Below are 249,630 nucleotides of genomic sequence, written 5' to 3'. Positions count from 1 at the left end.
TTTAAAAACACTGCACTTAATAAAAAGACAGTTTTGGTGGCCAGGAATACAGAAGGATGTATCACAATATGCATCGATGTGTCAGACCTGTTTAATGGGCAAAAAGAGGGGGGAACCTCCAGGACTATTACAACCTCTAGAAACCCCACCCTGACCCTGGTCTGTAGTGTCTATGGATTTCATCACTGACCTTCCTCCGAGCAAAGGAAAAACAGTGATTCTAGTGGTCGTGGATTTGTTTTCCAAGCAAGCCCATTTCATCCCATGCTCTAAGTTGCCAACAGCCAAAAAGTTGGCCACATTGTTCATGCAGCACGTAGTAAGGCTCCATTCATTTCCTGACAAAGTAATATCAGATCGGGGGGCCCAATTCGTTGCCAAGTTTTGGCAGGAGCTGATGGAAGTAACAGGCATGACTCAAAGGTTGAGTTCAGCATATCATCCCAAGACCAATGGGCAATCCGAAAGGGTTCATCAAGTCCTGGAGCAATTTTTAAGATGTTACCCTAATTATCAACAAGATAATTGGACTGATTTCCTAGCATTCGCAGAATATTGTTACAACAATATCGTTCATAGTTCTATGGGAGCATCTCCCTTCAAGATCACACAGGGTTTTGAAGGCAAACCCTTGCCTTTTGTGAAAGACCCCCACCCGGGGGAGGGGGATCTCAGCACTTGGTGCTTATCATGGAACAGTGGGATCTGATAACAAAAACCCTGGAAAAATCCAAACAGGATTACAAAAACATGCAGACCTTAAACACACACCCCCCCCCCCCGCCCACCGGATCTGAAACCTAGAGATGAGGTTTGTGTGTCCACAAAAAATCTCAAAGGGGAACAACCGAGAAAAAAGTTGGGATGGAAGTACATAGGACCTTATAAAATTCCCGAAGTAATAAATGGAGTGGCTGTTAAACTAGACTTGCCAAAAAAATTGAGACTCATACACCCAGTATTCCACTTCAGCTTATTGAAGAAAGTCCCGGGAGCAGACGCCTGGCACCAGAAATCTGGAGTTCCTCCCCCCCTCATGGTGGATGGGCAACCTCATCATGAAGTAGAAGCTGTGTTGGACTCAAAATGGAAAAGAGGAAAATTGTTTTACCTTATCCAGTGGAAGTACTTTGACCAGAGTCAGAATGAGTGGGTTCAGTCTATAGATGTAATAGCTAAAATACTCATCAGAGCTTTTCACAACCGTTATCCTGATAAACCAAGAGAGGGATGATCATGTAATAGATGTGATTTGGAGGAGGGGATAATGTCAGACAGGCAAGCCAGCCTGCCTGCCATACCTGTGAATGGATATCTACTGCGGGGGGGGGGGATGGGTAGTAGCGTAGTTGCTGTTTTCTTTCGCTGTATCTTGGCTATGCTTTGCTGTGTTATCAGTACAGCTGGGACTGAGCAGTCTGGGAACAGACCAACCTTGAGAAACTCGGCTCTGCATCTCTTCCAGGACTTTCGCGCTTTGCAGCTCCACACCAACTTTAACTGACTGTTGTTTGAACTGGGATGAGGGGACTGAGGGTATAACCTTTCTGGGAGTACTTTGCTTTGGCATTGCTATGTATAAGTGCACTTCTACGGAGCAATCTCTAATAAAGCCTTTAACTTGCACAACTACATTTTGATGAAGTGGAGAGTCTGAGAGAATCCCCTAGCCAGGCCTGACCCAACTTGGCAGGAAGCATTCAAGGGAAATTTAAACTGGTCTCTACAGCACTAGGTTAGATAGATGTATGAAAATAGAACATTAATCTACTGTTTGTAAGACAAGTTACAGTAATGTATTCATTTACTAAATCTGGAGAAAGCAGACAAGTCTGTTTCCTATTTTTAGAAAGTTATTTCCTAAAGAGAAAACCAGAAAATAAGACTGGTTTCTTTTCTTTCCACTCTCTCTTTTTGGCAAATTCTGAAAGTGTACATTCACAGGCAAAACTTGAAAAAATACTATTTTGTTTGCTTCTATGTCACAAATAAAAGGAAAATATTTGTATTACCTGCACATTGAAGAAAAGCTATGAATCAATGGTCTGTTATTCAAAGATACAGTATATTTTACCAAAATATTCATCAAAAGGAAAGGAAAACCTGTTTCCTTTTGCTTACCAGCAAAGACAGTCTGGCTTCTGGCAATAACTCAGCTTGTGAAACTTGTCTTATATTAACGAGAACATACATATGTATAGGGAGTGTGCATGTGTGTGTGAGAGAGAGAAAGAGAGAGATCATTATGATAAATGGGAATACTAAGAATTATTAAAAAGATGGAATAAGTACAATTTATAATAAATTTAACTGGTATCACCTGATAGGTAGACAATATATGTGTTAAGTGCCGTCAAGTCACAGCCAACTTATAGCAACGCTAGCTTGAGTTTTCAAGGCAAGAGACTAACAGAGGTGGTTTGCCATTTCTGGCTACTATGCAGTGACCCTAGTCTTAGATGGAGGCCTCCCATACAAGTACTAACCAAGACCAACTTGACCCTGCTTAGCTTCCGAGATCTGATAATGTTGGGCTAGCTTGGGCCATCCAGGGAAGGGCAAGGATAATGACAGTTATTTCCTAGGTAACGTTTGTCTTACATACAACAACAATTTATCATCAATGCTGCACCCATACATCTTTAATTAAAACCACAACTTGGTCCAATGATTGGGTTAAGCATTCTAAAACAAACTCTTTCAACAAAAGTCATGTGAAACTATTTATTAAAATCAGCCAGCGTAACTGAAAACAGTTAAAAGCTTTCAAGTACTCCAGAGCTTTTCATTAAGCTGAATATTTAAGTGGGGGATGGAATCTTAAGACCTCTCTGCCAGCATTCTGCGTTAAATGCTTTGCTGGCTTCAATGGGCAGGTGGAATGGGTAGCTTTTCTCTCTCTCTCTCTCTCTCCCTCTCTCTTTCTCTCTCTCCAAAATCGAACTGTATCCAATAAAGACAAAGATTCCCAGTTACTAGATAAAATTTATAAATTTTAGTGACAAATCTTTTTTCTTAGATAAAAAAATTTGGGAAGGGAAAAGAGATGCTATTTTGAATAGGGAGTCCAGCCCAATTAAGAAACAGACCCAGTGGCATCTATGTCAAAAAAAGCTTCATAGGAGCCTATAGTGATGTCTCCCACAGTGCCAGTATCACTGTGTTCACAAGCAGGACCAGCTCCAGGTTTGGATGGGGCCTTTCCCCCAACTGTGCCACACCCGACTCTCACCCTTCCTGCCTGCCCACTTGCCTGTGTGCGCCACCCTCACATTTCACCCACATATCCTTCCCCACCCACTCACTTGCCAGCCTTCCCAGACTGTGTGAGAAGTGTTGCCGTTGAAAGCATCATCGTCATGCACCACCCATAGTGCTTCCCCTCACAGCACTGGCCAGCACATGTGGCAGGAAGGAGTCCCAAGCATACAAGTAAGCAGCAGAGAGGTAAGTGGGTATGAGGAGGTGGCAGCAGGCCACGCCAGAAGCACTGGGCCTCAGCAGTTGCCCTACCTCACCTTACTGCCCTACTTTATGTTGACACCTGCCCTGATCACAGGAATCAGTTTTGTGTCTCACCCGAGCACAGAAGGCAAAGGTGATCGAGTCTGATGACTGCTCAAACGTGGCACCATTTTAAGGGCCTGTGCCACATGCAAATGAGAGGGGGGGCACTACAAGGAAAACAAAACAAGGGCAACATCCCAGAAAAGTTTTCTGTACCTTTGCCTAAAGCAATGGAATAAAGGCAATTCTTTCAGAGAACAATAAGTAGCTAACAGCAAAATAGTCAAAACAGAAGAAATGCTTCTCCTCTCAAAACCTGTGGCACCAGTTTGGTAGGGAATGTATGAGTTTTAAACATATATTCTTTAACTCCCATCCAAGTACTAACTTTACAGAGTGAATTCTGTCAGTACAGAATCATACACTGGACTGCAGAGAGACCACAAAGAAATACACCTGACCTCTCCTGCACATCCAGCTTGACCTTTAGTTTAAAAGTTGTCGGGGGGGGGCAGGGTAGAGAATTAAGAGACAGATGTTTAATTTACACAGCTTTCATCAGAGTCTAGGGCCTGTATAGGTTCCTTCAGTTTAAGATTGAAAGCCCCTTTTCAATACCCAATAAGCAGGTCGCAAGGGGGCTTTTATGTCTACTTAAGACAGACCTCTTTAGAAGTGCATGGGAAAAAATATGTGGGGCAATCTGTTGAGTTTCTTGTCTTCTCTCCTGCAGTCAATAGTGATATGGGCTATATTGAAGCTGTAAGGTTGGTGAGAAAAATGGTAACTTGAGTTTGTTCATGCCAGCACACAGGCTTGTGCAAGGTGAGTGTGCTCCACTTTTGCAATGGGCATTCCACCCTTTCTGACTTTCCCCTCATATTTAAGCTTCCATACAGCTCCAGGCCATAGGGACACATTTATGCTAGGTAAACTAAATGTTTTGCCAACCACCGAGCTTATGGGGCATTTTATCAAAGATGCCATATTCTGATCATTACGGCTGCTGCACACTTGGAGTAATGAGAGTCCATTTTATTTTATCCTGTGACCAATAGATTGTACCTATCCTAAATAAATACCAGCAGCCTCTTGCATCTCCCCTGATTTCTTTTCTGCTGGCTGACACTAACTCAGAAAGAACATGCTTGGTTGCCATTTTTTTTAGCACGTGTGGTTTCTTTAAGCAATTATATAGATTTCTGTATGGGTACTGGGGGAGCACCCCGTCAACTACCTTATCTTTCCATTTTAAGCAAAAAGTTGAGATTTCAGACCTTCATCACTGATCTCGTGAGCCTCATCTCCTCCCAGAATCTCTTACATTCCAGCACACATCCATTAAGGCAGCACAGCAGATCTTACTGGTCATCCAGAAAGAGACAAGTGTACCATTTGCTTCTTTCATAAGAACATAAGAACATAAGCAAAGCCATGTTGGATCAGGCCAGTGGCCCATCCAGTCCAACATTCTGTCACACACAGTGGCTAGAAATCCAGTGCCATCTAAAGGACTGTCAGTGAGGCCAGGACACCAGAAGCCCTCCCACTGCCTTCCTTCCAGCACCAAGACAACAGAGCACCACCTCCCCACAAAGAGAATACCATCTATCTCCTGTGGTTAATAGCCACTGATGGACCTCTGCTCCATATATTTGTCCAGTCCCCTCTTGAAGCTGGCAATGCTTGTAGCTGCCACCACCTCCTGTGGCAACGAATTCCATGTGTTTATCACCCTTTGTGTAAAGTAGTATTTTCTTCTATCTGTTCTAACCCGACTGCTCAATAATTTCATAGAGTGCCCACGAGTTCTTGTATTGTGAGAAAGGGAGAAAAACACATCTTTCTCTACCTTCTCTAACCCGTGCATTATCTTGTAAACCTCTATCATGTCTCCCCTCAGTCGTCTTTTCTCCAGGCTAAAGAGCCCCAAGCGCCTCAATCTTTCCTCATAGGGAAAGTGTTCCAACCCTTTAATCATTTTAGTTGCCCTTCTCTGTACTTTTTCCAGTGCTATGATATCTTTTTTAAGGTGTGGCGACCAGAACTGTACACAGTACTCCAAATGAGGCCTCACCATCGATTTATACAGAGGCATTATGATACCGGCTGATTTGTTTTCAATCCCTTTCCTAATAACCCCTAGCATAGCATTAGCTTTTTTTATGGCAGTCGCACACTGTGCTGACGTTTTTAGTGAGTTATCTATCATGACTCCAAGATCTCTCTCTTGGTCAGTCTCCGCCAGTTCAGACCCCATCAACTTGTATTTATATTTTGGATTTTTGGTTCCAATGTGCATTACTTTGCACTTGGCTACATTGAACCTCATTTGCCACATGGATGCCCACTCTTCTAGCCTCGACAGATCCCTTTGGAGTGCCTCACAATCCTCTCTGGCTTTCACCACCCTGAACAATTTCGTGTCATCTGCAAATTTAGCCACTTCACTGCTTAATCCCAATTCCAAATCATTAATAAACAAGTTAAAAAGCATTGGACCCAATACCGACCCCTGTGGCACCCCACTGCCCACCACCCTCCACTGTGAGAAGTGCCCGTTTATACTCACTCTCTGTTTCCTATTAATTAGCCAGTTTTCGATCCACAAGAGGACTTGGCCCTTTATCCCATAGCTACTGAGCTTACTTAGGAGCCTTTGATGAGGAACTTTGTCAAAAGCTTTCTGGAAGTCAAGATAAACAATATCTATCGGGTCTCCCTTGTCCTCTTGTTTGTTCACTCCCTCAAAGAACTCTAACAGATTGGTGAGACAAGATCTTCCCTTACAGAACCCATGCTGAGTTTTCCTCATCAGCTTTTGGTCATCAATGTGCCCACTAATTTTATTTTTGATAATAGTTTCCACCAACTTACCCGGTATTGACGTCAGGCTGACTGGCCTGTAATTTCCCGGATCTCCCCTGGAACCTTTTTTAACGATGGGGACAACATTAGCTACCTTCCAGTCCTCAGGAACAGATGCAGAGTTTAATGACAGATTACATATTTTTGTGAGGAGATCTACAAGTTCACACTTGAGTTCTTTCAGAACTCTTGGATGTATGCCATCTGGGCCCGGTGATTTATCAGTTTTTAAATTATCTAGCAGTCGCATAACCTCCTCTCTCGTCACCTCAATGTGACTCAGGTCTTTCAAAACCCCTCCCAAAGTCAGTGCTTCCGGAGTGGGCATGCACTTCTTATCTTCCACAGTGAAGACAGAAGCAAAGAACGCATTCAGCTTCTCGGCCATTTCCCTATCACCCTTTAGTAATCCTTTTACGCCTTGGTCATCCAAGGGCCCCACTGCCTCCCTAGCTGGTTTCCTACTTCTAATATATTTAAAGAATTGTTTATTGTTTTTCTTTATGTTCTTTGCAATATGCTCCTCATATTCCCTTTTTGCCTGTCTGATCACAGACTTGCACTTTTTTTGCCACAGCTTATGCTCCTTTTTATCAACCTCACTCCGACTAGTTTTCCACTGCCTAAAAGAATCCTTTTTACCTTTTACAGCTTCTATTACATTGCTTGTTAACCATGCTGGCCTTTTCCTAAACCTATTTGTGCCTTTCCTAACCAGCGGTATATATTTAATTTGAGCTTCCAGGATTGTAGTTTTAAATAGTCTCCAAGATTCCCCAAGTGTTTTGACCTTTTTTACTTTCCCTTTCAGTTTCTTCTTCACGTACCCCCTCATCTCAGAAAAGTTACCCCTTTTGAAGTTAAACATGGCTGTGTTGGTCTTATTTGGCAATTTCCTATTTATACATATGTTGTACTCAATAACATTATGGTCACTGTTCCCAAGTGGTGCAATCACATTTACATCTCTTCCTTCTGTGCATGCAGAGCTGCCTACCTCTAAAGTAATATGTACAAGCCAAATATTAACCTCACTGCCCAGCCAGTGGTTTTCTTTCTTCCACTGGGGTGTGTGGGGGAAGGGCAGCTTTCATGTGCAGTCTGCAACAATGGTGCTAGACACAGAAGAAAATGTTTTGCCTGCCCACAAAGATAGTAGCAACTAAATCAGAATGAAACCACAACTCTCCCCACCATCCATGAGCCAGTAGTGCTGTTGATGTAAAGATCACTTTGGAAAAACAAACCAATCATTACAATCCTTTTCAGTGACAAGATCTGCAGTTGTGCATAATCAACAGCTGCCCATACATGTGCTTTTTCTGCAATAACCCCCACCTTATGGAATGGCTTGCCTGAAATAAGCCATTCTCCTGGCTTTCTGCAAACTGTGTAAAACTGAATTATTCAGGAGGGCTTTCTGCCCAGATTACAAGGCTGTGTTCTAAGTAGAGGTGGGCACGAATTGCATAACAAAGCAAAAAAAACGCACGAACCGGGGCGATTCGTGGTTTGTGAAAACGCAGTTCGTGGGGCCATGTTTTCCACGAACTCCATGACTTTTCCTGCCTGGTTTGTGAGAGTTGTGAGCGGTAAACTGACAGCCCCTCTCTCAAACGCCCTGCACTGGCTTCACCCAATTGGGTGAAGCCAGCACCAGGTGTTTTGAAACTGACAGCCTTCCCCTGCTGCTTCCCAGGGACAGGAGAAGGGGCTGTCAGTTTCAAACACCCCACGCCAGCTTCAGCAGCCGATGCGGGGTATTTGAAATGCCACAAACCACAAACCAAGTTGTGAATTGGGAAAAGTTCGTGGCAGTTCATGGTTCTTGGTTTGTGGAACTTGACAAACCACGAATTATGTGGTTCATTTTTTTTCCCAGTTCATTCCCATGTCTACTAAGATGTAGCTTGGAGGGATGCATTGGTGGGGACAGGGACTATATGCTACTCTGTTGAATGCTGGCTGCTGATAGATATATGCTGAGTAGAGCTTTCCATGTTGCTAAACATGCCATGTAAATTCATTTGCTCTGTTTCAGAGTTTTCATCTCTATGCTTGGCTTTATGCTGCTTCTTTCGTATCTTCTGCTACCATAGCCTATTGTATCTCTTTCACTGAATGTCCTGTTGTTCATTATTGTACCTTGCTCAGTGAATGTCCTCTTTTGAGTATATTGTATTTTTACGTGCACTCTGTAATCTGCCTTGGATCTCAGGGAGAAAAATAACGTGTTTGAGTTGGTTGCCGTGAATGTTACCCTGTCAGTTACAGAGATGTTGAAGTAATTCTTTTCCTCATCCTGTCCTGCAACCTTCTTGAATGCTATCCAAAGCGATCAGATTTAAATATTACTATTATTATTGTGCTTAATTTTATTAATGAACAGGTACTTTGGGCTTGGATTTTGATTAATTTATATGTGAACAGCTTCCATAGCTATATTCACACTAAACATTTCCCCTACCTTAGGGTCTATCTCAATCCCATCTCATAAAACAGCTCAAAATGAAGCATAACCAGTGAAAAAACATTAAGAACTGACAGACTAATAGAATAATCGTGTTGGGTTGGATCCCAGCAACAGAGTCATACTTGAAGAAGGCAACCCCTCCCCCCTTTCTCTGTAGCCTTCTGTGCCCCTGCAGGTCAGCATACACTCAGGAATACTGTGGGGCAACGTGGAAGACTGCAACAGGAATGGGGGGAAATGAGCAAAAAGCACCCATTTAACTTACAGAGGCACAAAAGATGAATTCATAAACCAGTACCTGTGTGTGTCCATAGTGATACCAGCAGGTATCTGTCAGATAAGCCTCCAGCATATCTGCCATGCCCTCAGGTGTATTGTGGTTGTTATAGTATTGTGTGTCTGAGTACATGCAGAGTAAAACCAGTATTCTGTTGTTTTGTTGCTAACTGCTTATCTTCCAGACAAGGTGTTTTGGTTACCAGTTCCTGCTGAAGCCTGGGAACCCAACCTTGGACTTAACACAGAGCTCCTTTCTCCCCCCTTCCCAGGCAATGCACGCCAAAACCTCCAATGGCCTCTCCTCACTGGGGGTGGGTGGGTGGGGGGTGGAGACAGTGTCCTATAATTGAACCTGCTTTACTACCTTTAGGCATTCTGGTCAATTCCATTGTTACAGCTTCTTGAACTGATATTTTTCCTAATAAAATCATTTTTAACTCATAGACAAGAGTGATGCAGTGAAGTGATTAGGGAAGTACCTGGCAAGACCTGACAATAACCATTTATGAAAGATACACTATTAAGGTATTTCGCTATACATTTAACCACAGGAAAATATAAGAAAGCAAGACAGCTACTGCTCATTATTTTCTAGGGAAGAAAAATTAAAGTACTACACAGATTTATTAAACCATTTATGAGATTTCAGATGCCACTTGAAAATGGATCCCGTTTCAAGTGTGTGGTATCTTAGAAAATCTCCCCTTAAAGTGCTAAGGTACTACATTGTACAGACATTTCAGGCCCAAGGAATACTAGGGCAAAATTCCTCCAGCTTTAGTTAGTCATCTGTAAAATAGTAGTAAGTGTGGGTTCTTGAACTGTACCATTCAGTTTCAAGTAGGACATCTGAGTGATTGAATATCCTCTCATACAAATTCACTACGTAAGACAAACAATAGCATGTCAAGGAGAGGCTAGGCTGTGGTTTCTTCCTTTCTTCCTAAATGTTCTTTAAAAGTTGTTCAAAGATGTCTGTACTACATGACTTTTCTGAAAATGTAAACTAGTTGTAACTCTGAACTATAAAGTACTTAACTACAATAAAATGTACAAAACAGAACTGGCAACAGTAAGTCAGAAGATATTTTCATTTGTAAGCCATGAATACTGCTGCATCAATGAAGAGGGGAAAGCACAAGTTTCTCAAGACAGATGTGTTTTTCTTGCTCTGTCACATACTCTACAATGAGAAAACCTGCCTTCAGTACCTGATAACATTAGCAGAAAGGATGCCTAAAATGCTGCTTCAATAGATGTTACTGAGCCCTTGGGAAAGATAGATAGAAAACCATCTACGTGAAAAGAAAAGCACTATTACAGGAGCTACTTTTAGAATATTCCCCTAACATTTCCTGCTCATATGCGTACACTGGCAACTGTCTCAACATGAAAAATAAGAATGCCACAAGGGAATATTAAATGTCATCTCTGCTTCTGCCTCTAGCAAATGTTTACCAGAAAGTCATACATTTTTTATGCTAAGTAATCTAAAACTTTTAGAAGAATTTTTAACAGTTATTCTATCCAACATGAAAACCAATACAAGAGATACATCTAATTAGTCAGCTACTTGATAGCTTTGTCTGACCAACTCGTCCACGATGCATTTAATGAATACTGGTCACACCTAATGCCATCGTAAAAGGCATATGTTTTGATAACTTGCAGACAAGCATACATTTATGTATTATATATAAACTTTTATATCTAGTCTCATGCTCCATCTTAGCAGGGTGTTGTTTTTACATGCACTGCAGGCACAAACCACTATAAGGCTAGTCAACATATACATTATAAATACTCAAGTTGACACTTGTTTTCTATCATTTTATTAAAAAAATAAATTTTCTATATTAACATGTATATCAGCTTGCTGCATGACTGATCTTTTACCATATAAGAAATAAACATTGCATTCATCACATCTTGAAATGGAATACAAGCTCCAGGCCATACTATGGAATAGAAGTGAATGATGAGAAACCAAGATGTTGCAAAACACGTTAAAAGAAAAAAAACCCACCGATAATCAAAATACTGTAATAAATAATGTTGCCCTGGGAAAGTATGCATTTTACTAGGTAAAGCTCCTCTTTTTCTACTGGCTTCTACTATGTGTTCAGGTTCCCTTTTTATATTTGTCTTCTCTCTTATTATAGCTAGTTTTGCTTATTAAAAAAATGCAGGTATTAGTGATTTTTCACGTAGAATACTGAGTAATTTAGGGCCCTTTTCTTTTCTTATACTTAACATTGTTCCTGCAGAGAAATTGTCTCAGATTTTTCTAATGAGTAGAAAATTGTAATGCCATGAGGGCTGTACAACTGTTCTCTAGTAAAAAAGCTGTTTTCATAAATCCAGAATCAAAGCATTCAAAAAATCAAGTCTGCAATCCTACAAATCATCTGCATAAATCCCCTTGTGCAGGACTATAGCTAAGAGGGTATTGCCCTATTGTTAGAGGCATCTTGAACAATGCAATTGCAGTCCTAGCTATTTGTTGAGCAGTGGATGCTGCCATGACAATCAAGGGATGACATAGAGGCACAACTTTTTTTTTTCATGAAAAGATAAAAAGGGATCTGAAAATGTATGAAGTTGTGATGGTGGTATAGACTCCCTCCTACTTTCTCTACATCCTCCCTCCCCCACATCTTCACCTGACAGTCTATTTCCACCCATATGATGCAAAAAAAAATTTGAACATAAGAAAAGTTACAGTAGAACATCTTTGCAAGAGGAGTTTCTATGCCCTTGTTTTTTTAGTATTGAAATTTATATTTTTAAAAAGAGCTACAGAAGGTATTTGGCTCGTTCTGGATATTTAGAGGAGCTGGTTTCAGAAGGCTGTACTTTTACAATAACTTAAAAATCAAATTACATCATGGAAATATGCCATCAAGTTGACTCAGGATTGTTAGACAGTTCCACTGAAAATTAAGAAGCAGGCAAGCAATGAAGGTCTAGCAATAGTTTGGTTCTCTGAACATTACAAAATATAGTACTGATACATTTTAAAAATGTTCATTTGATAAAGCACATGGATGTGACATTCAGAAGTCCAACACAGAAAATGTCTTGTGGGCAATCGGCTGCTATTTCAAGCACACTTACCAAAAATACAATTCCATAATGAAATAATTGTCAAAGTACAGTTGCACAACAATCAGGAACGACAAAAGAAAGGATCTGACAGTATTACTGAAATTAACTGTGTTGGAGACCAATAATGAAATACTGCTCAAAAAGATGCCCTGCAGTCATAAAGCAGCAGCATCCCAAGCACTTGTGAAGTTCTCTTTCGTTATATATGTTCTATATCTGAAATGTTCGTTACTGAAGGCTACATGGCCTGCATGTGGACTCTGAATGCAAACTACTCACCTTGGAAACACAGTGCATTGAGACACATTCTTGTATTGTTGCACACAGCTGAAACAGAACATCTTGTAATGGCAACTGTAAATCAAAGTATGAATTTGATTAACTTGCTACATAGGCATTCCCCATGCATTACAGAAGTCTTACTGGGAAATGATAAATGACAATATTACTTAAAAACAGAAAAAGTTAACCAAAGTTATCCTATAAATATTTTTATTTGCTTTGTGTCTAGAAGTTGCTATTCAATTCTATTAACAGAAATACATAACAAAGGTTTCCTAAGAAGTGAAAAACTTAATTACAAATGTTGAAAAAAGTTGGCCTAGTTCACATATGTACATATTTGTCTATTTAATACATTTGGAGAGGAATCTGTTCAGTTTATGACACAAATTTATGATCAACAGAAGTAAGTCTGAGCTGATAATACTCCAAAGTCCCTAGTTTGGGCAGAGTGTAGAAAGCAGATCTGTTTTTGAGTGTTGCAATAGAGAAAATATTTAGTCTGAACTGCTGCTGATGAACTGGTCTGCTCCTTCCTGTAAAGATTTCTCGGTTGAATTAGGATCCTTCTGTCCTTTCTTTTCTTTGTTCTGCTGTTCCTGTAAATTAAGGATTATGTTCCTTATTTCTTCTCGCTTTGTTTTCATTCTTGAGCGTGGAAACCAGTCTGTTAGATTCATTGGTAGTTCAAAACTTAGAATGGGATCCTAGTAGAAACAAAACAAATATACTATAAGAGATTGTAACACAACACTCCCTATATAGAACATCTATTCGAATACTTTCAGAAGTTATAAATTAAAAATCAGTAAGGCAGGCAATTGCAAACCACCTCTCTGTTAGTCTCTTGCCATAAAAACTCCACCAGGGGTTGCCATAAGTCAGCTATGACTTGAGGGCATTCTCTACCACTAAGCACTACATTAAAAATATCTCCCAACTCCTCATGAACATACACGGTAGTTTGTTGCATCTCTTCTCTGGAGGACCAGCTCCATCTGTTCATCTGTTGTCTTCTGCACAGGCACACACTGGGACTGTGCATGTGCAGGCCTGCTGAACAGAAAAGATTCTCTAGCTCTTAAAGTCCACAAAGGGGCGCTCTACCCCTACTGTGCACGTGCAGGGGTTTTCTGCCGAACACAGGTAGGAAGTGGAGTGCCCCTATTCCCATCAGTTCTCCTGAGCCACCAGACGTATAATACAGTAAAAAAAAAAAAAAAAGACCCTCACACTGGGGCAGGAGGGAGGGAATGTGTGCCTGCATAGAAGACACTAGATGAACAACAGTTACAGGTAAGTGCAACACTGTTTTTGTCATTGGTCTTCTGCGCAGTCCCACATTGGGAGTTTAGCAAGCTACTCACCAATGGAGGAACTGGTGTGAGTGGGTCAGCTGAACAAGGAATGTAGGACAGCTGTTCCCACGGCTGACACTTTTCTGGTTATTTGTGTTGACAGCATAGTGCTTTACTAAGTTATATCAGCTGCAGACCACATGGCAGCCTGACAGATGTGCCATGAGAAAGCTGCCAATGAGGCTTGTATCACAGTCGACTATATTCTGATCACCATGGTTCAAGTGATCTTTGCCTCATCGCAGCAGAGTTTAATAACTGTCACTGTCCAGCCACATAAGGTTTAGAAGGACTCGGCAGACCCCTGTGGTATCCAGAATAATGCACAAGAGGATGTTTGGGTTTGTGAACCCTTTGGTTCTTCTAATTAATACCAAAAATCCTTCTTCATATTCAACCTGTGTAAGGCATGTTCTGCTACAGAAGCAGCATTAGGAAAAAAACAGGCAGCATGACCCTTTTTGTTGTAGGTGAAATTTTGACACTACCTCTGGGTGGAATTTGAGACTGACGTGCCAGACAACTTCATTCGGAAGAATTGAATAAAGGGAAATTGGCTGGAAGGGTCATGAATTCCCGCCATTGTCTGGCCAATGTTGCAACAACCATAAATGCCACCTTCTGAGATAAGAGGGGAAGAGGCAGGAAACCATGGATTCAAAGGGTATTACTCTTAATTGAGAGAAAGAATCAGTGGGAGACTCCATAAAGGAACTGGAGGGATTCTTGGAGGAAAGGTAGTAATAATGACGATGACGACAATGATAACGACAACAACAACATTTGATTTATATACCACCCTTCAGGACAACTTAATGCTCACTCAGAGTGGTTTACAAAGTATGCTACTATTATCCCCACAACAAACACTCTGTGAAGTGGGTGGGGCTGAGAGAGCTCCAGAGAGCTGTGACTAGCCCAAGGTCACCCAGCTGTCTTCAAGTGGAGTAGTGGGGAATCAAACCCGGCTTTCCAGATTAGAGTCCCGCGCTCTTAACCACTACACCAAACTGGCTCTCAAAGATATTCCTGAGAAACACAAGAAATATGATAGGAGAAGAAACCATGTTGTTGTCAACCCTGCCATGAAAGGCTGATATGGAAGCTAATTGTACTTTAATAGAAGACACAAATTGATCCTGGTTATGAAGTCATAACAACCATTAAAATTAGTTGCTAATGGTCAGGGGAAGGGTGATAGTCCTTTAGGTTCTAACCATTCTAGGAATCAATTGCACTCATGACCATAAGAGGTGCATGTAGAGCACTTGCAGGTGTTCAAAATGGCCTGAATTACCTCTTTGGAGAGAGAGTCTTGTGGGTTCAGTAGCCACATGGTCAGTTTCAGAGGTGCTATATCTCAGTGCTATACCTGACCTCTATGCAGGGGGTCTGGTAATATCGGGAAACAGAAGCACTGATATTGGGACAGTATCCCTGAAGTGGGAAAACATTCCTGGCATGACCAAAAAAAGGGTGAGTAGAATGCAGTGAGCGTGGAAAAGTCAAATTCTGCAAAGTATCCTTGTATCAGGGAAGTAGGTGGAACTATGAAGAAAACCTCTGGTCCAAGGAATTTTGAAGGGATCCGATACCCACTAGGGGACATAACTGTTTAGTCCTTGTAATGCAAGGAAGTCCACGGTGGAAAACACTGACAGATAAAATGAACATGACATACTTGTCTGGTAATTTTCCTGTATCAGTCAAATAACAGATAACTTGCCATCTGTTATTTGACTGATTAATAGCCTTCCTTTGAAGGACCCACATAGGGGCTCTGAATTTGTCAGGAAAACTATCTGAGTATAATTTAGGAGCTCCTCCTAGTAAAGGAATTGCCTGAGCTTTGAGGATTTGAGAATGGAAGTCACAGACGAGTATAGTTGCAGAGTTGCATACAGTTTATTTCGCTCTGTCAGTCAGAGCTGACAATAGGATATGACAAAAAACCAGACTTAAACCTCTTCAGCCAGCAGGAAGGATGTGCAAGGGAGTTAAAGATGACAGGGCAATCATGCTGCTTAAGGTTGTAGTGTTTCTCAAACTTCTGAGAAATGGTAAAAGTGGAGGAGGGTTTTTCGCACTGGCTGTGAGTAAAGTGCAACAGGTCTTCTGAGGGTGGGAAGGGCTATGGGAGCAGGAGAGACGTGCAAAGCATGCAAAGCTTTATTCCTAGGTCTTTGATTAGAGGTTGAAACAACATGAGATCACCTCCCCATTGTTGTCTGAACTCAGAAAGTAGGCAATTGAGATCAAAAACTGATGAAGTAGAGGCAGTGCTAGGACCAAGGAGGAGGAAGTGGATAAACGGCTTGGAGCTGAAATCAACTGAAATCACTTCAACAGCGGGAATGCTGTGGCAGCTAGTTTGCAAGCCCTGCCAGTTATTTACAGGCACCAGGGTTGGGGCTGTAGACCGAGATCACATGATTATGGCGTCTCTTAAAAGTTGAGGTCCTAGAGAAAACTGTAGGAACCAGTTGGTTCCACAGTGAAGTTAGGCACAGTAAGATCATCAGGTGGCATGCGGTCCCCTTAATCTCTCCTGAAATGGGATGTGAGAACAGAAAAAAATCTAGGTGGACTAGTGTCCTCTACCTATACAGTAAAGGGTTAAGTCAGGCTTTTAAGCAGGTGGAGCATTGCAGATGAGTTGGATCTGGTGAGTGACGCTCCCTGCACTCCAGACGGCAGGTGGGGAGTCACTTGTCATCTGACGAGCATCTGACAGGGATTAATCAGAACAGGTGGCCAGGACCTCCTGTTCAGATTCGAAATGTGGCTCTCAGAACCGGGTCTGATGATTCGAAGTGGGCTAGCAGTTTCATTGCAGCAGATGACTTTGCTGCTGGATCTGGCCCTCAGAACCAGAACTGACAGTTCAGGATGGGCTGGTGGCTCCATCGAGGCAGATAACTTGCTGCCAGATCTGGCCCTCAGAACCAGAGTTCACAGTTCGAGTTGGCTGGTGCTTCATCGTGACAGGTATCTTTGCTGCCAGTATGTATGAGCCAGGGAGAGCCTTCAACACCACTTGAGCCAAGAAGCAACTTTACTTCTTGCTTAAGTGTGAACCAATGGCAAAGTCTGCCTCCTGAAATATGGGTTTCACCCAGACGCAGCACGCAATGATCATGTTCCACAGTTTGAGGCATCTTTATTTCATATTGTAAACATTTCCTTAAAAATGAGTTTGAGTCTTGATGAGATCACACTGAAATACAGGAGTGAAGAAATCGCAGTAAGTGATAAGAATTAGAGCTAAGGAGAACCTCTCCTAATGGCAGCGAAAAAAGAACTGAGGGGAATAGAGGTGCTCCGCCCCCATCCGCATTCGGCAGGAAATCTCTGCACGTGCGCAATCGGAGCAAAGCGCCCCCGTGTGAACTTTAAGAGCTAGAGAATCTTTTCCAGTCAGCAGGCCCAATGAGGGACTGCACAGAAGACTAATGATGAACAGGTTGTTTCTTCAATCTTCAAAATTTCTAGGAAAATCTTAGCTTTTAGTTATGGCTGCTTACAGATCTTGGTCCTTGTCACTGGTATCAGTGCACTCAGGAGTCTTCAAACTTGTTTTACTGTTTGGGAAACCACACCGAGGAGGATTAAATCTATCTACATTACCCAGATATGTGGGTCTTTCCCTTCTTAAAGTGTGAAGCAAATGGGAGTTGCAGCCAAAAACCAAGGGGTGTGTGTGTTGCAATATTATGAGATTTTCACCTTTTTCAGCTAACATCTTAATTCATTAGTAGAAAAAGACACACATTTCCAATAATTCTGTCCTGAACAAAATTAAACATATACTAGGAGCTGGGATACACACACCCCACCCCGCCATGGAAACTTGGTGGGTTAATCTGAGCAAGTCGCTCATGCTCAGTTTAACCTACTTAAAAGGGTGTGACAAACTGCACATTTTAAAATGCCTGGAAGTGCTGTACACACAGCTGCAGGACTGTTAAGAGTGAATCCTTCACAGAAACAGAGAACTTTCAGTGAGAGGCTATTCCAAGGCCTCTGATTGTGTAGCATGAGCTGGAAAGAGGAGGGGCTGTTTTTCAGTCCTAGCTGAGAGGAATCGCATGTGAAGAGTTGGGAGAGGCGGAGTCCTAATGGAGAGCAGTTTTAACACCAACAGAACTGGGAAAAAGTAAGGAAGTTTGGGAAGTAGGTGCAGTCTCCCAATCGGGCCAAAGAAAAGGGATAAATCTTCTAAGGAAAGGAGATTTTCCCTAACCAGTTTAACAGGGAGGTAAGCTCTGAGAGTGAAGAGATCCCTGGTCAGGTGTGGTTGGAAACTGCTTGTGGAGACCTTCAGATTCAGTTAACAACTGAAGGAAAGCACTGGTGTTTGGAGAAAAGGAGACTGGGGAACTAGAAAGTGGGTACCATCATTCCTAACTCCAAAGCAGAAAGAGAATACTAAAAGAAAGTATATTAGAATGTTTGGGGGAAACCAAGGGAACAAAAGCCTCAAAATTAAACATTTAAGTATCTGTGAAGAGCAAAAGAACTAAAGTCTGTGCATGTACTGATTTTACCTCGTGTGTGTGTGTGTGTGCGTGTGAGTGAACTGTCTTTCAAGAGTTCAGGATTGTTTTGCAAACTGGAGGCCAGTCTGCTGTAGTGCTCCACCCACATCACAGGGTGTTTGTTGTGGGAATAATAATAGCATACCTTGTAAACCGCTCTGAGTGGGCATTAAGTTGTCCTGAAAGGTGGTATATAAATCGAATAATGTTGTTATTATCTGACCTTTCCCCTCTAAAATAAATAAACTAGTTACTTATTTTTGAATTTTAAAAACGCCCCTGGTGCCATTTCTGCTGTTTAAGGACAAGGGAACATCATAGAGGGTTATTGTTGTGAAGATAAAATGGAGGAGAGGAGAATGATGTAAATCACTACATCAGTCTCAAAATTCTTTTTCGTCAACCGATTCTGAATTCAACACTATTTTGTAACAGCAGTCACACAAAGCTCTAGATCTTTTCTGTCAGCTCCAATCCGACAATTTAAAACCAGCCAGCTATACTAGAATACTTTCTTGTTAAATGACTGGATAACACAATAACTGGATAACACAAATTTAGGAGCAAAGCACAAGTTATTAAAATAACTAAAAACTCACCTCAAAAAAACTCTCCACGTACTGAAGCACATAAACTCCACAATCACTGAAGTTGTTCTGTTGTGGCACTTTGGGGTTTGAGCCTTTCATGACATCTTTGGAGAAACTTCTTTTACTACCTTTCCTAACTTCCCATTCCACTTCCAAGTATCTGTGTGACAAAGCACAAAGGTCAGAAAAATGTTTTCTTGAGTATTCTGACACAGAAAACAAGTTCTAAATCAGAAGTTAACTACTCACTCTCTTAGAGTTCTGACAACATTTGATCGGGAAGGGCCTCTCAATGAGTCCATAAGCAGGATGCAAGGCCTACAACGAAACACATTTTTTTCTCCTATTAGTGTTTAATTATTCGATAAATACATACACATATGAAGCTCCCTTTACTGACTCAGACCACTGGTTAGGTCACTATTGTCTGCTCTGACATACAATAGCGCTCCAGGGTCACAGAAAGAGGTTTTTTACATCATCTACTACCTGATCCATTCAAATGGAGATGCAAAGCATATGCAATACCACTGAGCCTCAGCCCTACCCCAAATTTCTACCTCTGGGGACACAAAGCATTCTTTGAAAAAAAGTTTAAGCTGGATTCCAAGGACAGTCCAACTTCCAGGTGAGAAGCACACAAAACACATCACAGGTTCCCTACAGGCTACTACACTGTTAGCTAGTAAACTTGAAAGATTAGTCACTTCACATTTTTATTTCCAAATTGTATACCTAAGGAAACAGGCATTACAACTGCCCATTTCTTGAGATTTGCATGCATATATATGTGCCTGAATTTTAATCTCTTGAAAAATCCCACTGCAGTGATTGTTCAGTACATGGCTTTACACTTTGGTATGCTGTGTAGAACACTTAACAAAAATAAAAACATTGCCCCAATAGATTGCTCTTGTTTTAACATCAACCAGTAAAAAAAAAAAAAACCTGTGGGACTTCAAGCAGACACTTTCATTTAAGCAAGCCGTTCACAAGCATCAGCAAAAGGGGGAAAGCAGCACAAACACATGAAGATATACAGAGAGATGCAGTGATAAGTGCACAGGTTTATTCATGATCAGCCATAGTTATCAATACTATAAACATTTGTTAAATATGCAATATTTATATAGTACTTTCAGATGTTTCACATATATTATAATAGTAGTACAACCATATAAGTTATGTCAATATGACATAAGCTAGTCTATTGTGTTTGAAATAGATGGATCATTAAACCTTTTGAATAGAACTTGATGGCAAGCCATCTGTTTTGGACAATTTATGCCAACTGATAGCAGCTCTGAATGTAATGCTGTAAATGCTAACAGGTGAGGTTTCTTTATTTTATTGAATAGGCTGTGACACAACACATTTAACTGGTGATGCACATGCACTGCTACCATGTAGATTCCTATACTCTATATTGAGGTACATTATCATAACAATTTGTGTGACTGTATTTTTTAAACATAAAACAGAAGATGAAGAAAGGGATCAGAGTCAACTGAATTCTGAAAGACTTAAAATAATGAAAGTAGACGTTTTCTTTAAAGTTTATTCACAATCTCCATGCCTGACCTTGTAAAGTCAATGGATTGGATAATATTATCTTTCAGAAGCATGCTTCTGTTCATGCAACAAATTCCTCCCCTCTCCATCTTTTCTTCCCACTGCAAGCCTCCCATGTTGCACTGCACTATTCGATGATTCACTAACCCCAGGAGCTACATTGCAGGAAGCACAGAAGCTGTAGAGGAAAGAGAGCTGTGGGAAAAATCTATTGTGTGAAACAGCCGCTTCTGATACTTAGGATTCCAGTGTATACAGCTACTTCCTGCAGGACTTGTTTAGGAGTTTAAATTTTCAGGAGCTCTGAATTTATAATTGAAAGATAAAAGTAGAGAGAAGACAGTTTTTTAAAATACCTTTTTGTTACTGAAATTGATGAGCTTTAACTGAATGAATTTGAGATAAAAGCAAAGAAGATTTTAGCTATTCTTACTGACTAGAAATTTATTTATTTATTTCAAATTTTATTTATTTCAAATTTCACCAGAGCAGGCTCAGGGTGGATAACAACATATTAAAATACAATAAAAATTCATCAAGATTAAAACATCATTTAAAACAGCAGTGTATTTCTATTAATACACATTTAAAACAGGATGGTGAACAGCCTTCACAGGGAGGGTTAAGATTTTATACACCCTTTTTTTCAGGCTGGCAGAGGCCCAGCCTGGCGGAACAACTCTGTCTTGCAGGCCTAGCGGAAGGATAATAGGTCCTGCCGGGCCCTGATCTCAGCAGACAGAGCATTCCATCAGGTGGGAGACAGGACCGAAAAGGCCCTGGCTCTAGTCGAGGCTAGGCGGGCCTCCTTGGGGCCAGGGACCACCAACAGCTGTTTCTCCCCTGATCAGAGTGTCCTCCGGGGAATATATGGGGAGAGATGGTCCCGTAGATACACTGGTCCCAGTCCGCATAGGGCCTTACAGGTCAATACCAGAACCTTGAATCTGATCAGGTACTCCATTGGCAACCAATGCAGCTCGCATAAGATCAGTGTTATATGCGCCTTATTTGGCACTGTCGTAATAACAGGTACTGCTGCATTATGTATCTGCTGTAATCTCTGGGTCAGGCTCAAGGGCAGCCCCGCGTAGAGTGAGTTACAGTAATCTAGCCTAGAGATGACCATTGCTTGGATCACTGTACAAGTCACGGGTTGACAGGTAAGGGACAAGTTGCCTGCTCTGCCACAGATGGAAAAAAGAGGACCGGACAACCACTGTGACCTGTGCCTCCATTTTCTGGGAGGCATCCAAGATCACCCCCAGGCTCTTAACGCTCGGAACTGGCACTAATGGTGCCCCATCGAGGGCTGGGAGCCAGAGTCCCAAACCTAATCCCCCATGGCTCAAGTACAGGACCTCCGTCTTCGTCGGGTTCGGTTTCAGCCGACTCTGCTTCAACCAACCAGTCACGGCTGCAAAAGCATATTCCAGGACATCTGGGGCTGAGTCGGGCCGTCCATCCATCATTAGATACAACTGGGTGTCATCTGCATACTGATGACACCCAAGACCGCAACTTTGCACCAACTGGGCAAGGGGGCGCATATAGATGTTAAACAATAATGGGGAGAGTATTGCTCCCTGTGAGACTCCACACACCAAAGGGTGGCAGGATGACAATTTCTCCCCAAGTGCCACCCTCTGTCCCCGACCATGGAGAAAAGAGACAAGCCACTGCAAGGCAGTCCCTCATATCCCCACATCGGCGAGGCGGTGAGTCAGAAGATCGTAATCAACTGTACTGAACACTGCCGACAGATCCAGAAAGAAAACTTAACACATCTGGACTGGGATCAAATGACTATACTTTATACTTTCTTAGTCTATTTACTAGGACTTTGGTGACACAAAGGGAATGTAAAGCCGTCATAAGGATGTGAAGCTAGTAGGGATGGGCTTAAATAAAAATCAGTAAAACATTAAGAATGTTTTATTGAAACTTGCTTGATCCTCTGAAGTACTTAAACATGCTGGAACAACTGGCTGCAACAATGCAAACTGCATGCATGTAGACCAACTCTCCTACTATGGAAAATGCCAATTATTAGTCTCCCCAAAGCAGTACTATAGAAACTGACAGAGAAAGGTTACCATTAAGATAAACCCATGAATGCACATCCAGCCTAGCACAATTCTATTTATTGGGGAGCCTATGCACTTGATAGGCATGTTGCATGTGACTGTAATTGACATGCAGCATCCAAAGACCAAGTTGCTTTGTTGACCAAATACAATTTTACCCTCAGTGAAAGACATGTGAACCACTTTGTGCATGTTTAGGGCTTGGGCACAAGTACAAAATCTACCTAAGATAAGTATGAGCCATTCTGACTCAAAGGAAATTAAGTTATATATGGCTCCAATAACCAGCTGTTAACATACAACTATGTTAGCCCATATGAGCTTTCAGATTACAAGAGCAGAATGTATTCAGAAAAACTATGGCATGGATTCAGTAGTAGTTTCCATAGGGAGAAAGTTTTCTATCAGTGACACAGAATTTTCTCACCTCCCTGTACCACTAGAGCCTGAAATACTGCTCAAGATGGTGCTCCTGGGGAACAAGGGACTTTCAGGAACACAAGGGAGTCTGCAGTAGAGAAGCAAATCTGCAAATATAACACCCCCCCCCTAATGGAACTCTACCCTGGATCCAATTCTATTGCGTTATGTGAAATCAGCAATTCTGAAACAGAGGCTCAGGAACTCCCAGTCCATGAATGCACTCCAGGCAATCCATGACTTTTTGCCCAGCTTCAGTTAATATGTCAGTGGCACCTGTTCCTGGCTCCATCAGATCTAGCCACAGTTACATCTAAACTGGACTACCTGGGGCTACTCTTGAAGAACGTTTGGAAGCTGCAGCTACTGCAGAATGCTGTAGCTAGAGTGGTAGTTGGGAGCAACTATCGGGGAACATGTGCCCACAATATTACAGCGATTATACTGACTACTAATCTGCTCCCAGATTCCAATTCAAGGTGTTGCCTACTACCTGGAATCCTAAACCATGATTAAACAAGCCAAGTTTGTACACATTTTTATTTAGAAGCAAAATAGAAGTCATTCAGAAGCAGATGAAATGGTGTGTTAATCATTACTTCTACCTGTCCTATGTTAGAACAATCCTGTTAATAACTTTAAATAGCTTTACATTCCATGCTTCCACCACTGCCTGAACAGAGCCTGTGTTCAGAATTCTGAAATACCCCAGAGCATTTTGGAACCCAGAAGAATCCATAAGCCTTCATGGTTAGACCATTTTAGCTCCCCCCTCTCCAATTTTGTGGGATGTCAGGATAATATTCACCCCTGACTTCACCAGCTAATCATCAGTCCATTGCTCAGGCTGAATTTCCAATCCCAAAAGAAGACCTTCCATCAAAGGCTCGGAGCAAAAGATTAAGTCCAAAGTGTGGCCTTTTTTGTGCAGGGGGGGGGCTGTCACTATTTGAGAGAGACCTAAGACTATCAAAGAAGCTATGAAGTCCTGGCCTGGCTGGCCCCGACGTGGAGCATTCAGCATAGATGTTGAAGTCATCCACAACTGTCAGTGTAGGTGTCTCCAAGCACCATATCCAAAAGCACAGCCAACTTAGAGAGGGTGTTTTACTGGGGAACCAGGTGACCAGTAGACTAGCAGAAGACCCAATCTATCCTTAGTTCCCGATGTAAGGAGCATACAGTCAAAATCGGCTATAGTTTGTACCAGGAGTCTGCAGAAGTTCGAAGTCTCATGGAGCACAATAGCAACCCCATCTCCCCTACAACCTATGCAGGGTTGGTAGAGGACCATATAATTAAGTGAAGTTAGGTGGGACAGGCACATCATGTTGTTTTTTCCAACCATATCTCAATTATGCAAGCCATTTCAATTCCCTCCTCCTGCAACAACTCAGTCAAGTGGGCAGGTTTGTGCCTCACCAATCTGGTATTGCACAGCATTATAGAGAAGGTAGGGGAAGAACACTGCCTTATAGCATCAGCTCCAGGGATGTTATGGAGGATGGGCAGGCAGTGAGCAACCTTGCCTGATACTGGCCATCTCTGATAAACACCCCCCCACACACACATCTACAAGCTCTCATCTGTACTGGAACAGTACATCATACATCCTGCTCTAGGTAGAGAGAGCCCCCAGAACAGAAAAGATAAACCTCAGGAACCTCACTTTCAACATTAATTAAGGCCAAACCATTTTTAGCACAATGTTTGAACCATGCCATAGAGGGCTACATGGAAATCTCAATTGCACACTTATATTTACATAGCATGATAAACAGAAAGTTGCTCACAACAGGCAGAAACACAGATTGTTGTTGTTCCCCTTGCCCCTCCCCACCATGGGGAATTTGATTATGGTTGCCTGAAAGCTAGAGATAGAATGTCTTGCTAACAGAAGCTTAATGTGCAGAAATGGGCAGCTGAAGCTTTTCAGGGCACAGAGGTAAATATCAACTCGTCCAGAACATCACATGAAGCCTCTATTAAAGGGGCAGGATGTTTTTTCATAGCTTGTTGGCAACCATAAATGTGACTGACAACTTCCTGGTTAGGAAGCCTTAAATCCATTTCAAATTCACCACAACTTCTGAATGCAGGCATTTAAGGCATACTCCATACTCATTTCTAACTCTCAGTTTGCGGGGGGGGGGGGGGGGGGAGTAGGCATGCACAAGAATATGCTGTGTTCGATCCTGTCATAGACAAACCTGTTTATCATGATGTCTAACTATGAAATTAGACATTATGTTGTATATTAACACTTGCATCTTTGCAGTCAAAATATGTCCAAGTATGAAGCATGATTGGTGACTCTTCTTTCGCTTGAACACTTTGTTCTCGGACAGTCACTAAAAGCTATACATTTCCCTCTTTAAAACTTACTGTTTACATATACTTGGCTTCAGGTGCCATTGTCCTAATTCTGAGTTGCAATTATCATCTGTAAGGCCATCGTCATCACTGCTGTTTTCCTAAAAAGAAAGACAGTTTTATTTTATAATATTTCTAGGGAATCTAGATTTACAAAAAAATAAAGCAGCACACTCTACATTTGCCTCTGCCAGAGAAAATTGTGTTTATTAAAATAGTTATATCTCACATTTTCAACTTGTCAGCTGGTGTGCAGTAGGGCAAACAATGCCTCCCTGGGGCTCTTTTGAGTTAGGGAAACAGAACCGGGGAGGTGGGGGGGGGGACTGAAGTTCTGCCACAACATGGTCCTGATCCAAATTGGGCCCTTGTGGTGCTTAGGAAATTAGTTTCCAGCAGCTGACATGCCAATGAGGGGAATGAGAGCTGGGACATGGGAACCCATGCCTAATGAGAAAAATAAGTGACATCTAGTTTTCCTGTAGCTTCTTGAAGCAGATATAAAGACCACTACTGGATAAAGCTTACTTTATAATAGTTTGACAGGAGAATATATCAAATATGGATCTTATCCAAAGCCTTTATTGATGTGTTAATATGATACCAGTAGTACTGAGGAACAAGTCTGATTTTTGGAGGCATGAGCAAAATACACAAAGCACAAATGAGTATTCTTCAATTTTCCTCTGCAAGAGGACAAGACACAAAAGTGTAGTTAAATACTAACTTGCCACATTGCTAGATTGAAAACCATGAGACTGGATCCTATGACTCCTTTCTGCCAATGCTGGAGGATATGGTGATACAAGAGACAGAAGGGTGATTTCAACTACCTCCTCTCCCTCACTGCAGCTGCCTGTTTTGCACGGGTTTTAGTCCACACATATAACTGCAACTCCTAGCACCCCTTTTTTGGTGCTGGCAGGCAAGCATATGAAGAAGTGCCTTCTACTTGCACTGCATAAGATCCAACCCACAGAATGCTGGGTTGAATTCTGTTACTTTATTTTTAGTACTTATTTTGTCATGTTATTTTTTAGCTCTTGCACATTTAATCTGAAACCACCTGAACTTACTATGAGAAAAAGGAAAGTACCATTAAGACTTGAAAATGTTAGTGTAAGAATTTTTTTTAAAAAAAGATTTCAACCATTTGCCCAGCTAGTTTCCATGAGCTTTTAAACATTCTTGACAAAATTACATTCCTTGAATTGTAGTGATTTTTACCTGATTATCTTGATCTTCTGAAAAATCTATTAGCTCATCTTCATTCAGTTTACTGCTGTCTGCTGAATCTTCACTATAGTTTAGCCTGATTTTCTGTAAACCATCTGCATTAACAACAAGAAATTAGTAGCACTGTTTAAGAAGTGGAACAGATATGCCTAGATCAGAAGGGTAAACCACAAAGTGTGATGGAAGTATTTTAATGCTAATATGTATTTAGAGAAAAAGTGTAACTGAAAGTAGTTCCCCAAAGGAGCATTAACACAAAACAACTCTGCTAAATTAAATCCTTGATGCTCTACACTTTCAAAGATCTAATACATAAATTCACAGAGAATCACAGAGATAATATTGCTAATTGTATGTCATGGAAAGCAAATCCATTCAATATAGTATCCAATATCAAGATGTTTGATTACACAGAATTGTAACATTCTTTTAGAAGCTGTGAGTGGGTTTCAACAGTGCTTCAAAATCACTGTAGTAGACCTATAGCCCATTTCATTTACTCAACTAATTACTTAATGGGAAAAATAGCCTTAGTGTTTGTGTAATTTCTGATGATTCATTTTGACAAGTATGTACATACATATTCCCCAAGAATATCAACAGTATATTTTATTACTACTAGACTTGAGGGAATAAGAGACTTTGTATTCTTGATATTACCTAGTCATCCCTGATACCCTGGCTACATTTTATGAGCAAACAGGTTGAGATATTTTGCCAGTGCAAAGCCTTCTAAAATAGTGGAAGTACCATTAGTAAATGATCAGAAAAGTACTTTTCTTGATGAAAGTAATAAAACATTTGCACATCATTGGATACTGCACTATAGCAATCATTCACTTCCAGGACAATCTGCAACGACTTACTGGTTAACAATTTAATCCCCCATTTTTGGAATTTTGACACTAGAAAAACAGAGGCAAAAGTACACACCAGAAGCATGTATCTGAGCTTTAGGTTCACTTTGCATGCCGTTTTCCTCCACACTTCTATGATCACGTTTATGAGCTGCAGGTTCCAAAGTTCTCAATTCCTCTGTAGTGCTATTTAACTGATTTAGTTTTCTGAACCCACTTTTCCCACAAAGGTGTCGTCTGCAAATGATGAACTCGCTGTGTTCCACCTCTGTGGCTGTGTCAGCCAAAGCAGCACTATGCTTCCTGCTCAGTGCTTTCTTTGTTGTAGAGGAGGAATGCTGTAATGTACCCAAGTCATGGGGTGTAAGAGGTGATGTGCTTCTGTCTTGATCTGAAGAGGAAGATTTAACTTGGGTAGGTACATGTTCCTGATAGTAAGGGTTGGGTTCATATATTGGTGTCTCTAAACCAGGATAACAAATGACAGCCAAAAACCAATGTGCCCTGCAAAAACAAACAAGAAGCAGCTCAAACACGTGCTGAATAAATATATGTTAGAATATTAAATGTTTTATACCTCAGAATATTTAAAATAAACTTTACTCCCTTTTTACTATTATGTCAGACATCCTCATAGAGATAACCTCTGAGTCCCACCAATAGTGTATCAGAGACACTCCCACAGAAGTCCCTTGCATGCCCCTAAAGCTGACCCTCAAGAAAAGGAAGCACTGAACACAGCATGAGCATTACATCCTAAAGGGAAAATTGGCATAGACATCATGCATGCAGACGAGAGCTTATAATGTAGTCATAGGCTGCTTTGGACCTCAGCCTATTTAAGGAGTTAAGTTTAGAAATTGCACAATGACCTTTTTATAGTTGGCTAAATTTTATATAATGTGGATCCATATGGTTCTTTACGAAACTGCTTCCCTATTTTATGTGAGTTACTTCCAGAAGTAATTTTTGACTGCTTCCATTTTATGGGAGAGTACTTCCATATAAAACTTAAATGTTGAAAAACCCATACTGTGGTTAAAACAGCCAGTTCTGCAAACAGCATTTCACAAGCCAGAAGAAAATGATCATGTCCTCTCAAACATGGTGAGCAGCTCAGGAATAAAAAGGAGGAAGAACAGATTACTATTTCTGCAACCCTTCTGTTACAGCCTTGCCAGAAGCGAATTATGTCTGCCTGCCTCAAAGATACAAGGCAGTTACACTAGCACTGCCGCCTCAATACATTTGAGAAACAATGCACAATGTTTTTTATCTGAACATGCATTTGATGCAAATACAGGTAGAGGGGGGAAGAAGGCTGCTTATTGTGGGATACAAAGAAAATAGCTGCTACTGCAGCTATGCAAACACTTGCGTAAAAGTTTACAGTAGTATAACAGTAAGTTGCATAGCAATTTTCATGCTTCCACTCAAGAAAGAAGTGCAAACTTTTCCACACGCGGAAGAACTTTTTAACTCCATTTTTCTCACACAGCATTCTAGTGTGAGATGCAAAACAGATCTCCTGCAAGTGGAAGAGCAGCTATGAATTCAATACTGAAGAGTGCTTTAAGAGTTCCAACAAAGCTTTGCAAGAGAATGAAACCGTTCCCTGGCTCATTCTACTTTTTCTCAAAGCCAATTTTCTGTGGGAAATGTATTGCTTATGCCCTCAAGTGGTCAAAAGTTGTATTTTATAATGTCAAATGAATAAACAAACAATTGTGCTTAATGGCTTTCAAGTGATACTCCAAAATTCTAGTCTGTGTTTGCCACAGAGATGTTCTATAATTGAACATGGGATCACTGCGTAGTTTTGCTTGTGCTATCTACACCATTTCTACAATAGTTATATCCTTTATCTACGTTGCCTTCAAGCAAGTCTTATTTTTATTTCCGCAGTATGGATTACATAGTTTCCCTAAGTGAGTGATTTATAGGAAATCGTTCAAGGTTTTCTAGGAGCTAAATTGAAAATACAGCTTTAAATGAAATTTTACCTCACAAAGACATGTCTAAACATACTCACGCTTCATTAAGGGGAACAAAAATGAAATCTTTCTCAAATATATCCACATGGCGTGTCCAGGTTTTCACTCGCCCATGTCGTTTTTGCTGAATTCTATAAAGAAAAAAAAAGTGTTTATAATCTCCATTACAGACGTTTAGAGGATTTTATATTCTCTCCTTCCTAAAGTGAGTGTTTAACATAGTGATATTCACTCAGTGGGTCAAGAGCCACATGTGGCTCTCTTGGCACCATTCCCCAATATGGCATCCACCCCATGTTTCAAGAGAGCAAGGCCATTTCCCTGTAGGGCTTGTGATAGTCAGGTAGCTTGCATCTTGAAACAGCTAGCACTGGAGATTGGAGGATGGGTAAGCTGAAAACCACCAAGCTGCAGGCCTTGTGCCACAGATGGAAGTAAAGGGCCCATCATCTTCAGTGACCCACTCTTCTTTGCAGCCTCCGTTCTCTGATTCCAGCACCCAGGCAGCTGCCAGAAAGAGAACAAGCTGGCTACGAAGAAGACAGACTAAAACCATCATCACCCCACCAGCCACCCAGGAAAACAGCAAACACAAAGTTGGAGAGATATATGTTTAATACTAGCTTGATGCCCATGTTTTGCTACAGTATTTAACTACTTTAAATCCAGTTATAATACTTATGAGTATTCCCTATTCAGGAGTCTTGTATTGTCTTTCCTCAACTGTCTGCAGTTTCTGTTACCTGTTTTTACCTCAGAAGACTGAGTTCCACAGCTGATCAATCGGGGAGGGGGGGTGCAAGCAGGCAGGAGACACCCCTAACATCCCCTCATCATGCACACAACAATGGAGACATCTGGGGACCCCCCCCCCCACTTGCATTTAAGTGTCAACAATGGAGGTGGACAAGGAAGGAGGAACAAGAGCATCGATGCCCCCACCCCTGGTTACTGAAGTGGGTGGGGGAAGGAGCAGAAGCCTCTGCTGACCCCCTCTGCTACTGAAGGGCAGCACTGCAAGGAAGCTGACAGTGGACAAGAGGACATCGCCACTCCCTTAACGGCAGAGCAGGGGGAGCCACCATAGAAACCAGGTGGGTAGACAGTACTTCAGTTGGGCAGAGACTAGCTGGTGAGCATCCTGACCATTGAGCAGTGAGGGGGAGGGGGATAAGTTTCTCCCCTACCTCCACAAAACTTCGGCGGGGGGAGGAAGGCAGAGAGAAAGAGAGAGAATGGCTGTGAGAGAAGGAGAGAGGGAAGAAGGGAGGAAACAAAAGGGAGGGAATGGGATAGCTGCTCTACTGGAAATTTTTGTATTTTATATTGTTTTATACTTGTATCTTATACTGTTGTATGTTTGTTTGAGTGGCATATAGGTCATACAGGAGTAATGTGGCTCTTCTGGTTGATGATATTTGCAGATGTGGCTGACCATGACCTACAGAATGAGTAAAGCCAGTGGCAACTATAATCACCACAGAGTTCTCAAGGCACCATAGGGACCTACGATATATTTTCAGTTACTTGGGCAACAATGGGAATATCTTTTAGAAATTGCTTTAAAGGTGTGCATTCTAGCTTGATTACAAGTATTCTTTCATTTATACATTTAATAATGATTAACAGCATAATCTCATCTGTCCTTAAACTTGTCAAGTATCATCTCTACAAGGGCAAGGCATTATTCTCCAACTCCAGTTCTATAAATATGTATTGTTACCATACTTACGTGAGTTTAGAGGTTTCATGAAGATTTCTCCTCTCTCTTTGATTAAGGCGTTTGTAGAAGAAGGAACTAAAAATGTGAATTCTATCAGCATCTTCTTTTTTCAATTTTTCAAGCACCAGATACCTTCATTTTGGAAAACAGAACCCATACATGATTATTTGCATTTTCTAGGAAATGTTTTTCAAAGGTCCCCACTTATTATCTTCAACAGTAAAGTGGGAAACTCACACCGATTACACATACACAAAACCCAGCAACACCACCTCATCCACAACAAAAAGATTTCTATATACTCAGGGACCTCTCCAAGTATGCAGGAAAAAGTAAGTTTTTAAATTAACCAAAGGAAAAATACCACAAAATGTCCTGATAAGAAACAAGTACATTCTTGGAATTTAATATGAAATGCTGAGAACAGCTGAGCATACATTTTAAAGAAAAATGCCAGGAGAAATTAGCCTGTTTAAGAACCTGAGAGTTTAGAAAATCCTGGATGGGGAGATTCTGGGATTTCCCAATTGCTCCCCACTCGCCACAACTTTTTCACAATGCCTCAGCTTATCATCTTACATTTTTCACTCTGCTTATTATCATGTGGGCCATTAGGAATAGACATAGAGGAAAGAGAAGTAAAAATGAACAGGTGTTACCAGGGAACTACCATTCTTGTTATACCTAATGGATAGAATCTGAGTGAAAAACGCTGTAGTCCTTAAGATTCCTACTTTTAAATAGGTCAATGGTCCTCAAGTTGAAAAAGTTTCTATTATTTTGTAATTGACTTTCAACCTGCCTGCAGAAAGTAAGGGGCAACACAGAGCAAACCAGTATCACTGTAAAAATGATCCTGGGAACTGTTCCTTCCTGCATAACTATTCAGCTACGAACATTAACCCTTCACACTAAATATCAACTTTTAGTACAAGCACAAAAGTAAAGAGTTCCAAGAGGCAATCATGCTCAGAAGGCTGCTCACAAGTACTTGCACAACACTTGATGTGAAACACTTTTACAAATCAGCATTTGTGTACCAAGCCAGATGTATAAAGATACTAGATCAGATGTTGATATTCATTTTTTAAAACCTCTGAGCCCAATTCTGGGCATGTTCTCTCAATAATAATCAAGACAAAATAGCAATCTCCCAATCAGCACTAATATATTTGGAGTCAGTACAAAATGGCACAGTTTAATACAGTAAAAGCTTTGTTACCAGCACTTGATTATTCAGAAAACTTAATTAACCCACACTGCTCAGAGGGCAAGCTCCTCTCCCTCAGCCACCACACCTCTGCTTCTGTGGACGTATGCATGCTCTACTCTCACCTCTCCAGCCAGCCAGCTTGATGCTTCCAGCTATTGCTGGGTTTCTGAGAGCCAGCAGTACCAGCTGATGCCATCCTTGAGTATCTCCTTCCCCCTGCCTTGAGCTGTTAGGAACCAGTTCTGCTGGAGGGGTCCTGGCCAGCTTGTTTTCTGGCTATGTAGGTTGCTCCATGGCTCACGAGAAAGGTCCCACCAGGAATGAGGCTATTGCCATGATGTTCTTAATGTGGATGGGGCTGGGGGGAGGGGGGGTTGGTTGCTGAGGATTCCTGAGTAGAACAAGAGCAACAGCTCTGCACAGCATTACACTTAAATACCAACTGCAAAACCCCATGAGTGCAGGATAATAAAGCTTTTAATGTACAATAGTTTTTAAAAGGTTGATACATATCAATTGTAATTTAAGAAATTTCAATCATCATCAATTGTCTAAATAACCGGGACAGCACAAAAAATCTTTAAAAGTTTTAAAACTTACTTTAAATAAAAATCAATTATGACATCATTTAAAAACTCTCCTTCATTTAAACAATGGAGATCTTCATTGGTCACAGAAATACCACCCTTTGCAGGTGGAGGAGGATAGACTATCAACCTGCAAAGAAAAGTACGTTAAAATAATAGACAATGAAATCCATACAATCTATGAAGTAATTACAACATACAGAAAATATTCTTACTTTTCTATAGGTCCAATAAAGACTGTATGTGGCTCTCCACATTCATCATCATCAAAAAACTGGAACTGGGTTGCATTTCGAAGCTGCATTTTAGATTCAGAGACACCCTTAGAGAAAATGACATGAAATGCCTATTTACAATGAAATAAAGAATTCACAGAATGTAAGATCTTCTCTAACTTTCAGACAGCTAATCGTGTGCTCATTTTCTGTAAACTATAGAATCCAAACGGAGCATTTATTCGAACACAGTGAGTAATTCCCAAAATTAAAAATTCAGCTAATTCCTCTAAGGTGCAGCAGGGGTGCGGTGGGGGGCTTTGTTCTAGAACTTGGCTGTAACAACTACAACATATTTCCATGTTTGCACATGTGATATTTCATATTTTACTTCTCAACAGATGCTCTGACCATTTTCCTTGAAACATTTTAGTTAAAAAATAAGGAATATGTTGCAGAAGGTTTTTGAAAATTAATGACATCACAACTTTAATGTTTATTAAAAATAAGAGTAATACTTGTTTTGTTTTGCCTTCTTTGAGAGCAGCATTTCCTTTGGAAGTATCTTCGTAGGATTTTGTAAAAGCCACAAGCCTACTGTTTGCTTCTTCAAATGGAATTTTCACAAAGAACTCAGAAATATTGTTCCTGACACCAACATCAGTGATTATTTTTTCAAAGATTGCATTTGCATGAGGATCCAGGCCCGTCTCAAAAATTAAAATGATATATTGCTCTTCTGGATCTATGGGAAAAAAAGTTATGCTAGTAGGCAATGAAATTATACATTTAAAATGAAACGCATTTTACTGGTCACTATCTTACATTTAATATATACAAATATTTTTTTATTTTCAGGATATCTGGATTATTTAGCAGGATATAAAAATGAAGACATTCCCAGACACTCTGCAAGTTAATCATGCTCTCCCCTACTAGTAGTTATTTGAGCTGGCCGTACAATGGGAAGTAAAAAACTCTCCACAGAGAAAATGTATGACTTCTCTCTTCACACATTCAGTCTGGGACTAATTTTTAATTGCCCAACAGAACATTAGGCAAGCTGAGGAACACCCCAGAGTATGGGCTGGGAAGTTATGCAATACAGATACTTATCTAACCAAGCTTTAGGGATTTTCTTGACACCCCACCCCCCGCCCCAATCCAAACACTTTTACTATTTCCTTTAGATTTTCTGCTTTATGATAAAAAGCAAAGAGCATTCCTCCTAGAAGCTTCAATGATTTAACGCTGTCATGTATCTGCATATTCCAGAGGCACATAAGCAAGTATCATAGATCCAGAGGAGTTAGCCGTGTTAGTCTGTAGTAGCAAAATCAAAAAGTGTCCAGTAGCACCTTTAAGACTAACCAATTTTATTATAGCATAAGCTTTCGAGAATCAAGTTCTCTTCGTCAGATGCCTGATCAAAACTGGGCAGATACAGAAGAGGAGGGGGAAAGAGAGAGAAAAAAAAGGGAGGGGGCATAAATCACAAGAAGGCAGAATGCAATTAGCATGGAGGCTATCAAAACATTCCTTTGCTTGGAAATGTAAACATTTCCTTTTGGTGTGCAGTCAGTTTGTAGCAGTGAAGGTATCCAATTCCTATGTAGTATAAGCCTTCGATGACCACAGCTCTCCCTGCCAGCTGCATCTGACAAAGAGAACTGTGGTCCCCGAAAGCCCACACCAGGCGTCACTGGGCTCCCCCAGATCACGCCTCTGTAAAGAGAATCTGTTACCTGTGGTAATGTGATAACCATTCATAGTCTCTATTCAGTCCCCGCTTGACAGAGTCAAATTTGCATATGAATTCCAATTCAGCAGCCTCCCGTTGGATTTTGTTTTTGAAAGGTTTCTGTTGAACCACAGCGACCTTTAAGTCTTTGGTGGAATGTCCTGGTAGATTGAAGTGTTCTCCCACTGGTTTCTGGACGTTTCCATTTCTAATGTCAGATTTGTGTCCATTTATTCTTTTGCGTAGAGGTTGGCTGGTTTGTCCAATGTACAGAGCAGAGGGACATTGTTGGCACATGAGGGCATATATCAGGTTGGAGGATGAGCAGCTGTAAGAGCCAGAGACAGTGTAGTTGATGCCATTGGGTCCTGTAATTGTATTCCCTGGGTAGATATAGGGGCAGAGCTGGCATCTGGGTCTGTTGCAGGGCTTGGTACCTGTGCTGGTGACTCTGCTGGCCGATTCATGATTGTAAGTGAGAAGTCGTTTAAGATTGGGGGGCTGTCTGTAGGCAAGGAAAGGTCTTCCACCCAGGGCTTCTGAGAGAGAGGTATCATTTTCCAGGATGGGTTGTAGCTCACTGATGATACGTTGGATGGGTTTGAGCTGGGAGCTATAGGTGACAACCAGTGGTGTTCTGTTGTTAGTTCCTTTAGGTTTGTCCTGGAGCAGACTGTTTCTGGGTACTAGTCTGGCCCTGTTAATTTGTTTCTTCACTTCATTTGGTGGGTACTGTAGTCCCAAAAATGCTTGTTGTAAATCTCTTAAGTGTGAGTCTCGGTCGAGAGCATTGGAGCAGATACGGTTGTAACGTAAGGCTTGGCTGTAGACAATAGACCGAGTGGTATGTTTAGGGTGGAAGCTGGAGGCATGTAGATATGAGTATCGGTCTGTTGGTTTCCGGTATAAGGTGGTATTTATTCGTCCATTATGTAGTTGTACAGTGGTGTCCAGGAAGTGTACCTGTTGTGTAGAGTGGTCCAGGCTTAAGTTGATAGTAGGGTGAAAGTTATTGAAGTCCTGATGAAATCTCTCAAGGGCTTCCTTCCCATGGGTCCAAATGATGAAGATGTCATCCAGGAATCTTAAGTATAGTAGTGGTTCCAGTGGATGTGAGCTGAGGAAGCGTTGCTCTAAGTCCGCCATGAATATGTTAGCATATTGTGGTGCCATGCGTGTGCCCATGGCTGTGCCATTAACCTGTAGATATAAGTTGTCACCAAATTCGAAGTAATTGTGAGTGAGCACGAAGTGACAAAGTTCAGTGGCGAGGTTTGCTGTGGTTTTGTCCGGGATAATATTCCGTATGGCTTGCAATCCATCTGCATGTGGGATATTGGTGTACAAGGCCTCCACATCCATGGTTGCTAGGATGGTGTCATCTGGTAGGTTGTCAATGGATTGTATTTTCCTGAGGAAGTCAGTGGTGTCCCGTAAATAGCTGGGTGTGCTGGTGGCATAGGGCCTGAGGATAGAGTCCATGTATCCCGAGACTCCTACTGTGATGGTGCATTTTCCTGCAACAATTGGGCGTCCTGGGTTACCCGCTTTGTGGATTTTGGGTAGTAGGTAGAATCTTCCTGGTCGTGGTTCCTGGGGTGTGTCTGTATGGATGCATTCTTGTATGTCCATGGGGAGTGTTTTTAATATTTTATTGAGTTCCCTTTTGTATTGTTCAGTGGGGTCAGAAGGTAGTATTTTATAGAATGTTGTGTTGGAGAGTTGTCTTTCTGCTTCTTGTATATAATTTTGTTTATCCATGATGACAACTGCTCCGCCTTTGTCAGCTTCCTTGATTACGATGCCAGAATTATTTTGGAGGCTGTTTATGGCCTCTCTTTCTCCACGGCTGAGGTTCTGCTTTAGGTGTTGTTGTTTGTCAATTATCTCAGCCTGAGCCCGTCTACGGAAGCATTCAATGTAAAAGTCCAATGAGGAGTTACGGCCCTCAGGTGGTGTCCATGTGGAATTCTTTTTCCTGGAGTTTTGTAACGATGGTTGTGTATTGCTGGGTTGGGGGGGTGGGGGCTGCTGGGGCTGCTGTGATGGTGTCTGTTCAGTGCTTTGTTCGTCATTTTGTCCAGCAGAGTAGTTGAAGAATTCTTTCAGTCTTAGGCGTCTAAAATAGGCCTCCAGGTCTCCACAAAGTTGTATGGTTTGTGTGGGTCTGGCTGGGCAAAAGGATAGTCCACGTGAGAGGACTGATTCCTCTGCTGGGCTCAGCTTGTAACTGGAAAGATTGATGATGTTGCTTGGATCCCAAGTGTTTTTGCTCTCTGTTGCAGGCAGGAGTTTTGAGAATTTCTTCTCCTTCTTGTTCTGTAATTCAGTGAATAGATTACAATAAATAGTTTCTCTGGTTGTGGCAAACATCTCCCAGTTACCGGTCTGTGCAGAGGGGGTGCACTTCATGGAAGAGTCTAGTTCAGAGACCTCTTGCTTGATCCATTGTTGCTTGCTGTACATCAGTCCAATGAGGTGAATTAAGAGTTTCCTGGATAAGGTGTTGCATAGTTTCTCACTGTAGTCTGTGTGGTAAGTGGATTTCAATGGATTCCTCACACGAAGTCCCTTGGGTAGAATGTCCAGTCTTTTGCATTTAGAAAGAAAGATGATGTCTGTTTGTATCTGTGCCAGTTTCTTCATGAGGTTGATGGATTTCCTCTCCATTCGGCTGAATGCGGTGCTTTCCAAGGTCATAGATCCAGAGGAGTTAGCCGTGTTAGTCTGTAGTAGCAAAATCAAAAAGTGTCCAGTAGCACCTTTAAGACTAACCAATTTTATTATAGCATAAGCTTTCGAGAATCAAGTTCTGCCAACCTCTACGCAAAAGAATAAATGGACACAAATCTGACATTAGAAATGGAAACGTCCAGAAACCAGTGGGAGAACACTTCAATCTACCAGGACATTCCACCAAAGACTTAAAGGTCGCTGTGGTTCAACAGAAACCTTTCAAAAACAAAATCCAACGGGAGGCTGCTGAATTGGAATTCATATGCAAATTTGACTCTGTCAAGCGGGGACTGAATAGAGACTATGAATGGTTATCACATTACCACAGGTAACAGATTCTCTTTACAGAGGCGTGATCTGGGGGAGCCCAGTGACGCCTGGTGTGGGCTTTCGGGGACCACAGTTCTCTTTGTCAGATGCAGCTGGCAGGGAGAGCTGTGGTCATCGAAGGCTTATACTACATAGGAATTGGATACCTTCACTGCTACAAACTGACTGCACACCAAAAGGAAATGTTTACATTTCCAAGCAAAGGAATGTTTTGATAGCCTCCATGCTAATTGCATTCTGCCTTCTTGTGATTTATGCCCCCTCCCTTTTTTTTCTCTCTCTTTCCCCCTCCTCTTCTGTATCTGCCCAGTTTTGATCAGGCATCTGACGAAGAGAACTTGATTCTCGAAAGCTTATGCTATAATAAAATTGGTTAGTCTTAAAGGTGCTACTGGACACTTTTTGATAAGCAAGTATCAGCGCACACCAGCTCAGCTTCAGGAGAAAGAGAGTGGGGAAGCGGTATGAGGATGAAGTCATGGGAAGCTGCTTTGATCATGGCCACCCAAAATTGGAAGCTGCCCCTGCTTGCTTTTCCCCTTACTGAGGAAAACATGGCATCTTTACAGAACTTCAATCTATATCATGAGAATTTAAAGTCAAGAAGACATGTATTCTTAACCATTCAAATCTCTTCTGCATTGTGGCAATTTATTCATGCAACACTAGACAAGAAATTCATCCTTAACATTTATATTTCATCCTTCTTTGGAGGTGCTCAGGGTGATGTAAGCTGAGTTATTCTACAGCTGGTTTGGTTTTAGGTCCAAATCCTTAAAATATCTCAGTATTTTCATCTCAGGCTACCTTAACATCTGATGTGAAATTTAAGCTGATTTGCTAATTTTATAAAAGTATAAATTGGTTAGACTGAAATATATGCCCATTTGTGAGAATGGGTGGGATCTAAGTGCCTAGAAATGCTCCCAGGAACAAACTATTGACACCTTCCCTAATAGAGCCCTGCACTGCCCCTTCATCAGTAAAGTCACTGTTGAGGGTCAGGAAAATCTCTATAGCATGCCACGCAGCAAGAAATAATTAGGCAGAAGCAGTCTCCCCTTCACTCCTGTAGGAGTTTCTGCCACATGGTGTACTGATCTGGAAGGCCCCACAACACTCAGCTGTAGCTTTAGGCTGGTGGGGGTTCAGGGGTCTGATGGGAATGGAGGAAAGGTTCACTTGCACAAATTGCCTCCAGTTATAGGAGTTTAGGTTCAACCCAATGTATTCAAGCACTGCATATACATTTTACTGGAAGCATACAGTTATTTAAAGCATAACTGAGTTCCTGAACGTTATGAACAAATCTGTAGGGGAAAATGTGTACACTCTATGGTGCACAGCCTCAGCTTTATGTTAGAGGTTTCATACTGAAATCTGTAAGACCTGTGATTCATGTTAAAGTACATGTCATAGAGGAGATCAGTTAGCAGGTTAAAAAAACCACATGTAATTTGAACTGGGACCACAGTGCTGGGGAAAAAGGGGGAGAGGGTTTAGCCTTTTTCTTTTATCATTTGTGCAACAGAAATCAGGCCCTTAGCTGCTATGAACTCCAGTACAAAAAAAATAGGCAGGTGCTTGTCTTTGTTCCCTTGCTGGTGCTAACAGCAGCTTCTGAGGGGGCAGAGAAGATTTCTATTAGAAAAATCCCTTCTTCTCCAGAGCTGCAAGCCTGACTTGAATCAGGCCACCTCTGGCTGCTTTTTAGGGTTTGAAATTACACTGGGAGTTCAGGTTACAGATCACCTAAGTAACGTGAAGACTGATCCTTGATACGTAGAGGCGGTTCAAATAAGTGTGTTGTTTAGAACAACTAAAATAGTGTAAGTGGAGTAAGACAAAACATATTACCCTATTCTCAAATATCTTTACACAAAACTATTTGAATCACAATATTTTACAGTGAAAAATTTACCATTCTAGTTACATGGGTTTTTTAAATAGACATCAGAACTGCTAAATTATTATTAACCTCACAATACACATGCAGTGGTGATGGTGAATTAGACAACTTGATTTTTCTAGAACTATTTAAGTACATTTTCAGAAGTGTACAAAACTTAACAATATTTGTTTTAATCAACACAATTATCTGCTTTTTAGATTATTTAATGACAATATCAAGACTGAATAGCAAGCAGGAGTTTACTTACTTGCTCCTTTACAGTCATACCAGACATTATCCTTCTCTCTGCTCATCTTCAGTTGGGATCTCAGACTAAGGCAGGCAGCAGGTACAGTTTGCAGAAATACTACTGGCAACTTTCGTACGCCACACCACTCACACTTCGTAAGTTCAGAAGTTTTTAAATTAATATCCCTAATACCAACTTCCGATTCTAGAAAATTTTATAAAGTTCACTTTAGGTCAATGAAATATTAATATTTATTTACCAACTGTGTGTACTAAAAGCAACGAAGAATACAAATACTAAAATCCACATTTGTATCAACAGACAGAACTACTTTTAGAATTGTCCTGCATTCCTCAATATAGCAAAATCCTAGTTTTGCAGGGGGGAAACTTGTTTTTTGCGTAACAAGTAATTTGCATGTACAAACCACCAAAAATATTAACTGCAATGTCCATGCAGGTGCAGACATAGCTCCCTCCCCCCAAAAACACCTGCTATTAAGGCACAAAATCACAGAAGCAACTTAAAGAAGCACTAGAATCCCCCATGGTGTCTGAATACCGATTGTTTTAAATTTGAATGTAGGACACTAGAGTCATATGCAACGACAAATGGATAAAACTATGAAAGGCAGAATACACTCACCTTCCAGACGTATCTTAATATAATCAAGGCAAAACTGAAAAGAAAAAAAAATCAGCAAACCAATAGTCAGTTTCAAAAAGATGAGACAGAGATTACAACCAGTCTGAATATGGCAGATATGATCTAAAAATGCTGCCCCTTAATCCCAGATGTTTAATGCTTACTGAGGATACTCCACAGTGAAATACACTTTAATTAGGATGTGCATGTGTGTGCATACACATATACATGCGTGCATGTGTTGTGGGGGGAGAGAGAGAGCTTTTTTCAGGGGGTACTGGCACCTCCTGGGCATTTGGAACTATCTATCTTCCACTACTTGTTTGAGAAAGTGCAACATGTTTTATAAAGTTCTGTTTCCCTCCTCTATTGCCCTCTGTTGCTAAAATTTAAACCTCAGTGTGCCTAGAAGTGCAAGCCAAGAGTATCAGATCGTGGCTTGTATTCCATGGTTTGCAGTCTTTGGCCCCAAATGAGTGGCGCCAAGAGACTGAGCACCAGCTCAGGATGTTGGAGGTGAAAGATTTTTGTTTGTTTAAATTATATAGTCATGCCTTTGTAACCCATGGTTGCATACAAATTATTAAATAAATAAAACTTGCACCGGTGAAGTTAGACTTTCCTCCCTAAACTTCAAAAGCAACTCCATTTTGCATCTTCATATTGCTGTATTACATAGCCCTACCCAATTCACTCTAAACCTCTACATTAGAATTTGATGTTTGACTTACCCTTTCTCTGGCAATCTTCCCAATTTTCCTTGGTGATTAACACTCATGTTGCTAATGTAACGGTCCCAATCATCTCTTTGGGTGCCTATTCTGATAGGCTTCCCCACCTACTATTATTGCCCCTTTCTGGTATCTTCTCCAAAAACTGCTGCTTCAGATCTTTGTCATGACCTTTTGATCAGTGGCTTGTCTGAGCACTTTTGCCACATTCTGCTTGCTATTCCTATTGTGGCCTCTTGTGGCTCAAAAGCATAAGCCACTCCTTGTTATATCAGCACACCCATTACAATCAAATTCCACCTTATTTCCTTCTTATCCAACACTCTTGATTAGAATGCATTGTTATCCTACTTGCTGTCAAAAAAGAATTACAAAGCCCATATCTAAATCATGTACTTACAATTACAGGTTCTACCACCATTCTTCGCAACGTTCCTATTCTTATGCTTCGGCAGTTTAGGATTACACTTTCACAAGAGTTTGAATATTTTAAAGAGACAACATCAGCTGCAATTTCTTGACTGGTAACTTTGCGACGTTTTACTGGAGTGTTGGATACAACATTGCCAAACTGCAAAGCAATGATTATTGTCAGAATTTGTTATTCTAATCAAAGGTATTAACAGTTGAAGCTTAAAAACTGTTGAAGTTAAAAACATAGTTAACTTCTGTATAATCTAAAGCATTTGTTAAAAGAATACATATGTTGGTAATTAGCAAGAGACCAAAGTGGGAGTGTATGTACCTGAATGTGCTTTCAAACCCGGTTTGTCTTCTTACTGTCAGCATAATTGTGCTGTTCTTCATATGCCAGTTATGGCTGGGCAAGAATTATTTCCCAGTCTCCCACTCACTTATTCACAAATCATAGAAAAAATGTTTAATGTATTTATTAAAATACTTTAAACTTGCCTTTCCCTTTCTGGTTCAGGGTGACTTACAATCTATAATTAAAGCAGCATGCTTCATTAAAAATCAATCAAAACCTACAAAGTGTCTGTAGCTTACATTTCATTAATTTTCCATGCAAGCAGAACAGGCTTGTACTGTCTCCTACAAATCTCCTAGACCAGTGCCCCCTTTTACCTCTTGGGACAGCTTGTTTGGCTACTACAGAAAAGGGATAGGTTCTAGAGGGTACCAAGCAGGTGACAAGACCAGGAATAACCGGAAGGTGGAAACCAGAGGCCCATACCTGGCACACAAGAGCAAGTAGGGAGAGACAGTCCTTCCAACATGTGGGCCCCAGGCCAGAAAGGGTTTTAAAAGTTAACTGAACTCTGGAATCGACTGGCAAGAATGCAGCTTTTTAAAAATAGGCAAGATGTGTTATCATAGCCTAGTCCTGGTTAATAACTGGGCTACTGTTTTCTGACCTAACTGAAGTTTCGATTGTCTTCAAGGGCAGCCCCATGTAGTATGTTTCTGTAGTCCAATCATGAGATCACAGATCCAAAGATTAGTTTAGCTAGGTCAACTAATGCTAAAAATGTGACAGCTGACAAACCAACATCAGCTGATAGAAGGCACTCTTGTCCATTACATCTATATACTTTTCACACAGTAAAGTTGCATTCATAAGCAACTCCAAGCTGTTAACCTGGTCTGTGAAGACTAGCCCCATTCCATCCACAAATGCTGCTACTAATCAAGGGTAATTTATATTCATACCCATCAAACAAAGTCAGAAGCTCTGTTACAGTAAAGTAGAAGCCTTTAAACTCAGAATGTCTTTGGTTACAATCAAGCATGACAAAGACATTAAGGAGCATATTCAGACAGATACAGTAGGTTCTCTAGGCCGGCTACAGATACTGACTCCATAGTGTCCCAATCGCTGTGAGAATGAAGCGCATAAGTGCCCTAGGCTGGAATAGAAGTCTTTTGCATCTTGCCTACCTCCCTCTAATGAACTTCTACTGAGACTCTGCCCTAATAACTGCCCTCAGTTAAAAAGAAAATGAGTCCATTATGAAGAACTGTAGAGCTGTATGTTACAAATGGGGTTGCTAGTCCAGCAGAGCAGCCCTCAGTCCTTCTTGTTGCCTGCTGCCACATTAACAGTGGCAAGTGAAAAAAATGGCCATCAGGACATTAGTGTGCCATCACTTCTGGGAAAAACCTTGGCATTACATTAGTCCTCTCTAGGAATCACTGGAAACTCTATGGTTTTACCATAATACTTCTGGTGGTTCCTGGAGATGCAGGATGACACTCCTGGGCTTTTCCTGGAAGTAATATCATGCTGCTGCCTGCCCCATCCCATGTCCCCAGGTCTCCCATTGGTTGCCAGTCTGGCAACCCTAGTTACAAATTAGTAGGTTAATGTTTTATGTACATTAAAGTAATCAAAAGAAATATAGAAGTGTGGGTATCCTGTATTACTGTGGGAATCCTACAATGAAACAGAAACTACACCAATAGACTCACCAGAACAGTAGATGTAACCAAAAACTGATGAAAAGCAACACTTTTCAAAACAGACTGTAAGTATATAGATACATTGTATTGGATCCAGCGATCTGCAGATGCAAAAATCACAGAGCTTCTTGGGTTCTTTCCCATAACAAAGGAAGGGAATGATTTCTAACCCCTTTCTCACTGCAGCTTTCTGACCCATTTGGCTATTATCCCACATGGATCCTGCAACCCCAGGAATAAACCTTCCAAGGACTGGCAAGGAATGCTGAGTATACAGGGAAGATCCGCAACCATCAGTAACAGCAATGGATTGCTGGAATCAACCTATAGTACATTAACATCAGAAAGTACAATATTTTACTGCACATGAAACACTATGGGTACAAACTGGAGATTTAAGCACATGCTTAGTCCTCCCACTGATTATCAATTAAGGTGCTTAATTGGACAGATATGTGTTCTATGTGAGAAAATAATTGCACAACTGGCAGATCAAAAAAGTGTTTTTAGAAAGACAATGCTATTGTCTCAAATAAGATGATCATTATCCAGAGTTAGGAAATACATGTTAAGACTCGGTGGATCCTTCACTTCATGATTTACAACGCAATCCTATACAAAGTTACTCCAGTCCATTGAAATAAATAGATTTTGGAGTAATTAAACACATGAAGCTGCCTTATAACGAATCAGGCCATTGGTCCATCAAAGTCAGTACTGTCTACTCAATGTAGAAGTGGCTCTCTAGGGTGTTACATAGAGGTCTTTCACCTACTACCTGATCCTTTAACTGGAGATGCTAGGAACTGAACCTGGCACCTTCTACATGGGAAACAGATGTTCTACCACAAGGTCATGGTCCCTCCCCTGCACTTAAAATCTGCAGTCTTGCACTCTAAGAATCTTAGTAGGCATTATATCTTTTTGTAGTGTTTTTATGATTTTCCATTGTTTTCATTGAGTAAGTTATGAGTATTTACATGTTATTTTGATATACTTTTATGGTATTCAGTTTTTGTTACCATTCCTAATACCTTAGATTGTCTGTTTTTAAAAGTCAGCTTTTGCATTTACTTATTATTTGTAGGATATTCTTGCATGTTCTGTACACACAGATATATAAATGTCCAGGAATGGCATGAAGTTTTAAAGCATACTTTAATAAACAAAGAGCTTTAACTATTTTTATAATCTGAAGATCAATAGTTCAGGGAATACACTCTTTTTAAAGAATTGCTGCCATGGCTGTTAAGTCTTTAGATTAACATACCGTGAAAGTTGTCCCCTTTGACAGCACTTAAGGAGCCTGCTCATGGTGCATTTTTGTCTTTGTTTATCCAATTCTTGCAGTGATGCTCAAACTAAAAAACAAAAACCCCCACCATGAAATCCTTACAATAAAGTGCCATTAAGTGGGACAATTTTCAAAGTATTTTAATTTTTAATTTTATTAACCTTCTTGGTGACACAGTTTACCAATAGCTGTTCACACTTACGAATAGCACTGTTTAAGCCTCTTTTCCATGGCTACTTCCTATACTGCTTTGATAGCACAAGAATACAGAAAACATATGGGAGACCAAGAACCATGCAGAAAAACCATGTAGCACTATCCTCTTTCAACCCAGTGATCTAATCTGATAGTAATGTGGTTTACCCATATAAGACTGTTCTTCTGATATGGTTCTTGCTTAATCAAAGCAGTACATGGAACAGTCACAGGTAAGCAGTTCCTCATCTGCATAAACAGGCCTTAATACCTTTAACTGTTATAGAATACTTACTTGTGCCCAATGGGACTTAACTTTTTGTTAAAGGAGCCTTCCACCCCTCCTTCAATACTGTATCACAGACTCCTCCTAAAAACTTGGAAGATAAAAAAAAGCAGCTTGCCACATAACCTGAGAAATCTGATGATTTTCAAAAGCCCTATATGGTACATGTTATTAGTTGCACACTTCTTCCATTTGTGGTCTAGGCGGTAGCTAACATTCACAGAAGTTAAGAGAACCTGATCCATACAGAGATAAGAAAGGATAATGCCAAACTTAATGTATGACACAAAATATACTAGGCTGAGTATTTTTCAAACATATACTGCAAGGTAAACATGTATATATGTAATGCACATATTCTCCCTTTAAAGACTTTGTCCACTAATAGCCTTTAATTCCTTTGTCATTATCTGAAATACTTACACACATACTTCAAACTAAGTGGTCTTTCAAACTACCTGGTCTTTCATTCTTGCTTTTCTTGGTAAAGTGACTGCAGGTTCTGTATCTGCTGTAATACTAGTTAGTCTCTGTTCTAGTCCACAAGTGTTCTCTTTCAAGGCTGCCTCCACCTTCCCCGTAGAAGGTGCAGGGGAGGAACAGGCTGAATCTGCAGGACGTGGTGATACGCTCTCCATTCTGTTAGTGCTTCCAATTTCATCTTCCTCTTCATCATCACTGGACAAAACAACTGAAAGGCAAAAAACATAAATGACCCTTTGATGTCTATCATAAATCAGTCACTAACTCAAGACACTTTCCCTTTGACCATTCAAAGAGGCAGATATCCACCCACTGCTTTAAAAAAATCCCTAGACAAAAACGATGCGGCCAGCGGCCAGTCTTCAATCTGCCTTTCCTAGGCAAAGTGACTGAGAGAGCAGCAGCAGAATCCAACATGGCTACTGACTAGGAACTCACTGACTAGGTGTGCTCCTGAGCTGGTTATGTGTCCTGGTCTCTATAGCCAGGCAGGGTTGCGAAAAACCTGAAACCTGTTTCTTAGGTAGACGGACAAAGTCCATGCTTCTTTGTTGCTCCTCCTGGATCCATCTGCCACCTTTGATACAGTAGATCATATCATCCTACTGAGGCGTTTGGAGGCGGAAGTATGAAGGGATGTGCCTTGCACAGGTTTAAAATAATTTCTCTTGGAATGGACTCAAAGGGTTGCTGTTGGACACCAGCTACCTTCTCCCAACTCAGTCTGGCTTGGAAGATGACCCCCCTACCTTGACACAGATGATCTGGCCACCTGGATCCATGGCATGGTATGATTGTGACTTGACTACTGTTACACACTCTACACAGATCTCCCCTCAAAGTCAACTTGGAGATTCCAGTGGGTGGGACTTCACAGCCCACTTATTATCAGCAGAACATGCATATTACTCCCATTCTGCAGTCACTCCATTGGATACCCATCAGTTACCAGGCTCAATTCAAAGTTTTGGCTATCATATAGCAAGCTCTTCATGACCTTGGTTCCTCGTATTTACGGGACTGCCTGTCTCCCTGTGTTCTGTTACAACTCAACAGGGCCTTCTGCAGGTGCCACCTAGCAAATATGCAAAATCAACAGTTGTCCATCCACATGCATTCCCTGCGCTGCCCGCACCTTACAGAACAGCCTGTCTGATGAGATCAGGAAAGCTCCCACTCTCTTAGCTTTCTGCAAACGTGAAAAACTGATTTTTCAGTAGGGCTGTCTTACACAAGTAATACAACTGTGTGATAAGGAAATGGCTTAGAAAGATTTGTTGGTACAGGGACAGAACTGTATACTACACTACCGTGCACTGTAAGTATGTTTCTATGGGATAGTTCTGCACTAATATGTCATTTCAATCTGCTTGTTTTGTTTCAGCATTGTTTTTCAGCTCTGTATTGGATGTCTGTTTTTACATTTCTGCTCTCCTTACCCTATTGTATTGTTTATTGAATGACTCAGACAATGTTCCTATTGATTCATACTCTGTAATCCGCCTTGATCCTCAGTGATAAAGACAAACTATAAATAACGTAAAATTTTTAAAAAGGAATAAAATTTTTAACAAGCTATGATCTTGGCAAAGACTTATATAAAAGATATTCCAGTTTTGAAATAAAACAGACTAATTTATCTTCCCTATCTGGTCTATTGTCTCCCACCTTAACAATTCTGATTTATACTTTTGCTCAAGGATTTTCACCCACACAAGAAGACTACCAAACTGTAAGTTCTACTTGGCTTGTATTTCATTCTCACAAGCAGATATAGAAATATTCTGGTTTGTTCAAGAGGTATCTTTCCAATAGCTAAGCCATATATATTAATGTTATTAAACAACATTTGTCATACAGATGTTTGCATAAACGTTTTAAATTTAATTTGTACCCATCTTAAAATAAAATAAAAATATAACTTACTTGGATCATTTAGTTCAGATGCCGTTGAACTCTTCTGCCTCAAGTTTCCAGTAATTTTAGAACCAACTTTTCCATTTTGCCGCAATATAGTAGTCCCTATTTCTCGCCTTACTATGCAATCAGATGAAACTGTCCCAGGAAAAGACCCATAAAATTTCTTTGCATTTACTCCTGTATTTAAAGATTTTTGCCCTGCTGAGTTCTCATGTATTGACTCTCGTGCTAAAGGTCCCAAAGACTCATTAACTGTAATACTTTGCATGGAGTGTCTTGGCAAACCCCTAAGACATTGATTTCCACACCTTTGGCATTTGGTCTGAATTTCACTAGCTTTCCCATTGCATGGGCAAACTGTGGAATAATTGCTTTGTTCCAAGCCCTAGAACAAAGAGAAGAATTTTTTTTACTGTACATGTATTTTCAACATATTTTAGAACACATTAACTATCTAGAAAGTTAGAGAGGTTCTTTGAAAATAAGAATTAAAATATCTAGATCAGTGGTTCCCAAACTTTTTGGTATGGTGACTCAAAAGTCCAAATTTACTTGGTATGGCGACCCATGTAGGTTTTTTGGCACCTTGTCCAGCATCTCATTTCCTACAGTGGCCCTAGTAAAGGTGTAGCTTTGTAAGTCTGTTTTTTGGAGAAACCAACGAATATTGTACAAGGACCCCACTATGAACCCCATGTGGAAATTACATTTTACTCTTTGACCACCACCCCCATTACTCCCTCTAACCCTCCTTTAAAGCCACACAACTGGCAACCATCACCACACACCATGGTAATGAGTTCCACAGGCTGCATGAAGAAGTGCTTCCTTTCCTGGTAGTAAGCACCCATAAATAACATGAAGCAATGACACTTGGCTGCTTACATAGTTCCTATTATGACCTCATTCAAATGTGTTTTGTTTTTTTTACAGCAAAGTAATAGTTTCTCAATTCTTGACAATGCTTATTACCACGGCAGCTACAGCTGGGAGGCATATGAGAAAGATCTCACAAACAAAAGTAATTGTAGTTAGTTGTCATTGATTTTCCGGGCTGTACGGCCGTGGTCTTGGCATTGTAGTTCAACAAACTGTATAGCCGTGGTCTTGGCACTGTAGTTCAACAAACACTGTAGTTCAACGAACGTTCCTGGTGAAACGTCAGTAACTACAATGCCAAGACCATGGCCATACAGCCCGGCCAAGACCATGGCCATACAGCCCAGAAAATCTACAATAACTAATGTTCTCTGGCCATGAAAGCGTTCGACAATATATAATTGTAGTTAGTCAACAATTTAAAAAGGCCAGTTATTATTTATATAACCAATAATCTTCACCTATCAGAAATTCACAGTAATCCAGTGCACTTTGTACCTGCTTATAATCTCTTCTTACTATAGATTCCAAGAAATTGACTGGCACTGACAACTGTTTCTAGGTACAGAATATAAACATGCCTTTATATTACTCCCACCCAACAATAAACACAGGTCTTTTTCTGTATCTCCTTAGCCTCCAACTGCATTTTCTTTTCTTACCCTCTCTCACCTCAGTCTTAAAATGCTTTGGGGTTAATAGAACTGCACAAGATCAGCCTTAGAATCTAGAGTGAAAGAAAACATGCTCCTGAGCCTGTGCAAAGAACAGGCTCCTGATGCCTTGCAGTGTTAAGGGGCAGGTTCAGGTAGAAAAATGGGGGTGGGAGGGCTGCATGCGCTTCATACCAAGCCAGAACACGTGGCTCCAGTAAGCTCTTGTTGATTATCTTGTCCTTCTGGTGCACTGGCAGTTGCTCCACTTGGACCCATAATGCTTGCAGATACATTCCTTCTCCACCATGATCTTAAGACCTGCTTTTCCCATCTCCCCCTCACAACTCTCTGTCCTCCTCCCAGAACCACCTACCCTCTCCCACCAGTTTCTTCCCCCCTCCATGAAAACTTGATCTGATCTACTGCTGGAAGAGAAACAGAAGTAAACAAGAAGAGAGCTGGGTGAAAAGAAGAAGCATTGCCCCAGAAAGACTGGTGGCCAGCTGGACTTGGCAAGAAGTAGCTAAAGTGCTCCCGCTCCAGCAGCTAGTTGACCTTCATGACTGGCATATGAGAGGCTGCAAGGAAACGGGGCAAAGCGCAATGCCAATTCTGGCCCATTACTCCTGCTCTTCTGCTCAAACTTCAGCCCCACATCCCAACTCACTTCAACATCTCCTCTTCCTCCAGCCCTGGACATGCCTCCCTTTCAGGTCCATGTTGGCCATGAGGAAATTGCTACCCATTTTAACAGCACAGGTGGGAGAAGGAAGTGCAGAAGCAATCACTGGGATGGGCTAGTCTGAGACCTACTAGCAGAAGTTTCATGACCCACAGGTTGATAAACACTGATCTAGGTGATCTATCTTTGAGAAATTTCTAGATAAGAGAAGTAGCTCAAGGAGAAGGCCACATAATTCAAACTATCTGCTTTGAGAGGCCTCATACTCCAGTCTAATTCTTTCTTTTAAGTCTCTGCTTTCCACTTGACCTTCTCCTTCTAGTTATATCATTTCTGCTCCTTATTCCCAATTCCTATTTTGCTGACAAGCTTTACTGTCTGTTCAAATCACTACAAGAATTGAGGACATTTCTTCTAAATGGAATTAATATTATATTCAACAATGCCCTATCTCCTCATCCCATTGGTTGAGGGGACAGGAAAATAAGAATGAACCAAATTTATCACTTTAAACTCAAAGAGCAGTTTGACAAAATCAAGAGGTGCATGGCCTTCTAATTACACAAACTTTTGAGTTTAACATATAACCCACCTCCGGAAGGGTTACACACTTTTTTGTAGCAGGAGATGGAACCAAACCAGATTGATTTAAATTGCAGTGACGTTTCAGCTGTACCTTCCTCACAATTCCCGATTCTGACTCTGAACCAGACTCTTCTGTATTCTCCATCACACTTTCTAGAATGGAAGTGGAAAATTATTACCAACAACTAAATTCTTTCTGATGGTTGTTGTGGGTTTTCCGGGCTGTATTGCCGTGGTCTTGGCATTGTAGTTCCTGACGTTTCGCCAGCAGCTGTGGCTGGCATCTTCAGAGGTGGAGCACCAAAAGACAGAGATCTCTCAGTGTCAAAAGACAGAGATCTCTCAGTGTCTCGACACTGAGAGATCTCTGTCTTTTGGTGCTACACCTCTGAAGATGCCAGCCACAGCTGCTGGCGAAACGTCAGGAACTACAATGCCAAGACCACGGCAATACAGCCCGGAAAACCCACAACAACCATCGTTCTCCGGCTGTGAAAGCTTTCGACAATACATTAAATTCTTTCTGTTAAAGAATAACACAGGACTCATTTACTCCTATACAGCCAATAAAGAAAAATACGAAAAGTTAGCTGCTGCCCACTCCCATGTCCCTGTGAGACAGTAATCTTAAGAGAAAGGTCTAGGAAGCTACTTCTTTGAAAGTAACTAGTGCTCACTCCAAACATATAGGGAAATGCAACTTCAGGCTGACATTTATTAATGCAAAAGTCTGTTGATTCTACCATCCACCAACACAGCTTTTCAATAGTCACATGAATGATATCCAGTGAAACATTGGATTTCGGGCTTATTGAAGAAATTAGGGATTTGCATTTTTTAGGGTTTTTTTTAAAAAAACAAAAAAACTTTTGCCCCGAAACATGTAAGCATGAAGAATGAAACAGGTTAAAACCTGCATGACAGCAGAAAAACCAAAGTTGCAACTTCACCCCCAGTCCCACCAAAAATTAAACAACCCACTTTCATTCTTTTGAATTAGCTACATTCCTTAACCCTCACCATGAATGCCAATTCATGCTCCAGCAGAATCAGAACAATGAACCTATTTTAGCTGTTGACAGCACAACCATCGTATGTCACTTCAGTGTAAATATTAAGAATGATTGTTTTGATTAAACAAATATATAAGGAATCTGTAGGTTTGTGCATAATAATGTGCAACAATCCCAATTATGGGCTTAACCAAAGTTAAATGTAAAAACTTACGCATCTCATGAAGCTGAGACAGTCTACTGAAATCAGTTTCTATCTTCTGAATATTAGGAGGATATTCTTTTCTGGGAAAAAATTAATAGTTTTATTCAAAAGTATTCTATTTACAGTTTAAATATAAATAAAATTATTTGCATATCATAGATAATACACATTTACATTCTACAATATAGAAGTTCTTACTTCTAAAGTAAGAAGACTGAAGTTTTAACATTTTTAGAAGCTAGCAGTCTATTCAAACAATCTGACCTGTAATCAAAGAGATGTCACCTCAGTTCAGTCAAAACAGGAAAAATAAAATGAACTGGACTCACTATAACCTTTCCCCCCAATTTATTAACAGAATCAATCAAGATGTTCAGTGGCTGCATACACACTTTTTCTGATTATAAATGAACTTGCATTAAGTGCCACAAATCTATGGCAAAGTTTAGCAGAAAGACTGCTTACTGTTGTTGGGCGGGGGGGGGGGGGGCTATTTAAACAATGTGTGAAAAGGGCCACACTTTGCGGTTGCTTATAAAGTGGGTCAACCCAAGCTGCTGAGTTGAAAAATCCAGGGCTTATGAAGCAAAGCTTACCTCCTCATTCATAAAATGGCAAGTATGAAATCTGCCATTTACCTATGGTGAGTAACAACTGCTGCTTCCCAAGCGACAAAGTGCACTGATGACCTCCATTATATGTAATGTGTGCTCCCAAAGTGTCAAATCTGGTACACTACAGTACCCTGCCAGTAGCACTATGTACAGTATAAGACTCTTTTTGCATTACAATTGCTACTAAGAGGAAGTACCAAATTAATAAAATATTTATATTTATATGGAGAACCTGAAACCAAAAAGATATATTCAAGTGCTAGGTTTTCACGTCAATGTTTTACAACCAAATATTCACCTCAGAAGAGTGGTAATAGTTATATAGATTTCATTAGAAATGTAATAATTTGCCATGTTTCTACTACTATTGAAAGTAAAATCTGGTAATGTAAAAACATGCTAAAGAAGTTATATTTTGCGGTCTCCAGCTTATTCATATCTTCCAATACAAGATTACCCCACCCACGTCAACACACATTCTCAGGGTGAGTCAGGAGTAGAACTTTCTTGTGGCTTTATCTCTGCTTACTACATGCAGGGGTTCAAAATTTATAGTATTGCATCAAAAATTACCTACTGATCTTTCACTATATCTGCTTTACCTAAAGTGTTACAATTTGCCAAGTACGATTCATACACTTTTGTACTTCATCTTCTGGCATTACAAAAGTTGTAATGAATAAAAATACAAAGTAATAAAACCACACAAAGATATATTAATCACATAATTGTCATGAATGTGTATTTGGGTATTCACTCTCTCACTTCCATTTATTACCAAGCATTACAGTTGTTTTCATTGGTAAAAGCTAGAACAGCTAATGGAAAAATCATATAAAAAGCAGGAGACTGCATTAATTAATCCACCCCCTTTCTTGTGATTTTTGCCTTTTTTGTTTATTACTCGACCTAGAAAATTACTTCACCTAATAATAAGGGGTCTGGCCCCTAACAACCATGTAATGGAGGTACAGAAAGCATGCAAAAAATTGAATTGATAAAAATCCCTCAAACCATGAACCCAATTTTTGTACTTTAGCATATTAATAACAGAAATTATATTTTTAAAAACTGGTCTGATGAGAACTGAATGCGTTCCAGTTAAGTGAACAGCAGAGAAATCAGCCTCTTCAATCTCTTGAGAGCTTAAAAATCCCAGAGGGAAAGGGGGGAGGGTTCTAATTGTTCCCCTTGCCTTTGCATGCAGGATCCTAGTGTGCAATCCTTAACTGAGAACTCTTATTTAGTTTAATTAATTTAATTTCACGAAACAATCAGGAAGGCTTGTCCTAATGTTGGGTTTTCTCCTACCTAAACAACAAAAATAAGCACAGCGTAGATGTATTTTAGCATGTACTTTCATAGCTATGATTTACTTATCTAATTTGTTGTCATTTCTCTTAATTGATTACATCAAGTATGGATGTTCCCTCCTCTGGGGATGTTTCTCTGTTAACACAGCCTTTAGTATTTTCTTATCCCTTGAAGTATGAGATACTGTTCTTTTGTAAGTGATCTGTTATATGTCACTTTGAGTATTTGAGCCAGAAAAGCATCTCAAATAAATAAACAGAATAGCTCAAATTATCAATTTGATTCAATTACAATATGGTTCAATGGTGCCACAGAACCATCATTTTCAATGGTTCATTGAATACTTCATATGATCAAAATATCAGACATGTACATTTTTCAAAAGATGTAAGCGAAAAAAACATTCTAATCAAAATCCCCCAAATCATGGAAATAGTTATGTTATCTAAAATTTATTCATTTATTTTATTTATAGTCTGCATTTCTCAGTGAAACTCTAGGAAGATTATACACTCTAAGTCAATATGAACTACGGCTGGAACATCCCATAAACAACACAATAGGATACAGCAACAGACAGTACGTAGTAGTATAGTCTGCAGACCCCCACCACTTTCCAAAGGTGTCTCTCTGAACCATTTAGATAAACAACAGGCCTCCTACCTGTGTAAAAAAAGCCTTCCTGAATAATTCAGTTTTGTATAATTTGTGGAAGGTCAAGAGAGTTGAAACCTTCCTAGTCTCATCCAGCAGGCCATTCCATAAAGGCATGGGGGCTGTTACAGAGACTGGGCATGTGCAAACAATTACTGATTTTCCCCATTTGCAAAGAAGTACCAGCAGAAGGCCCTGTTCAGATGAGCAAAGCTGATATGACAGAGCGCAGAGAGAGAGGATAGACATGAACGATGAGGGCCATAGATATGAAGGATGAGGGCCATGAAGGGCTTTGTCTGTGATAGCTAAAACCTTGAACTGAGACCAGTAAGCAATGGGTAGCCAATGGAGAGACTGCATAATGAAAGTTATAGGCATGCTCTGCCTAGCTCCTGATAGTAATCTAGCAGCAGCATTTTGCAGTAACTGCAGTCTTTGAACTGACTTCAAGAATAGGCCTGCGTAGACTTCATTACAGTAGTCTTGATGTTACCATGGAATGGATCCAGGTGACCAGATCATCTATGTCAAGGGAGGGGGGCATCTTCTAGCTGAGACTAAGCTGGGAGAAGGCCTCTTTTACAGTTGCATTAACTTGGTTTTCTACCAGCAGTGTTGGATCCAATATAACTAGAAGGCTCTTAATTGGTTCAGCCAGGGTCAAATGAACCACATCAAAAGTGGGAAGAACAATGTCTTTCAGTATCTCCACTTTCTCAATCTGCATCACTTCTGTCTTTTCTGGGTTCAGTTTCAGTTTATTCACTTTGTTATTTGACCACAGCAGTTAGGCAGCAACTCAAAACTTCTAATTAGGGGTGTGCGATTCGGGTTTCCAATTTGGGATAAATACCCAAATTTCCAGTTAAGTTAAACAATAACAGCTTTCCAAAGAAGATACAATCTTGATCTTTTTTCTAAAGTATAATAAGTTAAGTGGGGAATTTCTATCAGAATGACCTCTTCCTAATACCATTAGCTGAGACCTCATCCACCTGATCCTCTCCAAGAGAGTTCCTTGCTGATCTTAACTGAGGAAGGAGGAAAGAAGTATTCCCATAAGCAGAATGAACGCACGAAGTTCAAAGCAGCATCCAAGTTTCAGAACAATTTTACACTCTACCAGTTAAGCATGTCATTCTAGCTATCTCACTGCTAATAAACCCAACTGGACCTCAGATAAGAGACAGACTAGAACGAGTAAACACCAGAAGGAGTAAAGATATACAACATTCCTTCCAGATTTCACTCTCCTCCTACAAATGTTTGCCCCGTTTATTCTCCAGTCCAAATTGGAGGTACATTTCTCTTTCTTCCTTCCCAACAACCCAAGCAGTCAATGGGCAATTGTACTTCGCATGTAGATATCAAGTCAACAGTATGCCACTCCAATCCAAGCTGAATATATAACACCAAATACCTCAAACAGAAAAACTGACTACTAGTTTTGATTCTTTTTGCTAACACACACAAATCTATTATTCCAATAAAATTCTTATTATAGAGCTTATTTTACCATTATTGAGCTTACCTTTCTTTTCGATCCAGATTGCTTAAAATATGAAAGAGAAAAATATAATAAGATTGCAAAGCCCTTCACATGTAGAATATTAGAAGAGCTTTAAAAAACATTTTGGATATTAAACATACACCTCATTTACTTCTTGAAATAGTATTTAAATTCAAGCTGAACTCACATATTATAATCAGCACTGAATACTTTCATGCTTAAAATGAATACTTGAATCCTCCCCACCCCAAAGGAAAGCATAGCTCATTTGGCTAATAAATGCCCTTATATCCCTAAATCTGTCATCAGTTACTAACTTGTTCCCCTATAAAAGGAAAGACAAAGATAAAATTTCAGTGCACTAAGGATTTAATACTAAAGAAAACTGTGGCTTACACTGTTTAGCATTATTTTCTACCCAACAGTCTCTGTATCTTAAAAAAACCCATAAATTAAATGTTAAATATTAAGACAGTGCTAAGCAAGACATTCAATAAACAGAAAGAACATGCCCAGAAATACAGCCATGAAGATGGGCTGTAGTATAGTATGGCAATGCCAGAGATGCCCTTTCCTTCTTCTCAGTTAGCTTCTTCCACACCTTTCTTTCCTTGGTTCTTGCTGCCATCAATCCTTTTATCAATGCTAAGTAGTTTTATTCAAAATCCTACACAGGTCTATTCAATTTCTTAGGCTTGCATTGTTAGGGGCTCCTGCTTCCTCCCTCCCTCCTCCTCCGCTCACTGAACCCTACAATCTCCAGCAGGTTTTGGCACTGTTTATTTCCTCTAGACCCCATTCACATATTTTTGGGGTCACCAGATTTCTCCCTCTGATCACTACAGGACTTTATTCTACAAGATCTTATAATGATATTTAATTTTAATACTTTTCTTCCAAAATAATTTTGACATAATTCTAACACAGTTTTGGGTTACAAAACCAAAGTTCAATGCATATTTGGGGATTTTTCCTCAAGTAAAATATTTGAGGAATTTCAAAAGAAGCCAAAAAGGCCTCAGGAAAACTAGAAAAATTTCTCAAGGAACTTCTAAATACACAAGTCATAATTTGCCAGTTGAATACTAATACTTTACTGAGCATACTGAATTAAGTTTCATTTTATGTCAGGAAAATATGAAAATTGCCTTAGGACATCAAAAATCATTATTATATAAATTATTATACATCACAGGCCATATAGGAAGAGCAAATGATCCAGAATCATATATGCCCATTGTTGATGGCAAGAAGGTGTTAAATTTAGAGAATACCACCAACCTCATGGAAGCAGCTGGAACTTTCTAAAAAGTGCTTCAAAATATATTTTGTTATAAGCCTTCTCTTCTTCTGAAATATTTAGGCACTCAGACTATTCACTCTGAAGACTCCCTCCCTCCTTTCATGTAATAATTAGGGGTGTACAATCCAGATCCAGGGAGTAAAAGCTGGATTTTTGCCATTCTGATTAAATCTGGCTTTCCCATATCAAATCAGGATCTGAACCAAGAACCTGGATTTAGACCCCCAGATAAATCCAGTAAATCAAGGAAATGCAGCCTCTGGTTGGCTCCTTCGTGAGCTTCTCCTACTTTTTCCCTAAGGGGGGGAGTGAGGCAGAGGCAGGAGGGAGGGGCAGTGAGTTGCCAATCTATGCAGGAGCTCTCCCTGTTTACATGGTTTCTGTGAGTGACACTGATTCAGCTGGGCTAAGTTGCAACACTGTCCCTTGCTTCAGTTTGGTTTGGATGGAATGTTTTGTTTTGTCATGATTCTCTAGTTTGATGCTGGTCCCCTTCACTCACTTTGGTTCTGGGGGGATTCCATCCATGCCCTTGCTTCAGTATGGTTTTGCTGGGATTCCTCTTGCATTAGGGAAATCAAAAAGAGTCCAGTAGATTTTTGATTTTGCTACTACAGACTAACACGGCTAACTCCTCTGCATCTTGCATTAGGGAGTGTGTCTTTAACACCTGGAAGCCTTGCCCCTACGTGTTTCTGCCTGAGCACCTGCTTGGAAATGTTTCCCCCATAGGAAACAATAGAAAGTGGCTGGGGACACCTTCAAGGGACCATAGAATTGGACCCCGGAGTCAAAACTTGCTGAAACTTGGGGGGCATTAGAGGACAGTGAGGAGTAGGTTCCCTGCTTGTAAAAATGACTCCCCCCGGCTTCCCCCAGATAGTTTTCTCCATAGGGAATAATGGCCGAATAAATCCTGGAGTCTCTTTCCCGGATTTCAGGAATCCCAGATTTATTTATTTTTTAGAACACTGAACCCCCGCCCCTCGCCTTTTTGGTGCACACCTCTGATAATAATTTAATAATTGCTTTCTTCCAACTATAAACATCTAGAATAATAAAAGTATTCGGAATGTATGAAAAAACATTCTGGAGTACCTTCCTAAGTAATATAAAGACCATTTACTTATAAATATTTACATTAACCAAACTTTTCTAAAACTCTGTAAGTACATGGGAACTTTCTTCAGTTCTGTTTTTTATTATCTAAATGGTATTTTAAATTACTTTTATTAAAATCAATCAATGAAACTATGAAGCTTCTGTATCATTTTATAGTCCTGAAACACATTTCAATAGACAGAATCTTACAGCTATGATTCCAAACTGATCTTCCAGCTGTGATTCTAACGTGATAGACAAGGACCCATTCCTTAATAATAGAACCCTCAAGCATATATTACTAAACTATCAGCAATGAGCATTGTGGGATAAAAATAACACTAAAAGTTATTGAAGAAGGGAGATGATGGTATTATTGATGTTTGGACTCTGTGCAAAAGACTTACAAATGGGCCTCTCGATGATACTTGGGAACTACTCAAAAGCATTTCCACTCTAGTGGAAAAGAATCCTCAGAACTATTTTCAAGGACATGGATGACTCCAGAAAACAAGACAAGTAGCAGAGGGAAAACAAGGCAAGTAGCACAGGATCAGAATTCTCTTTAGAATCCAGCTAATCCAATGCATTACTCCAGGCTGTAACTGGACCATAAGTAACAAATTAGGAAGCAAAGGACCAAAAGGCAGCAAATGTAAAGAGGCCAAGAGCCTAATAGAACTTAAATGTGGCCACCTGAATAGCAGCCTAATTTTCATCTTCCTGAATCATTTATTCTCCAACCACCTTCCATCCTGGCTAATTTGATTAGGAAAATTACTGTTGCTGCCTAAACTCTTATAATTCTGAATCCTTGGGACTAGGCGAAATTAAGCTTACTGAAACCAAAATACCTCCCAGAGCAGTGACAAACCAAGACTAGTACAACAGTATTCAGGATTTAATCATAGCACTAAAACGCAAGCAACTGAAAAACAGACCACACACAAGGATAACAATGGTCAGTGGATCTTCAGTGCTTTTGGTTGTCAAAAGAAAATAGCTCCAAAATTGCTCCAAAAGGCCCAACTTCATAGGGTAAAGCATCTAACAGACTTCAAATGTGGCCACCTGAACAGCAGCCTAATGTTCATCTTCTCAAGTCATTTATTCTCCAACCACCTTCCATTCTGGCCAATTTGATTAGGAAAATTACTGTTGCTGCCTAAACTCTATAATTCTGAGTCCTTGGGACTAGGCAAAAGTACCTCCCACAATAGTGAAAAACCAAAACTAGCACATCAATCCTGATATAACTTAAATTACTTCCCTCTTTACAGATGCCAGAAGTATCTCTTTGACAGTAAAACACTTTCCCTTATTACAATATATGAAGTTTTAATTCAACCCAATATAAAGGAATTTTCTTTCAGGAAGTTATTCTGAACAATAATGCTTCAGTTTTATATAGTAAAGTTAACCCTTTTTGGCTCATTATTTTTCTTCTTTTTTGGTTAGATTTCATATAATTAGAATGAAATCCATTTATCTAATCTACCACAATCTATTTACATTTGTACAGTAGAAGATAGCTAAAGAATAAACAGAATATTCCAGTTCCTGCAATATGTGATACCCAAGCTTCCTATAACAAAAAAGTTCAGTTTTACACTCTTAAACCAATTGATAAACTGGTGTCGAAACCAGTGATACTTCCTACCCAAATGTCTATCTTTGGGGTAGATCTTACTTTCTGGTAGCCCTTTTTCCTCTTGATATAGTCTTACAAAACAACTAAAGAGAAACAACTTCTGCAGCTATTTCACATTTCATCATCTATCCTCACTGCCTCCCATGGCTACCTTCTGCTGTGGTCTGCTTTCCTTACCCCATTCTCACATGTTTTTCTGTATCTAAAAAGATCAAAATAAGGCTCTTGTGGGTCCCTCTCCAAGCACTTTAAAATTGGAGCAAGAAGAGACAGGTGGTAGATTGTCTTGTTGGTGTTCTTTGCAAACAGGAAAGAGTAGTGCTTTTGAGCTTACAGGCTTGTGCTACTCTCATATGAAGGCCCATATAATACATAATATATAATAATATTTGATATATATACCGCCCTTCAGGACAACTTAACATCCACTCAGAGAGGTTTACAAAGTATGTTATTATTATCCCCACAACAATCACTCTGTGAGGTGCGTGGGGCTGAGAGAGCCCCAAGAAGCTTTGACTGACCCAAAGTCACCAAGTTGGCTTGAAGTGGAGGAGTGAGGAATCAAACTTGGTTCACCAAACTGGCTCTCACCCACTCAATTTCTTGGTGCAAGGTGAAATTTAAATTGAGAATTTGTACTTTCACTTTTTAATTTATATTTACATCAGAATTAACAAAAGTAGTCAGGCGTTCCTTTAAATAATTCCTTTGATGAAAATATTTCCTTATTAATTATAGTTCTCTGTATATTTAATAGCAAGGAAACCTCAAAAGAGGAGGCACCCAAACTTTTTGAATGGAGGATCACACTGAAAAAACATCATTTGGCAGACCAGGGCAGGCTGGGTTCTGCCAATTGTTGCTGCAATGGAAGCAGGCACTAGAAGCAGAAAGAATGGGAACCTGTTGCTACTATCATGTCCTCTAACCTTATTGTTGAGAGGATGAGGTTCCATTAGAGTAATCACTTACTCTTGAAAAGAAATTCTATCTTTAAAAGGATATAAAACATAATAAGTTATTTCATATGTAAATCTACTATTTAAAAAGCAGTTAACAGATCTACTAAATGATTTAAAATTTCTTGGGACACCCCAAGAATATAGGAAAAGATTTTTAAGAAGAGAAAAAATGTAATTGATCATTTAATTTTACCTTTGTGCTGCTGTTTTTACTACAGTTGTTTGTCCATGAGCGTGGTGAAAACGTCTACCATGCACTATAGTTCCAGGGCAAGATATATTCTGAGAATTTTCACTGCAAACAAACCAAAAAAATGGGATAAGAAAAGTGTTAGTATTCACATCAAGGAAGAATGATAAATTTCTCTAAAGCTAAGTACTATTCAAAGCAACAACTGAATCAGAGCTTCCAATATACCACCCAGACATCACTGACTTTTCTAGTTAGACAGCAGCAATCCAGTCAACACTTCTGGGCAGGAAAGTCAGTAGGATGGATCAATCAGAAGTGCTCACAGAAGGAATTTATGGAAAGGATCTTTCAATACCTTCCCCTTGCCCAAGCTATTTGTCATTGTTCTGAAATTCCTGTGGATTGGCAAAGCATATCAAGCAAAACAAACCCCTAGCTGCAAAGACTAGAGGCATACACTAATACACACGTGTTCATGTGCACATTTTTATGTATTTCAGATTTGGATATCTGGAATATCATATATATTTAGTATTCTGAATAGTCAGGTAAGAGAAAACTATATAATATTTGGATTCAGGTTTTCTTCAGAATGCTGAATATATTTGGCTCCATTATCCCCTATGGGGGAATCTTTCAGGGGGGCTGGAGGGGCTGTTTGTCAAGCAAACTATACCAAAATTGTAGGGAACCTAGTCCTCTCTGTCCACTAAAGACCCAGCCAAGTTTTAAGCACGGGGTCCAATTCTACAGGCCCCTAAACAAGCTGCCTCCAGCCACTCTCCATTGTTTTTTATGGGGTGGGTGGGTGGAATCCAAGGCTTTCTCCAGGAAACAAGAAGCCTTAGCCAAATACACAACAGTAAACACTGACCAAAGGCCTCCCAATGCAAACAGAACCAACAAAACCAATGTCAAAACAGGGAATCCCAGCAGAACCAATGTCAAACCACAGAATCCTCGCAAAATCAAACTGAAGCAAGGGACACCATTACAAGCCCAACTGAACTAGTATCACTCACAGATGCCAGGCAGAACAGAGAGACAATTCAAGCTCAACAAAACCAACATCAAACCAGAGAATCCCAACACTCAACTGGGCACTTCAGTAGTACTGTGACATCAAGCCTGACTTGGCAATGGTATGGCATATGGAAAGCAAGCAACACTGACAAAGCAACACACAAAGTAACGCTGCCCTCCTGTTGCCTGGGAGACCTGCAAAAGGAGTGGGGAAACAAGCTGCTGGAACCTTTCAAATGCAATTCTAGATATTCCTGAATATATCCCGATTATTCAGGAGTGTAAATACTGGTTTATCCAAATATACCTAAACAAGACACATATATCTGGACACACCTGAATAATAACGAAAAGGTTTTTTGGACATAGTTTTAAAACAATATACCAAATCACACATCTCTAGCAGAGACAAGGGGGAAAATCAACTAAAATCATCTCTTTTTCCCTTCTTACAAATGCCATGCTGCATGAAGAAGGGGAAAGATCCTTTCCATCAACTTGTTTTGTGAACTCTTCCAGTAGCTCCAGGGCTTTGCACCCAGGGTGGATAAAAATCAATGATTTTTTTTAAAAAAATCAAAAAAATCGGATTTTTTTGATTTAAATCGGATTTTTTTGATTTAAATCAGATTTTTTTAAATAAAATGCTTTTTGAGGAAAATATATTACCATCCAAAGGTTATTCCATCATGAAATAAAGATTAGTTTTTAATTATGTAGAATAAGGCTGTATATGTTTAATTTTTTTCGTAAATAAATTCCATTAATCCATTCACAATGTCATGCTCTTCCAGAGGTTTTTGTAAGATTATTGGGCAGTTTCTCTGCCTACAAGATATTATCACAGATGCTTGGTTTTGCAGTTCTCAAAACTGAATTTGTGTCAGCTCAGCAGAGATCACATGCCTCTTCTTCACAGCAAAAATGTTATAACATGAACAGAGTTCAGAAAAAGACCTTAATCCTATTGTTCTACAAACCTATGAAGACAGAATCAACCCCTCCAGTGCTAAGTTTCAAGAAGTTCAGTGAATAGAAACAATATTTTTCTGATTGTTTGGAGAATAGATCTGCACAAGAAGAAATTAAGTATGAGGAGGGAGGGGCAAGCAGCACAAAATGAAAGTGAAACTTTTTGAGCACAATACTGCACAAGTCTTTGGATCTTTTGTGTGTATGACCTGAGGTTTATCACATTCTTTCCTTGGAGGAAAAAAACCTGTAATGGCAGCAGGCCGTAAAAGAGACCCAGTTTGGGAATACTTTAATGAAGTTCCTTTACCTATCGGTAAGGCAGGCATCTACTTGCATATTAAAGTTATACCAGCAAGAATTAGTCTTTATGTAGAAAACCATGATTTAAATCAAGCCTTAATGACTAGTGATTTAAATCGTTTGATTTAAGTCAAATCCACCCTGTTTGCACCTAGCAGGAGTATCTTGTTTATCCTTGGTACATATGCTCTATTTTTAGGAACCTGCTCCATATGATGAACTTCTGTCTAAATATTTAAAGTAAACCATCAGAACTTCAGTATTATCATTATTACCAATATATCTAATTCTCAGCATTGCCAGACCTGTGGATACTAAAATCCACAGACTGGGCTCATGAACTGACAAGACAGATCTTTTTTCAAAACCTGTAAAAAGCCCCAGGTTTGCAAAAAAATAAAAAAACCTTTAAAAAAATGAGGTTAATCCCCAGCCCCCCAATAATGGAAGCAGCACCTATAGCTTTCCCAGGTACAACCTGGAATGGGAGGGAAAGCTGAATACAGGGAACAAACAAAGGTGGTCTGGGCGGTGAGTTGGAAAGAGAAAGGAAAAGGAGAGAGGCTAAGGAGCTTTCAGGGAAGGAAATATTGGGGGGGAAGAAAGGTTGTCATTTGTCACACATGATCTGGCAACCAGTGGGAGTTCAAGGGTTTTCACCGGGAGAGGCTGTCAGGGGGACAGTAACACGGGGGGGGGGAGAGGGGGGCAAATAAAGGTAGATAAAAGTAGAGACATAGGGGGCAGCATCAGCTGGCAACATGATGCCACTTTCAGGGAAATCCTTGAAGTGACATCACGCATCTCTAAGAACTGCCAGAAACTCTAGTTCTACAATAGAGTTTTTTCACTATTCCCAGAGTGGACCAATGTAACTTTTGGGCTTTCCCTGGAAGGGATGTCACACCGTTGCTGATGGCTTTTTTAAACATTATTTTTGTCTCACCAGCTGCAGGAGCAGCAGTGGAGAGCTGTGATGGGGGATCCCTAGGAGAAAGTGAGGTGCCTCCCAGCAAGTCCTTGCAGATTACACAGCATGCAACTGGGACCAGTCCAGCCAGCACCACACTAAGTTTTAACCGGGAGAGGCTGTCAGGGGAACAGTAACACGGGCGGGGGGGAGGGGGAATAAAGGTAGATTTACCTGATGGGTGGGAAGGAGAGAGGGAAGTATGAAAAGGGGAGAGGCTATGGGGGCTGGCTTACAGTTGCCATCCTCCAGGCGGAATCTGAAGATCTCTAAAATTACTAGTGATCTCCAGACATCAGAGATCAGTTTCCCTGAAGAAAAAGGCTGCTTTGGAAGCTGCTAAGCTCCCTCTCCAAATCTCACTCTCCTCTGACTCCACCCCCAAATCACCAGGCATTTCCCAAATAGAGTTGGCAACCTTAGTAGCCTCGTGAGGGAGAAAGGAAAAGAAGAGAGGAAAATGAGAGCATTCCTCTGGTCCTAGCAGGTCCCCTGCTTGTCAATGTATCTAATTCTTAACATGGCCCATTTTGTGCATACTTAAGTCTGGAGACTGGAGTCATGGACAGAGAAGACAGACATAGAAGTGTGAGAAACAACAACAACATTCAATTTATATACTGTCCTTCAGGACAACTTAACACCCACTCAGAGCGGTTTACAAAGTGTGCTGTTATTATCCCCACAACAACAAACACACTACGAAGTGAGTGGGGCTGAGAGAGCTCCAGGAAGCTGTGACTGATCCAAGGTCACCCAGCTGGCTTCAAGTGGAGTGGGGAATCAACCCCAGTTCTCCAGATTAGAGTCCTGCTGCTCTTAACCACTACACCGAACTGACCTCCAGTTTGCAAAAAAATCTGGAAATCTTGGGGAAAAATACACTGGGAGGTTAATTCATCCCAATAATAAAGGTGGCACCTATATCTCTAAAAAGGGTTACGCTCTCTGTGGTGGCTAGTATGGGGGTTGCTAGGCAACCACAACAAGATTGCTAGTCTTCAACCCTTGGTTTCTGTCAGTAAAAGTTAAGGGGAGGGGCCCTTTCCAGTCCTGTTTTGGCCTTTGAAGGAGGCAGGTCCATCCTCCTTCAAAGGAGAGAATGAAACAGAAAAAGAGGAGTGGGGGAAGGGATACAGGGGAAAATTAGATTCCCATTGCAAGTCCATGTGGGTGCCCCCTTTGTCATACATCTAATTCCAAATCATGCCCATAGCATGTAAATCAGCAGGTCTATAAAATACAGCTAAGCAGGGGAGAGTTCTCTACTAACCTGAAGTCCCAGGTTTCAGAAAAATCTGAAATCTAAAGTACAAAAACAAGCCAAAAAAAATCAGGGGATTAAAACTCCCCTGTTTAACAGGAAAAAATGCTGTTAGTTTCTAGAAAATGATCAGTGAGCTCCCAGTGGCTGGTTTAGAAAGTGCTAGGCAACCACAAGAATATTTCTTGAGCCTTCCAACCTTGGTTTCTGTAACATGGAGGCCAGAACAGACCTGGAAAAGATCAAATCCCCTCCCCATCATGTTCCCAGGTAGAGGAGGACTTCTTGTGCAACTGAATCCAGCTTTACTCAAGGAGTGGCTGACGGGGTGGGGTGGGGGGAGGATGAAAAGCTGAAGATGGGCCAGATAAAAGTAGGTTGGCTGGTAGGTGGGGAAGAGAGTGGGAAGCAGGGAAGGGTGACAGGCTATGGGCACTGCCATGGAAGGGAAAGATGACATAGTGGAGGAGGATAATATTGGGGAAAATGAGGGGGGAACCCATTTTTAATTCCTTACAGCTCCCTCACATGGACACATCTATTACCCATCAAGCAATACATGACTAACCTCCAGCATTAAACCACACACCACCACCACCACGGCCTTATTGTATCGGCTGAAGAAAATAGCTTCAGAAGTGGCCTCAACCAAAGTTTTTTTCCTGACAACACATGTCTGCTGATCACTCAGGTGGACTTGGAGACCATGACTACAGAGCTGATAACTAGGATGCCACTGCTCTAGCCTCAGATGGCCAGAATAATGCAATTTTTGAAAAAAGTTACAGTTCAACAAACATTTAAAATCTCCAGCAATATAACAACAGACTTTAGTCCACAAACCCATTTGAGCAAAACTGAAATGTTAATCAGTCTGATGAGAAAAACACAAACATAACTATATTTAGAATCACTAGCAGAAGTCTCCATTTTTTAGTGCATCCAGAAGCAAAGCACCTCAGTTTCTTGCTGCTCCCCAACATGTTGATACCAATCGGGTTTCCTTTAAAAACTCTAGAAGCTTCCATTTTGCCTCGTCTACTATATGTTCTTATGGGATCTCCTCTGGTGCCAGTAGATCCTGAGCGATAGCGTAATGACTGCAATGAAATAATTACAACTGTAAAATGAATACATACTTAATTACACTGCTACTAATTTCTCAAACATTACAATAGTCTCAATCCAACTTTCAATGTGATATGCTGTAGAGTCACTAAACTGAAAAGTTACTAGCACAAAAGACAGAGAACCAAAATCTTCTAACTGTGCTATAGATAGAGCAATTTGCAACATCATTTCTATGGCCGGTTGTTGGAAGTGATTTATAAATCTCAGCTCAAGAATTAAAATATGAGGTATCAATTCTTGACCACTGTGGCCTAACACCTTTATCTTAAAAAACAATGGAACTGAAACTTAATAAAAGCATTCATGCATGAGAACAGTCTTTGAGTCACATGTAATGACCTTACAGCCAATAATTCTAGCTGTTATCTTTCAAGATCTTTTCAGCAAGTTCCACCTTACAGAATGACAGCAGCAATATACAGTCCAGAAAACCTCTTGGAATATCTGGCTACTTTAGCCACTGGGGAAACTTTAAGCAAAAGGGCTTTCTAAAATTCTGGACCAGAACTATAGTTCACAGCAGAAGCAATCCAATGTCATCCTGACTTAGGACAGAATTCATAACAAAATGTTACTGGCCTGCAGAGGAGAAAAATAAAGGTCTGGATCCCACAATCCAGCACAAAGCACTGGTGAGCTGGGAAGTTTATTCCCAGGTTGAGGGACCTGCATGTACTAAAAACCACACTGATTAGGTGGTTGTAGTGAAAAGAGTTTTTAACCCTCCCCCCCCCCCCTTGACACAGTGAAGCACAAAATGTGCCCCCAAACACTACTCCTTGTGGGGCAGGAGACCTATAGTAATGGCTTTAAGCTATCGGTATACTTCACTTTTCTCCTGATACAGTCAGGATCCAAAGTGGTGACAACAATAAATAAAATACAAAAAAATATTATTATTATTATTATTATTTTTAAAAATTAAAATAATTAAAAGCAGCCAATTAAACTAAAACAGATAATTAAACTATGAAGCCCAAGTCCATTCAAGTTGCCCTACAAATTCTTATAAACAACACTGTCCTACAGCCTCACCAAAAGGTCCCAAAGAATAGCTGCTTGCCTCATTCTTTCCAGGATGCTGCTTTATATAGAGATGTGATGGGACAGAAAAAAACCAGAAACTTTGGGAAACCGGGTTCCTCCACCCAGACCTCCTCCCCGTCAAGGCTTCACAAGTTTAAAAAATAGCAATTTTAGGAAGTAGTGAAAAAACCTCCTATTAAATATTTTATTTTTTCAAATGAGTATGAAATGCTTTAAGGACTAGGCTGGCTGTCAGGGTCATGGCCCCTGCCATACCCTGAAGGCTTGGAGTTCACTGTCGGGTTGTACACCTATCTTCTGTGGCATACTTTGGGAGTGCTTTTTCTCGGTCCCTTGGGACAGAGAGTGCTTCTTCTCTGTGTATTAAACTTGCTGAGGAAGCGGCTTGAGAAGCTGTGTGAAGCTGAGAAGGAATGCGGTTATCAGCGTTGCCAAGGAGACGTGGCCGGATGGCTTTAAGAAGGACTGGATTCCTAGTCATAACAACTCTACTTTCTTTCACTTTACTTTCTGTTGCTGCATAAATAAGAACATAGCTAAGGGGGGGGGGGAGGTTACAGTAGAATGGGTTGTGCTTGAAGGGTTTATTATGCCTAATAAGAGGGGGGACTTATTCCTGACAAGAAATGTCTGTTGTACTGTACTATTAGATTCTCAATAAAGCTTTAACTCATGTCTCCATGGACTTGTGCAGTGAAGTTACTGGGATCTAAATTGGCAGTCCCTGACAGGTTGTCAAGAATCATTCTTCACCCCTGAGAGCTGGACCTGAGTAACCGTTGACTCCCATCACCGGGCCATGGCTGCAAGCATAGGGGGTACTGGTACTACAGTGCCAACAGAGGAAAACCTTGAAGACCTTACTGACGGCGTGGGCACAACACAGACGTGCTGGATGGAGGAACTGCAGAAGACTTTGCTGACAGGCATAGGCCCAACACAAACGTGTTGGATGGAGGAACTGTGGAAATCCCCGCAGATGTATATGGGCCCAATGGGGATGTACTGGCTGCAGGAGGGGTGCTGCCCCAGATTGGACTAGAAGAAGTCCAGTGGTCTGGGGTTATTGGAACCCCACGGGGATGGACTCCTCGCATGGTGTCGGTTAGGAGGATGGAACAATGGGATCGTCGGCAGGGCCAACTGTTTGCACAGACCCTTGATCAGGGAGAGGATATTCTCAGAGACATCGAGGACCTGACAGAAGACAAACTTAAAGACCCCGCAGAGGAACGAGGTCCCAACACAAGCGCGTTGGGGGAGGGAGGGGCGCTACCCCGATTCATTCTCCCAAGAAGTGATCTTAGCTGCCCGGGGTTGTTGGACGGCCCCTCAGGGGCATCGACCGGGGGGGGGGGGATGGAACAACAAACTGTTGATGGAGTCGACTGTTTGAACCTCCATTAGATCAGGGAGAAGGTATCTTTGAGGGAGAGGAGGACCTGTTCCAGGAACCAAAGACAGAAGAGAGGCTGGGGGCAACCTTCAGGGAAGAAATACAAGAACTTCGGGCTGAGGTGGGATTACTGAGGAATGATATGTATGTGTTGATGGGAAGTCTCATTTGCATGAATGCATGCATACAAAGTATACAATGGCAACTACTCACTGCTGTCCCGCCAGGACAAACCGTCCACCTGCCAGGAGAGCAGCAGCCCACCCTGCCTACTTTCCCAGACGGGCAAGGAGGGCCCGCACTTTCAATTGGGCCAGGAGGTCCAGAGCCAGTACAGCCGCCTACTGCGCCTAGTGGAGGGCCGCTGGGAGGGTTCCCGGTACAGCCACCCAGAGGGACACCGGGACCGCTGTTCCAACAGCCATTGGAGCTATGTAAGCTGGAAGCTTGCTTTTAAGGAGACCCTGAAAAACTGGGGTACTTCTTAGTGCAAGCGGCAGAGTTCCTGAGAAAATGGGGCCACATTTTCCATGATAAAGCCAGCCAGGTGAGTTATCTAAGTTCCCAGTTGGGGGGAGTGGCAGCAAAATGGTATGTCATGCTCTACACAGCCAGAACACCAGAACTGCATAGTGTGAGAGCCTTCCTGTGCGCACTTAAGGCACAATATGAAGACTCCCTCAAGGAGGAGCGGGCTAGGACTAATCTGAAGAGCATGAGGCAAGGGAATCATTCAGTGCAAGAGTTCACAGCAGACTGTAGAGCGCATGCAGCAAAGCTGCAAGATTGGAATGAGTTGGTGAAGGTGGAATTCTTCTGTGCCAGCTTGAACCCAGATTTAGTGGCTATGGCCATGATCCAAGATGACCCACGTACCCTACTCAGGTGGATCCAGTTAGCATGTGAGATTGAAAACCGAGAGCAAGTGGTGAAATTGATTTTTCATGAACCTGATCAATGAAGTACTGCACAAGTTCTTGTACAAAGGGGTGGTAGTTTATCTTAATGGCGTGTTGATCTACACGGATAGCTATGAAGAGCATGTGAAACTGGTCAGAGAAGTGTTGAGCACTCTTTATGCGAATAAACTGTACGCTAAATTGTCCAAATGTACGTTCCATAAGGAGGAGCTGGACTTTCTAGGATACTGGGTCTCCTCAAAGGGCTTGGGGATGGACCTGGCCAAGGTGTAGGATGTATTGGGGTGGGAAGCCCCTAAAACAAGGCAGCAGCTTCAATGACAGATATGAACAGGATCCTGACATCTATGAAAGCCACTAGTTGTGCACTTGATTCTTGCCTATCTTGGCTGTTAAAATCAAGTAAAGACCACATAAGTGAATCACTGAGGTCTATTGTAAATCAATCACTAAATCAGGGAATCTTCCTCCAGCTGCTTAAACAGGCAGTTATCCATCCACTAATTAAAAAACCATCCCTAGACAAAAATGATGTGGCCAATTATCACCCAGTCTCTAATCTGTCCTTTCTGGGCAAAGTGATTGAGAAAACAGTAGCTGACCAACTCCAGATCTTCTTGGAAAATACTACTGCTCTAGACCCTTTCCAATCTGGATTCAGACCAGGGCACCCCCATTCTGCAGTCACTGCAGTCAGCTACTGGTCTCAATTCAAGGTACTGGTTATCACATAAAAAGCTCTTCACGGCCTTGGCCCGGCATACCTACGGGACCACCTCCCTCTCTATATTCCTCCACGGCAGCTTTGCTCATTTGATCAGAGTCTCCTGCAGGTGCCACCCTGCACATGGGCGAAATCAACAGCAGCCCAAGCCCGGGCTCTCTCTGTGGTGGCCCCTACCCTGTGGAACAGCCTGTCTAAAGAGGTCAGGAGAGTCCCCTCCTAGCTTTCTGCAAACAATGCAAAACTGAATTATTCAAAAAGGCTTTTGTATTGTAGGGAGGGGCTCTCAGACGCTTCGCTAATGAGTTAAGTCTTCACCACCACCTATTGTCTTAAATATGAGCTACTTGTGCTTCATGTGATCTAATGTCAGCCCTAGAATTGCTTATGTTGTTCCAACATTTCTTCAACTCTGTACTGGATTCTTACTAATGCTATGTCTTTGTAAAATGGTGTTTATTTACCCTATGACATTGTTTATGAAAATGTCCTTGAAACTGACTGTACTAATCTCACACCATGTAATCCACCTTGAGTCTCAGTGAGAAAGGCGGACTATAAATAACATAAATAATAATAAATAAAAAAGAACAGGCACATGAAACACATACTGGAACTTTAGAAGCATGGTTTCCTCAACTGTTGCACTTAGTATGAAGCATCAAACATGCTGTCTCATATAGATGTTATTTAATCACATAATGAGACATAACACCAATGTCTTGAGATGGTGGTATTTTTCAATAAGGCTTAAATGTTGAAGTTCAATCTCCCAGATCCTTAGCTTAATTCTATTTTAGCTTTTGATTAACTCAAGGCTACTAAGCTATGAGGAGAATATCCAATAGATCATAATTTCTCTGACAGAGACCTTTTCCATTTTGACTGAAATGTGTCTATTAGCTTCAAAGGTGCAAACCCACAGGAAATAAAACAAGCTTCATGTAGTAATCAATTCATGTGTATCCATTTATTTATTATTTATTTTATTTGACTTATATCCCACCCTCCCCACGAATGGGCTCAGGGCAGCTCACATCATCATTAAAACACAATAAATTAATAGTCAACTTTAAAACATATTTAAAACTTATATTAAAATACTCTGGCGCCATTATACATAGGCTACTTTGGATACTAATAAAAGACCTGCATATGTCATAGCTGTGGGTAAAATGCATAGCCGAGGGCAGTCATAGAAGAGGTAGCAATCTTAGATAGGATAAGGAGGGACACCCGCTGGTCCTCAACCAAAGGCCTGGAGGAACATCTCCATTTTACAGGCCCTGTGGAACTGTAATAGGTCCCACAGGGCCCAGATCTCCAGCGGGACAGTGTTCCACCAGGCTGGGGCCAGGGCAGAAAAAGCCCTGGCCCTGGTGAAGGCCAGCCAGGCCAGGGACCACCAGGAGTTGTTTATCTGCGGAGCAGAGCACCCTGCAAGGGACATAATGGGAGAGGCGGTCCCGCAGGTATGCCGGTCCCAGTCTGTGGAGGGCTTTAAACACCAAAGTTAACACCTTGAACTGGATCCATAACTCCACTGGAAGCCAGTGCAGCTGGCACAGCACAGGATGGATATGCGCTCGAACAGGTATTCCTGTCAGAACACGTGCTGCTGCGTTCTGGACCAGCATGAGCTTCCAAAGAAATTAAACCTCTTTCCAGATACAAAATGTAAATACTCACTTTCTTTTCATCATGGGGACTGCAGGATCCATCACTCTCATCTATGCTCAGAAGACTTGCTTCACTAAACAGGTGAAGAACAGGAGAGAAAATATGTGCCATTATTAAATAATATTTTATTTACTCAATGACACTCAAGGCAGATTACAGAATATAAAAACAACTCAAAAGGATAACATAGGACATCCAATAAACAATGCGATAGGATTAGGATTACAGAATTACTAGATAATGTAAACAAAAAACTGTCTAAGGCAAGATACAGCATAAATCCAGAAAGTGAATGACAAAGCTAGAAGACAATGCAGTAAAAGCAAGAACATTCCTACAGTAAACACTGCAGTAGACTACAATTCTATTCCATTCTAAATGGAAAAGACGTTTATCATACTGGTGAGAAGAGGCAAGCTACTCAAGTACACAAAGACTTCATGAGTATTTGGGTGTGTGTGTGTGTTATTTTAGGACAGGAGTCAGCAAATCCCAGGTGCCAGATCACCTACGCACCTAGAAATTTCACTGTGCCCCCTAATATTTTCAGCAATAATTTTATTGTAGTGTATTTCCATATTTCTCATTCTAAATACAAAATGTACTTATCATTTTGCATCAGAATGTTTTGTTGCATGACAATTAATATGCCTGAAGTACTTATCGTTGCTTGTTTATATGTATACTTGCTTTTACAACTTTCAGTGATGCTGGATTAAATCATTTCCTAACCAGTTGCTTTCTATACTAGCTCAAAGATTCCATTAAAAACAGCTTTTTAAAGCTATAATGGAATTATGAGAAAACGGAGAAGTCAGATTAAGGTTAGAGGTTAGCTTTTTATTCCGATGACAACCACTTGGGGAGGCTACTTTGAGGGCCATGACGGCAGGATGTGTTACTTACTTGCAAAATTTGGTGTTGGGAGGACCAAAGGGGTTGTAAAGGGGTTGGAGGAGAGGCAATACTAGTTTTCATGTCTCTGTACTGGGGGGAATAACCAGTGAATGTGTGTCCTGGGAAGGGGGCTGCCAGTCCCCTGGTCTTGGGCAGAGGGAGATATGGTGGTGGGAGACAGACTGGCCATTACAATACAATATGGGTATTTTTCAGTTAGGGAGTTCAAGGATGTGGACAATATTCTTGCAGAGGTGAGATCTACCAACCACGCTCTCAACTCTTGCCCTTCCTGGCTAATAAAAGCTGCAAGGGGGTGGGGGGGACTGGCCAACTAGTTAAGGGGAAAGGTAAATGCTTCCTTGAGAGTGGGACTCATACCACCCATGCTCAAGGCGGCAGTAATTAGACCTATGCTGAAAAAACCTCCCTGAGCCCTACTATGTTGGAGAACTTAAGGCCAGTCTCCAATCTCCCATTCCTGTACAAGGTGTTAGAGTGGGTGGGTGGTCAGCTCCAGGGGTCCTTGAAAGAGACTGATTTTCTGGACCCATTTCAATCTGGCTTCAAGTCAGAATTTGGTACAGTGACTGCACTGGTTGCCTTGGTTGATGACCTTTACCAAGAAGTAGACAGAGGGAGTGTGACCCTGCAAGTTCTGCTGGTCCTCTCAGCAGCCTTCAATATTATCGACCATGGTATCCTTTTGACTTGCCTCTTGGGTCTTGGACTAAGGGACACAATGTTACAGTGATTCAAGTTGTATATGGGAGATCAGTCTCAGAAGGCTGTGTTGGGGGATTCCTGCTCTGCCCCTTGGCCACTGGCCTGTGGGGTTCCACAAGGTTCAGTCTTATCCCTTATGCTATTTAATATCTATAAGAAGCCACTCAGAGAGGTCATCAGGAGGGTTGAGCTGCAGTGTCACCAATATGCAGATGATACCCAGCTCTACTTTTCTTATCCACCTAATTCCAATGATGCTGTAGATATTCTGAACCTGTGCTTTGAGTCTGTAATGAGCTGGATGAGGGTGAGTAAGTTGAAACTTGATCCTGACAAGACAGGTTTTCTGGGTAGTAGAAAGGCAGACTAGAAACTTGAGATCCTTCCTGTTTTGGGTAGAGTTATAATTCCCTTGAAAAGTCAGGTTCGCAGCTTGGGATGCTGCTCGGTACAGCAATCACTTCGGAAAACCAGTTAGTCAAGAGTCATAGCAAAAATATTGTCCTCATTTAAAATAGTTCATTTTCACTTGAAATACGGAGCTGAAAAAGCAGGCAAACTTGCATTACTCTTCATATCTATGAGTAAGTGGAAATTAATGGGAAACCACTGAAAATAACTCTGTATAGGATTCCACTGTTGAGCAGATGCAAATTTGAAGAGCTGATTAACACTTAAGAGAGAGAGAGAGAGAGAGAGAGAGAGAGAGAGAGAGAGAGAGAGCGAGCGAGCGAGCGAGCATGTATAATGGATTAACAGAATCCAACCCTATGAGTTTTCTTAATATGTTTACCTTAATCATTGTTTCTGGAATAGCTCTCAGCATCTTTGGGAAATAAGTACCCTTCTTGATAAATGTGCATTAATATTAAATGTGTACATAACGCACTCTTAACACTTACATGAGAATATTAAGAGTTCTTGGAAAAAAGTCATCAGTTTACTAATGCATTATTATAATTGACTATACTTTTACTTTCAATCACCTAGATTAAATTGTCCTTACTCTTTCTCTGCATCTCCTTCACTTCCTTCTGAATGATCAAAGCTCCAATTATTTTTAAAGCCACCATCTCGTTTGGACTGTGATCTATCCAAAGCTGAAATGACAATAAGTTTGGATGAATTTTGGTTCCAAGCTAAATCTAATATACATATAAAGAGGGTCACTGTAATATGTAACAATCTCAATTACTGAGCTGATGGTAAGTCAGTTTAAACACAGACTTGATTGTTGAGCAGTTTTATAGCATACACATGCAGAAACTTTCCGAGATAGGTTAAGTCAAAAGACAGTAACTTGTCTAACACCATTCAGCAATTTTCACGTTTAAGCAATCTGATAGCCTAAGCCCAGCTTTCTAGCAATACCATGCTGATTTCAAAGCATGTTAGTCAACAATCCACCAGTAACATTACAAAAGAGAAGGCACCCAATTTCCTTCTGATTCTTGGCTGCTAAGTTTGAAAAAAATAACCATAAGTGGAGAACGTTCTAAGCAAGTTCCCATACTCCAAACTTCATTGATTAGCAAAGGGTACAAAGTGACAGCTTGCTAGCTGCTGTGAATGATAATTTCTTACCCCACTGGATACACTAATAAATATAAATACACACACACACTTTGCTACAAATAGATCAGGTAACATGCCAACACCTATTGTTTCACAGAGTCTAAACTTTCCATTAAACATATGCATTCACTTAAAGTCAAAGAACAAACAGGACCAGAATCACTGAGTTCAGCCTTGAATTCTGTGACTAATATGGTGTAAAAGAGATGCTTTTAACAAACTCCATTAAAGACACACCAGTTTGAAAGTACAGCAGAACAGCTTTAATAGTACTGATTTTCAGGGTTTACTTTAGCAATGGGACATTTCTGTTGCTGATTTAATTCATTACTAAACTACTGTTAGATTTTACTTACAAAACTGAAATGGTAATAACACTGGGATGCAGATTTCCAGTTTTTGAATATAACAGTTATCACAGAAGTCATGAATGGGAAAAAAGCACTTATACCTTTCACAGGCATACAATGATCTCTGTGTGTATCTAGGCTTATAAAAACTACTTACTTAGTTGCCTGTAGCAAATAACAATATCCTCCTCAAGTTAAGCTTTTCTTATTGCTCCTCCCCTCTTTCTATGAGACAGTAAGCTTGATGAAGCTGCTGCACAGCTAAGTAAATGCAATGAGGCAGGCTGGCTGTTCATCCCGCACTATCCCAAAATGATGCAAAAATGAGACAGCCAGTTACATCAGTTTCTCTTTCTGACACAGAGTTGAGCAAACACAGAGAATAAAAGATTGTAGTCTACTCACCTCTCCCACTTGATATAGCTCCTAGGGATATTGTAAAGATTACTCCCAATAGTTTGTGAAGCACTTTGAACACCCGTAAGTACTATATAAATGCTTAGAATTATAAAGTACACTTCTTGCTTTTCTATCACAAACAGAAAGATCTGCTGCTTTCAAACTCAGAGTCATAAACCTCATTCATCATATAGCCACACGTAGGGTCTTTTCAAACATGTGCTGCTGAAGCGCTATAGTACTCATGTTGGGACTGTACCATCTGTTTCACAAATTACTGTCATGTGACAACTACAGAACTTACCATATTACAAAGACTACTTGAAAAACTGCTTTTTCTAATATGGTAAATTGAGATTGTTCACAGAGATTGAGGCACTGCAGTTGCATGAAGGCTATGATATCAATTTATTTTTACTTTATGACCCACTTTTCTCTATAAGACTAGAGGCAAATTACAAATATAGAAACAATACAATCAGACAGCTTAAGACATCCAGTGAACAATGCAATAGGACTACAATTATAGAATTTAGAAAAAAATGGGCGACCCACAAGAACTTGTGAGAGGCATCTCATCCCCCCCCCCACACACACTATATTCCCTTTCCCTTCTCTGAAAGTCCACATACTTTCCCTTTTCCTGCTTCCTTCTCTCCTTCCCACCTACTAGCCATACCTATACCCATCCCCATCTTCAATTTTCCCTCCTTCCCTCCCCCATCCCCAATGTTTGTTTTATTTTTACACTTCAGACTTTTCTGCAAACTTGGCTCTTTTCTCAGGTCTACTTTGTCTGTCCACTGACTCAGTCTCCAGATTTCATTATCCTTGAGGAGGGTGGGGGGACACTGAGAATAGGATCTATTGATGAGAACAAACTGTCTAAAGCAAGCAACAGTTAGAAGATGATGCAGTTCAAGCAATATGATACTGGCAATAAACATTGCAGTAGACTACAATCCTATTCCCTTATGAAACCACCCTTATAAATTGTTCCATTCTACTACAGTTCTAATCCCTTTATGGAAATGCCCTCCTGAACATTTCTGAATAATTCACATGTATGAACTGACCCCAGGAAACAAAGATTCTGTTACAAATGAAGCTGCTGCCATCTCACTGTCATCTGTACCTTTTCCATTAGAGGCATCTCTTATCTCTTCAATTCAAACACTGATTGTATGTAACACAAAATATCAATCATATTAATGTGTATGATATTGGAAAACACAATACCATTTTAATAGAACAAAAATCCAAACTACCCATTGGACAGCTCCAAAAATAAGATACCTGTTCAGAAGGTTTGGCCTACACGCAAGAATTTTTTTTTAGAGAGACCAGGAATATTCCCAAGAACCTATTCTGAAATGTTCTGGAGTCTGAATGTTAGAACAGGGCACAATTGTCTGCAAGACTCTGCTATGCTTACCCACAAAAAAGCTACTCGTGGAGTTAGTCTATACCAGAAAAGGAAAAAAGCCTTACGAAGAAGCCAGCCAGCATAATAACTACAGTACATAGCTTCAGAATCTTAGCCATACAAACAGGGGTCATTTCATAGAAAAAGAGCTGCAGGGAATCATTACCATAACTCATTAGCATGTGCCACTCCCCTTGACCAGGCCGAAATGGCCGGGATTCGGCTGCTGCCAGAAGAGGGAGTGTTCCCCCACCTGGTAGTGGCCTGATCAGGGCTGTTTCTGCCCCAATCCAGGTCAAAAGGAGCTCAAAATGGACACTTTGGGCACGTTTTAGCCTGGATTAGGCCCCAAACGGCCCAGTTCGGGTTGGTGCCGGGCAGGGAAGAGGTTCCACGCCAGGCACCGACCCAATCCTGGTGGTTTTGGCCCTGATCCCAGCCAAAATGGACCCCAAATGGCCATGGCCATTTGGGGCCTGTTTGGGCCGGGATGAGGGTTGAAATAGCCCAGATCAAGTCAGTGCCACGCAGCGGAGGGTTCCCCTGCCTGGCACAACCCGATCCCATTTTGCGCTCGGATCAGAGCTGAAATGGCCAGAACCAGGTCAGTGCCAGGCGGGGGAGGCCTCCCCCGCCAGGCACCGACCCGATCAGGATGGTTTTGCCCAATCCAAGCCAAAATGGGCCCAAAACTGCCAAGAATGGCAATTTTGGGCCCGTTTCGGGGCCTAAACAGCTGGGACCAGGTTGGTGCCGGGCGGAGAAGGCTTCCCCCACCCGGCACCAACCCGATTCGGATGGTTTCGGCCCCAATCCTGGCCAAAACGGGCCAAAAATGGCCATTTAGGGCCCATTTGGGGCCAAAACGGCCTGGACCGGGTCCGGGTCAGGGAGGCTTCCTCCTCCTGGCACTGACCTGATCTGCATGGTTTTGGCCCCAATCCAGGCTGAAACGGGCCCAAAATGTCCCTAAATGGGCATTTGGGGCCTGTTTTGGCTCAGATCGGGGGATTGTGTTGGTGCTAGGCAGGGGAGGCTTCCTCCTCCAGGCATTGACCCGGTCCAGGCCGTTTCTGGCAGGGAAAGGGCCCTTTAAACGTCAGCTGGCCAGTGGGCTAATCTGGAAATAAGCTTCGAAAATCACTTATTTCTGTTTCTTTTTCCCACTTTGGAAATTCCAAAGCGGGAAAACCGAATTTTTCCATCCCTGCACACCCGTACTCAGCTGTCACAGCAATGCTAGGACCCAGTAACAAATTCAGGGGATGGGTGGTTATTCATTTAAAATAACCAGCTAGTTCTTCAGCTGCAGACTTCTATTCTCCATTAATTGTGGTACTTACGTTTCCATGGAGATCCTGCAATAGAGACCTTAACATACCACTGCACATTAAAAGCTCCTGCATTTTGCTTTTCTTACAGGATAAAAAGTGACATTTAATGAATCTTAAAACATTTCCTCCTGATTTACAGTGACTTACTTTGACTTACATCATAAGATATTAGTCTATAACAACATACAACATAAAGTTACCACTATAGATAACACAGTACTTCTATGAAAATACTGCAAAAAAACCCCCTTTGGACTCCAATTTCACCACAAAATGGAACTCAGGAACCGGTTTCCATCTCTTGCTCTAGATTTCTTCAGCTCTATCATTCCCCAACATTAGTCAAAGAATATGGCCTTGAGAGCAAGCATCCAAAAGTGAAATTCATTTATACCTACTAATTCAGCCCCATAGGAGAATCTATAACATTTTTTATCTCTCTGATATCCTGGCTGAACTTGGAATGCTGCAGGAGGGGCAAAATTAAGATTAGAGCACACGGCAATGCATATTTGAAATATATATATATTTGTGGAAAATATTAGAAGTCCTTCACTTTGTATGTATACAAATAGGTCCACAATGTATTTATAAAATTGGTCTATAAAAAAACCACAGGAAATGCTACTAAAGGCATGTTGCTCAAAGCAAGAGGCAGATTTCCAAAATAAGCCGTGTGCGGTTGCTAAGGAAGGCATTATCAGGCACAGAGACTGAAGCCAAAAAAGAAATCTCTTTTGGATTTTTCTTTTGATGTTAAAAAAAAAATCACACACCCCACCAACAAACATCTTATGGATAAAAAAATTTGTTATACATAATGTCTTAGATTTTGTCAAAAATCTGTCCTGATGGATGGATTTCCATCAATGGAGCACAACTTCCCACCTCCCCCATACTGCTGCAGTCCAAAATGCTGCTCCTGGATAACAGGGAACCACAAGGAACAGAATGATGGAGTCTGTCATACGAGGGGGAAATTGGCAAAATCACCTCTCTTGTGTGTGATAAAATGACTAGCAGAATCCAATCCACTATCAAGTATGCAAGTATTATGCATATTTATTATGTATAAGCTAAAGGACTATTAAGTTTGCTGGCCTAGCGTGTGATATGAGTATTTCCATTTTTCCCACCCTCTCATCCTAAGATCGTGTTTTTCTAAATGTATCCTTGCTTCATTTTCCCCCAAAGTGAAATTATTATCCAGACGCTAAAGTGAATTAAAAAAATTCTAAGAGTAGTCATGTTAGTCTGTTGAATTCAAATAAGAGAATCTTATGAGACAAGCTTTCATAAGACAGAAGCCCCTTCTTCATCTGATGAAACGGGCTCTGGCAATTTCCACCCCAACCCTTCTGCACAGCTTTGAAGTTACATGTGGGGGGGCATAGAAACATGGCCTTGCTGGAGATGCTCCATCTTATCAGGGAAATTGAAGAGTTTCTGGAAAAGAACACATGAAGCACTCCCAGGAGGGCAACAGAAGGAATAAGGTATCTCAGAAAAAGGACGAGCACCAAATACAGGAAGAGGTGCATGAAGGAATGAGACACACAGGAACAGGAAAATCAGGAGATGTTTTTGAGCCTTTGCTATGTCTTCGTGAATTTGTATCTATTTACCCTATGACATTATTTATGGAAATGTTCCCGATCATGACTGTACTAATATCACACTGTGTAATTCGCCTTGAGTCTCAGTGAGAAAGGCAGACTATAAATTACATAAATAAATAATTGTTAAGCAATCAGTTACAGATCTCCTCATAGATAATGACTCTGAGCTACTGGAACAGGGACTACTGTCCCAGGCTCCACAGAGTTCCAAGGACGTTTCTCAGGTCCTTGTGGATAAGACGATTTGTGCTTCTGTCCCAAAGAACAAGACGAGAAATGCAATGGTGACTGGGGATTCCCTACTAAGCGGGACAAAGTCTAAAGTGTGTTGACCAGGTTTGTCATCTCAACAGGTATGCTGACTACCAAGTGCAGGATGTGACAAAAAGGCTAGAAAGACTCACCAAGACCACAGATTATTATCCTTTCCTGTTCATCCATGCGGAAACAAATGATACTGCTAGGCACAGCCAGAAACGTCCTTGATATCAACTGTACTAATCTTATACTATATAATCCGATTTGAGTATAAGTGAGAAAGGCGAACTATAAATGACATAAAAAAATGAATAAAAGGGATTAAGAGGTTCTGGGTAAAAAGGTGAAGTACCTTGAAGCACAGGTTGTGATTTTGTCACTTCTTCATGCTGATAGTCATGGCTTAGGAAAAGAAAGAATACTGGAAATAAGCAACTGGTACACAGATGGTATCATTGGAAAAGGTCTGATTTCTTGGACCACGGTCTACTCTTTTGAGATGAAGGACTTATGTCAGGAGATGGTTTGTACCTCACAAAGGCAGGAAAAAACGTGTTTGACAAGAGCCTCTCAAACTTGTTTAGGAGGGCTTTAAACTAAATCCTGTGGAGAAAGGAGACAAAAACCCAAAAGCTAGTATGATGCCAATTACTGGAGAGAAGAGCACTAATGATGAGTGGGAAGGGTCACATAGCAGGAACCCATTAATCTGCAGACAAGGATAACAACGAAGCAGTCATGGCACATAAATCATGGCTTCTGATATCTCTACACTAATGCACAGAGTTTGGGAAACAGATGGAACTTGAATATAGGAAGGACACTATCACCTAACAGGCATTACTTGGTGGGATAAGATTCATAACTGGAACAACTTGTTTAGAAGGAATTAACTTGTGTAAAAGGAACAGATCCACTTTGGGCCTCTGTAACTCCATTACCTGAGGGACTCAAACTAAAGTGGTACTGGTTTATTTTTTCTGCACTAGAGAAATGCCGTTTCTGCTGCAGGCTTTCTGCTTCCTCAGTTGATCAGCTGAGAAGAGGTAAGTTTCCTCAGTCCATCAACTGAGGAAATGTACAAGGGGGTTGAGGGTTTTTTTTAAATGCACCAACATTGCAACATTGTTGTTTTAAAAAAAATTAAAAAGTGATTTGCTTTTTACTGAGATTGCTGTGCGCACACAACACGTTTTAATGCATTCTGAGAATTTCTGTCAGCCATTTTGCAGCTGATAGGTTGAGGAAACAAGCAAGGTTTTTTGTTTAATGCACCAAAGCTGGAACATTGTTGCTTAAAAAAAATTAAGAAAAACCTGATTGGTTGCTGTTCAACCAATCATGACGTAGGGTGATAAAGAGTGGCACCAAAGGGAGTACCAGGCTTCAAAATGAAAAAAACATTCTACACTTCAAAAAAACCATGATTTGACTTCACTGGAAAAAGAACATTGGGGTATGCGCACACGGAAAAAAAAACGCAGAAACCCCAGAGGAATATCATTTCTGCAGCTGATGCAGCCTTTCACTGTGCAGAACACAAAACAATCTGGGAAGCAGTTTGGAGACTGTATCATGCATGCAGAACTCTGAAATCGATGCAGTATGAGGCCAAAACCACCAAAAAAGGGCAGAGTGGAAAAGATCTGTTATGTTGTGATGTTAGATCCTGGGGAAAAGGGAAAGCTGAACAGTCAAACATACAGGTTGGATTTTAGAAAGGCTAATTTCAACGATATGCTGGGTAGAATCCAATGGTCAGAAATACTCAAAGGAAAAGGAGTTAAAAAACTCCTGGCTGGGAGTTTCTTAAAAGTAAGATATTGAAGCCACACTCATTAACTATTCCAAATTGAAAGAGACACCTAAAGAAACCCAGTGGCTCCATAAACAACTTTCTAAAGAGCTGAAAATTAAAAGGACATTTAGGAAATGGAAGGAGAGGCAAACAACCAAGGGTAAATATCAGGACAAATAGCCAGTGCTTGTAGGAAGAGTGTTGGGAAGGCTAAAGCTCAGTATGAGCTTAGGTTAGGAAGAGATGCTAAACACAACAAAAAAAGGTTATGTTGTTATGCTTGGAGCAAGAAAAAGAACAAAAAAGAGGTAGGCCTGCTATAGAATGAGGAAAGTGGAATTTTAACAGATGATAAGAGGGCAGAACTGCTCAAATTCTACTTTACCTTGGTCTTCTCTTGCAAGGAAAACTATACTCAACCTGGCAAAGAGCACAGCATAGGACAGAATTGCAGGCACAGGGGTGGTACATAAACACCTAGCACAGGGGTGGTACATAAACACCTAGCTTCTTTAAATGAAATCAAGACCTCAGGGCCAGATGAATTGCTTCCTAGGAGACTAAAAGAACTTGCTGATGGATGACAGTTTGGAGCCTCTGTCTCTAATAGCTGAGAATTCTTGGAGAACAGGTCAGGTTCCAGAAAACTGGAAGTGAGCAAATGTTGTTCCCATCTTCAAGAAGGGGGGAAACGAGGATCCAGGTAACTACCGACCTGTCAGCTTGATGTCCATACCTGGAAACGTTTTAGAACAAATCAGTCAATCAGTCTTTAAGTACTTAAAAAAAGAAGGCTGTTATCACTAAGAGCACACATAGGTTCCTCAAAAACAAGTCATGTCAGACTAACCTTATCTCCTTTTTTGGTACTACTTGTTGGATAAATGGAATGCAGTGGACATAATTTATCTTGTAAGGTTTTTGACAAAATTCCACATCATATTGACAAGTTGGTAAAATGTCATTGGGATGCTACTACTGTTAGGTGGATTTCTAATTGGTTGACAGATCATACCCCAAGAGTGCTTGGTAAACAGTTCCTCACACTCTTGGAGAGAAGTAACAAATGGAGCACCTTGGCCCTGTGTTGTTCAACAACCTTATAAATGAGTTTGATGAAGGAATATAGGAGATGCTTGTTAAATCTGCAGATGCTAAATTGGGAAGGGTAGCTAATACAATAAAAGATAGAATCAGGATTCAGGATGATCTTGACAGGCTGAAAAACAGGGCTAAAACTAACAAAATGAATTTCAACAAGGATAAATGCAAAGTTCTGCATTTAGGTAGGAAAAAATCAAATGCATAATTATAGGATAGGTGAGACTTGTCTTGGCAGTGGTACATGTGAAAAGGATCTAGGAGTTTTAGTCTCTCATACATTGACCATGACGTAGCTAAAAAGGCAAATACAATTTTGGATCACATCAACAGAAGTATAGTGTCCAGACCACATGAAGTGAAGGTATCACTTTGCTTAGCTCTGTTTGGACCTCACTTGCAGAACTGTGTCCAATTTTGGGCACAGCAGTTTACGAAGGACGTTGATAAGCAGGAATGTATCCACAGGAAGGCAACAAAGATGATGAGGCATTTGGAAATCACATCACACTATGAGGAAAGGTTGAAGGAGTTTGGTTATGTTTAGCCTGGAGAGGAGACAACTGAGAGGTGATATGATAGGGTTGTCAAATAGCAGATGGAGCAGAACTGTTTTCTGTTGTCCCAAAGGGTTGGACCAGAACCAACAGGTTAAAATTAAACCAAACATTTTCTGATAAACTTCCTGAAAGTTAAAGAGATTCATCTGTGGAACAGCCTTCCTCAGGAGATGGTGGTCTCTCCTTTGGAGGTTTTAAGTAGAGGCTAGATGGCCATTTTTCAGCAATGCTGATTCTATGACTCAGTATGAACTTATTCAGATTGTGAAAGGGAGGGCAGGAAGGGATGAGCCAGCGCTCAGCTCTTGTGGCCCTCTCTTATATGCCCAGAGTAATGCCAATCACCACTTTCGGGATCATGAAGGAATTTTCCTGCAAGCGGATCCTGGAGGTTTTTTGCCTTCTTCTGGGCAGTGAGCAGGAGTTACTGGGAAAGGGGGTGGTGATTGTCTGAGCTGTGAATTTCCTGCATTGTGCAGGGAGTTGGACTGGATGACCCTTGAGTCCCTTCAAGCTCTATGATTCTATGCTTTCAGTAGGGCCAATATTCTTCTTGCTGCAGTTCCCGTTAGATGGACTGGGATACCTATTAACAAGAGTATTGTGAAGACTTTGCTCCACTACAATGTTGCCCAAAAGTGCAACACTATACTCTTCCAGTTAGGAATAGAATAATTAATACAAGAGAAAGTTCAAGTGATAAAATCAGGGATATGGTGTGTGTGTGGGGGGGGGGTTTACCTGCTTCCTCCCATAAACAATTCTAACTACAGAAAATCCATTCTGCTCTTATGTATGCAGCCTGATCCTCAGTTCGGGTTTTTTTTTGGTGAAGATACAATTTAAGAAACAATATTATATGTATAAGTTCTTAGAAATCTGTGTGTTGTGAACTTTGAAGTGCTGTACTGCTATAGTTTTTAAAGGAATTGCGTTTTAAAAAATCAGCAACCATTATGGAAATCACGTGTTAGTAAAGCAGCAGTAGCTATTCCATATCTTAGATGGGGCTTCGGCTACATTACAAATCCTTTTCTATGGTAAAAAAATAAAATCAACCATGCCCCAAATCTTCTAAAGGAATACTGGGAATAAACAACATTAGTCATAGCCAGTACTGAATTAGGGACAAACCCACTCAACGTTATTGACATTAAAAGGCCCAGACATCTTTGACATGAACCACTGTATAAGATTTATATTCACAATCAGGATTCATTCATAAAATTGTTCTGAAGTCACTAATCTAGCTCAGTGAGGCTTATATCCTGAAAAAAAACAATGTGAAACACCAGCCGTTACTGACCTGTAGTGAACCGAATAAGGTCTTAAAATGAATTTACAGTTACAGTACAACCCTACACAATCTTGTAGAAGTTGTATGAGTTCAAGATACCATTAACAAGTAACATTCCCACAATATCTATTTAAACAATGTAAGCAACCTGCTTGAAAGAAAAGGCTGGATCATTTCCTTATGAACTGTCACAAATGTGACATGAGCTGCAGACTAGTGCCCTCCTCCTCATGTACAAATCTATTGCCAGGGAAAGGCTGCAGAGTATCCCCTTATAAGAAGATTTAGTTGTGGAAAAGGCTGCAGACCCTTTCATGCAAGTGGAGTGCTTGGTCTTGTTGGTTGCAAACGTGTAACAGACAAGACGGGAACTTACTGGCGCAAGCAGGGATAAATTGGCAAAGTTTCACCTTTGTCCTGAAAATCAATCAATTGCTGCAAACAAAGTCTATGGAATTTACAAATGTAGATAATACTGATAACAACAGACATAAGCATCTTTACATGCTTACTCTCTTCATCACATCTTTTTGGAGGGGTTTAAATGATGTAGTAAAAACTGCAGCAACTACAGAAGAAGCTGTTTCATACAAACAGCTTTCCAAGTGAAGCCTGCATTTTAGGCAGTCATAAACATGGATGGCTGCATTTGTGACTACGTGTTTAACAGTTTGGGGCTTGCATTAATAATGTAGTGCCATTTTTACTCCATTCTAAGCATTGTATTTTAAGGACATTTCATTCATTGATTCATATCTAATGAAGACAGTCAAACAGTACATGAAAATGCACTGATGGTACAGTGAATATGATTTCTGCATCATATCTATATCTGGTGTACAACTTCTGCAACCATAACAAGAAAAACTTGCTCTTCATAAATGATCAACCAGCATCTTGCTGCTCAATCATCTCTGTAACGATAAAAAGTAATGTGTGAACCTGCCTTCAGATTAGGTTTTTCATCTTACACTCTAAAAAATCAGCAGGAAATCTTACTACCTGAATCTAGGGGCAGAATTAAAATATACACAGCATCAATACTTACTTTAAGAGATAATACATCTGATATAATGATGATGATGGTAACTGTGCATATATACTGCTCTTCTACACACATTAGTGCCCCACTCAGAAGGGTTTAAGGAAGTCAGTGTTATATTATCCTCACAATATAGCTGGGGAGCTGGAGCTGAGAGCAGTGGCTTATCCAAGGCCACCAACTAAGCGGCAGTAGTGGGATCTGAACTAGCAGAGTGCTGATTTGAAGCCCAACCATTGAACTACTATGCTACAGCAGCATAATCTTATAAAACAGTAAACAATCTAACCCCCAACCACCTCCTTTGGAACTCTTTCTCCTAAGGAAAATAATTTTCAGAACAAGAAAAATAGGTTCCCAATTAATTTGTCTTGAATTTTTTTGCAGTTTATTAAAAGCTTTATTTCTCGTAATTAAGTAGGATAAGTATATCCTAAGATGACAATGGATAATCTAAAATGAGTCATATACAAACGTTTAACCTCTTTCTTTTTTTGTAATTTTTACATGTAATACCACAAAGCTTTCTAGTCACAAATATGACCAATTTAAAGCCATTCCCTTACCTTTCCAGGTACTTCACATGGGGCGAAGGTAAAATATTTCATGGCAATAATCAGACACTAGGTTGGGGGGATGAAAGGGGGAAACAGATTCGCGTCTTCCTAACACTTTCAAGATAGCATTTCACATTATTTTTGGCTAGAAGACGCTTATTTATGGAAGGGGGGGGGAAGCAGGCCACTGCCCAGAGAACCTGACCACAGGGTACAGCAATACACAAAAGTGTCTTGTTCAGTTAGCTTCAGTCCTTACCTAAACATTAACCTTTACTAGCCACATATCAGCACACCATCCCTTCTTCACTGGAAGCCCCCATTAAGCCTTCTTAACACACGCCCGTCTTTCCCTGCCCTCTAAACAAAAAGCACAGGTAAACACTACCTTTTCTTCTCCCTTGGGCCCTGCATCCCATACTACTTTCGGAAAATCGATAGGGAACTATACAGTTCCTCTTCCTACCCACACACCCAACGAGGGGGGGGGGAATGTGGGACCCCTCCTACCACCTCTCTTTCACCCTACACACTTACCTTCCAGAAAGGGGCTACTTCTGGTACCCCCAATGCTTCTGCCCCCTCCTCCACCACCTCCTCCACCGGCCATCTTCCCTCAGCCTCTGCTCCGTTCTCACACCATCGCGCCAAGCAGTTGTTTTGGCCCGGACGCCTCAGAGGCACAGCCAGAGGACTAGGCCTTCCCCCTCGGCCTGCGTCTTTTGCCGCCTTCACCGTCTCCCTCGCTCTCGTCGCCAGAGGCTGACTTGGCACTGACTAATTGGGGCGGGCGCAGGAAGGTGAACGCAGCCCCCAGCGCCCCTCACAAACTCGGGTCCAGTGCTCCAACCGGGCCTACACAGCGCCGGGGCCAGGGAAGAACAGCGGCAGGAGCAGGCAGCAGCGCCGGCTCCCTTCCTCCCTCCCTCCTTCCCTTATTGTGCCCAGCGTCACTATCAGCCCCGAATGGTTCTGCGAGACAAGGGAGGAAGGCCCGAGCAGCCGCGCTGGCTGCCTGCGGACGCTGCGCCGCCTGCCACCCAAAGGCAGGGACGGTGAAGAAGAACGGACTGGAACGACCCGACCGAGCTGGACTGCTCGGCCTGCGGCTCTCGAGCACACCCCGCCCGCTCGGGTTGCTACGGTTTGCTCTCAGCAAACCGCTGAGAAGCCTAGTTCAGTACTCATCTCTTCCCCCCCTTTCCAAAAGCAGGCTAATCCTTAACGCACACACAGGCCGGGGCGGGGGCGGGGAGGCGGTGAGTGTAGCGAATTTGCTCAGAAGGCGCAACACCTCTATATCCTTCCTCACCCCCGATACTTAAAATGGCTGCACCAGGGCTACGTTCATATAAGACCGTGCCTGTTTTTTCTGCGTTCCTTCTCTTCATGTACACACCTTTAAAGCTTGGAGGGACGGATACAAAAGGGGGGGGGGCGTAAATTTGAAAGTGTTCCGGAAACCCTGCGAATGCCGGGTGAGGCTAGCTTTCATTTTTTCCCAGGCAGGCGTCGTGTTCGTGGAATGGATCCAAATAAAGAGCAGAGGGAGCAGGTCTTTAGCTTTGCTAGACGTGGCATTTTACAGCTCTAGCCACAAGCCCGCACCCAATATCACAAGTTGGCCGAGGTGTGCAGTTAGGCACCCCACTTCTTAAAGTAAGCTCAACAGAAACTAATAACAGGATTTTATTCCAGTCAATGTTTTAAAAATTGGAGTATAAGAGTAGTAATTCATTTTATTTATTTGGTTTACAAAATTTATATCCTGTCTTTCTGCCCTCACAAGCGCCACCAAGGCAGATAGCAAATAAAAACATACACAGTAAACCCACATTTTAAAATTATTACCATTACAATCAATCAACCATAAAGTGCAGTAATACATCATTGAAACAAAACTATAACAAAGATATTAAAAAAATTAAAAAGTGGGCAAGGAGAAGTGAGAACACTCAAAAAGTCTTCACCTGATGGCAGATAATGGCAACAAAAAGGGGCAAAGTTTTGGTGCCAGTCATCATCGTGGCAGCAGCGTTCAGCACCAATTGAAGTTTCTGAATACTTTTCAAGGGCAGCCTCACACAGAATGCATTGCAGCGTGAACCACATATCGTTGCTGTCCCAGAAAGGCCACAGTTGACTAACCAGATGAAGCTTGTAAAAGTACTCCTGGTCACAGTTGCCAGCTGTTTATCCAGCAGTAGAACTGGATCCAAGAGCACCCCCAGACGACAGACCTGTTCTGAGGTGGATGGAATCCCATCCAGAATGGGCAACACCTTAAATCACAGTTCAGACCTTCCACTACTGCACAACCATCTTTTCGAGATTGAGCCTTGGTTATTATTTTATTATTTATGTCATTTATAGTCCATCTTTCTCACTGAGGTGCAAGGTGGATTACATAGTATAAGTCAATACAAATATTGGCTGGGACATTTAATAAGCTATAAAATAGAATACAATAGCAAAAATGCGAAAACAAGCAAATCCAAAAAGGGCTGAAGAACAACAATAAATAATAATGCTGAAACAAAATATAAAACAGCTCAGAACTATCTAGTAGGAGCATATTACAGCAACAGACAATAGTATATTCTACAGTCACCAATGCATCTCTCTGAGCCATTTCCTTCTCGCACAGCTCTATCACCTGTGTAAGAAAATCTTCCTGAATAATTCAGTTTTGCACAGTTTGCAGAAAGCTAGGAGAGAGGTAGCCTTCCTGTTATATTGGATTTGTCCCTAGTCGTTCTCCGCTGTTGGTCTAGCCATTTCTCATGTTTTTTCATTGCCTACAGCCCCTCAGTAAATCAAGGGGCTACCTGGTCTCTAACATTTGAGAGGGCATCTGGGAGAGATCATGTCAACACCTGGGTCATTTCCTTATTCCAGAGGTCAACCAGGGTATTCACAGGACATCCAACCATATCAACAGGGAAATCCCCTTGAGCCATCACAAAGCTATTTGGATCCATCTGGTGCCAGGTGTGGATAATTTGAATAGATCTTTCCCCCTTGCCCAATCTTGGTATCCTTGTAGGTCTAAACTCAAGAAAATAATGATCTGCCCATGACAAAGGAATCATCGTCAATTCCTCCACTGTCAGATCACATTCCCCCCACCCAGAAAAAAAATAGGAGATCAAGACTGTGACTTGCAAAATGTGTAATTGTCTGTAATCACTGCAGGTCATAGCTATCCTTCTCCAAGCTGATCTTTTAGGGCTGATGGTAAGGTAATGTATTTTAGAAGGACAGTGCCTAGTAGCAGGCAATCAACTTGCTCTGTAATTTCACTAAGGCAGTGGTTCCCAACCGTTCTGTGTATGAGGATCCCTTTTTAACATTAGAAATTTTGCAGACCCCCACATGTTAATACTTGTACTATTCGTATCCACTGATTGAGAAAATGCATACTGACAAAAAGCTATTATGAATTCAGTTAATACTTTTAAATGAATTTGTATTTTATTTATCACAACAGCATCCACATATATTTTAAAAAATAGTAATACATGAATATGCAAGATATATTAAGGTACCTTACAGATGCTTAGAACAAAAGGTTTCTTGTTGTAACTTCTGCCCATCAAGGTAGACAGTATAGACCAGTGACTTTACACATTATAAGGAAGGTACTTGTGTTTATATAGTTTGGTTGTATAGTTTGTAATGACCCTTTTGCTAGCAGTTAGGGCCAAACTAGATGTGACAGTGTTCACAGGTCCAAAGGAGCTCATAGGTATCAGAATTTAATAATTAAAATACAATACAAAATGTTCCTTGTGTAGAGAATTGGTGGATCCAGGCATGATCAAGGAATGCTCATCCCCCTCCCTGGCCTTAGTGATGGCTCATCTCCTGATGAGGAGGCAAGTAGCCCTGACTAGTGCACACTTGGCAGCCTCTGGCTGAGGAGAGCCCAACACTGCCTGCCTAGGCCGGGGCTTGGAGCAGAGGGACCCAGTTGGGGAAGTGTGGCCATGCTGTGGCAAGCAGATTGCAGATGGAGCGCAGCAGGCCTAACACAGAGTTGGGGGTGCATGGCCACCATGGAGGCAAGCCCAGGGTGGGGGGAGGCACAGGTGAGAGAAGGCAGAAAACTGTCCAAACTGAATGGATTTATGGATATTGCAATAACTCCATGGACCCCACAGTTTGTAAGCCACTGCATTAGAGTCATTTGCTACTCAGCCTGAGCTACCTCATCATTTCTCATGCTTTACCACTTTCCAGTAGCGGTGTTACTTACGGAAGGTGGGGGACCATTTTCCATCCAGGCCTTTTTCAGAACACAGGTACATCTGTATTTCTGGCCAGCTCCCTGGTTCACACACTAATTCTATTTATTTTAATCTATTTACCTCATCTTTTATATCCTGGCCTGGATAGCCCAGGTGAGCCTGATCTCATCAGATCTCAAAAGCTAAGCAACGTCGGCCTTGGTTAGTAATTGGATGGGAGACCCCCAACGAAGACTGAGGTTGCAAAGGCAGACAACAGCAAACCACCTCTGTTAGTCTCTGGCCATGAAAACCCCACCAGGAGTCGCCATAAGTCAGCTATGACTTGCCAGCATTCTCTTCTACCACCTCATTTATATCTCACCTTTCTCCACAGTGGGGGCCAAAGTGGTTTACATTGTTCACCTTGTCCTTATAACCTTTTATCCTTATAACCAGGGGTCATTTTGTAGAAAAAGAGCTGCAGGAACTCATTAGTAAATGCCACACCACTTGATCAGGCCGAAATGGCCATGATTTGGCTGCTGCCAGATGGGGGAGTGTTCCCTCACCTGGCAGTGGCCCAATCAGGGGCCTTTTCACCCCAATCCAGACTGAAATAGGCTCAAAATGGCCATTTTGTGCAAGTTTAGGCCTGGATAGGGCCCAAAATGGCCCAGATCAGATCAGTGCTGGGCAGGGGAGGGGTGCCCTGCCAGGCACCGACCCAATCCTGGCGGATCTGGTCCTAATCCCAGCTGGAACAGGCCCCAAATGGCCCCAAATGGCCATTTGGGCCCCGTTTGGGCCCAGATCAGGGAGGAAACAGCCAGGACCAGGTCAGTGTCAGGCAGGGGAGGGTTCTCTCACCCAGCACCAACCCAATCCCAGCCATTCTGGCCCCTATCCCAGTGGGAATGGGGCCAAAATGGCCATTTTGGGCCCCTTTTGGCCCGAATCAGGGCTGAAATGGCTGGGATTGAGATGATGCCAGGAGGGGGAAGCTTTCCCCTCCTGGCACCGACTCAATCCTGGCTGTTTGGGCTCCAGTCCCAGCAGAAAATGGCCCAAAATGGCTGAAAGTGGTCATTTTGGGCCTTTCAGGCCCAGATCAGGGCCAAAATGGCCAGGATCAGGTTGGAGCTGGGCAAGGGAACCCTCCTCTGCCTGGCACTGACCCAGTCTGGGCTGTTTTCACCCTGATCCAGTCCCGAAAGGGCCAAAAACGGCCCTTTTGGGCTCTTTTAGGCCTGGATCAGGGCCGAAATGACTGGGGCCGGGTTGCTGCTGGGTAGGGAAGGCTTCCCCCGCCCAGCAGCAACCCGATCCAGGCTGTTTCGGCCCTGATCTGGGCTGAAACAGGCCCAAAGTGGCCAAAATGGCCAATTTTGGCCCATTTCAGCCCAGATCAGGGCCGAAAGGTCAGGGACCGGGTTGGTGCCGGGGGGGGGGGGTTTCCCCCACCTGACACCAACCCAGTCATGGCCGGTTTGGCCTCTATCCAGGCCAAGTCAGCTCTTATCCGGGCTGAAACGAGCCCAAAATGGCCATTTGGGGCCCATTTTGGCCCGGATAAGGGCCAACACAGCCGGGACCAGGTTGGTTCTGGATGGGGGAGGCTTCCCTCACCCAGCACCAATCCATCCCAGCCATTTTGGCCCCGATCTGGACTCCTTCAGCCCCCCAAAATGGCCATTTGGGGCCCATTTCGCCCTGGTTCAAGGACAAAACGGCCAGGATTGGGTCGGTGCCGGGCAGGGGAAGTTTCCCCACCCAGCACCAACCCGATCCAGGCCATTTTGGCCAGGATTCAGGACATTTTGGCCCCAATCGAGGCCTAAACAGCCCTAAAGTCAGGTGAGCAGGACCACCTGACTTGGGGGAACTGCTAGAATGCCGCTCCGGTGCGTTTCCCCTCAAAATGAACCCTGCTTATAACCACCCTTGGACGTAGGAAGGCAGGGCATACTTAACTCCCATGTTCCCCTATCGTGCTGGAAAATGACATCATTTTCATCAGTGCAATGGAAGAGCTATGGGTTGCACTAAAGCCCGGTTCAGTAATCATCTCCAAACGGGTGTCATTTTACAGCACAACAGTGAAGTGAGTGCATTCACTTCTCCCCACCCCCATTCCTTTTCGCCCTCCCAAACAGGTGATCAGAGCCAGGGGCAGCAGGTGGAGGTAGAGGGATAGACCATCTTGTTAAATAAAACTGTTTTTACCCTGCCTGGGTTTCTCACAGCTCTAGCTCCGCTGGTCATCTGGCAATACCTTCCCAATAGAGAGGTGCTACTTGGAAGGATAGAAGAAGAAGCGGGGATATTCTGGGCCCTCCCTAGTTGAATTTCCAGACCAGAGTAGTGGCAACCAATATACGGTCATTGTCTGCTCCAGGGCTGAAGGAGGCAGGAGGGAAAGGGGTGTAGGGCTAGAGGACTACTAGAAGGAGGCGCTTTTATTGGTCAGGCCCCCACAAGGTCTCCTGCCGCTGTGACAGCTGCCATCTTCAAAGTGGGGCCTGGAGTTATTCCAGAATTACAACTGATCTCCAGATTACAAATATCAGGAAATGGCAGCTTCAGAAGACTGACTCTATGGCAACATGTCCCCACTGAGCTCCCCTTGCCTAATTCCACTCTCCCCCAATCCCAGAAATTTCCTAAATCAGAGTTGTAAATCCTATCTCACACTCTTATAATTCTGCAGAAAGTATAAAATGAAGTTCTTCAGAAGAGCCTTTATAAAGGCAATAGGATTGTAATTTTAATGTCTGCTTTTATGTTTTATTGGATTTTTATTGTATGTTTTACACTATTTTAATTTTGTAATTTGACTTAAGTCTCAATGAGCAAGGGAAACTTTCAATAAAGTATGGATATAACGGTCTAGTTTACAAGTTATGCCCCCTTTGCTTCAAAAACCTGACTGAGTTAATAACATTGGATTGGATCCAGCCAGCTTTTTCATTTATCTCAATTTTCTTCCTTACTACAGCCCCTATCCAGAGCTTTTTTTCTGGGAAAAGTTCTGGTGGAACTCAGGACTGCACAACGACATCACTTTGGGTCAGATGGAACAAGGGGGGAATTTTTTAAAGTTTACATCGCCTGCGGTGAAAATAGTCACATGGTCGGTGGCCCCGCCCCCTGATCTCCAGACAAAGAGGAGTTTAGATTGCCCTCCGCTGGAGCAGCGCGGAGGGCAATCTAAACTCCCTTCTGTCTGGAGATCAGGGGGCAGGACCACCAGCCATGTGATCATTTTCAAGAGGTGCTGGAACTCCATTCCACCGTGTTCCAGCTGAAAAAAGCTCTTCCCCTATCCTATATGCATTTTTCAAAGGGGACTGTCTCCTCCTTTTTTCACCAACATAAAAAGCTGGTTGGATTATGAAGTATAAAAAGTAACTACAGCGAACGCTTTTGAATTACTTATGTAGCAATTTAATCTTGAATAAATCCAAGAGTAGGCAATTTAAATTAATGCTGAGAATTGTTTCCCATGGTGAAATATTTTCCCATGCTTTTTTTATGTACTATGCAAGATTTCCAGAGATGGTCTTAGTGATCCTGGGGTCCTAGGCAAAAGTCCTAGGGAAAAGTCCAAGAATCACTGATATTTCCCCTCCCTCCCATTGGAAACACCCCTGCCCCAGACAAAGTGGGTTTGAGAAGCCGCAAGCCAGTGATCCAAGCCCCAGAGGGTGGATGTAAACAGCTGCTGTGGCAAGCCACTGCCCAATCCACATATGGAAAAAGGGCAAAATGGCGTCTCCCATATGGAGCAGCCCTGCAAGTTGGCAGGCAGGGGCGAACGGCCAGTAGCCGTGGAGACCGGCTCTTTCTTCTTTATTGCCCTCTGTTGAGGGTCAGGGCCTCCCCTTTCCAGAGCCATTTTTGCCACCCAGTCTCCGTCCCAATTACTGGTGTGCTTCGTGTCAATGGTCTACAGCAATTGGCTATGGGGTGCTCGTTGTTCATAAGGGGCCTCCCACTGACCTAAAGCTGATTACCTCAGCTGCTGCACTGAAGCTGCTATGGCCTACCATAACTGCAGTCTGCAGAGAGGACAGTGAGACCAACAGCAGCTATGCCACAGCAGTTGGGCGGCAAGAGGCCCTTCAGCATGCTTCCCCACATCGCAGGGCCTGGGACAGCTGCTCCAGTTGCCCCATGGCTAAGACTACCCCTAGAGATTTCCAATAATTACCAAAAGAATTTTGCAAGAGATAACTTGCTAAAGCAAATTGCAACTCACAGCTCAAAATTCATCTTCAAAGGACTTAAATATGGTATCACTTCTTATTTATTTGTTTGTTCATTTAAGTTATTTATTGTCCACCTTTCTCACTTTCTCAATGTGGATTATATCATGTCATTCAATATGATCAGCAGCCGGGATATTCAGTAAATACTACAATAGGGTAAGCAATAATCTGTAGCATAATCCACAGTCCCTATCACTTTATTGAAACATCTCTTTGAACCATTTCCTTACACCACAGCCCTATTTAGGGTTGCCAGGTGAAAACAGGGGATGCGATGGTTGCCGGAGGGAGTTACACCAGCACGGCACTCACCTCTGGAGCACCCTGCATAACACTGGGAATGACATCATTCCCGGCACAACGCAGAATTAACAGGTCATGCCAGGGGGCGAGTAAGTAAAAATCAATCCCAAACACTAAATTGGGGGCTCATTTTTTACTCATTCAGCCCCTCGCATGACCCAACACTTCTGTGTTGCACTGGGAATGACACATTCCTGGTATGATTCAGGGGTGCACATTTTCCCCTCTGCCATGTTCTCACATCTTCACCCCCCCTGCCAAGTGGAGGGGGAGAGGAGGGGTGGAGGGGGTGGAGGCTTGGGGCGGAGGTGGGGAGAGAAAACCCGAAAGTGACATCAGTCCTCTGTAGGAATCACAGAAAACTCTGTCGTATTACCATAATGTTCCTGGTGATTTCTAAAAAAATTGTGAGGTCACTTTTGGATTTCCTAACTCAGCTACCTTAACCTTTGCAATGTCAGAAAATACGGCATTATTGTGCCATCCTGTGCAAATTATATAAATATTAGAATTAGCTTTAGAAAAGTTGATGTGTTAATGTATTATTTAATCATGCAGTTTTAGTAATTGCAATTATTAAATGAACAAGAATACTTCTATTGGTCTGCTTTTGGCATAGGAGAAAACATGGGGCAAAGAGCAGTTGCCGAAGCCTATATATGTGTGTGTACACACACACACACACACACACACACACACACACATTGCTTAGTAAAGCAATATAGCATCAAACTGCACTGTCATTGCTGAGCACCCTTATATAGGAATAAATTCCACTGAGATTAAAATACAATTTTTTGTGATTAGAATTTTGCTGTCCCTAAGTACGGACTGTAATGTTTTTAGCCTAGATCATATAAATAGTATTTATGCTTAGTGTAATCTATATTTCATCCAGATCCTGAGCATTTGTGCTGGAAATTAACTCACCATGCAACCATAATATCTCTGCAATGCTAACGAAACATCATGATTTGTGACATAATGTGTATGCTCCATCCTGAATACTTAAGTGCAGGCATGCAATTCTTTGGACTGAATCACTCATCCTGGATAGATCTCCATAAATACTGCATGTATCTTCTATGGACCATTACTTTTCCTAATTCCCAGCAGACAAAATATGGTAATAGACAAATTTAACATTCAAAACTCCTGCTGAAATCAATACGATGCTGAAGAGTTGTCAGACCCTAAATTACTATCATACCCCTCAGATGGTCTAGAAGCGAAAGATGTACCCACAAAATAAAGTATTTAAATTCTCTATAGGATCAAATCCTGTTGATTTTCAGATCAAGACACAAAGGACAAGTTCAGGGGTGAGGGATTAGACATGAATGGATCATCGGGAAAGGTTGGGTTCTTTTCTTTTTTAAAATATTTTTATTAGTTTTTCCATTGGGGAAAGGGAAAGGGGGAAAACAAGAGACAAAAATATCATACATTCTGCTTGAAACAGCATTCTGCTTATCCACATTTTCCCCACTGCTCATCATTTAACTGTGATTGCTAGTAAGAAATTACAATATTGCCTTCATATAATTACTACATTCGAATTTTTATATTTGTTTTTCATCTAGTTGTAAAATGGGGACCACGGTGCAGCAAAGTCTTCTTCCATTTGTCCTTTCATTATTAAAGTTAGTTTGTCTAGTTCTGCATTCTCCAGTATCTTCACTATTAGCTCCTCCTGCTGGGGTATTACTGGTCTTTTCCAATAAAACGCTGGTAGAATTTTTGCTGCTGTCACTATATGTATAATAAAATATTTCTGATCTTTATCCAAATCTTCTGGTATACAGTTTAACAAAAATATTTCAGGTTTCAATGGAATTACAATCTGTAAAATTGTTTGTAAAAGTCTATAAACCATTATCCAAAATTTATGTACCTCTTTGCAAGACCACCACATATGATAAAATGTTCCCTTATGTTTCTCACACTTCCAGCAGTTATTAGATACATTTTTATACATTTTAGCCAGTCTATCTGGTGTTAAATACCATCTATAGAATATCTTATATAAGTTCTCTTTAAACGCCACTGACTTGGTTATCTTAATATTCACTTTCCATATCTTATTCCATTGCATTGGATCAATACCATATCCTAAATTTTGTGTCCATTTGTTCTTATATTCTTCTACCCCCTCTTTTTTCTTCTTCATTTGCATTAGAAATACATACATCTTTTTAATCAGTTTTTCATCTGAGTCACATAACAGTTTTTCAAAAGTATTTTGTTCTAAATGGAAACCTCCCAGTTTTTTATCTTTGTTGTACCTAGATTCTACCTGGGTCCTTGACCACCAATCTAAATTGAGGCCTTGTTTCTGTAATTCCTCTTTTGTTTTTAATCTTCCTTTATCATCTAATAAGTCTTTATATCTAATCATCCTGTCTACTGAGAATATATTTGGTTGCGAGAACGCTTCTAAAGGTGATACCCATTGTGGAGTTTTAGAGTACATCTGTGGTATAGTTCTTTCCCATACTGATGTAAGGGATTTTCTAATCCAATGGTTCTTAAAATATTTGCGTCCCTTCGTTTTCCCATACCATAGAAAAGCATGCCATCCCAGCTGCAAATCACGCCCTTCTATTGCCAAAAGTCTTTGATTTGCTAGGAGTATCCCCTCTCTCGCCAATACTAAGCAGCATGCTTTATGATACATTTTCCAGTCCAGTAAAGCAAAGCCTGCATTTTCCTTCACATCTTGGAGTGTTTTCAGTTTAATTCTTGGTTTTTTCCCTTGCCAAATAAATTTAGACACTGCCTTATTTAACTCTTCAAAAGAGGATTTGTTAATACATACCGGAATAGTTTGGTACAGAAATATAATTCGTGGTAGTATATTCATTTTGAGAGTTGCAATTCTTCCCAACAGTGAGAGGTGAAGTCCTTTTCATCTTTCTGGATCTTTTTTAATCTCTTGAAGCAACTTCCCATAGTTATCTTTCATTAATGAACTACATTTTGCTGTTAAGTACACCTCTAAATATTTTTCTTTCTTCTCTAGCTGAAATCCAGTCATTCTAATTAATTCCATATTTTGGGGCGTTGTCATATTTTTAGTTATCACTTTTGTTTTCTGGTCATTAATCTTCATTCCGGTCATCGAGCCATATTCTTGAAGATGATACATTTGTTGTTCTGTTGACTCTAAAGGCTCCTCAAGTATGAATAGTAAATCATCCGCAAAAGCTTGTACTTTATATTTATGGCCCTTAATGGTGGCTTCTTTGATTATCACATCACTCCTCACAGTTCTCATCAATATTTCCAACATCAGAATAAACATTAATGGTGAGAGAGGGCAGCCTGGTCTTGTTCCTTTTTCAATCCAAATCGTTTCTGCCCAATCATAATTAATAACTACTTTTGGTTTTTGCTTCTTATATATAGCTTCAATCGCTTTTATGAATTCCATTCCAAATTCCATCTCTTTCATTTGTTGAATAAAAAATTGCCAATTGACATCGTCAAAAGCTTTTTCAGCATCCAAAAACACCATGGCCATCCGTTTTTCCGGATGTACTTCATAGTATTCCAACAGATTTAAGGCAGTTCTAATGTTATTTCTCAGTCATCTTTTAGGGAGAAATCCCATCTGGTCTGGGTGTATTATATCAGTATTTTTTTCAATCTTGTGGCTAGTAGTGTAGCAAATATTTTATAGTCACAATTAAGAAGGGATATAGGTCGATAATTCCTGATGTCTTTCACATCTGTTGCCCCTTTATGTATTATTGATATTGTTGCATCCATCCATGATTCAGGTAGCGATGTTTCTTGCACTGCTGTGGTGATCATACTTTTAAATGGCAAAAGGATCACATCTTCCAATGCTTTGTAGTACTCTGCTGGGAGCCCATCTGGTCCTGGTGCTTTCCTATTATTCTGTTTTTGTATGGCTTCCACTATTTCTATTACCATGAATGGTTCATTCAGCTTCTTCCTTTTTTCCTCTGATAGCTTAGGTAGATCATGTTTTTGTAAATATTGTATTTGCTTTTCTGTTGGTACTCCAACTTTACCATACAGTTTTTTGTAGAAGGTTCCCACAGTCTTCTTAAGTTCTTCTTTTTGTGTCTTTTCATTTCCTGCCTCATCATATAGGCCATAAATAAGTCTTTTCTCCTTTTCCTTTCTGAGTTTGTACGCTAACCATCTCCCTGATTTATTTGCATGTTCAAAATAATTTTGTTTAGCAAATTTAATGTTCTGTGCAATTTCTTCCGTTAATAACAAATTTATTTGATTCTGGAGCACTTTAAAGTTACCTTTTAAAGTTATATTTGCCGGATCTTTTTTAAAGTTTTTTTCTTCCTTCTCTAAGCTTCCCAATATTTCTTTGTAGCAATATTGCTTCTCTCGTTTCCATTTAGCTGCATATCTTATTGCCAAACCTCTAAAGTATGCTTTACTTGCATCCCAAACAATATTCATGTGTGTTTCAGGTTTTGTATTTTGTTGAAAGTAATGTTTCATTTCTTCCTTAGCCTCTTGCAAAAAAATTTTATTCTTCAATATCTCTACATTCAGTCTCTATCTAAATTTTTTTGGTACCTCTGCTATTTTCACCATTAAGGAGTTATGATCAGCATATGTCCTGGGAGTAAAATAAAGTATTTAAATTCTCTATAGGATCAAATCCTGTTGATTTTCAGATCACGACACAAAGGAAAAGTTCAGGGGTGGGGGATTAGACATGAATGGATCATCGGGAAAGGCTGGTTTCATAGATTCTCTTAATTTCCACAAGAGTTGGAGCATTTCTAATAGTTGGTGAACTTTGCTGGTTCTCAGTACTGTAGAAGTAAGTTGTTAGCAGCCATGTAGGTTCCAAATTAAAGTCCAAAGGAACAAGACACAATTTCTTATGTCTTGGAGGATGTTTCTGCTAACATGAACATATTTATTTATTTATTTTTATTTTATTTATATTATTTATAGTTTGCCTTTCTTAATGGAACTCAAAGTCGATTACACAGAGTAAATCAATACAATCAACAGGATGGGATATCCAATAAACCATGTGATAGGATTTGGATCAGAGAAATTTGGAACCAAGCAAAAATCTGAACAGAGCCAAAACAAAACATAATTATTAACATGACGCATTAGCCAATGCAAAAATTATATAATAGGGTCCTACTTACAGCAACAGACAGTACAAAACACAATGGTGGGGCTTTTTAAAATTTCTGTATAAATAAAGATTGGTCTGCTGCTGTAGGTCTCTCTTCTCCTTCTGCCATTGTAGTGCTGCAATATAAAAGTGGGACAGCACACAGGGTGAAATAGACTTTTGGGCACTTTTCCCTGAAGGGTCCTTCTTCTTTGAGGAATGGAGGACATCTTTGGGTACTTCCCACCAGGAAGGAACAACAGATAAAGAAATTGGATTTTGAGAGGAAAAGGCTGGAATTACTTAGATATTACTTAGGTATTGTAGGGAGGCAGTCTCAGATGCTTCACTAACAAGTTAGGACCATAGACTTCATCTTGCCTTATGTTCTATCTGTTGCTTTAAGTATGTGGTTCTATGCCTCAAGCATGATCCTACTGGGTAGTTATATGTTGTTTAATTGCTTATGTTCTATTTCAACATTTTTTCACCTCTGTATTGTATTCTTGCTGATGCTATGTATTTGGAAACTTGTATTTATTTACCCAATGGCATTGTTTATGGAAATGTACGTGAGATTGATTTTACTAATCTCACATTATGTAATCCACCTTGAGTTTCAATGAGAAAGGCAGACTATAAACAAACAAACAAACAAACAAACAAAGTGAAAGGTGGGACTAGCGAGGCACACCTCTCAAACAGCAATCATGTTCTAGTCCTCTAGTCCCCGATACATAACAGCCATGCTCAAAGTAGACATTTTTATTTACGATTTACGATCCCCCCTCCCCACTACTGCAGTCCAAACTTGTCATTCCACGGGGGTGGTTGTGAGCTTTCTCCCCTCCCCAAACCTTGCCCTTCCCAGGCTTTGGCCCTCAAATATCCAGGAATTTCCCAACTCAGAGTTGGCAACCATCCTCCCTAGCTGTAACATATAATGAGGTAGGCCTTGCTGGAAAGATGGGGAATGTGATTGTTACAGTCCTGTGAACTTGTTTGCCCAAGGGAAAGCCTTTCATAGGAAGCAAAGCTGATCTGGTCAGACTACTAGATCTTCTGTGGAACAGCTTCTTTCATCAGTGTGCCATCACCCTGTCCTAAGAACAGGTTATTATTGAAAATAATTTCTATAAAGTATTAGATGTTTCCATATTAATGTTGGTGTAACATTTTCTGAATGCTGCTGCTGGAGTTCCCGATATGTTTTCTCTGATTTCAGCTATGAGATTTTTGTCATTATTTTTACTTTAAAAAAATCATTGTTTAAATGTTGTTTTGTGTCTTTGTTCTTGGAGCAGAAACCTATCTAGCAAATAATACCCAAATCAATAATAAACTTTTAGTTTATATTCAGTTCTTTTTTTCCCTTTCAAACTGAAAAATCTTCCTTTCTATACCATCTAAGGTATATATCAATGTTACTGTTTCCAGTATTTTCATGATAAAATGTTTTAATTAATTTTATCAATATGCTTTAATTATGTGAAACATTTATTCAGTGCAGATTTTATGCCCTCTGTTATGGCCAGTGCTTTATTGGCTATTCTCAGACTCAGCCTAAGATAAAATTATGCATAGTTTGAATGCAGACAGTACATCCCACACTTGAACTGTATGAAAGAAATCTTTCAGACCCATAAGCCAGTTGATAAACATCCTAAATTCTGATACTTTCAGTTTTTGTTCAAGTATGTTGGAATTCTATAAAGCTTGACTGTATTTATATTATAAAATAAATTGCAAATATTAGTTACCTTCCATTTAACTTAGAATTCAGTAATAATGCCAGGACACTTTTGGAAGAATATCACAATAGCTCTGGTAAGAGAGTTTTTTCATTCTGCCATGTCTGAATTTGGATATATTCAGTCTGGTACTACAGCTTTATAGAGCTTTAATTGAGTTGTTGCTATCAGCTCAATTCTTTGCAGTATGTTATAGCATTGTTTATTTGTTTGTTTATGTCATTTATAGTCCGCCTTTCTCACTGTACCAGACCATTCTTATTTCTTATTATCATTACTTATCTTGTATAAATGGTGCTTTCCTGGAATACTTAGGAATTGCAAGTATATATATTTGACTGAAGTTTGTTGCTTTTAATGCTCTTGTTTTAGTAAAATATAGAGGAAAAGGTGGCTCAGGTGTTTGATTACTGGCATAAGAACAGTTGTTCCTAACAATAGTTCTTCTTGAGAAAATAATGTTAAATATTTGCTTAGAATTCCAACATTGCTTTTCTCGCTTGTAAGAATTGTTTCACATTAACATTATACAGGCATGCTATTTCATGTTTAATGGGTGAAGGATTTCATTGTACAAGTGTGTGGGGATGAGGAATTTATAGCAATGGTCAAAAGCATTAAGTTTAACTTGCAACTGAAGCAGTGCCTTCAAAAGGATTTGTTGTTGTGACTTTTATTCCTCATAATTAGAAATATATATGAACATGAAGAATAATTACATGTGGTTCGAAACTCAAGAGAGGTGACATGATTACCTCTCCTTATTTTCTTTAAACAATTCCCCTGCAGATTTAATGTATTTATACAGAGCACAGAATGGGACCAACTGCAGCTTCCTGCAGAAGGTGCTTATGAAATATACCCATGTAGCCACCTCATGTGGTGTGGGAAATGGCTACATTCAGGGGTAGGGTTGCCATCCTCCTGGAGGTCAGGGCCGGATTGACAGGGGAACAGGGGGGGTAGTCTGCCCCCGGCGCCGCCAAAGAGGGGGTGCTGGGTGCAGCTGCCACCCCGGGAGTGCGCGAGCGGCAAGACAGGGGGTGCGCTTGTCGCCCATGCCATTTGCTTGCCCTGCAGGACAAGGGCGGCCAGCTTGCTGCATGCCCCTTGTTCTGCTGGGCAGGCAAAAGGCAGCGTGGGTGGCTGGGAGGCTGCCCACGCCATTCTCCTGCCCCGCAGGACAAGGGGTGTGCGGCAAGCCGGCCACCCCTTGTCCTGTGGGGCAGGCGAATGCCAAGGGTGGCTTCCCAGCCACTCACACTGCCGCTGCCAGCTCTGCAGTGCGCCGGGACAGCCAGTTTGCCGTGGGGCAGCACACGCCACCTGCGTGATGACATCATGGAACAACATCATCACACAGCGCCAGGAGCGCGCACGCCAGGGGCCGGACTTCGGTTGCCCTAGGCGCCAGCAACCATAGATCTGGCCCTGCCGGAGGTGCCAGGAGATCCCAGAATTACAATGTATCTCCAGGCAACAGAGAACAGTTCCCCTGGAGAAAATGGCTGCTCTGAAGAATACCCCACTGAGGCCCCTCCCCTCTCCAAATTCCACCCTCTCCAGGTTCTACCCCCCAGGAATTTCCCAACCTGGACCTGGCAACCCTATTCAGGGGTTATGAACACGATGAGCCAAGAAGTCCTCAAGTTCATTCCCTCCTCTTGTGAATCTTACTAAGATTTCAGACTCCCTAGTTTGAAAGAAATCAGTTTATTGTGACATCTGAATTGGGATGCTTGAACAAATTGCTCTTTGTTTCTTTCCTACAGACAATTTTTCTAAATTATGGTTCAATTGTGGTTTAGAATCTCAATTTCTAAGCAATAAGCAAACTGCAGTTCATTAGAGCACCACAATTTGGCTACCATAACAAAGTGTGGTTTTTTTCATGCTAGAAAGTCTTCAAACTTAACAGTTCATATAGTGGGAGGAGGAAGAAGCCTGAGGAACATGTAATATCTGAATGCAACTAATGTCAACCCCACAAAACTCACAACTTTTGTCTAGCATCTCCAGCTCACACATATTGATTTGAAATTATTTGTGGGTTGTGAGGGGAGAACCAGGTTTCCTGTTTGGGCCTAGTTGATTGGACTCAGCACTGGTGGTTTTGAAAGTTACTATTTATAAATACCTACTATGTGTAGATGTAGCATACTTGTCAACATGTAATGTGTGAATTAGCAACTAGATCACCTTGCTATACTGTCAGCTGCAATTGTATTATAAAAGTTCAGTACTGCACTAACAACAACAACAACAACATTCAGTTTATAGACTGCTCTTCAGGATAACTTAATACCCATTCAGAGCAGTTTACAAAGCATGTTATTATTATCCCCACAGCAATCACCCTGTGAGGTGGATGGAGCTGAGAGAGCTCTGGAAGAGCTGTGACTGACCCAAGGTCACCCAGCTAGCTTCAAGTGGATGACTGGGGAATCAAAGCCGGTTCTCCAGATTAGAGTCCCGCTGTTCTTAACCACTACACCAAACTACCTAGGGTTGCCAAGCCACAGCCTGGAACTCCCAAAAGCATTTGGTGATGAAGGACAAGGAAGCCGGCATCATGCTGCCACTTGATGTCACTCCCAGCAAAAACTGGAAGTGACATGATGATGAGGGGACACTCTAGGAGTTGCAAAAACTCTATGGTTAAATCCTGACATCATGACAACCATTTTTTTTCCACTGGCATTTCAGACACCAGCAGGCAATGACAGAGATTGCCAGGAGACCCTAGTAATACCATAGTAGCTGAGTACATAGTAACTGAAATTAACTCATAGGTGCTGCATATATATTTATCCCATATCCCATGAGGAATGCCCTTTTTGGGGACAATTTTATTCTACACTACACAAAATAAGGTTTCTATAATATTACTATGCCACGCTGTTGCCAGCATAGAAGTACTGGGCCAATGCAATATACCACAGGCAATCTGCTGGAGTTGTTCCATTCTAAAATCATGTCTTAATTTTTTTTAAAAAATCTAATTTTAATTTTTTTTTACTATGTGCCTTTCAATAAAATTGTGGTGGTGGCAGAAAGTCTAACCATGTGAAAAAATAGTTTTAATGATGCACACAGGCACATCCATATTAATTCAGATGCAACCAAACACTTAACAATTAACTCCCTGCTCACAACTATGAGCAGGATGTTAACCAACCAGCAGCCAACTGATGGGTGTGTTCAGCATAATTAACCTGTAGTAGAAACATAGCATCTTGCATAGCATCTTTCAACTCTGTTTCTGAATCAGTTTCTTTAAACCTGCACATCACAGTCCATTTTAGGTCTACCAGATGATGTTAATTTGGTATGATCTCAAATAGTCTAAAATCAGACAGTGAACAATACTACTAAGATTGCTTCAACACAACAATGTGCTACACAGATATAACCTGCATGTGGGAAAACTATGTACATAGTTCATCTGTTCAATCATATTTGATGAAACACATATACTTTGGGAAGTAACAGTTGGCTGTGGCTTTACAACATATGTATAACATGTGTACTCATATTGAAGCAGATGTGTGATTTCAGTGCCACAATCAATTTAAGAAGTCTTGACCAGGCTATTTATTGGTTCAGGGCTCAGGAAAAGTTAGCCTGGAGTCTGTTAAGAATTACCAAGTAAACCTTGGAACATGTGAAATAATAAGAGTATTGTGGGCTCGATAAATTCTGTATTATATGCTTGATAAACTCTGTTTGTAGTTCCAAAAGACAGTAAAAACAGGAGGATTATGTGAGGACTCTATTGGGCCAATATTTATGGCTGGTTATTTGGATTTGGATTGCAGATAACAAGTGGTGTAGGCCAGCTTTGTGTCAATATTAAATATTACTATTATGATAATGCCAAATTAAGTACTTTATCCTTTTTAAAAAATCACAAAAATATATATAAGTTGGAATTTTAAACCAAAACAAGTTAGGCAAACATACATTTGAACTGTTGGGCAAGCCAAAAATGAATTAAAATTTGATGCCTAATGTACGTCAGCAGTTTGAGATCTGAAGCTCAATCTATTTTAAAGATGTAAAATACTACTTTTTCTTAATAATGCAGCAAACAAGAATTTTTAAAAAAAATAGTCTGAAGAGCTGAAAAATCTTTGGTATTAATTACTACATGCCAATAAATATGTTTCAGTAGAACACCTCAAGGTGGCAGTATATTATTGCTTAGGAAGTCTCAGACGCTATAGCAGTGGTAAAGGAAATTCTATAATAGGAGTATCTATTATCTCAAATCAAATGTTAATGCAAAGAAGTAATATAGACAATATATATTGAATTGACACAATTCATTAAAATTAGTGGGACTAACTAAAAGAATTCCATGGGACTTGCAGCCCAATCCTAAATATGTTTATTGAAAAGTTAGCCCCACTGGTTCAGCTTAAAATGGCTGTAGTAATAGAGAAGGCAACAAAAGGAAAGAAAGAATTGAATTTACTGCTGAAAATGGAATTTTCTGGAATGGTGTGTTGCTAAGTTTTAAAAATGTCGACTTCAGTTTGACAGATAAATCTGCAACACCTGTCATATTGAATTGGAAAACTTATTATCCTTGATTATTTTTTCATGTTTATGTATGACTGTGACCCAGATGTTCAGTATTCTTTACTCTATGAAATAGGGAGTTGGATCCAGACTAAATTTTCCAATCGTAGAATTGAACTTTGTTGCATATGAGGTGACCCCCCCCCCCACCCGCTGCTTTTGATCATCCCAAAAGATCCTTTGACTGCTAGAGGCTTGGATAAAAATTCCACTTTGATATCAAAAAAGAGGCTCTTGAACTAGCAGAAATTTCCTTGGACCCTCTCACTTGGGAGAAGCCTGCCTGCTGGAATGCTCCAGAGAGTGCGTCGTTTAAAGGCTTTTTGTCTAAAACCTCCAGAATATGGTTGCCAGTAGGAGTGAGCTCGTATTGGGACCAGGGGGGATGATGTTATACCAATGGCATGACATTACTTCTTGTGAAAAGAAAATACACCAAGTCACCAACATGACATCAATGCAACACTCTAGGATTCTAACAAAACAATAGAGCTTTGTCTGAATCCTAGAGTTTCACATTGATGTTATATCAGCAACATGAGATCTCTTCCTGGTATTTGCCAGAAGGGACATTGGACAGTTGGCACACTGCTTTTTTAGACATCTCTTCCCCTCTGACCCTTGGTGGGCTGTGGGGCAATGCATAGGGAAGCCAGATATTCTCCCTACACTAGAAGCGCCCTCCCACCTATGGCCTTCAGCAATTACTCACATTTGTTAGACAATAACATGAGACAACAGAGCCCTCTTTATAACACAGCTTTGGTGTAGTGATTAAGAGTGCAGGACTCTAATCTGGAGAACCAAGTTTGATTCCCCACTCCTCCACTTGAAGCCAGCTAGGTAACCTTGGGTAAGTCACAGCTTCTAGGAGCTCTCTCAGCCCCACCCACCTCACAAGGTGTTTTGTTGTGGAGATAATAATAACATACTTTGTAGACCAAAGTATGAGTGGGCATTAAGTAGACTCTGAGTAAGCATCAAGTTGTCCTGAAGGGTGGTATATAAATTGAATGTTGTTATTATTATTATTTCCAAAGTAATTCGATCCATAACTAGTCCAAGGAATGACATCAAGCTGTTGTGCAGCATTTGTCAAAACAGGCCAAGCCCACCCACCACTCAGGTAACTCATCTCACCTTGTCTTCTTGCCTAGCATGTCTGTATTTGGACCTTGAATATGAATGCTCACCTTTCTGCACTCATCCAAAATTCTTTTTCTGGCCCCAGACCACCTTTTCCTTTTTCTGCCCTGGACCACAGTGCACCTTCTCTTCACAACAGGCAATGGATAATTTTCCATTCTCCTTTTATTTCCCATGGTGACCAAGGATTTGCTACGATTGTGTTGCCACATTGCAGCAGTTTTATGCTTTTGTTTTTGCTTGTACTTCAGTTTTCTAGCTTTGTATCTTGTTAGGGGAATAAACATTTTCTTGAGATCCCCTCTCTGTCTAGAAAGAGATCCATGTAGGCAAGAGATTGAAACAATCCCAAATAATTACCGCAGAACATGTGTATGATTCTAAATGAACATAGGACATTCTTTGTGTGACAGACAGTCCTAGGACGGGGACCATTTTGAGCAACAACCTTCCTGCCTCCCCCTTCCCACTGAAGCCCACTGATCTCCATGAAATGTTCCTCCTGGGTTTTACTGGAGCCTGAGGAATGCCATATATGGGGGGAGTCTACAGCAGGAATGGAGAAACAGTGGAAATTGCTATTTAGTCTGGACCCAGACCATAATCTTAAACTGTGAACTTCACTGACGACTAACTACTGAAGTTAACCTCAACCCAAACACTTATTTTCTACACAGCAGCAATGAACTCCAGAATAATCTAACAAAATGGGTTGTCTCCTATTTTGGATGGGGTTGTACTTACCCTAAAGAAGCAGGTTTGTAGGTTTAGGGTACTCCTGAACCTAGGCCTCCTATTGGATAAAATGGTAGCAGCTGTGCCCGGGGGGTACCTTTCATGTGCTTCAGCCCTTTGAGGGCAGGAAAGGTCTTTCCTCCGTGGTACATGCCCTGGTGACATCCAGATTAGATTACTGCAATGTGGTCTACTTGTGGCTGCCCTTAAGAAGTGTTCAGAAACTTCAATTAGTTCAGAATGCTGCTGCCAAGATGTTGACTGGAGGGGATTGTAGGGATCATATCGCTCCAGTTTTGTTCCATTTACACTGGTTCCCAATTTGCTGCCAGACTCAATTGAAGGTTAACTTCTAAAGCCCTATATGTCTTGGGGTGAGCATAACTTCAGGACTGCCTACTCTCATATGAACCTGCCTACTTACTCTGGTCACCTACTGAGGCCCTGCTCTGGGTGTCCCAGCCATCTGAGGCTAGATAGGTGGCAACTTGAGATGGGGCCTTCTTGGTCATATCATCAAAATTTTAGCACTCTCTCCTCAGGAAAATTTGTCTTCTATCAGCTGGTTAAGAGGTTTTTGGTTTGTTTGGCATACTCCCTAAAATTGTTACTGGCCCGCCTCCCTGGTTTTGATGTCTGTGTGTTTATGAGCTTTTAAAATTGAATTATTTTATATATTATTTTAAATGTTGCTATAATGTTCAAATATATTAATATTCAAATATTTTAATGTTCAGATGTTTGCTGCCTTGGGAGACTCTATTTAGATAGAAAGGCAGCATAAAAATGTTTTAAATAAATAAAAGGTAGGCTGCAGAAATGAGAAGCCATTGACAACCTAAGGAAATAAAAGCTACCAGCAGCAATGAAGTCATATCCATGCCATTCATTCCCCATCAGCTATGCCTCATGTATACACAGCCTACATATATATATAGCTGTACGTACACCAGTCAAAGCTATGCCATTTAATACTGACTGTAAATGTAAGCAATATGTACATCCAGTTTCATACCATGTACAGAGAATGGACACAATCTAAAACCTTAAGTACTGCTCAAACTTTTAACTATTTAATCCAAAAAAAGCCCATTTAAAAAAATGTAAGGGAGTAGATTTTTTTCTCTTTGATTAGGCAACACACAAGCCCTGTTCACATGTTACAAGGAACACATATATAGATCCTGTATGTACATATGATGACTTTATAAATGAAACCAGAGAGCAGAACCAGGATAAATGTGTGGTTTCAACCACATGCTCAGCTGTATATGCATTAAATGCAACATAGGGTTGCCAGCCCTGTGTCTTTGGGGGGACCTGGCAACCCTATGTTACACTTTTATGATGTTTTAATTGTACGGTCTTGTTGCAAGCTTCCCTGAGTCCTCTTGCGGGAAGGGTGGAGTATAAGCAGAATAAAATAAATAAATAAACCCTGATGTAGAATTGCTCAACACACACATAAAGAAAAGTGAAGTGTATACTGTATATAGATTGTATGTGCATTCACTGTTCACTAGACATGGGCATGAATCGAAATGCAAATCAAATTTCATGACGAATTGGGCCGATTCGTGTTTCGCAAAATGTGTTTTGTGGGGCTGCAGTTTTCATGAAATTCACAACTTTGGGGGCCGATTTGTTCGATTCGTGAATGATTCATGATGCCAGACAGGCTGGCACTGATCCATTGATTCCCTAGGCAATATAGGCCTGGAATGTCTGCAGACCTTTTGTGGCCATTGGAAACCCCAGTCTTAGCCCACATAACCTTGATAGGCAGCTCTCCCTGCCAACTGGAGAGCTTCCATTCTGCCCTATACAGCAAGAAGCAAGGGCGGGGGGGGGGGGTTAATCCCCTAGGCAACTGAGAAGATGGGCCTTCTGTAGCCATGGGAACACCAATCTCATCCCTCCAAACCCTGTTAGGCAGGTCTGTCTGCCAACCAGAGACCTCCTGTTCTGCTCTATGTGAGTATTTCTTATATAAGGCACAGGTCTCTGCCTTGTGCTTTTCAGTTCCAGTAGACAGAGGGAGAGGGAGGACCTGTTGCTGGTATTTGGAGTGAGAGAGTGGAAATGGTAGCTTTTCACTGGATTTGCTGCTGCTTTAAAAGAGACTGAAAAGCCTCTTTCTTATTTTCAGCTCTTGGCCTTGTTGGGAAGGTCGTTGGGTGAGAGTGCCTTCTTTTCTCTACCCTACCCAACCCCAGTCTCAGGGCATTGCCTGGCTCTTGTACCTAGCTTGACTGAGGCCTACCTTTTTTCCTGTAATTTTCTTTGCTTATATTCTTATTTAGAACATTTGTTCTTGCTGGCTTGTTGGGTGAGGGTGGGTAGAGGAGAGTCTGCTGAAGTCTCCCTGCGAGTTTGGCATCTCTGGGTATGAAGGGGGCCATTGAAGTGCCCCAGGTTATGATGAATCACAAAACTAATGAATCAATGGTTGTTGTGGGTTTTCCGGGCTGTATTGCCGTGGTCTTGGCATTGTAGTTCCTGACGTTTCGCCAGCAGCTGTGGCTGGCATCTTCAGAGGTGTAGCACCAAAAGACAGAGATCTCTCAGTGTCCTGAGAGACACTGAGAGATCTCTGTCTTTTGGTGCTACACCTCTGAAGATGCCAGCCACAGCTGCTGGCGAAACGTCAGGAACTACAATGCCAAGACCACGGCAATACAGTCCGGAAAACCCACAACAACCATCGTTCTCCGGCCGTGAAAGCCTTCGACAATACAACTAATGAATCGTTTCACGAAACGGGACAATTTCATGAATGTTTGTGATTCGTGGAATGTGACAAAACATAAAACGCTAGTTTCATTTTTCCCATTTTGTGCCCATCTCTACTGTTCACGTCACAGTAAAAGTACATACAATTACACGTTTTATGCATAATCCTCTTATCCTACTTTATAAGAGAACATGTCAGAGGGATTTCCTAACAATATTTGAGAAGAAGGAAAACCCTACGAATGTGGAACTTAGTACATCATACAGAATCACTTTTCTCCAGATGAACTTTATATAGAGAGATCTAGAGGTTTGTTTCTATTATTAGTAGAAGTCTTATGCCAACATGCATAGCCTTTAAGAAGTATTATAAGCCAAACAAGAGAGACAGCTCCCTGTATTTCAAAAACCTTATTTTACCTATCCTAGAAGTAAGGTTGGAGCCTACTGCAGGTGACTCATTCCTACTATTTAAAAAAGGATTCTCTTTTGCTCTTTTTTTGTAGGTGCTCCCAGATCAGATCATAGACCTGATATATTTCAATTCCAACATGGCATTCCATAAGATAGCTCCCCAATCCCCTCATCACATTAAGTGAATAATCATATCTCTTAGTTTCTATCGGTAGGGAATTTCAGCCTACCATGAAATGATAAACATATTTTTGTGCGAGTTCCAACATCACTTTTAGGGACCCTAGTGCTTATGTTTCCTCTAGAAGTTGGAAAAGTTTTCACCATACATATACCGACATCATCATATGAACCATTGTAACAGACTCTAGATAAACCAGCCATTACATTCATTAAATTACATTGGCTTTGTCCTAGCCAGGTAAGCCATGTACACCATTAATACCTTTCTGGTGTCATAGCCCTCATTTCACTCTCATTTTTCTCCAGATTTTTACTATCAATTTTAAGGAAATCTATCCTGCTCAAGGTGATTCACAAGCAAAACCAATTCATTCAGATCATAAACCACCCATTAAATTGTCCGTTGAAACACAGCATTCACCAGCCTAAAGTTACACCCATGAAACAGTCTTTAGGCAAAAAACAGACTATCAAAAGAGCTCAAACGGAAGCAAATGTCACTTAAAAGCCTGGGTAAAGAGAAATGTTATGGCCTGATCTTTAAAGGACAATAATCTAGACCTCAAGGGGGAGAACATTCCAAAGACAAGGCACCCCCACCTGGCTCACATCTGCTGACAAAATCACAGAGAACACATTTGGAAAGAGGATCTTAACTGGAAGGGTGAACAGTTTGGGTGGAGGAACTCCAGTACCGGCATCCAGTATAATACTGGCTATATCCCTCATTTCATAATGTTTTCTGAGCCCTGTGATTACTTGCAGATACGACTGCCATACATCAAGAAATAGTTTTTTGCTCAGCTGCTCTTCTCTCATTGTCCAACTCACATTATACTTTGGTGTATACCTATTTGGTATGCGGTAAGATGTTAGAGGTGGTTATTCTTTGTTTAAAGCAAAATCACAGGCACTGAAGGTGGTTTTACAGAGTTTAAAAACAGTCCTAAACAAAAACAGTCACAATAAAATCTTTTGGGTGTTTTGTTTAAAGAAAAACTTTGGGGCTATGAATGAGCCCCAACTCTTCTTCGTCCTTCTGTGGTGGCTGCTGGAGCACTGGAGTGGACAAAGTTGTTAAAACCTTCAGCTCCTGATCCTGATTTTGTAATGGATGCTGATATTTTAAGGGCTGCAGTAAGATTGGTGGCTATATAGCTCATCCCAGATGTAGTTGCTAAGCTGCCTGAGCAACAACTGTCAAAGACAATGTAAGGTGGTCCTTCTTTTCAGGCCATAGTTCCTAAAGCAGTCTCAATTCTTCTTCCTTCTTCAAGGAGTTGGGAGGGGGAACAATCCTGAAAATAATTCATCCTAGCCTTCAGATGCTTCTGCAGCAGCAGTTTCTCTCTCTTGTTTGATGCCTTGAATATGTTGAATTTTGAAGATATGCTGGTGCATTCCAATGTGTGAGAAGGTCTGCCCTTGTGGAGAAGGCATGGTGGAGACAAATGAGAATGTTTTGCTCCATTGTAAATTCTATGTGGATATCTGAACAAGGTTTATTTATCCTTTTCTCAGTAGGTTTCCAGGCTGTTCCGACTTGGAACTAACCAGGAAACTGCTTTTAGGTGTTAACCCATTGATTACTGCTCCCTGTGCTAGATTTCTTGCTGCAGTGTGTAAAATTCTTAAGGAAATAGTAAGAAGTATGATCTGATTTTTAGCAAATATTTTTTATTTCCAAAGAATGTTATGTGTAAATTATGTATAAACCATGATTTATGTACTGTAATTTTATATTATTCAAAGGAACGCTTTTGGATGTTCTGTGCTGGTCTTAGAGCGTATTAATAAATATTGATTGAAGATATGATGGGGCATTCCTGGCACCATATTGCCACCCTTGAATTTGGCTGTCAACCTACATAGAAAAAGAAAAACTCATTTGCCACATGCCTTAAGTTTGAGGCTTGTAACTAGAGATGGGCACGAACCACAAAAAAACCTCAACCATGAGGTTCGTGGATTTTCACGAACCAGGAACCATGAACTGGCACGAACTGGGGCAAGTTCATGAATCAGTTTGTGGTTCGTGGGGTTTAAATGCCCCTTTCTGGTCGCTTAGTAGTGTCAGGGAAAGGGGCATTTGACAGTTTAAAGGGTCCTTTCCTGTCTTGCAAGGGACAGGTCCCTTTAAACTATCAGCTGGCAGGTGGGGGTAATCCCCCCCCACTGCCTGCCAACTGATTGTTTAAAGGGAGCTGCTGCTTGCAAGCGGCCGGGCCATTTAAACAGGCCAGCCCCCAGCCCTCAGCCCCAGCCCCACACTTACCTTGCCCAGCCACCCTGTGGGACTGTGGCATCCTCATCCTCCTCCCGCCGCAGCGGCCATTTGAGGGGCAGGAAGGCCGTTATTGGCCTCCTCTGCAGGGTGGCGGGGGAAGCCATTTTTGGCCTTTCCACTCCTCAAATGGCCGCCGCGGTGGCCATTTGAGGGGCGGGAAGGCCATTTTCAGCTTCCTCTGCTGCTGTGCAGGCCCACAGGGTGGCAAAGGAGGCCAAAAAGGGCCTCCCTGCCCCTCAGATGGCTGCAGTGGTGGTCATTTGAGGGGCGGGAAGGCTTTTTTCGGCCTCCTCCACCACCCTGTGGGCCCATGCAGTAGCAAAAGAGGCCAAAAATGGCCTCCCCACTCCTTGTGGGAGGAGGAGGCCATGGGCCCACAGGGCGGCTGGGCAAGGTAAGTGTGGGGCTGAGGCTGGGGCTGGGGGGGGTGGGGTGAGGTGGGGGCTGGGGTTTCGGTCGCTTAAAGGGCCCTGCCACTTGCAAGTAGCATTTAAAGGGCCCTAGGGAAATGGTCATTTAAACTGCCCCTTTAATATGAACCAAACGAACCAGTAGACCAGTTCGTAGAAGTTCATGGAAACGAGCTTCCATGAACCACTGGTTCACGAACCACGAACCAGGCTGGTTCGTGGGTTTTTTTGTTCTTATTTGGGTTCGTGTCCATCTCTAATTGTTACCTCAACTTTGTTTTTTTTTTGGATCTGTTTACTTACGTACTGTCCCTCATTTTAGTACCAATTGATGGTATGTGTCAGTATATAATTAAAACCAAGTTTGTAGAAATGATTTATAGGACAGGCTGGCTTAGGAACTAATCCAGACTCTTGCTAGCCTTCAGAAACTTGATAGCTTGGCAAAGGAAATTTGGATGAACACTGAAATAAACTGCTAATGTTTGTCAGTTGATCCAATGAGAACTGAAGCTCTCACAGGCTTAAGGTCTCATCTCCTGTGTCTGCCATGTTACAAAAACTGCAGCAACTGAAGTTAGAAAAAATCCTGTTTGGGTCTGATAATACATAAAACTTAGAAAGGCTTGCTTGGGAAGGTTTAAGCTTCATAATTGAAACACAGTCACCAAACTGCCTGATGAAAAAATTCAGCTACAGAAATGACATAGGTTGTTAGTAACTCAGATCTGAATCCTTTCTTTAAGCCTTAGAGTTCACAGTACTCACAACTTCTTAAGATCATCTGCCTGGAGCCAAGCACCATCTAACTGCCATCTTTGTGCCCTTTCACCTCATGTGCCTAGCTATAAGTAACTGCTTAAGTTGGTGGTCACTATAATTCTTTCTGCAGCATTGTAAATAAAAAAGAGAAAAGAACTTATGAGATATGTAGTTCCTGATAAAAAGATGGCAGTCTCTTCATCAACTGACTTGCTACTATTCATACTATTCATCAGTAACACACACTCTTTGGTTTCCAGTTTGAATTTGGAAAACCTATCAATGTCTGCCTGCTGGATGGGTCTGGTCTTGCTCTCAGAAGCAAAAAAAGTGGTACAATATTGTGGGTGGGGCCGTGTACACTATAGACTTGGTAACAAAAGGGAAATGCCATGAACTATTGACATAATACTTATGCTCATATAGATGATGATATTCTACTGAAAAACTAGTGTTTTGTGCTCCACCTATGGCTGGAGATCTCCCAGAATTACAACAGATCCATTCCCCTATAGAAAATGGCTGCTTTGGAGCCATCTTGGGACAGTTATTATCTGTTTGTTGATTTTATAATATGAACTGTTGTTTTATGAATTGTTGTTTAATATTTTATTTAATTTTTATAACTGTTGTACCTCGCCCTGAGCCCGCTTGTGGGAAGGGCGGGTTAGAAATGTAATAAATAATAATGATGATAATATATAGAAACAGTGGTGATTTATAGTGTCATGCTTTACTGAGCCTATGCGGTTGCCTTTCAAGGAGATGGGTTACTGTGTTTTTTCATAATCCTTTCTGGTGTAGAAACACATTCTTTATAGTTGTAAGTATAAAATGGTATTATTGAAGAGTTGCTCAGAGGATTTCAAATATAAAATTGTTTCTTTAATCAGATCTTGTTTTCTGTAATAATTCAAATCTCATGTTCATTTCTGTAAAATAACAAAACCTGTTAATACAGTATGAACTAGTTGTCTTATAAGCTTTGATCAAAGGGCAGTTAGTTGACATATTAATCAAAAATGTTAAATATTAGAAATAAATGAAATATACTTTATGATACTTAGCGTTTTCCAAATGGATTCTTATAATCATGACTAGTATAATTCAGATACTCAGAGACTGCCAAAACAGTTGGGGTTTTAGAGTTATTCCTTATAGATACAAAGTACCTATAAATAAACCATTTCCAGATGTTACCATCATGTGTACTGGGAGCCCACCAACCATGTGTAATGGAGGTGAGCTTTACTCACACAATCTATCTTCCCTATATGGTCAGTTTCCATATTGTATTGTATTGTATTGTATTGTATTGTATTGTATTGTATTGTATTGTATTGTATTGTATTGTATTGTATTAACAGGGACACTACAAATATTTATCATCTGTACATATCCTTGTTATGTTTGAAAGCAAACCCTGAAAAATCCAGTAGTCAGTACCTACGTACAAAAACTGTATGTGCATGGTAAATGCACGTAAATATGGTAAATGTGCACGTTGCCCTGTTTGTACAACATCCTCACATGTATTGTGAAGATCATGGGAAGTGCATGCTTCCATTAAGTATGGTTGATAGCTTTCTGGTAGGCATGTTGTAAGTTCTAAAAAGGGCTGAACTAACCCGGTAAAGTATATTTCCCAGTGTGAACTCACATTGCCACATGACCATAAACCCACTTAAAGTGTTATACTATTCTACAGAAAACATAAATCCTAGATTTTTAAATTTAGTCTCAATAGTTGCTCCCTTAATAATTCCCCCCTTAGTAGCAATAGTCCAAATTTTAAAAAAGTAATTGATCACATGCATGTGTGTGGGAGGGAACTGCTGGTTGGAAGGCTGCTGAGGCAGGATGCTCCAGGAGCTGGGAAGCAACCAGTGGATGAACAGTGTGGCAGGAATTACACCAGTCATGCTCCCATGGATCCCATGTTTTCTTGGCCAGTTGAACAACAGAACACAGTGGGGCAGCTGCCAGACACCCCAAAACCACAGTTGTGCTCTGTCTCCCACCTGGAAGGAGGAGATGCCCTAGCAAAGGAGTATGCTAATAGCATCCCTGCTCCTCTGGGGAGGCACTTCCTTAGGAGCATGCCCCACTTATGATTTGGCACATGGTGCCAGGTGGTACTGGCTTAGGTTACCTCCATATAACACATACCACTAGCCTCAATTGTGGGAACCACCACTATTGGGGTGGCACCCAGGCTCATGCACACGCCTGGAAGTGGAGGCTGATGTCTGGAGAATCTGTTGAAACTGTTTGATATTGACTGTTTTTTGTAACTGCTGTGATGAAGATATTTTGAAATGGGAGGAATTTGCTAGCTGCCTGTTGTAGTTACAACTGGATTGGTTGTGAAGAATTCTTGTTATATTATACTCTGGACTTACCTCATGCAGTGTTGATTGCATGATTTGAACCGTACTGTACTTGGAATTATCTTGTTCATACTCTTTATACGGTATTACATATTTAATGTTGGGAGTAGCCACAGTCATTTTATGAATAGACACTAGCACTTTGTGTATTTGTATAGGAATATACAATTATCATGTTTACAAGCACTTCACACTTTAAAACTGGTTCCTTAATTTAAGTGCAAATATATCTTTGATTGCCTACTCAATCTGGCTGCCCTTTAATACCGTGTTGTCTTACATGCATTAAATGATAAATGAAGTATATTTGTACCATATTTATTGATGTTGTAATGGTGATTATTTATTGACCTGTAGTACATTGATATCCTTCATTAATTGATTTAGTTAGTTTGTCACAGCGTATCTTCTGTTTTGTGGGCAAGATCTTATGCAACACCTGGTACTTTCCTCTCTATGTATTAGTGCCCATATCTTACACAAGCTGAAACACAGGTGGGGATACAATAAATTTGACTTAGTACAAGCAGCTACCATAGTCTTTTTCTTTCAAAAGCAGAAGCAGAAATTTTGTACTGGATCCCACCTAATACGCTTATTGCTAGGGTTGCCGGGGATGCCTTTCACCATCTTCAGCCGATGAGCCTGCTGTGGTCCTTTCTGAGCAGGAAAGATCTTGCCACTGTAATACACAGCCTGGTAATAATTAGACTACTGCAATGTAATTGATGAGTAGCTGCCCTTGAAGATTGTCCAGAAGCTTCAATTGGTACAGAATGCTGCAGCCAGAATGCTGACTGGAGTGTGTCGTAGGGACCATATCACTCCAGTCTTCTTCTTGTATCTGCATTGACTGTTTCTGGGCCCAAATCGAGATGCTGACATTTAAAGCTCTATATGGCATGAGATCAGCATATTTTAAGGACTATCTTCTACTCATTCACTCTGGCCACCTTTGGAGGCCCTGCTTTGGGTGCCCCCACCATGTGAGGATGGAAGGGGGCAACCTAAGAAAGGGCCTTCTTACAGTGCAACCCTAAACAGAGCAACTCCAATCTAAGCCCATTGAGATCAGTGGGTGAGGGGTTTTCCTTTGGTCCAGTATATCCTCAGTAACTGTAATTTGGCCCTCCTCCCTGTTCTTTGTGTTGTGTGTCCATATTTATTGGATTGTTTTAATACTATTATAAATGTTTTAATTTAAATTGTTTTCAAATGTTGTTTTAAATTGTTTGTTAGTGTTTTAATCTTCACATACTCTCTGTCTGAGGAAACTAAGGCCCGGCAGGATTTGTTATCTTTCTGCTGGGCCTGCAAGACGGAGATGTTCCACCGGGCATTTGGTGGGGGCTAGGCTGTCCTCTCGCTGGCCATACTACTGAAGACCTTCCACCACCCATGCAGGACAATGCTGAATTTTAATATTTAATATTCTACACCTGCCAATTTTAATGGTTTTTTATACGTTTTAATGTTTTTATAATGTTTTTACTGTTTTTAATTTGTTGTCAAACCGCCCTGAGCCCGTCTGACGGGAAGGGCGGTCTAAAAATGTAATTAAATAAATAAATAAATAAATAAATACGGTGACAAAGTGTTATAAATTATATTAATGGCAATGAATTATGGAATTATACAAAAAGAGAGAGAAGAATATAATATTGTAATATTTAAGTTGCATAATACATATCTAGCAGTGTAATCATAAACAGAGTTACACCCTTCTAAATCCATTGAAATCACTGTGTTTAGAAAAGTGTAACACTGCTGAGGACGGCACAGCAAATCATTAAAATTTAAATATATTTTAATGTATGACTATATGCAGCATTCTAGAGGAACACAATGTTAAATTTAAAAAAAACCACTATTATATAATTTTTAAAAGTATGAAATGGGAACTATTACTAATATACCACCCATTGTGTTATGGATAAAGCTGCAATCCTATGTAAAGTTACTTGGCAGTAAGCAGAACTTCTGATTAAATATGCATTGCCTTGGGCTGTTATCCAAAAAAGCTACACTGACAGGGCAATCCTAAAAAGAGTTGCTCCAATCTAAGCCCATTGAAATTTCTTTAGGATTGTGCTGTGAAACCTTCACATTATTGACTTTGGGGTAACCCCTGTAACGTTGATGGATCTACTCTAGTAGTAAATTATTAAGGTCTACTGTTTAAATTCATGGGATGAAATTATGTGTAATTTACAGCTGTAGCTACTTTTCACACTTTCCATATCCTCTTTTGTTTAATGGGGCACCAGTTTCCTGTGTTGCTGCACAGGAAGCTTTGCAGGAATTACACATTATTCAATTGTACATTTTTAATCATTACACCATTCATAGCAAGCATGAGCAATTATGCTGGAACAAAGGCAGGGTGTGATAAAGCCAAAGTTTAGCACTCTTACATTTTATTGATTTCAAAGGGACAAACAGATGCAAGAGTTTAGTCCTCTTATAATATGACTTGAAGGTGACAAAATGTGAGTAGATCAACACTATTATTAAAATTGATTAGTACATATGCTACCCTACATGTTATTATACTACTAAGAATTATTGCATGGACATACATACCTTATCCTAAACTGCTTCAATCCAGAAAAAATTAATTGTATTGAAATTAAAGGGAATAATGTTAGTCACATTGATCATAGTCATATTTAAATACAATTTTATCTGGATTGGGATGTACCACTAGTAGCACTAGCACACCACTTCTACTATTTCATACTTACTAGGAACTCTTCTAAACTCAAATGTGATACTGCCCCTACTCCAAAGGGTGGGCTGAGACAGCAGCTTCACCCATGTTTAAAGGCTTCACATAGCATGCTCACTCTTTCGGGTGGTGTTACCCTGATCCTTCTAGCCTCTGACAAAAAAGTATGATGAGGATGCCTACAATATGGCATCCTATAGCTTATTGTTGTCAGAAGCTCTAAATCAGTACACTTGAAATAAGAAGGCACGCATAGAAATTGATTCATACAACCCTGCATGAAGTTGTTGCACACATGAAACATTCAGGTTTCCATAGGAGCCTGCATTCAGGAGTGTAGTTTACCATCTTCTGACTCTTCTGAAGGAGAGGGACTCGGTCATCTTAATCTAGGCTTAATACAATGTGCTATTCCCATGTCTTCCTTCAAGAGAGTTCAGAAAACTTAGTTGGCACAGGATGCAACTTATCTATGGTTATCGCATAAACATGTATTTTTTCCAATTTCACTATTAAATTCCAGGTCCAGTTCAAGGCATTGGTTTTGACCAGGGCTTTTTTCAGCAGGAATGTGGGGGAACAGAGTTCCGGAACCTCTCGAAAATGGTCACATGGCTGGTGGCCCCGCCCCCTGATGTCCAGACAGAGGGGAGTTTAGATTGCCCTCCGCACCGCCAAGCGGCGCAGAGGGCAATCTAAACTCCCCTCTGTCTAGAGATCAGGGGGCGGGGCCACCAGCCATGTGACCATTTTCTCCGAGGGAAACCCACTGAGTTCCACCACCTCTTTTCCCAGAAAAAAAGCCCTGGTTTTGACCTACTCATCCCTTGATAGCTAAGACAGTGCATATTTTATAGGTTGTCTTTCTTTCCTTAAGGTTGCCAATTGCCTGGATAAAAAATGATTTAATAGTATATTAGTTAACAAAGTTATGTTAATATGATATTATTTGCCAGGTGATGTTACTGACCTCCTCTTCAGCTGCCTAAGGCTTCATTAAAGTGACAGGAAATTTTTTCCTGGCCTGCTGGCAACCCAGCTTTTCCTTTTATGCACCTTACCCTATTAAGGTGTTAAAAAAAAGACCTGATTCAGTTACCATAATAGTACTCCAGTAATTTATCACTGCACTCCACCATGCCTTAAGAAGGTAATGTAAGCCTGTCCTTTTTTAAAGGAAGGCTTTTAAGGACAGTATAAAGATTACTTTTTTATTGTATGTTTTTTTAAAGTAGTTGCATATTTTCATACTTTATAGTTTTAAAAATGTATTTCTTGTTAACCATGTGTGGTTGGGAAAATCTGTGTGCCCTGTGAATGCAGATCGCTTCCCAGTTTGGCTCAAATGCTTGTAAAATCTGAGACGGAGAGATTTGGTTGTGTATAGGCAGAAAAATGACCAAATAGTTGCTGATTTCTCTACCCCCTGATTCCTCAAGTGCCCCCAACTAGTACTTCTGAATGTTAGATACTGGGGGCAAACAGAGGGAGCCTTCATGTCCACTTGTATTATTTTCTAGATGCCTTTGGCTGGCCACTATTAGAAACGGGAGGCTCAGTTTTGCCTGTGGATTTCAAGATATTCAGGTCACAAGTAATTATAGATAAGGAATGATGGCACTGGATGAAATCCAAATGCAAATGTACAAACAGTACATTGAATGTTTTCCTGGTAATTTCTTCTGCCTAACATTTTGAATTGTGTGGTTTGTACAAAACAATTATGGTAGCAGTGGGCTTAATTTTTATTTCTATCATGTGATACTATAGCATGAGATAACATAGCAGCATAGTACTGAGGTAAAGAACATTGACAAGAGATTTAGTTCTCATTCGTCATTGAAATGAGCCTATGACAAATCCACAAGACATCATATATCTAATTCTGAACCAAGGCCCCATGCAGATAATGATTTTTAAAAAAAACAGAGAATGGAACCAAGTACCGATGGGATATATTTTTTACAGACTTTCTACAGAGCTGGGGAACCCTCCTGGTATGCAAAAATATAAAAAAGGGAACATTTTAACATTTGATGGAAAAGACTGGCCAGCATTTTAGAGAAGCAGCTGCCTGCCACAGTGATCCATGTGGGCTGGGGAGGAGGAGATGCTGGAGGGGGACAAGTGAGAGCCCTCTCTCCATCACCACTGCAAGCAGTCAGGAAAGCTTTGCTGGGCAGTGGACAAATGGAACCCACTTCCTCCCCCCCCTTCTGCCACCAGTGCTGCAGGTGGACAGGTGAGGAGTGCAGGGGAGAAGGAGTGGGTGATCCACGATCACCCTCTCTACTCTCCTTCCCTGTTTGTATCTGAGAGGTGGTGGGGATCCATATGTGTGTGAGGAGCCTTGCACTCACTTGCTCCTTTCCTTCCAATAGTATGGTGTAAATACCTGCCACCTCTTAAACTTATTTGCTCTTCCCTTGCTGTCAACAGTTTGAGGCACTGACAGAGGTGACCTACGTTTGTGTGCTAGCTGCTCTGCACTTCCCTCTCCCATGCCTGCCTCCCTAGCCCAGTCAGGTGTTTTCGTCTGCGCATGAATAAATGGCCAGGAGCTTGGGGAAGAACCTTTTGCTCGCAGTCTGAGATCTTTAAAAAGGAAAAAAAAAGATCTTTATACACTAACTTATATCTCTGTTTTCTAGGAGCACAGATACACTGGAAAGGGGTATCAGAACATTAGCAGAAGTGTTATAGAAACTAATATAAAGAAACAAAACCATGAGGCTAACTTGGTTGTACAAGTCACTTGTTTTTCCTTGTCATTCCTTTCAAAGGAATGGACACAAGCAAAGCTGGGAGTTTGAAACAGAGGCTGGTTGATGCAGACTTCATTCCATTTCTCCCCATTCCCTGATTCTTGGCTTGTGCAAGTTAAGACACTTTTAACTCTTTCTCTCCCATCTGGGAGTGTTTCTCATTGACCTGTCCTGAACTGGGGACTGAGTCCCCATACTTTCCTCTACCTAATCATAACCAGGTGCATGTCCTTAATCTTTATGACCCCCATCTCAGGATATTCAACATCTATCATACCTCTTCCTGCCAGGAAGGCAAACTGTTATTGCTGTTCTGCCTATTTGTCTCTGTAAAGGGGACCATCTCCTCTTTGCTTGAAACCTGAGGATTTTATTGCTTGCATTCCAGGACAGAAAGTGATTTACCTGGGGCCAGAGGCTCTTGTGTGTTAATCAGGGCATCCTGTATTTTCTCATCCTAAAAAAGCCACTGCCCCCTGCCCTAAGATCCAGTCAGGCAGAGGCAGTCGCACTGAAAGCTGGCAGATGGGGTGAGAGGGACAGGAGCTGCTTCCCCCCTGCCCACATACACACTGGCAGGCAACTGGTGCAAGCAAGTGTACTACTGACCAGTGATTGGCTGGCCTGGTGGATGAGTGAGGAGGAGAAAGAGGGGATCCCCACCCTCCCAGGAATGTTGCAAGTCCCCATCTGTTTGATCTGAATGGTCACATTATAATGAAAGTGCTCCAAAGAAAGCAAGGAAACTGATTGGAGCAACACATTGTAAGGAGAGGGGGGGTAGCCTTCATGCTTGTTCTACTTCAGTTCTGAAACCGCAGGATATAAAGGATGGATGGAACATCTGACTGTAAAAGGATCTGAAGAAAGATTCCATAATCTACCTAGTCTATTTTAGAAAGCAAACTTCCTTTTAGATAAAAAGACTTAAGGACAACTAAATCAGTTACCGTGTATATCTAAGGACAAAAAACAAAAAAATAAATCTGTCACCATGAAAGCATGGTCAATGAAAGTGACTTCCTTGTTAAGGGAAGAGGTTGTTTGATGTAGAGTGATGAAACAAATCGCATTGGTGTAGGGTCTATGTCTAGAAAAGTTAGAAATCAGAATTAATATTATTATGCTACAACACAACAACATTTACCATTTTTATAAGTTTGGGAAAAAAACACTCTGGTGGCACAGAGAGGGAAAATACTAAGGACAGAGAAAGCCTGGAAAGAGGAAGATAAGAGGACAATGTCACATGGATGCTCCAAAAATTGCTGCAGTTTGGAAGCGAAAGTAGAGAAAAAACCCCATGTAGATGCAGACCTTGAGGGATTCTTTGTGTGTGTGTGGCTGGGTGGCTGGGGGAGTTATGTGGGGAAATTAAGGAGCAGATCTTGAAGGAATAGACTGAAGGTTGAAAAAATGGACCTTGCTCCCAGAATATGCCAGTCTTATGATCCTAAAGGAAACTCCTACCATGGGAGAGGAATACTTGCTTGGGCTGACAACTATGTGTAGTATATCACAGATACTGTATTTAGAACCTACAAGACCTTGAATGAAATAGGGCATTCAAATATGCTCAGGCATTTGTTCATAAGTAGGACATTATTAATATTTTGAGCTGGTTCAGAGGATGGTATCACATGGTTATCTTAAAATAATGCTGTATTGCCCATGTGAACAGCAAGTAATTCCAAGGTAACTCAATCCAAGTCAAATGTTTGGGTAATTCACTGATAACTACTTTCTTTACTTAACTGTGAACACCACTAATGAAAGACAACCTTACTGTTTTTCACATGATCACTTATCCTCAAAAGAAAGAAAAGCAAGCTGAAAGTTCCTGCCCAAGTTGTCTCCCTCTAACTTAAAATTCATCCGCTGATTATGTAAAGAAATTGAAGTTGATTCCTGGACTGGTATCACAGGATGGCTGACTATGTAAATACAACTCTAGAATACCAGAGTGTCTAACATGGCCCCTGTTAGTATTCCACTCACAAAACTGTATAATTTGTATCAAAATTCTCCTATTATATTTTTCTAATGAGTACTATTTGTTATAGCCAGCTGCAGCCCTTCCTGGGCAGAAAAGATAACACACCCTAACTTCTAGGTTAGACTACTGCAATTTGCTCTATGAGTGGCTGCCCTTGAAGACTGTCCAGAAGCTTCAGTTGGTACAGAATGCTGCAACCAGAATTCTGACTGGAGTCATAGGGATCATATCAGTCCAGTCTTGTTGCATCTGCACTTGCTTCCAATTTGTTTCTAGATCCAAGTCAAAGTGCTGGTATTAACTTTTAAAACCCTATATGGCTTGGAAACCACATATCTTAAGGACTACCTTCTTCAATACATACCTACCTGTTCACTCTGGTCACCTTTGGAGGCCCTGCTTCAGGTTTTGCTTTAAAATGTTGTTTTAAATTGTGTTAGTGATTTTATGTTTACATACTTGGGGACCTTGTTTGGGGTGGAAAGGTGACATACAATATATTTTTCTAATGAATATATTTTGTTAATGAATACAATAGGCCTTTTGAATGATGATCATTCTGCAAATTTATTTTAAAGAAATCTTCATTGGGAAAAAACAATGACATGGATCTGCTGAAACCACTATTGTTGTTTCCCTTTATTTTAGGAGTATGAGTACCCCAATTGTTTTTGATATTTACAATCACGGGAAGTTTTTTTTTTAAAAAAAAGATGAGCGGATCCTTTGCCATCTTGGTTTGTATGTACAGCTATAGGGTGCAGTTCTGTATCCACTGATAACTCAGCAGCTGAGGAACTTTGCAAAGCCTGCTCCAAACTTCTCAGCTGTTGACAGGCTTGACTTGCTGAGAACACTGGTTAAATATAGCACAAGCGAGCTGAGCTCAACAAAGTCATTGCTCTTAACAGTGCGCAGGGAGTCCAGGAGAGGGGAAATGCAATCTTAGAACTTCACTGCCAAAGCCTAAGACCACAAAGCAACAGTTGTGGGTGGGGGCAAAAGAAGAGAGAGAGAGAGAGAGGGAGAGAAAGTGGGGGAAAGGCTTTCCAACAAAAGCCTGGGTGAAACATAAGAGAGAACTGGTACCTCCTTTTTTCTGACTAGTATTTCTTTGAACAGGAACTACGTTCCTCTTCTGCCCTCTTTCCTCTTCTGCTCTCTTCCCTATTTCCTGCATCGCTTCAGTCTGTGGTAGATCTAGAAAAGAAGCCTTCTTTCTGTGTGTTCTTCTGGGCTGGATATCCTCAGTCTTGATCATGCAAGCTAAATTTCTGAAGTCTTCCAAAAACAGAGTGCCTTACTGAAAGACCTACATCTAGCTGCTTACAGCTGGCAGGTAAGTCTGAACTGACTTCTCCAGTGGATTCTTTCTGTAAGAATTGTTAATTATTCTTGACTGCGAAGGTTTCTTTGGTTCTCTTTCTTCTGTGTGGAGTGTTTTGCTTAATTTGAAAAAAAATCTTTTAACAAAAAGAAAAGGCTTTTGGAGGTTTTTATTGGTACAGGAAAATCTTTGTATTCCTCAAACTATCTGTTTTGTGAACGAAGCAACTGGTAAAATTTTGAAACATTACAGGACTAATAAGAGGAGACAGTATGCAAAGACATAAGATCTATAAAGAGCTGTGCAATATCTTCTTTGTGTAAACTCAGAATACAAATTAAGATTTGGCTTTTTAAAGGACTGGCTTGCTGAGCTTCGAATCACAACAGCGATAAAAAACTGTGATGATGCCTGGATGGTGGTAAGCAAGTGGAAATAGTCATATTGTAATATAATTATTTGTATACATCTTGCCTGTTGCTTCGCTGATCTATTTTTATACATCTGTCAGTGTGTTTGTATACCTGGTACATTTTGTCCTGCTCTTTCGACAATAGTGCTAAGTGCTTCTGCTGGTATCAAGAATATCTATCACATTAAATCACTGTTTGAATGTTTACTTCATGTGAACAACTCCATGAGTCTTTTCTCTTGGCACTCGTTAACAAGGGTATTTTTGGACATAGCAATGACTGAATTTATGACTAAATTTATCTTTACATAGAGCAGTTCATAATTTTTCTAGAATCTATGTTTTTGTTTATTAGTTGGAAACATATATTTAGAGATACTTGGAAGGAGCTCCCATTAATTTCAATGGAAAATATTTGTAGCCAAGGATATTCAGGACTGTAGTTTAGAGCTGATAGGTTTGGTCAGGTAGATGCATAATTGTGTTTAATATATATCTAAAGCTTTTTTTAAAAAAAACAAAAACAAATAAACACCTATAATCCATAACTGACTGAAAATTCAGTGCTATTTTAAAAAGTGGTATAGCAAAAATGTAGGTTTTTGATATAAAAATTGTTACTCCAGGAATTGTTAAGTTTAATGCTTTGTTGCTAATTCAGAAAGTTTATTCAGCAGAAGTACTTGGAAAATAAGGATGCTTTGTTATAGTTAAATGCATAGTTACATGGAAAGGCAGCAGTGCAGCATCTGATTGGCATGCAAAAGGTCCCAAGTTCAGTCCCTGGCATTCCAAGTGAAAAGAGTCAGGTAGTAGGTGATGTGAAAGAGACCCTGGAGAGCAGCTGCCAATCCGAGTAGACCTTGATGGACCAAGAATCTGATTTAGTATAAGTCAGTTTTGTGCATGCATTTGTGTGTGTGTGTGTGTGTGTGTGTGTGTGTGTGTGTGTGTGTGAGAGAGAGAGAGAGAGAGAGAGAGAGAGAGAGAGATAAATGACAATCTGGCTCTTTGATCATAAACATCTACTTTCAATTACATCCCTGTGGTTCCAAAGGCAGTAACTTTTTAGTAAGTGCTTAAAATCATGCCACTGGGTTAATATGCATTGTTTTCATTTGTATTATTTAACTATGACGTGGTATGTAACTGCTAGAGAAATAATACAAGGTATGACACATTGAGACAGAATTCCAAAAAGCACTGAAAATGTTTTATAGTACTCATTTTTTTGAAATATGCCAAATGTATCTTTTGATCCTGTATCAGCCAAACGCATTAGATCAATTTAATTAGGATCCTGGTTCTCTTCCACCCTGCTGAATACATTCTGACCTCTATTTTCGCATGTGGTACATGTTATCTGCTCAGCCTCTGCTGCTGTCATTCTCTTCTTTCACCGAAAGAACTTACCAACTTCAAGTACCAGGAACACCTCTCCTAGCCATCTAATAGAATAGGCAACTCGTCTTCTCCCCCCCCCCAAATACTTTGGGCTAGTGAGGTCAAAACTGTATGGTCACGAGAGTATTCTGATACAAGAAGTAAGCAGATATCAAATAGCAAGCCCCTCAAATTTCATGTAAAGAGATACATCCTATAGCAATGATGATTTATCTTAAGGGAACATAAATACAAAACAGAAATTTACAGTGCAATCCTGTACAGAGTTATACCCTTCTAAATCCACTGAAGTCGAGAGGTTTAGATGGGTGTTACTCTGTTTAAGAGGTCCTGGATAACCTCTTAATGCCCCAACATTTTTCTTTCTGCAATCACCAAGAAAAGAATTCAGTGGACAAGTGAAAGTGAGGAAAGCTTTATGGACATCACCTTCTTGCTCTGTGGAAAATACGTTATTTTGTCCCCTTTTAGTGAAGCTCATAGCTTAATACTGGCAGAATTGTTGATGACTTAATCTCCACCTCCCCGCCCCCACCCCCAAGTATGAGTTTTGTCATACAACAAGCTCAGGATTCGATCCAAATGGAGCTCCTTAAAACTGATTGGTTGATTAGTTTCACCTAATTAAAAAAATACTGTGATTATAAAGTCATCTCTTTCCACTGTAAAGTAGGCAAGGAGGCTAAAATTACACTTTTGAACAGGTGTCCAACAAGGGACTCTGGGATTTTCCTATCAGATCTGTGAAATCTGTAACATAGCCTTTTCAGCAGCTGTGTTCAGATTGTTAACTGCTTTCACCATTTTTCAAAAGTTAAAGCAAGTTAACTGAACCCTTGGGATGGGCTATAAATGTACAGATATAATTATTCTTGCCTTTAGCTTAAAAAAAGTTTGTACTGACTGTATCTTCCATAAGCAGACAATTCTGTCTTTTCTCTCCCCACCACCCAAATCCTTCATGTTCTGATGACTTTACAGAAGTCACAAGAATAAAACTCCTGTGGCCTGATCTCACAACAAGTATGGCTTCCCGCTGATAAGGCATAAGAATAATGCTGCTTTTGCCATAGCAATTTCAATTGGTTGGTCAATAAGAAGAATAACTATTATTGGGGCGGATTGGCAAGCAAAAACAGCCCTAGAAAAGGTCCCCCAGGACAGAGGGGGAGGAAGATCAGGCTGCCTGCTTTTCACAGAGTAAGGGCTGCTATCTTATGTTAGCAGTGGCTCTCACCTGCCTTGCATGGGGCCACCACTCATAAGACAAGTTTCACCTTGTGCAGGGCTGAGGTGGCCCTGCTGGCAGACAGCTCCCCCCCACCCCGAGGCCATCAGCAAACTGGGACTCTTCCTGGTGGTCTTCATGACCAGTCTGCCCCTTATCATTATAGATATAATTAGTTATTGGCCATAGTTTTTTTCCTATGGCACTTCTCTGGATCTATTTGTTTTTTGCATGATTTGAATGTATTTATATATTTACTTGTATACTTTTCTCTGTAAAACTTAAAGTGGATTCAGCAACACTGCCCCACACTTGCACATCATCTAGGAACCATGCTGATGTCTATTCAAACAGAACCAGAGACTCAGCATGGGTGGAGGTGTTCAAAATTATGTGTAATTGTGTTATTTGTTACCATCTTGCCTCTGCCTCTCCTCTGATCTAAATTTAGAATATAAATTGGACAAGGACCTGTCTTTTGCACACATGCACACTGATGGCTTTACACAAGAAAAACATAATGAAAAGAAGAAAGGGTATGGTGCAAACTTTCCCAATATGCTATCTGAAACCTCTATCTTGTGGTTCACAAATTTTATTTATTTAATAAAATTTATATCCTGCCTTTCTGCCCTCACAAGGACCACCAAGGTGGCTGACAAATTAAAGCATACATACTAAAACCACATTATAAAGCCATTATGATAAACCAAAAAACACCATTATAACAGTTAAAAACAAGACCTTAAAAACATACAAAGATATACAAAAATTAAAACTTTTAAAACATTGGGCATGAAGCAGGGATCACTGAGAGTACACCAAACCAAACAAAAATGTCTTCACCTGCCAGTGGAAGATGGCAACAGAAAGGGACAAATGAATTTCCTTAGGGAGAGATTTCCAGAGTTTTGTTGCTACAATCAAGAAGGTCTTCTCCTGGCTAGCCAGCCATTTAATCTCAGAAAGTAGGGGCATCTGAGCAAGATAATGGTTGTTGACTGCAAGACCCATTCATGACTCTTGAGGGAGTGCCCGAAGGGATGAGCCGGTGCTTGGCTCTTATGGCCCTTTCTTATATGCCTAGGGTGATGCTGATCGCCACTTTGGGATCAGGAAGGAATTTCCCCCCAGGCCAGATTGGCCTGGGATCCTGGAGGTGTTTTGCCTTTCTCTGGGGTCACTGACGGAAATGAGGAGGGGACAGCTGAGAATTTCCTGTGTTGTGCAAGGGACTGAACTAGATGAGCCTTGGGGTCCCTTCCAGCTCTATGTTTCTATGTTTCAGTGCATTCTCATATTCATTGCAACATTGCAATGACACCCAAAATTTCTGGGAAGCTGGGACATCATTACCTGGAGAATGATGTACAGCCTCCAGGGCCCTTTCCAAGCCATTCCTTTAACTTTAAATTCTTTTTGCAATAAATAAGAAGAATGTTACATTTTATAGAAGGTGCAGCTTGCCAGAATATGTAGATTATATTTTGAGATTCTGAACTGCATAGTTTTATTAAAAAATGCAAAAATACTTTAACCTCCTCACAGCTTTTCATCCAGGAGAGGATAGAATCCAGAGAATTCACCAAATATGGAGAAGGGTGACAGAGATTAGAAAATGTAACTGATGAATAAGACGTGTTGCCCATTGCCATTCATAGAAACACTTGGGAGGAGGGGTAGTCATTTGTGAAAAACGAATTGAAAATCTTCCTTGCAGTGAAAAACTCCCTGCAAGGAAGAGATTTTCCTGACTCCGTGTATTGGCCAGAGGGTGAACAGGTACTGAGACATGGCTTTTTCCTTGCTGTCCTGAAGGAATTTTACCACATTCCTGGTTGCCTTGTGGCTACAGAAGAATGTACTCCTTGGTTCCAGTCACTGGTCACTGGGCAAAAGAGCCCCTGACTGGAAGAATCTGCCCCTCCCAGCAAAGATAATTAATGACATGTTTCATTCATGGAGTTTTAAAGGATTTTTTTCATTTATTTTTTGTATTAGGCACAAAATACATGTGTGAGCTAGCCAAAGCCCTAAGAGACGGCAGAGATAGAAACCTAAACTAATAAATAATAGCAATGATGTTCATAGAGTTGTAATTTCCTGTCTCCTTTAAACACATTAACAGAAACATTTTTAAATTCATGGATAACGGTATCTTTTTGGAAGAATAAAAAAACATTTTCCTTTGTTTACATATTTTTGAGAAGTTTCAGAATGTGCTTTATGACATACGACTGGCTGAGGAATGTACCCACTGACAGACAGAATCTTGTTTGGAATCCATGGTGATCAGGCTCCTAGCCAGAAATGCTGTGCTAAGGAGCATCTCAGGGGATGAGGAAATTGCTGCAGAACAGCCAGAACACAAATACAGGTAGCCTCAAATATTTTAATAGTAAAAAAAATAACATGTATTTTATTTTTTCCAGTAATAACAGTAGATGTCATTGACAACAGCATCTAGTCTCCCTCTAAAATCCACACAAAAACCAATGATGGTTTTTACTATACAGGCAGACATAGGGTGCAACATCAACTCAAGAGATTTCACTGGGCTTAGACTTGTGTAGCTCTCCTTAAGGTTGCAGAATTGATTTCAATGGATTTAGACATCCCCCATGAGTCAGTAATGACTCGATACTTGCACCTTTACCTTTTTTTAGACTGGAATAACTCTTAGGATTCCATTGTAAGTAGAGATGGGCACGAACAGCAATACGAACTAAAACCCCCCACAAAGCCCAGTCTGCTGTTCGCAAACAAGCTGTTTGTGAGGCCCCATTCTAAACAAACAGGTGGTCATTGCAAGCCTTGTTAATTGCTGTTCATTGCTGTTCGTCAAGCCAGACAGTCTGGCACCTGCAATCAATTCCCTTGGCAACTTAGGCAGGGATTGTCTGAACTTTGTCTGAACTCCTGCTGTTGCCCTGGATACCCCAGTCTAAGCCCAATTTAGCTTGATAGGCAGGTCTTCCTTCCAAGTGTGGACTGGAGCTCCAAATTTGTTACAAAAGGAAAAGAACAGGGGGGAGGGGGGCTCCCAGCTCTGGCTTTCAGGGAGAGACAGCTGCTGTTAGAGAGGCAGGGTGAGTGCATTGGAGCTTGCATTTTCTTTGTGTGTGGTGGGATAGGGATCTACCCCTTCAGGTTCCAGAGCTGCTGCCAGGCTCTGGGGCCAAGCTATTACTGGTACCTTTCCTGCTGCCTGCTCAGGTAGGGTTTCTGGGAGTGGTGCAGTAGGGATCTACCCCTTCAAGTTCCAGGGCTGCTGCCAGGCTCTGGGGCCAAGCTATTATTTATTATTTGGTACATTTCCTCCTGCCTGCTTAGTTCGAGTTTCTGGGAGTAGTGCAGTAGGGATCTTGATGGCTGGAGGAGAGCCTGCTGGCCCTCACGAACAACAAACAATGAACATGTTCGTGAACAGGATCATGTTCATCAATGTTCGTTGTTTGTGAATGGCAGCGAACAATGAACACCATGTTCATTTTTTCCCTGTTCGTGCCCATGTCTAATTGTAAGCTGCTGGAGACAAATTTATGATTAACTCTGCTACTGAAATTGACAGGTCTTGAAAGTACTTAAATTGGGCTGGAGCAAACCTACATTATACTGTCCAACATACAGTTAAGTTGCTAAGGTCCATTCACTTCAGTGGCATTTAAGAAGCTTATCTCTGTACAACAAGGCTTTTGCCGTTGATAGGAAAACTGTGCTGCTTATGTATGCTGAAATATTTTAATCAAAACTCATGAATATATAGGCACTGGATCACAGTGTCACTGGGTTTCACTGGTTACCACACCAGCTCTGCATCTCACAACCCAGACTACAACAGGATTTTCCATCATGCCTTGAAGCATCTTCCTGTTCCTTTTTTAAAATTTTCGGTAACATCTGGTCTGAAGTTCTTCAGAACTCAAAAGCTTACACACTGTTTGTGTCATTTGATTGATCTTAATAAAAGGTATCATCTGAATGGCATTTTGGGTTTGGGGGTTTTCTTTTGGACCAGCATGGCTGACAACAGCTTCTTTATGTAATGACTGTCATTACTCTCATAAATATTTATTTACTTATTTCAATATAATGCATAAAACATGCACAATCAGAGAACATTGCACTAGAAACATAGGATAATATAAGTTGTTGCATATTGCAAGCCACTACATTTTCAGGGAAGCTTAATTCAAAGTATCATTGACAAATTGGGTTATAGCCAACCAATTGCCAGGTCAATATGCATGGATTTTATCCAGCAGTCTCTTTTAATCTGCAGAAAGATGTTGACTGGACATGAACTGCATGGGAAAAAAACATACAAGCTGGGGTGGAGGCTGCAATAAAAAGAGAATTGGGCAAAATCATCACTTCCTCCTCCTGTTCCCAAAACTCTGTGAAAGAGGAAGGAGAGGTGATATAACCCAATTCCTTCTCCTCACTGCATCCCCTGACCTTCACTGTTTATTGTCCACATGGTCTCATAACTCCAGGCACCATCTTTCTAAGGGGTGAAAAGGGATGCTGGGGAAAGAGGAATGCTGGAAAAACCCACATCCACCAGTGCCTTCCACTAGCAGTTGTTTGGATACAGCCTACTGATCGTGTATATGAAAAGTACACTGTCGTGTGTTACATGTTGTCAAATTGCTTCCAACTTATGGCGACCCTAAGAATTAATGACCTCAAGACATCCTATCATTGACAGCCTTGCTCAGGTCTTGCAAAACTTTATTAATTTAGTCCATATCATGTCCAGTCTTTCTTTTTTCCTACTTTCTTCACCTTATCCTAGCATTATTGTTTCTTCCAGTGAGGTTTGCCTTCTCATGATGCTATAGCCTCAGTTTAGTCATTTAAGCTTTTAGGAAGAATCTAGACTTGATCTAGAATGCACGTTTGTTTGTTTTTTGGCTGTCCATGGTATCCATACAACTCTCCTCCAGTACCACTGTAATTTATCTTATGACTATACTTTAGCGTAGATTTGGTGGCTTACTTTTTACTGACTGATGGTGGTCCCTTTCCCAAAGAATACATAGATGAGAAAATATTTCTGTGGCTTTTTTAAAACTGAACCTATTGTGAAACTTTATAATTGACTTCCTTTTAAATTGTTCATGAAACCATAGGATATCTGTGTATTTTATATAGAAAGAGAACACTGACTCTTGTTTATTTGCTTTTTCAAGTTGACAGGAAATTATTATCTGCAACCACCTAATTTACTGGAAAAATGTGAAGTAGCATCCCAGTGTAAACCCTTTCAATTCTATAGGCATATGACTGATTGCTAAAATATAACTCTCTGTATATAGTTCAAGAGAAAACAGGCTTTCTGGCTTCAAAGAATGCATTGCTGGAAATGAATATCATATGAAGTGCAGAGAAATCATCTGGAGCTTGAGCAGTCTCCCTTAAATGGCCAGTCAGACAGCGCAGCTGACATAAAGGAGCCAGAATGTAAGGGGGTGTGAATATAAGGGTTTCTTTAAAGGAATGGCATTTGTTTCCTTACCAAAAATGTAAGTTGTTGGAAGGGCATTGTGATGCAATTGGCAGTATTAATTGTGGGCAAAGGATCTAGGTTCCTTTATGTTCCTTTAAATGTATTTTATATAAAAATGTATTTTGTTAAATATCAGGGGTCCAAAAGTCTAAACTCACAAGCTTGGATCTCTAGTACTTGAGTGGAAGGGAAATCGTTGCCAGGGCTGTTCAACAAATGCTTGCAACAGGACCTTGCAAAAGAGCTTGACTGTAGCAACTCTAGATGGTATCAGACTTCCTCTTGTGCAAGAGGTTGCACAAGCTGTTGATCATTGAATTTAGTTTCAGTTTGTTCATCCCATTTTCTGGCATGAGGTGTTAAGCCGTCCTTCCATAAGCGGAAGGAAGATCACATACAGAAGGACACCTTTGGCTCTAGCCTTCATATTTCAATAGCAAAACATTATAACCAAATAAATATTTATCTCTCTATAGTTCAGATTCCAGCACCCATCCTACTTTTGAAAATGCTTAGTTTGGCTTGCTTTCTATAATCTTAATACAAATGCAAAGGTTTTGTAATGACAGATTCTCAGACCTTCTATAACAACTATTGAACAGAGGGCAAAGCAACCATTTCTCCAGTACGCTGACATAGATATCCTGGTTGTGAAAGGTCCAGTATGTTCTCTGTGAAACAGAACCATAATCCTTTGAGTTGAACAGGGGATTCAGTGAAACTCAGTGAAAATGGAAATCTTTAGTAAAAGAGGATGTATAGAGCACTAGTACAGTAAAAAGAGTAGAAGAGATTGATTAGCAGCATTTAAATCATTAGAAATATTGGTAGTAACTGACCGAGTGAAACTTAATTTGTAAAATCAAAGACCAACCCTTTATACATCATGTTGAGAGCTGGCTATGTAGTGGAATAGTAATCTGATTTCTCCATTGCAAAACTAGTTTGGTTGTATGGGAATTATTTTCCCCACATATTTTTGGGCAAGCATTAGCAATTAGACAAGTACTAATGGTGGTAGAGAGAACACTGAACATGTGGTCAGGGTTTTGGGGGTGGCAGGAGAAATGCTTTTAGTCTGGAATCCAACCATTGTGATTGCTTTTAATGTGGGATAGAAAGTGGAGAAGCATTTTTAAATCAAACTATCACACAGCTTAATGTTTTCGACTGATAGAAATTCAGGAAATGCAAGAAACAGTCTGTCACATGCGAAAGTGGCCTGTGATCAGTCCTGATTCTCATCTAGATCTCAGTAAGGAAGAGATAAAATCCTGGAGAGGGTTTTTTGGGTTTTTTCCTTTTGGGGTAAATTCTCTTAATATGTATAAAACTTATGCTGCTCTCAAAAACATTGACCCTAGAGAGACAGATAAGTGTGAGTTCTCTATAAAGTTGAGGGAATTTAGCTGTTTAGGGGTTACGAGCTTCATTCTTTGTGAGAATAAAAATTATCATCACTTTATAATCAACAAAGCCAAACTGCAGAAGAACTGGAGAAGTAAAAATGTTAGGAGCATTCAGTTAAATAGTTATCTGATTTTATACCCCATTTCTGCAATGTCTCGTATGTGGGTGGCACTGTGGCCTTGATTCCCTTGCTCATACAGTAGTTGCTGTCACCATTTATCAAACATATTAGTGCTTTTTTAAAAGAGGAAAATATAAAACAAACAAGTATGTGATTGAAAGCAGTAGACTATTGACGTCATCTCATATACCGCTGCCAACTTGCCTTGTTTATTGATGAGATCTTTGTGAAAAAGGTCTTTCCCACACATAAATGAATCACAGGAGAACTAATGGAGCTAAGTAGCCTTTCTTTGTTTTTCATACCCATTTTCCCTCTGCATTCTAATGCACTTAAGATAAAGTAACCTTGTAATAGTCTAACTGGACAAGACTGACTTAGGGAAAGAAGCAGAGTACAATTTGTGGTGCTATTTCAGTACAGCAACCTGAGCAGTTAAGGAAATGAAGCAATGGTCATTTATTTGGAGATCTACAGTTACTGTGACAACAAACATATACAACCCCGCCCCCCCTACACGCCATTCCTGCCCCTGTTCAAAGTCTTTTGAGTCCTGCAGGCAAAATTCTCTTTTAAGTCCCTTACATACCTGGCAATGTAGCTCACATGGTGTTCCTCTTTTGTAATGGTTTATGCAAGTCTCTTTGGAGGGCTAGCATTAGCATGCTGTGTTTATCCAAGGATCTAAGCCTAGCAACAAAATGTTTAAGTGTAAAGTGGCCATTTCAAACTGTACAGTTCTAGAATCTTGACGCTTTGGGGGATCTTGGCGGGGTCTCTGCTTTCAGTTGAAAAAAAAATCAAGGGTCTATTCATCACCGCTATGAAGAAAGTGAATCTGTTGAATTGTGCTTTGGCTCAGAAAAGCTTATGCCATAATAAACGTGCTAGCATTTAAGAGACCTTTCTTGGGGAGGAAGTATCTACCAAAAGGCTACTCCACTGCAACTCCACCCACCCAACCTAAATCAAGCATTTTAATATCTGATTTGCATTACCAGCATATTGAGAACAGTTATCTCTCAGGTTGAAGAATAATTTAGAATAAAGATGCCCATCGCCTTGGCTTTTAGTGGAGCTAATTAGAAGCAAACACCACCTGACTGTCAAATCTATTTTGGAGCTTGGTTTGTCCACTCCTCTCCTGGTGGTAAGATGCAGCTGCTGGTTTGTCAGTATTTCTGCTGACAGCCACAGCTGACAGATTCATTTCAGTTCACTGCAACATCATCTCTGCCTCCAAGCCCTTGCTTTGATTGTAAGTTGTTTGATATGCCTGTCTACTCTCCTTTCCTCATGCCATTAATATATTTGGAAGTAATTGCACTATTTTTTACTTAAACAAGGGCTGTGCCTTTAACCTACATAACTTGGCAAAGGCAGTGGATTCACTGAAATGATTTCCCATGTGGGAACAAAAGGATATGCTGTACCCCCTTCACCCTGGTTTGAAGAGTTATTCGCTGAAAGAGTACACAAAAGCCAAGGAGTGTGACACATTTCCACATGGTTTTTCTGATAAGAAATGGCATGCAACAGCCAGAAATGAATTCTTGAACTATGAGGATTAAATATAGTATTTGTTAGCATGGCAGACAATAAGAACTGTGCTTCTAAAAGTAGGAAACTTTCAAAAGCTTGGAAAGATGTAAGTTCTTTGATTTTACTTTTTAAAAAGATACTCGCTACTTCAGAGATGGACAACACCCCACTACACCACATACTCATTCCTCTCACCAGTGTAATGTGGATGACTGTATGACTGTACAGATGACAAGATGATCAACCTTTTCCTGAATGCAGGCACAGCACCAGCAGCCAGCGTGGTTGAATGTGTGCTCTGGCATGGGGTCCAGTGCTAGCTAAATCAACCCAGAGTCAAGAGGATCAGCGGCCATGAGTGTATCTAGACTTTTGCAGTTGAAGGCAGTGTGGATGTGTGACCATTCATATGTGTTGCATTTGTGCCTGGTGGAGCTTATGAGGCTCTTCTCTCATTGACACCACCGTCTGCCATCCTGCCAGTTTTCCAAGACAGGTGTGCTCAGGTGGGCAGGGAAGATGGAGGGGGGGGGTTGTACCACCTTGTTCGTTCTCCTGCCCAGGAAGTGACAACATACCCCAACTACCTTTCCCTGTGCTTCCTCCTCAGCCCTCACAGCCATCTACTTTTAAAATATTCCCCTTTCGCCATCTCCCTGGATTTCTTCCCAATCCCGACTCAGCCTCCCTGAGTGGCCCTTCTCGCATCCTATCTGATGGCAGGGCTAGGTAAACTCTGTAACTGCCTGGCCCCTCCCACTCCATCTCAGCCAAGAGGAAGATGTTTGCTTTCCGCCTGGCTCACTCTTGATCCTCTGAAGCTTCTCAAGTGACTCCATGAATGTTTGCTGTATTACTACAATGATATAGATGAACACAGAGATGGTGGTTATAGGGCCATACTAATATCTGTGAAGCCAAGATTTGAATCCCTACTTTGCCATGGAAGCTGAGTGACCATGGGCCAGTCACACACTCTTAGCCTAACCTACCTTATAAGGTTGTGAGTATAAAATGGAGGATAGAATGAAATAAGCCACTTGGCATATCCATTGAGGAAAAAGGTGAGGTGAGACATTTTTATAAATCTTTCTCATATAAATGAAGTAAATAAAAAAATATTGTGCATGCTTGAAAGGGCAAGAGTCAACATGGAAAATAATCCAAGGAGGAGGCCCAACAGACATACATCTTTGAAAGATTATACTACAATATGAACTTGTATTTTAAGTTGTCTCAATATTGCTGATGAATTTTGCTGCAACAGACATAGCTGACATTTTATGTCATGTCAAATTATGTTTTTTCAGTGATATTTCTGTATTCAGATTTATGCTTGTTTCCAAATTTCTATAATCTGTACCCTATTGTAAATGTCCCAGCAATTGATTGACTTACACTATGTGATTTTCTTTCTTTCTTTGCAAAACCATTTTGTTGCTGAATTAATGTGAGACAGAAGATTGCTTTTGTTGATTAATCATATCTCAGGTATATGATATTCTCCATTCAAACATAAGACCATAACAATTCTTTACAGTGGAAGCTGTGTACATGGGTACAATTTCTCATTTTACACTGCATTTTGGAATTTTTCCATAGAAATTCTGAGGTTTTTCTAAAAGATTCTTCATCACGTTGATATGATGTTCTATATAAAATTTTTTTTGGTAAAATCTATGGGCATGGATATGATCTATGATTTGACAATGAATTTTCTGGAACTGTGTGTAAAATTGGTAGGCATTCATGTTTTTCCAGGGTGGGCTGGCGCTATGATGACAGAGGTTGTATTTGTTTGTTTGGTGATGTATTGCATTAATATTGATGTCATTTGTGATTTTATGGTCTATATTGGAGTGTTCCATGAAAAAAGCATACAAGTTCAAAGGAACTGCACTTTGGATTGATTTTTTGCACTATTGTGATGCCACAGAACAGTGAATCTTTATTTTTTGTGGTATAATCCATGGACATTGACACGATGTGTGAATTTACAATTGATACTTGTGGAGACCATGTAAAAATAATAAGAATTAAGAACATGTTTTCAAATGCAGTTTTTGGGCCACGGTGATGCCATGAAGAACAAGATCTCTGTTTATTCTAGCTCCTTTGTAGATATTAATGTAGTGTGGGATTACAGAGTGAATTTTGATGGGAGTCCATGAAAAAATCATGAGGACCCATGAGTTTAATATGGTTTTCACACTATTGTGGAACCATGGAATGCTACATCGTTTTTGTGGGTCACTCCATGAACACTGATGAGATGTGTGATCTTACAATGCATTTTGGTAGCATCCATTTAACAATCTTGAGGGACTATGAGGATCCATGAATCGAATGCAGTGTTTGCCCCATGGCAGTGCCACAGAGACATGGATCTGTGTTTTTTGTGGTGTCGTAAGGTTCTGCCAGGTAGATTTCAATTACTTCACTACATGAGTCCAGAACTGCAAGAGTTTAAGCTTTATTGATAATCTACTAGTTCAGCAATCCATTACAGGTTTATTGCTAGGAATGAAGTTCTGTGCCAAGCCCCAAGCTTATATTGAATTCTAAGTATAGCCCAGTTCCCACCTCCTTAGCTGCCAGCCTGGCCTAGGTTTCCACTCCCCCAATAGCTACGGTGTATGTAAGGCAAAAAGCAAAGCAAAGCGACTATGAATGAAAGCAGAGAGAATGTTTTAGAAAGTTCAGAAGTTCCAAGGTTAATGGTTCTTATTCTCAGGCTGAAAGCTGGAGGCAAGCAGATAAGTTGCAGACAGGCAGATAAGCTCAGGAGGGCCCCCCCTCCTCTGCATGCTTTCACAGGACAGACAGAGGAGACAACCATAGCTGTCTCTAACATAAGATTACACTGTCCATTAGAGTCCAGTCCTTGGCCCAGGCTCTTACTGAACAGGTAAGGGGATTGTCAAGCCCCTGAAGTACAGCAGGGGATGCCAAGACCCTGACAGGTTCAATCTGTGGCTATGGACATGGTATGTGATTGGATGGTGAGTTTTCGGTGGCCTCATGTAAAAATCCAGAGGATCCATCAGTATACTTTGGAACTGTGTTTTGTGCTGCGGAGGTGTTGATGCATGATTTTTGTGGTTCAGTCTCTGGCTATGGTATGTAATTGTATTGTGAATTTTGGGCGAGCCCATGTAAAAATCCTGAGGATCCATGGCTAGGAATGTTTTTGTGCCATGGAGACTGCATGAATTATTATTGTTTTTGTTGTTTATTTATAGTCCGCCTTTCTCACTGAGATCCAAGGTAGATTACATACTGTAAGAGAATACAATATAATCAATAGCTATTACAGTCACTGAGCAAAAATACATGATCAACTGTTAAGATGTTCAATGAAAACAGACACAATAGAGTAGGATAGCTGCAAATTTGCAAAACTAGTAGAAAACCATTGTGGTTGAGTCTATGGTTATGGACATGATATGTGATATGCTGGTAAGTTTTAGGTGACCCCATATGAAAATCTCAAGGATCCATGAAGATATTCACCCACTGGAGGAAGATGACAACAGAAGATAGACAAGTTTCCCTGGTGAAAGAGTTCCAGAATTTTGGCGCCATAGGGTTGCCAGGTCCCCGAGGGGCCAAGGGGGGGGGTAGTGGAGTACTCAATTCATGCACCTCCAAACAGGAAATTTTTAATGAACTGGGCCTTGACACAACCCTCAATCCATGCATGCTCCAATGCTCCTCCTGTCACACAGGAAAATGGCATCATCGTTCACAGTTTCCGCAGCCTCCTTGGGATCTGCTGAAAGAGCAAGAGAGAACTGAGTGTCATCTGCATCAGCCCAAATCTCTGGATGACCTCTCCCAGTGGCTTTATGTAGATGTTGAAAAGTGCGACAGTGACAGCACTTTGGTTTGATACTCTTTAAAGAGTTGGTCGGCAACATGGCTGGCATTCTGACTGATTGATGATAAGTCCAACGTGGATGTTTTTAAGCTACAAAGAAAGAACAGCTTGATGTCCTTTCTCATTACCTTCAGTGCATTTTACACAAACACTTGTAAGACTGTTGTGCCATCTCAATTAGCACTTTGTGAAGGCATGAATGAGACATTTGAAACTTCTCAAACTAAAAAGAAATGACTTTGTCAGAATAATATAGACTACCAACCTAGATTTTGAGTTATGAAGCCTAAGGGTAATGTGAAAGGAAGCACAGTTAACATTCATATATATATCGTTGTACATACAATTTGTGTGTGAAAGTGAAAATCAAGTATATTTGTGATATTTACATTTTGTTATTTATATATATATGTTGTTATTTACTTTATATTTATCTTTGTCTTGGCTTTTGAGGTATATTCATTTTTGAGGATTATGATGATCTTTCTATTTGTCCTTGTTTATCCAGTTTCTGAAGCCAGGGCCAGATAGAGGCTCCAGTGCTTGTCCCACAACCACTGCAAAGATGGGACAGCAAGGCAGGGTTGCAGCCCCTTGGCAGGGATGAGAAGAGGGCATGGGGCTTGCCAGCAGCTCCAGAGGCAAGGCTGGTGGATGCAGCTGCAGGGACAGGCTTCCTTAGAGCAGCAGATGTGGGTGGTGAGATGGCAATGTTGTGGTTTAAACCCAAGCAGGCCAGAAACCAAAGCCACTCCTCCACAGTCCAACAGGGGCCTGATGGGGTCAGGCCAGGGAGGAGGCCAGAGCAGAATTAGCAACAAGGGGGTAGAGACCATTCCCAAGTCTTTTCTAGGTATGGGACACAACATCTGAGGTTGGTTGGTTCCTCATGAACCAGAGGAAGGAGGCAGGACTTGCAGGGACTATGAGGAGCTATTTAAGTTCCTCCAGCCCAGAGTCACAGAGGAGACAGTTGGAGCTACTCCTCTCTCCACAGAACTAGCTCAAAGAGAAAGGAAGGAGAGTGAAGGGAGAGTCTCGATGGACCAGAGTGAAGATTCAATTCCTACCCTTCCAAGCTTGAGGCTTCTGCAGAGAATGAAATTCATACGCCTTTAGGCAGCCTCATCTCTGAGGAGGAGGATGCACAACACTTTCACTTAATGACCTGCCAGCCATGGATAATTAGAGAGACTTCCTTTCATGCCACTAGTATCAGACCATCTCCACAATTCAGTTCAGACTTTATGTAAAAGTTCATTCATTTTTGTGCTCATTTAGTTAGTTAGTTACATTATTTCTAGTCCACTTTTCTTCCCATGATGACCAAGGCAGATGAAAAACCCATTAAAACATTCAAGTATTATAAAAACAATGACCATATAATCACAATAGTACCACTAAAACAGCATAAAAACAAATCTTTACTACAGCTATCAGCTTGTAATGTGGAATTCATAAATGGCTCACAAAATCCTTGGCTAAATAGCTCTGCTTTGCAGAACTTCTTAAAAGATAACAGTGTGGGAACCCTCCTAACATCGCCTGGCAAGTTATTCCAGCAAGTAGGCCAGAACTAGGGATGCCAACTTCAGGCTAGGAAGTTTCTGGAGATCTAGGGGGTGGAGCCTGGAATGGACTTGAGCAAAGTATAATGCCATAGAATCCAGCATCCAAAGCAGCATTTTTTTCCAGGGGAACTGATCTGATAATCTGAAGATCAGTTGTAATTCCAGGAGATCCCCAGGTCCCACCCCAAAACTGAAAAGGCTCTGGAAAGAGTAGTAGCAGTTGGCATGATGGGATTTCTAGCATGTCTTATTCTGTTGAATGGAACTGCTGAAGGGTAACATACCAGGAAAGGTAGTCTTGTAGATATGAAGTCTTGAGGCTATGATGGTGTGAATCAGCATGGCCAGGTAGCTACGTCAAGACAGGAATCCGCTTCAATATAAAATGAAGACTGAAGGAAGAACTTTTAATAGTAGTGCTTACCTGGTTTTGTAATAGCAGAGCTGGGGTCCAGATAAATCCAAAGGAGTCCTTCAAAAATGACCAGCATCATTACTATCTTGTGAATATTCACCATCAGCTTTTTCACCCTATGTCATTTAACCATGGCTACCAGGCACTGGATCAGGCGGGAAATTACTACCTCTGCTGGTTTAAACAAGAAAAAATAGAGATGGGAGTCATAAGTGTGAGAATAATGCCCCACCCCAAAATTATGGTTGATTTCCCCCGAGGACTTCATATTTCATACAAATGGCCCATGTTCTCCCCCTGCATACCTTTTTTTTACAGTCAGTGAGGAAATGTCTGGACCATTCTTGCACAGAATCTCTATGACCTTCTCCTGCTTCCAGGCGTCTCAATAGCATCTCATGACCCACTGTGTTGAAACCTGAAATCTAATTGCAACACTGAAGTACATGTTTAGCTAGAGAATGCTGATCAGAGCCATTTTAGGTTACAATAGCCAAACTTAAAGCTAAATTGAAAAGGGTCAAGGACAGTGCTCTTTTTCCTTTAAAAAAAGTGTCCATGCTGATGATGTTCTTCCCTCTCAGCCCAAGCCCCAAATGCACAAGAGAAGCTGATACTCCATAAAGAGGTGCCGGCACTAGGGCTACAAGATGGGGTCCAGAAAAATACTGGACCCCAGAAGGGGAGCACTCAACTCAATAATGAAGTCCTGGCCTGGTGCAATCAAGTCACTTCCAGAAGTGACTAGGAGGCTTTTATAGGAGGCCAGATGCCCAGGCTGGCTGACCACTTCCCCAGGCTGGCGGGGCAGTTGGCCACTCCTCCAGCTGCAACAGTGCTCAGGAGGCAGGGCGGGCGGGATGGATGACCACTATCCAGGCTGCACTGCAAAGGAAGCCTCTCAGATGGGTGGGTTAGACACTCCCTTGACGGCGGTGGCAAAGCTCAGGAGACTGGGCTGGTTGGCCACAACCACAGGGGCAACAGTCAGGTGGCTAGATGGCTGGACTGGGCATTGGGAAGGGGAAGGAGGTAGAGGCAGCTCACAAAGGCCTGATGGCACTCTTGCCAGCTCATGCATGCCAGCAGCCAGCTACTCCTGCCCTATACACAAAAATACAGGACATTTATATGTCCAGTATTTTAACTGTGTTACCCCCGGACAGTCCACAAAAATACCAGACTATCTGGGTGAAAGCCAGACATATGGCAACCCTAGCTCATACTCTGTATCAGCATATATCCCCTGTAAAAAAGCCCTGGTCAAGGGTATATTGATGTATTCAGTAAAGTGGTTGTAAGATATAAGCATTTACTTAAGTAAAGACAACAGTAGTTTAATAACTTACAAAACAGAAGTATTGGAGAGTAGGCCAAGAGATACTCCATGTCACAAAATGTTGATCTTATTTAAAAAGGCAGTACAGAAGCATGACACATTCCAAGCCTTTAAAGGGTTGGGGCTTCAATAAAGGCAAAATTTAATCCAAGCTCTGTCTTTGATCATGCAACTGATTAAGCATTTATTTAGCATGTTACTTCATTTCATATTCACTTTGCCATACATGGACCGTTTTCAGAAATAAAAAGCTTAAGGATCGTAATACTACAAGAATGTTTAAGGGCACAGTCCAGACCATGAGATTAACATGTTTTTCTGTCTAGTGCTTAGCAGTCTTTATTTCATTAAATCTCATAACTGAGAAACAAGTTGATATTAGTTCCACTTAACAAGTAAGCCAAATGCCCAGCATTTTGCACGCTACCTTGATGAGACATTGAGTCTAACTATGCAGGACAGAAAAGTGTGTAACAGGCAATTATTTCTATTCCCTCCGCTATGCTGACCAGGGCTCATGCTGGGATTGGTGCTAGCCATACAGCTGTTGCCCCCAGCCTGGCCTAGACAGGCAAGAATCTCTTCTCACTCACCCTTTCCTGTGTCAACCAGGACTGAGGTGTATGTGTGGAGGGGCTAATTCTGGTACAATTTGGCCTAGATAAGCCAGACAGAGGGTTGAAATGGGTTGGCAGACAGAGAACATTTCCTTCAGCTCTACCAGTATCTTAGATATCCTTTCTGATGCATCTGAGGTAGTGTGCCTCAGTGTACTTGGAAATATCATCCCAGAGTAGGGTTGCCAGCCTCCAGGTAGTGACTGGAGATCTCCCGGAATTACAACTGGTCTCCAGGACACAGCGATCAGTTCACCTGGAGAAAATGGCTACTTTGGGGGGGGGGGTGGACTCTATGGAATTATGCCATGCCAAGGTCCTTTTCCGCTCCAAACCCCACTTTCTCCAGGTTTCTTCAGGTTTCACTCCCCAGATCTCCAGGAATTTCCCAACTTGGAGTTGGCAACCCTATCCCAGAGTGAATGGCATTATTCGTGTTGTTTCTTTTCTTTTCATTTTATTTTTTCCTTACTCCCAGGCAGGGACTACATGGCCCATTGGGCAACATCAAAAGAGCATCTCAGGTATTGTGTTAAACATAATGCTGGTGAGACAAAAGTACTTATCTGTGAGAATTTACACTTCCACAGTGTCTTGTTTTAAGTATCTGTGTATAGTAGCTATACATGTTTAGTTATCATACCAGCAGAAGACCTGTATAGGCTACAGATCTTTAATATGTTAACTAAGTGCATGTAGCTGCATTGCATTCTAGGCACCAGCATCATATCTCAGGCATTGCTGAGAGAGGCAGTTGGTGCCAATTTCTGGCCTTATTGGGCAGAAACTGGCCAGACCAGACTGGCAGCAGCATTCCAAACCTGGCATAAGCCCATGTACCAGCATGGTCCACCTGGTAAAGTGGAAGGGAGAAGAGGAGGGGAAAATAAATCACACACCAAAAAAGGAAAATGAATGGGATTAATAATGAAAACAATGAACAGTTCGTGCCACTTCTAGTTGCCAATGGCCAGAAATCTCACTGCTGAGAAGCAGAAGTCACATTAATACACTCAATAACTTGATTTGTTGCAGTCCTAATGAAGACAATTCCAAACTTTTTGAATTTTTTGCAAACAGATGAATAAAAATAATAAGTATAATTAATACTGATATTTTTCCTTTAGTGAAATGTACTCTACGTGCATGTGGAAAAAAACCTTTATGCAACCTAGGGACTAAAATGATGTCATGGTGACAATGATGCTGCTGTTTTTTTCTCAGTTCCAGGGCTCCCAGGAACTCAGTTCAGGGCCCCCAAACTTGCAGTGCAATTCTAATGGAGTTACACTCTTTTAAGTCCTCTGGTTTCTATGCATTTCGAAGGACCTAACTCTACTTAGTACTGCAGTGTAAGAGAAACCCAGCCCTCCCTCGGCACCCCAGCCCAACCCAAGAAAACAAATTACATGACTTACCCAGCCCCGTGGGATACCAGATGACCACAGAATGAAGGGATACAGTATCAAATGGATACAGTGTTGGTATTATTGGGGCTAGGCAGGCAGAATCCAGACAGTGCAAAGGGCCAAAAGGATTAGGATTAGCAAAATCCAATTCATATTAAAAGAGAATTGTCAATTATAACCCAGGGCAAAGAAAGGTTAGCAGCCTAGAAATAAGTTTAGAAGAAGAAATTACAGCGAGTCCTAAGCAGATATGTGGTGAGGTGCAGGCAAAGCCAAAGGATTGGAGACCTAAGAGACGGGCAAGCTGAGGCTTGAAAAAGAGGTAGAACAGCCACTGGACACAATCAATGGCAGGGGAGAAAAAAGAACTGGAATGCTTCCTTTCAGTCTCTTGTATCGCTACAGGTTCCTTTTATCCAGTCACTTCCAAATGCGGTAGCCAAACTGCGCCCAGAGCCATGTCCACATTAAATGTCCAGCAGAAGTAGTACAACTACTGCTTTCCATGCCAGGAAATAGAATTCCAAGAGCCGCCATCTTATGGTTCCCACTGACATTTGAGATCTTTTGGATTTCTAAACCACAAGAACAGCCCCAATCCCGCCAATCATGACATTGACAACTTTAACAGGTTTACTTTGGAACACGAGAGATCTTAACCCTTGTTCGTAACCCTTGTTCGTATTACTTCATCGCTTTGAAAGCATGAGTTTTCTGCTGTCTCTCTATTGGCCCTGTGGGGTAATGCAAAGTTTGGATGATTCTATTCCAGTCAGTCTCATTCTGCCATGTTTAGTCTCCATGGCTAACAACATAAAGAGACCTTGGCACTTCAAACCGATGTGGCGAGGGGCGGGGAGTGGAGGAATAGCAACAGAAGCCAAAGTGATTATGAAGGCATGCAATGATTAATATCAGTAAGAAATTGAAGTTTTTTAAAAAAGATTTGCTAAGCAGGGAAGCCTTGTGAACTGTTAAAACGCAAATTATGGGAATAATGGGGGAGTCAGCAACCCAGTGAAGAGTTCTTTGATGACACTGTTTTATTAAAAGCCACAAGTATATCATATGTATATCTTAACACACACAATGTAAGTTTAATTTTTAATTCTGGAAAGAAAAAGAAAACATTCAAACTGATCTGTCAAAATGCCTGCCTCACAAAGGAGCTTTCAGGATAGCAAACCATCTAAACAATTGACCTTTCTGGCAGCTTTTACTGTGACATACATTTTTTGGCATCAGAAAGTAATATAAATAGAAATGGTCCTGCAGAGACAGAGTATGGATTACTGCAGGTCTGAAGGCGCTTTGAGTGATGCCTGAGTCTCTCCAGCCTCTGAGTTGTCACAAAGTGAAAAGGTTAGTCCAATCTCTTCCCATTCACTCTTTGCAGGGGTAGGCTTAATGAAAAGCAGGGCCTGTGGGTCTGTTGAACAAGGCCATGGAGACCAAGTGAGTGAGCATAAGATCATTAGATCATTACATCATGATGGTGGTTTGGGCCAGCTTACTTCCCTGTGGAGCCAGCTTGTTTGTTTTGGGGGCCTTCATGAAAATGTCTGAGACAGGTTTTAATGAATGCGTTTTAACCCTGACCTTGCTTGCTATTTTAAGTACGCGCTTGTGTGTGAGCATACACACAGATACATAGATACACCACACACACACACACATAGCATTCTGACCACTCTAAAAAAGAAACTGGAGGGTCTTCTGTCACACTCTCCTTTTTACAAACTCAACTTTGTAGGTAGCCTCTGTGTTGCTTCTTCTCTTCAATAGAGAAGGTAGGAAGTTGGGAGATGTAAAGCGAAGCAAGGAGTTACAGTGCAATCCTAAGAAGAGCTACTCCAGTCTAAGCCCATTGATTTCATTGGGTTTAGACTAGAGTAACTCTGCTTAGGGTTGCACTGTCAGTAAGAAGGAAGGAACTATTTGCTGGAATTACCTTCACAGAAGGAGAATAATTACCAGTAGTTGAATTTGGATTTTCCAGTGTAAGACTGTGTGCAAGTATCAGTGTGTGATATACAGGAGATAATCTTGCCGTGAGGAAGGGGAATGGCTGAGGTGGATCATTATTTATTTATTTATATACATTCGATTTATAGCCTTACCTCCCCAAAAGCAGGCTTAAGGCGGATAACAACAACATCAAATATATATGAATACAATAAAATCTTATCAAAGCAGTTCTGTACATCTAAAACCCAGTTTAAGAATACGAACAACTGACAGCCTCCAACAAGCACATCTAAAATGTTGTTGTAGCTGTAACTGGCAGTACAGTAGTAGATAGACAAAAATCTGCCAGAAAAGTAAGCTGAGAAGACCAGATGGAGGGCAAGAAAAAGGATCTGCCATCACCTCAACCATAAGCCTGTTGGAACATCTCCATTTTAGAGGCCCTGCGGAACTGCAATATGTCCCACAGTGCCTGTATCTCAACTGGAAGAATGTTCCACCAGGGCCGAAAAATCCCTAGCTCTGGTTGAGGCTAAGTGGGAGTCTTTGGGCGCAGGGATGACAGCAAATGTTGGTCTGAGGAGCTCAAGGTCCTCCGAGGGACATACTGGGAGAGACGGTCCTGTAGATATGTTGGTTCCACTCTGCTTAGGGCTTTGAATGTCAAGACCATTACCTTGAATTTGATCCAGAATTCAACTGGGAGCCAGTGCACCTGGTGCAGCATTGGATAGATATGTGCCCTAAATGGCATCCTCGTAAGGACACGTGCCACCACATTTCGGATCATCTAGTAATACTGGCATTTTACAAAGGCTGACATGAATGCTTCTAAAAATCTAAATGAATCCTTCTAAACATTTTTTTAAGAATATGGATTCTCACTGTAGAATCAATAATATGTATGTGTATGTGTCTGTATAATGTGAGAAAATGAATTTTAATACTTTCAAACAAATTGGAACAAATTAATTGAATTGTGCAATTCTATTACCCAGCCTTGCTGTTTCAAAAGCAACTAAGCATAGTGGCCAATTTGCTGCACCTGATTCACTTAGACTCAGGTGACCTGGCCTTAGACTCAGGTGACCTGGCATGCTTTTGTAACTTTGTGGCTAGATTACTGTTACTTAATGTTGGACTGACCAAAAGACTTCCTGGAATCTGTGGCTGTGTTAGAACTCAGCAACCTATTGTCTGGGCTAGCAGATGAGAACATACTTTACCCATCATAAAACAGCTGTATTGGCTACAAGTTTGTTTCTGAGTCAATCTCAAAGTTATAGTTTTAACCTTTGAAGCCTTTCACAGTCTGTGACCCCCATGTGATGTATATACCTTTAAGCATACCCTTACAAGCTATTTTCTGTTTTTCCTTCTCAAAGAAGGTAGGGAGAGGAAGGGTTGCCCGGTGTCCTTATTGTCCTGGACCTGGCAGGAAGAGTGGGGAACCTGGCACTTACCTCTCGAAGGTCTTCATGCACACAAAGTTTGCACAGGCTCCTAGTGCAGTGCAATGATGTCACTTCTGGGAATGACATCATCACACAGGCTGTGAGAGAGCTCTTGTGCATTGTGCCAGGCCAATTCCTACAAAATTAGCCTGTTTGGGGCCCAGATTGGCCCAGCACTAAGCACAGGAGCACTCCCACAGCCTGTGCAATGACTAGGGTTGCCAGGTCCAGGTTGGGAAATTCCTGGAGATTTGGGGGGGTGGAGCCTGGAGAGGGTGGGTTTAGGGAGGGGAGGGGCCTCAGTGGGGTATAATGCCATAGAGATCACCTTTCAGAGCAGCCATTTTCTCCAGGGGAACTTGTTTCTCTTGCCTCGTAAGAGAGGTAGGAGCTAGGCCCCGATCCCCCACTGGGAGCTTGAGGGGGCCTGACAACCCTAGCTGCAACCTCTCCACCAGAGGGCTTTGTATCTGCACAGAGAATTTCTGCAATAGATGAGGGTATAGGCCATGCTGATAACCTGCTTTTGGAGAAGATTGCAACAAGTAAGCTGACAGCAATTATTCTGCAAAACTGAGAATTGTTCAAAGCATGCCCTTTGATTTTGCTAGAGACACAAATGCTCTATTTATAGGGGCAGTGGCTGCACAATAGCCTGCTAAGCTAATAGGGAGCCCTGGTGACGCTTAGTATACCACAGTCACTGTAGCTGGGTTACCAATCCCCTTCAAGCTGGATATTAGAGCCGAGGTCAACACAAGTCCGCTGGACATTGCAAATGTCTGTGTCCAGCGATGCCGCCCTCCTGCCTGCCCACCACACACTGGCCCAGCAGCAGCAGGCACCATCCTCAGGCCCTGCAGTGCTGCCTCTGGCAGCACCTCAGCTTCAGGTGCCTCTACAGGCCCCTAGGCCTCTTTCACCCTTAGGCCAGCAGCAGCTGATGCCCAGACACAACCCTGGGGAACAGTCTGCAACTACCCAGCAGACTCATCCTTCTCCTGTAGCTGCCCAGGCAGCTCCACCTCAGCCAGGCCCACAGGAGATTGCCGGCAGCATGAACTGGGCAAGCACAGGCCCCAAGCTACCAAAGGAGCCACTGGAGAAGCCCCAAAAGTAGCAGCGGGGAGCCAGGCAGAGAACAGAGCAAATGCCCTGCCCTGGGCTGGGATAGAGCGGGTGGGGTCAGGAGATTGCAGAATCTAATCAGCCCTCCCATCACATAGGCTGGGAGAAGGGCCAGTCAGGGAGGCTAGGTGGCAGTTTCTGTGAAGGCCAAGGAGGAATTGCAGGGAGACACAGCTGGAGCAGGCTGTCACTCCCAGGGCAGGAGAAGGAACAAGGTGGTGCAGCCCCCTTCCCTGCCCATCTGAGGCTGGAGGATGCCTGCCTGGAGAGCTGACAGATGGCAGGTAGGGTTGCCAGGTCCCTTTAAATTACCCTCCAAAGCAGCCATTTTCTCCAGGGGAATTGCTCACTGTAGTCTGGAGATCAATTGTAAATCTGGGACAGCTCCAGGCCCCTCCTAGAGGTTAGCAACCCTAAGGTCCTGCCCCATAATTCTTGTGGTTCTGGATTCTAGGGACCTGCCAACTCTTGACTGCTGCCCCAGTGAAAGTGCTTTGAGAGTCCAGGGCACTGTGAGAATGTGAATTTGGCTATTCTAGTTTCATTCCCTATCCACTAGGCTCCATCAGCGATTACAAATTTATTTCTCTCTTTCTCTCTCTCTGCAGTCCAGCAACAGAGAGGTAAATGTGGAAATGGCTTTTGTGCAAAGAGTACCTTCCTGGGCTGGGAACAAAGCGCACAGACTGGCTATGGATGTATATCTGGATGGGGTACAAAGCACGTTCAGATGTGAGCCATCTGATGCAGACCTCTTTAACACTTTGAAATGCATAAAGAGAATGGGAACCATTATTTCTTGCCATTGTCTCTTTAGGCTATGTGTACAGTTGTTGTGTGCAGCTGGAAAAAGTACGTATAGACAAAAAGTACATGTAGACACAAAGAAAATATATATCCCTCATAAACTCAGTCCACGTTTACGTTTCTATGCAACTATGTCAGCACTTTGGAGGATACACAGTAGATACTTTGGTTCAACAGCAATGGCTGTAGTGCAAAATCTGATCTCAGAACAATTTCAGCTTGGCATAGTGCTTGACACTTTACAACTTCTCTTGGACTTGGGAATATAAGTGTTTGTACTAGAAATATTTGTTATTGCTATGTCCAAAGATCAACTTAAATTTTTTTTACATTCCATCTCATAATATTCCCATTCTGGCAATTGTTTTTCAGATATCTCTGAGGTCATACAATGGCTTTTATACATCTCACCATATGCTTTTCATTAACAATATTAATAAAACGTAAATCTAAAACTCAGCTGATTAGAATCAGATGATGCCATCAATATTAGAAAAAATAATCATGGTTCCAGTTAGAGATGGGCACGAACAGAAAAAACAAACAAACTTAATGTTCGTTGTTCGTTGCCATCCATGAACAGGAACTCACGAACAACCACAAACATGGCCCTGTTCACGAACATGTTCGTGGTTGGCTGTTCATGGGGGCCAGCAGTCTCTCCTCCAGCCATCATCCAAGTTTGGTCAAGACCCCTACCGCACCACTCCCAGAAACCTTACCTGAGCAGTTCAGCAGGAAAGGTACCAATAATAAATAACAGCTTGGCCCAGAGCCTGGCAGCAGCCTTGGAACTTGAAGGGGTAGATCCCTATCCCACCACACACAAAGAAAATTCAAGCTCCAATGCACTCTATCAAAATGCCAACAGCAACGTCTCTCCATTGTCTGCAAAGTCAGAGCTGGGAACCCTCCTCTCCCCTGGTCTTTGCTCCCTTGTAACAAATTTGGAGCTCCACACTTGAAAGGAAGACCTGCCTATTGGGCTTAGATTGGGGTTTCCAGGGCAACAGCAGGAGTTCAGACAGAGTTCAGACAATCCCTGCCTAAGTTACCAAAGGAATTTATTGCAGGTGTCAGACCATCTGGCTTGATGAACAGCAAGACGAACAGCAATGAATGAGGCTTGCAATGACCACCTGTTTAGAATGGGGCCTCACAAACAGCTTGTTCATGACACAGCAGATTAGGCTGTTCATGGCTTTTTTTGTTCGTATTGCTGTTCGTGCCCATCTCTAGTTCCAGTTCATAGATTACTTGGGCAAGCCAATCCTGGAGTGCCTGCAAAGGGTTCCTGCTGCAAGTCCGCTTCTAATGGAGTATTCTGGTCTTCATTGTACCTAGCAAGTTAATATGGTGTAGTGGTTAGAATGATTAGTATCTGGGTGATCCACATTTGAATCCCCAACTCTGCAGTGGAAACTCGCTGGTTTCAGTAACCTTAGACCAATCATTCTCAGCTTAATCTACCTCAGAAGGTTGTTGTACAGATAAAATGGAGAAGAATGATGTTGTAAGCCACTCTGGGTCACCATTTGGGAGAAAAGAAGGGTACATAAATTTTAAAAAATCATGTGGCTTATGATGACCATGTGTCCTCCTAAATACAATTGTTTCAAAATACAATTTTATAAGCAGTTTTGAATAAAATTAAAAGATGACTTAATGAGACCATTCATACCACATATGAAGATGTGTGCAAGGAATGTCTATTGAACCCAGTTCTATTATCTATTTATTTAAAAACTTATATCCCACCTTCCTGCCCAATCAGGGACAGTAAGGCAGCTAACACTTAGAAACAGATCATTATAAAAACGGATCATAAAACCAGTTAAACCCCAAAATATATATGTAAAAACTCAGAAACAGCCATTAAAACATAGGGTGGGAAAGAGGAGGTTACTGAGGAAATGCCAGATAAAACAACAAAGTCTTCACTGGCTGGTAGAAAACAGGGATATAAGGGGAAAGACAAATATCCCTGGAGAGGGAATTCATAGGGATGTAGACAGCCTGTAAGACTGTCTACACAAGGTCCCAAGCAACAGAGGGTTTTAAAGATCAACACCAGCACCTAGAATTGGGCTTGGAAACAAACTGGGAGCCAATGTAGATGAACCAAGACTGGAATGACATGTTAACTTAGGATTCAGTCTTACTGAATTTGGGCACGAACCAAAAAAATCACAATTCATTCAGTTCATGGTTCATCACAGTTCACAAACCATGGACTTTCACGAACTTTCCCCAGTTCATGAACTGGTTTGTTTGGTTCGTGAAAACGTCACTTACAGGTCAGCACTCCGCAGAAGATCCCCCCCCCCCAATTGCCTAGGAAACTGATTGATCGGTGCCAGGCTGTCTGCAGTGATGATCGGAAATATGAACCAAATGAACCGGGCTAAAATTCATCACGGTTTATGAGAAATGAGCTCCCACAAACCGGCCCATTTTGCAAACTGTGAACCGGCCTGGTTCATGATGAACTTTGGAATCACATGTTTCTGAATCACATGTTTTCCTTTTCACCCTCTATAGAGCCTGGTTAAAAACAGATGAATGCCAGCAGGGCTAGTTGCAGAGCTTTGAGAATTCCTGGGGAAAAGACCATCAATGGACCTTCCAATGCTATTTTTTCAATTTTCTTCCCCATCTCCACCATATAATAAGTACCTTGCAGATGTTTTTTAGGGGAGAAATTGGAGTGGAGTCATTCAACTTTCAAAGATCTGTGTTTCCAGATAAGATACCTCTCTCCCCCACTCTCCTTGTGCTCTGAGTGGCCCCTTCTGCCTCAGGGGGCCAATGTTGGAGTCTGATCGGCTCATCCTCTAGCATTGTTCAAGTTATCACAAAAAATAAATTCACCATTATAACAAAAGTAATGAAACATTCTGTGGAACCTTAACAAGACCAACAAAAGTACAGAGAGCCAGTTTGGTGTAGTGGTTAAGAGCGGCATGGGTTTGATCCCCACTCCTCCACTTGAAACCAGCTGGGTGACCTTGGGTCAGTCACAGCTTTTCTAGAGCTCTCTCAGCCCCACCCACCTCACAGGGTGATTGTCGTGGGGATAATAATAACATACTTTGTAAACCGCTCTGACTGGGTGTTAAGTTGTCCTGAAGGACAGCATATAAATCGAATATTGTTATTGTTGTGGGGATAATAATAACATACTTTGTAAACCGCTCTGAGTGGGCGTTAAGTTGTCCTGAAGGGTGGTATATAAATCAAATGTTGTTGTTGTCGTTATTAGTGTGATAAGATGACTCTGGCCAGAGCAAACAATGGATAGCTAGAATCAAGCTATAAAGCTTCAGGAGGCCAAAATGCAGAGTGACTATTTTTGTAGACAGGAAGAGAAGAATGGTCTGCAGAGGTTGGGTTCAGACAGATGATAAAACTCCGGAGTATGTTGAAGAAACTCTCTTGCCAAATTTACAGATCAAAGAGGAGGACTCCATCTTGACTTCAAAAAGTAGCCATGAACACGTATGTGACAGAACCTGGTTGCCACCACTTTTGTTATATAGTATGATTGCACAGCTTGTGCTGCCACTGATTTTATTTCAGTGTAGCCCTGTTGTGATGAAGGAATGATGTCCTATTACCCCCACACTCTGGCCTCTACTTTCCTTCTGGTTAAACCCTAGCTGCCACAATATTTATTCATTTATTTATTTATTAGATTTTTATACCGCCTCTCCCTCAAATGAGGCCCAAAGCAGTTTACAACAATTGAAAACAATTAAAAACAAATAAAACAACACTAAATATTATATGTTAAAACTAAAAAACATAACACTGCAATTAAGTGGTCCCAGAAGTATAACCATTGGTAAAAACAACATCCAGGTGGCAAAGATTCCACATTAATTATGGCTGGTTAAAGGCCTACTGAAACAGTTCCACCTTGCAGGTCCTGTGGATCTTAGGTAGGTCCCCCAGGGCACGTGAATTGTCATACAGAGCATTCCACCAGGATGAGGCCACCACAGAGAAAGCTCTCAGCCTGGTGAAAGAGAGGGCCCTTTCACAGTAGGTTTTTTAATCGTCTCAGTACCTGTTTCACATCCCATGTTTGTAGGGGTTTCATACTAGTTACGGGAGGCAGCTCCGTTCTTTGTCTGCGGCATCCCCGATTTTTCTCCCTGCGCTCATATTGTGATTTTTTAAAAATCAGCTGCCCAGTTGCACTTGGCCTGATCAAGGTCAGAATGAATGCTTCTTTTACCTTTTTGCTTCTCTTCTCTCCCCTCTCATCTTCCTCAGTTGTTGATTGGTTGGTGTGGATCTGGCCACTCCCATCCTCAGCAGCACCCTGTATGCTTGTCTGCTTGGGCTGCTTGCTTCTCAGCATCCTTCTCTCCTTTTCCTGGAGTTGATTAGTCTGCGGATCTAATAACATCCATGCTCCTCATCATCCCATCTGCTTTTTCTGTAATTTTTTTTTTGTTCACTATAGGACAGTAACATTTCAGCGTTGTGAAACTTTGTGCCATTGCAGTTGAAAGTACTGTTAATAGTAATCTGTTTGCTTCACCACCCTCTCCTCAGCTCTCTGAACTCCTTTTCCACTATTTTTTTCAGTAAAGCAAGGTAAGGGTCGTAAGGCTGCTTCTCTGTTGGCGTCCTTCCTCCGGGGTATGCACGCACCCTGTTATTTTTTTTCCAAAGCCAGGAACAATTCCTAACCTTGCTGCTTATTCTCTGCTGGCTTTAAAAGCAAGGAAAGGGTTAATAGCTGCTTTCCCCTTCCTCCCCCTCTCTTTTTTTTAAAGCCAGGAATTATTTGTAATGTTTCAATGTTGAAACTAGAGATGGGCATGAATAGCAATATGAACAAAAAAAAGCCACGTTTGTTGCAAACCCACTTCATGGTGTTCGTCAGCCGTTCATAAAGCCAGACAGTCTGGCGCCTTTCAATCAACCCCCCTGGCAACATAGGCATGGATTGTCTGAACTCTGTTTGAACTCCTTCTGGCTTTCCTTCTGGCTTGTAACCCCTCCAAGTAGCTTCCAGCAGACAGTCCAGTTTTTGCCACTGTGAAAAGAAAATGACAGGAAAGGGGGAGACCCATGGATCATGGCTTTCCCAGGGTCCAATCTCTCTGAAACTTGGTGGGTCTTCAGAGGACTATGAGGACTATGTCCCCTGCAAATTTGGTGGGTGTTGGACATTGGGAAGGTCAGTTTGTAACTCCTCAAAGTAGCTTCCAGCAGACAGTCCAGTTTTTGCCACTGTGAAGAGAAAATGACATGAAAGGGAGAGACCCATGGACTCTCCTTTCCCTGGCTCAAGTTCAGCTAAGTCCCAAGGGGGGCGTTCTGGTTCCCACGAACCTCCAACTAAAAACATGTTCATGAACATGTCACGTCCATCAATGTTCTTGAATCCCTGTTCGTGGATGGCAACGAACAACGAACATCGTGTTCATTTTTTTCCCTGTTCGGGCCCATCTCTAGTCGAAACATTACTCCATATTCCCTCCTGGCTTTAAAAGGCAGGGAAGGATTAAATGGCTGCTTCTCCCTTCCTCCCTCAGTAGTATGAGCACTCTCTTTTACTTCCCCCCCCCCAAAACTAAGGAAGTATTGTCATTTTACTCCTAATTTCTACTGGCTTTAAAAGCCAGGTAAGGGTTAAATGGCTGCTGTTCTCCCTCCCGGTATCTTCTGCCAATGTTGTAAATCAAAGCAGAAGTGAGGTAAAGTAGCAGCATTTTAACCCTTTCCCGACTTGGCTTTTAAAAAATAAATGGGAGTGGTACATGTTTTCCTGCAGAACTCTGCCACTAATTGCCTCTCCAGTGGGCAGGGTACAGCCCAATCAGCAGAAGGGGGATATGGGTACTAACATTGCAACATTAATATGCATGCTCAAAGTTTAAAAAAGTGTGACATCTATTGCAAAGCCCCGAAAGCCTGAAACTGCACCGAGGTTTCAAAGCCAGTCTAAAATGAAAAACAAGATAACAAATGGAAACTGCTGTGGACAGTGTGAAAAGAGTGGGTGCCAAGCTGAAGCCATTGCGATTGTGGCGACTGCTCAGAAATGGCGCTTTAAACTGCAAGTGAGAAAGGGGCCAGAGACAAGCCACTCAGAGACTGGGCACCACCAGTAAGCCCCGAGATTAAGAATGCAGATTTCATGTGGGATCATATTGGGTGAGCCAGTCCTTCAGATATGATGGTCCTAGACAGTGTAGGTCTGCAGGATTTTTAAAAAATCCTTTAAAATGTATAGGATCATTGGAAAGTATTAAAGCAAAACATTCACTTTTTTTTAGTTCTGAAGCAAACCCTGAAATGCAAACACGTTACAAACCTGAACAACATCCATAAACCAGTGAGAGAACACTTCAATCTACCAGGACATTCCATCAAGGACTTAAAGGTCACCATAGTTCAACAGAAACATTTCAAAAACAAAATCCAACGGGAAGCTGCTGAATTGGAATTCATATGCAAATTTGACTCAGTCAGACTTGGATGGAATAGAGACTATGAATGGTTATCTTATTACCAAAAGTAACGGCCTTCAGGCATTCTATTTAGATTCTGCCATGGAGGGGAGGGGTCACACCCTGCCTGGATTACGTATTCCACCTCTTTACATGACCCTTGTTCCCTGCACCCTCTCCCCCCTCCCTTTACCACGTATATATCTCTGGCCAGTTTCTTCATACTCTCCATGCATCTGAAAAAAAGAGCTGCAGCTTTCGAAAGCTTATGCTACAATAAAGTTGGTAAGTCTTAAAGGTGCTACTGGACTCTTCGCTATTTTGATAAATATTGGACCATTTAAAAAATGCAGAGTTGTGTTCTGGAACTGGTAATTTAAGATTTAAGTTTTCTATTCATATGTTCCAAGATGAAAAATTATATTTCATTATCTATAAAGTAAACTGCTTTCAACCAAGGCCCAAATTTTCTCTCTGATATATTACTGAAAACCCTATAGTTTCAGTAAGTCTGAATGTGACTCAGAGTTTACCATATTCCCCCCCCCCCTTTCAATTACCCTTTTCAATTCAGGTTTCTTTAGATGTGCTCTTAGATTACATGTTGATTGTGGAGACTGTAAATGTCAAGTTGTTTTTCAGCCCTTTCCCATTACTATATAGCTTCTCCCATCACTCCTTTTTTGCAAGGATGTACAAACAATTCATTTAGAAAGGACATGGGAAAATGTGTCTTGTGCTATTATAATCGCTACTACCCTGGCCGACTATCAGTTGTCCCCAGGGCTATTACTTAAATGGTGATTTCATTTGATATGACCCTGCCTCTGTTAAGCGAAATAACATTCTGTGGAGGTGAACAAACGGTGCAGGTCCTGTGAGTCAATGTAGAGACAGCTGGCACCAAGTTGCGATTTGAGTCAATGGTGCTGACTCTCTGTGCTTCCGGGCAGAATGTCTGGAGCCAACCCCTTCCAAGAAAGCTAATCTTCAGGACATATTATAGACATTCATTTTTTAAGAGCAATGGCAACAGCTTCTCATGCGCTGCTACTATCATAGAAGGCTCAGTCTGGTTGCAGGGACTTGACAGCGGTTCAAATGTAAGGGAGCAGGAGAGGCAGGCTTTAATCTCAAGAAAATGCCTGTTCTCTTTTAAAGAAAACAAGCTAGAGATGTGCACAGTACAAGAATGAAGGAGCGGATCCATGAAAAATGATTACTCTGAAGAAGAAAATGTTGTGAAACGAATATATAAGCATATCCAGCAGAACAAAAACATATTCTTTCCAAGAAAGGAACAGGTTTTCATCTGCAGGTGGATGGTGTGACTGCTTAAATTGAAATGGGTCACTCCTTCTGTTACAGAGTTTGGGGGAATTGTTTGTTTTAAAGCATCTTTCATTAAATCAGGTTTCCAAGCAATCAGACCAGAGGCTAATGCTGCTTAGTAACAAAAAAATCATGTCCTATCAACTGCAACTATCACAGATTTTAAAATTCTTTTATAGTATTTAAAATATTCTGGGAACATTTGAACAAATGCACAGCATAGTACTGTGGCAAGTAAATTCAGAAAATAAATAATTTCATACTTGGCGCCAGATGAGAAGAAACTTTTCATTACTACTTAGCCTTTCTATGGGACTTAAAAGTGTTTGTGATTCTGGCCTATAATGAAAAATTTAGGCAGAGCAGCAATAAGGCCTCTTTTCAGCAGTGGAAGACCAAAGTTAGACATAAATATCTCCCTAACTACTGTAGGAAAACCCCCTCTAACTTCTGGTCAATCTTACTCACTGGTTTATGCAACAAGGGGACTCATCTGCTCTGTTCCATGTAACAGAACAATTCTGCCACACCCAACTTGACTGTGCCTCTTCCTCCTTCCCTTTTCAACTCAGTTTTGATGCTGTACCCCAAGACAACTAGATCTGCTGCACCATTCCTAGGAAATGGAATATTTTTTTAATTAACTTTTTATTTATTAGTGCAAAGTGAAAACAAATGAAATTTTTTTTAAAAAGACAAAAATGCTGGTTACAAAAACACTATTAGCATATCTATACATAGTCTTCTATAAAAAGTTTCCAAATATCTAAAAATAGATCCATGCGCAGTTGCTTTCTCTATGCAATATGTTCAAATGTTGATAAGTTTATAAGGTCCTCAATCCAATGAATTATGAGAAGTGGGATTTTGTCTTTCCAGTGCTGTAATGTGTGTCTTTTAGCAACTGTAAGGTCATGTAGAGTTAGGAAATGGAATATAATATTCTGAGTAGAATACGGGTGGCTAGAGAAGACTTTAAATGGATAGAGACCTAGAATTTGGTTTCTGTACAAGGCAGAGCAATGATACAAATTCTGATCATTATGACGGAGAAGTTGAAGGACAAAGCAACAGAACTGAAAACAAGAGTCAACAGTTCTGTGTATTAGCAACATGGTGCATTTACTGCCCATAATAATAACATTCAATTTATATACCGCCCTTCGGGACAATTTAACACCCATTCAGAGCGGTTTACAAAGTGTGTTATTATCCTCACGACAATCACCCTATAAGGGGGGTGGGGCTGAGAGAGCTCCATGATGATGTCAGTAAATTTGTCTGCAGAGGAAAAAAAAGAATTATTGTGGAATGAACAGCAGCCTTTAAAAATGATTCAAGAAAAAAGAATATGGTTAAAAAACAAATACAGGTATATTTATTTTGCTTTTCAAAAATACGGTTCAGTTCTATAGTAACAATAGAGAAACGCCAAACATTTTCCTAATATTGAGGATTAGCTGTTTCAAGAACAAAGAAAGCTTTTTGCAGGCCAGCTAGTCTTTTGGGTAACTTGCCAGGCACATTTCTGCCGTCAGATGATGACACAAATTTAGACAAAAATTAATGCACAACTGTTTGCTTTAGAAGTTGCCATTGAAACTTCAGGAGCTATTCTGTAAGAAAACTGAACTGAATTAGGAAGCAGGAATTGGGGAAACTATACACACAGAGCTGCATTGGGGAAGCTTTACTGTTGTCCAGTTTTCTATTTTACCTCAATAATGTATGGGCATATAGATCATGGAGATAAATCTAGGATTGCCAGGGACTTGGAGTCCCTTGATGGGAGATCCCCAAGTCCCTGGGCTCTCCCGGCGGGGGATTGGGAGCTGGCACTTACTCCGGCTTTTTTCTTCGCGCGCATGCACAGCGCACGCACTCTCCCAGCTCACGTGATGATATCACTTCCTGGAATCATCATCACACGGGGGGTCAAAAGGTGTCCTTGAGTCAAAGTGTCCCTTGTCCTCGCTGACACGGGCTACTCTCACCACCGCAACTGCGGCCCGCTCTCATTTGGTGCAAAGGGGCTGTGGCGGTGGTGATACCGGGCCACTCTCGCCGCTGCCGCCACCCGCTCCCACCATGGCTGCCGCCACCCGCTCTTCCGGCTAGTGTGATGATGTCACTTCCTGGAGTGATGTCATCACACAGGGGGTCAAAGGGCATCCCCAGGTCAAAGGGGCCCTTGTCCTCACCGGCGCAAGCTGCTCTCACCGCCATAGCCATGGCCCGCTCTAATTTGTTGCAAAGGGGTTGTGGCGGTGGTGGCGAGAGCGGTTAACAGTGCTGGCAGCGGCAGTGAGAGTGAGCTACTCTCACTGCTGGTGCCACCCGCTCCCACCACTGCCACTGCCACCCACTCTCACAGCGTGGGAGTGCACCCCCCAACCAGGGGCGCATTGCACCTCTCGGGGAAGTGGCGCCCCAGGGAGCACACCCCCCACTGACCAAGTATGTGGGCATGTGGGGAGAAAGGGTGGGATTGGGAGATCCCCTGCCCCGGCAGGGAAATGGGTGCCCTAGTTAAATCTTAATAATGTATGACATTAACCTTGTTCACATGTTACAGTGAATGTGTCTATATTTGTTTGTAAGAAAGAGCCAACGTGAATTCATTTTACAAATGAAACCAGGGGCGAGTACCTGGATAAATAATAATAACAGTAACAGTAATGGTAATAATAACAGTGCTTATATATTGCTCTTGTAGACCGATTAGTGCCCCACTCAGAGCAGTGAACAAAGTCTGTGTTATTATTGTCCCCACAATACATCTGAGGAACTGGGACTAAGAGGAGTGACTTACCTCAGGCCACCTGAGCTCATAGCAGTTGTGGGATTCAAACCAACAGAGTGCTGATTTGTAGCCCAGCAACTTAACCACTATGTTATATGCCACTAGCCTCATTCACAAGTTACAGTGAACACATGCACAATGTGTATACAGTGTACACTTTATTTTTTAATATGTGCATAGAGTAATTCTCATGTTATGTTTAATAATGTACTGCTGAACATGTGATTTAAACCTCATAGTTACTCAAGAAATGATTCCTGGTTTTGTTTGCAAAGTGAACATTCTTTGGCTGTTTCTTATGAGCAGCTGTTCACATATACATGTAGCATGTATGTGTGTGTAACATGTGAATAGAGCTAGACAGTACATGCATTCACTGTGACTTTTGAACAGGGCTATTTCCCTCATCAGCAGCCAGACTCGGGGAGGGGACTTGTTAATTGGTGTGAAAAGTATGAGCTTTTCTACCTTATCAAGACTATGGGAAGCCAGTCCTTTGGGATGGGGGTATTTTTGGGAAGCTATCATGTTGCCTTGGTAACATCTGAACTGGGCTTTTGCAGGTTTCCAGGAGGCAGAAGGGGCCATTTGTGAATTGATTTGGGATTTTGTCATCCGGTACACTTAGAGACCGAACCAATCAGACTCATGCCTCTGCTTCCAACATAGAAACATAGCTGTGTTTTAGAAAAACAGAATTGGCAGCTGTGGCCATGTGTTGAAAGTAAGGGATGGAGTGAGGGAATATTAAATCAGTTCATAGAAATGAGGTGCTAGACATGTCTCTGTACTAGTTTGCATCTCTATATACAGTCTCATTCTCTGATTCTACAAATATTGATGTTACAACATTATCTGATTTTGGCTGTTTCCCCAAGAGCTTTTGTACATAAATCTTACAGTAAATGAAAGAAAACAAGATTATGTTTATCCTTTTCTGCCATCATCCTGGTCAGCAAATTCCACGGAAGGATTTCTTTCAGATCTTTGTTTAATTATGTGCAGAAGTCACATTATTAAAAGCAGGGCTTTTTTCTGGGAAAAGAGGTGGTGGAACTCAGTGGGTTGCCAGCACAGGGGGCAACTCCTGGTGGGAGGTGGTGCCCCGGTACCACATGTGCATGCACAAAGTGCATGCATGCTTCCGGGACCACACAATGACCTCACTTTGGGTCAGCTGGAACAAGCGGAGGAGTTTTTTAAAATTTAAATCACCCTCAGAAAAAATGGTCATGTCTGGTTGCCCCGCCCCTGATCTCCAGACAGAGGGGAGTTTAGATCGCCCTCTGCACCGTGCACAGAGGGCGATCTAAACTCTCCTCTGTCTGGAGATCAGGGGGCAGGGCCACCAGACATGAGACCATTTTCAAGAGGTGCCAGAACTCCGTTCCACCGTGTTCCGGCTGAAAAAAAGCCCTGATTAAAAGTGCATATGTTGCTAATTATTGAAAATTGAAGAACAGTTGCCCAGAAGAACAACAAAGATTTGTTAAGTAATCAGAGCATGTGTCTATTTGAGTAACGCTGTGATAGTTCATAAGATGTTTGCTGTCTTGAAAGAGTTCTGTAAAAAGAATTTCACACAAATGAAAATAAAACAATGTAGTCTTTCTAGTTAACTAATCTTTCTAGTTAACTCTGTCACTAGGTGCTAAGGTTACCAACCTCAAGGTAGGACTTGGAATTCTCTTGGAATTACATTTTATTTATTTATTTGATTTATATTCCACTCTCCATACCACAGAGATTAGTCCCCTAGGAGGACATGAGTCATGACAGCTTCAGAGGGTAGATTCGCAACCTTTTAGTATGCTGACCCACAAATTCAAATTTAGTTTGTCAGGTTACCCATCCAGGGCTGGCTCAAGAGATTTAGAAGGTGCTGGAAGGGGGGGGGGCACCAGGCTGAGGAGATGCAGGAAGTTGGCAGATGTTGGCAAAGATGTAAGTGGCAAGCAGGTCAGTGAAGTACATCTCCCACTCCAGGCAGAGGGCAGGAAGGCACTGCAGGGGCTGGGCAAGAGGCTTGGATGCTAAAGGAGCAGAGACAAGGCACATCTTGCAATCACACACACCTCTTTCTCTCCTCCTGTAGCATTTCCATGCATTGAACAGCTCCTTACCTATACTCCAGCCTTTCCCTGCCTTCTTCCAGCTCCCCCCCCGCATTATTATCACAAAGGGGGAGGGGGAGGCAAGAATGTGAGAAGCTGGAAAGGAAAAAGAGGACAGAAAGAAAAGGCTTCAAAGGGCAGGAGCTGCCAATAGGGATGGCTGGCATGTGACCCACTTTCAGAGGCTTCGCGGTTCACTTTTGGGTCCCAACCCATAGGTTTGGAAACACTACTCTGTGATATACTGTGGAATTTAGGAGAAACAGAAGTCCTAGAGTGGCTTCTCCTATGGTATACCTTAGAGGTGAGAAGAAACTGATTGATTATTGCCTGTAAAGAAACTAAAGGCCAAACTCCAGTTGGTGATTGAGAGATGGATGGGAAGGCTATTTGCTGGCATACACCTATGGTTCAGAGTGGATTTTTCCCCTGAGGAAAACCTGTAGAGGATACTAAGAGATCTTTTGCCTGAGTGAAATACAGCTAAATAGCACCCAGTTATATCAGCACAATTGTTTAGAATCAAAGGGTTAATACAACATACAGAACACATGCCTACAGAAACCTACAAGTGAGGTAAAGTGGTGAAAGAGGTGTGTGTTGGGCGGGGGCAGTGATAGGAAGCTGGAATTTAAATTTAAGTTTTGAATTTGGGTGGGGTGAAGTGACCTTACAGGAAAAGGAAGAGTTGGAGGAGCTCAGCTGACCATTGATTTAGATGTGAAATAACAGAATGTGACGTCACAGGTCATATTGCATCCCTTCTGAGTCTTCCCTTCCCCTTCCTAAACTCTGCTGTTCCCATGCACCACTTCCAAATCTTCAGGAATGTCCCCAATTGGAGTTGACAACCCTAATAGATGCTGAATTCCTATGAGAGTACATATAAATGAGTATAGAATGCTTTTAATGGTTATTGCATAACAATGGCCTGAATGTATTAAAGGACATGTATTGGCGCTGGGAAGAGAAATATAGTACTTATCTCATTGTTGCAGAAGCACTACAAAAAGAAAAAGGAGTAGATCCTCTAGAAACCTTGAAAACAAAACCAACAACAAAATGATCCTAAACCAATGCAGTGAATAACGATGGCTGAACACACTCTTATCGGCATAGCTCTAAACAGTCAGAATGATAGCGTCTTCCTTGCACGTTTTATGACATCATCGGGCCACGATGCCGCTCTCATCGCACGATGATGTCATAAAACGCACCAGGAAGTGTTGCCAAGTAGGCCCCCTCCCCTGCTTTAAGGCCTGCCATGAACTGTGTTAAAGTTTCCTGCATTACTGTTTCACTGCTGCACAAAGATTGCTTTGCACGTGTGTGTTCTGATACACGTGTTAGTTTCCTGCCTGCATGTCAATTACCTTGCTGCTGCTATAGACTGTGTAGTTTACTGACTCCATGTTTGGATATCTGCACAAAGGACTCTCTTTCTGGGCAACCCTGCCCTGACCTGTATCTGGACTTCCCAGTGTGTGTTTGGACTGTGTTACAAGTGTGCCCCGTGCCTGCATTGCCATCTGCCACGGACCGTGCCTGTTCCCTGCTTTGGACTGTGTTTTAAAGTGTTGCTCCCCCTGCCTCCATGGAAGCCTGCCTCATATGGGCCCAAGCCGCTGCTAGCAGCCGGGCGCCAGCCGGGGAAACCTCCAGCGAGCCTGGCTAGGCGCTCCCTGGTCAGTTCCCGCCTGGAGCCTCCCGCGGGCCGGTCGCCGAGCTTGCCCTCGCTACCGGGCAGCCTGCTATCCAGCCCCAGCTATGCCCAGCCGGCATCCATGTTCTCAGGCACCCAGAAGACCCAGAGGAAGAGACTGCTTTGAGAAGCCATTTCGGCGAAGCGGGCACACCACGTCCGCAGCGAGAGCCCCTCGCCCCGCTCTGCATATCTTAGGAGCCGCCCCGGAGAAGAACTAAGTGCCGACCATCCCAAGCACTTAGAGAATGCATCTCAAAGAAACCTCCGCATTCCAGAAGCTGATGACATCAGGACAAGCCCTGTCCGCTGGAACATCCTTTCAGCCCACTTGGATTTCCCCCTCCCTCTTTTGTCCCCTCTTCCTGAGGTGTCACTTATCACAATCTGATTACCAAAGTGGCCCATCCAAGCCATTCAGTAGCCCATTAGAACCTTTGTTTTAATCTGTGAGAACCACCAAGTACAGCACCAGCCCCAGGGTACGTTTTGGGGTATTTAAGCCGGCCTCTCAGACCGCATGGTGCGCGTGCCATCCTATCCAGACTTCCTTGCTGTCCGTCTGTGGTTCCAGTGCTGGCATTGGACCACCACCCTCGCTGCTGTGTCTCTGCTTCGCTCCAGGATAAGTGAGTATTCCCCCTATCATCGTTGGGAACCAGCTAATGCGAACGTCTCTGTATTTCATACTCTATATTTCCTAGTCCTTGTGTGTTTCTTGTATGATTGTGCAAGTTTAGGCTTACGCCACACTAAATACACGTGTTTGGAACCTATTTGTTGTCTGCCTCTTTTTCACTAGAGTGTCTGGGATCGGGACCTCCGTATACATAGGTTATGATCCGCGCTTAATATTAAGTTACAGACTGCTACAGCTAATTCCCCATTATAATAAAGAGCAGTTCTGGTAACAGTTTACTGGTGGAGAATGCGGGCATAACCCAGTTCGTGTGAATACACGTGAGTCGACACGCGTGTCTTCGGCGAACTGACTTAGAGGAAAATTTTCCAGACCTCTGTGTAAAGAGCGCAATTTAGCTCAGGGAATTAAAAGTGTGAGTGTGTGTGGCTCTAGCGAGCAATTCTATCTTGTGGGTTGGCTTTTTCCCCATTTCCTCCTTCAGCCAGCTTTGGACTACTTGCCTTTTGTGGTGCACCGCGAGGCCCTCCAGCCGTTATAACCGGTGTACTGTGGGTGAGGACCTCTGAACTGGTGAAGTTCCTGGCCACCTTCCGGGCCGCCTAAACGCGTCTATGTGGGTGGGATCCCAGAAGTAGGCTCTATAGATATATATATATCCTGAAGCAGCACATATAAAACTCTTTTCCGCCCTCCCCCGTCTCTCCTAAGTCCGTCCAAACCCCGTTCCTGCCAGCACTTAGGCTTCAATCCCCGCTCCGGAGGAAACGTGAAGGGATCGTTAGTCCGTTCGTCCAGTCAGTATAGCTTTGGGAATCTAAAGCCAGGTTCCTGAAGCCCCGCGGCAGCCGGCCGCACCGTGCTTAAGAGTTTTAAGTTAGACTCTTGGGCGCCTTTCCGCTTGCGAGTTTTAAGTCAGACTCGTGGGCGCACCCTGCTTGGGAGTTGTTAGAACTCTTGAGCGCTTTTTCCGCTTGGGAGTACCGTAGTTTTACTCCTGGGCACTTTTGCTTGGGGACTTGCAGAGGCAATCCTTGAGCGCATTTAGTCTTTTGGTCGAGGCTTGGAGACAGTTTAACCGTTTGTCTCTGAGCACGAGGCCTGGGGACACTTTGAGTTTAGTTCTTGGGCAGAGAGCTTGGGAGCATTTCAGTTTCTAAGCAGAGGCTTGGGAGCATTTCTGGTTGCCTGAGCAGAGGCTTGGGAGACCCCCTTAGTAGCAGTTCCTGAGCAGAGGCTTGGGGACACTTTTTGGTTTCCGAGTATAGGCTTGGGAGACCCCTGAGCTTTGGCTTCTAGGCAGAGGCTTGGAAGCACTGAGAGTTTTGGTTCTTGGGCTTAGAGAGCTTGAGAGCACCTTCTGAGCCAGTAAATTTTTCCTGGTCCCGTGGCTTGTAGGCAAGCTTGAAACGGGAATAGGAATTTTCCCTTCTCCCCCGGTGGAGAAGAACCGAGTGTAGAACCCTTAAAAATACCCTTGTGAACCTAAAAGTAGGACCTTAAAACCCCCTGGTAAAAACCCTTGAGGACCTGAGGGAAGGATAAACCTCCCAAAAGGGACATAGAGAGGAAGAAGTTGTTAAAACCCTTGAGCAGCTTTAATCGCCCCACCCCTGGTGTCGCTGATCCACTCTTTAACCTCCCCGAGATCAGCCTTAAACGAAAGTAAAATGTACCGGGCAAACCCCACCGTGCCCCGCCTGGAGAAGTGGCTAGTTAAGAAGGGAGATTGCCCTTGGGAAGCCGGTTCCTTCAAGGGACCCGACCCACTCCAGATAGTTAGAAGTGCCTTCCAGGACTTCTGTGACAAGGAGAAACCTAGGTCTAGCAAGAAAGATAGATATGGAGCCTGGGCACTTTTCACCGCCCTGCAGGACAGCGTGTCCCTAATTAGTAAGCTGCACTCAGCGCAGGAGGAGCTAGAGGAGAGGTCAGAACGAGAGCAGGACGCCTTGCGTCTAGAAATCCAGACCCTCAGGACTAAGCTAACCGAACAGGAGAGAGACCATGAGGAAAAGGCAGTTGAGTGGCGTGCTGAACGCGTCAATTTCATATTAGAAAAGCAAGGATTAACTACCGCCCTCCAGGACGCCCAGCACAAGGCTGAAGCGGCCACCGCTCGTGCCGACATGGCTGAGCATGCAGTAATCGAGGGACAGGAAAGAATCGCTAAGCTAACCCATGCCGCCCAGTTCATGGCAGAGCATAACCACTCCAAGGTAACCTCCGCTGACCACTCCGCTTGTAAGAGGGAGCTAGAGGCCCTAAAGCAGCACCTGGGGATGCAGCAGGCCGTAATTTCCGCCGTGCATCCCGCAGCCCTCTTGGCCCTCCCCGAAGGTAGTACCGACAGCTGGTCACCCCCTTCGTCCCAGCCCGAGGAAGCTCCACAGCCCCTCCATCCGATAGCTACCAAAGAAATTGTCTCAACAGACGAGGATGGCAGAAAGACAGACCGGGTCGATAAAGAAACCCGCAATTGGAGGCCCGATGAGCTCCAAGCCATAGCGGACAGAATGGGACCCCTGAACCGAGACTCAGCTATACAATGGTTCGCACACGTGGCCATGTCCCAGCCCTCTGCCAGTGGCTCCGACGTAGCTCAGCTGGCCCGCCATTGTGCCAGCCCCGAAATAGTCACCTCTCTCAACGCATATATTTCTAACCGGAGACTAGCCACTCGCAGTCAGTATGGTGCCATGAAGGAGTTGTGCGCCTTCCTCTGGCCCACCAAGAGCTTGAAAGCCTTATACATAGCAGAGTCTCAAAAACCCGGAGAGGACCCAGAGGCGTATTTGGCCAGAAAGCAGCTCCTAGCTGAGCTAGCCGACGAGGTAGACTTAGACTTGAGCGACATGCCTGACTTCGATGACTTAGAGTTTAGGAGGGCAGTTATAGATGGACTCAACAGCACCACTCGCCTAGCCCTAGCAGGAGTCGAGCCCGGGAGCATTACATGGGGAGAGCTGGAATCCCGCATCAGGAGCATTGCTGGCCTGTTGCGAGAAACCGGCGCCATCCGTCATGTGAAGTCCCCGGCCTCTCGTAGGAAGGAGAGCGAGCCGATAAGTGCAGTCACCTATGCCAATCATGGCCCCCACTCTCAGTACCGACCGCAGGGACGCAGCCCGTACTCGGAGGCAAGGGGAGGAATCCTGAGGGGAAGGAGCAGCAGCTTTAACCGGGGAAGAGGGCCAAGGGACTACTGCCCGGGAGTTTCCTTTGCACCCACCCCGAGTTACGGTTCCTCCTCCCAGCAGGGACCCCACGAGCCCCGATCACAGGATGCGCCCCTAGCCCCTTCTCACTCGCAAGCATCACACCCGTACAACCATCAGGTCTACCCGCCTCCAGATCAGTCTAACGCTTGGGGAGCATCGCAGGGCGACCACGAGGGCTACCGGGACCGTGGCAGCACGCCCCAGTCCAGGGACTCCCTCCGTTGGGAACTATGGATGCGCCTCAAAAACATTGGAGCGAACATGGAGCTATTCGATGGAAAGCCCACGTCCGTTCTAATGAAGGCGATCATGGAGTGGGAAGACCAGCAGCAGCCCCCAGTACCCCCGTCGGCGCCCCCTTTACCGCCAGACCCTCCCTTCTCGAGTCCCCCGATAGCTGCGGTCCGGGAACGCCCGAGCCCCAACAACCCCTTTAGAGGAAGCGCCGCTTCCACCGACCAGGGTGCAGGATCAGAATAGGGTCGCCCCGAGTCCCAGTCTCCTTCCGTGGGCATAGTTGCCAAACTAAAGCCGGACACATGGGGGAGACCGACAGTAAAGGCAGGGATCGGGACTCCCGGGGAAAAGAAGAAGCCTGCCACCCTCCTCATAGATACCGGAGCTTCACTTAATATACTCCGGCCCACCTTAGTCACTAAGGGAACTCAGACCCCCACCACCATGCAGCTCGCCGGTTTTGGAGGCGGCATGCAGGAATCCCCGGTCTGGCAGGATATCCCCCTCTCCGTTGGGAACCTAGCCACCCGGATTTCGGCATGCGCAAACCGGGGAGAAGATGATGGACTTTTGGGCATGCCATTCTTCCGTGCCGAGGGACTGACCATTGACTTAGCAAATGGGCTCCTGTGGCGCATCCCAGGAGGCCCAGACTTTGTCAATGCAGTCCATCGATGTGCAGCCCTTAAGGCCCCCCTTCCTCTCGCCCCCATCACAGGAGACCCCTGGGTTCAGGACTTTCCCGAAGTGTGGGTGACAGACAAGGCCGAGTGTGGGATAGTGAAGGGCGCCTGCGTCCTGATTGAAGGAAAGGACCCCCCTCCCCAAAGACAGTACAAGTACCCAGCGGAAGCTGAGGCAGGGATAGCCAAGACTATAGAAGGACTCCTCGAGTGGGACGTCATACTCCCGATGCAGTCCATCTGCAACGCCCCATTGTGGCCAGTTTTAAAAGCAGATGGAGTGACCTGGAGGATGACGGTCGACTTCCGTGCCCTGAATGCCACCACCCCTCCAGTTGCCCCGGTTGTGGCCAAGTACAACGAGATCCTGACGGCCATTGCCGCTGGGTCCCGGTTCTACTCGGTCATAGACCTGGCCAACGCTTTCCACTCCATCCGGTTGCATGAGTCTTGCTGGTACAAGTTCGCGTTCACTTTCCGCGGCCAGCAATACGCATTCAAGCGGACACCCCAGGGATTCCACTCCAGCCCCAGTATTTGTCATGCCCATGTAGTTCAGATGTGGGAACGCCTCCAACCCTCCTCAAGGCCCCACGTACTGAGCTACGTGGATGACATTTTAGTCCACGCCCCCACGGAAGAATTAGCCCGCCAAATCACCAGGGAAGTCCTGGAACTCCTCCGCGAGACTGGGTTCAAGGCAAGCAGGGAAAAGGCCCAATTGGTTCAGACCAGCGTCAAGTACCTGGGTCTGACCCTGGGACCCGAGGGTCGCACCCCGGACGCCCAGCGAATGGAGGTCATTTCCAAGCTGCCTGCACCCACCAATGTCCCCTCCCTCAGAGCCCTTCTAGGAACTTTTAACTTTTCCCGAGACTTCATCGAGTCCTTTGCAGACAAAGCTCGCCCCCTTTATGCCCTCCTCAAGAAGAACACTCCCTGGGAGTGGGGACCGGATCAACAGACGGTCTTAGCCGAGCTGAAGCGCAGCCTGGCCGCAGCCCCGGCCCTAGCCCATCCAGATGTTACCCAGCCATTCTTTATTCAGTTAGCCGTGTCAGACAAGAGCATAGGAGCCACGCTCACCCAGCAGCAAGCGGGAACCGCTAGAGTGGTAGCCTATGCCTCTCGCAACCTAACCGCAGTAGAGACCAAGTTCAGCCCATGCGAAAAGACGTGCCTTGCTCTAGTGTGGAGTCTGACCCATTGGGAATTTATCATAGGAGGTTCACGCACAATAGTTCAAACCACTCACACACCCCTCAAATATATTCTGTCTGGCAAGATACAAGATGGACAAGTCTCAAACGCCCGCATAGCACAGTGGACCCTGGCCCTGGTCAACCGCGGAGTAGAGTTCAAAAAGGAAACCACCGAGCCACCAGCTCCCTATGGCCTGTTAGTGACCGGAACCAAGCACGAGTGCCCCTTGGACCCGCCACCGCAGGTTGTTTGGCCAGTCACTTGGGGAGTCCCGCTAGAGGAAGCCCGACTGAACGGCTTCACATGCTGGTTCTGCGACGGCTCCTCCTTTCACATTGGAGGCTCCCCTCGGACAGGCTACGGCGCCGTGCGAGTGAGCGACGCCCATACCCTCAAGGGTCCAGCCCGCCCCCATTCCAGCCAAGCGGCTGAGGTGCAAGCGCTTCTGGCAGTGCTTGAGTTTGAGCCCCCAGAAAGCCCACTCGCCATTTACACAGACTCGGATTGGACAGCCAAGGCCGCCACGGTCTGGCTCCCGGTATGGCAAAATCAGGGGTGGAGAGCTAGTGATGGGAAACCTGTAGCCCACCTACAGCTATGGCAGCAAGTAGCAGCACTCCTTCAGTCCCGCTCAGGCCCAACGCAGGTTACCCATGTCAAAGGACACCAAAAGACAAACTCAGAGACCGCTTATTGGAATGACCAGGCAGACCTCGCAGCCAAAGCAGCCGCCACTGAAAATGCTCCCCTACCGGAACCAGCCACCGATTGTCCTCTCCACCCTGTCACCACCCGCGCACAAGCCCGCAGCCAGGCTCAGGGAACTGCAGGAATACTAGACCTAGCACAACTGCAGCTATCTGACCCAGAGATAGCTGACCTCCTAACCGCAGGAAGAGATCAGACAGGAAGACTAATGATCCGAGAAGAGGAAGGCATAGTTTGGGCAGTAGATACAGCCGGTGAACGCCACTGGGTAGTGCCATTGGAAGTTAGGGCCGACTTAATTCAGTTTGTCCACGAGCAGGGACACCGAGGCAAGGACCTGACTCTGGAGAGGGTAAAAGAGGTTGGATGGTGGCCTGGCATGCGCACCGAAGTAGCGCAATGGGTAGACAACTGTCTGTCCTGCGCTATGGTCAATGCAGACCCCACCGGACCTAGAGCTCCCCTCCAGCATCAGAGAATCGACGGACCCTGGGCTCGCATCCAGATTGATTTTATCGGCCCCCTTCCCCCCACTCCTCGTGGCAATCGCTACTGTCTCACTGTCATAGACCCCTTTAGCAAATGGGTCGAAGCGTTTCCTTGTAAGCGCAACAATGCAGCCACCACAGCCAAACTACTGTTTAACAATGTTTTTTCAAGATGGGGCATTGTGAGAGTCATGGACTCCAATTTAGGCTCACACTTCATCGGAGAAGTCACACAGGAGCTTTGCAAGGCGCTAGGCATCCAGCAACGCTTCCACATAGCCGGCCACCCTCAAGCTTCAGGCGCCATAGAAAGAACCAACCGGACCCTCAAGGAGGCTCTCCGCAAAATGGTTCGCTCCTCCGGGAGAGACTGGGATGAAAAACTCCCCATAATCCTAATGGCCATCAGAGGCACCACCGCAGTTCACGGGCTCACACCCCATATGGTAATGACGGGGCGAAGAATGCAGCTCCCGGAGGCCTTCTGGCTAGATACGCAGCTCCCTTCTGATATGCAGCCCGTAGTGATTAATGACGCTTGGGTCCAGGATCTGCTCTCATCCATACACGCCGTCCACATGCAAGTGGCCCAGAAGTTGGGCACAGCTCAGAAAGATATGGACCGCAAATTAGGATGGGTCAGGAACCCAAGGCAGTGGGAGGAAGGACAGCTCGTTCTGTACAGGAAGTTCTCGCAAAAGGCGCATTCACTAGCAGCCAAATGGCAAGGCCCAGTCCCCATCACGAAAAGAGTCTCCCCAGCCATCTATCAGGTAGCTATCCAGAGGAAGACGGGAGGCACTTGGCTAAAATACTTTCACGCCTCTCAATTAAAGGAATGGAAAGGGAAGCCGCTCCAAACCGCCCCTCCTGTGTATGACCCTGGGGGAGCCGCCACCAGCCCAGCCCCCCTCTGCCCAGTGATTCGCCAGATATCCCTTCACCCTGGGCCAGAGATACCCTGTGTCCCCTTAGACCAGACCTTTGTAGCCTTAGCATAGAAGAAACAGTAGAATATGTAGATATAGGTGTGAATGTCAAGAGTTTTTCCAATTCTATTCTTTAACTTCATTAGGCGGGCCCCATAGTTGGGACCCTTGGGGAAGACACGGCAACCAAAGCCAAATAGGACCACCACCGAAAGTGATTCTTAATTGGATTTTAAGCCGCATATTCGGAAAAAATTACACAGGCAAAAGAGATTTGCTGTGTGTGAAAGTGTTTGGAGAGGCTTTAGCCCAAGAGTGAATGCATTTCCAATATTAGAGACACACCAATAAAGGTGATCTCTGTATTTGAAAACATTTCACCCGCCGTGCTGGTGAAGATCCCGCATCTACGTAGATTCGGGGTCTCACCTGCCAGACCCACGCTTTCGCATGATGGTCGGCTTTGGCTTTGAGGGCCGTGCCTCCCCTGGAAAAGGTCCCCCAGATAGCCCAACATCCCTCTTTTACTAATGTTCATATTCGTCATGGTGAGTTGCTATACGGCGCCACCATCCAGAACGCTTTAGTACAAAAGTAAAAGACCCGCCAGTATTTTGTAAATATGTACCCTCTGGAATATGTTATTGAGGTGCGTTCGCTACGCACAAGGGGCAGCGTGCCTCATTTACATAGCCAGGATCCCCCGCGCCAAGATGACCCCCGAATAACCCAGACCCAGTGGCGCCGGCAGATCTCGGCCGCCTCCGCCGCTTTTCGATAAACGCCGCCGAGCGCCCTCGGCTCCACTTCGGCCCTTTCCGCCAGCAGCCGCCCGCCCCACGTAATCTTTTCCCTTGCCCGTACCGTATAAGGGAAAAGAAGGGGGGGAGACATATTGAAGTTATAATGAAGCCACGTCAGGCCTCCCAAGTGAGGGCAACCTGAAAGTAACCCACGCCCGTGTGCTTTTGCTTTGTGTGTTTCTTTCTTTTAACATGAAATTGGGGCCTCCCGAGGGAGTCCCTCCAAAAATTGATCCTAGGAAAAAATGGTCCGCTGAAATACATACATGAGGTCCTGCAAAAAAGCAGAGGGAAAAAGGCAAAGGCAAAGCAAAAGCAAACCATCATAAAACATACCTTCAACCCTAACCACCCCTACTTAAAAATAATTTTCGAAAGATAGAACGAAGGTCCCCTTTTGCAGAAACCCTTATAGTTGCTGGAAACCGCTCTCTAGTTTTTTTTCTTTTTAAAACGGCAAGGCCAGGCCGAGCCGGACCGATAGCTCTCAGCCCGCAAAATAAAAATAGCCCGCCACCGAGCAAGGTGCACCTGAAGGCCACATAGTCTAGGCACCCAGGGACCCCTGGGGCGAGTTTGCATAATCCCGCCTAACGCACAGCCGACCCTTGCCCGACGCAAGGATGTTACCCTCTGAAATATACACACTATAAGAAGAAGCCCCCGCACAGGAGTTCCCCAGAGCAACAAGCTGGAAGGCTCGCTTAGTGCCCCTGGGACTTCTCGTTCGAACCCCGCTTAACATACAGTGCTGGCAGAAAAACGCCCTCCCTCGTTTTCCCTGCTTCACTTTATTTTATTTTGCTGCAAGAAACTCAGGGAACCTGTACTTATATCCGCAGGTCTCCCCAGGATATTTTCATCACAGAAAGAAAAAGGAAGGCCAGGAGATGAGGCACCTGGCTACTCTGTGTTTGCTCGTGCTGGCAGACACCCTAATAGAGGGACGCCCGTCCAAATTAATGCCCTACCCCCACTGGAGATGTATCAATACCCTGGCAGGGAATGAAATGATGGTCTGCAAAGTTGTGCAGCAGATTAATATGACCACCCCCACGGATCGCACTAACTTCCGCAGCTGCGAAGAGCAGTGGATCCGACCCCCAGAGCTTGTTATTTTATGTGTGGGAGTGAAAACCATGTCCCAAGAATTAGTATGCTATTCACCTACTGATACGGTTTCACCTCTTGCTCCAATTCCATGTATGTTTCTCCCCCGCATCAGGACAGCCCCCACCGCAGTCCCGGTGGTAGACAAATATACCACCCCTGCCAATTTCGAAACCTCGCCATTTGTCACTGAGGCTTTCGGACCATACTGTGAAGTTATTCTAGTGTCGGCCGCAGTATGGAAGGCAGGAGACCCCTTTAGAATGACCATCCTACTAGGCACTACTGCCACTGAAACTGCATCAGTCACTATCACGCCCCCTTCAGGCGCAGTTCTCTCCTTTGCTATAGAGCGCTGGGAGAACCTGACCTGGATTGTAAAAGAGGAAGACCTAGCCAAACACGGCCCACCCGATTGGATACTGGTTCAACAGACGCCCGAATGCCAAACTAAGCCCCTAGTAGAGAAATTTCACCGGCTTGGGCTGCTCTTTGTAAATTTGACTCACGAACCAGGCAATTATTCCCTGCTGATCCGGACCCAGGAGACCCACACCATCCAAATTGACCCTTTGATTGCTAGCAATGAACAATTAAGCCAAGGCGGCACGCATATAGTGGGCTCCCATGTTTTGAAAACTGACATTCGAGAGAGAGTTCTAGTCCGCCCGCAAATGTCTTTAAAAGAGATCCGCATAGACTTAGCTGAGCTGAATGTAACCCAGAGGCTGCCGCAGTGCGCTCCCTATCTGGAGGCCGGTAGCAAGGGTTGGAATGCATGGCTACAACTGTGGATCGATCCCTCCCCCTCTCTCTCGCGTGCCAGACGAAGCATTGCCGACTGGACTGCTCCTGCAGCCGGAGGCTTAGCAATCATGGATTCGGTCAATATTGAGACTCTCGCTAATAAGTTTGCCCATGTCACGACTAGCATCTCCGACTTAGGTAAACCGGTGGTGCAGTCCCTAAATTCCATTTCGAATGGGCAACACGAGATCAGCTCCATTTTAGTTAACTGGGAGAGTCAAATTGAAAGAGATTTTTCTCTGCTGCTCAAGGCAACACAGTCTTTGGAACGCAACGTGTCAATAGCCATGGCATGTATGCAAGCCCAACAATTAAATCAGGCTGTGGCCATGGGGCTAATTCGGCAAGCCACGGACGGGCACCTGCCCCTGGAAATCAAAAGATTGATTATGCCCAAATTGTCACCCATAGAACTGGAGCTTGAATCCTGGTGGTCTCTTGTAAATTCCTCATTCTCACCGACCACCCAGGAGCTTAAATTATTTTTATTAACGGCCAGTGCGCACGAGTCATTCCATGTGTATCCAGTCGTGCCTCTGGGACTCCAAGTCAGCGACACCGAGGTCCTCTACGCCCGCCACCCCGACCATTGGGCCCGCTTCACCCCGACCGGATGGCAGCTCGTCAGCCTCCAAGGGTGCCAGCATCGAGACCAGACCGGCTTCATTTGCCAAGACCAAGCCTTTGCACCGCATCATCCCTGTGTAGCCCCGCAAGTCGACGCCCTCAACGAATGCCCTTTTGAGGTCGTCCGGGAGAACAGCTCCGCTGTCGTCTACCTTGGGAGAGGATGTGCCTGCGTGCGAACGGCCTGCGACTTTGTGATCCTGAACTTGTTCCAGCTCAAGCCCGTGATCCCGGGAGTCAACCGCTGCTTCTGCAACCTGTCTTCGGTGGCAGCCTGCGACTTCACCTACACGGTACCGGTCTGGACCCAAGAAGAGATCCTGGTGGCACCCTCCATCTATCGACAAGTGAAGCCCATCTCCCTTGGCATCGGTCTGGAGCTAATCCATGAGCTCCTGGCCCACCCGCAGCTCCAACGCACCCTCCAGAGCATCCAGAGGGACGGGGACACCACTGCTTTGGTTGTGTCCCACAACGGAAAGGAGATTTTGGATCTTGCCCAGCGGATTAAGACCACCGGTGAGCATTCGTGGTGGGAAACCCTCTTTGGCTGGAGCCCCACTGCCACTGGAATTTACAATTTGGCTTTGCACCCGATCATCGTTATTTTGGCCTTTCAAGTTTTGTTGTGTGCCTCACTACTTTATTTGGGCTGTTGGAGCCGCCGACAGCTCCAGCAACTCCAACTGTCCTACCGCATGGATCGATACAATCCCGACCTCCTTCTGCCTTAATGGTTGTTCTTGGCGCCCCATTTCTATTCCTTGCTTATTTTGTTGTTTATGGTGCTGTGAACTATGACTATGTTTTATTATGTGTACGGATCCTGGACCAGCCCCATGGACGCTTTGCTGCCGGACACCGCTCCGAGGCCCTCTTGTGGACTAGGGGGGACGTGTTTCTCTGCCTCCCAGCCCACGGCCCGTCTCCAAACGACCGCCAGCAGCGCCACCTCCATGAGGACTAGAACTGTGTGTCTGAAGCCCTTCTCGCCGCCGGCCGACCCTGCCCTGCGGATTGACGCAGACAGCAAGGGGGGGTGGAAGTGTGTTTTGGAACACATAGACTAAGCTTGCTTGTTCTTGTAAATATGCAACCCAGTCTAGCAGCTGTACTGCGGACTGAGCCATCTGTGATCTTGGTTGCCCCATTGTTTTATGAATTTCTTGCCATTGCTTTTTATGAATTTTACTCCCATGAATTTAGCCCCGAACTAGTCCCTCCCTCTATCTGCTGCAAGTGCACCCATGATCTCCCCATGAACTGGGACCCTTTTTATCACCCCCTATTAATTTTAGCCCTATGAATTTGATTTTAACCTTATGGATTGCCTTTTTAACCTGACTCCCTCCGCCGAGGTAATTCTAGCCTATTTATCATTTTATGAAATGGGTTTTATCCGGGACTTCTCCTGAGCAGTCACTTTTAAAGGTTACTTTATTTCTGATTTTAAGCTCTATGAATTTGGTTTTAATCTAGCCGCATGAGTTGGTCTTTTAATTGCAGAGTCTATTTTTCTGTCCCCCATGAGCCCTTCCGTCGCTCCCCCCCCTCATGAATTATTTCCCCGCACTTGCTTTTACTATTGCTGCTATTATCTATGAAATTGGTTTTAATTTCCTGAATTGTTGTTTTAATCCTATATATATGTATTTATGATTTTAACCATCTATGAATTGTTCCACCCTTGATGAATTGGTCTATGCCTTGCTTGCACATTTCACTTTTATCCTGTATGAATTATCACCTATCTATGAATTGCTTGTACTTTTATGAATTACCTTCGCCTTTTAACCCTGTATTCATGAATTGGCTCATGAATTGCCTTCGCTTTTAACCTTATACCCATGAATTTGCCACTGCATATGAATTACTCATTGCTATGAATTGCTCATTACTGCTTATGTAATTATGAATTGCTATTGCCTATGAATTATTGCTATTTATTCTGACGGTTGCACTTAGCACACCCCCTGGTGTGAACCCAGAGACCTGCAGCCCATTGGCTGATCTAAATTGCACTTATTCGGTTATGTGGTTCTCCAAACTAAATTTTTGAGTGACGCCTCCCCCTCCTTCCCTTCCCACTCCTTCCTCGCTCGAAGCTCGACCACCGGACATTGCCGACCACCTCGCCTTTGAAGTCAAGTTCGGAGACCCGCACGCCTGACGTCACGGAGTCTCTGAGGGGGGGAATTGTTGCCAAGTAGGCCCCCTCCCCTGCTTTAAGGCCTGCCATGAACTGTGTTAAAGTTTCCTGCATTACTGTTTCACTGCTGCACAAAGATTGCTTTGCACGTGTGTGTTCTGATACACGTGTTAGTTTCCTGCCTGCGTGTCAATTACCTTGCTGCTGCTATAGACTGTGTAGTTTACTGACTCCATGTTTGGATATCTGCACAAAGGACTCTCTTTCTGGGCAACCCTGCCCTGACCTGTATCTGGACTTCCCAGTGTGTGTTTGGACTGTGTTACAAGTGTGCCCCGTGCCTGCATTGCCATCTGCCACGGACCGTGCCTGTTCCCTGCTTTGGACTGTGTTTTAAAGTGTTGCTCCCCCTGCCTCCATGGAAGCCTGCCTCATATGGGCCCAAGCCGCTGCTAGCAGCCGGGCGCCAGCCGGGGAAACCTCCAGCGAGCCTGGCTAGGCGCTCCCTGGTCAGTTCCCGCCTGGAGCCTCCCGCGGGCCGGTCGCCGAGCTTGCCCTCGCTACCGGGCAGCCTGCTATCCAGCCCCAGCTATGCCCAGCCGGCATCCATGTTCTCAGGCACCCAGAAGACCCAGAGGAAGAGACTGCTTTGAGAAGCCATTTCGGCGAAGCGGGCACACCACGTCCGCAGCGAGAGCCCCTCGCCCCGCTCTGCATATCTTAGGAGCCGCCCCGGAGAAGAACTAAGTGCCGACCATCCCAAGCACTTAGAGAATGCATCTCAAAGAAACCTCCGCATTCCAGAAGCTGATGACATCAGGACAAGCCCTGTCCGCTGGAACATCCTTTCAGCCCACTTGGATTTCCCCCTCCCTCTTTTGTCCCCTCTTCCTGAGGTGTCACTTATCACAATCTGATTACCAAAGTGGCCCATCCAAGCCATTCAGTAGCCCATTAGAACCTTTGTTTTAATCTGTGAGAACCACCAAGTACAGCACCAGCCCCAGGGTACGTTTTGGGGTATTTAAGCCGGCCTCTCAGACCGCATGGTGCGCGTGCCATCCTATCCAGACTTCCTTGCTGTCCGTCTGTGGTTCCAGTGCTGGCATTGGACCACCACCCTCGCTGCTGTGTCTCTGCTTCGCTCCAGGATAAGTGAGTATTCCCCCTATCATCGTTGGGAACCAGCTAATGCGAACGTCTCTGTATTTCATACTCTATATTTCCTAGTCCTTGTGTGTTTCTTGTATGATTGTGCAAGTTTAGGCTTACGCCACACTAAATACACGTGTTTGGAACCTATTTGTTGTCTGCCTCTTTTTCACTAGAGTGTCTGGGATCGGGACCTCCGTATACATAGGTTATGATCCGCGCTTAATATTAAGTTACAGACTGCTACAGCTAATTCCCCATTATAATAAAGAGCAGTTCTGGTAACAGAAGATGCTATCATTCCGACTGTTTAGCGCTATGCCGGTAAGTGTGGATTCAGCCAATGTTTAATATGTAATAATATGGATCAACTTATACAACCATGATAGTTAATAACCATGAACGTTATGGATTCCCTGAGATCAAAACTCATGTTTGTGACTCTCATCAGACTTGATGGTATGTTATTGAATGTGCATCTCATTTGTTGACAAATTAAAAACACAACTGCTTACGTAATGATCCTGATTGTGATATAAAAATACAAAAAGCAGCTGAATCTTTTTCAATACCATGTACATCCTGAGAAGGGAGAATAAAAACCATCCTGACCATGACTTAATTGTTACTATTGTCTTAATTTGTTAATCCAAATTATTATATATATAATATATTATTATATATTTTGTATAATAACAGATTTTCAGTATATGTATCATACTTGTTATTCCCTGCATTGGTTCAGAGTCCTTTTGTTGTTAGTTTTATTATGTAGGGCTTGTACTAACAGGAATTTTAACCTGACCAATTCTAAATAAGCCTGCTCAAAATCCAACTCAGGTCTATTCAGTTGGGTTTATTCCTAGGAAAGCATTTTTAGTAGAGTTTTATAAATAAGTGGGTTCTAGATCAAATCAAGCCTGAATTTTCCCTAGAAGCTAAAATGACTTAACTTAAAACTAAGGCTATTGTACTTCAACAACATCATGAGAAGATAAGGCTAACTGGAAAAGACATTAATTCTAAAAAATGTTGAAGGCAGTATGAAAATAGGAAGAACTAACATGAGATGCATTGATTCAATAAGGAAGCTATGGCCTTCAGTTTGCAAGACCTGGGCAAGGCTGACAATGACAGGATATTTTGGAGGTCATTCATCTGAAGGGTCGCCATAAGTCGGAAACAACTTGATGACACATAACACACATGTGGTATTTCCTTCACTGGTATGATCTGGCCATGGTGATCTCATGCAGGCTAGATCAATGTGCTTTACCTGGGACTACCTTTGAAAATTCTTTGGAAACTTCAGTTGGTCCAAAATGCTGCGGCAAGTCAGTTTTAGTGCAAGAGTATATTGTGCTAAGCAGCTTGGTGTCAAGGTACTTGAAGGACCACCTTCTCCCATTTAGACCCAAGTGCTCATTTCTGAAAAGGATGTAACAGCAGCCCGAAATGCTTAAGATCCATTACAATTAAACAAATTGAATTGGCCTGAGAGTAAACATCAGACAATGTTTATTATTCCAAGCAAAACTTGATACAGTAAGTGTTTCCTGAACTCCTTGGATATTGTTCATGCTCATAATGGATATGTATTTTTAAGGGAGAAAAATAGATCTTTTAGGGATCTTTTACGGAAAATACTGTAGCAGTAGACTGAGAATATTTGTGTAAGTATCTAGAGGCCATGGTGTACTTACATGAATCCATTGTTTCAACAAAAACAAGGCTACAGAGTCAAACTCTATGCCATATTACCGTCCTTTATAACAGGTTCTTCAAATAGTGATGGTGATAGGAATGTTAGGGAGATAGAATATGGTACTTGGAAACCAGGCCCACAGCTATAGGGAATGCATTTGGGAACAACCGCTCTGCTGATATGATATATCCTTTCCCCAAATTTCCAGATTTCATTTTTTAAAAAGGTATCAAGCCTTTTTTTTTCTTGCAGAGACACAAGGGAAAATGTGGAAATAGTTTTTGTCCCAATTTGCCTGGGAAAGAATGAGAGAAGGGGTACCTTCAAGAGGGTTCTGGTTGAGTCAGTTAACCTCTTCCTGAGCAAATTCATTTTCATCTGATCAGTCCCCTTCACCTTTTCTCCCTGAACCCTTTACTTCTTTTTTTCTGTTTTTTTCCTCTTTAAATGTCTACAGTGACAAGAGGGCAGAAAATTATAGTGTAATTTATACTACTTTGAGGTTGTCTCTTTGGTTTGCTGTAGGAATTTGCATCAAGAGTAGGTGGGGCCAGGAGGAGGAGGCAGAACAAAAAAATGAAAATGAAAAATGAATGGAATTCAATTATTAATATACATTAATGAATAATAATAATAACACTTGTCCTCACCCCCCATACACATCTGGGACTGAAGAGACATAATATTCAGGCAGGCTTAAACTCCAGAACCCTTCACAGTAGGAAAAGAAGCCCTTACTATAAAAGGTCAAAGGGTTAAGGGATTAAATACAGATAAAAATGTATTAAATTTGAATATTCATTTGAATAAATTTGAATTTCCATTTGGTAATATTTTGGCCATTGTAATTAGATAATATCCCCTATTAAGCTTGTATAGAGGGATATCATTTTTCCCATACTGAAAGAACTGAGACAGAGTAAAGTATCATGAAGAAATTGTGGGTTAGAGGGGATAGTTGTTTTAACTGAGAGCAGTAGATTCCATATCTAGAAGTGCTTTTAAAAGGCTGATAAGCACTTTTGAAAGACGTTGACAAGAAGGTAGGTGAAACTCAGTTTGCTGTATCAAAACTAGATAATAAAAGGAAAATATCTGAAGAGGAGCAGAATTGTGACAAATGTTGTGAGAATCAGAGCCTGCAATTACATGTTTCTGAGGAGATGAAATATATTGTGGTTAGAAAGATGGAGGAAACTAGCATTTGGCATTGTCCTGAATCTTTTGATAGACTGAGGCTACTGTTTAAGAGGATAAGCATTTAACTGTAGTGAGTTACCAGTATTGTCACTGAACACTGGTGATGATTAAAAAATTAGCTTGGTTTGTCACAGTCCTCCTTCAATGTTTAGAATTATTGCTTTCATACTATCTGCTAAACTTTTAAACCCTTTTCTAGCTTGAAAATATAACATTTCATATGAAAGGTCTCAACTGCTTGACAAGTGATCATGAATGATTCATGGTATTCAAATCTTGATTGCATTTAGAATGGATCTTCTTAAAAGTGTAGTTTCTCTTTTGGAGTCATTTTGCAGCACTTCTGTTGTGAATATGGAGTCCGCTTGTATACTTAGATGTAATTATGTATAATTTTACCATCATTTATTGGCCTATTAAAATTAATATTCATCACATCTTTCTATTTGTTTTCCTGTGTAGGTCAGGATGAGATCCCGAAATCCAGGTGGGGAAAGCTCATCCAATGGGCATTTCTCCAGGTCAAAGCCCATTACAAACACCACTGAGAACCCAAACTTTCAGGAAGATGCAAAGAGAAAGAACAAATGTAATCGAAAAGAAGAGGAAATCGCAGTCTCAGGAACAGTCAAACACCGCAGCAAATTGCCAGCTCCTGGTGAGCGAAAAAGCAAAAAATCCATAGAACTCTCTAAAGAGGACCTGATCCGACTGCTCAGTATAATGGAAGGAGAGCTGCAGGTATCGCAGAAATTTTCTCCTTTAACGTATTTTCACTGACAAACTATCAAGAGTATGTAAGCCTTAATGTAAGATGACTTTTTTATATATCTTTCTGTGCTGTGCAATAAGCCATCTTGAAGTTGTTGCCAAATTAACCTCTTGAAATCCAAGGTTGCCCGCCCCAGACCTTGCACAGGCTTCTGCACCTTCAAAAGTGGGGCGGGGAGGGACGTGGAGTGTACAAAAACTCATCTGTACAAAAACAGACGGGGATGGAGTGGTACAATGCCCCAGACTTTATTGTGATAAGTTCTGAGGGGTTGCCCTCTGTCTGGAGTGGCTCCTGTGCCTTTGTGAGCTGCTTCTGGGGATACAGGGAGACAGGCTGAGTTGTCCCTAGCACAATGCGCAGGTGAGAGGGCCAGAAGTGCTGGTTGGAAGGCTGTCCAAGGCAGGATACTCCAAGAGCCAGGCTGGAACCAGTGAATGAGCAGAGTGGCAGGAACTGCGCCAGTCATGCTCCGACTCCCACCTGCAGGAGTGCTGAACAAAAACATGGACAGCGATGGCAAATAGCACAGACATGATTCCCACTACAACCATGCCTGTAGGATGTGGCAGGATCTGTGATTCCACCCTCATGGGGGACTCCAATTACCAGAGGGACCCCCCGCCCCCCCCGCAAAAGTTCATACAGTAGCCATCCCAATGATACTGATCCGGTAAAGAAATGCTCTGAAACAGCAGATGCTCCATCCGCTGCTGATTCATAGGGCTCCAATTCCACAAAGTAATGGGATTGCTTGGCCAGCAAGTGCACAGTGTGGCACAGTGTACAGTGCGGCAGCTGCTAGGCACCCAAACCATAGTTAATAACAACAACAACAATATTCAATTTATATACCACCCTTCAGGACAATATTATTTAACATTATTTATTATTTATTTGTTAACATTATTTATTATTCAGGACAATGTTATTTAACATCTACATGCGCCCCCTCACCCAGTTGGTGCGGAGGTTTCGGCTGGGCTGTCTTCAATACGCGGATGACACCCAGCTTTTTCTGTTGATGAACGGACAGCCAGACATGGCCCCAGACAATCTGGCCAGAGCTCTGGAGGCTGTCACGGCATGGTTGAAACAAAGCAGGCTGAAACTGAACCTGGTGCAGACGGAGGTCCTGCAGCTGGGACGGGGGCTGCCAGATGTTGGGATCCAGCTCCCTGCCCTGGATGGGACACCACTGGCAACTTTGCCAGTGGTGAAGAGTCTGGGCGTGCTCCTGGATGCCTCCCTATTGATGGAGGCCCAGGTTACGGCGGTTGCCAAGTCTGCATTTTCCCATCTTCGTCAGATCAGGCAACTTGCCCCCTACCTGACGCCCCAGGACCTGGCTACAGTGATCCATGCAACGGTCACCTCCAGCCTAGATTACTGTAACTCACTCTATGCTGGGCTACCCCTGGGCCTGATCCGGAAACTACAACTGGTCCAGAATGCGGCGGCGCGGGTCCTGACTGGTATATCCTACCAGTCACATATCACTCCTGTCCTGCGCCAGCTGCACTGGCTTCCGGTTGAATTCCGAATCAGGTTCAAGGTATTGGTTCTTACCTTTAAAGCCCTGAGCGGGTTGGGACCGGCATACCTTTGGGACCACCTCTCCCTGTATGTTCCCCAGAAACCTCTTCGATTAGCGGATAAATGTTTACTGGTGGTCCCCAGCCCTAAGGAAGCCCGCCTTGCTTCAACCAGGGCCAGGGCCTTTTCAGTCCTGGTCCCAGCCTGGTGGAATGCTCTGTCAGTGGAGACCCGGGCCCAGCGGAACATATTATCATTCCGCCGGGCCTGTAAGACAGAGCTGTTCCGCCAGGCGTTCGATGGTTGAAGGGGGTGGTACCATGTCGGCCTCCCACCTTTGGGGTGGGGGTACTCCCCACCATAGCACTTGGTTAATTTATTTCATTATTGTTTTGTATATTGATTTTAGTATTGTTGTTTTCTTGTTTTTATTGATTTTAAACTGTTCACCACCCAGAGCCCCTGAGGATGGGCGGTATATAAATTGAAATATAAAAATATAAAAATATAATGCCACACTCAGAGCAGTTTACAAGGTGTGTTATTATTATCCTAACGACAATCACTCTGTGAGGTGGGTGAGGCTGAGAGAGCTCTGAGAAGCTATGACTGACCCAAGGTCACCCAGCTGGCTTCAAGTGGAGGAGCGGGGTGTCAAACCTGGTTCACCCAATTAGAGTCCTGCCGCTCCTAACTACTAACCAAACTGGCTCTCTTTTGCCTTGTCCTCCACCTGGTGTTTGTGTGTTGGGGTGGATGGGTAGGAGCACCCAGGCAAAGGAATGTGCTAACAGCCTGGTACAAGGCTGCCAGAGTCCTATCCCCCCATCATAGCTTGCTCTCCAGCATACACTTTTCTGGGGGTATATTGCATTACATGACATGGGACATACTGCTGGGTGGCCTGGCTCTGGTCACCCCTATACACATATACTGCTTGGCTTAGGCATGGGAGCCAGCATTGTCAAGGTAGCACCTGGGCATGAAAAGGGGGACAAGAGAAGAAGGTGCAGACTCCTGGTCTGGGTCAGCTGGACTCCCACCTCTGCTCACCTGCGGGTGCTGTCACCCTCTGGTTGATCTTCCCAGAGAAGGGGTGCTACACAGCAGAGACTTTGCTGTCTTTCCCTGGGAGTTCATGCTAAGTGCTCTTTCATTGGTGCTAAGTGCCTGTTCCTTTTCTGCCATCAAAGTGCAATACTGTGTACTCTGTGTCCACGTCAGAGACCTCTGAGACAGAGTCCCATGCCACACACCCTTCCTACCGAACTATGGGGCATCCTGGCTGGGCTTATGTAGCACTGGGGGGGGGAGCTGTGATTGGGTGTTGGGTAGGGGGTTTGGCTGCTTCTGGGGAGGGGGGCTATTGTCTGCAGCTGTAGTCAGCATCTTGTATTATGAGACAACTTGTGAATGGAGATGCACCTGCTGGGGGATATTTTGCCTTTTCCATTGTATGGTCTTCTATGGGATATGCTGTGGGTTTTGCTAGTGTAACTTTCTGCTAGTTCTGAAGGGTTTTCCTGGGCTAGGGTGGTTTGAGGAGCTGACTAACTCCTGTCAGACCCCCAGGTCCACCCTTTTCCCCACCAACACAGAGGTTTGCACCATCATTGCCACGCCAGCTCCAGGCTGGGGTGCAGCACAACTGAGGCATTCTGCCGGTGTATCTGGGAGATACATTGGCCTGTCTTGGAGATATGGTGGTGTAATGCCTCATTGGCTCCCTATGTGCTTTCAGCGCCCCCTCCCCTAGATTGGACTGAGAAACAATACACAAAGGAAATACAATGCATATCAGCTTAGACAGAGGCTGCTTCCACACACATTGGATAATCCACTTTCAATACTCTTTTGTGAACATTTGGAACTGCTTTTCCATGTGTGGAACAAAAAATCCACTTCCAAAGGATTGCTAAAGTGCATTGAAAGTGCATTATTCAACGTGTGTGGAAATGGCCTGTTTTGCAAGCCTCCTGATGAAGTGTAAGCACTATAAAAATGGCATTCAATCATATCGCTATCCTACATGTTAGATTCATGTCAAGCTACCAGACAGATAGATACATAGCACTGTGGTGCTGATGGCACAGCCTAATGTTGCCAACTTGCCTCTTTGCCATCAAATGGATTAGAGGTCTAGGCCTCATCACTCTCACTGCTCTCTTTTCAGTACGCAATAGTAAAATTCACCTAATTTAATACAATCTTTCAAAGCTTAAAAATATTAAAAAGTAAAATAACAACTAGACATTAATAATCCTCAATGAGTTTGCCCATTGATAGATACATTTCATGTTTGAAAAATATGTAAGATTTGTGGGAAAGCATCACTAAATATATATCACTAGAATAACATTATATTTTGGGATCTTCTAAGCTAGCTTTTAATTGCGTTCTTGATCTTCTGGTGTGTTCAGAGCCAGATTTAGTTTTTACGGAGCATGAATAAGAGAATATTGTATAGCAAATTAAAGGCTTACCAGTTTTTAAAGATTACTTGCATTAAGTGGGTTTGATCCTGCTGAAGATGTTGGCTGATGGAAGGAGGGCAATATTTATTTCTCCCTCCCCCTGCAGATCTCCAGCTCCCCTTATACTGTTCTCAGGCCTCCTGTCCCCCAGGAGCAGCACTGAGGGCCAAGCTACAAGTGACGAATGACACAGGTTGGACACTTGTCAGCTTCCCTCGAGTTTTGATGGGAAATGTAGGCATCCTGGTCTTGCAGCTGTAATGGAGAGCCAAGCTGTAAAACCTGGATGCCTACATTTCCCATCAAAACTTGAGGGAAGCTGACAAGTGTCCAACCTGTGTAAGGCGTCGCTTGTAGCTTGGCTCTGAGATTTGGCTGCAGCATGAAGGGAAAGAGGGATGTCAGACTCTGCTGATCGAAATCCTTTTGCTAGTGGAAGTATTTGATGGGACCCATCCCAGCTTATCCTGTTGTCTCAGCCTCACTCTTTCCTGCTTTCCGTGCAGTGAGTTGCGTTTTCCAGAAGAACATGAACTGGAAAATTCTCCAGTGCCATCAATTGAATGTGATCTATTTTAGTATTATTTTGACTTACGCTGACTTTTAAAAAATTTAAAGTACCTCATTAAAGTACCTAAAGTACCTCATTAAAGTACCTAATAGAAACAAATATTTCAATGGAATTTTTTATTAGGAAAAAATTAATCGAGTGTTACTGAACTGTAATGCTCAAACAAGTTCAAAGTTTTATGTAGAAATTACTTTTATTGGAGTAATACTTGCAAAAAATGAAAGGCAACATAGCATGTAGTTTCCTTATGTTGTTTAAATTTGAAAGAAAAAACATTAACGCACTGAAACTGCTGGCAAGCTAATTTTAGGACACCCCAAAACTGCATCATATGCCAGGGGCATGAATATCAGGTATCGACTTCAACAGAATTTAACTCTCTTCCATGGAGGTCACTTGGGTACCTCAGTTTCGTTATCAGCCTCACTGACATCACTCACATTACTTGTTAGTTCCATAACCATTTTGGTTGATTACAATATCTCTTTCAACACGTGACAGCAGGATTGGAGTCCAGTGGCACCTTAGAGACCAACAAGATTTCCAGCGTATAAGCTTTCAAGAGGCAAGGCTCCCTACAAGTACATTAATCCTTTACAAAACATACAAGCAGGGCTTTTTTTCAGGAGGAACGCGGGGGAACGGAGTTCCGGAACCTCTTGAAAATGGTCACATGACTGGTGGCCCCGCCCCCTGATCTCCAGACAGAGGGGAGTTTAGATTGCCCTCCGTGCCGCTCAGCAGCACGGAGGGCAATCTAAACACCCCTCTGTCTGGAGATCAGGGGGGTGGGGCCACCAGCCATGTGACCATTTTCTCCGAGGGCAAACCACTGAGTTCCACCACCTCTTTTCCCAAAAAGAGTACTTTTTCACACAAGTACAAGTACTTTTTCACACAAATGCTAGAGATAATCACCTGGAAAAAAAAAACATGAATTACAACTTTGAAACTACCAAGCTTCTTCAATATTGTATTGACAAAGACATCCATTAACTATAACTTTATGAAACATTGAATATTTACATATGTTAGACTGTGTCAGCAAAATAAAACAGCAGCATAGTGGTCCCTTGAAGACTAAAAAAAATTATTCCGGCTTAAGTGTTCATGAGCCAGACTTTATTTTATCAGTTGCAAGGGAATGTAAATCCATCAGGCTGATTTACATACAAACAGAAACTAATGGGGCTATAGAGCAGTGGTACAGAATCTGCTTTGCATGCAGCAAGTCACATGTTCAATCTATCCGGTTAAAAGGCTCAGGTAATAGGTGATGTGAAAGACCTGGAGAGTTGCTGCCAGTCTGAGTAGACAATACTGATCTTGACAGAACAATGGCCTGACTCAGGGTAAGGCTGTTTTCATTTTCTGTGGAAATTTTCCATGGAAAAAGTAGCACTGGAAAATTTTCTGGAAAATTTCCACATTATAATTTTTTTATCTCATAAGGTTATAAATATACCTAACTCAATGGAGTGGAAAGTTTCTGCTTATTTTATGATGTGATCTTTAGGCAAGGCTAAAGGAAGGGCAGGACACTAGCTGATGTTGCCCATGTATGAGTGCATTGTGATGAACAGTTAAAGAAAGGCAGCTTGTTTTATACCACAATGCAACTCATTATATGTTTTTCATTGTCTCATAGTATTACTCCAAGAAAAATGGGTTCATATTATCTTGTCTTCTATTCAAGAACTGCTTAAGCAAAACACATTCCTAATAAAAATTGTTTTAATGAAAACAAATATAAAACCATCATGAGAACCTTTCTCATATGTATCTGGATTAAAGGCTCCATCTATTGGTAAACTGACATACAACAAGTATAAGTAATGGAGAGTGCCGTCAAATCATAGCTGACTTAGCAACAAGTACAGGATTCTCATACAGCAAACTATTGTGTGCTGATGCCTTTTTCTAGCTCTGTATAGGGGGATTCCCCACTAGGCCTTGAAACCCCTTAGCACTCTGTCATAACATTTTTGACTGAACCAAAAATTGTGACATATATTGCAAAACCGTCAAATAACTTTGCCTCTGGACTCATCCCCTTCAGACACCAATACCTTAAAAGATATTTGCAAAAATATATTACTGTCTTGGGGAAAAATAAAATTCCATAGAAAACAGTGAGCCATCTTCAAATATAATATTGGAAATAAACTAAAGCCAAAACAGTTCTAGTAAGTATCCTGAGTCTGGCCAATTTGGAGCCTTCATACTGCCTAGCAATTGTAGATCTCTATTTCCTTTTGAACTTGAAAGCTTCAACACACAGTATAACACTATATAGATGGTAGAACTTTGAAAAGCAGAAGTCTGATACAGAGCTGAAATGATGTTGAAACAAAACATAAGCAATTTTACAATAAACAACAGTAACAGTGCACAGTAGTATTGTCTTCAGTCCCTATCCCTTTATCGCAGCATATCTCTGAACCATCTCCTTACAGCAGTGTCCTGTTATCTGTATTTAAAAAACTCTTCTGAATTATTCAGTTGTGAATGCCAGGAGGGTTGGAGCCTTCCTGACCTCATCAGGCAGGCCATTCCATATGGTAGGGGCCACAACAGAGAATGTGCATGTACAGGCAGCTGTTGATTTTGCTCATTTGCAGAGTGGCACCCGCAGAAGGTCCTGCTCAGATGAGCAAAGCTGCTGTAGTGGAGCACAGGGACAGAGGTGCTTCTGTAGATCTGAGGGGCCAAGGCCATGAATGGAGCTTTATAAACACCGTTCAGAAGTGGCTTTTGGTTGTATTTTCCTACCTGCCAAAGCAAATGATGACATTCTGTATGATATCAATGGGTTGGCATCTGAAAGAAGGAAAATCAGCTTCTCTGCTTCCAAGGAAAAGTTTGAGCCCTTCAAAAGCTCAGCAAGAAATTTGGTTCTAAGCTCTGTGTAGAGCAGAACTGAATGTAATGGGGCTTTGTATGTGATAGTCAAAAGCTTGACCTGAGCCTGGTAACTGATGGATGGCCAATGGAGTAACTGCAGAATGGGTATAATCAGCATGATTTGCTTTGCTCCTGATAATAATCAAGTTACAGCATTCTGCACCAACTGGAGTATCTGAGTTAACTTTTGAGGGGAGACCTATGAAGACCTACTGCAGTCTAGTCTCAGTGTTACCATGCCATGGGTCCAGGTGGCCAGACCAATCATGTCAAGGTAGAGGATCAATTTCCAGGCTAGATTGAGTTTGAAGAAGGCAGCTGCATTGACTTGCTTCTCTAGCAGCATTATGCTTGGGGGTCCAAGCTTGCTTGCCAAAAGAGGTACTGGTACTGTGTGCTGGCATGTACTGCTAGAAGAAAGCTCTGCATGTGCAAATACCATAAGTATATCTATATAAGTACAGTTGCCTTTTCTAGAATTCTGTTTTTAAGACTTGAGCTTAAGGGGCTAATGATAATGTTGCAAGCAATACTTGGTGGGCAGTAGGGGATCAAAGCATAAGAACCTCTTCCTTAGCATAACCTCTATTTGCCCATGAGCACCAGGTTTTTCTATGAGCCTCCCGAAGTTGATGAAGAAAAGAACAAGAATGTTCTGGTTACCCTCAGTAACTGCAGCCCCTAAAAATCTTATGTACACAATATTTACAAATGACTAAATTTGGCCTTGAGAGCATTTATAAACTGGCTCCAGGAAATCTCAGGTCAGCTGGCTTATCCACTGTGATATTGTCTTTCCTGGAGCATCTAAGACGTATCCCGACAGTTAAAGCGGTTCCTCAGTGGAGGAGATGGTCAGCTTTCTTTCTTTGGAGGTTTTTAAGCAGAGATTGCTGTCTGTCAGCAATGTTCATTCTATGACTCAGTATGAACTTGTGCAGATTGTGAAAAGGAGGGCAGGAAGGGATGAGCTCTCATGGCCCTTTCTCATGTGTCTAATCACTACTTTGGGATCCAGAAGGAATGTTCCTCCAGGCTAGACATGGGCACGAAACGGGAAAAAACCCAAAATGAGAGTTTCATGTTTCGTCATGTTTCACGAATCACGAGTCACAAATTTTTCACAAAATTGACCCATTTCGCAAATCGATTCATCAATTTCGTGATTCATCAGAACCAGGGGCATTTCAACGGCCCCCATCACCCAAAGATGCCAAACTCGCAGAGAGACTTCATCAAGTTCTCCACCACCCACCCTTCCCATTTGGCCAAGATTGCAATATGTTGACCAGGAGGAAACAAGGAAACAGCAAGAGTGTGAACCCTCAAAACAGCAGAGAAAGAACTGAGAAGACACAAAGACAAGTAAACAAAAAAAAGGGGAGGCCTAGGCCCCAGAACCAGGCTAAGGCCTGAGACTAGGGTGGGGTGGGGTGGAGGAAAAAAGGCACCCTCACCCAATAACCTTCCCACAGCAAGGCCAAGAGCTGGAAATAAGAGGCTTCTTTCAGTCTCTTTTAAAGCAGCAGTGGCCAAAAGCACAATTCCAAAACCATATTCTCTCTTACTCCAATCCCAGCAACAGGTCCTCCTCCCTCTCCCTCTGTCTACTGGGACTGAAACACCAGGCAGAGAGAGATGGCTTTTATAAAAAACGCTGACAAAGCAAAACAGGAGGTCTATGTTTGGCTGACAGACCTGCCTAACAGGGTTTGGAGGGATGAGATTGGTGTGCCCATGGCTACAGAAGGCCCACCTCCTTGGTTGCCTACGGGATTAACCCCCTGCTCCTGGCTGTATAGGGTAGAATGGAAGCTCTCCAGATGGCTAGGAGAGCTGCCAATCAAGGGTAAGTGGGCGATGATTGGGGTTTCCAATGGCAACAAAAGGTCTGGGCCCATTGTTGCCTAGGGAATCAATGGATCGGCACCAGCCTGTCTGTAATTACGAATCGTTCACGAAGCGAACAAAACAGGACAGAAAGTCATGAATTTTGTGCTAACCGCGGCCCCACAAAATGTTGTTTCATGACACACGAAACAGCCCATTTTGTGATGAAATTTGCTTCGTATTTTGATTCATGTCCATGTCTACTCCAGGCCAGATTGGCCAGGATCCTGGAATTATTTTGCCTTCTTCTGGGCATAAAGCAGGAGCCACTGGGGGAGTGGGGAGGTAGCTGTGAATTTTCTGTATAATGCAGGGGTTTGGACTAGATGACCCCTGGATCCCTTACAGCTCTACGTTTCTATATCTTAGTGTGTTTTGATTTGTGTACATAATCTGCAGTGACCTTTGTAGTTTGTTTTTTCTGCTGCCAAGGATCATGGAACCAAAGGCTTCAATGACCTCTCCCTTGGGGTGATAATACAGAACAAAACTCCTTTTTTAGTGTCAACAAAACCAGAAGTGCTATCTTTCAACCCTTTAAAAATCTGAAAAACATCAAGCAGAGTTGAGTTAATTCCTTGTCATGGGAATTTGCTGTCCCAGGGCCAGACTACAGATAATGAATTATGTCAATGAAAGGCTCTGGTGGCCTGTTCTCTTCAGAGCAAAGTGACATCATCAGTGTAGCTCTCTGGCAATAAAGCAGAACCAAAAGATGCGTGGGCAGGAAATAATAGACAGATGTCTCCCAGTGCTCATTTGATCTATTTTAGAGCTTGGGGCAAGAAGTAACAGAGTGAGACTCTTCTGTATCACAGCAACTGTCACCTCTCATTTTTCCCCTCTGATATTATTGGCCCTACTGGAACTCCATTGATAAGAAGTTTCACGTAGACTAAGGAATAGAAAAGGCTCATTGGCTTCAGTAAGCAGTTTGCCTAGCTAGCCCACTAGCCTGCTTCTGACTTTAGATTTTATTAGCTTTTTCAGGGGAGGTACTCATCAGCACAAGAAGACTATAGCACAATACCCCATTAACTGCACTAATCTGACAGGTTCGTACTTGGGCTGTTCCAAATAAAAGTTTTCACAGGCTCATGTTGGGAAAGTGGGATTCAGTCAGCAATAGCTGGAACAAAGGACAATCACTAGTGAAGAGTGCTGGTTAAACATGAAAGAGGAACATTGGCTGCACTGTTACCCATGCACAGTAGTTCCGTGGTTTCTCTTGTGAATAGGAAGTAGTGCACAGTCAGCCCTATCAAAGTTGTGAGATGCAACAACAATGTAAAATGACCATTGGGAAATTGTTAAAATTACATGTCCCTAAAAATTGTCCTAGACACATGATTCAGAGTTCAAGAAATATCAGTGGAAGTTTAGCGAGACAATTCAATGTTGGGTTAGAAAAACTGAGTTCAGATAATTTTTATTGCTGAAAATCATTCCTATATGTCCAGGGTCAAGGTCATCATCATACTTTTTGATAACCTCAGTGGTCATATTCCAACTTTCTTACTCCTGGACCAAAAGGATCCTGACATATAGCAATTTCAGGCAAACCAGAGGAATGCCACAAGTGTGCCATATATTCTCTTCTTCTGAAATGGAGAATTCGCTGACACGTTAGAATTAAATAGCTCCTGAGAACTGTATCAGTCAGAAAACCAAGTGTTATTTACATTATACCTTGACCAAAGAAGCAATAGTTCCCCAATAATGAGAGGGTCCAAACATGTAGCAATTTATCATATTACATGAGAGCAGTACAGCTGCAGTGTATCCAATTTTGGTAGCCCAGAAGTGTATAGCAAGCAGAGGCACATATAATAAGTTCTGATAAACAAGAGTGTTTTGTTTTTTCTTTTAAAAACTCAGCTATTATATTTTGCTAAGCCTGAGTCCTGAGAGTTTAAGGTATCATATGTTTGCCAGCTCTCGTCATAGTTAAGTGTCTGTATTCCTGGACTAGGGACAAATAGAAACAAATTCAGCCGATACTAGTTCTACTTACTGCAAAAATTCTCAAAATATAAACAACCCATCAAATTATGGGTAGGTGGCAGTTCTGCACCCCATCATTCCTGCATCAGTGGCTACCATCAGTTACCATTGGTCTGTTGTCTTATGGTGCATATTGGAGCCATAAACCAGGATGGCCAAAGATCATGGAACCAAAGGCTTCAATAACCTCTCCCTTGGGGTGATAATACAGAACAAAGCTTCTTTTTCAGCGTCAACAAAACCAGAAGTGCTATCTTTCAACCCTTTAAAAATCTGAAAAACACCAAGCAGAGTTGAGTTAATTCCTTGTCATGGGAATGAAAAACCATCCCTAACTGTAATTTGTGATTCCTCTCCACTGGCAGAGGAAAAAGTGATTTTTGCTGATTTCCTTCCTTTCACTGTATCACCCTCCAACTGTGTCCAGCAGGGGGCATAAGGCAGGATACAACTCATTAAAAAATTCTCAAATACAGTAAGATAAGCGTGGCATAAAAGTCTAAGTATTGCATAAAAGTCCATTGTCGAAATGGATAGGAAGTATGCCTTAAAACATGCATTGCACTATTCTGAATTTCCAGAAACTGACAAGAGAGCTTCTCTTTTGTGTGAGAGAGAGCAGCTAGCATATTCCCGACGGCCCTTGTGGCTCAGAACAGCCACCAGAATCTCTTCAGAGGCCTACCATTTGAAGTTTTATTCATGTTCTTTGTTAGGCCAGCATGAAAAGCTTACAAAGTCCTTTGGAATTTAGAAAATGTGCTACTGGTATGATCACAACACTGCACAGGGGACCCATGACCTTATCTTATTTCTGATCCTGTTGAGCAGCAGCTGTTGAACTATTAATAAACAAACCAAGCAATATGGGGTGCTCATATTCAGGGTTTGACAGCAACTTTAATGGCATAATCAGATGAAAAAAACAATGGGCTTGGCAAACTTTGATCCTCTCATGGTATTTATGCCTATGTACTTCTCGCTGTGCACTATGGCGATTAGGAGAGCCATCCTGGGAAATAAATAATTCCAGATGAATTTCCAGTGATTTCATGGTCAACTATTTTTGAATGACATTATTGTCTTTAGTGTTATCAGGCTCCAACATAGCCTTTTGGACATTGCTCATTGTATTATCGAAGTGTTAATATCTGTTGATCAGGAAACCATAACACAGCATATCAGTTGTCTGTGAAACAAAGTTGTTGCCAGCTGAAAGTCAAGATTAAAAAAAGAAAAAAAGATTGGCTTCTCGGGCTACTTAGAGTGGGCTGAAGATAATAATACAGCCAACGAGTTGTAGCTTTAATCCAGTACAGAAAATTTGAGGCAATGGCCAGACTGCTCTTCTTTAGGGGATATTCTATATTAGTACTTTTAATCCAAAAACTGAGTATAGCATCCTGCCCAAAAGAAATACAGCAATGCTTTAAAGATTCCATTCATGCTCCCCCACCCACCCCATTGTCTTGTTAGGTCCCAAAGAATGCCTTGCTGGGTTAGATCAAAGTTCATCTTGTCCTTTATTCCATTTCCATCAATGATCAGCCGTCTTCAGAGAAAGGGGACTAACTTCTAGTACTGGGAACTTAACTGTTGCACTTCAGAGCACAAGAATATGTCAACAGTATCAAAACAATAGATAATGCTATTATATTATTATATTAATAATACTTAGTGGTAGTAATACTAAAAATACTGATGTGTAACCTTACAGGCTAGAGAAGATGTTATCCACATGTTGAAGACAGAGAAAATAAAGCCGGAAGTTCTGGAGGCACACTATGGATCTGCAGCTCCAGAGAATGTCCTAAGACTACTGCACAGGGATGCTATCCTTGCCCAAGAGAAATCTCTTGCAGAAGATGTCTATGAGAAGCCCATTTCAGAGGTAAAACACCTTTTGATTGACCTTAAGAATACTAACCGTAGGATCTCTTTTTTCCAGTTTGACCTGTTTTAATATGAGTGCACTGTACCACTAGAGAATGCAGGGGCTCTACTGCCACATGACATCAGCAATACTTTCATATATGGATACTACAGCTGATTAACTGTGGCTATAGTCCATTGACATCAGTAGACTTAGAAGAATTTAACTCTGCATAGGATTGCACTCTAAAACTAGAAACTAAGGTTACTACTTACATTTAGGGATTGAAAATTCCTGAGCAGAACAACACACTGCTCCACGATGTGGTAACATTTGTGTATAGTCTTAGGCAGTGTTTTTTTTTTAAAGGTGTCATTACACAAAGATATGGTTGCTCTGATTTCTACCAATTTCCTCATCAGGTCTTGGGGGAACCCCGCAGAAGGTGCCACTATTCAGTACTGGTGACTACCGCTACAAAAAAGCCCTGGTCTTAGGAAGTTGGTTAGCTTCAGAAATACATGAGAAATTAACTGGGTTTTTTTTACTTCGTTGAGTAGGCCTCTGTTAGCTCTTTGTAGTTTTGCTATTGTTATGTTATGTCTTATTTTTCTTTTTTTTTGCTTTATCTTTTAACTTTTCTATAATAAAAATAAAATATAAAAAAGAAAAAAGAAATACACAAGAAATTAACTGAGGCACTTCTCTACATTTTGCTGCACAATTGTCCTATATTCACCACAGGGTGCCCATTCAGACATCATATGCAGCACCTACATGCTGAGTTACTGACACTGGTAGATTCATATTATCATCACTCTCCACTGATAACATTATTAAGGATACCCTCAAATGGTGGCCAAGGAAGCAGAACCTCAAAATTCAGGGAAGCATCCCCCTCACCACCTCTGCTCTGTACTTCAGACAAAGTATTTTACATAAAACAGGGAGGGGATTATTGGTTGATAACCGTTAGTAAGTTTGTTATAGACACGATGCTTTAAAAATAACCACAACAAATGCTCTAAACGTTTTCTGTAATTTATACTTACAAACAGACATCAGACCAAGTCTTCAGACTTTACTGAGAATCTTCCCTCTTTGCTTCTCTGCTGAAATTTAAAATAAGACACTCTCCTCAAATCTCCATGAGTGCCAACTCTAGCTTGGGAAATTCTTGAAGATTTGGTGGCAGTACCTAGGGAGGACGGGGTTTGGGAAGGGAAGAGAGCTCAGTGGGAATGTGATGCCATAGTATCCACCTTCCAAAGCTCCCATTTCCTTCAAGAGAACTGATCTCTGTAGTCTGGAAATAAGTTGTAATTCTGGGGAAACTCTAGGCCTGACCTGGAGGTTGGCAACCCTACATGTCTCTCATTAAGATCAAGCCCTCAGAGCTTCTTTGTAGATGAAGCTTGATAATATCAACACACTTTAACTCTCCTCTGCATTTGGCTTTTGATGGAAACTGTTAAAAGAATAATAGAAAGGGCTGCCAGCCCCAAATGGAAAATTCCTGATTTTAGGGGGTGAAGCCTGGAGAGGGCAGGGTTTAGGGAAGGGAGGGACCTCAAAGGGGTATAATGGCATAGAGTTCACACTCCAAACCAGCCATCTTCTCCAGGGGAACTAACCTCTGTGGCCTGGAGATCAGTTATAATTCCAGGAGATCTCCAGCTACCACCTGGAGATTGACAACCCTAAAAATTTACTAATGGCTGCTTATGAACAGTAAAAGAATCAAGGCCATATTTATGTAACATATATTTAATCTAAAGTCAGCAGATGGCATATTTAACATAGTTCATTTTACATTTTAATAAACCAGCTGGACAGACTCGAAGAAAAACAGAAAGAAACGTACCGACGCATGCTCGAGCAGCTTCTCTTGGCAGAAAAGTGCCATCGGCGCACAGTTTATGAGCTGGAAAATGAGAAGCATAAACATACAGATTACATGAACAAGAGTGATGACTTTACCAACCTCTTGGAGCAAGAACGTGAAAGGTGAGCATTAGAGACACACTGTTGAATAAACTCTGCTTTCAGGTTAGATAGGAAATTAAGGACTTTTTCATTACATTTTTCAACAGAAATTCAGAACTGCAGATATTATAAGGGAGGAAATGTGTTTCTCCATACCATGTTCCCACCATTTGGATCCAGACAATTCCCTCTTCCTGGTACAGACCCTCCCCCTCATGTTATTTCTCAAGGTTCCCTCCTCCTCATAAACAGAATTTTGTGGGGATTATTGAAAATATTAATATGTGTTGAGTTCAGTACATTAAAAATATGTTGTATAAATCTGCCATTAGGATGCCCAGGTGAAGAAATTTCCACAATGACTTAACTAGTACTCTGAATCTACCGTACATATTTATATTGACTTTATATCACTTTAAATGTCATTGTTTCTCCCAATGAATCTTGAACATTATAACTTATCCAGCACTTGCTGTTAAAAAATCCCTAAAATGTCTAGGATTCCATGGGAATGCAATTTAAATTAGTAGTAGAATTCAGTAAATTCCTGCAAATATCCAGACTTCATAGAATTTTCTCATTTTGCCACTAACAATTCTCAGTGAAGATTTTTCAAATGCAAAATTAGAACTGAAATTTGCATATGAAATTTTTACATCAAAATTTGAAAGTCACAAGCTTTACCCTTGATGATCTCTCTTCTTTGTTTAGATTTTAGCACTCTAAATATGAAGTCTCATGAACTGTAAAATGCCAAATTTATTAGGGTTGCATGCCATCGATTACATGTTGTCAATTATTAAAATACCACTGAAATCTATCTATGATCTGTTGTCAGATGTTGTCATAAGAACGTAAGAAGAGCCATACTGGATTTGACCAAAGGCCCCTCAAGTCTAGGATTCCGTTCACACAGAGATAAAATACCCTGACATGTCAACCACCAGATATTAAATAGAGCTGCACTGCCTTCAAATATTTTCAAGGGGGAAAAAAACCAGTACTTTTGGGAATTGTGAACATCCCAGAAAGCTCATGGTGTTTTGCTGTCTTTTGCATCTGTTTTCAGCCATTGTTCCACTGAATGCTGCTTCTGTACCATTTTTAAACTTGCTCCTTCAGTATATGATCCTAGCCAATGAGGTATTACAGTGAAACTGATGATATCAGTTGTCTGTATCCTGAGGGCCAATAAATCGACATTTACAATCAAGTCTGGATCCAGTTATGGTTGTGCCAGAATGTGTATCTGATGAGGATGTGTAACAGAATGAGCACTGAAGCTCATGTCACACTGAGAGCATTATGGTGCAGATGGAAAGCATCTGCAGTTGCTTGCACATTTTGATATACTTTAGATGCTTTTTTGGGGCAATGCTCCCTTTTGTGTCTTATTGTTCTGCAAGAGTTTCTTTTTTTTTTTTTTATAAAAATTTTTATTTTTCAGTATACTACACAACACTACAATAACACTACACAAGACTATCACAAGGAAAGGGAAAGGATGAAGAGAAAGGGAAGGGGCGGGGAAAAGGGGACATAAAGGGAAGGATAAACTACATTCAACACTACACTTCAATGTTTTCCCTTCATACTGCCATAGTAGAAAAAAAATAGCTCAATAAAATGATGATGGGGTGGTTAATCATACAGATTACACATTTCAAATTCTAATTAAACTTTCCTCCCCCTTCTGGGTCCCGGACGCAATTCTCTCTGTGCAACCGCAGCTGCGGTGCTCTCCTCCTCCCCCCCCCCTTTCAGGCTTCTCCTTTTCCTCGTTCCTCGTTGGTACACTGGAATTCCGGGTTTTTATCCTCAAAATCCTTTAGTTGTTCTTCTGATAGTATCTTATAGGCTTGATCTTTATGTCTAAACCATATTCCTTCCGGAAGTAACCATTTATACTTTATTCCATGGTCCCTCAGAAGAGCTGCGAACTTTTTGTACTTAAAACGTCTTTTCCGGACTAGAAATGGAACGTCCTTTAAAATCTTAACTTTAAGACCCATAAAGTCCAAATCCGCATTGTATGAGTTATATAGGATAGTGTCCCGAATCTTTTTAAATGAAAAGTCAATAATGATCTCGCGAGGCAGCTGTCGCTTTGTTGCATATTTTGAAGAAGCCTGACGGACCTCCAAAATGGCGCTTTTAACCTCTTCTTTAGTTGTCCTCGCGGGTATCGCCAGTAGTTCCAAGACCAAATCCCACAGATCCTCATTTTCCTCCTCTTTCACATTTTGGAGACGCAAAATTGTCTGCGTTCGTTCCACCTGTAGCCCGATCAGCTGGTTCTCCACCAACTTCAGCTCTTTTTTCGTAGCCTTCACAAGTGACGCACTTTCCAGAGCAGACTTCTCTGCCCCCCCCCGCTACTTCCTTGATGGTTTTCACTTCGCTTTCAATTGAGCCCACCCTTTGATCAGTTTCGTTCAGCTTGTCAACAAAGGGTTTTATGGCTTCTACCACCGCCCTGCGCACCAACTCTTCGAGCGACTCTCCCTTCTGCAAGGTAGCCGAAATTGACTTACCGAGAGCGGGACTTTGCTTCTTTGCTGCCATTTGGGGGGGGGGGCGCCAGCCAAATTCTGGAACTCACCGAAGGGGAAGAGCGAGTCTTCTTCAGATCAACCTCTCCTTCACAAATGCTTGTAGAACAGAAGGGATTCGCTTGTTTACAGGCTTCCGCCTGTTTCTTTTATTTGCCGTTTCTCGTTGCCCGGCGGCACTCAAGGCGCCGCGCACGTCTGCCGGCCTCCATAGGGACAAACGGGCAATTCCCCCCCCGCATTGATTTCGGGGGGTTCTTCCCGCAGCGTCCCGGACCCTGCCTCCCTGACTGGGAGTCCTGGGGGCTAATCCTTGCAGATCAGCCGCCCGGTCAGGGTGCCCGGTCGCTTCCTCCCAGACCTGCCGAGAGGAGCGTCCGGCATGGCTGAGAAAGCGAAACCGAATCTGTTCTGCAAGAGTTTCATTGTTGCCCCAGAGCCTGGCAAACAAGGACAGAGCTCACTTTGCAAACATTTCTATGTTCTTTCAAATGCCTCACAATCACTGAAAATAGTAGCATTTTTTGAAGAACACAAAAATATTTGTTAAATTAGACACTCCAGTCTGGCTCAGATCCGATATTAAAATCTGTTCCATCAAAGTCAGTAATATAATTACCTTAACTGCTACCACTAAAGACTGGAAAGGACCTCTTTAACAGAGACCTTGAGAACTGCTGCTAGTCAGGAAGATCAACCAGTGGTCTTATTTGGCAAATTCTTACGTTACTTTTTTTACTGTAAATATGGTATACCCTGGTTTTCAAATAACCGTCTTTTGGAGAACCCTCATGTTTTTGAAGGAGGAGATTTATCTAGGACTCTTCAATGTGATAATCTGTAACAGAAAGGAAACGTCCTCCTCCAAACATCTTACCTGTCCCCTGTTGATCTCATTTTTTTAAAGAATCCTATCCTAAAAGCATCTTCCAGTAATCAATAAAGCAATCGAATAAAACATGACAGCAATAAAACATTTACTTAGCCCAAAGATTTATATAAATTTGTTTTCACAGAAAACACAACAAATGAGAGTCAACAAGATGCCTTTTTCTAAAAGGTACTTCTGTATTGTTTAATATGTTGTGTTAAATTGTTTTTCCAGCTTTGTGTCAGATTTCTGCTTCTTTTCAGATTTCTGATATCCAAACCCTATTACATTGTTTCTTGAATATCCTAGCCATTGATCTCACTGACTGACGCTGTATAATCTGCCTTGAGTCTCAGTGGGAAAGGCGGACTATAAATAATGTAAATAAATAAGCAGTGGCACAACCAAGAATGTATCTCTCTCTTTTGGGGACGTTCCCACTTTTAATGTCTTAATTTTCAGACATTGTCTGTTGTATAGGAACTACCTTGATTGGTCATGGTAAACTACTTGAAGGGAAATATAGGCAACTGGTGGTATATATGATACCATGTCTTCATAATGTCTACAGTGGATATACAGGCCCATAATCCCTTAACACCATGGCTTCTTACTTGGAGTCATTCCTGTAATTTATTCTTGTGAGATAAAGTCATAATGAAATACAGCTGTGAATAACCATCATTCCCTCAAAAATTAAACATTTGGGAACTTTTCTGGAGAAAAAAGTATAATGTGTCATATTGTTCTGTCATTCTAACAACACACTTTTCTAGTATACACACACACACATTTTTGCCACGTGGCTGTATAGGGATCATAGCAGATTGTGTGTGGAAGTAGACTGTGGCTTGTAGTCCTTGGATACATTTGAGACCCTGAAAAAAATAGAAAGAGACCAACCTTTACTTTGTCTTTATTATCTCTCCATGCAGAAAAAAATTGCAAGTGTAGCTTAGCACCATCAACCTTTACCTGAGTCTCCATTTGAAGTTGAAACTACTGAAGTGATTTCATGTTGGAGGTTTTCTGAAACTCTCTGTTAAAACAGCTGGGTCTCAACTATAATTTCTTCCATGACAGAATTTAAAAGACTTGCTATCTTGCTTAAAAGCTAACCAGTTCAATCTGGGTTTTGTTCCACCAATAATTGTATGTATCTAGAGGATTCCCAGACCTCCTCAATCTTCTACAAAAATTTTCTTTCAGTCTTCCAGGGACATTTTCTGCCCTCCTCTCACCATCTCACCACCCCCAGCAAAGAAAGATTTGGAGAGTTTCTTAGTGGTCTGTGATAACGCATTCCTCTCTGCTTCAGTCATGCTGGCAGTGAGATGCTCCTTGGCTGCTCTTCTAGTGATGTAATGCTGGGATTGCATCACCTGCAAAGGAAACTGATCTGCAAGTAATAAAGAGTACAGCCGTCTTGAAACAGTAACGGGAGCACTGATGTTAGTGGATTTCAAACATCTTTTCTTCTTCCCCTTTTGTATTTTTTTATTCATGTTTCCTTCTCTCCCTTTTCCCATGAGAAGCAAGCTGTTGAGTCTTTCGTCTGAAAAGTTTTCATTTTGCTTCACTTTGTCTTGTATACATGAGATGTAGATGAAGAGTGAGAAAAATATCTGTGGAGACCTGAATTCTGAGGAAGACCTTCTTCCTCTGATACACTTTAGATTTATGATTTTTGTGTGTTTATACAACAGAAAGAACAACAATGGCAACAACAGTGAGAGAATAGTGAGCCACATCATATTTTTGATACTAGCTAGTTTAGGCTTACCTAAGGTAGGTAGTTAGGTTTGCCAGTACAGCTAGCAACCTTTGGGAGAAATTGGGGTGGAGCTGGCATCATGCCAACATGACTTCTAGTATAAATTGGAAGTGACAAAGATATTATAATAGAGTTTTTATGGAATGCTAGAGCATCCCATATCAATTCCTTTAAACATTTTATATTCAGCATTTCATATTCAATATTTTATATTGCAAATTTAACCACTGATAATTATTTTTAGTTTTTCTTAATTTTCAGCTACATAACCAAACAACTTTCAATTTTTTCTGAAATTCTTGAATGTCAATTATGCATATAAGAAGTTAATTTAGCCATTGATGCATATTCGTACAATTTGTTCATCCATTCAGTGACATCTGGACAAAATTCTGCCTTCCATTTTGTAGCATATACTACTCTCACTGTCATCATCATGTATTTGAAAAGTTAGCTGTGTTCGTTTGTATTATTAGTTGGTAGAACATTTAATAACATAATTTTAGGGTTCAGTACAAACTGAAACTGTTATGTATTGCTTGAGTAGAACGAAGGCTCCTGAAGCCTACAAGGCTATTGGTGTTTGGGTGCCAGCATGGCCAATCAGAACGGTTGCTTTGTAGTCCAATCGCTGTGCTCAAAAGTAGATACTTGTATATAGTTCATGTAAACAAAGGATTCTAGCTGCTTACATTGTATTGGTTGTTGCAAAAGTGAGTGTGGTTTCTACAAGTATAAACTGGTTACTGTTGAGCCTGAGTCTCCAGTCTGTCTGCTTCCAGTCTACAATAGAAATGTGTTAATCTCTTTAGGTGTTAATCTCAATATACAATACTGGCGACAAGGATGGGATGCAAAGGTGGGTAGGCAGCCCCGCAATGCCAAGAACTAAATCACTCCAGGTGGGTAGGCAGCCCTGTAACACCAAGAGCTAAATCACGACCCAGAGCTTATACACAGCCACCCCATCGCAATTCACCGACAGTGAATCATGGCTCCAAGGGCCGTTTTGAACCCTTTGAGTCAACCTCTGAGGACTGGGAGGCATACATCGCGAGGTTTGAGTTCTGTCTTGAGGCAGACAAGGTCACGGATGCAGACCTCCAGAGGGTGACCTTCTTCAGTGTCTGTGGGCGGTCCAATTTTGACATAGCCCGGGCACTCGTGGCACCGGCTCAGCTCCAAGCTACAGCATTCAGTGTCATCAAAGACTGGTTCCAAGACCACTTCTCACCACAGCCATCAGAGATCGCCAGTTGACACGCTTTCGACAAGTGGAACCAAACCCAGGGTGAGTCGGTGACCATTTTTGTTACAGCTCTCCGGCATTCAGCACGACAATGCAACTTCACTGACCTGGAGACTGCGCTCCGAAATCAACTAGTATGTAGTCTGCAGGATGAGAAGCTGCAATGACGGCTATTTGCCAAGAAGGAACTCACATTCAAGGAAGCCCTTGAGGAGGCACTAGCAGCGGAAGCAGTTGACCAGTCGACAAGAGAGGTGCGCCAGTTGCAGAGTACTCCCCTAGCAAAAAATGTGGAACCAGTCCACCATGAGAGCATCGATAGTGATTCAGGGGACGATGATGAGGTTCACAGGACTCAAGCAGCACTGTCCAAGCAATCCAAACAGCAACACACCAACGGGTTGCCCTGCGCCAGTTGTGGAGGAAGCCACAACCAGAAGTCCTGCAAATTCCATGATGCCAAATACCAGGCTTGCCAAAAGAGGGGGCACATCGCAAGGGCATGCAGGGCACCCAAGAGCAGAGGCTCCCCACCGCGGATGCTGCAACAACAACGGCCAGAACGAAGGGGTTCTTTCCGGCTTGAAGAGTGCCACTCCATAACCAAGTGCTCCAGTCGTACCACAGTCCTGAATATCTGAATACCTACCAGAGAGAAGATCAGGGTAATGATGCACATCGAAGGAACACCGTGTAAGATGGAGGTCGACACTGGATCGGTGCTCTCAATCATCTCAATGGACACCTACCACTGAGTGCATCCTAGGAAAAGAGACAGACATCTCGAGCCATGCGACATATACTTGTTGGACTTCCAGGGTCGTCGGGTTCTGATGGCAGGCATCGGCAAGTTTGAAGTTAGTTTTAAAGATTTTCGTGGCCCCCTCTGCCTGGTTGTCATTGAGGGGTACCGCACAAGTTTGCTGGGGCTCAAGTGGTTTGAAGCGTTGGGAATCCACATCACCGGTGTCCATCATATCAGCCAATAGAACATTGAGCTGTCTGTTCTGAATTTCCATCCGTATTCAACGGCTCCTTAAGACGATACACCGGAACACTGGTATCCTTTGACCTGGACCCTACAGTGCTGCCAATCCATTTGAAAGCTCAGTGTGTTCCCTTCTCTCTCAAGCCATGCATTGATGAGGAGCTCAACCAGCTGATTGCACAAGGAGTCTTTGAACCAGTGTCACACGCCCGTTGGGAGACTCCCATCATCACGCCCATTAAGGCCAATGGGACAGTACGTATCTGCATGAACTATAAGTGCACCCTAAATAAGGTACTGCAACAGCATGCTTATCTGGTGCCAGTAGTGAGTCACCTCCTGGCATCGCTAGCAGGAGTCAAGATCTTTGTGAAGATCGACCTGGCACAAGCACACCAGCAGCTTTCAGTAGATGACGACACTGTGGAAGCACAGACCATCGTGACTCATCAAGGTGCATTCAAAGTGAAGTGGTTCCAGTTCGGGGTCAGTGTGGCACCCGGAATTGCATCCCTGGTGTCATTCTGTACTTTGATGATGTCCTGATCATGGGAACATCCTCTACAGAACTCGCTGGCCGCCTGCAACAGGTACTCTGTTGTCTCCAGGTTGTTGGACTCAAGATTAAGAAGGAAAAGTGTCAGTTTGGCGTGGCTCATATAGAGTTCCTGGGATTCATGATTGACGCTGATGGCATCCACCCTACAGCCAGCAAGGTGCAGGCCATTCGCAGTGCACCAACACCTCATTTCAAGAAAGAACGCCAAGCATTTCTTGGGCTCCTAAATTTCTACCACTCTTTCCTGCCGCGGAAGGCATCACTAGCCAAGCCACTGCATAGACTACTTGAGAAGAAAATGCTCTGAGTCTGGGGTCAGAAGCAAGACCAGGCATTCTCCGCAGCTAAGGACATCCTTTCATCAGACAGTGTACTCACCCATTATGATGAACTCAAGCCACTTGTGCTCACCTGTGATGCCTCACCTTACGGAATTGTTGCAGTTCTGAGCCATTGAACACCTGATGGACAGGAGGCCCCTATCACGTACTTTTCCAGGACGTTATCATGGGCGGAACAGAACTATGTTCAGTTCAACAAAGCGGGTCTTGCTCTGGTTGCTGGTGTAAAAAAGTTCCATGACTATGTCTATGGACAGCACTTTGAGATCGCTACACACCACAAGCTCCTACTTGGCTTTTTCGCACCCAATTGACAGACCCCGTAGGTCATGTTTCCAAGAATGCTGTACTGGTCGGTTTTTCTATCTGCTTATGATTACAAACTTTTCTATCATCCGGGCAAAGCCTTGGGACATGCCAATGCCCTTAGTTGCCTGCCACTGCAGTGCCCAAACACTGACCCTGCTCATGCTCATGAAATCATGCAGCTGGAAGCCCTGCTCCAACCACCTCTCCATGCAGCAGACATCGCAGCCCACTCTGCCAAGGACCCCACACTCTCTTGGGTTCTCAACTGGGTATGGAGGAGGTGGCCTATTGACCAGCTGGATGCTGAGTTCCAGCCTTTCAGCTCCTGCCTGCATGAGTTATCAGTCCACAAGGGATGCTTGCTGTGGGGGAACAAAGTCATCGTTCCACCCAGACTGCGTCAGCGTGTGCTGGAGTTACTTCATGTAAGACACCCAGGGATTGTCAAAATGAACGCTCTGGCCCGCAGCTATGTGTGGTGGCCAGGAATGGACCAAGCTGTAGAGAGATGGGTACGGACCTGTCTCCCCTGCCAGGAGTCTCGGCCACATGCCACAGGCCACTGTGCACCCATGGGAGACAACACGCACACCATGGTTGTGGATCCACATTGATTTCGCCGGACCCTTCCAGGGGCAAGTTTTTCTAATCGTAGTGGATTCCTTTTTGAAGTGGCTGGAAGTAATCCCTGTATCAACCATGATGTCCGCAGTGGTCATCCGTTTGTTAAGGTGTCCGTTTGCGACCCACGGCCTGCCAGATGCTATAGTCTGAGACAATGGCACACAATTCACCTCCCAGGAATTCCAGAGATTCCTTGAGAACAATACCATCCAGCACATCACATCAGCACCATTCCACCCATCAACAAATGGACAGGCAGAAAGAATTATGAGGGCCACTAAAGACTTACTCCGCAGATTAGGCCAGGGGGATTTGAGCCAGCGGTTGGCCAACTACTTACTCTGGCAGCACATCACCCCACATTCCACCACGGGATGGAGCCCAGCAGAGCTCTTGATGGGATGACGGCTAACAACCCTGCTCAATTGGCTCCACCCAGATCTGGACACCTGGGAGGAGACAGAGTTTTCGGGATCATCCAGGAGGTTTCAGCAGGGAGACTTAGTCTACGCCAGAAACTACAGGGAAGGTCTGATCTGGGTTCCAGCGTCAGTGCTCAGGGTGACAGGGCCGACCTCCTACAAGGCGACTGATGCCACCGGCAGAATGCTCCAGAGACACACCAATCAGTTATGGCAGCACTGGCCGGAACAGACGCAGGGATTGGACAGAGACTATTCACCTTGTACCACTGACACAAGGGCTAAATCGGCAGCAGTGACCGAACAGAGTGGAGATAGTATAGCGGCACAAAGCTGTTCAGCAACTCAATTGAGTCCAGAGAACTCCTCTACTCCTCTTAGTGGGGCAGAGGCCATTGTCAACGCCAAGCCACCTATCCAAGGACCGTGCATAGCAGAAGGGTTGCATAGGTCTCAACCATCTCACCATCCCCCGGTTTATCTTAGCGACTTCATCTGCAATGGGGTAGCCCGAACTTAGGTGGGAGGGGTGTTATGTATTGCTTGAGTAGAATGAAGGCTTCTGAGGCCTACAAGGCTATCGGTGTTTGGGTGCCGGCACAGCCAATCAAAACTGTTGCTTTGTAGTCCAATCGCTGTGCTCAAAAATAGATACTTGTGTATAATTCATACAAATGTAGGATTCTAGCTGCTTACATTGTATTGGTTGTTGTAAAAGTGGATGTTGTTTCTACGAGTATAAATTGGTTACTGTTGAACCTGAGTCCAATAGAACCAGAGGTTAAAATCCCAGTCTCAACAATTCACCCCTGAACATAGTGAGGATAAAACTGCCACCAGTGTCTCCAAACTAGCCCTAGCTTAGAGACAGGGAAACTAATCCTCCAGACTTACCAGGCATTACCTGAGAGTCAGCTGTGTTGAGTCTCCCACAAAAAAGTTACACAGATAATTGGACCAAAGTGGTCTAGGGCACTGGTTTAGGTTGAAGCCAGGAATCAAGGAACATTACAACAGAGATAAAGAAATATTTTGTTTATTAAAATTGTACATACAAAGCTATATTTTGGAAAAGTATGCAAAAAGATAAATAAAACAATAAAATAAGTTAAAACCTACACTATACATACCAGCAGGGTCTTTGCCATTCCAAACAATGATGGCTACTTGTAGATATCATACAGCATTCTTAGCAACCAAACTCAGAATCCGAGGCATCAAACATAATTATAGTCCATAAAGGTCTCAAAGAGAACCCACAGAACAAAGGAAAGGGCTAAAAACTAAAAGCAGGTTCTAAGAGCAAAAACTATAACCGACTTTTCCAATTTATGCCCACTTGCCTAGAAATCTGGGTGGATCTCACCAGCCAATCAGTGCCCTGCAAAGTCACAGGAGGTTGGTGTTCTACAGTTACATCAAAACCACACAGCATTCTGATGAGCACACACCATCTCCCAAAAGAAGTATAGCTGGGTCAGATAAGCCTAATAAGCTGGGACATCTTGGCCTTACCTCCCTAATCTTACAGACACCAGAAACAGAACTATCAGCACTTGGGTAATTAGAACAGTGAAATCATTCTCAACTGGCAATGCTTACCCATAATGCATCAGACTCTTGCCAGCTGGCCTAACTCTTCTTCAGACCAGACATGCCAGTTTCTTTAAAAGGAGTGTTCCCTGTTTTTCAGTGATATCATTAAGATACTGAAGTACCTATAAATAATTTCAAAGTTGCCTGAAAGGCAAAGCAAGGTTTGGATGATGGAAGCAAATTTTAGCTTGGAAGTATATTGTCGAAAGCTTTCATGGCCGGAGAATGGTGGTTGTTGTGGATTTTTCGGGCTGTATAGCTTGGAAGGGTTATATATTAATTTAATTTAGGGATTTTACAATTACTCTGATGAACATATAGAAACTGGTAAATAAACACAGAATTCAGCTGTTATTAGTTCCAGTTGGCATTGAAGATAATTTATAGAAGCAACTAAGCCTGAAAGCAGCATCAAGCTTTTGTGTCTATTAAACATCTGTATACATTAATGACACAGTCACCATGGGCATGTGAAGAGATGTGCAGTCACCAGGACATGTGAAGAGAGCCATTGTGCTACAGTGGGTAGAATGTTGGCCTAGAATGTAGGAAACTCAAGTTTGAGTTCCCAGTCTGCCATGGAAGTTTGCTGGGTAAACTTGGACTGTCACACACTCTCAGCCTACCTGACATGGTTTATTAGGACAAAATGGAGGAGATGAGAACAATATAACTGCTTTGGGTCTCTACTGGAGGAGAAGGTGAGGTATGAAAGAAGTTTATAAATAATGTGTAAGATCAGTTCAGTACCATCACCTCTAATAGGATTGCTAACAGGCCTGGAGAAAAACGTGCTGTTGTCTCTTTAATACAGACTTAATGGGCAGCAGATGCTGTTCATGGCATGGGGTTAAGTAATGTCACCTGGTAAATAACATCCCATTAAGCTTCTATTAAAGGGACAGGACATTTTTTTCCCAGGCAACTGGCAACCCAAGTCTAACCTCAAGGTAACCATGGCATAGATCCATGTGGTCAGAATTGCTGGGTCAAGGTAAGGAGTTATCCTCTGGGCTAAGTGAAGAGGGAAAAAAACATTTTTTTCACAGCTGAGTTAAGTTGCTTCCCTAACAATGAGGGTGGATGAAATATAACTCCTAGACTCTTAATTGAGTCAGCAAAGATCAGCAAGTGTGGGAAACACACACTGGACTCCACGATCTTAGCCTTCCCAACAGGCATTTATTTATTTATGTCATTTATAGTCTGCCTTTCTCACTGAGACTCAAGGTGGATTACCTAGTATGAGATTAGTACAATCAGTATCAAGGACATTTCCACACAGTATTAGATCAAGGTGGCCAGTCATAACTATGCAAACCTAGCACAGGCCACAAAAACTGTAGAGAGAGCTATTGCATTTAGAAGAAAATCTCAAGTGATTTTAAATTTCAAACTGAAGCCATGGAACACAGAAATGAACTACGTGCCATCCACACTGTAAACCTGATTACTTAATAGTTGAATAATATGATACTCTGAGGGGGGAAAAAATCACTGGCCCCTTCCAATCAAGATATCCCAATGCAGTTTGTCCACTGCAAGGGACTACATTCTGTGGTGTAGGAACATTTGTATTGCAAACCTTTGTCACTGATTTCTGTTATGTACCTTTTATAGCAGCTTGCTGGGTGGACATGAGCAATTGATAATATTCATTTCCTTGCCTAGAAAAGCTTCACCTGCTGCTTACTGTGTGCCCTCCAGTTAAATGCACCAGGGAAAAGCAGGCCAGGTTTTTGTTTCTTAGCCATTTTTCATTGCTACTTAAGCATGCTCTCTGCTACTGTATCTCAAATTAGTCCTTTGAAAGAACGAGCAAATAACTGGGTTGTTTGGGTCATTGGCTAGGCCTACTTCCTGTTTTATGACTTCAGGATTCATTCTAAGGCATAAGAAGAAAACCTCACAACTGTTATTTCCTTTATCTGTTCATACATTCTGCTTCCTCATACTGGAAGAATGATGGACCTGAAAGATTTAGAAAAGCTGAGGTGAAGGTTTGACCTAGCTATCAGACAAGTGTGTAATCCAAGCAAAAGCTACAATTATTCAATACTGAGATATCTTTTTAATGCTGACTCTTACCTGTCTGCTTATTACATCATAGAGATAGTCAGGTAATGTCAGAAATTATTAACATCTATGGTATTAGTCTTCCTTTGGGTTGCAAGTCACACTGCTGATTTATTCGTACTGTGAATAATAGAGTTTCACCTCAGCTCTGAACATATGGAAGTTCTCATCTCTGCCCAAATTTTATATGAAATCTAGACTATCATGAGAAGTTGTACCACTTCTACACTTTTCCTAAACCAGTTTGGTGTAGTGGGTAAGAACAGCAAGACTCTAATCTGGACAACTGGGTTTGATTCCCCACTCCTCCGCTTGAAGTTAGCTGGGTGACTTTGGGTCAGTCTCAGCTCTTTCAGAGCTCTCTCAGCCCAACCCACCTCAAAGGGTGATTATTGTGTGGATAATAATAACATAATTGATAAACTGTTCTGAGTGTGCATTAAATCAAATGTTGTTGTTGTACTGTTGTTCCTCTTAAGTTTAAAAGAGGGAAAAATAAAATGGAGGGGGAGGTAGCAGTATCCAAAGAGATACTATTAATGAAGCTTTAAAGGTAAAGTTAGTCCCCTGTGCAAGCACTGAACCATTACTGACCCATGGGGGGGCGTTGCATCACAGTGTTTTCTTAGCAGACTTTTTGTTACGAGGTGGTTTGCCATTGCCTTCCCTAGTCATCTGCGCTTTACCTCCAGGAAACTGGATACTCATTTTACCAACCCCAGAAGGATGAAAGGCTGAGTCAACTTTGAGCCGGCTACCTGAACCCGGCTTTTGCCAGGATCGAACTCAGGTCGTGTGAGCAGAGCTTGGGCTGCAGCTTACCACTCTACACCACGGGGCTTGAAGCATTAAATACGCGATGATTTATCCCAATTCACATCATGGAATTTAAAGGGAGGGGGAATAGAGCCTCAACTCATCAGTTGGTATGTGGGGGAAGAGAAAGCCCTTGGAGAACAGTGTAGTATATTTATATATTATTCCCCTGGAACAACCCTGTTTTAAATAAGAATAATGGTTAATCACTATGTCCAGTTGTTTGGTTTAACTAAAGGGTGGGGTTTTTTTGTTTATATTTTTTTAAGGAAACATGATGTAAGTAATATAAAATGTGTTGTCTGAAATCAGTATACCTTCCAATACCTCCCTCCAATCTTTTTGTTCCCTCTCACCTCAGCAGCATTCTTTTCCAAAGACATGTTATATTTCTTTTTACTGAATACTTTCCCAAGAGGCACAATATGACTAATGCAATATATTTTAAAGTATATTGGAAACAGCAAGTCCTCCCCGCTTTCTTTTTCTTGAGTTTTGTTTTACTTACACCAAGAGTAGATTTGGGAGCTCATTAACACCTGTTAAACATCTGAGATAAACATGGGCCAGTTTGCTAGTAATGATTCTGGTTGTCAAAAAGTATCACCTCTGACTGCAAGAGGCAAGTCTGGAACTTAATTAAGGAAAGATTTTTAATGGCTTCTTTATGGAGGATGCCTTTCAGTTTGTATGAAGTGCACTTTTATGGCAATAAGGAAACACAAGCCTGGGAGAACTGTTGTTTGTTTTTCTATAACAGAAGCATCTGGCTTTGTTTGGAGAGTTTTAAGCAATGTAGCCCTGGAATCTGGGTAGGGCTGTGGATGTTACCTTTTGGATTATGTAAGTTCCTGCACTTGAGACAGAAAACAAGAGGCCAAGGAAGGGCTTAGCCTGGAATCTGCTTTGAAGAAAGGGCCACACTCTGGATGGAACTAAAAAAGGTGGGGAGTGTACCCGTGATATGAATTCAGCCGGTGAAGAGCTTGCCATCTTTGAGCTCTAGTAATGAGAGAGAAACTTCAGACTCATGAATTCTTTTCACACCGCAGTTAAAAGGCCTGAGAGGCCTAGTAGAAAGGGGGGAGGGAGACAACCTTCTGAGTGATCTTTGGCTGCCCCACCCCAAAGCTTCAGAAAGGACGTGTGTGTGTGTGTGTGATCCAGGCTTATATTAAAGGAAATGTAAATAGCAAGTTACCTTTCTAGCCTGAAAAGAAAACGTTTGACCATATATTTCATGGCTATGTGGATCTGTTCTAAGTAACTTTTATTTCAGAGATTCAGATTTGCTGCCTTAGGATAACCCAGGAATAATGTGAACAAGGCATGAGAAAATGGTCAGTCCCTAACAGATCAGGTATTGTTGGCTGAAGTTGTAGTTGGAATGATCCTGTGAACCCAAAGAGTCCTCTCGCAGCTGCAGATGTTATGTTGCAGCTCTCTCTTAAATATATACAACAGGTTTCCATTTTATTTTGTGTTTTGTTTTGGGTGGATTTCCTTTATAACTGATTGACTGGCTTTCTCTTGTGCTGTATGATCTCAGCTGCTGTTTCATTGAGGATTGCCATTGTGGCTTGAACACATGTTGAATAGAACTGGCTGGAGTTCATATGGTTTGGAAATAGAGGATAAATGGGGAGAGGAGAATGCTATTCCCCCTCCCCCCTTTTTTTTGCTAGGAATTAAGCTTTTTCTGTGGCCAACTTTTCCCCATTGCTTTGCTTTCTGGAGAAGGATGTTCCCTTCACCACCCTCCCCAAGCTACCCAAAGTTAAATCTGCACAATAATAAGCCATATAAGGGAAGGATGACATCATCAGTGAGTGGTCCCAAGCTGTTTTGCACAACATTCACCTTTCATTGTTCTGATGACATGGCTGGAATGTGATGGCGAATTCCCTGGAGAGCAGGGGGGGCTATGCAGGGCCTGCAGACTAGTGGGGAGGGGAGGGGGCTAGAGGAAGGGCTCCTCACTTGAAGGTAAGAAAGCCATACTCTGCCTTGGGTTTGTTTGTTTCCTAAATGTGAGATGTTTCTGGTAGATGCGCATTTTTCAGCGGGTGCTAATGGATTTCCTTGGCAGGAAGAGTCAGCAGAGAGCTGCTGCAAATAACTGCGTGTGAAGAACAGGCATGTGCTCAGAGAGATAAATAACTACAGGTTTTTGAAGTTAGCAGCTCAAGTTGGTGTGGAGTTGACTTGAGGAGGGAAAGCCTCGCATCACAGCTAAGTTTACAAGGTAATTTGTATGGAATGCTTTGACCACTTTTGTTAATAGATGCACTGAAATTAACTCTTTCCTTAGAGCTGTTGTTTCACTGTTCTGGACAACACCCCCCCCCCTCATGTTGTTCAGAAAAAGATAACCTCCAGCCAGAAACAGACTTGCCTGAACTTTAAATCCTCTGTTTGTCATGGACACATGTGGACTCTTTTCCTCTGCAAGCCTTTGCTGACCGGTGTTGTAGCTGTACTGAGGATTTGTAGTTATACAACTGAGAAGTGGTTTGGTTTCTGAAGACTTTCTGTGTTGGGGACAACCTTGATATGAAAAAGATATTTGGAAAGCCGGCAGTTTATTTAAACAAGAAAGGCATCCCATTGTTTTAAAACAGGAAAAGCAGTCTGGCTTTGAATGCACAAAAAAGCGAGATGCTGGAGCCTAAAATGAACTGATGTGAGCTGGTTGTTCTTTAATCATTATTTTTTCCTGAAAAGGCTACTGCTTTTCTTTCTTAATTCTTAGAAGCTACTCAGTTCCATTGGGGTGAAATTTTATGATCAGCATAGCTGTTTACTTTGGGCATAACATTTATAGAAGGATAACTAGTATTTTTCCCCTCTCCCCTGTACTTCAGTTTAACTATTTGTTAAGTATATTTTCTCCTGTCTTTTCTCTAAGAGCTCCAGTATTCTGTAATAATTATAGTAATACTGGTGGTGCCATTTTCTGTGCCAAAGAGTTTCACAAACTAACTTTATTTCATAATCATTAAAACAGCCCTATAAGGTAGGCCAGTATGATCATTCTCATGTTAAAGACACAGGTCTCCGTTTGGCAGAACAGTGTTATATTAGGTTACCCAATACATTCAAGGGTGATGAGAAATTTGAGCAGGAGATTGCTCAACTAAATAAACATGTATAATATACTTAAATGTGTTTCAAATGATGTAAATATTTTATTTATAAATTGTTATGTGTATACATTTTTGCAGCATTGCTCAGTAAATGTATACAGTAAGTATTGAAGAATACTAGTATATTAACAGTGCAGTCCCAAACTCTGAATAAAAAAACACTACTAAACTGTAACCACTAAAGACTTTACATAAAGCTGTTCTTTTTTTAGAACTGAATAGTAAAAATCTGATATCCAAGCAACATCTGTATATTATAATTGTGTGAATTTTATTGCTTAATTTGGCTGCTGGGATAAACTTTCTCTGTGTGTGTGTGTGTGTGTGTGTGTGTGTGTGTGTTATGTGCCGTCAAGTCGCCTCCGACCTATGGGGACCCTATGAATGAAAGACCTCCAAAACCTCCTCTCATTAACAGACTTGCTCAGATGTAGCAAACTGCAGGATGTGGCTTCTTTGATTGAGTCAAGCCATCTCGTTTTAGGTCTTCCTTTTTTCCTACTGTCTTCTACTTTTCCTAGCATTATTGACTTTTCCAGATAATCTTGTCTTCTCATAATGTGAACAAAGTACATTTCAGTACATATAATAATAAAGGCCTTGAAAGACTTTGTAGACTTGGTTGTAGGAAAGGGGTTAATCAGAAACCTGAAAAAGGTAAAGGTTTCAGAGTTGAAAAAAACCTCACCTCATGTTTTTGCTAGTGAAAGAGATCTGTACATGTATGCACATGAATACATGAAGCTGACAAATACTGAGTCAGGCCATTGCTCTATCAAGGTTAGTGCTGTTTACTCTGACTGGCAGCAGCTTTGCAGGGTCTCAGACAAATGTCTTTCACATCACCTACAACCTGATCCTTTTTACTGGATGGTGCTAGATATTCTACCTGACACTTTCTGCATGTAACGAAGATGCTCAGTCACTGAGCCATGGCCCCTCCCCTTGTTCTAGACATAACAGCAATTGCTGGATTGGGAACTGTGGGCATAAATCAGATGCGCATTGAAATGCAAAACTATCTGGCTGTGATACAGTCTTTCTATACAGTATCTTGATTTTTATATGTTGCATATTTGAATGCACATCCCGTCCATGAAACCAGGCTGTGGTCATAGCTCACTGACAAAATACATGCTTTGCATGTGGAAAGTCTCAGAGTTGATCTTTGGCCTCTCTACGTAAAGGATCCCAGATAGCAGGTGTTGGGAAAGGTTGTAAAGAGCTGTTGCCAGAGTAGAGAATATTGGGCTTGATGGACCAGTGGTCTAAGGCAGCTTCATATGATGAGTTTCTTCTAATCACATGGAACTCATTGTGACATACAGGTTCCAATGAGGCAATACCAGGTTGGATGCAGTGATCCATCAGCAGAAGCAGCTGACGGTCATAGATCTTTCCTGCATTCACCACCCCCATCCCAATGCCAACAGGCCATTTTCTACCCCAGGGATGCTTATTTGTGGGGTGATATGACCCATGTGGACTAACAGCCAAGCAGATCAAGAGATTGCAGTAAAGAGGGGGAATGGGATGAAGCAGAAAAGGAACTCTCTTCCATCAGCAGAACTGGAAGAGAAGAAAACAGTAATTTGGTCCCCTTCCTCTTCTCCACTGCAGCCTTTCAATCTACAAGGCTGTTGGTCCACACAGGTACCACAACACTAGAAATAAACTTTCCTGGGGCTGAAAAGGACTGCTAAGGGAGTGGGCAATACAGGGAAGACCCATGATTCTTGGCTTTGTGAATCTCTGGATATAATCAACAGTTCTTCATACTTCATGATTTGCTTACCATTGGAACCTACATACTAACTAGATTGCAAGCTAGTGCTCTGGGACTGTCATGGATTTGAATTAATTGTACAGGACATTAGTGCTGTAAATATGCTAGAACAGATAAATAATGCAAAAGCACTATTGCATGATAGTAACTTGGGTGGTGGTGGTGGGGAGGCAAAAGTACAGCTTTTATTAGACAGAAGTGGCTGGATGTCATTGGATAAGCTCTTGAAATCCGTTGTTTAGCAAACCAGGTCTTCAGCACAAATGCTGGATAGCTCCCCAGGGAAGGTGTGTGTGTGTGTGTATTTCCAAGGCTAGCCGGTATGGGGCCTGCATTCCATTTAGGAAAACTGTTACGTGCGAAGCACTTAAATGCAGGAAACGGCATTAGACCTATGAATAGATCATCATGGGCTACACGCATTCTTCTTCCATGGAAGTACTTTCCATGTATTACTTGTACTGTCGAACAAGAGTCACATGGCACCTTAATGACTGAAAGATTTATGGAAGCATATGTTTCGTGGGCTAGAACCCACTTGAAGCAGTAGCATGAGAGGCTCCAGGCCACAAAAGACTGGGTTTCAATCAGTCTGTTAATTTTTAAGATGTCACAAGATTCCTTTTTGTTCTTGCTGGAATTTGTAACAGGAAATTATTTGTATAATTTCTAATAGCATAGCTGAAGAGTTGCCTCTAATTATTTATGCAATAATTTGATACATACTTCAGAGGTGTGTCAGTTTTTTGGATAGCAAGACTACTTGGGTTATAAGTTATAAAGGCAGAGGGGGTTGTAAAAATATCTTATTATTTCTGGAAATCTTAAGATATTTCTGGTAAGTGGAAATATGCAAGTATTATATGACCTTCAATGTTAAACAGTTTTATGGAGAAAATTTGCTGCTACTTTAACTGGTAATAAAATAGGCTATTTCATAAGAACATTTGATATGATTTTAGGTTAGCTGTGAGGTAGTCATTGAAGGGCAGGGCTGTGGATTAATTATTATCTGAACTGAAATCAACCTGAAGAGTTAAAAAGTAGTAATTATGAACCGGAACTGGAACAGAATCCAACCTTTTAATCGGTTTTCTCCCTGGTCTTAGTGCTCATATACTAGGCACTTTTGATGTGCCTCCATGAGGGGAACCTGTCTGCCTAAAATGAAGATATTGTCTCTTTAAGACAGAAAATGCTGGAAATTGTTTTAACATTAAGTTTACAAATATTGTGATTTGTGCCTTTGGGCAGTCTTTAGATTCTTGCATAGGACACAGTAAATTCCACTCATGAGAAGTTAACTAACACAATGACTGAAACTTGTTGTTAGCCTGTCTATTTCATTTCACAGTTTCCCTCAATCAAGAATATAAAATCCAAACAATCCTATTTTCTCTTGGTGGTGGAGAGAGCCCTCAAGTCATAGCTGACTTATGGTGACCCCTGATGGGGTTTTCATGGCAAGAGACTAACAGAGATGGTTTGCCATTGCCTGCCTCTGCAACCCTGGTTTTCGTTGGAGGTCTCCTATCCAATTACTAATCAAAGCTGACCCTGCTTAGCTACTGAGAACTAACAAGATCAGGCTCACCTGACAGTGAAGAAATGCTCTAAAGCCTTATTAGTGAAATTTGTCCCATTAATAACTTGAAGAATATGTTTTGAGAATATTCCTTCATAGTCAGTTACTTTTCACCACAAAAAGTGTGGTGTTGGGTTAGGATACTATGGTAAAGTTCAGACCATAAAGAACTCAAACAGCCTAGACTTCTGTTCCTTCTGTAGCAGTTTCTTGAATAGTTTAGCTGCTTTTCCCCTCATTTTACTGCATTTAATCATGTTCTGGCAGAAAATTCAGAAGAGAACCCTTGAAATGCCACACTGAAATCTGAAGGGGGAGTTAAGCATCCATAACTCAGAGGAAAATCCGAAGAGGTATTGGGCCCAGAGTGGCAAATCACCCATGCAAAAAAAATCTTACAAAGGTAGAAAGTCAGCCAGTGTGCAGCATCGTAGGGATGAATCATTTGACCACAGTTCTTGGGGGTTCCTTTTCATGTGTGTTCTACACAAAGATATATCACTCCTGAGTCTTCTCCTTATTAATGGGTTGTAGTTGGACTTTTGAATGCCAGAAAGGAGGTTGTATTAACCTGAGAGGAAGTCACCTTATTTCCCCAGTGTCTAGAGCCCTCAACTACAGTACAGTAGGATCATGGGAAATGTTGAAGGCCTTGTCGCCCTTTCTTCAGCGCTGTGTAGCTGTGTACAAGACAGCATGGTGGGCAACTCATCTTCATTGGCTTCAGTGCTATAATGTCTCCTGTTGGCCTTTGCTGGAAGATTAGCAGGAGACTCATCTCTACTCCAGCTGAATAGAAGTTTGCTAGTTTGATCAATCAATGTGCACCAGCATGCACAGCTTTTAAGGGTAATCTAACAGCTTTTGTGTACTTTTAAAGAGCCCTCAGCTCATTCCTTCCCTACCAACAAAAAGAGTAGCACATTGAAAACTTTGGCAGTTGTGGATATGGCCGAAGTTGTACGAGTACCTAGAGAGACACAGTGTTTTAGAAAGCATGAATAAACACTTTTTTAAAAAGAGAGAGTGACTGTGCACTATTATACTGTGGTGTTTTTTTTTCTACCTTCAGATTAAAGAAACTTCTTGAACAAGAAAAGATCTACCAAGCCCGCAAGGAAAAGGAACATGCCAAAAGGCTCAACAAGCTAAGGGAAGAGTTAGTCAAGCTCAAGTCATTTGCACTTATGCTGGTGGATGAAAGACAAATTCACATTGAACAACTTGATCAGCAAACCCAGAAAATACAAGATCTGACTCAAAAACTAAGAGAAGAAGAAGAAAAACTGAAAACTGTAAGTTCCAAAGCAAAAGAGGATGGGCAGAAATTGATGAAGTTAGAGGCGGAACTTGAACACAAAACATCATCGTTTTCTCAAGAACATGAGGAGATGACTGCTAAATTGGTTAGTCAAGAGTCACACAATAGACAGCTCAGGCTTAAGCTGGTTGGCTTAACCCGAAGAATTGAGGAGCTTGAAGAAACCAACAAAAGTCTTCAGAAGACTGAAGAAGAGCTTCAAGAGTTGAGAGACAAAATAGCCAAAGGAGAATGTGGGAACTCCAGTTTGATGGCTGAAGTAGAAAATCTCCGCAAGCGTGTTCTGGAAATGGAAGGCAAAGATGAGGAGATCATCAAAACTGAGTCCCAGTGTAAAGAGCTTCAAAAGAAACTGCAAGAGGAGGAGCTCCATACCAAGGAGCTAAAATTGGAAGTGGAGAAACTACAGAAGAGAATGTCTGAACTTGAAAGGCTCGAGGAGGCTTTCAACAGAAGCAAATCAGAGTGTTCGCAGCTGCGCTTGAATCTAGAGAAAGAAAAGAACTTAACCAAAGACTTGATTAATGAGTTAGAAGTGTTAAAGACACGAGTAAAAGATCTCGAGTCTTCAGAAAGTAAGTTGGAAAAGGCTGAGCTCCTCTTGAAAGATGACCTTACAAAGCTGAAGTCATTTACAGTCATGCTGGTTGATGAAAGAAAAAACATGATGGATAAAATAAAGCAGGAAGAGAGAAATGTTGAAAGCTTGAATAAAAACTTTAAGGTGGAGCAAGGCAAAGTTATGGAAGTGACTGAAAAGCTCATAGATGAAAGTAAGAGGCTTTTGAAGCTGAAGTCTGAAATGGAGGAAAGGGTGTCCTGTTTGACAAAGGAAAGGGATGAGTTAATTGGCAAGCTGAAGAGTGAAGAGGAAAAATCTGCTGAGCTGAGCTGTATGGTGGATATGTTAAAGAAAAGAATTGATGGTATAGAGGAGGTTGAAAGAGAAATAGCCAGAGGTCGAGTTAGAAAAGGACAGAGTCTCTCTGGCCAGGAGGATAACAAGATTAAAGAACTCACAGTAGAAATTGAAAGACTGAGAAAGCGTCTCAAGCAGTTGGAAGTGGTTGAAGGAGATTTGATGAAGACTGAGGATGAATATGATCAGCTGGAGCAAAAATTTAGGACCGAGCAGGACAAAGCAAATGTCCTTTCTCAGCAACTGGAAGAAATGAAGCTCCAGATTGCAAAAACTAAAGCCATTGAGAAGGGTGAGGCAGTGTGTCAGGAAGCAGAGCTGAGGCACAGGTTTCGGCTGGAGGAAGCTAAGAGCAGCAACTTGAAAGCTGAAGTGCAGGCACTGAAAGAGAAAATCCATGAGCTGATGAACAAAGAAGACCAGCTTTCACAGCTACAAGTGGATTACTCTGTTCTTCAGCAAAGGTTTATGGAGGAAGAAAATAAAAACAAAACTATGGGACAGGAGGTGCTGAGCTTGACAAAAGAGCTTGAGCTGTCTAAGCGCTACAGTCGTGTCTTGAGACCCAGCATGAATGGCAGAAGAATGGTAGATGTACCTGTTACATCCACTGGAGTACAAACTGATGCAGTAAGTAATGAAACAGCAGAGGAAGAAACACCTGCTGTGTTCATAAGGAAGTCCTTCCAGGAAGAGAACCACATCATGAGCAATCTTCGACAGGTGGGCCTTAAAAAGCCGATGGAGAGGTCAACTGTGCTCGACAGATATCCTCCTGCAGCAAATGAGCTCACAATGAGGAAATCATGGATTCCGTGGATGAAGAAAAGAGAGAGTGGTTCTCCAGCAGCTCAAGATAAAGGAGCCCGAGTACATACCAGTCCAGAACATCCTGGAGAAGTGGTCCTTTCTCCCAAGCAAGGGCAGCCTCTTCATATTCGGGTAACACCAGATCATGAGAATAGCACAGCTACTTTGGAGATCACTAGTCCAACAGCAGAAGAGTTTTTCTCAAGTACTACTGTCATCCCCACCTTGGGAAATCAAAAACCACGAATTACCATCATTCCCTCTCCTAATGTCATGTCCGCAAAAGGAAAAACTGGCGAGAGCCCTGTGGGTCCAGAAAGAGCTATGTCCCCAGTTACTATAACTACTTTTTCAAGAGAGACATCTTCAGAATGCACTAGATCTCCTTTTATGGAAAGGCCCGTCTCTCCAATCCAGATAATGACAGTGTCTACCTCGGCTGCACCAGCAGAAATTACTGTGACCCCAGAATCGCAGGACATGACCATGGGGAGGGCTGTGTTTAAAGTGACACCAGAAAAACAAACTGTCCCCACTCCAGTCCGGAAGTACAATGCCAATGCAAATATTATAACAACTGAAGACAACAAAATTCATATTCATTTAGGCTCTCAGTTTAAACGCTCACCTAGCACAGCTCAAGATGGAGTAAGCCCTGTGATAACTGTCAGACCCATGAATGTAGCAGCAGAGAAAGAGGTGATGACTGGTACCGTCCTTCGTTCTCCCAGGAATAATGTATCATCAAGGCCTGCAGCAAGCAAAGTTACAAGTACCATCACTATAACTCCAGTTACTACGTCTTCCACTCGAGGAACACAATCAGTGGTAAGTAATGCATACGTATATGTTCTTAGGTTATTTGAAGAAAGGTAGCTATTGAGAATCGAGGTTGCACAATATTCATAGTTTGACATTGTTTGCTTGAAATATATTTAGACCCTTCTCGCAGCTTAAAAGAGTACACAGGATGATTTATAAAATACTGAAAACAATAAAGCATACACCTCTCCAATAAAGTATATAGAGCTTGGATCTAGGAAGCCTTAGTCTAAGTCTAAACTTGCTTAAGGAAGACTGCCTGTCTTAGAATACACCTTGTAAAATAACATTGCTTGCTGTGCTACGCCTGCAGCTGATTTCAAGTTTACAATTCATATACAGGCATGGGAAATATAAGTCCCTATGGCATGTCTGTGTCGAATTTGGGTTATATTTTACTTTGAACTATTCTGGAGCCTGATCTTTTCCCAACTGCTTTCTTTGAACATTTTCAATGCTAGTGTGAGAAATTTTACACATCTTCATCGTTGACAAGGCAAGGCATGGCACATACTTTTGTACTCGGTGTCCATAATGATGTACAAAAGTGAGAGTTATCTGATCTTCTGTATTCTTTGCATGTTTATTCAAAACACAACAAAAAAGGATTCCACTGGGTATGTTCTCCCATCACAGGGTTTAGAATTACTTGATAAACAGCTCAATGGGTATAGATTTTTCTGTATGTCATCTCTTCAGACTGCAGATGGGGGATTGCATTCCTATGAAGGAAATCTTGTCAGAAGGCTACAGCGCTTGTTCTAGATAACTACTTTTTCGGTATGCAGGGAGATTTTTAAAAAATGGAGAAACATTCAATCATACTGTCACACCACCTACATTCTGGAGTAGTAGTCTTAGAACTTTACTCCTCATCAACTGTTTGTCCTATGAATATTTTATTATTTTAATCAGTAGCATTCAGTGGTTTAACAAAATATTCAACATATAGATAACCTTATTTAAAACTAGCCTGACGTCCTAGAAAGTGCCAGTCCAAAATGGTGTCATTGCACGGCAACTCCAAAACATGTGTGAAACTGGTTTCCTTCGTTGAACGCTTGCAGCATACATCTTATTCCCTGATACCAAGCAGTAAAGCCTTCAGGTTAATTTTTAATGGAATTTGGCATAATTGGATGTCTTGTGAAGGTTGCTTCCACACAAGTTGTTTAATCTGGAACGGACATTGTTTGCTCACTTGCATAGTTGCAATCATGAAAGGGATAAAGGAGCAATTGTCTCGGCTACAAGAGAACTTGCTTCTGAGTAAACGTGTAATAGGAATTTACATTGCCAGCATTTCTATATGGAATGCAGTGGATGATCGCTTCTTCCCACTGACTGGGAAGGAGACTATGGCCATGCTCTTCACGCATAAACTTTTCTCAGAGTGTGGAACTGTGGCTCCACGTAAAAAGAAACAGCAGTTTCTAAAACAGAAATGATATCAGGCAGATTAGAAATAAAACAGGTCCATATACAAGAGAACAACTGAATTAATTGCCAAAGATTTAGAGAACTGTTTTCTGCAGTTCAGTCACATCAAATAGACTATTCCACGGGTTGGGGGCATGCAATTTTTTTACCTACAGCTTTTATCTTTTACCATTTAATCTTTATTAGGGTTGCAGCTGAACTGGAATATGGGCTTGAGTTTTCCATGTCCAAACCTAATTGAGCCATTACACACCACCAACTCACATTTGCATGCTATTTGTTCAGACAGCTTTTTTTTCTTTTTCTTTTGCAGTGCAGTTGCTCACTGTTTGTAGAAATCTAGATTCGATAATGCTGTGTTGGACAAGGTGTTTGAGTTGATGGGGCTTTTATTGCCTACCAGCTTTGATTCTAGATGCTTCTAGAAAATGCAGTCCAAGCCCCTTATACTGGGAGCTTTAGGGGGCAAATGCATTTTGTCGGGTAGGGAGGAAACAAGTAGGCTATGGCAAGCATCAGACATAGTGGCAAACCATGGTTGTTACATGAGTGAGCCACCTTCTTAGGCTCAAGCTTATTGGCACTGCTTTCAATTTGCATTCTCTGTATATAAGTATGTATGTATAAATATGTGAATTTGAACTCTGAAGGAGCAGATTTGTAGCTTGGATAGTCTGATGGCTCCTGGCCTGCAGTTACTGATGCCAAGTTGGGAAATAGCTGGAGATTTGGGAGTGGAGCCTGGGAGTTGTGGAGACTGAGAAGGAGAGGGACTTTAGCAGAGTATAATTCCACCCTTCAAGGGAAATGATCTCTGTAGTCTAGAGATCAGTTGTAATACTGGGAGAACTCCAGGTTCCACCTAGAGGTGGGCAGCTATAGGCTCAGATCTCCTCCCTGGCATGCAACACTCCCCTCAATTTTAAATCTTATTAAATATATCTCAATATGATGTTCATAAGCCCTCACCATTAGTGTGATCCCTGCTTTAATAAATATTTCTTATAACAAGTCTATTAAAATATACAAGAAATATCAAAACAACTTCAGAGCTAACAAAATTATAATACTTGGTTCAATCAAAAAGCCTTCTCTTAGCCTCTCACTCTATTCAACAGACTCCAACTATTTCATCACTATTTCATCAATATAAGAGAATCTCATGCCAATAAAACATGCCTTATCTTAAATTAACCTCCTTAGCACATAAAGAATCTATATTCAATAGAAATACCAAATATAGCAAATATATCCCCTCAGGACAACATTGCACAGTTGTACAAGTCAAAAGATAAACTTAACGCACATCTCCAAATGTCAAAGAATGGACATTTCCAACTATTTAAAATAAAATTAGGCATCAGACAAAAACATTTCTTTTTACTCGAGCTTTTAACTAGGGTTGCCAGATCCCTTGACTTCCCCAGCAGGAGATCAGGGGCCTGGCACTTACCTTGCTGTGTTCCTGGCTTGTGTGATGACGGGAAGTGACACCATCAAGTGGGTCAAGGGGCGGCCTGGGAGCGCTCCCACGCTCGCCAGGGGGCCAAATCGGGCCACTGTGGATGTGGGAGTGCGCCAGACCACCCAGGGGCACACCACAAGAAGCGTGTCTCCCTGCCAGCCAGGTAAGTGGAAGCAGGGGGTGAAGGGTGAGAGCAGGGGATCTTCTGCCCCAAGCAGGGGAATGGCACATCTACTTTTAACAGATGGTGTTACAGAAAGGACTGGCTCCAGCTCTGTCTCTCCTGAGAAACCAACAATGAGAGGGGGCAGAATGCTGATACAGGGACAGTTGGAGTCTGTTGAATAGAGTGAGAGGCTAAGAGAAGGCTTTTAGCGCTGCTGAGAAAAGGCAACAGAGAAAAAGTTGGTAGTTAAACCTGTTTTGTTACATTGAAACATTCCGTTTAACCCAAGTATGTTTTTGAGGTTAAAACCATTCACTCCTATGTTCCATCTTGTAAATAAAGTTTAATTTTATTTTTTTTTAACCCTGGCTGGCTTAGAATTGTTAACTGAGGGAAAATATCACACAGAGAGATGGCAAACACTCTGATCATATTAAATGGACCTAGTGAAGTAAATCGTGGAAGTGTATACAGGGAAAATAACTTCTAAGTAGAGATGGGCACGAACAGGAAAAAACCTGAACATGATGTTTGTTGTTCATTGCCATCCACGAACAGTGATTCACGAACATTGACAGACATGACATGTTCATGAACATGTTCGTAGTTGGAGGTTCGTGGGAGCCAGAACAGCCCCCTTGGGACTTAGCTGAACTTGAGCCAGGGAGAGTCCATGGGTCTCTGCCTTTCATGTCATTTTCTCTTCACAATGACAAAAACCGGACTGTTTGCTGGAAGCTAATTGAGGAGTTACAAACTGACCTTCCCAATGTCCAACACCCACCAAATTTGCAGGGGAAATAGTCCTCACGGTCCTCTGAAGACCCCCCCAAGTTTCAGAGAGATTGTATCCCGAGAAAGGCATGATCCTTGGGTCTCCCCCTTTCATGTCATTTTCTCTTCACAGTGGCAAAAACTGGACTGTCTGCTGGAAGTTATTTTGAGGAGTTACAAACTGACCTTCCCAATGTCCAACACCCACCAACTTTGCAGGGAACGTAGTCCTCACTGTCCTCTGAAGACCCCACCCCCAAGTTTCAGAAAGATTGCACCCTGGGAAAGGCATGATCTGGGGGTCCCTTTCCTGTCATTTTCTTTTCACAGTAGAAAAAACTGGACTGTCCGCTGGAAGCTACTTTGAGTGGTTACAAGCCAGAAGGAAAGCCAGAAGGAGTTCAGACAGAGTTCAGACAGTCCATGCCTACGTTGCCAGGGGAATTGATTGAAAGGCACCAGACTGTCTGGCTTTATGAACGGCTGACAGATGCCATGAAGAGGGCTTGGAACGAACACATGTTCGCCAGGAACGGGGCCTCACGAACAGCTTGCTCGCTATTAGTGGGTTGGGCTGTTCATGCTTTTTTTTGTTTGTATTGCTGTTCGTGCCCATCTCTACTTCTAAGTTCCCTTTCCCCCAATAGCCCTGGGCAGTAGCTGGGTGAGGGGAGGTAAATACAGAGAATGGGCTGTCTGTCTGGTGAAGCCTCTGGAAGAGGAGGGGACCCTGTGAGGATTTGAGTCTGGGCTCTCTGCCTGTTAAATTGGAGGCTAGACAAGTGGCATGTGGTGACCTGCCCATACTTGCCTGGGAAGCCTCAAACCTGTGACACTAGGTTTAGGGTGGCAGGTTGTATGAAAGGCTGATGGTCTGCCATAGATGGGTTTTATCTTTTTAGCTGTTTATGGTCTGCTTCTGGTCTGAGATCTCTTTTATTAATATCTTTATTCCATTTATGCCCTGGGATTTTTAATGATCTGTTTCATTTTTCATATTATTTATTTTATGATGTTTTTACTTGTAAGCCTAAGTTACCAGGTCCCCCTCCCCCAGCAAACAGTAGCAAGGGGGGTGGGACACCATTTGTTTATCTTTGCACTTGAGCACTGGTGTCCTCTGTGATGTCCTCCAATGATACCACTTTTGGTGTGACCCATAAGCGAAGGTGTCACATAGAGGATGATTTCTAAAGAACAGACCCCAGCGTACTGCCATCACATCTGAGTTGCTCCAGAAGTGATATCATCAGCCAGGGACGCAAGTGCATTCGCACCCATTTCCCTAGCCAGGTTCCTACTAATGGTGGGCAATCTCTCAATAGCCTGCCTTCGCCTGCTGACCACCAGCAATCAATGGGAAAAAGCTTCAATCACCAGAAGTTTGCTCACCATCAGCAGGAGCCTGGCAAACCTATGAAAACTACCTTGAGAAGGGAGACTCTAGAAAGGTGGTACAAAAATGTCCTAAATAAATGTCAACTGAGGGTTACACAGCATGCTTTTGACAGAGTAGGCTCTCATTTTTGAAATCTCATGTCATAGTAAATTTGTAATAAATGAACAATTTGACCACAGTACCCTTTGATATTTAGCATTAAGTGTCTTTATTTATCCTGCCCTTCCTCTGAATAGCTCAGCGCAACATACATGCCCCCATTTTTTTCTCACAGCAACCTTGTGAGGTAGGTTAGGTTGAGAGAGAGAACTTTTTACACACGGGCTGTTTACTCCTCTTTTGGCTCTCTGCTGTGTTGGATATTTTGCAGATGTCTGCACAGCATTTGGTAACTTTGGCAGTCAGTTTGCCAGTCAGTTTGAGTATATCCCAGACTATGTCTGAGTTCTGTGGTGCTCCGTTGCTGCAAGTTTTTTTTTAATAAAGGTTTTATTTAAAAAGAAAAGATAGGAATGACATTAGAAAGTGCATAGAAACTTATACAAAGCACTACATTTGAGTTAGATTTAAACTACAACAGAAGAATATGTTCAAAATATGTAACAACACAACTAGATTATATAATCTCTTCCCCTCTCCTTAACTGCTTATACCTAAACTTTAATGTCAGTAATTTTAATCAGTCATTTCTTCTATATTTAATCTCTATAATATAATTACCTTATCTTAGTTTCAACCTAAATAATCAAAGAAATCTGCCGCAAGTTTTTTTCTAACGTGATTCTATGCCAGCTTTGACTTCAGTGCATAGAGTTCCATTTGCTTTTCCTTGATCCACCCACCATGCAGTGATTAGTGCCCTGCACCCACCCTGCCCTTTCCTTGCTTCTGTCCCTTTCCTTTCAACTCATTTTTTAGTTTTAAACCCCCTCCCCAAATATCTTATGTTGGGATCATAAGGTCATTTAACTGTACGATTTCCATTAAAAAAAAAAGTTTCCCAGTCCACTTAGCAATTCAGCACACATAGAAAGGGAAAAAAATGCAGATAAGAAGGTGGGAGGGGGGACTTGTGAAAGTGAAACAATGTAATGACGAAAGCAATGACAGAGGTTCAATAGCCAATCAAAACTGTCCTTTCCGAAAGGGGAAAAGACAATATGGACAAGTAACATCGGATCCAAATATGACCCTGATGCAAAGATGTATATGAAATAGGCCAAATAAAAGAGCTTTCACTACCAGAGAGTAAGAGCTGAGTGCAGAAAGGGTTAATGACTGGCCCAAGATCATCCTTCATGGTAGAGTAGGGATTAAAATGTCTTCAAAAACAGTAGGACTTTTTTTTAGTGGTTCAATATTTTTTGCTGATGGTTAATAACTTTTTCTGTTTGAAATAGAGACAATGTACCCAGATCTGAGGGTTGTTCTGAAAGGTGGTATAAACTTATTTTTGTGCATTAAAATTGGATTACAGATAGAATCAGTGATATTTGCATTTCATCTCCAAAGCATAACTGGTAATAGCAAGTTTCCTCTGTTCTCATAATTATGTTTACAGTGATATAATGCTCCTCTTAATGTGTTCACACACCTACGAATTGTTGCAAGCTATCTGTAATGTTTAAGTGATGTGATATTCTGTGTGGATTTATCCCTTTTCCCAGAGAATCTGAGGAATTGTATTTTGTAGGGCTCTCTAACAGAACATTCTCAGCAACTCACTAAACTATAAGGAGTTTGGGTTTTCATTCATTCGTTTATTACGGTCTTAAGACCAGCATACGAATTAATCAAGCAAGGATACAACTAAAAGGGGGAAAAGATCGACTTTAAGAACTTTTAAGATACAATTCCCATAATTTTAGAATTAATGTACAAAATTTAGTAACTTGACATGTAATCCTAAAATTTTAATCAGATAAAAACCAGTGGAGCCTTGCATTATTGGTGGTTATATGACTAGGGATCTTATCAAATAATGGGGTAATAAACCTGAGACCAGCCTCCCTATAAAATGGACAACTAAAAAACATGTGCTCAATAGACTCAGTCTCTCCTAGGGGGCATGAGCACAACCTTTCTAGATAGAGGATTTTGTTGTACCTGCCTTCAATAACCACAGATGGAAGAGCAGAGCAGCTAGCTAGAGCAAACGCTCTTCTCATACTGTTTGCTTCCACTGAGGCCAAGTACGCTGCTGGCTCAAAATTACCTTTGACATTTAGCAGAAGGGGTTTAGGTTAAAGGTTGGTGAAGCCTGTATATGTCTGTAGTTAGATGCTAAATGAACAAAAGCACAAAATCGACACAGGCTGGTGGGCGCAACAACAACGTCTGCCCCAGGAGGCAGAATCAACCACAAAATTTCAGGGAATGATGTCACACACAACTCTCATAGCAGCTCTTCTATATATAAGGCAGAAGTTCTGTTTAATAGGATGCCTTTTAACCTGCACAACCAGTGAGAAGCCCTGCTGGGCATAAGCTGCACCTGGCCCTCCCCACTGCAGACTTTGTGAGCACCAGGAAAGGTGCCCACAGGCATTACATCGGGGACCCCTGCACTAATTACTCTCACACACTGCTCTCGCATATGTTCATACTGTTTATTACACGGCAATAGAACACAGCCACTACAGCTCTGCCCCCCCCTTTCCGTGGCATGGCTTAGCTGGCTGATGTTAAAGATGCCGTTGCTGTCCTCACTCTTTTCTCCTTCACCAATGTTTTCTACATGATTTTAAAGGCTGATGCTATCCTAGCACAGAAAGGACACGCCCTACTCACAGCCTAGTGTAAAGGAACAAAGTGTGTTCTTAGACTATCATTAATACCTGGTCTACTACACAAATGCCAACTGTTTCTGGACTGCGCCACTCAAAATGCAGATGGGATAATGTATAACTAATTGCTCTTGCATCATGGAAAATTTATACATACATCCACACTCCTAATAAGCCCAACAGGGATAAAAACAAGACTAGAAAATGTATCCTTCACAACTGATTTTCTGTATGCATGGAATGTTATTAGTGGAGCATTCAGTTCTGTGAGCCCTCACATTTGTATTGTGAAGTGTATTGTGAAGGTCAGGAACATTTTTCCCTACACAGTTTGCTGTTAAAGTTGCCAACTATGGCTTGGGAAATTCCTGGAAATTTGGGGTTGGTGCCTGGGGAGGATGGAGTTTGGGCAGGAGAGGAAGTTCAGTGGGAGTGTGATGTCATAGAACCCACTCTTTGAAGCTCTCCTCCCCTCCAGGGAAATGATCTCTGCAGTCTGGAATTGACAACCTTATCTGCTCTGAGGGTCTGAAAGCCTAGCGATCCTCGGGCAGCACCAGTACATAGGACTGGATAGTCATTTACTTTAAAAGCTGGTTAACTCTAAAGAATGGGAACCAAAAGTGAATAATTAACGTGCTACCGAAACTTTAAAAATGCCTGAGATTCCAGCGGCTCCACTTAATTGCTGTATGTTTACTTGCACTCGGAAAAGTTTTCAGGAAGCACAGGATGTTGGTCACTTTGGCTGCATATTATGTTGACACTGGTTCAGTGGTGATAGACAGCACCTGCCTTTGCAACAGTATGAAACTTTTTGGCACCTGCTTCTTTTGACCTCAAGGAGTCAAGAACAGGCTGGCCTTACTGTCAAATCTTCTGGCTGTTGAAACAAACCTTTTTACTAAGCAGTTAACATTGAGATTTCTCAGTTGTTGGGGTTCATTCTTCACCCATCTCCCTGGGGTTGGGAGGGGTTTCTGTTCTAAACTTTTTTTGCCCATTTAAAAACTTCAGTAACTTTCTCTGAGTTTATTTCTGTGTTAAGTGTTTCATTTCAATATCATCCATATAGATGTTTTTATTATACAGGATCAGTGGGCTCATTTATGTAAGCATGTTCATTTCTTGATAATTTGCACATATGAATGACCCATGACACATCAGAAACTACATGTCAACTCAAATGCAAATCTTTAAACAGTGCCTGAGTTTACATCGTTAGCTGTTGGCTATCGTATGTTTCAGCCAAGGTTTGGGCTACTAAACTCATACTGAGTCCTGGAGTGCTCCCAGAATTACAACTGCTCTCTAGACTACAGATACCAGTTTCCCTGAAGTAAATGGCAGATTTGATAAGCAGACTGTATACCATAGTTTCTAGGAGAAACATCAGATCCCTGAGGAGCTCTGTTCCCTCCAAAATTCTGTTCTCCCCAGGCACCACCACAAATTTCCAGGAATTTATCAAACCAGAACTGGCAACTCTAGCACAGATGAGGCAATCAATCACCAACTTGTTAATAATGCACCAGTCTATCCTAACACTTGTCTATTTAATTGCCACTGCTCTTTGTTATCTACAGCTTCTTTAACCCCAACAGTTAACCCACCCTCCAATTTTCCTCTCTAATACCAATTAGGGGGAAAGAGCTGCATATACTTGAACCTTTTCCATCTGAGGGATATGCTGAAAAATAGAATACAAATTTTGTAATAAACAAAGGTGTTTTTCCTTGGAAAGAAGCAGTCATGCAGTTGCAAATGGACTAGCAAAATATTTGGAAACCAAGTTAATTTTAGAACTGTGAACATTGCAAACTCTTCAGTGAAGCATGATACATGTGATAGTATATTTAATTGTGGATAAAACCATAGTAAACATATTCTTGGAAAATACATTGTTTATGTCTATAGCAGCGATCCCCGGCGTGGTGCCCTATGTTCCAGGGTGCTCGCTGATGTGTTCCTTGCTACCTATTTGCTTCTTCCTTAAAGCAAGAACCAATCTTGACTTTCCTCCACTTCACTGGAGTAGGAGGTGATGTAAAAGAGCCCAGGAAGCATCATCTTGGTTTCAGCAGGGAGTAGCCATTCAGAAACAGCGGTCTCCATCGTTGGGTGTGGGGGAGACTTGGCTTGGTTTTTCTAGAACCTCCCAATGCTTTTTGATTGGTCTGAGCCCCACTCCAGCAGCTATGTTTTTTGTAGACCCCACTACCTGTTCTCAAAATTACAAAAATGTCCACCGTTACAAAAGGTTAGTCTCTGGTCTACAGCATACACAGGAATTATCATCTAACACTGTAGTTTGTCTTACATAAACTGACAAAGTTCTAGGGGGAAAAGTAGTACATTCCCTGAGTATGTCTAGGTATTTCTCCCCCTCTCCCCCCGGGCATTCACAACTCTAACTAAAATTACCTTCTGAATTAATAGTAGAGATAAGATCTGAACTGGGAACTTCTCAGTTACATTGTATTTGGTCACTTATAAGAGCAAGAAACTTCAAGGGAAGAAAAGGGATATCACATGGTTTGATCAGACTTCTCAGTATATAAAAGTTGTCTTATTTTTGCTAGCTGTTCACTGGCTGTGATTTAATTTAAATACATGCTAGTGGCCTGTGAGGAATTAAAAAATGTGGGAACAGCTTGAAAATCCACACACCAAACTCTTCCCTCCAGGATTCTATAAAGTCTCGGGTGATTGCACAAGCATATCTTTCCTTCCCTTTAACTGCTGCTCTGCTTCTCTCAGCATTTCATCCCTTCTGAAGAATGATCAGTGCTCAACAGTCTGGTTTGGGAGAAGTTTTTCTTTTGGGATAATTTAGACAGTCCTATTTTTCTGCATACCAGTTCCTTAAGTACAAGGAGACCCCTGTCTTGTCTATGGCCTGCTTGCTGCTTTCATGATGGGATGGGGGAATCTCCTTTTATCTTATATGTAGTGATGTTTTGAAAAGACCAAGTCCTTCCATTAGAGAAGGCATCACAGATGAAATACAAGAAGAAATTCTTAATATTTCATGATTTTTAAAAATTATTATTGTCTTGCAGGCAGGACAAGATGGGTCGTGCCAGAGACCTACACCGACCCGAATCCCTGTGTCTAAAGGTATGAAAGCCGGGAAGCCAGTAGTGACAGCCACAGGAACAGGAAATCAGACAAAACTTGAGCCTCGTGCCGAGTCTCAGTCTATGAAAATAGAACTGAAGAAGTCTTCAGCCAGTAGCTCTCCCTCCCTTGGTGGAGGAAAGGGCTGAGGGCAGTGGCTAAGGGGGTATGTTGTGCAGATTTTACTGCTACCATGAAAATAAGCCCCCTGTCTGTTTAATGTTTGCTCATACTAATTAGGTCTGCTGAAGCTGTCACGCTTACTAATAAGTGTGTGTTGTGCCTATTGACTGTAATAATCCCCCCTTCTTCCTTCTCTGTTGGGTTAAAATCTCATTTAAAGTAGACCTTATTCAGCTATTTCTAATTTAAGCCTACTTCTTAGAGGACTTTTTCAAGCAACTGCACTCCCTATGCCATTTTCTTAAAAATCAAATGGACATTTTTTTTTTGTTTTACATAATCATTCAACCAATACTCCTGAGACAACTAAATCAATGGTTTGCTTGAGAAGTAGTGGGGGTGAACATTGAATTATAGCTCATTTTAATATCCCCACTGTTAGTTCATCTGGCGTTTCTACGGAAGACATGGAAACATCTCTTTAAATATCTCTGACAGATACTTTGTGGGCCCTCAGAGGATCTAATTTTGATCAAGATGATGTTTTCTTATGGCTCAACTGGAATGTGACTTAGGGCTTGCTAAAATCCATTGAAAGCTTTTAATTGATTTCAATGAGCAATAGTATCGTAAGCAATTAGAATTTGATTGTACCTTGTACCTTTCGATATTGGCAAAGTCATCTCAAATACAACCAGAATATAGATAGAAGGTGGATTATGGTGTAAAAGGAGTGCTGCTACCAGATTTGCTTATGATAGGGAGAAGCCATTGGTTATAACAAATTCTAAGTATGTGCATCTTTCAAGATTTGCACATGTAAATTCCTTAAGAGTTTAGTCTAAATGTTATGTCTTGTACTGGAGTCATATGAACAGGCCATTTTTTCTGGGAAAAGAGGTGGTGGAACTCAGTGGGTTACCCTTGGAGAAAATGGTCACATGGCTGGTTGCCCCGCCCCCTGATCTCCAGACAGAGGGGAGTTTAGATTGCCGCCAAGTGGCGCGGAGGGCAATCTAAACTCCCCTCTGTCTGGAGATCAGGGGGCGGGGCAACCAGCCATGTGACCATTTTCAAGAGGTTCTGGAACTCCGTTCCTCCACGTTCCTGCTGAAAAAAAGCCCTGCATATGAACATATGCAGCTGCCTTATACCCAGTCAGACTATTGAGCCATCGACCTCAGTATTGTCAACTAGCAATGGCTCTCCAGGAGCTTTCCCAACACCTGCTACCTGAGATACTGGAGATGTTGCTGATTGAACCTGGGAACTTGTGCATGCAAAGCATGTGCTCTGTCAGTGAGCCCTAGCCATTCCTGATGGCCACTTGCAGTGACTTGCTTTTATTTTTGAAAGCATGTTTGAAAAGTGGAGATGAGTGTGACTATGCTTGATTGATTGCCATTATGTGTTAGTCTAATAGAGCCACAGGTGTCATGAACCTTTCCACTGCGGAACATTTTCCACAGAACATCCTACAACCTTCTACTGAGGTTATTTATTCTTTGTCAAGAGTTTGTTCTTTTTAAAAAAAATCAGTTGCATAGTTTATTGAAATTTTAGTAACAAACTACTGAATGGCTTCATGCAAGAGGAAAAGAAAATAATGCACAATAGCAATAATAATCTAGATACAGCCAATTAAATGGCTAAAACAGGGTGCATAGAATTTGTCCATTATTTTTTTTACTTTTAAAAAATTATTATTATTATTATTATTATTATTATTATTATTATTATTATTAGCATGACAATCACAGTTATACAAAAAAGAAAAAGAAAAAAGAAAATATAACGGTTCACAACATTTCAATTCACAAAGAACAGGGAACTTCATCAGCACATGTTATTGCCAATATCTAATGATAAATCAAAGTAAACAACATTTGAATACTTATCAACATCAGTAGAATTTGTCCATTAGAGAAATATCCTAAGAATCTGTGCAGCAAAGAGATTCCTGTATTTAATTTATGTAATTTAGAAGTAGTTTGAGGAAGGAATCTGTAAAGAGAAAATGTCCAGCTATTGGTAGTTCTAGATGATATGTGAATTTAAGGAGGAATGAATTGTGAATGAAATGTAGGCATAAATGATATACTAGCCTGCCATTCTGTCAAGGATAACAAGTATTTAAAACAGAAAATCTCGTGAATGGGAAGCAATCCCCCCCCCTTTGTTAGTGTATTTATAGGTTGAAATATGTCATTTGTTTTTAATTTATGACACATGGTTAGCAACAAGCCCTCTAAATTAAAACTCTAATTAGATTTTGCAGAAATTAGTGGACAGTTCCCTTTTGACTTTCTTTTTTTTTTTTGAAAAATTTTTATTGGGTTAGAATCCATTATTTCCACATTTACATTCAATTTTCCCCAATTTTTTCATCTCTAACCCCCTCCCTTTCCCCCCCCTTTTTGTTGACTTCCAACAGCTTTCCAACCCTTTGTCCCCTTTCCCTTACTTTTATTAGCTTCCTCTATCTAAAACAAATATATATTCTCCATTATTCTAAGCAGTACATCCTTAACTATTTTTAACATTATATGCCCAAACTGTAAGCCTTTGTTTCCATCTTAGATAAACAATTTATCCCAATTTTTCAATTTCAGGTATTTCTATATATCATAAACCATATAGATCATACATTCGTTTATATCAAACAATTTGACTTATTCTCTATATATATTACTCATTCTATCTTTTTATAATAGTTCTATATATCTCTCCTCACGTATTCAATCAATTTGACCCATCTATATCTTCAGACATTCAGTTTGGTACAAAACTTGTCAGAAAAGAAAGAAAATATTGTTAGTTAATCGCTCCTTATATTTAATCCTTATAATTAATTATTTTCTCTATGTTCTGTTTGTTAACCTATATATATCTATATATATGTCAATCTATTAATCTGACTGCTTATTAATTCACATTTATCTCTTCTCCCCCCGGTAAAGTCTCCCCCCTCTACTTCAATACTTCAGTAGTTCTCAAACTGCCACAGTTTTCCTCCCACCTCCCATTTCTTCTCCAGGTATTGTTTCAGCTTCTCCCAGTCTGTGTTGAACTGCCCTGAGTCCAGATCTCTCAATTTTCTTGTCATCTTGTCCATTTCAGCCATATACAGCAATTTGTAAGTCCAATCTTCAATAGTTGGCACTTCTTGTACTTTCCATTTTTGCGCATACAAAAGTCTAGCTGCTGCTGTCATATAAAATATCAACGTCCTGTGTTGGGCTGGAATTCCCTCCATTCCCAAGTTCAGTAGCAGGAGTTCTGGGTTCTTATTAATTTGAAATTGTAAAATTTCACTCATTTCTCTTATTATTTCCCCCCAGTACTGCCTGGCTACCTCACACGACCACCACATATGATAGAGGGAGCCCTCATGCTTCTTACATTTCCAGCATTTATTAGAAGTATTCAAATTCCCTAGCGCAATCTTCTTTGGTGTCATGTACCAACGATAGATCATTTTGTAAATGTTCTCTTTGATATTAATACATGTCGTTGTCTTCATTGTAGTTTTCCACAAGTATTCCCATGCCTCCATTGTTATTTCTTTATTAAAGTTTATAGCCCATTTCACCATTTGTGTTTTAACTATCTCATCCTCGGTATACCACTTCAACAGTACTTGGTATACCTTGGATATTCTTTTCTTATCTTCTTTAAGAAGGGTCTGCTCTAGTTCCGAATTCTCTATTCGTATACCTCCCTTTACAGAGTCCGAATTATATAAGTCTCTGATCTGTCTATACTGGAACCAATCGTAGTTAGGTGATAGTTCCTCTTGTGTCTTTATTCTAAGTTTGGATGCTTCAGTTTTAGTTATTTCTTTATACGTTAAACATTGTTGTTCATTATCAACAGCTCTCGGGTCTATCACCTCATATGGAACCACCCACAAAGGGGTTCCTTCTTGTAGATAAATTCTGTACTTCTTCCAGATTATGTATAGACTTCTCCGAACAAAGTGATGCAGGAACATCGAGTTGACCTTTACTTTGTCATGCCATAAATATGCGTGCCATCCAAATATTTTTTTATATCCCTCTAGGGCTAATAGTTTCTTGTTCTTTAATGTCATCCATTCTTTCAACCAAACTAGGCAGATTGCATCATGATAAAGTCTCAGATTGGGCAGTTGCATTCCGCCTCTTTCCTTTGCATCTTGTAAAACTTTCACTTTCACTCGAGGCTTCTTGCCTGCCCAAACAAAATCTGATATTTTCCTCTGCCATTTTTCAAATTGTTTGGAGTCTCTGATGATTGGTATTGTCTGTAGCAAAAACATTACTCTTGGTAACACATTCATCTTAACTGCTGCAATCCTGCCCAACCATGACAAATTCAATCTATTCCATTTAATCAAGTCTCTCTCTATCTGAGTCCATAGTTTTTCATAATTGTTTTTGAATAGATCTATGTTCTTTGCAGTTAATTCGACTCCCAAATATTTCACTTTACTTGTTACTTCACAATCCGTTGTTTCCATTAACAATTGTTGTTTCTGCTTAGTCATATTTTTGCATAATATCTTTGACTTCTTTTTGTTAATGAAGAAACCTGCCAAGTCTCCAAACTCCTTGATCTTATCTATCACTCTTGGCATGTTCTCCAATGGGTCCTCTACAATTAACATTATGTCATCCGCAAATGCTCTGACCTTGTATGAATAGTCCTTTATTTTTATTCCACGAATTTCATCATCTTGACGTATTTGTATCATCAGAATCTCCAATACCCTTTTGACTTTCTGATGACATAAGCATACATAGCGGTTTCTATAGGAGATCCAAAGTTGATGGCAGTTAAAGTGTGAATTCTCTTCCACATGGATCAGATTCCAGTAACTGCTCATGCTTAATTTTAGTAGCCGTCCAGATCTAGAAAACAGAAACAATTTAGTTGTTTTAGCATGTCCCAAGAAAACATGTTCATGAAACACTCAAACTTTAGTTTGTAATGATTGCTGAAATACAGAATAATTATTTATAGCAATAAAATAAGAGCCTAAAGTTCATGTGAATCAATACAATTTTTGGGTTTAAGCACACCCATGGAACAAGTACCACTAGGGATTGCCAGGTCCCCCGACTCCCCCAGCAGGAGAGCAGGGGCCCAGCACTTACTTTACTATGTCCCTGTTTACACATGTGCACAGCGTGCATGTGCTCCCAGCTTGTGCAATTTGGCCTGAATCGAGCCGCTGTGGGAGCAGAAGCGCACCGCACCACCTGGTGGCAAGCCCCAAGAAACGCCTCCCCCTGCTGGCCAGGGAGGGGGTGGAGGGTGGGAGCAAGGGATCCCCCACCCTGGGTGGGGGAAGAGCATCTGTAAGTACCATAGTACCAATAAGAAGGAACTACTTCCAGCTTCATGCAAATAGCTCCTTGCACAGAGCACTAGAGAATATTTAAAAGAAAGGCTTCTAAAGTTAGGCTAGTTAATATTAATTTCCTAGGAATTTTCCTGCCTTGCTGCTCACAATATGTCACTTTACTTCACTGAGCTCCTCTGTCCTCTTTCTTTCATGTGGACACCTGCAGCTACTGTTGTATGTTGGTGTGTTTTTGTTCTCTTTCCCCCCTCTCACAGCTTCACATCATTTCTTCCCCACTTCCTCTTTCTCACTTAGTAAGACTGTGACAGAACTAGCCAATGCAGCAACTATTTCTCTTCTAGGGAAAGCAAAATGGTGCTTTCATGTGGAGAGGATCCTAGAAAATGGTGCCTTATGCCTTAATGTGACTTGAGTTAGTGGTATATCTCACCACTAACAATACTTTTCCATCAAAAAGAGGAGCAGTAGCTTGTTCCTATCTCCATATTTTTCCCACACACAGAGATACACTACATGTGTTATTTCAGGGTCACACTAGTGGTAGAAAGAGATGAAAATGAATCCAGGAACATGTAACATATATTTAAATTTATGTCACTCTTCTGCCAAATTGCTCAGGGTGGCATCCATTTCATCTTTACAACAACCCCATGAAGAGGATTAGGCCAAGAAAGACCAAGGCTATCCAGCAAGGTTCATGGCAGAGTGGGTAGTTGAACCCAGGTCTCCCTAGTCTGACAATTGCATATCATATATCTAATTCTGAACTGTGCCACATAGGTTATAATTAATAGATCCACAAAATGGATCTAGGGACAGATAGGGAGGATTTTTCTCCAAACCTGAAGGAAGTCCCATGTATGCAGAAAAATCTGAAATCTAAAAGAACACATTGGAGAACATCATTTTACTGTGACATCACAGATTGCCTTCTTACTCTTCAATGGGGCTATGCAGGGCAGGAGAAGGCTGGGTTTCAGAGGGTTGGTGGGGTGTGGTGGGGTAAGGAGTGCATGATAGTATATGTTGATTTCATTTAGATCAGTCTGCATTGATTCTTTGCTGAAATCGTAGGATGGCTTTGGGCAAAACAGTCCGTATGTTTCTTACACCTTTTCAGGGCTTTGAACTGGCTTTAATATTCAAGACTGATTTGAAAATGACTGAAACCAAGATATGAAAATCTGGTCTCTGTATGCCATTCACTTATGTGATTAAACAGGATCTGAGTCCAGTGGTACCACAAAATTTTCAGGGGATAAGCTTTTGAGAGTCAAAGCTCTTTTCTTCAAATACCAGAAAGGAGCTTTGTCTCTTGAAAAATTGTGTGTGTTATGTGCCATCAAATTGGCCTCCAACCTATGACAATCCTTGAAATCTTATATTCTGAAAATTTTGTTGGTCTCTAAGGTGGCACTGGATTCAAATCCTGCTGTTCTACTGCAGACCAATACAACTACCCACCTGAAACTATTTATGTAATTAACATCATTGATTTCAGTAGTCTTAGACTGGAGTACCTTTGTTTAGGATTGTACTGCAAGAAATTTATCGAATGCCCAATGAATTCCTATGAACTTTCTGCACAGAGTATGTTGCTGCATTAGTCTAGTTGATGTTCAGTTGCTGCTGCTAATATCATGCACTGGAACACTACAGTAACATTGAAATTTCCAGATGTGTATGTGATGGACCCTAATGCAGTGCATATATGCCCAGGTATCTTTTCAAAATTATTAAAGGAGATTGGGTCATTTTGATGACTGTGTAAGTTAATCAAGCTAACACCCTCCTGTGTTTTAACAGGCTTATAGCACAGGAAACTACAGTTAGGATGCTTTTAAACATCTCTTCCATGCTTTTATTGCACATCAGCTGCTGTGCTTGGCCGGTTTGAAATTTGCTGGCCGTGAAATCATCATTTGGGCTTATTTTCATTTAGGGTCATATTTTTCTTTTCTCAATCAGTGTAGTTCTTTTAATCATGACTGAGCTTTTATAAGAGCTTGAGCAAATATTTTGCTATTATAAATGTTGACTTCATTTTAAAAACATCTCGCTAATGTTCAGATTTGAGGATTTTTTAAAAATACAAACTGAAACCACAGGTTGAAAAAGCTAAGGAGACATATGTTTGTATTTAATGTTAGTTTTTGTTAAGATACACATATCAGACATGCCATAACAGTTCTTAGAAGACAGAGTTTTGATACAGTTAAAAAAACAGAATTGGTGTATAGGAATGTTCTGTTTCTCACTGGGTCCAACTAAGCAAATCACCTTGACTAATCTAAATTATAACAAAATACTTATTTTAACATATCAAAAACGTAAGGGTTCAGTGTGTGAGCCACAAGGATGCTGCTTAAAATATACTGTACCAAACATCATCATGCCAAATATATGCTGTTGTGCCAATTTGGGGATTTGTTCATCAGTGGATCACACTTCCCAGTAAATGCATTAGGGATTGTGGCCTTTGACTGGTCTCTGAATTAAGTTATAGTAGTGCCATCTAGTGGTAAATTGCTAGAATAGTTACATTTTAAAATGAAAACATTAAACAGTTTAAGAACCCGAACAAAACTGTGTGGTTCCACAAAAAAGACATGTGTGATAAAGTTACATGAAAAAACAGACTTAGTCCAGTCTGATTTCAATGGGCTTAGACTGGCATAACTCTTCTGAGGATTGCTCTGTCAGTGGCTTACTTGTGTAGAAGTTCTATTGGAAACATAATACACATTAATCTGTGACACTTGTATCCCAACCCATCCTCCAAGGATCTAAGAGAGTAGTATTCTGGACTAGCAAGGACCATGGAGAAGAGGAGGTAAGTCTTGCCCAAGATCACCCACGGAGCTTCACAGCTGAGTTTGGATTTCCACATTCCTGCTCCAGCTGCTATATTAATTCCTTGCAGGACTGAAGACCTGGTAGCTAGGCTGGAGCTTTGTGCCTATTTCTCAACATTTTTTCAAAGTAGCTCCGACTGAAGAGACTTTTTATTCAGCAGTTAGTTATTAAGTATGGATACATTCTCAAGAAGAATGAAGACGAATAGGCTAGTATGGTGTAGTGGCTAGAACAGAGGACTAGGATCTGGGTGACTCAAGGTTGATTTCCCGCTCTGCCATGCAAGCTCTCCGGGTGACCTCTGTCACACTTTTAGCTTAACCTACCTCACAAAGTTGTGAGGGGGGAAAATGGAAGAGAGGAGAATGATGGAAGCTACTTGGGTCCCCCACTGGGGAGAAAGGTGAGGTATAAATGAAGTAAAAAAATTATTTTTAAAAAAACCTTCTGTTAAGGATTGGTGGGAACAGAGCTTGTTTGTCAAGCTTGTGCACAGTCTCCCCCTTCTCCTGCAGAGCACAACTGAAGCCTTCCTGGTTTGGAAAGTCTTGAGTCAAGCACCACTTTGCCATGACGTCCAAATGCAGATACCTGGGCAAATGGAAGGTTGTTTCCTCCACACAAATTGGGAATAGAATGGGAGGGTGAATGTGGGAGGGTGAATGTAGGCTTTCAAAATCAGGAAGCTATCAGTGGTGCTTGGAGTGCAAAGGGAAAAGATACTGAGGACAGACAGCAAGAGGGAAAACACAGAGGTCTGTTGAGATTCTCCACTGGCTAGCAGATTGGATTGTGCCATATATAAAAAAATACAGGCAGGTCTGATGCAGTCTGAACTACATTCTTGGCTTCTAATCTCTTCTTTGGACAGCCTTGATATCAGGAATTCTGTCTTGTTTCACTTCTATCCACTGACCCTTTGAAGTTTCTGTGATGTAGCAAGACTACTTGATGGGATTAAAGAATTAACAGTGTGGGTCCTCACAGCTTTCCCTGTATTCCCATGGTAACAGACACTGCTTTGCTATGTTTCTTTTTCCTTTAGAGAGTATCGTCATTCATCAGTTACGCATGAATTCCAGATGAGTCGCCATGCAAAATCTGAATCTGTGTGTGCACTTCTTCACATCATTTGGTTGGATCACTGCTGACTTCCATTACTATGATCTTCCATGCTACTGATTACTTATGGAAGTATCTTACTGCTTCCATTGGATTCTGGGCTTTTCTGTGCACATTTTAATGTTTGTTTTTATAAAAGAAAAAAAAATGTGTTTGACTTTTAGAAACTAGATGGAAAGAAAGAGCCTTGTCTCTTGTGCCAATAGAATTTTACTCCAATTTTGTAAAGCCTTCGAGTCAATTGGCACATTTAATTTGGAAGGGTGGGCCCTTATATAATTTATTTTTATAACACACTTTGTAATGCAGGGTTTGTATGAATTTTTTTTTTTGCCAAACCTGATTTCTGTGGCATATCCATTTGTAGAATACACTGTCAAAATTGCAATGTGCTAATTTGTGGGTTTTTTAAAAATTGGAAACTATAGGAATGTTAATTCAACCTCAAAATGGCACATTGTAAGAAAAATCATGCAAATGTTCTTGCCATAAGGTGACTGTGATATTAATTGCCCTGAAGACTGCTCTGTGGGATTGCATTATAGGATTGTTTGTATTATTTTTGCATTGTGTTGTGGTTTAACAGAATGAATACCAACAAACCAAAGTCTTGAGACTATTAGACTTAAAAACCATTTTTAAATGTTGTCAACTGATTTCTATTAAACTGTGGACATACAATGTGTGCCTTTTATATATGCTTGTACCTAAAATATTTCTTTTTATCACACTGTATCAAATAAATTTTCACAAGTGTGCAACAGTAACATGGTGTTCAAATTACAACAGTAATGTTAGAAAAAAGCTTAACATTCACATTTAACATTTTAGTGCTGACAGGATGAGGGACTAGAAGATCATACATGCCTCATTTTGACCATGAATGCTGGTCTGATTATGTCATACTCTGATCCTGTGATCTTAATGGACTTGGACATTACCTAGCTCTTCATAGCTTGCTGCCTGTTCCCATCAACTTGCTCAGATATACTCTGAATTTGCTGTGCTCTGGAAGCTAATCTGGGGCTCAAGTAAACCTGTTCTTATTTGTCCATATAATAGTTGTAATTTCAGATTCTTGGTGGTAGTTTTCGGGATCTAAAGAGCTCCCGCACCACCGTATTTGCCTTAAGCATTCTAATATTTTTTGCTTTCTTCAGCAGTTCATGCTGCAGGGGATGCTAGAAATAAAATACATTTTTACAGTATGTAAGGGGGTAAACGGGGCCCCTGAAAAGTCTTTATGTGTTGGACCCTTGGAACTGTAGCCCATGTGTCATTATTAAATGCACACTTAATACAGAAATAGTGTCCAGGTAACATCAGAGCATATTTACCACACGTGAGAATTCACATAAATGTTTTTGTGAAGACTTTCTAGAATAGAAATGACTGCTTTATTCCAATATGTTCCTTTAAAGTGAACGGGAAATAAGCGTTATCTGAGGGTAAATCACTGGTGAAACGTTGTGTGGGGATATGTTTAAGCAGGGCTCATTTTGAGGGGGAACGTGCAGGAACGGAGTTCTGGTAGTTCTCCGAAGAGGTCACATGTCAGGTGGCCCCACCCACCTGATTTTCGACCATTTTGGGCCCCTTGTGGCCTGGATTGGGGCTGAAACAGCCTGGATTGGGGCCGAAACGGCCTGGATCAGGTCAGTGCCAGGTGGGGGAACCCTCCCCTGCCCGGCACCGACCCAGTCCCGGCTGTTTCGGTCCTAATCCGGGCCCAAACAGGCCCAAAATGGCCACTTTCAGCCATTTTGGGCCCAAAACAGCCAGGATTGGTCCCGAAATGTCCCAGATCAGGCCTCTGACGGGTGGTAGATCCTGACCATTTTGGGCCCTTTTTTGACCATTTTCAGCCCCTTTTTGCCATTTTGGGCTTAATTTCGGCCCTGGGCCCTGAATGGCCAGGATTGGGTCCAAAACAGCCAGGATAGGGGATGTCGGGGTGTGTGGCATATGCAAATCAGTTATGCTAATGATACACTTTCAGTGATGTCAAGGGGTGTGACATATGCTAATGAGTTATGCTAATGAGTTCCTGCAGCTCTTTTTCTACGAAATGATCCCTGTGTTTAAGAGGCTTTTTGAATATAAAT

General features: G+C 42.1%; 2 protein-coding genes across 6 annotated transcripts; one reads left to right on the top strand and one right to left on the bottom strand.

Moving 5' to 3' along the window:
* Positions 1 to 10,936: 10,936 nt before the first annotated feature.
* Positions 10,937 to 88,945, bottom strand: SENP6 (SUMO specific peptidase 6). Of its 2 annotated transcripts, XM_054977044.1 has the most exons (24): positions 88,438 to 88,945; positions 75,591 to 75,684; positions 72,971 to 73,034; positions 67,021 to 67,163; positions 61,532 to 61,633; positions 56,340 to 56,360; positions 52,233 to 52,303; positions 51,013 to 51,158; positions 48,210 to 48,588; positions 46,259 to 46,491; positions 42,005 to 42,175; positions 40,874 to 40,907; positions 40,247 to 40,432; positions 33,799 to 34,025; positions 33,281 to 33,387; positions 33,079 to 33,195; positions 31,275 to 31,397; positions 29,581 to 29,673; positions 27,625 to 28,052; positions 26,683 to 26,786; positions 25,468 to 25,556; positions 19,253 to 19,321; positions 19,013 to 19,163; positions 10,937 to 13,224 (listed from the first exon to the last, which is right to left on the bottom strand). In XM_054977044.1, exons 1-24 carry the CDS (start codon positions 88,508 to 88,510, stop codon positions 13,015 to 13,017), a joined length of 3,435 nt encoding a protein of 1,144 aa, XP_054833019.1. In that variant the 5' UTR covers positions 88,511 to 88,945; the 3' UTR covers positions 10,937 to 13,014. The 2 variants fall into 2 exon arrangements, with proteins under 2 accessions (XP_054833019.1, XP_054833028.1); XM_054977053.1 differs by lacking the exon at positions 56,340 to 56,360.
* Positions 88,946 to 127,667: 38,722 nt separating this feature from the next.
* Positions 127,668 to 249,338, top strand: FILIP1 (filamin A interacting protein 1). Of its 4 annotated transcripts, none has more exons than XM_054975378.1 (7): positions 127,668 to 128,060; positions 186,811 to 187,089; positions 200,217 to 200,390; positions 202,201 to 202,379; positions 224,125 to 226,930; positions 238,017 to 238,240; positions 247,449 to 247,515. In XM_054975378.1, the coding sequence occupies exons 2-6, from the start codon at positions 186,817 to 186,819 to the stop codon at positions 238,221 to 238,223; spliced, it is 3,639 nt and encodes a 1,212-aa protein (XP_054831353.1). In that variant the 5' UTR covers positions 127,668 to 128,060; positions 186,811 to 186,816; the 3' UTR covers positions 238,224 to 238,240; positions 247,449 to 247,515. The 4 variants fall into 4 exon arrangements, with proteins under 4 accessions (XP_054831353.1, XP_054831348.1, XP_054831363.1 ...); XM_054975373.1 differs by lacking the exon at positions 127,668 to 128,060 and adding an exon at positions 128,430 to 128,469; XM_054975388.1 differs by lacking the exon at positions 127,668 to 128,060 and adding an exon at positions 128,434 to 128,469 and having other exon boundaries at positions 238,017 to 238,074; positions 247,449 to 249,338.
* Positions 249,339 to 249,630: the final 292 nt, after the last annotated feature.

The sequence above is a fragment of the Eublepharis macularius genome, chromosome 1 (assembly GCF_028583425.1).
Source record: "Eublepharis macularius isolate TG4126 chromosome 1, MPM_Emac_v1.0, whole genome shotgun sequence".
NCBI lineage: Eukaryota > Metazoa > Chordata > Lepidosauria > Squamata > Eublepharidae > Eublepharis > Eublepharis macularius.
The sequence above is the reverse complement of the archived record's forward strand: the minus strand, read 5'-3'. Positions and strand labels throughout refer to the sequence as shown.

What these genes read in the sequence shown, in the direction of transcription:
- SENP6 (XM_054977044.1), bottom strand. Translation starts at nt 88,510, where the DNA reads ATGGCCGGTGGAGGAGGTGGTGGAGGAGGGGGCAGAAGCATTGGGGGT. An exon ending in TATTAAGATACGTCTGGAAG is followed by an intron (nt 40,433 to 40,873) that starts GTGAGTGTATTC and finishes AAAATTTTCTAG; the next exon opens with AATCGGAAGTTGGTATTAGG. An exon ending in TTTATTGGACCTATAGAAAA is followed by an intron (nt 33,196 to 33,280) that starts GTAAGAATATTT and finishes TTTTCTTTGCAG; the next exon opens with GTTGATAGTCTATCCTCCTC.
- FILIP1 (XM_054975373.1), top strand. An exon ending in TAATGGAAGGAGAGCTGCAG is followed by an intron (nt 187,090 to 200,216) that starts GTATCGCAGAAA and finishes GTAACCTTACAG; the next exon opens with GCTAGAGAAGATGTTATCCA. An exon ending in ATGAGAAGCCCATTTCAGAG is followed by an intron (nt 200,391 to 202,200) that starts GTAAAACACCTT and finishes TTAATAAACCAG; the next exon opens with CTGGACAGACTCGAAGAAAA.